Raw genomic sequence first — 260019 nt, 5'->3', positions numbered from 1 at the left:
TTACAGCATTTTCTTAAATCTCCAATGCATCTCCTATTTGCATTCATCCACATTTTGTGATGTTAGTGTTGGAAAAATCTGCATTCAGACACGAGAATCTAAATGTCAGCAGTCTGAGGTCAGTAACTCCATCAGCTTCATACACAACCCGCCCCTCAATATAAGTCAAAATCCTGCGCTGAGGATTTATTGCTTTATTTCTTCTGCGGGAAATGTTGTGTAACAGTCCGTCTTACTGAGGCCTCCATTAGGCTAATTGATGCCTCTTGATTAAAAGAGAAAACTGTTGCCTGCAGCAGCTTCTATTTTGAGGTTGGTGGCTTTTGTCTGTCTGTGTGTGGACGTGTGTTTGTGTGTTTGTGTGTGTGTGTTGACTTTCAACAAGGACACTTTCCTGGTGACTCGCTGTTGTATCTTGTGTTTCTTTTATGTGACAAGCATCTCGAGTCAGTTGCGTATCAGAGTATTGTTAACTGATGCTGCTGATACTGCCGCTGTTGTCAAGCACAGGCTTTCTTTGCTTTGTTGAAGATGTCATCGTGTTATTATCAGACTTTACGACCATCTAACAGAAATAAGCAGAAACACATACTGTATACACACATTGTCATTTCTAAAAGTATGTATCTCACTTTCACATGAGCTTAAATAAATGTTATCAATCATGACATGTTTCTTTATAAAGAGGTTCGTCTGCAGCTTTTTGCACTTGCACTAGAAAAAGATATGGTTATTTTTGGGCTTGTTTTTGAACTGCATGGGGGGTGTAGGCTCCATCTTGGTCATTTCTTTGATTTATTTGATTTCAAGCACAGCTCAGTCTCCAAACTCGCAGCACATAAATTGTGCAGTGTGTAAAAAAAAAAGAGAAAGACGCAACTACACGGCATAAACCAGCCAAAACAAACTGCCCTTTGACTCAGTGCTGCAGCCACAGGCTCGTGTCAGCCGTTAATTGGGTGTGTGCAGGTGTGACAGTCTCTTTGTTGACACCTGCAGCGTGACCTTTCGGAGCATTTCAGGGATGTGACTGCTGGCTGCAAAGAAATGCCACCTATTATTCCCCACTGTTCGCTCTAATTCAAATGATTGCTCCTGTGGTTAGAACAATTGTCAAAACTGGCACTTAAAAAAGGAGCACGTTCAGATTTCCCATCATGAACAACAGCAACACTTCACACATGAGACTAGCGTTCTGTCTTTAAAGGATGGAGTTTCATTGGATCCAACATTTCTTGAGCTACTACAAACCTCGAGTCGAGATATCTCAGCCTCCACTCACCATCTGCCAAGGTAGAGGCTGAAAACAAATGGGGAATACTCTTTTAATCCACTTAATGTTTCAGAGAGCTGCTGCTTATGGCTTTTATAGTAACTCAGGGAAGAACATTACTCTTGAAAATGAAAATTTGTCTGGTTGTATCTTGGCTGCTTTGTATACATCATACAGCGGTTTGAATTTAGGGTGAATTTACAGTTTTGTCCTCCCTCGCTCAGCAGTGTTAGAGAATATACGACATGTCAAACACCAGCCTGGTTTACTTTCAATGAAAGTTCTATAACTTTTTATAACATAATAAAAAGTGAAGTAGAAAAGTAGAAGTCTGAACAAAGAGAGGGATCCATGTCGCACATTGTTTGAGACGAGAATGTGTTATTTGCACAATATTTGCTCAGACATCACATTGTGCAGCTGCTCAATTTCCGAGTGGCTCCTTTGTACTTGTTAATAGAAGGTGACTGTTAAACCTGGGGCACTAAAAAGCTGCTGTTGCAAATCAAAATAAAAGACGGCTTCACACTCGCACGGTCCATTAATTTTTCCAATTCAATGCCTCACATCTCACTAAACGAGCCCTTGGTACAATATTGAGAATGTGGGATGAGCCTGAACAGAAGTCGGTGGTTGAAAACGTCCGACTACTCACTTTATGGTGCTTCAGTACTTTAACAAGAATGTTCAAAGGTTAGAGAGAATATGATGTAAAATAATAAAGGTATATCAAAGTAAGTATTGCTCAGGTATAATTTTCATATCACTGATAGGAATATAGTACTTGATGATATATGATTTGTATATGACGCATATAGGACATGATGTGACGTGTACTTTGATGGTTAAATACAATTTGTTGTACTGTTTACATAATTAGGTTGATAGAAATATGCCTAATTTATTCAGTGCCTTGCAGCTCATTAGTAATGATAGAGAATAGTTAATAAAAGTAATAATGTGACTGTGTTATGCTTCAGTTTCATGCACAACATTGTTTGTGTTAAATGTTGTATTTCATTGGATTTTTGTGTCTTTGTTTTCATTGATCTTTTCACTTGTAAATTTATTGACAATTGTGTTTCAGCTCTCTATACTGACAAAGTCGTTAAAAAGAAAGGCAAAAACATTTAGCTTCAGTTTATTTTCTGAAAAATAATTTATTTCCAGAGTAAAATAAATGATATGTTGCCATACAAAAAGTGTAAGAAAAGGGACTATGTCAAAACTGTAACTGCAGAGAGATCAGTAGAGTAGCAGGTCGTATGTGCAGAGTCACGTCAAAGAGTTCTTCAAAAGCACGACCAGGAATAAATTGTTGTTCACTTAGTTTGACCTTGAACACATCCTCCTGTAGCATTTCTGACACCTTTATCCCAAATATTACAGGCCTAGCTTGAAGACACAGATTGTGTATTTTTTCCCCCAGTTGTGCAACATACTACTTTCATCGCTATGAATTGTCCCCAATCTTTTGTGACCTCAGACACACACTTCTCAGACAATTAGATTATATGTAATTTAAATTCTCCTCTCAAACACACTCTAATAAAACATTCTGGGCTTATTGAAATAAATATATTACTCCTAATCTTCTTTTTTTTTTTTTTACTTGAATGTCAAAACACATAAAAATATTACTCTTGATTTTCTCCTTTGCTCTTCAACTAAGTGCAAAAGTCAAAAAAAAAAAGAAAGAAAGAAAGAAATTAACATTCTTAATTGAATAATCCCTTATTAAGACATATTAGGCTGAATAAACTCTGCAGATGTAAAAAACAAACAAACATGGAAATGACACAAACTGCTACCATGTAAAACAAACCTGCAGTCTGACACAAGACTAGTAATAAACATGGACGTATCAGATATGAATTGCACATTTGCACCTATGAGACGAGACTTCACAGTCAAGTCTTAGCAGTATCAAAAACAGTGTCTATCATCCAGCAAGAGAACAAGAAACTGAACAGTGCATGATGACATGAGACCACTATCTTTTTCTCTTTCTAGTCATTAAACTCAATTTCCTGACAGTTAAAACGTCTAATAGGCCACTATAATAACCCAGTCAGTGTTTCTGTTCTCTTTTTATAACAAACCTTCCTGCATCAAAAAAAAAAAAGCATTAAAGTGATGAACTATTAGTTTGTAAACACTTGGCAACTTTTAAATATGAATAACTGAAGAACCACCCAAACGTTTTTTTTCTTTTTAAATCATAAAAATCTCATTTTCGAGAGTGACGGACAGAACACGCTGAGTGCACTGAGTGAAAGGAAACTGTCATTTGTCACACAGATCACTGGGATCATGACAGACCTAAAACAATATGGCAACTATAGTTGTAGTAGCATCATGTCCACTCCTCTAATAATCAACTAGGATTGAGCCAGGCAGTACTGTAGAGGTCTTCTACCACCAAGTCAACACAGGAATTCACCGGCAAACACTGGACAACACCTCGCTGATAACGTAAACGCCTAAAAATGGACCCTTTGAAAAGTTTACCATAGTGAAGAGGAGCGCTGCGTCTCCTTTGACCTGAACAGGCTGTTCAAATAGATCGCCTTTATCAAAAAAACACTTTGTTTCATCCAGAAAAGACGAATAAAACCATAAAATATTAATCCTTTGAGAGAATAGTGAATGTCCCACTTTGTCCTTTTCTTGCTTTCTGAACTATAAAACCGACTCCATATTTTCACAAAACTCGTGGTCCTCTAGGTTGTATATAAACTTTGTCCTGTCCACTAGTTTGGGGCCTTCTGTGAGAGAGGGGTAAAACTCGGTCGGCGTCAAGAAGGCCTCGTGACTTTTGATGTACTTCTTGTAGTTCCTGCGTAAGCAATACCAGGTGGTGGTGTAGAGGAGGAAGGCGATGCCCTTCAGAACAATGGCGAGGCTCACGTACAGGTGTCTGTAAGCTACGTTGTCATACAGCAAGCAGGCTCCCCTGTCGCCGCAGTCTGTGCTCCAGAAAAGGCAAGTGGAGTCAATCCCAGCACCAAAGATCAGAGGAGGAGGGATGAAGCCTGTAGAACAGAGAGGACACAAACTCCATAAAAATCACTTTATGTGCAATATGGGTTAGTGCGAAATCATTAGTTTGACATTTTGGGATTATTTCATTACTTTACCCAAACACATTATACTTGTGCCGACAGTCGGACTATCTTTATCACTTCTCTTCTTCAATTCTTCTTCAAACCTGCTCATCAGACTTGACCTCAAGACTTTTTCACTCTCTGATCTTGTCTCATTTGTCATTTCTTTCCATCTTTATAAATGGAATTACTAGAGGATTTTAAGACTTAAATATCTCTTCAGTGGCCGATATTAAACCGCAGATCACAGATTCACCATGTGCTTTTGTTTAGGTAAAGATTACACTATTACACACATATTTTAAGGCTTTAATGTTCAAATTAGTGCAGTGGTGCAGTGGTGCAGTGGTTGGCACTGTTTATGTTGTGAGTGTCAGTGCATGTTCTCCCTGTGCCTGTGTGGGTTCTTTCCAGATTCTCTGGCTTCATCCCACAGTCCAAACACGCGCACATTAGGGAAAATGGCGACTCTGAAGTGCCCACAGGTGTGAATGCCAGTGTGTGAGTGGTTGTTTGTATCTGTGTGTCGGCCCAGTGTCAGCTAGGACTGACCCCAGCAGCCCCCCGTGACCGTATACACTGATCAGGCGTACCATTATGACCACCTGCCTAATATTGTGTTGCCGAATACACAACAAACTACGATGCACTGTGTATTCTGACACCTTTCTATCAGAAGCAGCACAAACTTCTTCAGCTTTATGAGCAACAAAATATTCACTCGCTGCCTAATATACCCCCGCCCCCACTAACAGGTGCCATGATGAAGTGTTATTCACTGTTCAGGGTTCCCACTCTTTTCTTGAAATTGTTTTCCAGGACATTTTCAACTGCTACAGTCTGACAGACATTAGTTTTTATGCCATACACTGATTCATCCCCTGTCCCATTCATGCTTTGAAGTGTTATTTTCGACAATGGTACCTTATTTTGTAAATTTAATCAGTTTGTTTCTATGTTTATTCCTCTCTCTCATTCTCTCTCCCAGAAATCTGATTTAAAAATGTGCAGTCTATTGCTCTAATTTATGAAATAATATCTTAAATGCTTAGAAATTATGACACATTTATCATAGAACAGCACAAACATGTTTTTTTTTTTTGGAAACAAAATCCTTAGAAGGGTCTGAAAAAGTCAAATAGAGCTCTGGTAGCCATGATAAATCATTTTCCAGGACAACTCAAGCTTTTCCACTTTTTTTCTAATTTTTCATGTGTTTTCCATTACTGGAAAATTGGTGAACCATTTTCCAGATTTTCCAGGACGCGTGGGAACCCTGCCGTTATTTACTTACTTACTTGTTATAACGTTGTGCCTGATTGGTGTATGTGGTAGCTAATGGCTAATGGCTAATGGTGTTTGAAATCATATAAAATCATAGAGGAATAGTTAGGGACATTTTGGGATATATGTTAATTAGATTGTTTACCCGTCGTTAGATGATACATTTTATACCACCCTGATGTCAAGATGTTAAATATGAAGCCACATAGCTTGGACAAAAAGGGTAGCAGAAAATAGCAGAAAAATTATAGGGTCTGCGTCCTAATAGTTCACGTCCAAACCCCCACCAGAACCTGTCTGTCTGTCATTCTATCTCATATTTGACATTGTCAAAACATTTCCCAATTTCACGGGAAACTTACAAAGGAATATCAGCCCATGTCTCTTTATGTACAGTGTGCTTCTTGATTACTTCTTAATTAATTTACCGCTCTCACCTCTATTTGTTTTTCCACCGTCATCAACTAATGCTGTATGGTTCTTTATTTGTTCTCTGTGTGAAAAGAGATTAAACAGTTCTTACCGAGGAGTCTGAGCAAAAGAAACAACACTCCAAGTGCGTATGACTTCAGTTCGGGGCTCACGGTCCTTCAAGAGAAGCAGACAGAAGAAATGACAGTGTTTACGTTTCAAATTTGTCGAAAACCCGTACACGCACTCTCCCACAAACACTGCCCTCTCACATGTTTCCATCCACAAAATCTACCTGATCAGGATGATGACAGATGGAGTCTGGGCCATGGCTCCGACCAGGCTGCAGACACAGATCACGCACAGGAAGATGAGGAAAGCCCGCTGGCAGCCCGGCGTCTGACATTTCCCTGGGATCGCTGTGGCGGATTCGTTGTCGGAGGATATACAAGAACATCCGCTCAGGTTCTGTGAGAGAAGTTACAGGGGACACACGTTAGATCTGACACACACTTATAAATAGTCTGGTGGTTAACACAGTGGAACTAAACGATTCACATGAAATTAAAAGGACAGGTAAAACTGATGCAGTGAGACAGCAGCAATAGTGAGATGCTGAGAGCATCAGAATCATTTAAGTGCCCAGCCACTGCAAAGCTGGCGACAGCACTATGAGATACTGGGAGTTGTTTTCACTCTGCATCATCTCTAATTAAAATTCTCCTGCAGTACAATCACGTTGATAACTATCCTGTGCCTGCAGAAACCGAGACTCCGTTCTCAGATCGTTCACTGATCACAAAGTAATTGTAGGGCAGAAGACCTGTGAGATAGAGCTGGATGCGGTCTGGGCGCTTCCTGTTCGCGTGCAGCCGGCGAAGCAGGCCGACAGGTAGGTGACGTTATTGGAGCCGCACACAGGGCTGATGGAGGAGGTGAAGCAGTTGCAGTTACTGATACACTGAGCTTCTGGTTGCGAGCCCTTCACCAGTGACCTGAATGGAAACACACACACACACACACACACACACACCTGGTTATTCCCTGCTCACTGTACGTAGCAACTATATCTATATCTGTACGAGACAGAAAACAAAATTGAGGAAACACTCTCAGCCCTTTATCAGTGACACTACGGGTCTGTGGTCTCCCACTTTTAACATCTCCATGGAAACTGCACTGTACAGCTGCACCTGGGTTCAGGCGAACAAATCGAAAAGTCTCTATTTCTACACCAGCACCTTTTTTTAAACAAACAAACATTTTTTCTCCTATTTCATTTTGTGCACTTTTGTACATTTTATTTTTAAATGTTGTTCTAATCTATCTCAGCTGCTTTTTCCTGAAACCTTTCAGTGATTTCAGTTCTGAACGACAGTTTACAGTGATCTATCTTCTCTAGACATGTACCAAACTATTATAACGGATAAAATGTCCATTTTCATAATAATTTTTGCTCTAAAACTCTGAAATCAGACTGGTGATTGGTTCAATGAAGTCTATTTATTTTAAGTGTGTGCTACATTCAGGAACATGAGGCAACTTTCTGCATACAAAAAATGGATAGTTTTTATGTCCCCATGACATGACACAAAGTTGTCTGGATAAAAAGTAAGTCCACTGTACAACAATGACGGACAAGTCCTCTAACCTTGGCAGCAGTGTTACTTTTCTCTGCTTTACTGCTGTTTAACTGCTCATATTTATATATTAGGATAACTAATAAATATAAATATTAACAATGCATATTTATTTCACGTCCTCGGGCATTAAACACACTTAAATCCCCAAATGTACACAACAATAACATTTTACATCATCTACCCATTATCATATTCAGTTTATCTCTGTCGGCTGAGTTGGTTTTTGACTCCCTTGACTTCCTTTTCTGCTGAGGCTACAAGGTTATTTATTACGAAGCTTTGTCACGAACCTGTTGTATCTGGGACTTTTTGAAACCACACAACTTTGCGATTAACATGCTACCAAGTCATTTCAACTATTTCGATCTGACTTTGATCAGATTTAAGCCAGATAAAAGTGACTGCGTTCACCACAATGTTTTTTTAAATGAAGAAATGTGCACTTGACCTTTTGCATAGTCGTACTATCACCACTCTACCCAGTTTAATCTATCTGAAAAAAAGCATAACTTTGGCATAGTAGAAATATTTTGTTCTGCTCTGCTCTTCTGTTTATCATCTCGAAACAGCTACACTTTTATCTTGATTGACGTCTCCTGGCCTGACCTGTATTCAGTGGTAAACAAACATGGCTGCCATGTACTAAAGTTCTCTCTCTTACTCGTTGGGGTATTGGACCGTCACTCCTGCGACGGGACCCGTGTCGCAGCCCAGGAAGAGGAAGGAGACGTAGCAGGCAGTGGATATCAGGTTGACCAACATGGCCATGCGGATGGCTCCGAGCGCCGACAGGTTCAGCTTCTTTACCAGCAAACCGCCCATGAAGATCCCCAGACACGCACACGGAATAGCTGTCATACCTTCAAAAGAAAAAAACAAACAAACAGTTGATTACAGTGTACTCAGGTGTGTGACCATGTCTGAGTGTTTGCGGCTCTGAATACAAACCTAACAGCTGGTTTGCTGATGTGGTGGTGAGGTTAAACTGCTGCTCCAGGTATTTGCCCAGAAAAGCAGCGAAGCCGGCCACGACGGCGATCTCCATACAGGCGGCCAGGATGATGCAGGTGAACACTGGGTTCGACAGGAGGTGCTTGGTCACCTTGGGGATCACTAGACATAAAGATATAAATAAGGATGAGCGAGACGGACAGGACTCTCTCGTGGCCGATGAAATCTCAGTGGAGAGCTTTCAAATCTTTTCTTCATCGGTGCTAATTCCAGCGACTGAAAACTAGTTTAGGATCATGAAGTAGCTTATATAACGGCAAATTTTCATTATGTTGAGTGCTTCTACTTTTAAAACATGTGAGCAGCTCCCGTGGTCAAACAAACTGCAGATCAAGTCTATTTACTCAAGTACAAACACTTCTCAGGTACTTTACCTGAGCCCCTCCCTTTGATACTACTGCACATATTTACTCTAACAGGAAACACTTTTTTTTTACTACATTTCTTTTTTTCTTTTCTTTTTTACAGCGGGCTGGTTGGAGGTTGTGACAAATGTGACAAGCCAATAAAATATTAAGCAATTTCATGAATTAAATTGTTAAATGTTATAAACACATGGTAAAAAGTGGCATAATTGAAAGGTAGCTTATTTACTACAGTAAATGTATAAGGATAGTATAATGTATAATAGTGAGGTAACATATGTGAGGCTTACTACAGAATTATTACCTGTGCTGAAGTATTTTTAGCTGTTACCAAATTAAATCAGCTTAATACTTCTTCCTGTTACATTAATAAATATATGGCATGTATTGCACATTTAACTAAGGGGGCCCCTTGCATTGAAACATTGCAGGGCCACATTGGATGTGTGTGCTCACCCCTGAGTTGCTGACAGCAGGTGGGGCTGTTGGCAGGCTCATGGTTGTGTGCAACCCCATTGCTGGGCTTTGGAGTCTCGTAGTCTTGACTCATAGAGGGAGGGAGCATAACTTGCTCGCTGTCTGCCCCCTCCTCTGCATCTTTGTTCGGCAGCGACTGTGGGAAGCCAAACATGAAGAGAGCGGAGCAAAAGAGTAAGGCACCGCACAGGAGGAAGCCTGCCCACCAGGCCCCGATCCACCGCGGGTGGTCTGGAGTGATGCCCAGCATACCTGCGGAGAGGCACAGGGGGCAGTCAATATACCACACAAACGAAAAGGGCAAGAGGAATAATGCAACTCTGGGAAAAAACGTGAAACTCACTAGTGTCAATGAAAATAGCATCCACGTAGAATTTAGTGCAGAGGGAGCCGAGGATGAAGCCGCATGCAGGCCCAAACACCAGCGTAGAGAAGAGGATTCCTGCGCAGAAAGGAAAAACAAGTTTAATATTAAGTTTGGTCTGAATTAAACATAGTATAGTATATAAGGTATAGATAGTATCTATGATATAAAATAGATGTGTAGATCGCCAACCACAACTGAACTGGATGATCTGAATAATAATATGAATACAGTAACTGTATCATGTGCAATCAATGTCATGGACGAGCAGCATTAAAATGTCCTTATGCCAGGAGATTTTAAATGTTGTGTCAATTCTTGCACATACATTGCAGACGCTTTGTTGTAATAAAAACACACAAATGCCTCAAAGTCGTTTCAGTCATTTATTACAAACACAGAGCAAAGATCAAGAAGAAGGCCCCGGTGATGTTTTAACATTCTTTGCGAGTCTTGCTTGCTTTCATGTGGCTTTTCCAGGAGGTAAGGGGCTGTAGCATGACAGCGAACAAGGAAACATTTTGGCTGTCATGAATGATCACATCAGCCAGTTAAAACCACAAGGCAAGTGTGGCAGTGGCAGCAGCTCAAACAGTGACTGTGCTTGTTATGATCACATGGCTGTGCCTTCTCACCCTCGCTGGGTAACATACCGAACAAACAGAATACCAAAAAAAAAAGAAAAAGAAAACGGCACACGCTGCGAAGAAGAAACCTGACAGCAGAAACCAGTTGTTTTGTCCCAATCTGCTCTGGCTGGGGCAGCTGGAGATAAAAAAAAAAAAAAAAAAATGTGGAGCCTGATCCAAAAATCCTCATTAGAGCGCTGTCAGCAGGGTGAGACTCTGGCACCGTGACTCAGACTGCAGGCAGATAATGAAGACTCAAAGCTCAATTTGGGAGACAAATTTCTCCCTGTCTGTTATGTCCTGTGATCCGTGGTATTATTAGACGGCAGTGTGGAGTGTTGGACTGTATCTTGGCACACAGGTGACAAACCAGATCTTGTTCTAAGTTTGAACACTCATGAATGGCGACGCTAGCCTCAAGTTACCATCAAAAATAAAATGAAATTATCCCCGCTATCGCAGCTTCCTCCTCCTCCTCCTGCTTTGGAGCATTAGTTACATCCTCTTTTACTGGCTGCAGGTTTTGGTCTGCAGCATCGCCTGCTATCAGCACCACCGTCTCCCTGGAAGAGGCCGTTTCGATTGCCCGGGAGCGGCCGCTTTTAATGAACAAGCGTGGAAATTGTGACTAAGCTCTGTATGTTTCTGTGAGAGCTCAGAGTGAACGCACGGTCTGCTTCCTGCCTTGACCACCCACATAGGAAGGGAGTCAACAGATTCGCATAATTGTAGCTCCATTCACATCACAGTTTATTCTCCACATAAAGGAAATGGCTCACAGATTCGTTAGGTGCGGCTCAGGAACTATAAAGTGGTATTGGCTCATTTAGGCAGACGAAGAGTGGAACAAAAGAGAAGAGGCTTTCATTGTGGCAGTGGAGCATAATGATTTATTTTTTTCTCACACAAATGAAACGTGTTTTGCGGGTGACAGACCGGCACGGAAATGAACAAAGAGACACACGTATGTCCACAAGGGCGTCAGAGCATGACGGGTTTCCTTCTGCTAGCTTTAGTGGTTTCATAATATGTAAAGAGGGAAGGTAGCAACGCCAATGCTAATTTCCTCCGCTGTCAGTCAGCGTGCAACTGTGAAATCTGAAATAAAAAGTTTTTAACGGCTCATCTGAAACAACACCTTTAAACCACATCCAATATTCACATAGGGGCATTCACACCCACACACACACACACACACACACACACACACACACACACACACACACACAAAGAGCATGGACATGTGTTGTTGTGGCCCATCAGGGAGTGTTTACACCAGTGTAAATGTGCACTTTAACAGCCCTCTCATGAGCCAAGGCTTGCAGTCACTATGTGAACAGCAAATTTGCCTGTGGTGTTGCAAATGAAGCCTGTGTGCAACCTCTGTTTTGAGTGTTTCCTTAGAAACTGAGTGTTGTCTTCTCGTAGCAACAACATCACAACTGCAGGAAACCTCAAAGAGGAAATTCAGTTAGTGAAATCACCTTCCAGGAGACGAGGGCTCAGCTACAGCCCGCAGGCCCCGCGACCACTGAGGGGATAAATGTTTCCACTGAGATCCTTGACTATTATCCCCAGTTGCTTTAAGAAACTCTGTGGCCTTGATGATAACACTGTGCCACCGCACAAGCCTTGCATGTGGAAAAGATCACTGATCTAAGAAAGACCAAGCCCCCTTATCAATCTGCTGCTCATGAACAAGAAGGGAGGGGCGTGCGATTTTGAAGTTGGTGATAATAATGTACTCGTGGAAGATTAATTAAAATATTTCTGATAGCTTTTTCCTTTTTTTCCCCCTTGTTCCGAGCTCACAGCCAGCAGAGGAAAAGCATGCAGCAAATTTAGTCTTTTACAGTGGGATTAAGCTGCTATGAAGACAAACTGGATCTTGTAGTCAAAACAGAGGAAAAGTCCGACACTGCTTCAGTTCAGTTTCCCTCCATCCACAAGAAACTAATCTACTTAATGTGAGATGCTGAAGATAAAAAAAACTTCTTTTAAGCTCCTAACTAGACAGAAAAGACCAGATATCAAACACCGCTTTATGTCTTTAATTGTCCAGTTTGACTCCAGGTGATACTTCAGTAGATTTGGTGAATAAGCCTCCATGTTAAGTTAACCAAACTTCCTTCTAGGTGTGCTTATTCAGTTTTGTTTTTAGATCTTTGTTCTCCATGATGAGAAAAGTGATATCACTGTCAGCTCAGCATGATACACACAAAGCTACAGCCAGCAGCTGGTTAGCTTCTCTTAACACAAAGACTGTAAACAGGAGCAAAGCTAGCCTGGCTCTTTCCAAATAAAACAACGGACCAGAAGTATTTACATGTTTTACTGCTGTGTAAGTGTAAAAACTGCTAGTTGTAGTTTTAATTGCTTTAATCTTTCATGGCACGTAACTTGTTAAAGCTAAAAAATTGTCGTTTTCATGGTTCATTTGTATAGATTTAAGAAACTGCAAGAATGAATCACTGCTTTCCAGGTGCTGCTCTCACTGATTTCACTATGTCCCCTTGGAAAAAATGCTACCTTGTGTTCAGTCACATGTGTGCTCAAATTGAAACCACCGATATGAATGACACTGAACCTCAACCTGAGCGGTGTATAGCTACAAGAAGCCATGTCTGAGCAAACAAATACATGTCAAATGCAGTGCAACAATTTCAGCGGGCAAAAATTATGGAGTGGGAAAAAAAGTTAATTATGATGAAATTAATGCCTTTATATTTTAGACACCTAGATGTACAGACAGACTTCTGTGGACAGGATACAAGTGACGTGCTACCACAAATCTGAGTTTATCTGGTTTGCTTCATCTGAGCAATTCCCCTGGGCCCATATCGACAAGCTTGGTTACTTTACCAATGTCTCTGTCCCATCCGCCTCAGGGCTTCTTTAAAAGCCAACTCCGACTGTGACTGAGGACCGTTGCAAAAACAAAGAGACAAGTGTGCCTGGTCGAGCTGTAACAGGACATATTTTGTGTTATTTCACAGCAGGATTAAACTGAAAAAAAGGAAAACCTAAGTTAAGCACATTAAATCTCCATGAAGGACAATACACGACCAGAGCCACGGGTAATCTTTGTAATACACCACTTTTCCAAACTGCCTCTAAATCCCTTTTCCCTTCCAGCAGTCCTGTTACGAGATAAGTACTAAACAAACTAATTTGTTCATGTTGTAGTTCGCCTCAGCCTTTTAGTATCCTGTGAATTATACTCTCAGAGGAGCATGTCAGATGTAATTCAATTACAAAGCTCGGCTCTAGTGTTTTTGTCTCCCTCTAATTTGTTTAGAGACCCAGAGAAAAGACTGGAAGAGCTGCTGTCCATGAGGCTGGTCCTTTTCCGAATATTAATTAACCCACAGATGCGTCCTCCTCTAACCCACGCACTACAATTTTGAAAGTTAACTCAAAATGTTAAATGTCTGAACAAATGCCCACGTGTGCGCATCAAAGAAGGTATGGGGCGTTTTCTGTATCCTGTGGAGCAGTTGTGGTTGAGCAGAAATGACAGGTACTTGACGTCATGCTCTTCTTCTTCACACATGGACACAGCATTTCCACGTTAAGTACACGACATACAGGAACCTGCATCTTGTAGACTTGTAACGGTCGAGCCAAAATACCATGCAAGGATTAAGCAATAACAGAGGAGAAGATGAGAGCAGCAGGCTGGGCTGGGCTACACTCAACATAAAAAAAAAAACACTCCTGAGATTAACATGGAGCCAGGTGAAACCAAGTGAGAGGCAGCTTTTAAAAGCCGTTCAACACAGACGTTACATTAGGGTCCTCGACATTTAGAAAAGCCCCCAGTCGCCGAGTTTTGTTTCTTTACACCATCTAAGTGTTTGAGATTATAACAGAAAAGCTCACGGGACTCCAAGTGTCAGATTCATTACAGCTCCGCCGTCCTCAGTTCGTTTCCTGCTCTCACTGTACAAAGGGAACTCCTTCTCTGCCTCCATTAATCCTGCTCAAGTTGGCTCGGCAATCTCCCCAACTAAATAAGAGCAGAGGGACGCTGCGATGTGGGAGGCCAAACAACAGCTTGTGCCACTTTCACATGGGGCCAGACTGAAACTGAGAGTGAGCTAAGTGATTGCTACAGATGAAGCTCAGAGCCCGTGCCTCAGCTCTCCAACACTAGAGCCTGAACTTTTTTTTAAGTTTAAGTCAGAGGGTCAATCAAACAGTTTTGGGGCAGAGGAACCGCGTAAAGAAAAGAACAAGTTTCAAAGGTTATCTTGAAAGTAGCTATATAATTTTAAGACTGTGAGATTTATAGAGCTTTCAAACAAAAGGCTTCTCTTCCTCCTCTGTTGTACATCAGGTCATGACATCCTCTGTGTAAAAGTGTAAAGACTTTGTTCTTTCTTTCTTTAACATCTGAAGAGTCTCAGCAGAAACACTTTAACTGGCCAGAAATGTCAGATGATTGAGCACAGGCTGTTTCCTGCATGTAAACTGTACAGTGGGCTGGTATCATTCATGCTGACAGTTAGACAAAAGGGACAAATTTCATAGTTACACAATCCAACAATAACCACCCAACACCTCAACTTCGAAAAAGTCAGACACACACCACCACGCCTAGCAACCAACCATCTGCTTCCTGGCAACGTGCTTCCTCTGCTCTCATCAGCTCCAAAAGTAAAATGTTTTCCCCCATTAGGAGAAAAAAAAAGAAAAAGAAAAAAGGAAAACAAAGAAGCACACAAGGTCATTTATGGGTCTTTGAATCATGGATTTTTATACCAACAAAACAGTTTAGACAGTAAATATGTGTGGAGGACTCTTAGTGTTTGACAAAATGAGACATGACAGATAATTAGCACGGGAAGATACAGAGTGTGAACGAGCCTGATAGGGAAATGTACGGTGGCCACAACAAATCACTCAATCTGCTTATGCCAAACTCATACCAGCCACAAAGTGACACAACCCATCATGTCGAATCGTCCGTGCTAATGTGTTGAAGGTAAAAAAAACAATCCATGTGTGATTACAGTGACTGGTGGTTATCAACCTCGTAACTGATGTTCTGTTAATGGAAAAACACTGATGTTCCATGTAGAGAGTGCATAAACTGACCCTATTTTGAGTGGCACTTAAAACATTTAATACACGCAAATTAGAAGTTGTATTAAAGCAGAAGTAAGCGATCCGGTCGTTTTGGCTAACTTCTTGTCAGCCGATGGAGTTAGCAGTCCCCGCCCTCGTCATGGATCTATTGGTCCTCGTCCCTACGTCACCACATTCACGCGCATCCCTTGGCTGCACACACAGAGAGGACCGCCCCTTTATGCCGTTCTCTCTCCTCATTGGATAAAGGTTGTAGGATACAAGGAAAGTTTTCTCCTCGGCTTACAGCAGAGCAGAGTGACTGACAGACCCGTGTTTCAGACCAAACTCTCTATGTAAGTGATTGCTGTCGGAAGATATAACTATATAAGACTTATATTAACACAAATATTCCGCTTACTTCTGCTTTAACAAACAAGCGCTAGTGTTGTCTACACAGATCATCTTCTTCCACCTAACTTGAGAGTATGATGGCTGTGTGCATGTCTGATATCATGTTTGTCTTACCCATAGCTCATTGGTCTGTGGATTTACTTGAAGAGATCAATACATTCTGTTTACTACCTGCTAAACACACACGTCAGCAGCATGCATCCCATTTCCCCATGATTGACAAGTCTGCTGTGATATTGTGCTGCCGTTTCATTAGGAAAGTGCTTTTAACACCAGGTCTTAGCATGTAAAGTTAACAGCTATTCAAGATAGCCATTACATAATCTCTCTGCTTCTCAAATTGCTGCTTGTTTAATGCGCTAATAACAGCGACAGACTCTGGTAAACACACGGTGCCTGCAGGATGTTATCCACTACGACCATAGCGCTCCTTCAACCAAGACCAACTGTGCACATTTCAATGAATGAGATGAACGTTGGAGAGTGTTTTATATCTGCATGTCCACTCGGTAAAGTTTAGTTTAGTTTTTTTTGCTGTCACATCTGTTCTCCGAGTCACTTGTCCTCAGGCACAATGAGGGGAACTTACAAAATTCTTATCTTACATTTCTCAAATAATATCTATCTGAGGTCCCACTAACTTCCCCCTTTAACTAAAAATGGTCCTACTAACTGTCTCATTCTGCAGACTCAGTGACATTCGGCTGACACTTGAGACGTCAACAACGACAAAACACACTTGCTGTCAACAAATTAACCAATCTAAACATAATAAATCCCTTTACTGAGATCAGATAAGATTTGCATCGTATAAAAGGTCAGCCAATGTCAGTTTCTGCAGAAAGCTGTTACGTAAAGCCAGCCCCTCTCACGGCGATGAGATGATAACAAACAGGAAAAAGGCAAGCAAAAGTCCCTCTAAGGTGAAGTCTATTTTGATGAGGTACAGAGGAGATTAATGGTACCAAATCTTCAGTGATCCGCAAGTAAGTGCTAACAGCATTAGACAGCAGCTTTCACCCCAGGAATTGAAGCCTCAGCCCACCTGAGTGGCTTTTAGTATCAATGTCAAAATCAGTTTTGAGGAACTGATCAGTCCCACACTCAAAGCAGGAAGTCTTAGTGAGCCAGCACAATGAGTTTGCACCACTGTATTCTGGTTGTAACAAAGCTTCTCTGTACTGAAGGTCACTGTGTACCAACTGAGAAACAAACAAGAAAACCTGTTTTCATCTGTATGCAGTGCGTTTTATGCAAAACTGTGAAAAATGCATGCGATCATTTTTCACAGCCAAAGACGTTGTTTATTGTATTTGATCTGTGGTCAAAAGCCCCAAAAATATTCAGTTAATTCTCATAAATAGAAGTGAAAACAACATTTTTATTGTTTTCATCAAAAAAAAAAACTATACAAAAAACATACATCAAATCTGCAAATTCATTCATGATATTTTGACTTGAAAAATTACTACAATTATTACCATAATAATTTGTCTGATGATCAACAAAATTGATCACCAACATACTATTCAAGCTCTGAATTAAATGCGATAAAAATATGGTTGCGTTAGCTGTGCCCTATAGTAACCCTGTTGACTCTTCACAGCAATGACCTAAATAACAAGCCAAAGCTTAAAGTAGGCTCTCGACTCACATTCAAATGCCATTACATCAGGATCATCCTACTTTAACTTCCGCTTACGTCAAAATGTATAAAATTTGAAACTGCCCCCCTGCACTCGGCCAGCTGTGATGTGACATTAAAACAGCGTCTCCTCCTCCGGTTCATTTGGAACTTGCACTGGCACAGACGAGGGTTGAAACGGTTTCACTGCGGCCATATGGTCACCGTATAAAAAGTGCAGCTTAAGGACACGTTTAAAACTATTAGCATTTTGACCCTGAGGATGAGCAGTGGAGTTACTGCAGAGCGTCGTCCAGGCCGCGTCCGGCCCCGACACGACACGCCGACTTCTCAGCAGCAGCTCTCCTCCCCTCGACGCCCTGTCATGTTAAGCCAAGCTCTGGCTCAATCTAAGCCTCTGAGAGGTCGTGGCCTGAAATGGGAGGTCAACGTTGGGCCTCGCTGAAGGCTTCACTGCCTCCTATCGACATCAGAACAGACTCCTGATACAAGTCTAGACTTCTGATAACAGATTGTTTTTATGTGGCAGCACAATCAAGTGACTTTCACTGAGCCGACTATACACGCATTTTGTGTTCAACTACATCATCCCCTGTAATTCAACACACAGCGCTCCATTGTTTTACGCAGATGCCCCCATCATCGCTGCCTCACATCCTAATGCCAGACACATGAAGCTTGTTATTTCTGTAAATAAGACTTGGAAATATCACTGGAAGTAACATTTAATGCAGAACTACAACACAAATATATAATCTACTACCATTCTTCACATTAAGATGGAAAGACAGTCAAGGATTTTCAGAGGAGGGGCTTGCGATTTTGAAGTTGGTGAAAGTATAAATGCAAATTTTATTTCAATTTGCATAAGAACATAATATTAATATTCATCGTGTGGTATATTATGTGAACTTTCATTTATTTTAAACATAAATGACAGGGCATAAAACAAAAACTGTATGTTTGGAAACCTACACTGTTACAGTACCTTAGTAAAATTATAAGACTTTTCACATTTTAATAATTTTGAACTGAGCATCTTTGGGCTCAGACTATTGGTCAAACATTTGCACAGGAAACATTATTTTTTGGAATTTTTTATAACTCATTGAGGAATTTATCATGCATTTCATCACAATTTGTAGGCCTACTGTTTACATCTGATATTGTTTTATTAAACTCATACCAACGTTTATATATCAGCGGTAAAAACAAAAAAAACTGGCTGAGTTAAGATCTGCTGTGCCCAACACATCTCTGTCCTGTTTTATAATTCAAGGGCTGCGACAACCGAGCTGCCACATCTCATGACTCTTTGGATGACAATACAGAGAAAAATCACTTAAGTAAAACACACTGTCTTGGAGGGGGAAGAGGAAAAAAGGTTTTCTAAAAACAGTGAAGCACTGCCACTGAAATAAATGCTTTTAATGTTAAAAATAATAATAAAAAAAAATCCACATCCAGTCCAGCCCTCTTCCATTATATAAGACGGCGAGGCCATTATATTAAACTTTGGGAAAGTAACAGTATAAGAGTGCGTTCATATCCTGTGTGTCTCATTACATACAAATACTAGAGATTAATATCTTGATAATAAAAATTGAGAAAAAAAAGTTAAATCAACAAATGGATGTAAGGGAAATTAAAAGTGGGTGTGAATGTTTAAAAAGCTCCTGTTGCATTTAAACTAAACCAGCTCTGTAAATGAACACAAGACATGTTCATGAAAACCAACTCTCCTGAACGCAGGACGACCTTCCAACCTGCTCTAAACCCAGACCCCAGAGTTCAATATATCTGTAAGCGTCTCATATTTTCCAGCCAATTACTTTGAAAACACAGAAATTACTCATGTATTTCTAGATAAAAAAAGCTTTATCCACATCATAACAGCAGTGCTGTGGTTATTATGCACCCACTCATTACAGTCAAGTATTAAAAAAGTCAAAGAAATGACGTAGTGGGTAAGTAAGAAAAAAGAAATCATAAACCGAAGCGAGGATTAATGAGATTTTAAGATCAACGAAAAACTAATTCAGTTTACAAAATACAGACAAAACACATAATAAACAGTAAATATGACAGGTGACTTTTCCTATAGATACAGTACTGCAGTCATGTTATTGTAATGAAAACCTCATAATGTGCAAAATGTAGTGTCATAGTAAATATTTCTGTATATATACACAGAAATATACATATTTTAAGAGTGTGTTATAGGTGTGTCAACATTATTACTGTGAAGAAGTTGTAAATGTATCTTGGGTGTACATGTGTCTCCATATTATCTGGTTCTTCTACCTTGTAGGTCAGTGGCATTAGGCTACTTTAACCTGACATGCAGCCGCTTAATCTTTGAGTCCAATTAACCTTGTGTCATCACACTCCAACTATTCCAGGAGGCAGCAAAAACCCTCATTAACCTAAATGACATGGGTATTAGTTTCTAACTGGAGTTCATTTGTTTTTGTTTCATGTCCTGTTGACTTAAATCCACTAATTAATGAACTGATCTTCACTGTAAACATCGTACAGTAATTCTCCGTTTCCATGAATCAGTAAAGCCAGGTCTTTTCTCCGCACAGCTAGAGATTTTCAAATATTACAGTAATGCAACCGCTAACTGCTGTTACAATAATAATAATGATGGTGTTTGTGTGCCATAAGATTACATAAACAGACAAGGCATGTTTTCAAACAAGGCACTGATGCGATGTTGGAAGCTCAGAGGACTCGGTCAAACTGCCAACTCTGTGGATGGCGGGTCAGCAGAGTCAAAGGAGGGAGAGACATAGAGAGAGAGAGGGAGACAGAGGGAGGGAAAGACGGATGGACGGTGGGCAGGAGTTAATGCAACAGAGCAAAGCCCTGTCGTTCTGCCCTGCTACAGTGATCTGTTTGTAATCCTGCTTCAGATGTTTGCTTGGAGCTAGGATGGGAGCCACACACAGTCTCCATTGTTAGGTAGTTCAGTGGTAGGATGAGGGCGTGGAGGAGAGGACACCGCACCAGAGCGTATATGTCTCTCCACTGGAGAGATGCAGCTGCTCTATTGAGGACGAGGAGCTCCGAGAGGTTTGGGACTGTTTGACAGCAGCTGGCAACAGCTTCTTCAGCTGGTAACTCGGTCTAATTATCAGTCTGGAGATGCCAGCAGCCTGATTTCCTGCTTTCCCCAGGAATATATGAGAGGCAGAGAGGCACATTACACAGCTGGCCATACACCGCCATGTCTGCCAGTGGTTAAAATGGAGGACAAATTGTGCAGCATCCTGAAGAGGAGAAGAATCGACTGGACAGAACAAATGTGGGAGGTGTTTCATGGAGGAAAAAGTTTAATAAGAACAAAACACCCAAATGTCACATTGTGAATAAGTGAATCATGCAAATTTATGAACTTTGAAAACTACAGTAGGAGCACAAAGTGTCATTTTGAATCGACAGTCACCATGTGTTTATGACGGTGAGACAAGAACACCACAGGGTTCACTGTTGGCCTGGTTAATGTTCTCAACCTGCAGCCACAACCTATAAAAAAAAAATCAGACCACAGTGCTCGTGTTTGTTGAATATTCCCATGACACCGACTGAGCAATGACAGCATTTGCACACCTTTTATTACAAGCAGCTCAACAGGTTCAGATCATGAGAGCTTTAATTGTTTTTATGATAAAACGTGTTCTTATGCATAAAAGTTCTTATAATTCAAGTCCATCCACCGGTTTGCTTTTATTAATGTTAGACTGAACTGTCTGTACTAGTCATGCTGTGTTCACAGACCAACCCAGACCCAGACATTGACTGTCATTACAACATTACATTACCACATTACCACATTATTACTCAGTCCTCGTGGGTCAGACAACAATATCTTCCTATTCAGCAGTTGTTCTCATCTTAACTACACACCTGTCATGTGTTGTGTCATGCATGTTTGTAATGCTGATGTGGTGACAAAACCGAGGTGTTTCCAGGACCATATTCCTTCATAACACCAACACACACACGCCCCTGCACACCCACACCAACAGAATAATTTACAGGGATACGCCAACATTTTTTACGTGTCTTGCCTCACTCCCGAGTCCATGACAAGCAGACAGACACCATCCTTTCGACTGTGCGTGCAGTAACAAGGGAGATAGAGCCTGTATTGCCTGCAATTAGCTTAGCTCAAACGCTGGAAGTGTATGGTGTTAGCCTGCCTCCTACCCGAGCAGAAATCAGCAGTCAGAAGCTGATTTCATTTTAGCTCTAAACTCTGTAAATATATCACTTTATCGACATTTCAAACATGTTCAGGCGAGAAAGTAGCCGTTTAGATCAGCAGTGTGTCGTTAATTTGTCTAAATAGCTTTTACTTTGAAATAGGAAGCTAACCTACCCTCAATGTAGCTAGCTTGAACCAAAATAAACCGTCCTGCATTTTGACCGATCTCGTCCCGTTACCGGCATTTGACCGCTCAAGATGCCTTACCGGAGAGTTTTGTCAGCTCTAAGACGAAGATCGGCCCGCCGGTTTCCGTTTAGAGTTGCTGAAGAGTGTCTCTGATGACTTTAGGTGGAGGCAGGCTAACACTACCCATGCACTTCCAGCGTTTGAGCTAAGCTAATTACGGGCGATACGGGCTCTCCCTTGTTACTGCGCGCACAGTCGAAAGGATGGTGTCTATCTGCTTGTCATGGACTCGGGAGTGAGGCAAGACACGAAAAGAAAAAAAATGTTGGCGTATGCCTTTAAGTTATCGGTATGAATTGAAAACTGAGCAGTCATTTTATACAACACAAAGGAAATAGCTCTGGTTAACAGCTTGATTTGGGGCAATTGAACATTTAGCTCTATTATCAAACGGACCCTGACGCAGTTGATTTAGATTTAAGACTCACTTTTGTTTGCCTACTGAGTAAATAAAAGTTGACTCAACCAAACAGTTAATCATAATTACTGCCCACCTATTGATCAGAGTCCATTTAATTAGGCACTGTTATCCCTCACCCTCCGACATCACTGATATGGGGATTAAGTGCTGAACATGCTTCTGAGTAATCCTAGGAGCCCACAGAGCAACCACTTACACACCACTCAATCAATGAGGCTTGGGATTTGTGGTAAAGCCACGAGCCCAGTGTGAATCTGTATTTCCTGGGCAAAGTCCTTGTCCAAGGTCAGGACTGCTCATTTTTCCCCTCTGCAAAAAGGAGTAGTTGCAGTGTACGGCGAGTCTGCAGCTGACCAGCAGCCCGAGCCTCCATCAGAGTGACAGCTGCATCCACCACAGCAGGAGCAGAGGAAGGATGAAGCATCTCAACTCAATAGAAACAAAAAAAAAGCAGCCTAACAACCCTGCCGTTTCTCTGGCAACGGCTTGCTGATGCTGCTGTGTTTATGATTTGTCTCCTCCCACCTCTTATCCCCATGCTCCTCCCCCCAGTGGATGACAAAAAAATCCCCCTTTTTAATCAGCAGTGACAGAGCCTGACCCAGATTGCCTGGAGGAGGCTGCACGGTGGTGTGGTGAGGTTTACTGAGGCCACAGGGTTTTCGTGATGACGAGTAACAGGGTGTCACAAGATGTGTATAGGACATGATGAAGGTGACGATGCAGCAGGGCGCCACGCAAGAGCACCTTTCAGGCCACTGAGTGTTAACTGCACTGCTACAGATGGTGGTGGTGGTGTGGGGGGAAAACACAGAGACGAGCTCGTGGCAGTAACCAGAATTTCAACATGCAGCTCTGCAGGCTGTGGTGAGACTGCCTGTGGGTGTCATATCTGATATCTAACACTGATACATTTCATACAGAGGTCTGACCTATTTACCAGCTCCCAAATTCAGGCCGTCTCTTTTTCTCTGATGGTCCAGCTGAGGGATGAAGGCTTCATCGGGCTGGAGAAGTTGGCCTCGTTCATCAGTGGAACTTTAAAGACAAACTTTAAAGGGTCAGCGAACGCCTCCGACCGCGCTGTATTGGGGCTGGTTTCACACTGGGCGGCCGTGTTTTAGACCAGTCTGAATACTGCTTTTAGGTTAGTTTGCTGCAAGTTACATAGTTTCATAAAAAATAATGACTGGTCTTATTTTAAGCCTTTAAAGTTACCAGGCCTTTTTCCCAGGCTAACTCTGAGCTAGCGAGCCAAGTTTCCATGGTAACACTCGATGACACCTGCTGACCACTGGTACTGAATGACTAAAAAAAGCAAAAAGAGTCCTACTTAGTATAGTTAGGAAGTAGATATATCTGTGTGACTGATGAATATGGGCATCTGTCTGAGGTCTGACCATTAGTTTGATCTAAGCCACAGTAAAAGTCAATCTCTGACACAAAGCCACTCTCTGCTGCTTGTGGAGATCATATTCCTTTAGCTATACTAACCTAGCTAACATTACCACCACAACCCAAAGATACTCATGAGACAATAATATCTGACTTATATAAAAAGCGACATAATAAAAGATGTAAGACTGAAACTACAACATATTTTTATTTGACTGTTATGTTGTTGTTGTTTTTTAATAAATTAATTTAAAATGAATTGATGGCCATTCACATGTGCACATACAAATTCATTCATTCAATACTGAGTCAGAGTTTCTCAAGCTTCTCTAGTGTCCCCCCTTTTCACTTCTTGTTTTTGAGATTTTATGTTTTCATTCATGAATCCTTTGAAAAACAGCAACTGTGAATGACTAATTTCAGAATATTAATATTAACTGCAAACCTTTTCAAGTCTACACGATTTTACTTCAAATTTTAGCCAAGATATAAAAAAGTTAAAAAAAAAAAAAATGTTTTAGCTGCTGGTAACGGGTTCATATGTGTTGACGTTTTTCTCCTTCACCTTTCTACAAAATAATGGTTTTACCTTTGGATGTTTACATCTGATCTGACCAGACTGGACAGACTGTAGCAAAACATGCACTGGCATAATTATGGGATTGCTGCCATACTATTCCACAAAAACAGCAGATTGACCGGGGGAGGCGATTCACTTCAGCGGTCAGATGATGAATCCTTTAGAGGCTACTATGTGGCCTGTCGCACAACAGGGAAAAAAAAAAAAAAATCAACCTTGTTCTTCATCCACACTCATCTGAGGTTCATTTAACATTCTCAGATATTTTTGTACACCCACCCACCCAATCTGATTCCTATCAGATCTACGTGTAAACAAACAGCTATTTTAACCAGCTCTCCTCATCTGCAAATAGCAGCTGAGGAAAAAATGTGGAATTATTAACAGTGGACAAACACGCTGTGCATGTTTTGCCTCATCACTGCACAGGACTGAGAGATGCCCTTATTAGATTCAAGGAAGGAAGGCAGACTCAAATCAAATAACTCCCTCTGTTTAAATTCAATGAAACTTTCACTCGGGGCGGTCACTAATCAGTCAGTATGACTTCGCATTTTCAAAAGCAGACGCGCTGCAAAGTGTCCCTCTGCACAGCATTATGTTGGCTCAGTTCCCCTCTGACTCCTTTACATGATGTGATACTCAGAGTATTTGGGGATAATTACTGATTAGCTTTGACAGAGCAGCAGCATGTTGTTGACCAGTTGGATACAAGATAATCTCATGTTTACTGCCCTCTCTCTACCTCTAGGACCAGACTAAAAGTAACAGTGCAGGGTGGAGTGGGGGGTGGGGGGTGGCCGCCGCATTCGGGCCCACAGCACAACGTCAGCGCCTCTGGGTCACCCAGCTCGTCGTGGCACTGCACACTGTGGAGCCTGCTGTCACACATGGCGGAAAGACACACAGTTCATTACAGTGATGCAGAGGAGCAGCGGCTGGCTGACAAACGTTTTACTGCAACAGCGTTTATCATCTTGAGATAAAACAAACTGGTGTTGCTAGGCAAACTCAGCATGCAGCTTATGGCAGGGACGGAAAAACCCATTTAGAATCTAATCCTTCAAGATGACATTAACATGCGCTGAGTTTAAGTAGCTTATATAAACGCCCTACTGCAGCAACTGTTTGGAGTCAGAGCATTTTAGCAGGAATGTTGACAAGTCTCTCGAGGATCCTTCTGAGACCTTTGTCTCTGCGACTACTGCCATCGGTTTTCCTACCGAACCTGAAGCTAAATTTACCCTGCATAGCTGGAGTGAACATAAAATGATGAAATATAGCATCAGAAGATTTCTGAAATATTTAAGTTTGAAGAAATACACAGCCGATTGAGTCAAAGACAGTTCTAGGGCCTGGAAATAAAATACAAACCAGTGGTTGGCAGCAAAGATAAGGGCATATGGAAATGCAAATTTTTCATTACTTCTACTTTCCTGGTAGAAGCGGTTATCTAGTCTGAGGCCACGATGGAAAAAAAGGACCTTTGTGTTTCTCTACAGCTCGTCTGTCCTTCCTAGTTTGGTAGTTTGGTACAGAGAGAGAGAGAGAGAGAGAGAGAGAAGGAGAGAGAGAGAGTATGTCTTCTACAGTCCCTCTGACAGGCTCGAATTCAGCAATAAAACTCAGAGGCCTTTCGTACTTTTGGCTGCTGTGCTGCTGTATCCAGCGACTGCTGTCTGTCACTGGTGCATGGCGTTGTAAAGTCCAGCTGAAATTACCATTAGACGCCCCTTCTTCCAGTCAAAAATCAGTAATGGCAAATGTGATACGAGCAGTGCATTTTTTCCCCCGGTGGAAACGTGTTTGGTGATTCATCGAGCAAGTCAAGGGGAAACTCAAGACTTGGAACTGTTTACATTAACTCACTGAAATATCTGTTCAAATATTTCACCGATTGCTCTTAGGGTTTGCCTGAAAAATCTGCTAATCTAAGTCAACATTTGACCTTATCCAATATTTTGCTGCATGACCGCATAACTGCAAAACTATCAGATTAATTCAATATTGGTAACAGGCTACACTTAGATATTAAACTTGGTAATTACAACTGCTAAAAAGCACTATATTAGAGCTCTTATTGTTAACATGTGGATGTTAGCATTTGGCCTCAATTGTTGCAAAGCTGATGCCAAAGTCTGAAAATCCTGCTCAGACACTGAAGTCTGACTTCAAACTCGAAGAGAAGAAGACGACAGGCTTAGTAAACAGCAACAACAAAAGGGAACATGCAATACTTTTCTTGATTGCTAAGAAAATGATAACTGTGAACTGGAAAGATACAAAACCACCAACCATAACTTGGGATCTACACAATGGAGTGATTGAAAATTGAAATTATTCGAACAGAGGTGGAACTATGTTACTCTGTATAAGTGAGTGATGGAGAGATATGGGTTATTGTAACATTGTTGTGCTTCTCTATGACTGATAACTGTACTGCTGCAAATTTACTTTTTATAATTTATTTAATTCATGAGGTACTTTGTCAGTGAATATTTTGAACAAAACAAAAAGTAAAAAAGAAGTAAAGTAAAAATCCAAAATGTTATTGTTTTTGCTGCGACACACCTGGCATGTGTTGTAAACACGGTTGTAACTTTGGACCACAGACAACATTCACAAAGGCTAACGTTAGCTAGTTCAAGCTACAGCTCTGTGCTATCATGAAATTTTGTTAGTATTGGTGCCGTCAGATTTTTGGTTTTGTGACATCCCTAATTTACACATCATTTGCACTGGCTTAAATAAGACGGTGCCACTTATCCTGGTGAAAGAAACTGCTTTGGAAAGAAGATGACACTTGAAGCCACTTCTCCATCAGCACTTTGGATCTTATTATACATTTATCATTCTTATTATGCAACAACCAATGTCCACATGTCCATAAAAAAGCATGACATTGATAAATTAATAAATGTTATACTTTCAAACTCCCCCATATATGTACTGTAGCACACTGACACTGCATAGTGTGCATTACAGTTTAATGAAGAGACCCAAGGCTGCCTAAAAGCTTCTGAAACGTGCAGAGGCAGCTGGGTGGAGATTGTGCTGTACGACACACGATGTCAGCTCTGAGCCTCTCTCTGTGTCCTGTACAGTACATTTATGCAGTCGGGGGTCCTGTGGGAAGAGCCAGAATTAGCGGTGGATAGTGAAAGGTCATAGAGCAGTGGGAATGGAGATCCTGTTGACGCAATCTGTCCAATCATATTTGTTTCCTTTGGCCAGAGACAAGCGCCTGTGTCTAGACTCGAGGAACAAACCAAAACAACAGAATCCCATAAAACGCATGCGTTTACATTCGACCCCGCTTTTCAAGCGGCTTCTTGACGACGGTGATCACGGCATTTCAACTGGTTTCTTAACTACACCTAAGTGCTTCCCTTTCAGAAGAAGGCGCACCACTTAGCAGCGCAGGCTCCTAAAAATCTTAACAATGACAGTGAACATATCTGAACCAGAGAGAGACAAAGAGCTCTCTAAAGTGTCAGCGCCGATCCTGCCTGAGTGTGTTTTACAGTTGTTTAAACCACAGTGAGCCATGTCTGCTGCTGTATACACAGTAAAAGCAGGCAGACGAAGCCTCTGGAGGAGTTGTTTTTCACAGGCCTGTGTGGTATGCATGTGCGTCCCAGCCCACTCAGACCTACCTCATGGCTGGCTGGTTGGCATTCCTGCCTCGCTCTGTAATTATGGCTCTTCTCCAGGCCTCTCGGCTCTGCTCCCCCTACATCTCCATACCCTGACAGGGCAGGCGACCCGCCTCTGTTGAAGGCGCACACACTTTTCACCTGGTCATATAACTCCCACCCTAATTTAGCAATAATATACCCCTGGGTGAGAATGTTCTTCGACAACCGCTGAGGGCAACAGTTGTGGCGAGATGGGAGGGGGCGCTTTAACACCTGCAGTGACAAAGTGTCGGTACTTCTAATATTCTGGTGTGAAAATAAGGGCGCAGTGAGAACAGAGGAAGTTCTTCTACGTGTTCATATAGCACATTCGTTTGTAGCTGTTTGACATGTAGGCAGAATCTTCCTGGTCTCAGATTTGAGAGGTGATTTCCTCTCCAATTTCTGTCTGACGGCCTCTTACAAGATTCTCTGCAGAGACAAAACAACCTGAAAGAGATTCACAGCCACATTCTAAAAACGTAGATAAAATTAGATAATTGTGATGTTGACATGGTAAAACTATCTGAGGTGTGTTTACAAAATTACATGAGACACAAGACTGAAGCTGAAGCCTCCAGGACTTGTACGACACCTACAAGAAACATGCAAATATTTGGACACAGATGTTTTTCGAAACTCAACTTTCTGTTTCTGCTTCAACAATGTCAACTTGTTGTCGTAAACTGATGAATAATCCAAATGCATTATCAGTATGTGAAAGGAAATCTCTCAGAATTTCAGACAATCTGCTCCATTCATGCAGCTGGGGGCACATGACATGCCTGCAGCAGAAGGATTAGGACGATCAGCTGAGTGCGACTCAATACCACATTGTTCCTCGCTGCTCACCGCTTGTTTTTCCTCCAACTCTCCTTGCAGCTTATCAGAGGAGGACAGAGCCAAATCTCTGCCCCCCCGCCCCCCAACGCCTGCCAAACTTCAATCACCCGCAGTCCACTTCCCCCTGTAAACTGGTAACAAGCCACAATGGTGGTGCCAAAGTGGCAAAATGTGAAAGCCTTTTTTGCCACTTTTTTCGTGCTCCTTATTGTTTTAAACAAAGCTCAAGGTGCTTTTTTTTTGTAAAAACAGTTCACGTGTACAACTAAATACAGCGAATGGCAATTAAGAAAATCAGCTTTGGGCTTGAGATTACAGACGACACACTGCTGCCTTTGTTCGCAGGTCACATCTGTATTTGAGTGACAAAAGGCAGCCACACAGCATGCTGCTGTGTGAATGTGTAGAAAGGGTGTGTGTCAGCCTGAACTCATCCTCCATTCAGCTACTCATTGTCTCTGCTCCACGGTGATAACAAAAAACACACACTATGCAAACAGATCTCATCTACTCCATCAAAGGCTGATGTGGCAGCCTGGACAACAAATTAGAAGGCAGGTCACAATCAAAACAAAGAACCATGCTATCAAATGGATTTGAGGCTGTGGCTCACAGCTGACTGTGCATAGGTTTATCAAGCAGGGATGCTCGCTTCTGAAAACGCTGCTGTTTATGATTTTAGACAAAAAGCCTTGGCAAATAAGCTTCTTCTCCTGCCAATACTTGTTGAGAAGTCTCTTGTCTTAGACATGTTTGAAACTTGATGAGATGTCCCCCTCATGTCTGTATGGTAAATAGCTATATACTATATATGTATAGTGTATAGCTGGAGCTTTTCATGAATTAAATAAGATATCACATTTTGATTCGTCGGTTTTAGAGATGGATGGTGGATTTTGTTTACATTCAAAACAGAGTCTGTGTCCTCAGTCCTTGTGCTAAGCTATGCTAACTGGCTCCTGGTACAGGGCAAAATACTAGTGCCAGGAGGCATTTAGTCTACTTACTTAAAAAAGCCACAGAGGTAAAAAAAAAAAAAAAAAAAAATCCTCCATGGCTTAATGAGAAAAGTATTAAGCTACTGACGAAAATAGCAAAATCATATCACAGCAATTACACATCCCAAACAGCCCAGTGTACATTCAGGATTTTGCCCAGAGAGCACTTTGAATGCACCTTTAAACCTCAAAGAGCCACATCAGCAGCACCTTGCCTTTGAGAGGGGACTGAGCAAAGCAAAGACATTTAACCCACTGAATCCTCTGTCGTGGAGATTAAAAGTTTCTAAGATGTGCTCACCTGGCACTCGCGTGAGCAGGCCTGTGCTTGAACAAAGGGAGGTGGTGTGCAGCAGAAGAGCACAAATATATGGTACCGAGTGACTGTGTTGACTCAGACTATGCAAACACAGCACCTGATGGCGATGGGTAAATACACCCATAGCTGACTCTCTGCTGTACCAGTTTCAGTTGCCTTGGGAAATCAGTGTGCTGCAGTAAATAGATTTTTACTTTCCAGTGTGATAATCATCTGTTTCCTTGAGCGCTGCTTATCTTTAACAGCAATTTAATTCAGCCAATGATCCCCAAACCTTCCTTCATCGTGGCCTTGAGGCAATCTCTTTCATTTTTTGCACTTTTTCTCCCAAACCGATTGGATGCAATGTGGATGTGAAACATTTTGTTCATTACGGTTTAATAAAATATGGCTCACCGATATAGAGAGAGGAGTCTTTCTTCTTCACGTGGTCATCAATATAGGACACTCCTAGAGGCTGCACCGGCGTGGCTCCGATACCCAGCAGCACCTGGGCCCCGATCAGCAGCAGGTACATCATGTTGGTGTTGGCCTTGTTGGAGCACACAAAGTCCTCCGTCTGCTGGGCATCCTTGCTGCTAGTGTTGGCGCATTCATCCCGTCCCATATCAGTCCTCCTTATTTCCCCTATCTCATACTGATTTGTTAGAAACTCCGGGAGAGCTGAGAGTAGAGCGCCGAGCGCCATGACGATGCCCCCGCAGCCTATCAGTCGGGGGCGATGTGCTTTGGCCCCAAAGTAGCTGACAAACAGGATCAGCGCCAGGTTGCCTATCTCGAAGCTGCTGGCTATCACTCCGACGTCAGCACTTTGCAGGTTGAACCGTCGCTCCAGGGTGGTCAGCACGCTCACCTGAAAACGACAACAACAACAACAGAGCAAAGACTCAAACCAGGGTTGTGTGAAGGATGCGGGAGAAAGCAAACAATGTGGCACAAAAGCGAGGATGTCACAGAAATGTCACATCACCGTTTCCTCACATGATTTATCAGAATACATAAAAGCATTTCAAATCCATTTAATCTTCTCTGTCCCATTCATAAGTGGAATTAATGCAGTGGTTCTCAACCTTTTTTGGCTTGTGACCCCATTTTGACATCACAAATGTCTGGCAGCCCCCACGATCTCGTGATCATTGCGGCCGTCAATCAAGATGGACAGCTAAGATATTTTTAAAATGCTGCATTTTATTTGAACTCGATTTTGAAAGTATAGAATACAGTGTGGTGTTTTTAATCATAATTTCAAAAAGAATAATAATTGGTTTAAAAAATATATTTTCATCAGTAATTTTTTTTTATCAATTACTAGACATTTCAGGCGACCCCATTTGAATTCTAGGTGACCCCACATGGGGTCCCGACCCCAAGGTTGAGAAACACTGAATTAATGTGTGATCTGTTAAAGCAGGTGAAAACACTGGGTAGTTTGCATCTTGAGGCGACGTGCAAACACAGATTGCAGTGTGTTTGTTGAGGGCACAACTAACTCTGCCTCATCCTGCTCGGTTAGACGAGCCCAACAAGAGCCAGCGGCAGCAGTAGTGAGCAAGTCCTGCCTCAGAAGAAGTGATGAATGATGCCTGTCTACAAGTCTGCCCGCTCCACCCAACTCATTTTTTACATTAAGATCTTATCAGAAGAAAGGAGAAAACAAAATGCCAGTCATTATCTAGATACAGATCACATATTAATATCAGGTGCAAATAGTATAATCCATCTGGTCGTGCTCCTGGAGAAATCATCAGTCACATCATTTTACACTAGACTTTTCCACTGGAGCGACAAGCTGTTCAGATGTTCCACACTGTGGCTCCTCCCTGCCAACAGGCCTCTGTTTCTGATTAGCTGTGTGCACAACAACATGGACTTCCACCGCTTTAGTTAGAACGACTCATCACAAGCTTCTCTTTCACCAGCTGTCGGAGCCGACCAGCAACTTGCAGCCGAGACAAAACAAAGCAGAACGGTTGTCACAATACAGTTTGTGATCCAAAGGACAGTGATAGAATACTGTAAGTGGAGCATAATCAGTCTGTTGTATGGAAGCGCAAGGATGTGTTTGCTTGCTAGTCATGTGTGGGAACAGTCTCTCCGCGGCCCGCGAAACCGCAGAGTCACATTTAAACAGTTATCAAGCTATTTTGAGATCTGTCCCAAACTGTCCTTGAAAGGGCATCACAATTTTCCATCTCACAATTGGCTCCGTTGGAGAGTTTTGATTGAGCTCTAAGAAAAAGAGGATCCTGCCAACACAAACATCCCGTTCTGCAAAAAGCGACTTCACCGCAAGATGAATCAGCGTGCCGGTTTGTTGTTGGAACACTTTTCCATCAAATACTTCATTATGCCCATGTAATGTACACAGTGGATTTGAGTTGGAGCAGAAATTGTCTGAACACAACAAAACTTTTTAGGCTCCAGACGATTCAGTGCTTTGGGAGCAAATACAGAGGTAATTTTTCTCCTTTTTTAATACAACTGAACTTGATTTCCACGTTAAACTTGACATTAAGCATCACACACTGTTAAATACAAAATATCATACGGTATTTTTGTGATCATTCTCTGTCTCTAAAACAGTCATCAACATTACTATCTACAAACCAGCCTAGGCGCAGGAAAAGAAATCAACTAACAGGACAATTATATTTCAGAGTTAATCTAAATTTGTTACTAAATTCAGTCCTGAACCAGAGACGAAACCATATTATCATATAATCTACGATCTGTTTCCGGTCCAGTTTGAAGATTTGCTTTGTCTGAAGCCTGTTTGCTTTGTCACTAAAGTTTATAAAAGAAGTCGTCCTCTGTGACTTTTAGAAGTGACAGCAGGTCGTTCTTGCAGCTGCTCAGCACCCAACTGCAGTGACTCCTTCACTCCAGATCAGGGCATGGGGAGGATGATTGTTGGGAGTTGTTCGTGTCGGTGTCCTTCAGTGAGTGGATGGAAAACTTCAGAATGAGTCATGACGGTTCTGCCCCTTGGGCGGCTTTTTCTCACAAATGCAAACGCACTGGACAAGCTGTATTTACGCCTGGCTGGCTCCGCCCTGGCCTTACTGGGATCTGATCACAACGTTGCCGCATCCTGTACTACACCATCTCTGGGTCTATCTACACAGTAACGCTGCAAGAAAATAAAGCAGAGGGAGTGAAGCCATTATCTAATCAGATCCCATCCTGTTAAGGGAGGCCTGGGCAAGAGTGTGTGTGCGCGACTGACAGCTTCTGCAGTAGAAACACTCTGGATGGGTTAAGCTCTCATCGCCAGGTTCAACATGTTTGTGCACTTCCACTTAAACAGGCAGCCTTCCAGGAGGATTAAAGCCAGAATAAATTATACAGGAAAAACCGAGTGGAATGCAGACTGGTCAGTGGTCACAGCCACATTTTGTCCGGATAATGACTCAAACTGTGGAAATGTTTAAAATCAGTCGCATGGCAACAAAACAGACATCGTCACTCTGTGTGACATCCCATCACCTTAGAGAAGAGAGAGTCTTGTCTAAAGCACAAGGAATCCCAAATTCCCCCAGCTTATTTCAGCGTGTACTGACAGGGTCTGTATTATCAGCAGGCAGAAAAACCTGCTCACTGCTGACATTCACTTCAGCACATCAAGGTTTAGCACAAACGTGAAAGTGCTGAAATGCTGCTATTTGTGAAGGCACGGCAGCTGTTTATAAGTGAAGCCTTGGCTATTTAGAATCATTTCCACTGTGTTTTATGAGGTGTGACTTACTGAAGGTTGACTGAAGGTTAGCTAAATGTACTTTAACAGTTCTGAATGAGCTATTTTGTGTCTAAAAGAAGCCACATCAATAGCATTAGCTGTGAGCACAGGAAATATTTTCTAACTTTTTTAATTCATTCATCTCTGTTATGAACGCGGGTGAACTGTTACACAGTCCAGCAGATTTTTAGTAAACTATCTACCAACACCACCAACACTCATTAACACGTTACTGTGTGTGTTTGTTTTTTAAACACATCAACCGCACTGTTTAATGAAATGCAAGGCTGACAGGAATGACGAAATAACATTTAAAAAACACCTCTGGGATGTACGGATGTTTTGCATTAAAGCTGATTATAAGTAATAAGTAATTATAAGAAGTAAAACCCAATCATTTCACATCTCTGCGTAAATTGAATTCATGAACAAACAAACCAAATACGTAATTATTGGGACTTAGCTGTCAATACTGATACTGACTGTAGGACATTCACGTCCCTGTTTGGGCTTCTCCCTCCGACACGCTGTGGGTTCACTCAGTTGAGATGAACACAGCTCAGGCTCAGGTGTTAGTAGTCGCACTTTGCAGCTCAAGACCTGAAGTGTCACATTATTATATTATATCCAACACACCTTCAGTTGCTGCAAACACAGAAATCCCACATTGAGCTTCCCGAAGATTTGTGCACAGTAATAACAATTTAAATCAGCTTAAATTAGCTGCAACACTTATTAACAGCATGCTTGAGTGGCCGACTACTTCTGGTACATTTTACAGTCATCTGACATCAAAAGCTGCTACACAAAATTTGCACATAATTTGTTCCCACAATTTTTAAATGGACAGAAACAAGACAAGAATTTCATGAAATCTACATAACCAACTCAGGTTATCAATACCCTTGTTGATTTGTTTCTATAATAATTGAAACTTACTTAAAGATGTCACATTGTGATGCATTTTTTTCAATTATTTTTTTGTACACTACATCCATATAGCAACTGATTGAAAAAGTAGTCATCAGCTCAATCAATATTGAAAAGGGCTGGCAGCCCTGATGTCTATTTAACCACGTCATCAACTGCTGAAAAGAATCATTCATGAAATTATTTACATCAGATGTTAATTTCCAATGGACCTCAAAAGAGGATAAGAGGATGTTAGTTCACTCTGATATTAAAGACTAGACGCATCAAAGTGAATTTCCGAGAAGTGAGAGGAACCCTAATAATTCAGGGAACAATGACGATCTCGTACTACTTCTGTATTTGCTGTGGAGGCTGACAGGTTGCGGTCAGGCAGTCTAAATCAGGCCATGCAGCATGTTGCTAAGTGCCTTGTACAGTAAGCAGCTCAGAGAAAGCAAAGGGGCCATGATAGTTGAGTTTTGTCCTTTTCCTGCCAGCAAACACTCTTAAGTCCAATCATCCAATCAGAGACACAGCAGTAGCTCATGTAAGATGATTCCCGTTGACCAGATTGTCACTGGACCAGGTACCTTATGTCCTGCCCATGTAAATGAAGCTAATGTAAATGAGCTCGGCTCTGTAGATGAAAGCAAGCAGGGGGAGAAAGCCTCATGTGTTTGTTTAAGTAAATGATCCCCGCTTCACATGGAGCCCTGGGTTTATTGTTCAAACTGTCTGAACAGGTGTGCAATACGACATGCCATAAAAAATGCAGAACTCTGTTGCCAATTTTTTTATATATCCGAAATGCAATTGAGTGGAACAACATCCTCTTTTGGTAACCATCCTGACTGTGAGTGGCACAGTTGTGGCTGCTCTGTGGCTGCACAGTGCTTGATGCTCAACAGGTCCACTTACAGAGAAGATAAGATGTTCCACTCCAAATATGGCCAAAGCGTTTAGGCTTTAGTCTATTAATTGTGACTGAGCTGGGGGGAAACAGTGTTATTCTTGGAGAATAAACATTGCCAATGTCAAAACTAAATGTTCACAGTGGTTGCCTGAGGCTGCACGGCTCCTCTGGGACACTTTGAGGAATATTTTGGAGCGCTTCAGGGAGCTTTGTCTCACAAAATCTATATTAGTGTCTCTGTCTCTTTCAGATGTTTCTGTTTTGATTATTTTTCGTTGAAACAGGATCACAGAGATACACATCTTTCTGCGGAAAGAAGTATGACAAATACATTTAAATGCTTTCTCATCGTTCTGGTTGCTTTTGTTATAAGTCTGATAAATAGTAAAACTGAAAGTAATGAGTGAAACTAAAAAAAAAAGGGATAAGGGAGGAATGAGGGGGAGGGTGTCCTTGACCTTGAAAGGCATTTTGGGTAAATGAGCCAATTGCTGCCTTCCTAAATATGAAACATCAGTTCCAACCAAAGATTAAAAGGTCATCCATACAGAGATGATTCAAAATGGGCTTAGTTTGATTCCTGATACATTAAAGACATGAACGGCAGAATGAGGTTTTCTCACAACAACCATAACCTAACTATAAGACGGGACAGTTGACCCGCATGAAATCTGTCCTGCAGGCTGCACTTCACCAAGACAGACCGACAGGTTTGAATCTCATGTCATCGCTCAGCCCAAAGGGAGCCGACCGAGCGGCAGAAAACCCTCAAACGTAAAGCCCCGGACCCGGATAAGACAAGTCTGGATATGACCTAGAGCAGCAGCAGGGTCTCAAGGTGCAGGCAGTGTGTGTACAGTGTGTTAATGTGTTGAACTCACCAGGTAAGCTCCGACGGTGCCCTGTGCCAACATGAGGGCGCATTCCGATATCAAGAATATCTTGATATTTGAGAAGCATGAGGACTTTTTACGGAGGCCGTCTGCTTCCAAAATGTCCCCGCCGCTCCGGTCCGAGTCCCGGTGCTTCTTCATCTGCATCGTCCTTCTACTTTATCCACGCGGTAACACTGTGGAAAAAGCCGAAACACACTCACTCACTCTCTCACTCACACAGACACACGGGAGGAGATGAGTTGAGTGACCATGGGCGGGTTAGACAGACACCACCGGTTGGTTCAGTGTTTCTCTTTCTCTCTCTCCCGTGAAGACTACATTCACGTCGGTGCTGCTCGTCGCTGAGTCTCCTGTGATTCAGAAACGTGTCCTCCTCTCTCATCTGACAAGGCTAGGAAACACACATCCAAACTCCGCGGGGCTCTGCCGGTCGTCTGCGCCTAAACATCGCCTCCCCGTCGACGCGCAGGAACATGTGAACTCCCTGAAGGTATTTGCAAAGGCACAAGTAAACCACAGAGGCGCAAATTTCTGTCAAATCGCATGTTTCCGTCGCGGCGTGTCTTCTTTCTTCTTTTTTTTCTTTGAAGGTTTCAGCTGCAGGTGTTGTAGGTTGGAGTTGGAGACTTGCTGCTGCCCCTCCGGACTGTCATGGTCCTTCACGGACAATGACTGCTGTCTGTCTCTGCGCTGCCGCCACCTCCTCTCCCCGCTGCCTCACTCTCCTCCAGTGTAGTGAGCACATGCACGACCCTAGAGGCGCTACTGTGTCTGTGTCTGTAGCAGCTTCACACGAGTGAAGTCTGCTCAACTCGCCTCCGACTTAAGTCATCACTACACTAGTCCTGTGGGGCCCCCGGTGTGTGTGTGTGCGTGTGCAATGCTGCACAACGAGTTTCTAAAGACGTGCTGCGGTTTACTGATCTATAATTTCCCCACATCTGCAGGATTTTTGTTTTGTTTTGTTTTGTTTACTTTCAGGGCTGTAACTATAGGGATCATTTTTAGAGCTGAAACAACATGAGGCTTGTTGTGGAAATTGATTACTAAAGCGACTAATCTATTCATCAAATAAAAAACAAAATGTCCTCTCAATTAGACTCCCCTAGGGTAAGAGTTTATTGCTCCTGTGTTTTCTGGATTTTAGACAGAAAGTCGGACCAAACAAACTTTTTTTTTTTTTTTTTTTTAAACAGATGTCATAGATTTTACTGTCAAAACTGCAAAAAATGTTGTCTGACACTTTTCCTGCCAAGACTTATTCAAGGCCCCAGGCTGGTAGCTTTAAAAGCTAGCTTAAAGGTTGAGGCATGGTCGCCATCTTGGCAGCTAGTTTCTTGCTAATTACAAAAGGGGCTGTGGGCTGCGGAGCCAGACTTTGGTGTGTTATATCAAAGATACTCTATATGTTTATAAACCGTCTTTGGTTATATTTTAACAACTAGCCAGCATAGCCCTTGTGAGTGCATTGTGAGAACAGCAGGGTGTGGACTGGACCATTTAGCTCAAAGGCTAACTAACTAACCTGAGACTAGTTCATTTGGGCTAGTTAACAAGCCAGGTGTGCTGCTGAGCAGTGCAAATTAGCGCTAACATAAATAAAGAACTTTGAGTTTACATTTATTTTCACTCACCCTAAAAAGAGCACATGAGTTCATCATGTCCTGGTCAATTAGCTCACCTAGCTAACGGCAAACTGTGACAGCAGAGCACCATCTCACTCAAAGTAGGCATTTTAAAGCATAATTTAAACAACTAATTCAAACAATTAAGGGTAATAGTCATAGGAACTAAAACTGTGGTACAAATCTGGAAATATTTCTGTTGTAAAGTTCAACATAATAACATGAAAATCTAGTCTCCCACAAAGTTTAGTGTGGCTTACCCACAATTCTATTCAGAATAGAGAAGATCCTACATTAAAATCTTCAGTTCCCCACAGATGCAAAGTAAATTTAACCAGCTGCTGCTCCATCTTCACAGTACAGATGACTTTCTCATCAAACATTTAAATTATGATTAAACTCTATATTTAAAACGGTCAATTATCAAAATAGCTGCCGCTTAAATTTGCATCCTCTGACAAACAGATTAATTATCTAATCACTGCAGGTTTTGCTCTTTAACAACACTTCATGTTTGCACAGTATACATTTGCAACATTTATTATTGGATTATCATGTTGTCAGCATGTCTGGGATGAGGTAGGCTATTGCGGTGGCTATGATGTAATGTGACCACATAATGTGATGATGATGGGGTGGAACTAAACAGGATGATAAACAAATGTTGTGTGAAGGCTGCCAGGAATTTTTTTTTGCACAGCTGTTTGCACAGTTTTAAATACAACAGCAGTAGCAACAGCAGCAGCATGAGGACACGCTAAGGTCAAGGAGATGAGCTGGTAGTTGGTGAAGTGTGAAATTTGTTTTTGAACCAAACTGAACATTTACAAACTGGTCAAAACGCAACAGTGACATTTAAGGTATATATATATTTTGTAGTGCTGAGTTACAGATAAACATGTCAGTTAGCTATTATTGCCTAACATTAAGTTATATTTTGACTGATTTATGTCATTGTTTTGTTTAAACTGATAAAAAAATTAACTTAATGTCCTTAAAAAAAGGAAAAATGTAAAACTTTACGTTTAAAAATGCAAAGGACTGAAGATCTCATCATCTTCATAAATAGAACATGACAAACTCATATCAAGAGATCATTTTAAGTTCTTACGAATGAAGAAATGATGGAAAGATACATTTTGAGATAAATTCATGACAAAATATAATAAATTGTAACATTTTACTCTAATCAAATACAAAATATTGTTACAGCAACATAAATTCAGTCTTAATTCACTTAACCTTAACCTTTGAACCCCCAAGACAGTGAAAACCTTTAAATAAACACTGGGCATTAATTTTGTTTGTGTGACTCGTAGTTCCACTCTTGTATTAAATCCAGAGGAACTGACAAATACTCTGTTGTTTCCTCAGAACAAAACATAAACTAATCCACGATGGAAACTATAAATGATTATTTTGAGATTTAACAGTCAACTGTGATACAGGATGGCCCCCTCACTTTTTTGGCAGGTATCCAATGCAAAATGATCAGCAATCGTACTGTTGATGCTTCCTCACTCTGGACCAGCGCACTCCCACACAGAAATCATTCCTACACACTTCTGCGTGTTTCTTCCTACGTTCAGCCTGGTGAGAAAAGCAAAAACGTAGACCGTCAAGCTGACAGTTTCAGTGTCAGAAGCTTGAATCAGACAAACTGTGTGTTATGGTGTTATAATCCCGCTGAGCGCTGATGTGGCAAAACTGAGACATGTAAATACTGGAAAAGAGCAGTGTTATGAGAAATGTAAATCTACAGCATGGTTTCAGCCATATGTCAGTCTCCAAACTTCTGTTTGAAATCAAGCATAACATTAATGGTTCATGTGGTGATTTGTGTTTATGGACATAACTTAAACGAAACTTACAGTTGGGTGGAGAAGTGCTGGATTGCATTATTCAGATTTTTTTCAGCAAGTTAGAAATTATGTTTTCCATAAATTCAAGTTCCTCCTGATGTTTTTCCACATACATACATACATACAGTACACACTTAAGTCTAATCTTGAGACACACACACACACACACACACACACACACACACACACTTGGTGTGTGTAGCCTTCTGTTTACATACAGTGGATGTGCAGGGACATGAGTCAGGTAGTAACAGGCAGTGGGCGGTGACGGCTCGGACTGGTGCCAGGAATGTCTGAATGGAAAAGCCCGTGGAGTATTGTTCTGCCCTCTGAAACAACTGCTATTTATAGGATTTGGAAAAGGGTGGACTATGGAAAAGAAGCCTAGCCTGTCTACTGGGAGACACTGGGAAATGAGAAAAGTCTGAGGAATAACGGGGAGTGCAAACAATACTGTATACAGTAACTTTTCCTGTTTAAAGTTCTGAGGAAAGCGTGCTTGTGTTACCTGTTATTTCATAATGAAATAACAGAAAAAGAAAAGTTACTTCATGTGCTTTCAGTGCATGTACAGTACACACCCTGGACTGGAGTCTCAAAAATATTGTTACAAAGTTAAAAAGCCCTTCATGAAGCACAGTATCTTTACTAACTACCCAGACTGAGTGTGCCAAGAAAACATTTCCCACCAACAATCTTGTTACGATCAAAGAGAGTGAGATCACGTTTCTAATGATCTGATGTGAACATTGACTCGGTGATGTCTGCACTACACTGCCACCACACAACTGGCTGACTGGATAACTGCGTGTCTAAGCAGGTGTGCAGGGGTTCCTGGTTAAGAGCTTAATGTGTGTGCTGCATATTAGAATCGCTTGTGATCACACTTTTAACTTGATCACTTTAACAACAATATGACGCTTATGCAAGTAACTTAACACATTCTCCAAAACATGAAAAGTACAAACATATTCATGTGTTAATGTGTTTTCAAGGGAGACATACAAAAGGGTTTTAAATCAAGAAATTACAAGTAATACTTGAGTACAATATTTCGAAAATTTAATTATCAAAAATGAATTAATTCAAAATCCTCATGTGAAACGTGTCTGCACTTTCTGTTTGTAGGGAGCAGAGTTCCTGAACCCAGGTCTCCAAAGTTGAGTTTGAACACGACTTACTGCTAATGTCTGACTTTATGTGTGTTTATCAAAGAGCAGAGGGGATGAGGCATTTTGTTTGTTTTTTGCAGTAGGAACCTCTGGATAAATGAGATACAATGCAGTTCTCAGGCCATATACACAGAGGCTTTAAGATGGGCAGCGAGACATGTACATAAACAATATTACCAAAATCAATAGCATGATCACTGATGTCTCTTTTGACTGTCAGGTGTTAGACAGGACTAAAAGATTATTTATATTGTCTAATTAATACATCAAATATATATTATATATAGCCTACTGTGCAGATTCATAACCAAGCTTTTCTAATAGAATAATTACATTTTTATCTCAAAACTCAGAAAAAATGATTTTAATTCACCTTCTATCCTTCACTGACATGCGTCCATAGTCCACAAACAGGACTGGCACTGGGCCACATGAAAAGTTGTAATCTAATCTTTTTTATGTAATCATTTCCTTTAAAATTAGTGTTTTTTTTTTACACAGCTCCAGTGTGTGAAGAGACACAAGTCGAAACCAACACAGTCTCTGACTTCTCATGGTTCTCTGCGCTTTTGGTCCAACACAGGGTTTTGCCTGCAGTAAAACACTCAGGACAGTCTCTCCTTGTGTGTGTGTGTGTGTGTGTGTGTGTGTGTGTGTGTGTGTGTGTGTGTGCGTGTGTGCGTGTGCGTGTGTGTGTTACCTGCAGATGTCAAACCTAGTTTTTGTCTCTCTGCTACGACTAAAAACTCACATACAAAACATAAACAGTACAAAAAGAAAACATCAGCTGCTCTCTATTTTTGTTCATCTCAGTGCTGCTCAACACTGCTCTTGTAGACTTGTATGTTTGTTTGCACAACCCTCATCTCATCTGTCATTAGATCTCAGCATCCATCCGAAAATCTTCAGCCCTCCTCTTACGCTGCAGCAGTTGCCATGGAAACAGTTCCGGGAGGATATGGGCAGCAGGCTCAGTGCGGAGAGACTTTGTACTCATCTTGTGAACTTATCAACAGATTTAATAGGAAATGAGATGTGTGAATTACTGTAATAATACTGTGGGTACGGGTAGCTGCTGATCCTGTGTCGGCTTCATTAATCTAGCACTTGGTGTCTTTCTCTCTTTCTAATCTACTTAGGCTACAACTTCTATTCGTATAGATTTTATAAGTAGGTGGCCTACAATGTCTGTTCAGCGTGACTGAGGATGACTAGGCCTGGGCTTTGCAAAATGACTGGACACAAACGGATCATTGTTTGAATAAATTACAATTCGCTGCAGTTCGCGTGCCCTTGTATAAAACTTGTTTGCAGGGGAACACAGCTTCTCTGTGCAGAGCAAATATAGGTACAAGCACCTCTGATGGCTGCCAATTAACATGTTCTATCATTTTGCTTTAAACCACACAAAAACCTTTGAATAAAAACGACAAGTTGTGGTTTAAAGAGGAACTATGCAAGATTTGCACCTTAATTAAACAGCTTCGGGGTAATTGTGATGGTGAAATGACTTGTTACAGGGAGAGTGGAGGCTCTCTGCCTTCCACCTAGCGTCTCTTGGCCAAAAACCAACCCTGCAAGATCAGCGCCCCCGACCCGGTGTCCACAAGAAACATGGACCACTTTACAGCACAATGACTCAAACACGCGCAGTAATCTCTTGTTCACGTTTCCCACCTCGGTAGACATCGCTCCTTGGCTTGCCTTCTCACAGGCTTCGTTGAAAACAGTTGCACATGCCCAGGGGGTCAGGGAGGAGGGTTCGCTGTGAGATTTTACAACAGTAAAAATATGCACTCCGAAACTACAGGGGGAACTTTTGGACAGAGACAAGTGAGTTGTAACACCGTATATTCGGGCTTTAGTCTAAGCTAAGTGTATTTCCCAATATGCAAAAGTTTTGTAGTTTATTTTCATTTTTAAGGCTACATTAGTGTAATGAATGGAGTTTGAGCTAGACCTTGCCTCATGTTGCTTATTTATACCCAAACTACATGTTTCTTCCATCAAGTACATGATTCTACGTTATTTAGCGTCACAGTGGAATTGCAACACTTTCAGTTATTCTACATGACTTTAACACAGAAACTACAGCCGGAAAGACTTCAGTGAAGAGTCCAAGTCTCGATAAAGGAGACATATGCTGCACAGTTGAAACCTTTTCTCTATGAATTCCACTGCAGGTTCAGACAGTGTCTCTTTCAGCCCGGGGTCATCGGCTGCTGCATCCCCCAGCAAAGCAGCTGCCAGATATGGCAGCAAAAATGTTCAGTGAAAAAAGCCTCCAAAATGTCTCCTGCAGTATCATAACCCTGTGTGAAAAGTAAGCAGTGGCTTATTCACTCTAATATTGTGCCAAAAGACACATTTTTGAAATACTTCAGCTGCTGGAATGAAGCCATGAATGTAGGAGCTGTCTAGGTATTTTATCTACTTTTGATTCATATTCTGCTTCTTCACAGACTTTGCAGCTCTTGTCCTCTCAATATGAGATCCCTGATTTCTTATAAAACTGACAAGATGGAGAGCAATTGTGGGTCAGACTCAAACAGCATAGAATTCGCCTTCCAGTAGTTAAGTGGTCCATTTGCACACAGAGTGACCAGTGGTGAAGTTACACCTCGAACCCAAACCTCTTCCCAGACAGATCTTCAGGACACATAAATACTGCACGAGTGTGAGGACAGTCAAATGGCATTTGTAGCTTCAGTAGGGAGTTAGTAAAATGTCATGAGGCACTTTTTGTGATTGTGTTTCTTCTAAATATAGCGTGCCGCTGTCTGTTCTACATTTTAAACCGTTTCATGCCGCAGCTCTGCCATCTATTTTTACACTGGTATCAATAGAGAGGGCAGCGTGTGGATTTAAAATAGAGCAATATCATCTGTGCTGCTTGGGAGAGTGTTTTTAAACATAGAACATATACAGCAACATGGTCCACTTTTCTCCCAAGGGTAAATAAAGCCAAAGGGTATGTATGTGGCGTGCATGTGTATTTCAAGATGCAGCCGCTCCTTGTGAGGCTGAAGAGCCAGCTGGTCACTCAGCTTTAATACAGATGAATCTGTGTCTGATGTTGAAAAAGTTACTCCACCCAGCTGAAGTGCATATTTGTTGACATTTCTGGGAGGAAAACACCGGTCCAGCCTGCTCCATGAGAAGCTCGCAGTGCAACATTAACATTCCCGAAGAGAAAAGAGGCAAAGCTTCTAAAAACCAGACAGACGAGTCGGATGGCATCCACACAAAGAGTCAGCAAAGAAAAGCCACACTGGAGGCCAGGTGAGCATGGGAAAAAAAAAACCTCCACACACATAAAAAGTTTTGAGTTACAAGTGGGGATAGATGAAAACAATGGCAGAAGAATGGCAGGCAGCAGGAATCACCCCGAGGAGCCATTGAGATGGAGTTTCAGCCAAACTTTGAATAGCCAGAAGTAGTTTTTTTTCCCCACTCCAGCTTTTATTTGTTTGTCAAAACAATATTTCCAGTGTACTTTATAGCTTTGTAACAAACACACAAATGTCTCCTGAAAACACCCCAAGGTGCCTGTTTATTGCTGCAGGAAAAGCCGCTGTTTGCTTTACAGTGTCCCTGGCTGAGGCTAAACCGATCTGAACACTAAAATTCAGCAGCACTTAAACAGCTTATCATAATAATAATTGTATACTGTGTACTTTTCTTTAAGAACCTTATGTAACCTTAAGCAGTGGTCACATGCTTCTGGATCACTTTCTTACCACAATGTGCTACAGTTGAGCCCAAACTTATAATGTCTGTTTGTGCACATCAGCACATGTGCATGTGGCATTAAAAAAAAAATCATTATTTATTAATTTAATCGTCACATTTGCTTCAATATAAGCTCTCTGTGCATAATGTGACCTCAAATAACACCTAAATCAATATTTATCAGCTGTGTTATAACTTCCCCTGGGCTCTGCTGCTTCATCACATGCTGGATAGAGATTTTTAAGTCATCATATTGATATGGAAGGGGTTAAAATAATATGACACAATAGGCTACACGGGCCAATTCAGATAAGCAGGTTTTTTTTTATGTGTGTTTAGAAGATGTGTTCTTACAGCTGAAAAAAGAGCTCTCCAATGGAAAAAGACTAAATAAATCACATAAATATTTAGACATTTCTCTACTCCAGTGTTTTGTCACCTTTCAGCCACCATACTTGCAGATGTTCATTTGGCTGCAGTGAGCTAAGAACAGCTGAAGCTCTTACTGTGTCTGTGGCTGTGACTGTTTTACAATGACACATCACCAAACAACGTGAAAAATTTAATTCAGCTGAAATTGGAGATTGGACAGTAACAAAATACATTTACTTAAGTACTGTACTTAAGTATATTTTCTGAGTATCTGTACATGTATTCTATAAATTAAGATACCCTGCAGTTAAAAAACAAATACTCTACTGGCACACGTTACATAGACACAGCTTTTCTATAGAATTCATTTTCTTTTATTTTGAAAATATGATGGAGCATAAATTAGCTGTTAATCAGAGAGGTGAAAATAATCAGAGCCAACACCTACGCTGTCAGTTATGTTGCGTTTACTGCATTTGTGTTGTTGAACAGCTGTCAGTGGCTCTCCCTATTCCTTTACATGATACAGTTGTGTTTTTAAAGCCTTTTTTTGCAGGGTTGCAAATTGAGCTTTTTATTCTTCAGGTCCCTCTGTAAGTTGGCGCTTCAGAGGGTTTTTCAGAGTCAGCGTTGACAAAAATGCACGTTTTGAAAAGCACGTTCCAATACTTTAACTTGAGTAAAAAAATATACAGTATGAAGAATCACCTTTAACTTGTATTGGAGTAATATCTGACAAAGAGGATGGACTTTCACTCAAGTAATCAAGCTGTATACTTTATCCAACACTATAAACTACATAGTTCATTCTGGACAGGTTGCTGATCATATAGATATGCACACACAAGCACTCACACTCACATTCACGCCTACGTCTGTACATGTTTTTGGACTGTGGGAGGAATCCTGAGAACCAGGGGAGAAACCATGCAGGCACGGGGAGGACATGCATACCCCACCCAGAAGGGCCCCAGGCCTGCGTTGCCCTCTGTGCCCACAGTGCATGTTTGATTGTTTGCAGAGTCGACACTCACTTCAAATCAAATGTGTGTATTTGGAATTATATTATTTTTGTCTTATGTTAGGTTTTACTTCCCAACAACAAAGCCAAGGAATCACTTGAAAAATAATTTCTGTCCTTCGCTTTGATCCCGTAGCTGGGACTGTTATGTTACTAAATACTTGAAGCAGAAATAAAGAAAACACGAGTCTGAGCAGCAGCTTAAAGCGATAGTTCACCCAAAATTCTAATTTCACTCATTATCTACTCACCCTCATGTCGACTAAGAGCTGTGAGAATTTTCAGAGTCCTCCGTGCCTTCTCTGAGTTAGGGGGGGGGGGGTCCGCGCAGCAGTATTTGTCCATAATGGTTGTCAATGGATACCAACTTTCTTCGTCCAAAAAGACACACCAAAAAACATCCAAATACCTCCACAGTGCTCGTCTGTAATGTCCCTCTTGTATTGAAGCCCCGACATGAGAAATTGTTCAGAAAAAAATTAAATAAGTCTATATTACGGACCCCCCCATAACTTAGAGAAGGGACGGAGGACTCTGAAAATTCTCACAGCTCTTTAGTCGACATGAGGGTGAGTAGATAATGAGTGAAATTTGAATTTTGGGTGAACTATCCCTTTAAGAGCTGACGGTTATGGGTAGAAAGTGTATGTGTTGTCACGTGACCTTTTTTGATATGTGAATCACTTCAGGCCTATAATTTGGATAATTAAAGCCTTCTTGCTATAGCTCAGCTACAACTGGCAACTATGGGAGAGCAAACTTGTAAATCTGGACTTGAGGGCAGGTTAAAGAAAAACTTTGTTTTGGACGGGTGGGGTTATCTATACAGTATAGGAATTGACATCCACCCTCGTGAGAATCAGAAGGCAGCACTACCTCTGCAGGTCTGTCTAAAACAAGATTCATCCCTTCACTCAGCAGATTTCATTGCTTCTTTTGCGAGGGAGATATTTTAGTTGCTGACATTTTGATTGCCATTGTTTGGCATGTGGTGGGCTGATAATTCACGTTGAAAAGCTGACTAATGAGGCACCACATCCAAAAGGCTCTCTGTCACTGGAGGCTGTCCAGAGTTAAGATGATTTCATGCAACTGGGGAGATAATTCACTTGGAGATTTTGCTCAGCACAGCACAAGATATGCATGTGACTTTTCTGGCCTCAATGGTTTTCAGTCTCCGTGTAGATAGGTCTCAACACTTTCAGTATTTACATCTGATGCTGTTCTTGTACATTTGTTGTAGCAACAGCTGGTGTATTTCACAAGTATGTTACAATGATTTATATTCTTCTGTTTTATAGATTCCTCCCAACTCTAAGACACAAACTCTAATTTAAGAAAAACTAAATTCCTTGATAATCTTTTATAATTTTATGTAATGACTTTAAAATGTAATGTTTTGCCAAATACTGTGCTGCTATATCTAAAAAAAAAAAAAAAAGTGGTTTAGGGAAACACTCAGTGGCGGTCCTACCCTGGGGCAAACACTGAGAGGAAACATGGGGCCGATGGAGAGGACATTATGTGAAAATCTCAAGAACCTTCAAGGCCCATTACAAACCACTTAGCATATTTATACCATAAAATATTCAGGCAGCACTTTTCCCAGCAAGTACACAACTGCTCTCAAAATCAAATGCAAACACACTGAAAAGCAACATGTGAACATATGGTCGCTTGACAAACACGCTCACAGAGGGACAGAGGCCTGGGACGTTTGTATAAAGTTAGTCAGTCTTGAATGTGCCATTAAGTCACATGTTTTATGATTTAGATGGATCAAATATCATAAAATCTACACAGACAACAACTCAAACTTGTAAAATCTTTAATCAGATGAAAGATAAAAAAGTGAATTTAGTTGAGAACATTGTAAAAAGAATTGCATTTTAATAACCGTCTTCATATTTGCTCGATTCTGTTTGGAGAGGCCTCTTTCCTCCTCTTACCCTGCCAGTACTGGCGAGGATAGACGAGAAATTATTTCAGACTGTGTATAAAAGGTGCCTTTCTTCCTCATCCTGCAATTCTGATGGTGCAAGTCTGAAAGCTTCCTTCCTGTCTGGAAAATGACATGCTAATGGCCTGCTCTTGCCTCTTTTCCAGTCCTGTATCACAGCTGTCTAATGAGAGCATCAGTGTATAAGTGGCTACTGATGATTGATGCCTTCAGTTTTATCAGCTGCAAGCAACTGATGCCACTAGCCCAGAGGATCTAATCTTTTTTTTTCTGCATTGAAATGCTCCATCTGTCTTTGTCTACAGGAGCCCAAATACAGATATAAATATAGATATAAATATTCTTGCACCGTAGTCTTTTCTCATTTTTAGCTTCATTGTTTTACTAAATAAAGAATTCAATATTGATTTTAAGATCAACAGCCACTCTAGTTAAGACTGGTGGATTGAATGCATCAGTCTTATAGCCAAGGTGGACATGCACAGTTTTGAGTTGAGTTTTTCAGAAAATAATGGATAGATGGCAATGTTGCGGCACAGAAGTTAATCTCAGGATAAATTGTTATAACTTATAACACCGACAAAACTAAGTGCTAAGTGGCAAACATTAACCAACACATGAAACTGAAGTGTTAGTCTCATTTACTATACACTTGCTTTTGTCAACTAACAGCTGAGCCACTACTATGATGACAGACTGTTGTATTATCAATGGATTTCCTGCCTATTTAAAATGTGAAAAGTGAGAAGTTGTAATGAACTCCCAGAGAAACGACACCTGCCACCTCACTCAGCTTCAGTTTTATGCTGTTAAACTACAAACAAAGTTCTAATAACCCATTGTGCATTAGCTGTCCAGCACCATACCAAAACAGCAGAACGACAGGAGCAGTCTAGCTGGTGAACAGTAGAAGAGCCAGATAGTTTCCTAAGTCGGAGGTCAACGACCAAATCGGAGCTAAGAGGGGGTTTAATACTGGACTTACGTTTACCAAATAGCCGGAAACATGTCTTTAAATGAGCTATGATGTTGCTCTCTGCTGGATGTGTAAACAGGAAACTTAAGACACATTTGACAACCTTTTAAAGTGATAGCAGGCCAGTGTTGTGTTAAGCTTGTTCTGCTGTCCCCAAGTGACCAGAAATGTGAAAAGAGGAAAATAGGTTTTGACATATCAAGTACAGACCAGTGTGAACAATGAGCATGCAGTGAAATGAGCAATGTGTGGTGTGTGTGACAGTGTATGAGGAGGACTGTACTAACTCTTCATCATCTCAGAGAGGTGAAGAATATTTTCAGAGAGTATGAACCATACAGTATATTTAGCTATTGTGAGCTGAACATGCATGTAAATTCACATCTCTGAGCTACTGAATATCGTACCACTGTTTCACTCAGTTCAGTTTTTATCCCTCTCTATTTAAAGTGGCGCATTTCAAATAGAATTGCAAATCAGGAGAGAAATTTAAGCAGGGCCTGCCATCCGACGCCTTTTATCAAGAGGATAGTTTTCAGTTTACTTCCTTATCGCACAGGGAAACAGGGGAAAGTGGAATTATCACACACATAAAGTGAGTATAAGTTAAGTCCGTAAGAAGATTTATTTGCATAAGCACACACAGCCGAAGCAGCTTCCTGTGAAACAGCTCCTGATGAAAAGGCCTTGTAGAGGGAATATAAATACAGTAACAGTGAATGTTGCTGAGGTCTTCATTTCTTTAATTTCTTAAGGAAATATGTACTGTATATAATTAACATAAAAACATGTTTGGTATTTACCAAAATACATACACTAATACCTGCCTCTTTTAAAATGTCTATGTTTTATGTATTAAAACATTGAGGGGATCTAAATGAATAATGGAACATGCAGGATAAAGATGTTTTGCTTCATTAAATCCCCAAAGCTAGAGTCTGTAGGATTTTCCTAAAAAACAAAATATAGACAGAAAGAATATAGAAAGAAATCCTGCTTAATCATCACCTATGGGTTTCTACTCATGAGTTGTAGTGACTGTCTGCAGAGCTCCTGTCCTCTGCCTGTATTTTGATGTTTTGGTGTAGTCGGGAGTCGGGACGTTTCTGTGTGTTTTCCCCAGCCAATGGCAGAACGCAGGTGAAGCTGGTTGTGTGGCGCCGTGGGCTTGCATAAAACATAGCGACTGGATGCCGTCAAACCTGGAGAAATGGCGGACACACACACATACCCAGCGAGGAAAAGGAAATACAGTCTGAGGCTTGATTGTGTCCAGTCGCTATCTTGGTATTCAAACAAGAACTGTGAAGGCTGGAGTGGAGAAGAGTTCAGTGTGACCGGCAGTTGAACATCGGTCAGTCCTGACAACTGCTGTCAGGGGCTAGCAGTTGAGCACAAGGGGAGGACCCACCAACACTGAGGCACATTTGAATAAGTTCTGTTAGTTAATGACTGAAATGTTTTGGCAGTGAGGTTGTAATTTAACATAATTTTCCACTGAGGGCAATGAGAAAACAAAGACACTCTGGAGCTTTTAAAAATTAAAGAATTGACTTAGTTCAGCATCAGCAAAAACAAAGCTTCACTGAGACACAGTGGAGTTAAAGACTGTCATGCCCATATCACTCTGGATGCACTGTACTGTAGCCTATGTAGAGAAACTACTTATGGATCATATAAATTCCTCTGTTTTGCCTGCATATTAATTTGTGTTAGAACTGCTTCCCTTTCTATTGTATGTCGGGACAGTGAACATTTATTACCACTGTAATATCTTTACATATGAAATTTAATGAACAGGCTGAAAACTTTATGTGGCTTAGATATCAGTGATAAATTTCACACTACTGTGGACTGTGGACTGGTTTATTTGAATCATTAAGGAGGGCAACTGCATAGTTTTCCACATATTTATGTCTGTCACGTACATAGGAGCCATGTAGGCTACATCTTGTGCCTTTTAAATAACTACCTTGTTATTTTAACCTTATAGGATAATCCATATAGATAATGCATTTTTCTATAATATTGCTGAGCATAATGTTGTGAATGGAACTGCATGCGTTAATGTCTCTTAGGTTTAATGAGTCTCTGCCACACGCCAACACCTCACAATGATTGATAGATATTCAAAAACCACAAGAGCAATGAGCTATTTTTTTTCCCAAAACACTGGGTGCCCAATGCATACTGTGTGCATCTATTCTATGTGCATTGGTCATATTTGCAGTTTTCTCCAACAATCACTCTGAGTTTTTGAAAATTGTTTTTACTACTGCAGCTGAAATCAGGCATCTGTGGTTTCCATCTAACTAGAACATATTTGCCCTCATGTATTTTGTTTACATGCAGAGAAGAAACCAGATTAGCAGGAGAAACTACATTTAAAGAACAGTTGGTAAGATACACATAAATTAAATCACAACACATGCACAGACACACACGGATAGGGAGGAGGGTTTTACAACCAGCCAATTATCTGAGGGTCTGTTTCTGTTCAGCCAATCAGTGTCCAGTCTGACTCACCGCCTTACTCTGGCTACAGGAAGCAAAATAAAGTCAGCTGTTGTGGAAGGCATTTATTGAAATCTACTCCCCCCTTGTGGTAATTGTTCGCAAAAACAACTATATGGTGCCCCCCCCACACACACACACACTTTTTTTTTTCTTAGTACAGATTCAAAAGTTTATATCTTTTTCAGCTGCTTCATACTGTTTATTATATTATAATGTTGTTGTTTTTTTTGTTGCATTAAACCTCAAAATGAACAGTAGGCTATAGAAATGCTGCATCTGCTGAGGATGTGGGTACTTTGTCATTTATTAGATTGATATAGTGTTACGGCCGAAAGGGGGGGCGCGCGCTAAAGTGCCCTCTTGGAAGCCAAAACGCATGCTAAAGTGCCCTTGTGGCAGCCAACATGTGCTCAAGTGCCCTCGTGGCAGTCAAAACGTGTGCTAAAGTGCCCTCTAGGAGCCAAAACGTGTGCTAAAGTGCCCTCTAGGAGCCAAAACGTGTGCTAAAGTGCCCTCTAGGAGCCAAAACGTGTGCTAAAGTGCCCTCTTGGAAGCCAAAACGCGTGCGTGAGTGGCGAGGACACGCTATATGTGCCCTTTTTTTTCCTTTTCACCCCTGCCCTTCAGTCTGTGCACGCCACTGTGTGTGTCTCTTGTTCCTCCACAGCTCCACCCAGGTCCCAATCAGCCAAACGAGGCTCACCTGGTCCGGCTGAGTTTAAACTTTAAAAGTTTGGGGGTAGAAGTAACACAGTGGAAAAACCTAATATGAATGCACACTCATATCTCATCTGGTGGCTCTTGAATGAACAACATGTCCAGCAAAATATACTTTAATCATTAAAAAAGTAGCCTAGCAAAAAAAATTACCCCTGTGAGTGACACCTGCCTAATCCATCCATACCATAACCATGTTAACTAAGCAACTTGTTGTTTATATATTTTAAAAATCCTAATTTGAAAAGTGTGGGTAGCAACACAAGGCTAACATAGAGCCCACTTCGGTGACACCCCATTACTCACTGGGAGCTAATTACAAAATGTCAGATTTAAAAAATCATAATAACAGATAATAAATCAGATAAGTCTAATTTCTTTTTATTTCCTCCTTTTGCCCTTTACGTCAGTCTTTATTTCCACTCACGTGCTCCCTGAGACGCATGTCCACTTGAGGGAGACGTTATTGAATTATTGCTGCTGCTGCTGCTGCTGCTGCTGCTGTTGTGGGTGATTTGTTTACTCCGCCCACCTGTCTGTGCTATAGGCTATTAACCGGCAGCAGCGGCGGCACAGCGGCAGCAGCCTCCTCCACATGGCGCAGAACGGCTCGGCACAGATGTTTGACTGAGGATGGATGCCAACATTGTAGTGATGGGCACGGAAAGCGTAGGAAAGTCTGGTAAAAACAAAACTTAAGAAGAGATCCAGTTTCTATGTCATGTCTGTTGTGCACGATGAGTTTAACAGTGTTTGTTTTTTGTTTTTTTTCAGCGCTGACTGTTCGCCTCCTGACCCGGCGCTTCATTGGAGAATATGGCGATATTGGTGAGTGTCCAATCTGTTTGTAGGCTACTAACACGGATGAAACGCAGGCTTTCAAGTAGCCTCATTCAAGCTTCATCATGGACTTAATCTTTCTCTCTCTTGCAGAGTCAATTTTTAGTCACAGCTTTATGGTCGATGGGAGGGAGATCACTCTCAATATTTGGGATTCACCTTGTTCTGAGGTAAGGAGAAGCTACACTATTGTGGCATTTATAATTTGTAATTGCTTGTGTCAACAATTCTGCTTTATTCTGTGCACATGCTGCATTGTCTTTAGTTGAAGAAATAGTAGGCTACTCCTCATGAAATAGAAGTAGAAAATAACCTCACCTTAACTATGAAATGTATCTCAAAGTTCCTGCTGTATAATGCTGTTATAACATTCTGCAGCTGTAGAGGATGTTCTTAATTAACTAGGCTACTATATTTCCCATTTGTGGACATTGGAAAAACTCATCTCATTTTTGTGTCCAAGTAAAGAACTTGTGAATGCACTGTAATGTAATGATTAAACTATACTCTCCAACAGGAGTTGTTGCTGTCAATTAACTTTAAATGTTTGATTTCACAGGATTTGCCCATGGGGACGTCACTCTTTGAGAAAAAGGTCCAGTGGGCGGACGGCTACGTCCTGGTCTACAGTATCTGCGACAGGGCCAGTTTCAACAGCGTCAGCAGGCTCATTCAGTCCATCAAGTCCACCAAAGACTACCTGAACACAGACAAAGCTCCCATCCTGATTGTGGGTAATAAGAGGGACCTGCACCACAGGCGGACAGTGCTGAGCGAGGAGGGCCGGCTGCTGGCTCTCAACACAGACTGCCACTTCTACGAGGTGTCAGCGGCCGAGAACTACCACAGCGTGCTCATGGTGTTTCACGGGCTGGTGGACAGGCTGAGGGACGCCAAGCTGACCATGAAGAGGCCTCTGGGCTTCAAGGGCATAGTGAAAAGCATGTCTGCAGTGTTTGCCAGGAGACGGACAGACTCCTTTTGAACAAGAGAGGAGGAAGGAGTTTTCTATGACTCTGCTCTATTAATATTGACTGGATGGAAATTACAGTTTCTGTCGTGAAATGATACCAGGGGTGTCGCAAGTTTCTGTGCCAAAGGAAATGATGAAGTCTCCAGGGGCAGAGAAGTCACAACAATAGCAATGTGAAAAGACACCAGAGAATGAATAAAGCCATTAGAAAATATGGAGACAATGCAATGTGACTGAGGTTACAGATGTTTTGTTTAGCTGCACTTCAAGTACCAATACTATGAAATCACATAAACAGGTGACATTATTGTGTGCAACAAGTAAGAGAATATGCTCAAGTTGTGTTACCTGTCTTACAGGAAAAAAATACTATGCACAGATTAAAGGTGCCTTTACTCATGATGCATATGCTAAAATAGAAAAAGCTCTCGAAAGTGAAGTCTTGAAAAGCCTGAAAAGTGTCCTGCTTAATCCTGAAATGTAAAGGTATTTGTATTTATTCCAGTCCAAACACTGTACAGCAAAGGAAACAAGTGTTTTCTATATTTATGAGGTTCCCTATGTTTAATTCATTGATCATGTGTCATGTACTGAAATGTATTGTTTGTCTAAATCCTGTTTTGCAGCTTATGGGGATTTAAATAAAACACAAGACTGTGCACAAATGTAGCTTTATGTTTGTTTTGATCCTGAAATTTAAATGTTTCCCCCCCCCCCAGCGATGTGATATACGTATTGATCCTCATGAGGAAATGCTTATATCCCATAAGAAGGAATGATAAAGGCTCAACTTCAGATCAGCAAGACTTAAACTAGATGGAAATGAGTGCTTTATTGACTTGAACCAAGGTCTGGATAAAGAACAGTCTATTTACTGATTATATCATCCTACTATCAGAAAAGCCTTGTCTCATGATTCCACAGCTCACCTGGGTCTGCATTAAGGGTTTTATAAACAAGATTTTATATTGCAATACAATGCTATTTTCAATGTAAATACTGTATGTAGTGTCTAAGTGTAGAGTGGAGTCACGCCCACTCTATGTTTAATATAGAGGGGGGCACATAGGTAGAGTACCATGTGCAGAAATAATTTCAGAACTTCATACACAAGAGCAACCACATGCTTCAGCTAAAAAGGCCTCAGACAAACAAAGAGATAAAACTGGACTGGCCATCCTGAATACCAGTTGAAATCCCAACTGGCCGATGAACCAACATCTTAAAAGTCCTAAAAATACATATTTCCCAGTCCAACCATGGAGCCAGTGCTGGCCTGGAACTGGAGCTGGCTTATCTTCTCCTCACTGAATAATTTAAAGGCTACATAATATCTAAAAAAAACATGCAATGATGAGTAGCATACAGCCTTAAAAGATGGTTGGATTGTTGTAATCAGCTGCGATGGGTACTTTTTGGAAGATTCCTGTTCTTCATTTTATTTCAAGTTGTGTGCTAATAAAGCCATGTGACGCAGCAATGTCTCTCATAACATATTTTGGGGAAGTTGGTCAAGAGAGGCATCTTCATTTGCACAAGTGTGTGAAAGATGATGTGGAAGTTTCTCTGGAAATGATCCTCCTTAAGCCACTCCGACTGTAGGACTGGGTCTGTCCTGACTCCAACCCTCTAAACATCCAGACAACAGGAGCCAGGCTCATATTTGAAACAGATGATGTACTGGGATTGTTTTGTCCATGATCACACACTGGAAAAAATAATAAACCATTTACTTTTATCATACGTAAAAATATTCAGTTAAAATTATGAGACTGCTATAATAAAGATTATCATGATGAGATGACATCAGGAAGACTTTGTAACATTGTGAATGGTGGCACACATATTCAAGGGCTTTTTGTATAGTGAGGTTTCAGTGCCAAGTCTGCAAATGTACTGTTTTGGTCCACCAGTGTTGCTTCTGGCCTGTAAACATGCAGCCGTTTACAGCGGAAAATCTCTAAAACCCCACTGCACGCTACCTGTTCACCACCAAACAACAGATGTACACAGTGAGCGACCAGCTGGTGAACATCGTGGAGCATTTAGCAGCTAAAGAGCCAGACATACCCCTCTGGAGACCAAAGGCATGATAAAAGGAGGGTAGTTTTATTGGACTCCCATTTGCAAGGTATTTAGAAACATGACTCCAAATTAATGATAATACTGGACATATAGCCTACACTAGTTGTTAAGAGTTTCAACTTTACAAAAAATGATGATGTACTGCTGCTTCCTGTTTCAACAATGCAGGTTAAACAAAAAATATCCACTGAGTAGCGGGCTATATGTAATGATTGGGATCACCCACACAGATTAGATTGCAGTGAAACATCCAGATACTCTGTTGAAGCCTCTCGCTTCCTCCCCCTGATTTTAACTCATGCTCTTACCTCTGGCCCATCCTTGTTTTGAGTGAGGGGGCTGCAAATTCCACTCTGCATCTAGGAGACTAGTTGCCCTAAAAAAAGCCTCTAATATGCTGCTGGCCTGCTCCAGTAAACTTGGTCTGACCCCAAACATCAGTAAAAATGTCAATTCTTCTTTCCCTCCCTTGAACCTCTATAGGTGTCAAGAAGATGTCCATCTCTGTGGCTATTAAAGCAACATCATGGGAGGGCAAATGGCAAGTAAGCTGGTGCCAACCCCCCCTCTTCTCCATTCTTGCTTATTAGGAATCTGACAGGAACAAGGCATGGGTTAACAAAGTATACTGGGCCCCTGCAGGTCCCTGTCACAGTCTCTGACCCCACTGGGTCGCTTCACAACAGGACCCAGACTAAACAGCAGCCTGACACAGATATTTCACCTGAGAGAGCTGCCTTTGACTTCACTGAAACTCAAACGAGTCATGCAGAAATTTACATTTACAACCCACATCTTTTAGTTTGAGATGCAATAATTAGGTCACAATTAAAGCTGGGGTCTGTAGTCCTGTTCAGAAGCACTTTTCGTTATACTGGGGGAAATGGCCCGTCTAATTTCAGAGGAATCAGTACATTATGTAATCAGGAAAAGGAACGGAAAAAAACAGAGGTCTGTGACAGCCGCAGGACTGAGAAAACTCCGCCCAATCCGTGCTCTTCAGACCGAAGGGCACGGATTGGTCGAAGTTTGCTCGGAGAGTAAAGAACCAATCAGATGCCTCCGTGTCTCGTTCTGCACCCGTCCCCCTCCTACGCGCGCGTGCACAGTCTTCACGTCTCGCTGTTGTTGCCCGGCTGGAAAAAGTCAGCACTGCTCTGCAGAAGAACGGATTTCATGCTCATTTCTGAGCAACGGCTGAGAAAATGCAGCCCAAATCACCACTTCCACGGTTACTTGTAACGACTCGCCCTGAGAAAAAGGCAAGGAAGAGAAAGCCGGAGGAAGAAAAGACTGCTGACAAAACGGCTCGGGATCAGTCTATGCTCTGGATGCAGCAAGAGGCTAAACCAGAGTACATCGGTGTAGCTTCAGGTCGGTGGAAACAACGGAGGGATCTGGGCCTGAAAAGTGATGCCGAGGTTGCTGTCTTTCTGCTGGACAGGTAATTAATTTGTTTTGCTTCGGGGAGGATTTCTTATTTTCATGAAATATGTAGGCTAACTTTTGCTAACGTAGCTATTGTAGCTTGTATTAGCCAAATGCTAATATTAGCTTCTCTATGGGTTTAAAACTGGTCGGTGACTCTAGTATTGAATAGATTCTACCATAGTCGTCAGTGTCTGCATTATTATTGTGATAAAAGACGCACATATGTTGGCTTTTACGTTTTACAACTGTTGCGTATTTATGTTTTCATAGTCATGACATGAGAAGGATCGATCAACCTCGACGCAGTCTGAACACGGATTGATTAGCCCCCCGCTAGCTTCAACTACTGTTTCCAAGTCTCTGTCCACGGTGAGTTCAACTTGCTGCTGCTGCTGCTGCTATGAATGTGAATTTGACCAACGTTGTCTTTGGTGTGGTGTAAAAATCTGTCTTTCATATCTAGCCCTTTCTGTTTTATGTGGCTCAAAGTGCTATTTGAGGTACTTCAGAAAAGTATTATTGCACATATAGTATATATACATTATATGAAGTGATATCGGCCGTATCATTATACAGACATTGAGTAAATGTTAGTGATTATCTTTTGAGAAATATGATGGCCTGAGGATAAAACCTGTCCTTCACCTTAGGAGGTCCAACACTCCACACAGAGTTGTTAACATCAACTACAACAACCACCAACACTAAAATAAAACACAGCTACCTTAGGTTGTACCTCTAACTTTGTGTGGTGTTGGTGGAGTAATTGATCATGTTACAAGCTTGTCTATGGACTATACTCTGTTAGCTGCTGTGCAGAGAGGATAGGGGAAAGCTGAGGATCTTCTCAACAGTTTATATCAATCTTTATGCCTTTTTGTTCTGTCAAAACATCTTCCTTTCAACTGCCAAACCCAAGATTTCTATTTCTACATATAAGCAGTTCTGTGTTTTGTGCTCTATGAATGAAGGGTAAATGTATGTTGATGCTGCACTGACAGTATTCTCTAATTTTGCAATCTTCACAGAGATGATGACTTCTCAGTAGCTGGGGTTCAGGAATCAGACATTAGCTGCCCAGAGGAGACAGCTCTTCAGCAATTGGATGCAAGGTATGTTACTGTGACGACCATCCCTGCTGCCTTGCTCTCTCTCTCCTCATAGTAGCAGGGTGGTCAGTGGCCGAAGCTGCACCTGGGCTCTGGGGAGGCTGTGGTCTACAACTCCCTCCTGGAGTCAGCTGCTCTCCCTCTCTCCTGCCTGCAACACCTCCTGCTCTTTGGTTGATGTTTTGGTTCTGTTTTTACACTCTATAACACCCCACACACACATACTCTTCCATCCATACACCCACTTACATTACTGATATTACAGACCACACACGCCATGCTTAGTTTGTTCTTTTTCAATCCTTTTTAATCAGGAAAAAAAATATATTATTGGCATTTTTGAAGAGGACACTTTTGTCCCTAAATGATAAGAACGTATGTTTTTCATAAGGGTGTAGGTTATAGGTTGTATCACAGCCACCACACTAGACAGGAGTTACCTCCTGCTCCTTATGATGTTGCTCCTTTCAGACGTTGTTCAACTGGGGCAGAGCTTTATGCTTCAGACCTTGACGCATACAGCTCCACCCGAGTAAACTGTAAGCTAATATGAATGTATCACACAAAGCTTATTATCTTTTCTCTTATTACAGATACGGCAAGGTGTACAATAAAAAATTGAAGAAGTGGAGCCTTTCCACAGAAAAAGGTGGAGAAGGACTACAGTTACATTGCAGATCAACAGAGCTGACAAAACACTCCTCACACACAGCCTGACCTGTCTGCCTTCCCTGGAAACACCTTTTCCATGTAAACACCTTCTCCAATGTGTAGATATACTCATGTTGAAAATGTACAGATACTTATGTAACAATAAAGGGTTATACCAACTTTGTTGTAATTTTTCTGTAATCACTTATTTTTGTTGTGGTGGTGAGAAAATGTATAGCTTCTTTTGCAGAAATACTAAAATGAAAGGCATTCATCACTTTCAAATTTTTATTAAAAACAATATAAATAACAAAAGACAAAATTTAAATATAAGTCAAAAATATAAATAAGAATAATAAAATAACTTTGGAATGTACAGACTGTAAACTTCAGTGCAAATTTGACAGGAATCTAATGTAGAACACAGTATAAACGGCAGGGCTCTAGTAAATCTTACAGTGTGTTTACACTCTACAAGGGACAAAACCTTTATACTGTCCATGAGGATCTGGGTAGCGGTCTCTTTATTTTCCAGGCACAGGAACTAGGTAGACGTGAAGCTGGAGGGCCTGGTGGAGGAGCATCTCCTGATGCTGACGTCTGCAGGTATCAAACAGGAGGTTTGGGTTGATGAGATTCTTCCAAGCTCAAGTCGTTCATTTCTAGCCTGTAAAGAGAATAGTTCATCAAGGAGATTAGACTTTCTCATGTTGTCCTTTATTATTACTAATATTACTGGAATTTCATTTAAAACTTTTACAGTTTATGAATGACAATGAACTCTCTAACAGAAATGTTGTGTTCACAGTAAATGGCATGTCATTGTTTACAGTTGTTTACAGTTCTTGATTATGTTGAGATCAAGAGAAAAAAAAAGGCTCAGACTGTAGCTTGGTCTGAGCCAGTGCTGTCATCGTGTAAACTCTAACAATCAAACAACAAAGATATCGTTAGCCTATTAGCATATCTGCCTAACTAATTTATGTAGCCAAATTGAGATATTGGCCTAAATTTACTTTCCTAACACTTCTGCATCACCCTGCATAATTTTCAATGAAAAACTGAGTTAGGCAGATATGCTATGTGACTATTAAAAACACTAAATACACGTTTGTCAGTGAAAAAACACATCACAATCAGGCTAACTGTTACAATGTAATTTAGCTGATGGGTCTGAATCCAGCCGGATCCTCGGGAAGATTCAGCAGATTCAGACCTTCAGACCCGACCTGCCCCTGGGTCTGCACAGACTGATGTGCTATAAAACAAACAAAAATAATAATGATAATAATAATATAGTTTACTTACAGGTACGGTAAGTGAGACATGACTGTTTGTTGTCGTCCAAAACTACTCCTAGCTCGTTAGCTCGTAGCTCGTAGCCCTTAGCTCGTAGCTGTCCTCTCCTCCGTGCTGCTTCTGTGCGCGTGCTAGTGTGTGGGGGCGTGGCTTGGACGGACTCACTGACGGGAGGGGGAGCAGGGGGGAGGAACTTTAGGAGGTGCTTTTTTCAAATCTTGCTTGCTCTCTTGCTAGTTTTCCAGCATTACAGACCCTAGCTTTAAGCAAGAAAGGCTCTGTGTTGTTCCACAGTTTTAAGAAAATGCATTTGGACTACAAATGCAACTGCAACAATAGCATATTAATTAGTATCTTCATTCACAGCCATTGTATTGAAACATGCTTTTCTGACACTTGGCAAGCATCTTGTGCCACAGATGCTGCGGCACTTAGTAAGTACACAAAATGCACTTTTGTGGTGCCTGAAATACATTTCATAAAATAGACAGAAAAGCAACCAGTCAGTTGTCTACTTTGTTTAAGCTGTGGAAGGGTGGCTGTTAGGCTTTACCCATAAGAAAATGTATTTCATGTTGGGTATGTGCATTTAAGTGCTGGCCATTTAGGCATAGGCTACATACATGCACATTGGGTAGGCTACAACTCTGCTTGTACTTTCATAAATGCTTCTTGTATCATATTTTTAATGGTGCAACATGTGGCATGTGACATGATGTGATGCTCCATAAAATGTGATCCTCCATCAGCTTCATCCTCTTACATCTAAATCTAAAGCTTTCTTTACCAAAAACATCAGGAGTTGCTGGTTAAGTGGCGACCTGTGGGCCGTGCCATGGGACCACACGTGGCAATAAACAATCAAAGCAATAAAAAAACCATAGCCAGAGAGCCCTATGTCACATAGAAGGTCAACATCTAAGGTTTATCAGTATGAAATGTATCTTACTGACTCATGTGCCTGAACCGGCTTGAACACTGCAATACCCAGCATAAAGTCAAACATGGGGAACATGAGGGTACACAATTGAACAAAGGTCAACCGAAAATCAATCACAATGCTCACACAATGACACCCACACAGTTAACAACCAACAACCTGTGCATCCTTGTGGCAGGTGAAGCAAAGATGTGGAGTTTCTTTTCATCTATTTTCAGAAACACCTTCAATCCATTCAATCATGATAACGATAACTTATCGCGAGAACTCCCCCTCTGCCAGAGACGCGGGTAAACAAACCCAGAATGGCTCTGCTGTAGGCCTACAGTCTGTGGGAGGAGTAGATTCATTCAGCTGCAAACCGTCATGTTGCCAAGTTTCGGACAAACACGGAATATCCAACTTACGGTCTCTCGGGATGTCCTGGAGGAGAGGAGCAGGGAGCGGATGTAGGCTATTGTTGAATAGTCCGAAGAAGATGGTGCTGTTGTGGTTGTTTGATGCTAACGTTAGCCGACCTAGCCTTGGCTGGTCAACACACTGTGGTCAACTTTCCCTCCGGAGGTCTTTGAGGGGTGAAGAGTTGAAGACCTCGATTGCACTGACTGGTTTGGAGTCCTCGATGTTAAAGCTTCGCCAGGATCCACGGTGGATATTTCCCACAGGCATGACGGGTGGGGTGATGTCAAGACAGATAAGAGATACAGCGCCAGGTGATGAGCAGAGCCCAGCGCACAACAGGTAGAGTGATGTTAGTCCAAACCACAGTCTATGGTCCAAACACACACATCAGACAATCGGATTTGGCAGCAACAGTTCAAAAGTTCGTAGTGAAGTTAGTTTCTAGTTGGATATTCGACAGACATTCGCCACTCCAACTCATGTACACCCGTATTTTAAACACAATGGAGAAGACGGCTACAGCGTGTACCGACTTCCTGTTTTCAAAATGTGGGTAGCTATTGAGAAGCTATTGAGCTAAAATGCTAATATTAACATATAAAAATTAATAATAATAAAAAAAAAAAAATACTTAGAGATTTAAAATGTAAAAATGCAGCCAGTGGAGTATGATCCCACACTGATTTTGAGTCAATTGATCACATGACCTATTGAGCTAAAATGCTAATAGCCTATTTAGGCTATAAATTAATAAAAAATTATGGACAGATTTTGGACAGTGTTGGATCATGTTACTCCACTGGCTGCATGAGATACCCCACTTGTTTTTACATTTAACATCTCTTCATAATTTTTTATTAGGCTATATGTAGGGTAAGTGTACCTATTAAGCCCACCAAATCTGCTTTTCAGCCATTTTTAATATATACCACCCCAATTTAAGTGAAAACATTTTAGTTCAAATGATAGTCTATTGTCTAATTTGAAGTGTCAATCGTTCATTTATAGCAATTTTTATTGTTTTTATTGTTTAATTTGTCAAAATATACCAAAAATCTGGCATGGGCTTAATGGGTACTTAATGTACCCTTTAAGCCCATGGGTGTTCCAAATAAGCCCACTTCATGATTTGTTGATAAATACATATATATATTTAAAAATCTTAAAAATCCAAACTTATTCTATTAAAATATGTAATCTCTTAGCTCTCAATAGCTATTTTCATTTTGTCTCCACTCCTCTCCTCGGCCCTGTAAATGGCATTTGAAATAGGCATGATCGGTCTATTTGCTGTGTTGTCAACACAGAAAAAGCTAAACTTACAACATGTCTTCTTTGGAATGTAGCCAAAAAACTATTCATGAACAAAATAAAAATTAGAATGGAAATTACTCTTCGGTACTTAAGCTTTCAATATCTGTTGTCATTTTGTCTGTATCTCTATCCTACATTATACAATTGGCATTTACATTTGGCCAAATTTTCTGGTCCAGCCAGCTGGTTGAAAGTGTTTTTATCTAGATTTCTGAAGACCCAATGACTGAGAGAAAGACAGTTTCCTGGTTCAATACTATTTTAAGGATAATAAATTAATCAATTTCAGTATTTACAACTAAACAAATAACTTTTTAAACATAAAAACACAGCTTAAATAGAAACAATGAATAAAATGAATGAATTGGCCGATGCAATATCACTAATATTTAAATTTGGGTATTTAATTATCTGAATTATGAAGCTGATTGATTAGGTGAGGTCAAACTTAGGCAGGAAAATGGTTCAAAAGTCAAAAGGAAGAAACTCTCCATTGAAACACAGCCAGTGGGCTTAATGGGAGCAGGTGGGCTTAAAGGGAACATCAGTGAATTACTGGTTAAAAATCTGAATATTTTTATTCTACACACATGGCATTTAAAAACAACTACATGACATTAATCTATATAAGCTGCACTAACATAACATGAAAAGTATTAATTGATCATGTATTTAAGTAATTAGCTATACTCATTTACATCTGCCCTAAATTGTGTGATTTTTTTGCTACTGTCCCCTTTAAGCCCACTTGGTAAAAATGTTAATTAAAAAATAAATAAAGATAAATATTCATATGTATTATCAATTTAACAATAAAATAGGATATTCTGCATACAAAAATGTAAACTATCCATGTTAATCATGCTTTATGTCATGGCAATGAACAATGCTATGCAGTGGCTGTGTGCAGTGGCATGTGGGCTGTTTGCTAGCATGCTAAAATGCATATTTTGAATTCAAAAGAAAAACTATTTCTAATTCTAGAAAAATTCTAACACATGTTTTATTTAAAGCACTAATCTCTTAAATTTTGGTAACAAATGAGTTCTTAGCTAAAGTTGGAGTAGAAATATGGAATAAATATTGTTTTTTCAGGGCATCAAAATCACTGAAGTTTTTTTGCAACTTCTTCGGGAGCAGCAGGCACATGTCACACATATGCTTCGACAACTCAAGATTGACAAATCTGATTTGCTCAGAATAAAAAGTATAATTTATGTAACAAGCTGCTTCATTGGAAGAACCATGAACCAGCAAAAATGGTGATGTAGTTTTTTTTTTTATTTGACTCAGAAGTCACAAGTGGGCTTATATGGTACGTGGGCTTAATAGGTACACTTACCCTAAATAGTAGCATTTTTAGCTCAATAGCATCCAGGAGGTCATGTGATCAATTGAGCCAAAAAGATGTTGTGTAGCCTATGTCATTGTGGTTGTATGTGGTTTGAAATGCCATTTTGAACATGAGTACATTGAACAGTTCCCCTCTAAAACACAGTTTCACCAACAAGACACACAGTGTGTCAGCTCCTTACATCCTGATCTGATGCATCTGGCTCTTTAATGCTTCAATAATGACTACCACCTCTTGACATTCAGTCAAATAGTAACTAAACCACTGGACCTTGTCTTGAATGCTGTGATTCACACAGCTCACTGTGTGGTAGAATGAGGTCACTAAACAATTAAATACAGTATAACTGAAAGAGTCAAAAGATCACCGTGGAGTTCCTCAGCAAAGACCTGATCAAAGAGCGACGTCATCCTAAATAGTTTGGACATTTCAATTACTGAATGCCTTTTAACACGAGGCACAGGTCTGTTTCATCTGTAATGTCTCTGACCTGAGAACATACAATAGTATAATCAAAAATTAACTAATAATTTGTTGTGGAGGTCACCTCCACCCGTGCCCCTCTGTCACCACAGCTTCAAAGAAACAGCATCTAGGCTATATGAAATTAAACAGCAAGACTAGATTGTAGTAGACCTCAGAGAAACCTGATATTGCAAACAAAATAAAAATGTGTCACATCTAAATTTCAGACGAAACTAGAAATAGGACGACTATGCAATACAATGTAATGCGTCCATCATTATAGCTCATAGCTTCAGGTCACATCTTAGACCTCTGCCTGCTGTTTCCTGTCTGGCTGGCAGCACGTTTTCAAACAATATAACTGGTCAGTGCAGTAGCACAATGTAATTTGCTTTCGCTTTATTAAATACAAGCAGGCCTGATTTGATTACTGCCTCAGCAACTTAAACAAGATATATGGGCTAGGAGGTCAGTGAGTTCAAAGACCAAGTAAACAAAGAAATAAAACAAATAGAGAAGCTGAAACTCACAGTAAGTTTATCAAATCAAAGCATTGTGCTGCATAACAGTGTTGTGGCAATGCATCACACATACAACCAAAATCAACAAAATTGACAGCGACGGGCGATATTTAATATGAACTCGAAGGCATCACAGTGATTTTTGCATAGTGTGAAGTTATCTTTGTATGATTAATCATTCAGGAAAAACTGAAAAGTCACAGTTGCACTTTTAGTACATTTGTACAAGACTGAGCCCTGAATTTGAGAGGGGGTTGGTTGCAATTAATTTTAAAGAATGGCATTCACTGCTTCATACTGTATGTATTTGTGCTAATTTTCACCTTCGAATGGATATAACAATTTCAGTCAGGAGAGACTCCATTTCGATTAACCTTTATAGCCATGTGCAAAACCAGAAAGGAAACCTGAGAGCACTGAGTCTATAGTGATTAGACTGCATCATGATGTGGCTGTGTTAGGATCAAGAGAGGCAGGAGATCTGGAGGTGAAGATGACCTCAGCCTACCTGATTTGCAGGGCCAATGTGATTGGCTGGTTGAGATTGTGGTGAGATCTGATTGGTTCCTGAACACCTGACGTCAGCTGGGTTTAAATTATGAAAAGACAAACTGAATTTACAAGATAAAAGTTTTATTGTGTATTGTGTATTAAAGAAAATACAGACATTTAATTTATCTAGCTATAACTGGCACCTCTCTTGTTTTAGCTGCTTAGTTGTCTCTCCACACTAAAAATGAATAAAACATGATGTTTAGTAATGGTGGCTTTTAGTATTTGCTAGGAGATCCTGTCATGTTTCTTTTTGCTGCATTTTCTTCTTTATACCGAACACAACACACCAGCCAAGATGTTAAACCATTCCTTTAAAAGGTAAACCATAAACCAGTTTGAGGTCTTTGCTTAGGAAATAGTATTTTTTGTCTTTGTAGGACTGTGCCATCCTGAAGCTGCTCATTCACTACTTGTCGAAGAAACTGCTCAGAACTTTGTCATTTAACAAGCACCTCAAACTTAATCCTCAGTTTCAGCCCAGCTAGCTTCACACCTGCCCTCTTACCATTACAGGCTTTGTCCTGCCAACAATGACTTTCAGTTTCCTAATCAGGATTTACACAGGGGGGTCCAGAATGTGTGGACTCTAAACTACACATGCTCAACGAGCCTTTTCGTTAAAATATAATAAGAATGTGTTAACTGTTCAAAAATGCCAACTATCTCTGTGCTTATGCCCTTTTGCCTTTGCCAAGCTCTCCCACGATGACTTAAGGACCCCCTGCAGCGCTGTACGCTCCAACGGCTTTCCAAATAAGGCTCTGGTGTGTACACAGTAACCAAAATTCAACCCCCAGCTGTGAAAGTAGTAAAGTTCAGAGTTCAGTAGCACTTTTCATTTTTTTCTAGTTAGGTTCCTGAGGTAGCACTTAGATCAGCCATTTAATCGTAACATCACTTCCATCGACTGAAACCTGTTGAACATGAAAGTCTTTCACATGCCCCTGTCAGGTTTTTAGTGCAGTCTATTTTTATCCTTTGTCCTATATCAAACTGTCACTACAGGCAGCAAGGAGGAGGTTTACGTTGACAGGTTTTCAGATGCTCATTGATGTGTATAATGGCCTCTTGAGAACAATTAGAGCTTTAGTAACAGGTACATGGCCCCACAGCTGCATCTGTCTGCAACAATAACATGAATGTTGAAGTCTATCAGTGGCAATTTCTGACATTTATCTTACTGACATTTCTCACTGTCTGTCTTCTCTCCTCCCACCCTTAAGCTAAAGAAATAACCTTTCTATTGTATGTTTATAGACAGAGATTTCTGCTCTACCTGAAGAGAAGGAGTTCCTCAACTTAAACGATGATTAAAAAGGAGAATAACTTACAGTGTTTCTCACATCAAGGATAATTAAATGGAAAAATAAGGGGTTTGTATTTTAGGGTTTAGCATCAAAGTACATCATAACTAACATGATCCTGTAGATCAAGAGATAATTTGCTTGTTTTAGCCTTTAATAACCTGATTCTCCACTGAGTGCAGGGTAGTCATTCCTGGAGGGCAAGGTTGATAACGCTTTGATCTAATATAAAATGGGTGATTGAGTTGGGAAATTGTTTCCTCTCACACGAGGGGTTCACATAGAGGGGAACTGAAACATATTTTCACACGTGAGTTGGTAAATTAAATCAGGCGTGGGGTTGAGAGACTCATCACTGATCACGTAATGGGTGATTGCAAGGTTTACTGTGATGGTCTTATACAGAAGCAGACATTAAACTGTGGTGTTTTAGTGCTCTGGTCTGAGATAGATAGTAACTCACTGCTACACGTGTAGCCACATTATTAAAATGGATCTGTATGATGGGTGCACGTCTATTTCCTGTCTTAGAGTTTTGACTTTACAGTGAGATTACCCGTCAGTCAGATTCTTATAATGATTTACAAACTAAACGACTGAAAATGTAAAGCCCTTTTTTTATCATATTTTAAGAATCTCTATATAACATGAAATATTCTAAATAATCATTCAAGACTATTAGCCAAAAAATAACATCAATTTTTATCAAATTTAACACTAACATATAGGCCTATTCAGCTCATCTCTTTCTCTTCTTCTTGCTGAAACTCTCCCCACCGCAACACATACTCCTGTTTTCAGGGCCTTTGATCAGATGCAGAGAAACAAACATGTTTTTTTTTTTTATAACCAACAAGAATCATCATATCATTACTTTTGAAATGAATTTGCAATGCTACTGTACATCATCATCAGTGGGAATTATAATGGTACAGTTGTGCACTGTGTGCATAACGTGTCCCCTCAGTATGCATACACCTTAATGCTCTTGGCTGACTGCCAGGCTGACCCTGTACTGCAGGGGTGCAATGTTGTGTAATAGCCTCTTTGTCTCATATTCGTCCTTATGCTGAGAAAAGGGGAGTTGCAGGGAATGTGTACTGAATGTGAGGAATGCTATTGACTCCATTTCCAAAGAAATTCTCCGAGAATTACATGCAGGGTCACACAGCAGGACATCCATCGGTGTGTCAAATATTATATAAAACCGGAGCCAACATGATTAGGAAGGTAGATCATGCAGTTGTACGTACAGGTAATGAATGAAAGACAAGTTAGAACTTATTATGGTGAAGATTTCATGGGGATTCTTCTGAAAGGTGTTTTAGACAAACAGATCTAAATCAGTGTCTAGAACTTTTCTGTTCTTGTGCCACATATACTGTATGTCCATAGACAGTAGCTACTGGTTGTGTGGTAGAAGCAATGTAGTGTAAATGTAGCGCTGCCATGCAGTGAATGGGGAAATGCAGTGAGGGAAAAACAAGATAGGAAAATCCGAAGTGGGACATGTCTGATTATCTGCCTCTTGTTATCAGTAAACATCTGATGATGATTAAATAAGATGGGACATCACATTACCAAAAGTAATTCAAAATTATGCAACAGATTTTGGTAACCATGTCATTCATTAATAAAGCTCAGGTTTCATTATGGGTCTGTTTTATTTATGCCAGCCTGCAGAAAGGATTCAGTCAGCACTCAGGTTGTTTCAAAATAGGTTTCAAGTGCCACAGCTCTTTGAATCATGTAAGTAAATTAAATTTGGATTTTGATGAAATGCAAATTATCAGCACATATACAGTACATGCTGATGCAGCCACTGGCACTACAGGATGAAAAGTAAGAAAGAGTGGAAGAGTGGATGCAAATATGTATAAGTTACATGTTCGTGTTTAATTAAATATATTTTTCTCTCAACATTTTTCTCTTTAATTGACACTGACACAACACAAATACATACTGTATAGATAAAGTCAAAGTTACAAGAACAGTACACAAAAAAGAAGAAAGGCAGGACATGCTGTGTTCAAGGCCACAATAACATCATAAAATCATTATGGATCCCAACTACAACCTGGAAACTGACCTGAGCTGAATCAGATTTTCTCACAAACACAACAAAGTTTCATACTGTATCAATAACAGATTCAGTTACACTAATGCAAAATGTGTACTGTACATGTAGGCTACATATAAATTCATTCTGAACAACAACCACATGGGGGCATCTGTGTCCCAAAAATCCTGTGAAATGAATGATTCTGTCTTCATGTTATTGTACTCCTCTCTATGTGTGTCTGTGTTTCTGTATGTCAATTTATTTAATTTGTCCGTCAGTGTCTCTGCCTGTTTGTGTCCATCTCTTTGTCTGTATGTTTGTTTGTCGGACGAGAACCATCTATCCAATATTTACACTTTCATAACATCATTGTAAGTTGAAAAAAACTAACAAAGTAGTTAATTGCCCTAATCTAAAGATCAAACAACAACAAAAACACGTTAATTTTAACTGGAAAAATATATTGGTGATGAGTGACAACAGAGTTGTGTTAGAATTGAACACACTTTAATTTTGGGCTCATTCAGACACAAAGCAAATTAATCGGTTTGTGGTTTGTTTCCTCAAGTGTCAGCGTGTCGGCCCAGAGCCACCCTGTTATGACTGGTGAAGAATACTGGCATGCTGATCACTGCACAATGCACTGGGAAGCTGATGCCAAAACACCAGTCAGAGTGGAGGATACGGTGATCACAGGGGAAAGGACTGGCTCTGCATCCAAGGATGGTGCTGTGCTACTACACAGTTTATATTTTTATGCACCTATTCTAAATTTGTTACAAAGTTCAATTCCAATTCAGCATTAGATTGGAGAGTAGAGAGAGTGAAGGCCACAGCAGGGTTTAAGCTTTCAAATTGATTGATTTATTTGCTTGGTTTTTGTTTGGTTTTTTGTGCCATTCATGGCTCATTCTCCCAAACCTCAGCCAGGGATATGAGTGACTCAATGCTTTTCTCACTCACATGTAGCGTAAAAGTAAAGGTTGTTACATTTTCACTATAAAATACTGTATAATAGAGTATAAATGTAAAAAAAAAAAAAAAAAATTTATAAGATCTGTTTACTTTCTCCTGTGCCCTGCAGCACAGGATTGAGTGTTCAAATGTCACTAACTTTCACTTGAGCTTAAAAAACAAACACTTTATTTCAAGCTTGTCTAGCCTCAACGCTGCACGAATTATTCTGTTTGAACCCTGTTATTTTCCAGCCACAAGCAGTAATTTTCAACTCAAAATGACTTCAAGGCAAAACTCCATGCAACCTCAATAGAGGTCAATAAAATAGGTTGTTCGGGGGTGGGTTTCAAAATTACTGGCACACCATCATTAGACTAAAACAACACCGCAAGGACTCCTTAAGAGATCAGGCAAGTGAAGAGGAAACATCACAACTCTGGCGTTGATATAAATGCACAAATGAGCTTCTTGTGGGAAATCCTTGAACAAAAAGTAAACAACATTGGGGTTGCAGCAATGTCATTGTGAACTGCTGTAATTCTGATATTTTTTGGTAAACATGGTTGATGTTTTCAGTTGCTTCATATTTACTTCTTATTCTAACAAAAGATGTTTAATGGGAAAAAGTTTTTTCTCGATTCAAATCTTCCACTATTGTGTTATTGTCATTATTCTGCTGCAGTGGAAACAGACTGGGTTCACCAACAACAAACCATCTGGGGCTTCTAAAAATGAAGCAAATAAAAAAAGGGACTTGAGAGGTGGTTATGGAAAAACTTTCAAAATAGACCTGTGTTTCTATAAAAACATACTTTTTATACAAGTTCATTTCGGCCTTCTTATGCTGCTTCATTTGAAGAATCCTTGATTTAACTTTGATTCATGTTGATTTTTGTTGAGAGGGGATTTACTCTCAGCTGAATCACTGCTCAGATTCTTTGAGCGCTTCCTACAAGATCCTTCTTTGCTAATTGCTAAAATATTCACTATGAATAGTCAGTTCCTTCTATGTCTTGGTTTATCAGAGGGTTTAGTATTCATGCATTTGGCAGAAAGATGTTGAGAAAGGAAGTAAAAGCTGCTTAAAGTTAGTCTGTCTCCATCTGTTTCTTTTATCCACAAGAGATCTACTGTATACCACAACATATCAACCACTCATGTTACATTCATATTCATTCATATACGACCACACTCATGCACAGATTAGCATCAATCTTCTCATCTGAAGAAAATTACTTTCATTTCTAAAATGTGCTAAATGTGCTACTCAAAGCAGTGGACAGTTTTGTATTTAACAGTGACCACAATCCCTTCCATGTCTTAACCAAGGTGATTTTCTTGCCTTAAAAATCAAACCATGAGGTCGAGTGAGGAAAAGAACCCGAGTCTCCTGAATCAAACATATACTTTGTAGCCTACACCATCTACCTAACAACACAGCACTTTGATCCCTGAAAGAACACTTCACACTGAACACAATTGTAGCCGTTACATTTCCCTTAAAATGTAAATGGAAGTCAGCAGTAGAGAAGAAGCTTATTGATTTCAAGAAGACTATGTGCATCTGAAAAAATGACTCATTGATGACCACTTTCACTTCTTCAGAAGCGCGTATAGGAGATTAATGTCATGTGTTTCAAGCCACTCCATGCTCTCTCTTGTATCTGTCCACTGAAGCTAATAATATAGGGCTAGCGACAAGACATGACAGCAAATGATAGAATCGTCTGAGGAAGCAGTAACATTTAAAGGTAGAGTCTGTGGGATTTTTCAAATATATATAGACATATGCAAAAGAAATTGGATGTTGTATTTACAAACTTCCTGTCTTTATGTCTTGACTCCCAGCGATTGCAGGAACATTTTTGTTTAGAAAAAGTAATTCTTTTCAGAAAGCAACCACTGGAATGATGGGACGTGCAGATCATTTTTGTCATCAAACTGATAGCAGAATGGGTAATTTGTCGAATCTGAATGTCATGAAGCTGCAACTAATAGAAAATTACATACAATTCATTTTGATATTGAAAAGAACAAAACTGGCACATGCCCTATTTTCATTCCAGCACACTGAAAGTTTACTGTAGAAAACACCAATGCAACAGCTGTGCAGTCATTTTCTACTCTGATGTTCAACCAACATACTGTACGTTAGTCATTATCACCAATGTAAAATGCTGCAAGAGTTTGCATTTATGAGGAAGACTAAAAATAGTGAAAGCCATTCATGAATTTTAATACATTCGGAAACATCAAATTTACTCACAATAATTTTAGTACAACCGTATGAAATCCGAGGGTTATGTAACACTAGAGCTAATATTGGATGTGAGGGCTTACACAGTCATGGGTCTCAAAGATGTGTGAGTGAGTCAGGGTCCCTAGTGAGTCTCTTAGAGCTTGTTCTCACTCATATTGGTTTCCCCATCTCTTGTGTTTACTTTGGTGGCCAACAAATGAAGCATCATAGGTGACGAATCCCTGGTTCACTTCTACTTCAATAATGGGTAGTAACAAACCCACACATCTGTTTTATTGTCTCTCACACACCCTGAAGAAACAGTCTATTACATGCAGGCTTTGTAGTCAAAGTAAAAGAAGCACTCCCTCTTAACAATACTGAACTTGTGTGTTAATGAGAAACTTGAGGTTAATAAACATATTTCATACATGACTCACTCATCAGAATAAATTAGGTCACTTGGTTTTTCTCAGCTGCGATGGCAATAAAGCATCATTAAGACACAAAAGACATGCCATTTAGAGCAAGAGCAAGCATTGAGAATATTTTTAATTGTTCTAAGACAAATCTGACAGAAGAATGTACATTAGTGTCCATATTACTTTTGTAAAGTACCGATTAAATGCGTATGACGTGTGTTTTGAAATTGGAATGACTTTATCCATTGGCCCAGTATTCCATCTCAATAATGACTACTTCCAGACAGCGTACTGGAGTCTGACCTTTGACATTTATTGTGAAAATTACAGATAAAACTGTCAGAGGCTACAGTGAAGCTTTTTTCAATGCTTAGTAATTGTTGTGCCATTCCGTTTACACAATTATGTCCAAGAAAATTTAAATGCAAAGCAACCAAACTCTCCTTTCTGTATCACTGCACAACCAGTCTCCGATGTAAAAAAGAAAAAAAAAGACATTTTTCAGACTTACAGATGCACTTCTTTTCTGTGAAGTGTGTATTTATTGCAGCTAGAAATGAACAGATTAAGCCAAGAAGCATTTGATGAGAATCTTCATTCCTATGGTAACATATACAATACTAAAATACTCTATAGCATTAAAACATAAATATATAATACAATATAACAAACGCTCAACATTAGTCCCATTGATCTAAACGTTCATCTCAAAAACTGCTAAATAACTTAGATTTTAAATGATTCCTCTCCAAAACGATGACTGCATGTCAGTCGAGGACACAGTGCATCAAAACTGAGAAACATCTGACTCAGAAAGCTACATACCTCCTTAGTCTGAACTTTAAATTTAAACGTGGCTTAGGTCTGAAACACAGTCTAATGTTCAGAATATACAAACTCTAACCCCTTGAGGGATGAGTTATAGGTTCCATGGATTTACATATAAACGTAGGCTATATATGCATGTACATATGTATGGACAGGATGTATTCAAGCTGTTTCTGACACCATGTATAGGCATGTTTATATTTGTCATGAGCCAAGTGTTGCCTTCAACCCACAATGTTTGATACCATCTGTTAAACAAAGTGAGACACACATAATGATATGGGCAGTCATCTTACTGAATGGGAGTCATCATGCCTGATGATTACTCTGCCTGGTTGCATAACACCCAATGAATATATTTTATGGAAGCTGTTGCATCCTGTGATGAAAACACTGTGTCCTGATGATGGACCTCCATTTGCCTGGACGGTAGTGCAATACTGATCACCCTTAAGGACTGTGTGTGTTAGCATTTAAAGAGGCACCTGTGCTGATCTGAATGCAAGTGAATGCTTTTTTATTTATTTATTTATTTTTATTTTATTACCACGGTCTTTCCAATAATAAGAGTATTACTTACAGCTGTATTTAGCACATTTGAAAAGCACTATGACAGAAGAAACATGATGGAAAGAGGCTCAATATTAATACATCATACAGATTTTCACTGCTCTGGGAGACATGTTCTCTTATTGCCACTAATATGCACATTGTACTCTAAAGACACTTCTACCTACACTGTCCTTGTGGAGTGAATGGACAGAGTACTTGATAAAAAATCCCAAAAGTACCATCATTGTCACATCCTGAACAAATATGAGCGAATGAACTGGGAAAACACTGATTCTGTACTTATTTATAACATTCTTCATGGTCAAGCTCCACCACCATTACAATATTTTGTTAAATAAAATTCAAACAGATCCACCAGAGCAAGCTCTAGGGCCATTCAGGAAAAGCACATTTGGTCAAGCAACATTCTCCTATTGTGCATCTAAAACCTGGAGCCTTATACCAAGCACGATACGTGAATTACAGTACCAACCATCACATTGTTTTCCAAACATCTTAAAGCATGGCTATTGGAGAACCAGATCTGTGAACACGATCATGTCTAACTTTGTTGTTTGTTAGTGCTTGTTGCATTTTACTATGTTGTTTGTTTGTTGTATTGTTGCACTTTACTATGGGCATTCTGCAATATAATCAGTACTTATTAGCACTTTATTATGGGCATTTTTACAATACAATCCAGCACTTTACAATCCAGCACTTTATTACGAGCATTTCTGCAATACAAACCAGCACTTTACTGTATAATCCTGCACTCTATTACTCGCAATCTCGCAATAGAATCCAGCAATATAATGCACAATTTAGCACTTTGTACGGGCATTTTGCAATAGAATCTTGCTGATTGATCTTATGTGGTCCCCAACTCATAGTTTGTGTTGTTGTGCTTTTCTATTTTTTGTTGTTGTTGTTCTCTCTCCTTCTCTTATTGGTAAAGCTTTGTAATTCTTTGTCTTGTTTTCATTCTTAACACCTACCTGCCAATGGGACAAGGGATGGAAATTAGCCATATGGCTATAATCTCATTCATATTTACATTATAAATGTCCATTAATATGTACTGTCCCATTTTCAAATTCAAATTCATTCTCAGCTGCAAAAAATGCATCTATTCTTATTTGAGAAAATGAAAGTGTGAATGAAATGTGTCTTAAAGGGACAACGAGGAGTTTTGGAAAAGCGAAGCGTTTTCACACTACATTTATGAGCCTCCGCGCGCACCGTGAAATTCTTTGACCGGCGCAAGACGGACTCATGTTTTCATTCATCAAGAATTAAAGTCAGAGGTTCAAAGACGATCACATACCATCGTAGTTCCGACCATAAACGGCGATTCTGCAGCGTTATTCTCATAACTCGCCGTGAAACCGAAAGTAATAAACGCTGGTCGGCTCGACCAGCATTTCCGCCACCACTAATAAAGACAAAATAACGATAGAGACAAAACGATATATTTATCGAAAATGGGCCCATTAACAAGTGTGGGTAGCGTAGATTCATCCACATTAAAGCAGAAGTAAGTGGTCCGGTCGTTTTCGCTAATGCTGCGTTCCAGGCAGGCTTTTGAAATCGTAAATTACAGCTTCAAGTCACAACTTACGACTTTGTAGCGTTTCAGGCAACCCACTCGTGTTTTTCCGACCTGTTTTACCGGTGAAAGTCACTATAACGGCCACTCGTAACTTCCGACCGGTGAACTCGTACCAGATCGAACTGGTACCACTTCACGTTTGGAAAAATACGAGTTTCCTTGAACGCACCATAACAGTCCTCGTCCCTACGTCACCACATTCACGGCGTTCCTTGGCTGCACACACAGCCCTGCATGCCGTTCTCTCTCCTCATTGGATAAAAACTGTAGGATACGATAAATGTTTTCTCCTGGGCTCAGAGCAGAGCAGAGGGACTGAGAGACCCGTGTTTCAGTCCAAACACTCTATGTAAGTGATTGCTGTCGGAAGATATAACTATTTAAGACTTATATTAACACAAATATATCACTTACTTCTGCTTTAACGTGAGACTTTTTTATAACCAAATACAGTAGAAACTCCTCGTTGTCCCTTTAAGTGCAGTAATAAATTCTTACCTGATCCATAATTAACATTAAAGACACAGTCATACTATGGAAACCCTAAAAGTGTTTTTCCTTTCTGAGAAAACAGTTCCCTCAGAGGTGAGTCAAGTTTTTAATTTAATTTAATTTAAAGATTTAGAAAATTGCCTCTCAGGGCTTGTTGTTGTCTCAAAAAAGAAAAAACCTTTATTTTCAGGGCTTCTATAGGGAACACATCATGGCAGCTGGAAATGTGGCTGTCCAATATTGTTCCCCCAGGTTTGAGACAGGAAGATCACAAATCAGAAAAATTCATACAACTGACTTGTTGAACCATGACAGGTAAGCCTCGTGAATTTCGGCATGTTATTCGCAAATTCACCATTGTAACGCAACAAGAACATATCCTGACAGTTGGACATGTGGCTGTTGGATATTGTAATAGGGTTTAGTATGATAGAAAGATTGCTGATCAGTCAAAACTATACTGCTGAGTTTTCTACCTTTAATAAAACCTGCAAATTTCAGCCTGTTATTCCCTAATTCATCATTATAACGTGCTCCCCCCATGTTGCATAATAACACACCTTGCCAGCTGGAAGACCCTGAGACTGAGGCCACAGGCTTAAACACACCAGAACCCCCTCCTCCTACAGTTTGCTGCATCACACCCCTGCTCATCTGAATGAGCCAATTGGTTACATTTTCATGCACATTTAACACCAACAAACCTCACATTCATAGAGACAAGCTAGAAGGGATGGGACTGAATCCCTCTTTCACGTCCTGGATTGTGAATTACCTGAGAAGACAACCACAGGATGTCAGGGTAGGTAGCTGTGTCTCAGAGACAGTGATGAGCAGCACTGATGCTCCATATGGGACTGGGTCTGTTCCTATTCATCTTGTGTACAGTGTACTTACATACTACTCTTTCCACATCCAGAAATACTTCGATGACACAAATACTGTGTGGTGTTTGTAAGTGTTGTGTGTGTTTTAAGTCATTTGATTGAAAACACTGTTCCTACTGTATGCAGGGCTGTATCAAACTGAGAGGTGAGATATTTAGTCATAAAATATGTGTAGATTAAAGGGACAACGAGGAGTTTTGGAAAAGCTAAGCGTTTTCACACTACATTTATGAGCCTCCGCGCGCACTGTGAAATTCTTTGACCAGCGCAAGACGGACTCATGTTTTCATTCATCAAGAATTAAAGTCAGAGGTTCAAAGACGATCAGATACCATTGTAGTCCCGACCATAAACGGCGATTCGGCGGTGTTATTCTCATGACTCGCCGCGAAACCGACCACTAATAATAACAAAATAACGATAGAGACAAAATGATGTATTTATCGAAAATGGGCCCATTAACAAGTGTGGGTAACGTAGATTCATCCACATTAATTGAGACTTTTTTATTGTCGCAGAATTTTTCGTTCTGCCGATGGAGAAACTCCTTGTTGTCCCTTTAAATGAAAGTTTGTACAATTAAGACCATGTGTTTGGAAATGATGAACTGTTTGAGAATTGCATTAAGAGTTGTGAGAATGACATGTAAGAAAAGCTGAGGTTCATCATGTAGACCCATATGGATCAGAAAGCCTGGGTAAATCACTAAACTAATTAAAATGTTTTATGCAGCTTATACAGTCAGTGTAAGTAGCCGGATCAAAACAGATGAGTGCCCCAAAGCAGCATACTATAACCGTGCCTACTCACATAATACTAGTGTTGAGGAAGATCTGATAATCTATGTCACAGTCTATAGGGTAGGATCAAAGTCTCTTTCAGATGAGCTCAGGCTTATCTTACAGGGTTGTGAGACGACTCACTGAGAGTAAAAAAAGAAAAACATGTGAAATTGTGCATGAAATTGTAATGTACGCACTCTGCCCTCCCCACCCCACCCCAACCCAACCCATCTCCCCCTCCATCTGTCTGTGAGGTCATCCAAGAGATTTGCCAACAAATTCCAATAAGTCCAGAGGTACAAGTAACAGAGTTCCATTTCCTTAGGGTCCAAACTGTGATTACCTACATCAATGCTGACATCAATCAAAATGATATAGTCACGAACAGCTTGATATTCCTTTAGCTACGGCTGGTTGCTGTGAGATCGATAAGAGCAGATGTATCATTAAGCTGCCCTCTGTTTCTATAGCCAACTACATCTTACAGAAGATGAAAAGATTTCAGAGTATGATATTCAATTATAGTTACTTCGATTATGGACAGTTTGTATTTCAGTCTGTCAGCTTTCAATCAATACTGTAAAAGGAAGTTGTGAGATTGCTTGATGTAAAATATCAGCCTCTCAGCTTGTTTTCTCACAGTAATTTCAATCAGATGCCAATATGAGGTGTTTACACACCATATGACACACATTGACGCTCTTGATCACAGGGATCTGGTAGCTCTGGGCACGTGATTCATGACCCATTTACTAAAATATCAGCTGAGCAGACCTTGTCCGCAACTCTGGCCAACCTCTGCATTTATTGAAGAATGTGAACGAATGCTTTATTGCTTATTGGACGTTACAACAAGACAAACGCAGAAAGAAAAGGGTTATTTATTGGTATTAATAACAGGCTATAGAGATGGATTGCTGTGTATTATGTCATAAATGTAGTGTATTATGTAAAATGTAGAATATACAATATGTCCCTGTTATATTATTTTCTCAGCTATCAAATTTCAACTGAACAGATATCACTTATTGTTATCATTATAATTTATGGAGCGAAGCCTGCGAGTGAGTTCAGGCAGTCAACTTGAGCTGCACAGCTGACTCAATCATACACGCCCTTCCAATTTAAGCAGCAAATTTTCCCATCGTCTTTGCATGTCAGTAACACTGCTGCCCTCCGTTCTATTGCTGCCTATTGCTTCAGCCCCACCACCGACCCAGCAGGCTCCGGGGGGTTAAGATATTTCCATTTCCCATTTCTCATCACTCCCAATTACGATTCAATAAAATCCTTTTCGCAGGGAGTGATGGGGTCGAAGTTTAGACCCCAAACTCTAAATCTACACTGTAGCTGCAATAAAACATTTCAAAAGTGAGTTTTATGACTGAACTATGTGTTGTTACATATATTTGTATTGTATTTGTCATATCCACACCAGTTCTTTCAGTCTCCGTGCTGTGTTTTCCCCTCAATCCCTTTGTGTGTTCCCTTTGTTCTTACCTTTGTCTCTGTGTGCCTCAGGACCCCTCTGCTCACCTGCACTGCTTGCCGCTCACCTGGATCTGCTCTTCTCAAAAACAAATGGCCCTCCGTTGTGACAGTATTTTATTACTACTGTTTCTAAGGTGAAGAATGGCGTGTTCATCTGGCCTCTGTGAAAAAAGGTCAGTTATTAGTAATAAAAACATATTTCTTAAAAAGTATAAAAGAACAAAACATGTTAGGTTGTTTGGACTATTAAAACATTTTTAGTGACATCACAAGGAAACATTATAATGATAAACACATTTTGGGGATGGGTTCACTATAAAGGCTCTGAAACATTTAGAGTGAGGAGTCCAGACAGACCTGCAATGGCAGTGAAAGAACAAACCCAAGAAGACCACAATGGGAAAGATGAGAAAAAAATGAAAAAGTCTTACACCAGAAGTACTCAACACAACAAATCATAAACCCAATACTGAAGATGAAACGATAGTTTGGAGTCCATATCCCACCTCCTACTATGTCCCTGATGAATAGTACTACAAAGCCAGCGATGTAGCTCAAGACATGATGTGGGAGCTATGATATATGCTATATGATCATGTTGACTACGTCATCAAAGTTGGGTGGATCAACTTCAAGACATTCAAACAAATGTTCACCTTTGGGAACATAGAGTCAACATTGGCTTCAAACAACATGTTTGGAGCAACTGCTAGGGTAGAGAATAGACCTGCAACGATAGCCCTCCTAACAACTAAGATCACATGCAACAGCCTATCTCTGATTTACAGTAAGAAGTAAAAAGAGAAAATAACCAAATCCAACAGCTCAGAGTTACTTCTTAAGACCTCTGTTTCTCTCTTACACACACAAACTAGGGTTCAGCTGAAATATCAAATCAATTCATAAAACCCAAGATCAATCTTTCAACAAATATCTTTTACACATTCCTACAGTATATTGTGAAGCTGTCACAATGAGATCTGGTCACAGGGATTTTTTTAAATAATAACCAATGTTTTTATCTATGAAATAAAAAGGGCCAGTTCCGATTTCAAGTATTTTGACCATGGTTGCTGCTGCTGAAGATGGGCGGTAAATTGAGATTTCTGAGGAGAGAGAGCCTATACCATGACCCAAACTCCTGAGAAGAAGATCCGTCTCTTTAGTTGCTAAATGTTCGACTGAAATGTTTGACTATTCACTTTTTGACTCAATCAGAGGTTATTAGTAAATAAAGTTCCAGACTGATTCACACCTCCTTTTATTTCTTCTCTGAAACCAACCATCTGTCACCTCTTGGTTAAATTTGAAGATCTCATCAGGCTGTGGATTAGTGATTCGTCACAGTGTCTTCACCTCTGTGGAGTGTCTCGATGTGGATCCTTCACTGTCTTGTTCCACATGCTGCACTTAAAGGCTGTCAAGTATCCTGGTTATTTATTGTGGAAGAGAAGGAAACACAATTTCCCCTCCATCTAGAACACACAACTGAGCAAAACACACACAATTTTAAATTATTCTAAACCACAAGTGTTTCTTATCACCCTGTATGAAAGCAGATGAAACAAAACAGTACCAAACTGAGGGTCTTCTAAGCAAATAATGCCTCACACCTCCCCCCCAAAACATATCTTTAGGACTTCTGGCAGAGCCTGTGCTGTGCTGTGCTGTGCTGTGCTGCATCAGGTCTCCGACTACACTGGATTTCTCTGTTGGCGATTTCTGGAGATGCCACAGGAGCGCACTCCCCGTGGTTCATATGGATCAACCAACCCCGCTCCTTACTGCCGCCTGTCATTCTGCGCGTCAGAGCGAAGGCATGAAGTGAATGGAGAGGAATGAAGCAACAGCTGCAGTGTCTGTGCAGCAGAAATACTCGCAGTGTGAACTCCATTAGGGCTCACTGTCAGCTCCCCGCTCCTAATTGCAGGTAAGCTATTTTTATCTGCGTGTAAAACTGGTTTAACTCTGATTTCTTTTCCTCTAATCAAACACCTTTAATCAAGAAAAGACACCACAGGAGGAAAATGAGAAGAGATGACGGTATAAGAAATAAATTGGACTACCTCAAAAGGACGTTATCTAGAAATAGTGTCCTTACATGTGCTGTGTCAGTGATGTATCTTCTGATATCCTCTAATCTTTTCATCCTCATCTCCTTTGAAATGCATTTAATAGGCTTATTTAGGGTCTGATGCGCAATCACTTTGCATTTCATGTAGCTATCTCAAGGTGGTGTCTGATTGTGGCATGTTACTGTAATTAAACCCGCATATTTCGGGGGTTATGGATGAAGACTCCTGGCTCTATAGCGCATAACACTTGCTCCTTAGCACGAGCCATACAACTAATTAAAAAAAAAGAAAGAGAAAGAGAAAGGCGGGGAGATAATGTATTTCTTTTCTCAGTTTTTTTCACAGTTGAACTTCCAGGTGCAGATGGAGAGGACACACACAGCCTAGGAGCAGCCGGGATCATTGTCTTGCTTGTACGGTGTTAATTATGTTCCATCAGCTGACGGATCAGACAGTGAATGGCAGCTGCCAGGGACCCGCGTCAGGCTGCAACAAGAGCGCGGATGGAGACGCGCTCCAGCTGCCCACTTTCTCCACCGCGGCCAAAGTCAGAGTGATCATCACCTTCACCCTGTGCGCAGTCTCGGCTGTCTGCAACTTAGTTGTGCTGTGGGCTGCCAGCAACGGCGGCAAGCGCAAGTCCCACGTTAGGATCCTGATCATGAACCTGACGGTGGCGGACCTGCTGGTGACTTTCATCGTGATGCCCGTGGACGCGGTGTGGAACATCACGGTTCAATGGCAGGCCGGAGACGTCGCCTGCAGGCTGCTGATGTTCATGAAGCTGGTGGCGATGTACTCCTGCGCTTTTGTGACTGTGGTCATCAGCTTGGACAGGCAGTCTGCCATCCTCAACCCCCTGGGCATCAGCGAGGCCAAGAGGAAAAGCAAAATCATGTTGACTGTGGCCTGGGCGATGAGTGTGATCCTCTCACTCCCTCAGGTAAGAGAAAAGTGTGCCAGAGCGCTACTCTCTTTGCTCTCTATTTTAGGAGGCTGGTAACTCAGAATACACGGTTGTGTGTCTGTGTGCGTGTTTGTGCGTGCGTGCGTGCGTGTGTGTGTGTGTGACACACACAGAGAGACAGGATGTGCTTGAGCAATCTGACCTTGGAATCTCTTTCATCTGCACTGTCACACGTGTAGGCTGTGCTCTAGCTGTAGGGAACATGTCTGCACCTGCACTGAGCCCACCTGTTGTTGAATTATTAACAATGATCATGTAGACAAAATATACCTTGAAGTCCAATAGGAATGGCAAATGATTTATCGTAGCTGGTCTGCCATGACACTCTTGGAGTCTGAAGCACATGTGTGGAAAAGCCTGCTCTGAGACTAGTCCTCTCCCTCAGAGATTTTGTGTATTTTTTGTTTTGTTTTGTTTTGTTTTTGCTTTTTTTTGTTTTTCACTGGAAATATCTTTAAATTTGAATGAGTCAGTTTTCTGCCTCCTCCACTCTCTCATTAGTTTCAGGTTACATCCCTGTTTATCCTGAATCCCATAAAATATTTACTCACTATTTGTAAGAAACTTGGTCATACTCATAGTTACGGAGTTGTGAAGTCTTGAGCATCAGTTTGAGTTCAGTCTGAGTTCACTAGTCTGTGACCTTTACCACTGACCAACAAAGTCTGACCAGTTTGTCCTCGGACCTTTGTGTGAAATTTTAAACGATTCCCTTTAAGGAGCTCTGGAAATATTATGATTTGTGAGGTCCCTACCTTGAGCTTTAACTTTTGATGACCAAAGTTTCGCTATCTCTATAGGCCCTTGCAGAGATATTGTGTCCACAAGGCCAAACCTGTGGGGGTTTTTTTTAAGTCAGTGTGACCTTTGACCCCCAAAATCGAGTTCAGATGAACTTTTTTGCCAAACCTTAAAGGATAATTTCCGTTTTTTTTACAACCTGGACCTTATTTCTAGCATAAAATAAGATCATTTTACTCACCCAGACGACTTTGGTGTCATTTGGAGTTGTTTTGACGAAATTAGCCCCAGTGGAGCGGCGCATATATCCGTATAATGCGAGAGCACGGGGCATGCAATGCAGCCTCTAAATAACACATTATCCGCCGCAAAACTCGTTCATTTCGCCAATATTTTGTTATGATACACTAGTGCTATTCCCCTCCGAGCCCGTGGTGGCATGTTAACAACATCCGGGGTCTCTAGGTTGACCTACTAACCTCTGATCTGGATGATGTCATCTCCGACCGCTGCCCGGCTCATTCTGATAATAATCATTCCACTTCGGCATTCAGGTCCATTTTTATCTCAACTAGCCGGAGCTTTAGTGAGTCCAGGTTGAGGAGAGGAAGCCTGTGGAAGTTGAACTTCATCCAGCTGCTCATTTTGTTCTGACAAGTCAGAAACACGCAGAAACGAACCATAGCATTAGCGGTAGCAAGTTAGCCGCGCCGGGCAGCGGTCGGAGATGACATCATCCAGATAAGAGGTTAGTAGTCAACCTACAGGCGCAGCATCTTGATAACATGCCACCACGGGCTCGGATGGGAATAGCACTAGTGTATCATAACAAAATACTGGCGAAATGAACGAGTTTTGCGGCGGATAATGTGTTATTTAGAGGCTGCATTGCGTTCCCCGTGTTCTCGCATTATACGGATATGCGCGCCGCTCCACTGGGGCTAATTTCGTCAAAACAACTCCAAATGACACCAAAGTTGTCTGGGTGAGTAAAATGATCTTATTTTATGCTAGAAATAAGGTCCAGGTTGTAAAAAACGGAAATTATCCTTTAAGTTCTGTCAAAGGATTATTGAGATATCAAGTTAACAAGGCCAAAACTGTGTTTAGTGACTTCACTGTGACCTTGACCTTTGACCTTTGACACCTACAATCTAATCAGTTTATTTGAAAACAACATACCTCTGGCAAAACCAAGATATCCTGCTATGCTGCTGTGTTTCTTCCCCCATTCATTCTTTGTTTATTCCTAAAAGTAAAGCACAAACCAATAGATGACTAATATGGCCACAAAGCTACATTTGAGAGCTTTGGACCTAGATTGAATATGCAAATGGGGAGAATGGAGGGCATCCAGTTGTTGGTAAACAAATGGCAGGATGGACTGTGGCTGCAGCTTCTCCAGGCTCTTCATTAATATGGATGTGAGAGAAATGGATGAGGAGTGGCTGAATACCACAGGATGATATTTTTTGAGCACTGGGATTGTTGTTGTCGTTTTTCAGGGGGTTAGTATTGTGGTGGATCAGCTGGTGCATGAAGGATGGACAACAGTTCCATGATAGAAGATTTTTGTTTGTACAACAAAGTACCCAAAACGTGTGTTTTGTCTCCCCCTGATGTTTTAAAAATAATTTAGTATAATTTCTTATTTTATTTTTTAAATTCATATTTGTACTTATTATTTAGTCCAGTACCTACAAACACCAGGTTAAGATCATTGATTGCTCTGCAACGAGTAGGTTTGAAATGAATGAACACAAATGGCACAGCAGCTCACGTGAATTAAACTGGGCTCTGATCCAGTTGCAATACGATAACCGGACTGTCAACATCACAGGAGGTTGGCAAATATCAGGAATGTGTTTGAAGTACCTTATCAGGTATAAGCTCATGGTATTTTCTAATCCTTATCCACTGAAAGCCAAGATCTGAAACCTATATATTCTGTAATTATGATTTGCCAGGGCAAAGAAGTCATGCTCACATTATCTTTCTGTCAATTTTGGGGGATTTTACCAACTTGAGGATGAGTTTACATTCTGCACTTACTGCATTCTCCATCGGGCAGGTTTTTAAATGGAGTCAAACAGTGTTGATGGGGTTGGGGTGGACAAGTGGTTGGACAATATGAATAACTTGTAGTTACCCAATTCCTCTGGAAAAGGTAGATCATAATCAACATCTGAAGGATGGGATTATTTTTGTAATCATGACGACAAAGTTCTTTCTTTTCAACCCTTTTCAAGTCAGTTGTGCGCATGTAAAGTTTAACCACACTAAATCACATAAGAAAACATACATGTTCAACAACAGTGATGGACGGGTTTTGTGGTGTATTGATTTACCACATACTTGATTAACCAGCTAGTGATTATATGGTAATGTTCATGATCTATATTGGCTAGATCTATGTGTAACCAGCACAGGTCAAGGTGCTGCACGCATGCACATTGTTCAGTGAAGTAGCATGGCTCAGTAAACAAGCAATGAACAGCATGTCGGCCTCCCTCTTGTTCATACACCACAGGTTTGAATGGATGTCCTGTTGGAAAAAAACTGATTTGATGTTTGAGTTTGGTTCGGAGTTATATGTGCGCCACCTGTAGAGTGTACAATAATCAAAGTAAAGTCCCAGTTCTCCCTCATACTGAGGTCCCTTTTTAAAATGAGGAATAGGGAAAGATGACTCAAACAGGAGAAAGAAAAGCACAGTGTGTACACTTTTGGACAAAAAAGCAATCAATATGGTATGAAATTCTCACCGTTCATCTATATAAGTCAGTCAGCATTACATTGACAAATAGGAAATCTCAAGAAATGTTAAAAGTGCCATGGATATTGCTACCCAACATGTGATATCATCTGGTTTGGACTTCTACCTTCAACCTGCTAAATAAAATAAAAAATAATTATTTCTTTCTTTTTGATAAACTTATAATACAAATGCAGCTAACACCGCCATAGTTTTCCAGTCTCACGCTGTGACTGGTTGTCAGGCTCTAATATGAGCCAATATATCTTGATATAGCACTCTCCCTGCACCTCTACACTCACACAGCAGGGATCTGCCAAGAACCACTCACTAGTGAGAAACTTATCCCTGCTGAAAAGCTACTGCAAAGGTTTTCTGAGAGTGGGAAGAGTTATCTCGCTAACCTCTAATTTTCAACCTTAAAGGCCCCATGCTGTGCACTTTTCTCTGGGTTTATTTACCTGCTGATATCCCTAACAAGATGTATCATTGGTTTTGAGTATCTGTAATCTGCTTAATATCGTTTATACTGCCCCTTTCTGTTGCCTCTTTCTAGAGCTCTAGCAGGCACAGGTCATTTGGCCAATCAGAAGAGAGAATGAGAACCTCTCCTCTGATTGGCTCACTGTTTTTGAGTGGCGTGTGGTCGGGCCAATCACAGGCTGAACTGAAACCTAAGCTGCATTCATAAAAATTGAAAAAAAACAACTGGTCACGGTGGGCTGAGTTACCTTGTGTGTGACATCACAGAAAGGAGGAAGTGCTATCCGCTTGTCTCAAACATAGGCTGTGTTCGAAATCACCCCCTATCACGGATGTAGTGCACTATATAGTGTGTTCGCCATTTTGTAGTGTTGTTCGAATTCTCCGCGATTAATTTCATCCACTATGTAGTGGATGACAAAACACCCACAATGCACCGCGAAATTGAGTGAACAAGCGATGTACACTACTTTCTACTCCCGTATCCCACAATGCAATGCGGTCGTGTTTTGCCAGAGAAGAAGAGGAAGCTAATTAGCATGTTAGCTACGATTTATTTAGGCAATTTACCAAAAAAACTCCTCAGACATATTTGCCTTGGCTCCGTTTGCCTCGCCCGAGTAGCAGGAGTTGGGCAGCAGCATCCGAACATTAACAGGCAGCATTAAATCAATCTAATTAAGAAACTGTAGTAGAATATGTAGTAAATACGATCTGACGAGCTAAGCTAATAGCCACAGAGCATAGCCACAGAGCCGCTAACGGCTCACGGTCGGGACACACAACAGTAGTTTACCAAACCAAACTTCCGATATTTCAACAGTTTATTGTCCGAGTAACACAACCACACAGAATCACATCCTAAAATGTTCCCGCAAGTGTCCGGTTTTTCTTATTTTATTTTTTATGTGTCCGGTTTGTTTCATACGTCCATGGTTTGTTTACATGATTCTCGGCGCGTCTGCTTCCGTCACAGCAACACCTGGCGCATCAGCTGACGCAACCACGTCCAGAAAATTACCGTCTAGTGTCCGAATTCTCCTCCCGTCATTCCCTACATCGTGTACATGATGTAGTCCACTATATCATATACATGATGTAGTGGATAGGGAGTGAGTGAGTGAGTGGATGATTTCGAACACAGCCATAGACTGTAAAAAGAATGGACGTAGCGTCCGTGACGTCACCCATTGGTTTTGGGGAGTCGTTTTTGTGACTCAAATATGGCGGCCTGAACAGCGCCATGTTGGATTGGCCGGCCGAGAACCCGCCCACTGGCCTCGAAGCGGCTGTCCACGGAGCTGCTCGGACCTGTCACTCAACGTTTTTGCGCCCTAATTGGCCAGAGTTTTAACCTAATAACAGTAAAATGGTAGAGTTAAAAAAAAATTCACCCCCCTCAGAGTGTGTGCGGGGGTAGAAACTATCGATTGAGACGAAAAAACGTTCTGACACCAGGCTTTTAACATGTTTACTGAGGATGTAAAATCGGCGATTTTAACATGGGGTTCTATGGGGAATGCTCCCTTCTGACACCAGCCCCCAGAGGAAGACGGGGGGATTGCAGTTTTTTGAACGCGGAAGTGAGCTTCACTTCTCAGACCCACAACTGCCCCCTTGGTCTCAAAGAGAATGTTCCTACAAATGGGCGGTGTGTGTTTCTCCGTTTATGACCAGTTTGATGCATGGGGCAGTATATACGTGGCCCAAGCACGAAAAAATAACCAAAATCACATTTTTCATGCCATGGGGCCTTTAAGATCAAATGCGAATAAACTCCTGCATGCTGTTTTGCATATGAATGTTATACTGCGGTTGTGGTGTCCTCGGTCTCATCAGGCAACAATTTGAACAAAACGAAACCCATGCAAAGCCACTGATTGACGCACAAATACTATCTGTACACATAGTTTTAAGAGTGGATTTTAAAAAAAGACTTTACTTATGTGATGCACTTTTATCGGCTGAGCTAACATTAAAACAATCTTAATGGCTCAGGTAAGTAAAACTTAGGACATCATGGTTAAATATTTTCTTAATTAGTTAACATGGATTAAATGACTACATTATGTGTAAAGCAATTGCATTAAACTCACAAAAGTGAAATAAAGAGAAACTTTGTCCAAAAAAGTGGATCAAAAAGATCTTGGCACAAGCCTACTGCCATGAATTTATTTATTGAATATTATTATTTAACTTCTTATTCAGGACCAATACTACATCACAAGTGTAATCCTCAGATATTTTGAAGCCTTAGGGACCATAATAATTTTTCCATGGACGTCCTCCCATTGGTAACCTGTAGCAACAAGCCCACGGAGTCACAGCCCCTTGGATTTTTTTTTCATCCTTCACCATAACCAGTATGAACACAGTCTAATTCATGCTCCTGAGATTTGCTGTGAAGACATTGGCATTATTAGACAGCACTATGATCAAGACCAGGAGGGGGTGAAGGAGGGAATTTTAATATATGGGCAAAATACCAAGTTTGTTGAGGTCATCTGAGCTGTATTTGACATTTAGTCACACTACAAAGTGGAAGACAGCTGCTGGAGCACTTGGCTTAAGGTTGGACTCTCAGCACACACCTGTCATTATCTCCATCGCAGAGCTCATCAAATCTCTGATTACAAATTCAATGAAAGAAAGTGAGTCAACAAACTACAAACATAACTAACACCCTCAATAATCAGACAGTTGAGTTATAGGAGTACAGGTATGGGCTATGACATGACAATGAAGTTTTTTATTCACCCCCAGAGCAGTGATAACCTCACTTAGTTCTGCTTTTTAGTAAAACTTTAAATCAAATCCTAGTTTAATGTGAATCTTTAAGTTCCTTCTGTGAAAACAACAACAACCTGTCCTTTTGCCTTTTTCATCCAACAAGGCCTCCAACTTCAACAAGAACCAAAATCCTCAACTAAGGTGTTAAATCCTTACTACTAGTGGGGATTTTGGCTCTTACTAGTGTAACAGTGCAAACAAAGTTAGGTCACTAGCAAACTAGTGAGCTGGATAGCTGTTAGTTAACAAGTCAGAGCTTTTGCAGATCACTAGTTAACTAGTAAGACTTTAAGCATTACTAGTTCAGCCCAGTAGGCCCCTAGTGCCACAAGTGCGGCTCCTGTCTTCACTAGTAAGGCTTATGTTACAACTAGTTTGACAAAAGTGTCACTAGTTGCCGAAAAAGAGTGACTAGTGAGAGTCTTTGTTCAACTAGTTGGACAAAATGTCTAACCAGTGTGACCATGTCCAACTAGTGCTGACAAAGACCGGACTAGTGAAGGACACTGACACCTGATATCAAGGATATGGAATAAATGCTCAAACGGCTTGCCATAGGCATGTCGCATTATAAGCACCAGCCTATAGCCTATAACTTGCCTATTTACCAACTTGGCTGGCATATGTATGGCTCAGTGGTTTCCAGGCAACGACTCCAGCAGCTCGTCACACTGGGCCTGTGCGCAGCCCGACCTCAGACAATCGGTTAAAAATGAAGGATGGATATCCTTCTGTTTTGCGATTTAGTTGAAAAATGAATGGAAACACCTTAAATTGCAAGAAAACAATTCGATACATCAATATGACCGCAAAACAGCACATGATGTCATTACGCACAACTTTTTATTCGATTTAAAGGTCTTAGATGGAAATGCACTTTCTTATGGAAGTGCACTTGAACCGGCATTATTCGCATTAATATTTTTATCGATCTTCAGATAATTCGATCGACAAGTGTATGGAAACATGGTTAGTGCCACTAGGCTTGCATAGATAGAGGGTCAACTAATTACCCAGTTATCTTACTTTTCATCATAACTCTTAATGCACAGAGTTTGAACCAGTAAAGTATGTAAGTCACCCTTAATTAAAGCAGAAGTAAGCGATCCGGTCGTTTTCGCTAATGCTGCGTTCGAGGCAGGCTTTTGAAATCGTAAATTACAGCTTCAAGTCACAACTTACGACTTTGTAGCGTTCCAGGCAACCCACTCGTGTTTTTCCGACCTGTTTTACCTGTGAAAGTCACTATAACGGCCACTCGTAACTTCCGACCCGTGAACTCGTACCAGATCAAACTGATACAACTTCACAGGACGGAAAAACACGAGTCTACGAGTTTCCTTGAACGCACCATAACAGTCCTCGTCCCTACGTCGCCACATTCACGGCGTCCCTTGGCTGCACACACAGCCCTGCATGCCGTTCTCTCTCCTCATTGGATAAAAACTGTAGGATACGATAAAAGTTTTCTCTTCGGCTCAGAGCAGAGCAGAGGGACTGACAGACCCGTGTTTCAGACCAAACACTCTATGTAAGTGATTGCTGTCGGAAGATATAACTATTTAAGACTTATATTAACACAAATATATCACTTACTTCTGCTTTAATTAGTCATTATCGTGACAATGAATATATTATCACTGTGGTGATGATATATACGCCATAAGATAACACGATAAATTAAATTATTTTACAATTATAGAAAAAATACATTTTAGAGAAATTAAAGAATGAAGATAAATCTTCAATCAATCCAATTACTGGGATTTTCCATATATCACATTTCCTAAACCTTGACTTAAACCTGACCAAATATGGTCTTGTTGCATCATCAGTTAGATTTATTCGTCAACCGTGATTTGTGATGATGTGATGATGTATATATACGTAATTACATATGTATTTTAACTTGGACAAGTTGTAAGCTGAACGATATGGATGTTTAATGCTGTCATTAATTGATTCATTGTGACTCCCATTATTGGTTTGGTCACTAATACAGCTGTATTGGTAGAGAAATACACTGAAAAAATACATACCTTATTCAGATATCAATTGTCCGTGATCTGATACTGCACTACATACAGATTTTTAAAAAGTGTGAGCAGTCTTCCAGGAATACACAACAAGTTCTGCATGATCTGCCTGTTCATCGATCATTAGGTGCAAATCTGAGCCTGGGTCCTGCTTATGGCTATGAAGTGGACATGTCTGTGTTGCTGCGTAGCTGCCTGTTCAAGCAGGGGAAGGGATTTAATATGAAATGAATTTCTGTCATGGACAAATGGCTTTGAAAGCTCTTCAATAATTTAACAGGTGTCTGTCATAGATGATGTGTCAACAGTCAATCATAATACGCTGGAGGATGGATAACACTGACACTTGCTGATCACCGCACTCTGACATCTCCCTCCTTTCTTCCTACAGCCAGAATATATCAGTATTAACATCATATGTCTCAATGTGGATTTAATACCAATGACACATTACCAACAGTTATATTCTGGTTTTTCACTCATTTTTTTGGAACCGAGTTAGGGTTTAATAAGGGGAATGTGCATGTATTTACATCTAATAATATCATCAACATTTTGTATGTACATAAAATATTAATTATTATTCTTTTGGAATGTAAGTATGTGAACAATGTCAAACTGTTAATTAGTTCAGTTGCATTTTATTGGTTTTAGGTCTAAATAAACAATGCGGTATCTGGCTTTTTTTTGTGTTCTTATTATAGTCTCGTGTGTGTATGCATCATGGCTTACCAACATGGAGACATGATTGCAGATTGTGGAGGTAAATTTGTGGGCTTCAAGCTGAAAGATAAGTCGGGAGAGCTGAGCTTGGTCAACAACAGTTGAGTTTCTCTTGACTTGTTAGATATAATACAATAAAATTAGGGGACATATTCATTTAAGCACTTTGGAGAAAACCCAGGATGGGGGTTGTTCCTTTGGGACTGATTGCATTTGTCTGCAAGAATTATAATAATGGATTTTTACTTCACCAGAGGGCACAGCTAAAAGGAAATCTCATGTCAAAATGGCAGACATACTTAGCTGTGAGAGCGTGATAACAGCTGAATACTTCTACATTGTCTATATTTAAATACACATTTTAGCCACAAATTGATTTCCAACTCATCAGAATATATCTGGAAAGACATTCAATACTCTAAATGTCATTTAGAAATATTGTTAGTTAATATTATGAGACACATACAAAAGTTCAAGTAATATACTTTGCATTCTACACTCCTAATCTAGCAGTCTGAGCTCAGTTTGCCTCCCTTAGATTTTCTGTAGTTAAAATCTGTTAATGTGAGGCAACAGCCACAGTCAGCTATAAAAATAATTATAAGTACTGAATTTTTCACTTTGTCTGTGAACAGCTGCAGCTATTTAATTCTTTACATTCTCCATCTGGATGTTACGTGTGTCTCATAATTGCAGTGCAGGTGTGTAGGAAAAATGGGAATACCTCAGAAGATGCACTTAGAACAGAAATATGAAAAGGCAAAGAAAAGCAAATGTGTCTTTTTTTGTGATGAAGGCAAAGTTTTCATATGGACAAATCATGCCAGAGAATCTATTTATGTATGAATATGAGTAATGATTGTGCTGCTGTTGGCGCTATCATTCCTGTCTCATTTGCTAAATCAAAAAAAACCCCACCACTCCACTTACTGTCACGTCAGATAAGCTGAAAAATCATTTCTGCACCTTTACAGCCTCACTTCCTTTCTCCTCCTCTCCCCCAAGATGCATTCATGGGACTGGCACATGCATCACAATGGCAGACCTTGTTCATTCGGTCATGGGCCAGAGCAATGACATGATGATGACACATCTATTCTCTCTGTCTAGCTGATAAAAAGATTAAATGATAAGAGAGAACTATTTCTGTCTTTTCGTACAGATGTTCATATTTCACAATGTAACCATCACTGTCCCAGAGAAATTCACCCAGTGTACCACCCATGGCAGCTTTGTCCAGCGTTGGCAGGAGACCCTCTACAACATGTTCACCTTCGTGTGCCTCTTCCTCCTGCCTTTGGTCATCATGATCTTCTGCTACACAAGAATCTTTGTGGAGATATCCAGCCGCATGGCTCGGAGTAACCGTGAGTCTTACAGTGTGTTGTCAACAGCATCATCATGTGAGACCAGGGAGCTTGTGTGTGACAAAGATTGTTTTCCTCTCTTCCAGTGGTGTCTCGAGATGTTCATCTCCGCCGCTCTCACAACAATATCCCCAAAGCTCGGATGAGGACTCTTAAGATGAGCATTGTCATCGTGACATCATTCATCGTATGCTGGACGCCCTACTACTTGCTCGGCCTGTGGTATTGGCTGTTTCCCGAAAAAATGGAGGCGATTGTTTCCCATTCACTGACTCACATGTTGTTTATCTTTGGCCTCTTCAATGCCTGTCTGGACCCCATCACATACGGCCTCTTCACCATTCATCTTCACCTGGGTCTTAAGAGATGCTGTCGAACTTCAAACACACGGACTGAATTAGAAAATAACACTTGCATTATTCACATGTCTCGCCTGTCATCTCGCGGACGGACTTGCTCAGGTGGTCACAGCATCGGCAGAGAGGAGAGAAACGACAACGACAGCACGAAAGGTGCCTCAAGGCCAATCCTCCCAGTGAGCAATATATAAGAAAGAATGTGAAATATATTAATGAGAAAAGATTCTCTGCCCTCAATCAGTGTTGAGCTTAGTCTTTTGCTGGAGATGAGAGATAGCTCTGTGATTTTTTTGAAATACTGAAGCACCACAATAATTCAGCCTTTTGTCAGACAAATCTGTTCAAATTTGTCACACTGATGTAATAATTGCCGTGTTATATCTCAGCTTTGGTCAGTCCATCCCGCACAACATCTGTCATACACAATCATGTCGCTATTCTTGTGTAGCATTTTACAAATATCACCCTGATTGGCAGATGGTGATGCTGCACATCGCTCAGAACAGATCTCCAGGAAGCTTAAAGACCCTCATGGGTAAATACCTCCCTTGGTAACACTGGGTTAAAAAAAGAACTTTATCAGGTTGAAAGCTACAGTAGTCACACCCACACCACTCACACCTACGCCACTGGTGCACTTGTACGAGCTCATGTTTCCAACACAACAGGATTTTAGTTGGTAGATCTCCTTATTTATTTCATAATTTTCTCTGTCAAAGGAACCATAAAAGCAAATTGTGTGCATGCTGTTAAACACACTTAAAAATTAGTTTTGAAAGGTTTGATTTTTATTATATGTAGAGTTTTTTTTCTCCTGTGCTAATCATTGCTTATTGACTGAGTATTGCTCCAACTTGCCATTCATGGTGCTTTGTGTGCAATATAATAATGTGTTTATTATGTTTCACTCTCAAAAATGAATGTTATATCAAGCTCTATGACCATAATGGCCTTTTAAATTAATGTTACAACATACAGTAGTATGTATTGAATGTATCTGGACAGCATGTTGTTTAAGTGTGATTTTCCTGCTTCTTTTGTTGTTTGTATATCGTGTTGCACAGAAAAATCACACTGGACGTAAAGCTCTATGAAGTAAGTTTGGTATAATTCATCATGCCATTTGGAATATTTTATAGTATAAGTGTTAGCATATTATGTTGTGAGTTGTGTTGATTTCTGTGGTCATGAAATGGATGGAAATTTAAATCTGGTTCTTAAAGACTCTATGAGATTGTAAAGTTAATTGTAAGTTATTGCTTTTACAGGTCTATATATTGTTGCAACCATTACAAAAAGATAGTGAAAAGTAGCATTTGTTTATTAGTATGATATTGTTTTTTTCTACAAGTTCTGCAAGATGTTGTAATGTAAACATGCAATGTGTTCATTGAATAAAAAAAATAATTAAATTTTTCACACTGTGGGGTGTAAGAACAAGTCCAGTGTAAGAATTAACTTTGATCCTCAGCACCAGGGCAAACATTTTGAAGCTGTTATTCATATTTTTCCTCACAGTAAGTTTCTAACCCAACTACAATTTCTGTCACAGAAAAACATTTTCAGGTCCACTTTAAAACCTCAAAGTGCAGTGTTCACACAGTTGATATTAGAGATAACTGTACAAACATCAGGAAAATGCCCATTTTGAGAATCACAGTTTGTTCCTTTTCATGTCAGACTCTTCTCAAACTAATTTGTGCTGATAACTGTGAAAGCAGCTATCATCTGCTTTTAAAGATCAAAAATTAGGTGTGAACCAAATACTGCATCACCAGCAATCAGGACTTGGATCAGGCAATTGCACTCCTTGAAGCATACTATTCTCATGATAAGACATTTTTGTTCCTTGACCATTCAAATTTTCATTTTTTAAAACTAGAACATGGAAAAGAAATGATATCCCTTTGTATAGTTTATGCATTTAATCTGATTTTAATACTCCTTTGAGCTTGAGTCTTGCCCGTTGGGGTTCACTGCCAAGGTAAACCAAGGGTAGTCTTCACAGTGAGTGTTTTTTTTTAATCCATCATCATCTTTAAATCTCCAGTTCAGCACATAAATATGCAAAGCTCCTTAAGTTACTTGACATTTCCCTCTGATAGATAGCTGTTATCAGCATAATAAAGTGTTATTTCAATACACCAGATGTTGAACTTCTTTAATTGCTACAAAGCACTGTGGATCATGGTTACTGTACATTTTCCAAGCATATTGTATTGAAGAATACATCTTTGATTTGTCTTAATTTCTAGCATACACAGGAGGGCATTATGCAGCATAGCCTACATACAACGGCACTTATTATGCATGGCATAAGTGCCATTATCATGGGTTGCCATGATGAATACAGTAATAGTAAATACAATTGATCTCCTTACCATTACTCTCCTTTCCTTTTTGAAAATGTTGATTCTCAGCCTTGAGAAGTTTTTATTCTCAGCAGTAAGCTGGGCTCAGATGATGAGCTGTAAAAACTGACAGGATGACAGATGGAGCAAAGATTCATGCTTTGGTATTCACATAGAAATACTTATTAGTGACCTGAGGCACACATGCCATGACAGTAACAATCACAAAGTCATTCATCTTGGCAGGCCTACTTCAAAGGTATCATTAACCCAAAACCCAACAGGCGATATCTCACCTGTTACAGGTACTGCTCCAGAAGAAGAATTTCAGCCCAGCACAACTGGGTTGTTGTATGATATAACATTTATGGATAAAACTGAATCATGGATTTATTTTTCTGCCTGTGGACTAGGTAAGTCAAAATGTTCTAGTTCACTGCCTTTAAAAGTGACAGATACAGGCTTCGGTAGTCAGCCATTCCAGCAGAGGTTGTGCTGATATTTTTGATACGAAATTTTCATTTTCAACTCTTTATCAGTTCACAGTGCAAAAGCAAAGCAGCACAAATATAGAGCAGAAATAAACTGGGCAGCACAGCAGGAGCAGAGGCACCAATAACCTTTGCTGTATCATGATTAAGCAGCATCTGAAGCAAAAGTGGCCTCAGTGCTGTGTTGAACCTTAAAAGGCCCCCATATGAACGGGTAGTGTGGGAGAAAGTCACTCAATGCACCACCTGTTTTCCACACCTAAAGTTTATTTTCAGCGTGACTGTTGTCGTGCCAGGTGTCTGGCTGTATACTGCAAAATAATAGGAGTTTACCAAGGAATGGATCAGTATTAGCTCAGTTAAAGGTAGAGCCTGGTTTGTTCATTGCAGTTAGTTTGTAAACCAAACATTCAAACTGGGCCCCTCCCCTTGGGCTCAACTGTGCAGCCTTCTGCCCCTGACAGCAGTTGTCAGGACTGCAAAGAAAAGGAAATACAGTCCGAGTGAAGCCGGTGCATATTCTCATTTGCCCAGGTCATAGTATTTCAAAGGAGGTTAAATCGAAAGCAACTGGACTTAGTTATTTGTCTAGTAAGACGTTTCACCTCTCATCCAAGAGGCTTCATCAGTTCATGTACGCATCTGACCACCCTTGAAAGTCCGAGTGAAGCGCTGGAGCGGCGGACTGATACCCAGCCGCCGGCAATGGGACCTCCATGAATTATGCTATGGCGAGAAGCGGGTGCTAGTGGTGGATGCTAGCCGTCACCACTAGCCGAAGTTAGGGGTGGGGGATAGCACTCATTCATGCTGGTAGGTGCAATTTTATATAACATTTTGGCCAAAAATGCATTTTATTGTAATGTTTTAGGATGTAAACAACCTCTTTTTTATGAGGTCCTCCATTGACTAGCAAAATTCATGAAACGTTGTCGCTTCCTGCACTCTGATGCATTTGTTAGTTCAGAGAAGTAGTACAGTGTTTTGTGAGTCATCTAAGTTGACCTGATGAAGGCACCTCTGGCTAAACTACAGAAAGAACACTACAAAGAAGTTACTTAACAGAAACAACTTCAGCACCACTTTTTATAAAGAAAAAAAGATCAAAAAGATGCCTGGACTTTTGATATCATCAAACCCAAATTCAAGTTGACATGAAGTTTTTATAGTGCCCTGCAGGATACCATATGCTGAGTGTCCTTGAGGTATTTTCAGCTGTTTTTTTTTTTGTTTTGTTTTTTAGGTTAGCAGACGTTGATGATACGTTAAATTCATTGTTTACAGTCTGCGCATCACTCATTGAATGTGCTTTCATGGCACACACACACACACACACACACACACACACACACACACACACACACACACACACACACACACACACAGAACTGTGTGTTCCTAACATGGAAATCGACAAATGACCCACCTGTGATGTTGTTAGAGGCCATCTCATTTCTGAAATGTTTCCTTGATCCCTCTCTCATTGTTTCAGTCAACCCTTGTTGGGCAAGGAACTATGATGCAAGAAGTGAGGGAAATGAGGATGAAATCAGGGATGTACTACTGGGATGTACTCTCAGAGTCTGTCGCCCTCCTAGCAGGTCTTTGAGCTTAATGCTAATGTCAGATGCTATCACACAGAGCTCAAAACATCTCAGGCTGATGGAAACATTATTACTTTTGTTAGCCGTGTTGATATATTGGTAGTGCTGCAGGAAAAAGAAGGAAAGAAGGAAGGAATCCAAGTGTTTCCTCTCTGGAAACAGTTTATTGTTCTCACCCTCATTCACTATGAGTTAAATCACAGCTACCACCAGAAATATCTAAGCAGAATCCGCTTTAGCTCTGACAGGCTTCATTACTGTGGAGAATTAGTGCAGTACTAGATGAGTCATGAAATGAGGCAGAATTCACTGACTGGGTTAAGCACACTGAAAATGCCCCTTTTAAATAGATGATTGATTGGTGAAATGATAAGTGAAGATGTTGCAGGATGGGAGTTTACTGTGAGAATACTGTAGATTCACCAGTAGTATCTTTGGGTTTCTTTCTTTTTTTTTTTTTTTAAAGGTTTATTTGAAATGGGACCTCACATATTCATGAACATACAAGAAAACACAACATTTAATTGCAGTAAATATGTCGGATTTAGCTGGGAGCTAATTTCCATCCGTAGTCCCATGGCACTTACTTTCTGTGTCATTCTAATGCTTTGTATTCCTCAAATAAAAAAGAAGAAGAAGTGAATTAGTTTGTAGTCTATCTATCTATCTACATTTTCATTTTACTTATTGAAGAATCTTATCTACTTCTCCACATTTTCATGGCTGATTCCCAAGGGGGGATTTTAAAACACCTTCCACACCACACAACAAATAATTTCAATAGGCTACTACAGCAGAGAACAGCTTCCAGCTATGTTGAACACAGTTTGGTTCACAGTGCTCATTATCCACCCCTTACTGATAGGTGGTTTTCTTCCTGTTCTCCTGCACATTTACTAAATGTGTGAGTGAAGGTCTCTTTTTCAGCCATTTTGAATAATGTGAGTCATCCGTATCTGAAATATCATCATTCACAGGATCATTAAGTTATCAGTAAAAAGAGCAAACATGACATTACACTCAATTTCTATCCAAGCAGCTTCAGCAAATTTGCTTCCATTGAAAATCAGGCACATATTCAAATGCCAGCAAATGCACAAATGATACTTTTGAATTTTCACAAAATGTGATGGTATAATGAATCCAAGAGGAATTTTTTTATTCAGTGAGCCACACTGACGCCACTGACTGGATTTAAACGAAAGTTGGGGAAGTGCTGTGCATTGCATCTCTGCACTGTATTTTGACATATAAATACACTAGCAACCTCAATGTGATACACCTGAGAACAGCATATCCAAATGTTTCTGATTGGTCAGAATATGTCAACAATTCCTGAAGAAGTTGTCATAGTGTGATCATAAATGAGGAAATTAAAACACTGAAATTAAGAAAGAATCAAACATAGAAAACAAGAAAAGAAACTAAACTTCAATTATCACCTTGCTGCCACAAACCAGCTAAGTTGCAGGAAATCTGATCACAAGCTCCCTAGTAACAGCAACACATGTTTTCACCAAGGGGGCAGTTGTCGGTCTGAGAAGTGAAGCTCACTTCCGCGTTCAAAAAACTGCAATCCCCTCGGCTTCCTCTGGGGGCTGGTACCAGAAGGGAGCAACTCCAATTGAGCCCCATGTTAAAATAGCCGACTTTACAGCTTAAAAAAACACATTTACAGCCTGGTATACATTTTATTTTTTTAGTCTCAACCGATAGTTTCTACCCCCGCACACACTCTGAGGGGGGTGAATTTCTTTTAAAAACTCTACCGTTTTACTATTATTAGGTTTAAAATTCTGGCCAAATAGGGCGCGGAAACGTTGAGTGACAGGTCCGGAGACCACTGCTTCGAGGCCAGTGGGCGGGTTCTCGGCCGGCTGACGGCCGCACCGCTCCAAATATGGCAAGTAAAATCCAACATGGCGCAGTTCAAACCCCCGTAGTAGCGGCACAGAACAGACTCCCCCAAACCAATGGGTGACGTCACATGCTACGTCCATTCTTTTTTTACAGTCTATGGTTTTCACACATGATGCCACAGATAAGCTGCAAAATCTCATTACTTAAAGCAGATATCAGTGGAATGTTTTTGTTAATATAAGTCCTAAATAGTCCTATTTTCCGTCAGCAATCACTTACATGAAGTATTTCAGCCTAAACACGAGTCCCTCCGTCACTCTGCTCTGCTGTAACCCGAGGAGAAAATTTTCCTTGTGGGATACAAGTGTTATCCAATGAGGGGAGAGAACGGCATGAAGGGCTGTGTGTGCAGCCAAGGGATGCGCGTGAATGTGGTGACGTAGCACGAGGACCAATTGATGCCTGACAAGGGCGGGGGCTGCTAACTCATGGTGCGTTCAAGGAAACTCGTACTTTGTGTTTTTCCTTCCTGTGAAGTCATACCAGTTCGATCTGGTACGAGTTCACGGGTCGGAAGTTACGAGTGGCCGTTATAGGGAACTTTCACAGACAACAGGACGGTAAAAACACGAGCTACGGGTTACCTGGAACGCTACCAAGTCGTAGTTGTGACTTGAAGCTGTAACTTACGGTTTCAAAAGCCTGCCTTGAACACAGCATTAGCCGAAACGGCCGTGCCGATGATATCTGCTTTAATTTAATTGTTCAGGACATTTCAATTACAGTAAATTGTGTTTAACTGTGTAAATCAAGTGAAGTTATAATTGTGAATGATGTGGTATGTTTTGTGAGGTCACTTCGATCAGCTCATCCTTGGGTCAAAATATATAAGTGCCAAATATGAAAGACTTACACTTTCCTAGAATACAATAAAATAAAAAACAACTCAAAAGAGAATAATTTGTTTATGTATTACAATCTGAGCCAAGTAAGGAAGAATAAGGCATTATTAGCCACAAGTTACTGTATAAGGATTGGATGGATAGATTGAGACGATAGGACTTTTTCCACAGACTGGAAAATGTACCCAGAATTAGTTGTATGTGGCAGACGATGAACATCAAACAAAACAATGCAAGAATGTAATATAAAATATGCCTGTATTGCCCACAGCACTCTGCAGTGTTTCCATTCATATGCAATGTTTTCAATTTGTATTGCTGTTATGTAGCTTTTCATGTAGGCTACAGCCACTGCCAAAGGCTTTATGAAAACAGTTAATTTCTTCAATTGAGCTCTGCATGTACATATGGCACATATTATGCCCATGACTGTTAATTGGCTGTTCTGTTCTTTGCTTCTGTTCACTTTTATGAATTCATATTTGTAATGTTGGTATTGTTTCATTTGCATCTATTTACACCAAAGCTCTCTTGCAGCTAAAATATAATGCAAAAGAAATACATGCTACACAAACTGTAGTGTTGACTTATCTTTGTGGGTAAACTGAAGTTATCTCCACCATGGATGATTTCCAAATGTTGGGGTTTAGATAAAACCCTTGTGACTATTGTTATAAACAAAGGATTGTGATATTCACACATCCACATTTAATTATTCACCACAAACAATTACTACATAAAACACATGCTATTTCATGTTTCTAATATTTAGAAAATAATATCTCATGAAAACAACATAAATGTAATTCATACTGTGCCTCAGCACTGGCAGTGTATGCCTGTAGCAGGAATCATGCTGCAGAACATACATTAATACATAAGTTTGACCTGATGGTATTCTTTCAACCATTATCAAGTATGCTGTCTGTGCATGTGAGGTATTTTTTTTGAAACATTTTCCACTTGGATCTGTATTCACACAAGACAAAAGAAAAAAGGAAACCTTTTTCAGTGTGGAAATCCTGTTCGAAACTTTGACAAATTATTTTACTGCTGCATTTATGACATGCCATTATATTGATTATGAAAGACTTCTACAACTGACAATCTATTACAGACACAGTGAACTGCAATCAGACTCCAGTGTGACTGTGTGAGTCACTACTACAGTACTTCTCAGGTTACTGTGACTGTGTGACTGAAGTAGACAAACAACAGAAATTTATACAAATATGCAAATATACACACGGTGTAGTGTGAAAGTAAATACAACAGTTACATTGTCAGTATACAGTTATTCAGAGTAATATCAGTATGACTTGACTCATAATCATAATATCAGTAACAACATACAGACAAATAGATGCAGGCACATAGCCACATGGAACAACTTCAGACTGTCCTACACAAACAAGCCACACATATTTTTGATTTATCGAAAATTGAGCCTACAGTGAATGAAAATGAAAATGTTTGACTGTAAACGGTAGGCTATTATAAACATATACTTGCAAATTCTTGCTAAATACATTTTCAATGTTCATTAAAAAATGACACGTTTTTGGAGTCATGGTAGATGACGTTCGGAAAATATGAGCATCTCAAAAACAGATTTTTTTTTTTTTGTTTTGTTTTTTTACAGCAATTTGAATTTCACTCTCATGCGAACAATTGGAGTCAATGCAAAAATGGCATTTTTAAAGCAAATCAGTTTTTCACTTATGGAGCCAATAAACGAATTACCAACATGCTGTCTAGATGCAATTTGGGTAATTTCAGATTTTTGTCTTACAGTAACAACTGAATTTTTGACAGCTGTTTGAAATCTGCCTTTACACACTAACAGCTGCTGTCTTGCACACAGGTGGCTGGCTTAGTCAATTAGTGAAGCTACATGTGACATTTCCACTTGCCAATTAGCTCAGTGAGATAGAGCATGGTTGTTGGTGTTGAAGATTGTGAGTTTTTCCATATGATGATCTACCTGCACTTTTCACAAAGGTCCAGCAGCCCCATGCCAGATCTTTAACTGGAAACACAAGACAGTAGTCCTGATGGCGGTGCTACAGCAACTCTCTAAATTTCAAAACTTTGAAAATTCATAAGAAATCAACCATATGTGCTACAGCTCAACTTTCACTCTCAAATTGCCTAATTTTGTCTAAAATTGATCTACTGACATAGCAGAGCGTTGACGTCCTCTGTGTTGATGTCCTGTCCTCTTTCTGTTTAACTTTCTTTATGTGTTGCCCAGATGAAACAGGCCGGTGTTTAAGATTTGAAGCAGGTCCCAGCACGGTGAGTCCAGCATAAACTTCACTTTGCCGAAACCCTGAATTATGGTTCAATTGGAACAAATGATGAAAGACAGAGGGTGTCATACTTTATCATGATGAACAGGATCTGATGGGCATCCCTCCAAATCAAACATCATGCATCTAAAGTAAACATGCATTCTTATTTAAAAGATCCAATCTTTTATCAGCCTGAGACATGCACAACTTTATCACTTCTTGATAGGTATGTGCGTGCAGATTCAAGGCTGAAGGTCGACATTAACGTTTCTTGAAGAGTTCCTTAACTTTCTTATGGAAATTTTTTCCTACGATAACATAGAGGATGGGATTGAGCACACTGTTGAAAAAGCCTAGGTAGATGACAACCTGTTTGCTGATATATATGAATTTCATAAGCTTGCACCCTCCCAAGATTTTCGCTGTTTTTAGCATTTCTATTATCTTCACCATGTGGAATGGTAACCAGCAGACCAGGAACGCCACGAGGACTGCCAGGACAAGAGTGGGGGCCTTACGCCCTGTGTTCTGAGAATTTAAACGGTTGTTTAGGGCTTGAATGATTTTGAAAGTACACAAGGAAATTATTAAGATGGGGATGATGAAGATTAGAAAAATCTGTATCCCCTCACACAGTAGCTTTATATCTGCGTTGGGGTATCTAATAAAGCATACTGTCTTGGAGTTAGATAATGTTATCACTTCCCTATACATGAGTACTACGATAGCCAAGAGCAAGCCAGAAGCCCATACCAGAAAACAAGCTCGTTTGGCATACTTTGGACTACGCATTTTGTAATTGGACAGTGGGTGCACCAGTGCCAGGTAACGATCAATGCTGATCAGAACAAGGAAGTAGGTGCTGCAGCAGATGTTCATTAAGAGGCTGAAGGGAATCAGTCGGCACATGGTTCTACCAAAGGACCAGTTGTATTTATCAGCTGCGTACTTAGCATAAAAGGTCACGCAGGACACCAGGATGAGGTCTGCAGCAGCCAAGTTGCTCAGGTAGATCTCAGCCACAGTGCAGGCATTCTTTTGAAGATAGTAAACCATCAGGACAAACACATTGAAAATGATTCCCAGCACAGAGATGGTCAGGATATAGACTGGCTGTGCAGTGTAGGTCCAATCCTCTGGTGGTTCAAACGGACATAGTTGTGTATTGTTTTTCGTGATGTTTTGGTCGTCATGCATAGGCGCAGGACTGAAGGTAGTGGGGATGCTGAGGAGGACAGCAAACGAAGCAAAAAGGGTTCAGATTCACAATATTGACATAATAACATTGCCAGTTATTGCATCCATAGTTCTATGAAGAAAATGTTAAATGCTGATGAGTAGCTGCTTATATAAACATCACTGACACAGAACATGTTGAGACAAAGGCAGAAACAAGGCAGCAGTTTGGTTTAGATGGGCTTGAAAATCTGTCTCACTTTTCTGACTGTGCCTTTCTGGATAAAAATCTTTTCTGTTCAAGATAGTCACTTTGGTCTTGTGGTGTTGATGTTGAATCAAATCAAATCAAATTTTATTTGTTTGGCACTTCTCATGGCTAAAAGCAACACAAAGTATCTCAGAGATGCTGAAAACAACAAAGACGAAAACCCAAACCTCCCACCCCCACAAATACACACTGAGACACAGAGACATATACACCCACACGCACTAGCTGTCATTAGAGAGACATGGCCAGGCACCAAGACCTGAGGTGGGAACAAAGCCATGTTTGGGGGCCAACCACGACTAGGAAGCGTTGCCACAGAGACAACCCCGACCCGGGCAGACGGGAGGCCCCACACCCAGGTGCGGAGCCATCCACAGGACAGCACCCTGACTGGTAGACCAACAGCAACTCCCAGTGTGGTAGGCCCCCATGACGAATACAAAAACTCTGATGACTCTTCCGTGACGAAAAGTAAAACATAGAAAAGCAAAAACCTAATGAACCTTATGCATACCTGGTGAGCAGAAGAGTCATTCTTCAAACAAAGTCCATGTGTAGGGTGTCAAAATTCCCAGCTCCACTCAACCAGTGGCGTCTGCTACAGTCTTCTGTGTCTGACTTTCTCTCTTACAGTACGAAGAGAACTGGTATTAAAGTGTTGATCGGTTCATAAGCTCCTCCTTCCCTTCTCTTTCCATTCCTCCTTTCCCTCCTCTTCTTGTAACTACGGATCTTAATCTTAAAGAGCATAGGGCTACTTTAATGATGTGGTAACTACAGAAGGAAACAATCATGTTGTAGCACAGTCTCCAGCTTTCATGAGGGATCTGATTTAGACACACACACACACACACACACACACAAACCTGCACCCTCAATTAGTTTGTCTGACAAAATGAATTAATGTTAGCAAACAGTTATGGAAAACACAGCAATGGGACGTATTAATGTGTATACATATATCCTTGAATTCTTGTGTGGGGTGTTGGCTTACTATTTTAGATTTGTTTTATTCCTTAAAAAGCAGAACATGTTGTGAATAACAATACAAAGAATGATGCAGGTGTGTGTGTGTGTGTGTCTTTGTATTGTTACTCACAGCATGTTCTGCTTTTTAAGGATGGAGGATAATGTTTACACATTTAACAATGTGTAGACATCATGACATAGTGATTGCAGCAGCATATCTCAGATATATCTCATGAATTCCAACTTGAATATAGGCTAGGTGATGCACTCCCAGTGCGCAATCAATACCAAATGTCAGTGCAGATATTTGCATACATATATGCTGCTAAGTGTAAGCCACGCAGACATAATGGCTTTGGAACCTGGAGTTGTTTCCTCTGTGGGTGGATTGTCTACGTGTTTCTAGGCCTCACATGCATGAAACTCTGAATATTTTGTATGTAATACTGTAAAACAACAAGACCAAAGTTCATAGTCATACTGGGCTTCAGCATCAGTTTTGTGTGACCCATCTGAATGTGACATCTCTGAACCTTGCCATTTTCAGCAGTGGTCTAAGGACTAGGGCTGAACCCACTGTAGTCGGACCTCGAGTCCAAGGGTGAAAAAACAGGCTCTCATTAATCAGAAAACCCCCCTCAGCCAATTACAAGAGACTAAAATGATGAGTGAGTCATGGTGGCATTCAGACGTACTGGAACAGTGCATTTCAAATGACCTTGGGCTATTATAATTGCAGATATTGAAGCAAATGAACTAAGTTGGTAGTCTTTCCCTATACTCACTAAAGAAATGTCCACTGAGGTTTGGACAAAAAGACAGACTGTATCGCAAAGAATAATCCCCAGATGGTTTATTTAACAGATTATTTATGAACCCCCCCCCTTTTGTAGTGGATTATTCTCTGAGTCTATTGGTATTCTTCACTTAATATTCAAATTTATTCTGTCACATCAAACTCTCAAAGGAGAACACTTAGGGAAATTAACCAAGATTTTCTGAGTAGAAAAATCCACAATCTGTGTATCTGACAATATTTTCAAGCAGGCATGCCAATTTTAAAGCATGATTATCATATTTTGAATTGTTCTTGTCATCTCTTTGTCAATTGTGATTGTCTCGCTTGAATAATGCTGTTGTTGTCTGATAAAGGCAGATTAAACATCCGTCTGCTGTGGATGTAACTGATCAATGAAGCTATAATGTGTGGTGGCATTATGCTGTGAATATCGTTGACTAGATGACTTTGTTCCCACAGTGCCTCAGGTGCTGTGACAGACACAATTAACCCCACATGTGGCCCCACAGATTTACTTGCTTCCCTGAGCTGAGTCCCAAAGAGTCGCTTCTCCTGATCAATGTCACTTTTCATGAAAAAAATCTATATCTATAGTTTCAGCTTGTTGAACAACGATGGACATGAGATGCACTGATAATGTTGCAATTATAATTGTGTATTAGTTGTGGATACCAAGTGTGACTTCTACAAGGACATAGACATGGTTGAGAGTGTCAGGACTGGCTCCTTTTCCTGACAAACAACACGCGGAGAGGGGAAGGTGCCGACAATAATCTTATTTATTTGTAACAACAATCAAAGGTAAACAATCAGTAGTGGAGGATATCAGTGGTGAGTGCGGGTGCATGGATGGATATGTAGGTGTTGTCTGTGCATTAAAACCAAGAGGACAGTCGCAGCGGGGGAGCTGCAGGACGCCAGGTCATGAATGGGATGAGAGAGAGGGAGACGGCGATCTCCACCCGGCTTTTAGGAACATAGCCACGCCCCCCTACGGCACGCACACCGGAGGCCCATGAGTAATCCTGAGGGAAGGAGAGACAGGAGAGCGAGAGGGGCGCCGCACACACACACTCACACATACACACAACCACTTGGGGTTGTCACACCCCCCCCCCTTAAGACGGGACCCCAAAGGGGAACCGGCACAATAAACCCCCAAGCTAGTAAGGGTGGCAGGACCAGCTACATGTTACCCATTTACAGTTGTAACCATACTCCAAATAACATGAATTACATGAACAATTTACATGAACCATTCCCACTGCAAAAACCCAACCCAACTCACCCAGCCATCCTAGAACTCTGCAACCTGGTACCGGGGAAGCCTATTTAAGAGTTTGAAAGGACGGAGGAGCAGGAGTGTGAAAGCGGGGATAAAGTTACATGTCATCATACATACAAGATTAACAATGCACAACTGACCCAATACCCCATCAACTCTAAGGCAGAGGCGCCCTAGACAAAGCATCTGCCAGGATATTATCTTGCCCTTTAATATGGCGTATGTCTAAATCATAACCCTGCAAAAAGAGAGACCACCTGACCAGTCTCTGATTTGGAGTTTTCAAGGAACCTAAGAATGTCAAAGGGTTGTGATCTGTGTAAACAATTAAAGGTGCCGTCCCACCTACGTACACCTCAAAATGCTGTAAGGCCAGAATGAGACCCAAAGCCTCCTTTTCTATCACTGAATAGTTGGCCTGATGTCGATTGAACTTTCTTGAGAAAAAACAGACTGGTCTCAACAACCCTTCGTCCCCTCCCTGGAGAAGGACGGCACCGGCCCCGACCTGGCTGGCATCAACCTGTAAGACAAACTGTCGGTCAAACTGGGGAGCAGCCAACACAGGACAGGAACACAGTAAAGACTTTACATTCTCAAAGGCCTGCTGGCACACAGTAGACCACACGAACTTAGCTCCACCCTTCAGTAGCTCAGTCAGAGGAAAAACAACAGTAGAGAAATTTCGGCAGAAACTTCTATAGTATCCAACTAGACCCAAAAACCGCTGGAGCTCTTTCTTCGTAGTTGGCGGTGGAAACTCAGACACAGCTTGCACTTTAGCCTGAACAGGAACAACATTACCCTGACCAACCACACGCCCCAAATAAGTAACAGTGGCTCTAGCAAACTCACATTTGGCTAAATTTACTGTCAACTGGGCCTCAGCCAACCTCTCAAACAACTCTTTCACTCTCTGTAAATGTGAATGCCATGTGTCACTATACACAACCAGATCATCCAAATACACTGAACAGCCCTTTAACCCATGCACAACCCGGTTCATAAGCCGCTGAAAAGTGGCCGGAGCGTTCTTTAAACCAAAGGGCATAACAGTATATGAGTAGAGGCCTGCAGGAGTGACAAATTAAGCAATTTCTCTCGCGCGCTCTGACAAGGGCACCTGCCAATAACCCTTGAGCAGGTCGAACTTGGACACAAACTTGGCAGACCCAACCATGTCTATACAATCGTCCATGCGCGGCAATGGAAATGAATCGGACTTAGTGACAGAATTAACGTTCCTCATATCTGTGCAAAATCGCAGAGTTTTATCTGATTTAGGCACCAAAACACAAGGAGACGCCCAGCTGGACGCAGATGGAATGGCAATGTCATTTTTCAACATGTAATCAATCTCAGTGTTCAAGTGCGTCAGCTTCTCAGGACCCATGCGGTAAAACCGCTGTCTGATCGGCTGCGCTTCCCCCACATCAATATCATGTACAATCCAGGAAGTACGAGAGGGAACATCACCAAAAAGCTGCGGAAATCTACCGATCAGCTCCACCAACTCGACCCGCTACTCCTCAGACAGATGTGACAAAAGGGACTGCAGATTACACAAAGACTCAGAATTCTTCAACCTACCACTCAACAAACTGTCATCAGGCTCAGGAACGCCGTCTGTCTCCTGCGCCACACTACAGGTGTCCACAGCGAGCGCTGCACCAACGTCACCTTTTACGCACTCACCATGCCCCGAGCGTTGGTAATATGGCTTCAGCAGGTTCACATGATACAACTGGGACGACTTCCTTCGACCTGGTGTAGCGACAAGATAGTTAACATCAGAAATTTTTTCAGACACAGTGTATGGGCCAACAAACTTAGCCTGGAATGGTGACGTGACCAGCGGAGTCAGTGCGAGGACCTGGTCCCCAGGACTATACTCATGACGCACCGTACCCCGGTCATACTGGGCTTTCATTTTCACTTGAGCCTGCCCCAGCTTTTCTTTTGCCAACAGACCCGCCCGAAACAATCTGTGCCGAAAACCATTAACAAAGTCAATCAGGTTTCGGGGCGCCTCGGCAGGAACCAATCCACCCTTCAGCGCTGCCAACGGCCCGCGCACCGAGTGCCCAAAAACCAATTCGTTCGGACTGAAGCCCGTGCTCTCCTGCACGGCTTCTCGCGCTGCCAACATCAACCAGGGGAGCCCCTCCTCCCAGTCCCGATCCAACTCTGTACAGTAAGCGCGCAACAAGGACTTGAGCGTCTGATGGAACCGCTCTAACGCGCCCTGACTTTGCGCATGATACGCAGTGGACTGGTTATGGCTCACCCCCAGCGATTTCAACACTTCCGCAAACATATGCGAGGAAAAATTGGACCCCCGATCACTTTGTATGACCTTGGGTATCCCGAACACTGAAATGAACTGTGCAAGTGCTTTAACTACCGCTTTGGTGGTGATGGTTCGAAGCGGATAAGCCGCTGGGTATCGAGTACACTGACACATGACAGTCAACAAATACTTACACCCCGACTTGGCACTAGGCAACGGCCCCACACAGTCTATTATCAGATACTCAAACGGTTCACTCACCACAGAGCTGGGCTGCAACGGTGCCGGTTTTACGCACTGGTTGGGTTTCCCCGTCAGCTGGCAGACGTGACATGTTTTAATATACGCCGCCACCTCTTTTTTGGCCCGCGGCCAAAAAAAATGTTTAAGCACAGACAGATACGTTTTACGCACCCCAAAGTGACCACTTTCATCATGTGCCGTTTTCAAAACGTGGGAACGAAAATCCTGAGGCACCACCACCTGAAACACAGGCGCTCCCACAACATCCTCATCACAAGGCAACCATTTGCGGACCAACATCCCATCCTGCACAAAATAGCCCTGGGCTACATCACCAACCTGGTGACGCGGCACAACCTGATCCCACAGTGAGGACAACGAAACATCAGATTTCTGAGCCTTAATCCACTCCTCTCTTACCACAAGTGGAGGCAAATCAGGCAGCGCAACCGGTTCCACCGAGGCCGCAGCCTCCGCTGGCACAGACGCACATTTACTCTGAGCGCGCGTCATGGCACAAACAGGAAAAACTTCAAGCGCTGAACTGTCAGACGCCACCGGTTCGGACACCACCACAGGTGGCGGGGGACCACTGGGCCAAACCCGACCACCACAAATATCATTTCCCAGAATCATTGACATGCCTGGCAAAGGCAACTCAGGCCGCACGCCCACAGAAAACACACCTTTAGCCAGATCACAATCCAACACCACATCATGGCGTGGCACGGGAACGAAGCCAAGCTCCATCCCCCGCATCACAATGAAATCTCCAGACTGCGTATCAGAGGAAAAAGGGAGCACAGACTGCACAATGAAAGAATGTCGGGCCCCTGTGTCACGCAACACTCTCACAGGAACACATTCAGTACTGCCCACCAAGGACACACGCGCCTTTATGATGAAAGGCTCAAACCCAGACTTGTCACTGACGGTCGCCTCCACCGCCTTTTCCTCTCGCACACTTGCACACAACATAGCAGGAGCTGGGGAAGGCGCAAAATTTTTTCGCCTGAGCAAAGGACACTGGTCCTTCCAATGACCTTCCCCACGACAAAAATTGCACAAGTTTGAACGTCCTGGGCGCACAGAGACAGGCGCGCCACGGGCCGGAACAGGTTTGGAAAAATGGCTGCGCGTAAACCTACTGTCATCCACAGCGCGCTCGCGCCCCTCAGCAAAACCAGACTTGTGCGTCAGCAAGAAATCATCAGCCAACTCAGCTGCTTTAAGCGCAGTAGCTGGCCCTCTTTCATTTAAGTAGGCGGCTACGCGCTGAGGAACAACATTTTTAAACTGCTCCTTGTGTGAAGTTGGGTATCACTTTTAGATACGGACGGAGGCGAGCTTGCTTAGCATCAACCGTGTGCTTGTTTATTAAAAACTGAAGAAGACCAGGTTGACAACATAACAAACATTCTAGCAGCGCCCTCTGCTGGCTAGTCTGGGCGTGCACTCTAGTCATCACAAAGCTGGTTCACGCCACATCTCCCCCTTTTAAATTCACAGGAGTAACCTTAGCTATTTTGTGAATCTTGAACTTTAACTTTAATGTCAAAACATGTCAAATGTAACTATGCATTTATAATCCATTAAATTAACAACTTCCCCTTTTCAGGTGATAAACAAATGCTGTTATATCAATCTTATATATTGATTCTCTTTTTTTTTTCACATCTGAAATTCTTAAACAAGAACAAATCAGCAATGCAAATAGAATAGAAAGAACATGTCTAAACTACAGGGTAGTGGGTGGACTACCACTCCCTGGTGGAATGGGAAAGGGGGTTTATTCTGCCCCGTCTTGCTTCCCTTCCTACTAACTAAAGAGTTAACTTGACAACAGGTTTCACAACCCGTCCAGAGCGTGTCACATTGACTCTGGGTGTCTGTGTGTCTGTAGCAGCCTCTGAGTCAAAACCAGCAGGACCAGGGACATCCTGAGCGACAACACTGCTGTCTGGTGATATTGAGTTTGATCCTGGTAGAGTCTCATTAAGTTCTTTGTTCACAATCTGCAATTGCCTGCGGTTTCGTCTGGTGGTTTCTCCTCCAGGCATTTTCACAACAAATGACCGTGGTGTTGAACTTGCGGCCTGTATGACCCCGGTCTGGCTCCATTCTTTCTCAATGTCAGTTTTGAGACGCACCCTGTCCCCCACCTCCACAGCAGGAAGCGGTCTTGCTGAATATCTCCTGTTGTAGGCTCTTTCGTAGGCTCTTTTGGCCTTGGCGTCGTTCTGCCTGACGATGGACAAATCAGGCCAAGCTGGCCTCAACAGGTGGTTGAGCTTTGGGACGGTGGTCCGTAGTCTCCTTCCCATAAGAAGTCTAGCTGGACTCTCTTTGGTTGGTTCAGTGGCTGTGTCTCTGTAACTCAGAAGAGCTAGCTGAGGGTCTGGTTGTTTCATGATGCTTTTGGCTGTGCGAACTGCACGCTCGGCGAGGCCGTTAGCCTGAGGGTAGTACGGGCTTGACGTTGTGTGCTGTATGTCATATTTGGACATGAAATCCTTGAACTGCTGAGAGACAAACTGAGGGCCATTATCAGTAATCAGTTCTTCTGGAATTCCAAACCGTGTGAATATGCTCAGTAGCTTACTCACCACAGCTTCACTTGTGGTCCTTGTGAGGCTCAGTATCTCCAGCCACCTTGAGTAGTAGTCCATAACTACTAGGAAGTTCTTTCCTTTAAACTCACACAAGTCAGCTGCAAGTTTTTGCCAAGGGAGCTCAGGCAGTGGTGTTGTGATGAGCGGTTCACGGTGCTGGCTTGGTTTGTGTTCGTTGCAATGACAGCATGATAGCACCTTATCCTTCACTGCTTGGCTGATCTTCGGCCACCAAACGGCGTCTCTGTATCTCTCTCGACATTTGTTCAGACCTAGATGCCCGTGGTGGATCTTTTCCAACATCTCGGATCTTAATGTTAGTGGAATCACTATCTGGTTTCCTCTCTTCAGCAATCCATTTTGTTCACTCAGACTACCTCTCTCTCTGAAATAGTCTGCAGCAAGCTTGGAGACATTTCTCTCATGTTGTGGCCACCCAGTCATGATGTATTGTTTTACAAGCTGCAGGGAGTCATCTTTTTCAGTTTCCACTTTGATGCGCTCTAACACTGGTTTGTGTCTCTCCTGCTTTTCCACAGCATCCACGTATGCTTGGACGTCCTCATGTAGTCCATTGTCATCCACTTTGGACTGCGGGTGCCTTGAGAGGGTGTCTGGCACAACCAGGTTCTTGCCTGGGACATACTCAGCGACGGGGTTAAACTTCATGAGACGAATAAGAAGTCGCTGACATCTTAACGGTGCTCTATCAAGGTCTCTGTGATTGATGAGCGTTACTAGAGGTTTATGGTCAGTCAATAGTCTGTAGCTCTCTAAACCACACAAATAAAGATAGAATCTCTCTGAAGCCCACACGCCAGCGAGACATTCCTTCTCTATCTGTGCGTATTTTTTCTCTGCTTCGGTGAGTGTTCGAGAGCAGTATGCTACAGGTTTGAGTTTACCTCCATGATCCTGCAGCAGTACGCCTCCAAGTCCATAACTGGATGCGTCAGCTCCTACTACAGTTGGCCTCTTTGGGTCGAAGTACTGGAGAACAGGAGCAGAAGATATCAATGTTTTAACCTTCCTGAAAGCTTCCTCTTGCTGAGGGCCCCACGTCCATGTCACACTTGTTTTCAACAGTTCATTAAGAGGATGCAGAGTGTCTGACAAATGAGGTATGTATCTGCCAACGTAGTTTACCATACCTAGTATTCGTTTCAGTTCAGACACATTGTTGGGTTTTTCCAGTGCAGTGATGGCAGAAACTCTCTGTGGGCACGGAGCAATGCCATCCTGGCTGATAACATGGCCTAAAAAGTGAAGTGAGCTCTGTCTTACCTTACACTTCTGGCGATTCAGCTTCAAACCCGACCTGCGGATGGTTTCCATGACTTTTCCTAGATTGCGGTCATGTTCTTCCATTGAGGCTCCGAATACTAGAATATCGTCCATGTAGACCACTGTTCCTTCATGGTCCTGCAACAATTCTTGCATTTTCCTCTGGAATATCTCTGGCGCGGACGTTATTCCAAAGGGGAGCCGTTTAAAGCAATAGCGACCTTTTGGAGTTATGAATGTGGTCAACTTTGAACTCTCTTCATCCAGGGCTATTTGCCAAAATCCACTGGCTGCATCCAATGTGGTGTAGACTGAGCTTCCAGCTAATTTGTGCAGAATGCTGTCAACAGTGGGTAGGACAAACTTTTCTCTTTTTACATTTTCATTCAGCTTAGTAAGTCCTACACAAATCCTTACTTTTCCAGTTGGCTTGAGCACTGGCACCATAGGTGAGACCCATTCTGTTGGCTCCGTCACACGCTCAATAATGCCATTCTCCTCCATCCGCTTTAACTCCTCCTCAACTCTTGGAAGGAGTGGAATGGGTATACGGCGGGGTGCTGCAACACTGTATGGCTGTGCGTTTTCTTTAAGGACTATTTTCACAGGATCCCCTTTAAGCAGTCCCAACTCTCCATACACACCCACTTCTCCAATGTGCTGTATCAAGCCCAGGTAAGTTGCCACTGATCTGCTCAGTAAATTGTCACATGTTGACTTTGCCACTATCACTCTGAAAAAACAGTCTTTAGTTACTTTTCCTTTTGTTACCTTTATTTTGGCCAGAAACTGTCCCTCGTGGTCCACTTTTCCTCCTGGACTGTCCAGTTTTGATGCGACTGGTCTCAGCTTTGGCCTTTCACGAAGTCGGTTGTAGGTTGCTTCATTTATTATGGTGGTGTCTGCACCAGAATCAATCTTGAAGTTGACTGCAGTCCTACACATCACTATCGTGGTTCGCCATGGTGGCTCTGTGTCTGTGATGACTTCATCCACTGCTGTTCTGCACTGATTAACAGTCTCATCTATGGAGCCTAAGAATAAGCTGTCGATCTCCTCAGTCACTTCTTGGATTTGTTTGGTTCTGCATTGGGCAGCAAAATGGCCAATTTTGTGGCATTTATTACATTCTTTATCTTTTGCTGGGCACTGTTCTTTTTTATGAGTGCGTCCACACCTGCCACATTTCCTTCTGTCATTTGCATTATGCCCACTTTTAGCTCCTGTGACTTTGTTTTTCCACTTACTTTTATATGGCTTTGTTTTCACTTCATCAGCATGTCCTGCTGCACCGGTCTCACTGTTCTGGAGCTTCACTAACTCAGAATGCCTCGCCATGTCCGCGGCTTTCTTTAATGTGAGATCACTGGTCATCTGCAGTTTGAGTGAAAGATCTTTGTCTCTGATTCCTATGACGAGCCTGTCACGTATCTCCTCTTCTTTCTCATTAAAGTCACAATGAGCAGCGAGCTCGTACAGATGCCTCAAGTATTGTTCAATAGTCTCGTCTGCCCCCTGGGTCCGCGAGTGGAAACGTGCTCGCTCGAAAATTACGTTTCTCTTCGGCACAAAGTGCTCCTCAAAAAGACACAATACATGATCAAAATCCTCAGCTCCGTCTTCCTCCATCAAGTTAAATGACTTGTACACTTGTTCCGCTTCTGGGCCCATGGAGTATATCAGCGCACTCACTTGTATGTCGGCAGACTCCTTAGCAAGCTTCGTTGCGACCCGGTACCTCAGAAAGCGTTGCTTCCAGTTCGGCCATTCCTCCGGCTTGGCGAAGTCGAACTGCTCCGGCGCCGAAAACTTTGCCATCTTCAGCTGCTAATCTCCGACAAACTGTTTCAAAAACGCTGCCGTGTTCACTTCTGACACCATGTGAAGTTGGGTATCACTTTTAGATACGGACGGAGGCGAGCTTGCTTAGCATCAACCGTGTGCTTGTTTATTAAAAACTGAAGAAGACCAGGTTGACAACATAACAAACATTCTAGCAGCGCCCTCTGCTGGCTAGTCTGGGCGTGCACTCTAGTCATCACAAAGCTGGTTCACGCCACACCTTGATTATCAGTTCACACAGACCATCAAATGAATTCACTTTTTCCGCGGAACACCAGCGGTGAAAATGAGTGGTCAAATCGCGCACAAACTCCACATTAGTTTGTTTATCAACCTTCACCCACTGTCTAAACCTCTGGCGATATGCCTCTGGAACGAGCTCATATGCCTTGAGGACGGCTGACTTCACCATGTCATAAGTCAAACCCTCCTGCGCGCACACAGCCGAGTATGCCTCCTGCGCCTTGCCCGTGAGGACGCACTGCAGCAGGAGAACCCTATCAACATCTGGCCACCGCCTGGCATCTGCCACGCGCTCAAACAACGTGAAAAAAGTATCAGGATCTCGCTCATTAAATTTAGGCACAAGGCGCAGACTCGCCGTCAAGTCTCTGCCCTCACGCTCAGCCACAGACCCAGACGCGCCAGGACCCCCCTCATTTCGGTCCAAAACCCTCAGCTTTGTCCGCTCCACCTCTAACTGCAACTCCAAGAGGTTTTTCTGCCTGTCTTGACTGTCCTTCTCTCCCCGCTGCATCTCTAACTGCAACTGCAACAGTTCCCTCTCTTGCACAAACGTGAGCTTCTCAGCCCGCTCAACCAGCGCCGCAGCCCCCGGCTCTCTCTTTGATCCAGCTGGCTCAACCCCTGGCCCTTTCCGAAACACACCTCTTTCAAACAATGTCAACAACACAAACACCTTCAACTCATCCTTCAGGATTCCCTCTTCCAACTCAATCTCATAATGTTCCGCAATTTCAAGCAACTCCTCTTTCTTACATGATTCCAAAAACACCGCAGAGGGCGCATCATAGAAAGCTGACAAATCACTCATATTCACCGTAGAGCCGGATCCACACCGCTATGCGCACTTGAGCAGACAATGCCCCCCAGAGCGTTCCCCTCACTGCCTATCCAGAATCTAACTAAACTCAACCCTGGTCTTCATGTGTTTCTGCAGCGGGCTGATTAAGCACAAAACCAGCGGGGACCACCAGCGGCGACCCCATGGAGTGCCCCCGAGATGATTGCTCGCGCAACCAACACTAGCCGCTCCCCACAACACTACTGACAAAAAAAAAACCAAACAGACACAATCCCAAAGGAGACGTGTCCTTCGCCTAACGGGAACCTCCAGAAAAAATACGCATCCAGTGTATCACCTACCCTTCACAGGTGAACCAAGACGAGCCCCCATTTGTCAGGACTGGCTCCTTTTCCTGACAAACAACACGCGGAGAGGGGAAGGTGCCGACAATAATCTTATTTATTTGTAACAACAATCAAAGGTAAACAATCAGTAGTGGAGGATATCAGTGGTGAGTGCGGGTGCATGGATGGATATGTAGGTGTTGTCTGTGCATTAAAACCAAGAGGACAGTCGCAGCGGGGGAGCTGCAGGACGCCAGGTCATGAATGGGATGAGAGAGAGGGAGACGGCGATCTCCACCCGGCTTTTAGGAACATAGCCACGCCCCCCTACGGCACGCACACCGGAGGCCCATGAGTAATCCTGAGGGAAGGAGAGACAGGAGAGCGAGAGGGGCGCCGCACACACACACTCACACATACACACAACCACTTGGGGTTGTCACAAGAGTTGAGAGACATTTCCTTTATTATCTATGCAACATAGTGCATATCAGTTTGACCTGCTCATCAGAACTGAAGGAGGTTTGGTGCTCAGAGGGCAAGGTTGAAGTGTTTTAGATAGATAGACAGACTTTAATTGTCATTCAATGAACATACACCTTGTGGTGAATGCATGAACAAAATGACATTTCTGCGGCTCTGAAGAAACAGTAATAAATTAAAAATAGGCTATATAGTAAAATATGTCTGGGTCAAGTTACTGTATGTCCAGATAATATAATGGATCTTTGCATTTGCAGAAAGCGCTTGAATTGAATTTTCACACAAACCGAGGGTGGAAGTGAAAGGAGATGAGGTTGTGGCCCCTAGATGATCAGCCTCCTACACCATATTAGATCAAGCTCTAACATTTCTAAAATGGTCTCCTTTTCCCCTCACATATACTCATGTCTCTACAATGTGAGTGTATGTTTTGTGCACTGGTCTGGTGTATTGATTGCTTTATCTATGTATATTTATTCTTGCTTTTAGCCTGTATCCCAGTCCCTCAGAAATAGACTTAAATATGAACATATGTATGCTAATAGCTGTGAGTCAGTGGGTCCAGGTAGCTAACACCGTAGACACATGCTGCTATATAAGCAGAAGTAAGTGGAATGTTTGTGTTAATATAAGTCTTAAATAGTTATATCTTCCGACAGCAATCACTTACATAGAGTGTTTGGTCCGAAACACGGGTCTGTCAGTCACTCTGCTCTGCTGTAAGCCGAGGAGGAAACTTCTTGTATACTTCCTTGTATCCTACAACCTTTATCCAATGAGGTGAGAGAACGGCATGAAGGGCTGTGTGTGCAGCCAAGGGATGTGCGTGAATGTGGTGACGTAGGGACGAGGACCAATAGATCCATGACGAGGGTGGGGACTGCTAACTCCATCGGCTGACAAGAAGTTAGCCAAAACGACCGGATCGCTTACTTCTGCTTTAATTCTACAGTAAAATGACTGAGAATGTAAAAACGAGTTCTTGGCATTAAACAATGGGTTGTTATAGTTACCAGGTGTCGCCTTCCTTGCTCTGTCCCCTGCATGTTTCCATGTGATTCTGCTTTTGGACATTAGATTTTTCCCTGCTCTGTGGTGTTTTGGCCAACTGTTGTAGTTTTGTCCTTCAGTCTTGATCCACAGCCTTGCCACACAGTAGCCTACAATTTTTGTGTTTTGTTATCCTTGAACCCTCCCTCTTAGAAAGTCCGCTATTAGGCCTCTGACTCTATACTACTACTACTACTATTCTGTTTTGATGGATCGATGATTTTAAAAAATCACTTAATTAAGAGTGTGGGCGCATTTCAAAATCAATAGACCGTAAGAAGTGTTTTTGTAGAGTAAAAATGAGAGAGATATTGATTGGTGAAACTTGGTGAAAGATTATTCATTGCATCCTTTCCACCAAATGAGACATCGATAACAACAACATTTTCCATGGCACACACAAAGCTTATTGCCAGTTTGCATGACACAGGCCAAGGCTATGTGAGACTTTTGTGAGCGGAGATTAAACTTCTTTGATCCAAACCTAACATTGGTGTTGCTCAATTACAAAGGTGTGATATCTTTTATTGCAGTGCTACACAGTCTGTTTAGAATTGAAGACTAAAGACAGACAGACTGCACTGTTTTTAAACATTGTGTTAGCCTTCAGTTTTCATCATAGTTTCCTTGAATTGAATAGTCAATCGCCTGAAAAGTAAAACTTTTTTTTTAAAGTCCTTTGAGAGAGATTTTGTAAGATTAAGAAACTTGGTGCTTTGAATGCAACCTACCAAACCCAAAGAGCCTTTTTCTTTAAAAAAAAAAAAAAGAATTCTCAATATATTAAACAACACGGATGAACTGTGACATCATAAAAAAAAAAGCACATCACTAGTTCAAGAACAAATACACATTGACAAGTGGACAGAAAAAAAAAAGGCTCTGCTCATAAACAGTATCATTGACATACAGAACGTACCAGATATTACATATAAAAATCAAAAACATGAAGTTACGTTGACAGAGATGAATGTGAGTGAAGTATTACTTTTAGGTCATTCTTGACAGATATAGAATAAATGGTTGCCACATCCTATCAAAGGTTGCAGAGCTGAGAGAGACATTGCCGGATCCTTTCCATATAGCAGACTGGTGATTTCTGAAGGCGCCTCATCACTTTTCCAATGAGTTAAGATGTGCCTTTTTGCAATGACCATTCCATATTGTAATTGGTGGTGAGCATAAAAAGGTGTAGAGAGCCACCGAGAATTGCGGTTAATAAGTAATAAGTGGATCTGGAGAAATATTACAATTATATACCTCGGAAAAGCATTTGAAAATATCAGACCAAAATTGTTTTAATTTGGGACAAGACCAAAATAGTTCCCTCTGCTGATTTGCCTTTTGAGTAGATTTGGGATATAGAAGGGTAGAAAGAGTGAAGTTTAGAACAAGAGTGTAGCCTGTGGATAACTTTAAACTGAATAAGTTGGTGTCTTGAATTTATTGAGCAGCGGTGAATCTCACCAAGATAAGTTTCCCAGTTATTGTCACTTATTGACAGAGCTAAGTCTTTTTTTCCCAAGCTTCTTTTGAGTGTATCACTTTCTTGATAAGGAAAGCAGCTGCTTTTAGATTTTAGTTTTGTTCTCTTTAGATGAAAGGACAATACTGTACTCATGATCTTTAAATGTTTTTTTAATTCAATATTTGTCATGAGTATAGACTTCACATAGGGACCTCTTGCTCATTTTTTAAATTATTATTATTTTTTAAATTTTCATTTTCAATGTCGAAGTCCTTTGGCAACTCATCACATCAGTGGAAGAACTGTAACCAGTCACTCTGAAAGTTTGCTAATCTCCTACTATCCTTTTTAGGTATTGTGAAGTGATTTGAACTGGAATTATACGATCAGAATTTCTTTAAATGTAGCCTATGTGAGTTGCTTATGTCATCTCATATTATCTAATTGTGTATGGTATCGACTGGTTGGCAGCCTTGAGATATAATCCAAAGCCAACTATGAAATTTGCTTCAAATAATTTACATTTATTCCATAAAAATGAAAACTTGGATTGAAGGTAAATTGTGTATGGGGGAATGATGGTCAAAAGGGTTCATGCATCATAAATTATTATTTCAAGGTCACTTGTTCTGCCTTAACACTCCCATATGGGAATTAGTTCAGATAATACTGCATCACAGAATGACCTTTCCTACAAAGAGCCCCAAGCGATTTGAAACTGGCTGCACATGTGGCGCAATGGCGACACTCCCTAAAGCAAGACCCTTGCTATGGGTAACCTATAGAATGATAATAAGGCTACGAAAACCAAACACATTTTATTTTATAGCGATTAGGCTATAGCCTACACATAGACAAATATATTCATGGTACATTCAGATTTTGCTGATAAACCTGGCTAATTATTACACACTGGACCTTTTAAAAAATATATTTGTTTTACTTTCTGACTGTTAGTAGCACATCGCCCCCTGTCGTTTAAAAGTAAGAATAGACAACCCTAACTTACTGTAGCCTAATACATCCACTGTGACTTTATATTTCTGGGAAAATGAATTACGCACAAAGATGCTTTTTGTCACAAACTCTACATTGTTCTGATATTTTATTTATTTATCTCTTAATATAATTAGATATTGTGGTGTAATATTCCCCAGCCTTGGGTGAACCTAAGGGGAACACAAGTGACCCAAATCACAAGACTCACAAGACATCTCTGAAACAATTTTTTTTTAACATCTGCAAACTTAATTAGGAGTAAAAAGGACACAAAAAGCGGGGCGACTGAAAACCCCAGGCTGAGAGACAAGTAGTCTCCTCTCCCGCTCCTGCTGGTAACTTACCAAGGCTTGTGGAAACCCTTCTTTCCCAGGACCAGTAACTTTGTCTACATCTCGTGGAGTATTAATCAGGAAGAGCTCTAAGCAGGAGAGGGACAGGGTGAGTGCAAGCGCCATAAAGACGTACTGTTCTTCTAACACGTATCAAGTTTTACTTTCGGCCTACCGGTGGGCTGTTGTTTGAAGTCTGTGCCTGCACGTTTTATGTGTAAAATGACAACGCTTGTGACGGTTACCATAGTAACCAATGGCGAGTTGGTTGTTGGTACGTCCCCTATATCCGCTCGGCTTTTGGTCCGTTTGCAAAACGTTCCGGCGTGAAACAAGAAGTTTTTTTTTTTAGTGCAAGTGTGCCATAGATCAGCTGAAGCGACTAGGAAATTAGCTAAACGCCGAAGTGGGAGAAGTTTGAGAGGTCACATTATCCGCCCGGGGTTTTAATCGGCAACACGAGATGAACCGTCGTCACTGACGTTGTCTGAACTGGCACGGCGGCGGAGGCGTGAGCGTGTCTCCGGTCAGGGTCTTTTCACCAGGGTTCAACTCTGACCTCGCCTCGGCTAACGAGAACAAACTGTACACACTGTACTTGTTCGGTTTAACTATGGACGCGGTGGTAAAATTCACAAGTCAAAGTCAAGGAAGAGACCGTATATTCAGGTGAGTGAGAGCATTTTGTGTAATTATATGTCGACGGTTTATTTTGTTGGTAGAAAAGTGAAGTTTTGTCACTAAAGTGAAGCGTGGAGCAAATTAAGGCAGGGCGTACTGAGAGCTCTTATGCCTAACGTAATCAAATCTCCAATTATCTCCTCTCCGTTTCCTTTCCTCATTCCAGAGCAACTCAATATGCATGTGCACTGTCGATTTATCTGCTCCGAAACAACCCAGAGAAGAAGGACCTCGTGGCAAAACTGAAAAGTGTGGAAGGCAACATGAGTGCTGGACGAAAATGTGAGTATGACAGTATAACTGTGAAGTGATAGGTGGGAGGGGTCACCAAGTAGTTGGACAGCAGTTTGAATGAAAAAAGTAAATGTTAATTCATATTAACAATGTTCTGCAAAGGTTAATTATAGTGTGCTTATCTGTGGTATAAAATCCTGTTGTTGCTTTTTTTTTGCCTTGTGCTATTTTCATATTAAGAAGAGCAGGCACTCTTCCTTTGTAGCTCATAAAAACATGTTCCTTTAACCCAAATCAAAATTCTTCCCTCTATTCTATTCTATATCGTCTGATATGTGCCTATCTTTTTAAAGTTTTAAATATAATAGCAGGGAATTGCTTAAATAACTCATAAAGGTTGCGCTGCTTGCAATCCTTACCGTTTAATCCCTTGATTATTCAAAAAACAAAACAAAAAACAAAACATCCATGAAAATCCAAGAAAACAAAACATTTCCAATGCAGTCCCTTACAATTTAGAAGAAGGAAATTACCAAACAAGTTTTCTAGTCTGCTTTGTTTTCTCTGTGTTTCCAACTGCCTGTAAATAATGCTCTTAACCAAACAGAGATTCCTGATAAGGCCAATTTAATTATCCATCGACATGGTCACCATTAGTTTTAGAGTCTCGCACCAATGAAGTGAAATCATAAAGCATTTTCATTATTCAGTCGCCCCTCTCCTAAACATATAATGCTAAAGTCTGTCTGCAGCATAATAATCTGAAATCCTGTTTTGTGGTGGAGTTACTCCTCGGTATATTCATCAACTATGAACTCCTGACTAATCAACTGTTGGTTGACAAGGTGAAAGCTGAGTCACAGGAAATTAGTCCTTTTAGATTTTAGTTCTACCTTCTATCAAGCTTAGTCTCTTTTCAGAAATGTAATCATCTGAACCGTTTTATAAAAATCATTTGAAGCTGCCACGTTTTGTTTCACACACGCACACACAATTTATTTGAAATATAATAAGTTGAGTGCAACCATTGCAATTTAACTTTTTATTGCAATCCATATGTCTAAGACCCATGGGAGTAGACCAGGGTAATGGCTGTTTGTGTGTATGTTATAGTCTGCAGCTTTTTCTTTCGCCCCACTGTGAGTTGAGATGGACACTGGGTGGCTGTGCTGTGTGGTGACTTGTGGACCTACGGCACCTCTAATGACCCTGAGACTGACCCTAGAGAGCTCATAAATCAATTTACTTTACTACTTTTTTTGAGCCTTTGATGAGTTCCACATGATGAATAAAGGGCAAGTAAAGCTAGAGAGGCCTTGCCCCTTTTTTATGCTGTTCCAGTAGAGCTGTATCAGGGCTTGGGCTGGGCCAAAGAGAACAGGCCTTTCTCTGTTGGTGCACACTAATTATCTCTTCTCTGCATCTGAGCTGTAGCCACAGGGATCTACTGCTTCTATGTCTGTGCTGCCTGTGGGTGAAAAAAAAGGCAGGTCTCACAAATTTAAAATAAAGCTTCTGAGAGGAGGGGGTACTTGTAGATAAAACAATAATATGCTTTCTGAATATGTTCTTATGCAAGGGAGAGCCTCAGCCAGCAACCCACTGAGTGATCATGACTTCATGTGATAAGATGCTACAGTTCAGTTTAAATTTTGCTTACCGGTAATCGTTCTCTGCTGTCCATAGCGGACCGCTCCTATGAACTGTTGGCGTGACATTTCATATTAAATTGATCACTGCTCTAATACATTTTTTCTTCCTCCTTTGTCAGTGTTCAGGCTGGGAAACACACTAAATTCCATTGAGGCTGCTAAGCGAACCATGCAACTCTCTGACCGAGTGCTGTGCCTGTGCCTCACTGCGGCCAACATCAACCGTGCTCTCTACTTTATCTGTGACAATGTCCTTTGGGCCAGAAGCGTCGGTCTTATCCGCAATATCGACAAGGAACGTTGGGGACTAAACGCCTCTCGCTGTTACTTCCTCTCACTAGTTCTGAGTCTGACTAGAGATGCTTATGTAGTCCTCCAATTAATGATGCAGAAAGCAAGAGATAAGCATTTTAAAGAGAAAATGGAGCAGCATCTCAGTGAAAGCAATGAGGTGGCTGAAGCTGTCATTCCTCAGCTCGATGCTTTGCTCTTTCTGCTGTTGGAGAGTCTAAGGTCAAATCCCGCCGTTGCTTTGGACACGCTGAAGAACATTTGCGATATCTTCATTCCCTTAGACAGGTTGGGGATTTACCAGTCAAGTGCAGGAGTGGTTGGATTTTGCGGCTTGTTATCCTCACTGATTGGGATTGTAACCCTCACACGGCCCAAGTTAAGAATCAACCCATAAGGTGGAGATAAACCTCACTGACTAACTGCACACGAAAAGGTTAATTATGCCAAGTGTTGGAAAAGGATTTGGTGCCAGTAAATTGGAGCTGTAAAGGTTCACTGAGGCTAACATGTGAGATTAGGCAACCCACCAAAGGTACTTTTTGTGGCACTGATGTTAAGCATCAAGTCAGCAATAACTAAAGGGCTTACTCGTTGTTGATAAAGTTTAAAACACTGGTTTCAAGGGAGCAAATTAGGTTTATATATTTTGGTATCCTTGTCTATTCTATACCCTTCAAAGAGCCAAGACTAAACCTTTATGCATTCCTGTCTTCTTCAACTCACATTTCACACCAGCATTTTTGTACTGTGCTCAATTATGCAGGCTTTGGTATCTTGTTTTTTTAAATTCTTCTTTTAGAAAAAAATAAGGTGTTAATCTGGGTGGGGTTGTTACTCTTGAATTCGTCTTTCTCTGCTCCCTCCCTCTTATGTGATAATGTGCTGCTAAAAGTGTCACCCGTAACACTCAAGTGATGAATAAGCTGCTTCTCAGCCAAAGGAACCCCTCAAAGGGATGAAACAGCTGAGAGATTTAAGGGAATTATCTCAATTGTTATTTATTTTTCACCATTCGGGACATGGGCTGGACTTTGGCTATCAGCAAATCATATAGTTAATTTAAAGAAGAGTCCAATCATATAAAAATAGTTTTACAAATTTAAAGAGCAAAGACACCCTAGATCTGTTTACAATTACATTCTTAATATATTTTAAAAGTGTGTTTATTTTGTTTTTTTTTGTGCGTGTGTTTTTGATCAAGTGTACTGAGATGAACTAGCAACTTCGTCTTCTAATCTCAATGCTGCCATTTCAGGTGACTACATGTTTTCACTGTCATGTTGATTTAAAAGTTTATAAGACTAAATAATAAACACAAAAATGACTCAAATTTGCGTTTTTTTGAAATAGTATTTGTTTACATATCAGTGATGTGAATGGCTATCAATAATCAGAGTAGAGATAATTGAAAACCATTTGTGGTTTAGTTTAGAAATGGAGCAACACTGCCCTCTTGGGGAAACATGAAGCCATGCTGAATTGAAAATAACTTTATTTTTCAATTTTACTGAGCCAGTGATACAATTTTTTTCTGAAATCTTTTCTTAAGAGGATGACGTGATAAAGCATCCACCATCAAAAATTGCAAAAATATATTCCATTTCCCTTTCACCATACTTTGAGTTTTGCTGTGAATAGAATGAACAGACTTTGCAAAGAAGAGTCCCTTAAAAGAACAAACACATACAAAGCAATAAATAAAGAATTTTGTTCTCCTAGGTGGACCAACTGCAGTAATTCATAACTGACAACATATTTTAATTTCACATTTCCATGGAGGCTTTGTTTTCCAGTACCAACATACCAATAATCACACCTGTATCAAATATGTGGAAATGCTTTCCTGGGCTCGAAGTAGAAATTAAAATATCCAGGCATTTCTTCCAAACAGACATGTAGGCAGATTACAGCTAACATTAGATGCCGTTTACTCGGTGTCCAGGAAAATCTTGCATTTTTTAAATGCTAAATTGACCAAAACATATTCTAATTTAACACGAGTGCCAATACACATCATACATTTTACAAGGCAGTTTGATATCAACGTAACCAAAAAAAAAAAGAAAAGAAAGATGAACAAAGCACTTTTAACAGTGGCAACAGTGTGAAACTACACATGTAAATACTGCCTGCCCAAGTTTAAATTTTTCTTTCCCCAGAGAACACTAATGATACTTCCAGGCAGAGTGGCTCTGCTTTCTGAATGAAAAGGCACCTTCAGTAGTTAGCTCTGCAACAGTAAAAAACATCACAGTTAGCACTTGAGAAGCCCCTGACATCAGGGTCTGGTTTCCCCAAAACATGCTAAAACGAATGGTACGTTTATCTTCATTCATACTATGACTGGACCGATATTTTGCCCAAGTAGTGACACCCACAGTGTAGTTTGTTCGAATACAGTTGATCAGTATGCCTTCAGTGGTAAATGGGAAGACCCTAACTTTAATTACTTCTGATAATTATTATTAATATTAATGTCTCATGTTTTGTAGACATTTTCACCTTCCTGTTATTAAAAACACACAAACATTAGTACCTCTGTTCTGAATTAAACCAGAACAAATCAAACAGGCGTTTTCAGTCATTCTGACTAATCAGATATTTTCTCAGGACAAACGGAGCTAAGTTGCGCATTTCCAAATGAATGTAGAAAAAAAAAAAATCACCAAACAGTCAGAGAGGTCTGGTCCTGAGAAGAGACCAGGCAGACTGAATACTAAAAACATTTCTGTAGACATACCAGAGCTTTAGCTTGGATGATATTTAATGCTTTAAATTGGTAAACACTGTTTGGGCTTATAAGTATCATTTATTCCAATAGCCAGTGCTAATAAATATTCCTTTCTTGGAAACTTTCATATACTGTATGTGCCAAGACGGAGTTTCTTGTTGCTGGTCTCAAATCTTTCAAACATCCCAGAATGCCAAATGTAGAAATGAACACATAACTGCGAAAAGAGCGTTTGCACTGAGAAATCAAGACAAGCATTTCTGCAACGATTCTTACTTTTGATAGTGGTGCTTGATAGGAGTAGACAGTGAATCAAGTTCCCTTACAGTTCATGATTAATTGACTGATTATGAGACAACAAATGAAGCTAAATACAAAATATGATTAAGACGTACACTGAAAAAACAAGAACAATACAGAGAAGACAACCGTTCCACAACAACAACAACAACAACAACAACAACTATCCAGTAACTGAACTTTCCTTCAAATTAAAAGACATTTACAGAAATGCTTTGAACTGTGCAGAGATCAGGGGTACCAGTATCTTGGAAATGTCTGACATACATGTTAAGGCATATATTAACTTCATTCTCCCATCTTAAGCCATACATTAAGACAACATGTTGTGAGTACAGCTACATTGGCGCAAATGTCCAGAGAACACTGATTTCTATTCTCTACCTCAGGCCACAGCTAATGAAAATGAGAAATAAAATGACAGGTTGTGTTTATTCTAATGTACCTGCTCTGGTACAAGTAATTCCAAAATGTCTTAAATGAACCAAAGTGGTTTGAACTGAGTGACTGTCCCACAGTGCCACCTTCCATGCTCTGCACACAAAGGGCTAAAAATAACAACAATCCATTTTTTTTAAAGGCATCTTAATCACATTCATCAGAATAACATCAAAATGTAACAAAAACAGACGTGAAATATTGTTATTCAATCAAATCTTATATAAAACATCAAGACTATAACCAAAAAAAAAATGTAAATTAAATGTGTGGACTGGTTTTTACCAAGATGAATACCCTGTCAGCTTTTAAAACTGCATGTAAAGTGAAAAGTTATGCTTCACAGAGCAACTGGTAGTCATTCATCTACAGTGTAAATACAGCATGGGTAATGTATGCACTGTATGTCAGTACACCTGTAACCAGAGGGCTTGAGAGTAGTGGGAGCTAATGTTGTTTCTTCAGTACATAGTGAAAAGGCAGTTCATGGCACTGTAGGCTACATGTGGGTAAAATTGACACTTACTTGAAACCAGCATTGCTGTACTGTGAGGAGTGGATTTGTGGCATTTCAATATTTCTTACAAATGAAACAGGACATTGGCAAAATGCTACATGATTGCATTTCCTCATGATCAAAGCCCAAGACTGGTGCTAAGAAGAAATTCTGGGTGAAAACTACATGTAGCACACTTTAAAACGACTCCTCATCCTGTGCTTCATTTTGTGATCATTTTTGTAATAAACTGAGATAAAGTTTTGCATGGTCTTTGTCCTGCTGAAATCTACATTAGGTATGGATGATACATTTTGTCAAAGCTTCGTGAAATGATTTTGAATCATGAATTTGTCAGTTTGAATTTGGTCTGAAGAGAGACACACGGTTTATTGCATAACTGTGTCACTGTCATTATGCAGTCTTATTATTGTGACTAATTAATAATGTTGTGTCAACATTTGACTTTCTATCAGCAAACAGCAAATAAACAAATTCCTCTGTATGTTAATTATAAAGACTTTAGTAGCATTTGTCTCCCGCTCAGATTGATTGTACCATCAACTGAATACTTTTCATAAATCAATGTTTTTTCCTTTAGTTCTGACAAGATGAACGATAGGATAAAAATGCAATTAGGCAGGAAGGATCACATCTGTTTTGCATTTCAGGAAAATGGATTTGGCTTTCACTGTGTCATCTGACCATTTTACAGCAGAACAAAATCCAGCCATTACAGCAATAATCACTGATGAAAATCATAGTGTTAAAGGGCAAGATCTGATCACAAGTCGGTGGTCTCAGACCGCTTTTGAAGAAGAAAAAAAAAAAAAAGCCTTGCTCCTCCAATCCATTAACAGGAGGAGTAAAGTGAAAAGTGTCTCTGTGACTCCAGGACCCAGCTGGGCAGTCTTTGGGTCCATTAGTAGTCTTTTGGTCCAGTCATATTACACCCTGCTGAGCGTAGAGGCCAGTTACTAGGAAAGATCCTGTGTTCGGTCATAATCTGTGATCAGGCCTTTGATATGCGACAGTTTCTGATGGAGGTACTCGCATCGCTTCTTCTCTTCCCGATAGCCAGGGAACTTCTAACACAGGAAAGAGAAAGGGTGAACCTGTGAGCTTTCAGTAACACATACTATAATCCAACACGAAGGCCTCATGCAAGAACCTTTTTGTATTTTCATAATAAACGTCTCTTTGTTTTGTCCAAGGAATGTTTTAAATTGGATTCAGTAAACCCCCTTAACTGCACAAACTCCTTTATAAGCAGCTTTTTTCAACGTAATGAATGACACCTGTTGCTGCTCCTTTCTGAGAGTTGGTCATTTGCATAATCACATTTCAACAGTATGTAAAGCAACTTTTTCAGCTCTATTTGTTGGCAGATTTCACTGAGACAAAAACACAATAATTGAGTTGTCTCTGTAGACTAGTGGTATTAGGGGATTACACAATAGTACGTTCAAAACTATGCCAAAATGCAGGAATAGATTGACACGCCACATGAGCAAAACTTTTTGCCAAAGCAAAACAGGCTATGAATAAGAAGGAGGTGATCCAGGGGACATGACACATTAAATGATCATAAAAAGTTCAGCTTAAGATGATTCCCCTGACAGGATAAACACCTGAACGGCTGAATTTTAAAGTAAACTGTTTATAATACTCGTGCCAATAAAAGCAAGAGTTGTGTAACCTTAGAAAACTGGCAAGCTATGATGCACAGTAAAACACAATGTTAATATTAAATAACATTTCATTTTAATTGTGTAATGACTTCTTTTGATTTTTATTTTAGTGATTTTTTTTTTGCAACTCATGAATTAATTAATGCCACATGTAATTGTTTTAATTAATTCAGATAAAGGCCTACAGTACTGTATGTTTTGGCAAAGAGCAGACCATCTGTCTATGACTCATAAAGAGAAACAGGCGTGAATCACTTATTCAAATTCAACAAAGCTGGTAAATGTAATACATTGTAAGTCCTTATATGTGCCACTTAAGAATAATATTTTCACCATGAGTGGCTCTTTCATGAGGACTAGTGCTTTGTGTTTTAATTGCTACATGAATTGAGATGCAACTTAAATCATTCTTACTTTCTTATACTTTCGGTACTTCTGCAGTATTTGGTCCTCCATGAGCTGAAAAGGTTACGAAAGAGAAGGTGTTAGGGTGGCATGTATCAGATCTGTTTTCTGTTTAGTGTTTTGACAGAAACAGAGCAGCAGGTTCCTGGTCCAGACAGTACCTTGTACTCTTGTGTTCCCGGGGAGAGAGTGTTGATCTTTGAGCCCAACTGAACAAACATCTCTGTGATAGCCCCGATCCGGTCATGAAGAGCTCTGTATTCGTCGTACTCGGCACAGAAGTCGTCCTTATACTGTTGACGCTGCTCCAGTGCTGTTATGGTGCTGTATTTTCTGAAAAGTGAGAACATAAGCTCTTATTTAAAAGCAGAAATGATCCTTTAGAAGCCATGTTTCCTTCTTAGTCCTTCCACTAGGTGTCACTGCAGATTGGTGGAGTGTGAGATCTGACACGTCACAGATTTGACGGCATGATGTGTCGACCAGATGTATAAATATAAGACATAAGATGGTTTGTTTTCAAAGTCATTCTCGGTGATGCTCTGTGACAGCTCATTTATTCCCCCTCTATTTATGTGAGTGTTATTCAGCTGAACCCAACCCTTTAGGGACAAGTCAGAGTCTATACAACAAAGGGTTGAACTCTGAAATCTAAATAGTGACATATGATATCAACGATGACTTATGTGGATCCACTGATGTTGTGACAATTATTTGGATTTCATTCCTGAATCACACATCCCCTCTGAATCAGGGGATAGGACATTTCCTTGCTCAGGGGGCATGATATGTATTTAATCTTACATTAAATAGTCAGGCATTTCCTCTGCTGAGGTTCGATTGACAGGTGTTTTCTCTCCCCCATGGTCTGTAGATAGGAAAAACACACACGCACACACATGGGGAAAAAAAAGGTTAAAGCAATCAGCCAATGCAAATGCGATAATGTGCCCATATCAAGGCTGATGGAATCATTTATCACTGCCTCCGATAAGAGATCTGATCCAAGGCAAGCAGTGACGTCAGCAGCCCAGAGTAGGAGGCAATGCTGCCTGCTGACTCGCTCGACCGTAGGTCACCCAGCTGTTCCACAGTCAATCATCAACAGACTAGAGCTGTGAGTACAGACTGCAGGGCGAAGGAACTGCTACAGTCCTAACAACACTGACTCTCAAATGAAACATATGAATTGATCTTTGTAGGCTTCCAGCAACAACTATAACTCAGTTGTGAGGATTTGTTTCCTTTTTTTCTAAATGAAATCTGAACAAATAATATGGAGGAGATTCAATAAAATACACGCCAAAACTTTTAAGAGGGAGGACAGTTTTATAGTTTTAATGCCATTTACCTTTGAGATTTTCTTGGTTCTGCTTCAAGTCTGGACTGGTCTCTATCCAGTCTGGTTTTAAGCGCTCTCGTTCCTTGTCTTTGTGCTTTTTGGACCTCTTCTTTTTATGTTGGCCGTTGGTGAACTGCTGCTGGTCAGTGCAAATGGACGTGTCGATGTGTGGCGGCTTGGGGCTGGGGGCAGTGAGAGCAGGCTCTGTCCTCTCCAATTTGGGAATAGCAGATGACACACTGAGTTTGTGCGGCGAGTACAGACCATTTGGGCTCCCCTGGTGATGATTGTTGGTTTTGTCGAACTCAATTTTGATCTGCGCACTAGAGTTCCTGTGACTAGAGGAGCTACGAGCCACATTGGTGCTGTAGTCTCCATGAGAAGGCGACTGCAGAAGCAAACACTGGTCCGTTAGTCTTTGTTTTTTGGGGGTTTGACAGCTGGATGAGTCAGAGGGCAATGGGCGTTTCTAAAGGAAGAAAATAGAACACAGTGATTGGCCTTAGTAGAATAAAAGTCACATGAAATTTGTCAAGTGCCTGCAGCACATGTATCTCTACTCAAAGGCAATAGTTCAACATTTTAGGGAAAATATGTTCACTGGCATTTAAAACAAAGGGTTATGTGCCAGATAAGTAACTTCATGGAGTCTCTGTTGGTTGTTGATATTTGACATGTTAGACTGGCTCCAGCTATTTACTGCCATGACATGATAGTGGCAAAAGTCCCCTCATCTTACTCTCTGCCAAACCACAAATTAGTGAGTTTCTTAGATTATCAAACAGTTTCTTTAATCTGTGCCAGCTATATTTAGCATCATGCAAGTAATTACACAAATATATCCTGTAAAGTGTATCAGTAAGGAAATAACTCTATTCCCGTATAAAAAGACTTGTTAGGAAGGAAGACATAGAGGAAAATAGAATTCATTCAAGGTGAATAATTACCACAGGAAAATTCTTGGCAGGGCTGAGTTGTGAAGGAGAGTCCCCAGGAGTTTTGTGGAATGACTGGTTGGACTGGGGGCTCTTCAACTGGCTACTGTGGAGTGGCTGAAGTTTCCTGAATAAAGATTAAGAGCACAGCACAGTAGCTTAAGTTAGACATGAACTGGAAGGTAAAAGGCCTATAAAGCTAAACAGGAAGAGGCAGCAAGTAGGTCATAAAGCTTGCTTTGGCAGATTTGATGAGCAAGTGGATGGGCAATTATCATTTATTATGACGCAGGTTCTAGCGAGAAGCCGGAGAAAGCAGTTTCCGGCAGGCGAGATTCATTCATGAAAATCACTGACATTATAAATCAGTCAATTTTTTTTAAGGGTAATCAAAGGTTTTGGCATTGCTCTGTGGTATGTTTTGTTTTGTGTCTCTGGTGATATGATCTACAGGAGGCAACCATAAAGTCCACGGAACAGAACAATAGCAGCAGATTTAACCTCCGTAGGACCAAACCCTCTTCTCTGTTAATCTGCTTCCTACAGCCCCTTCCTTAAACAGACACACTACAAAGACACACTCCTCCCCCCCCTGTGGATTCATGCAACCCTCTTAATCGTTTGGTCAGTTGAGGACCATTAAACATTAACATCAGACAGTGAGAGACAGTAGCAAGAAAAACATGAATAAGGAGATCCTACACCAACAAATACCAGAATAAACTACAGGAAAGAAAAGTGATTTACAGTATTTACAGATTACGGCAGTTTTATCACACTTGGCAAAACATTTCATGACAACATCTGAACAGAAGGGGTTGTTCTTTCAGCCAATGGGGCCTGTACTTTTTTTTCCAAAACACTCATGAAGCACATGGCCTGCATGTTTACTGGCAGACAGAGGAAACATGTGAGGGGGTGGTGGTGGTGGTGGTGGTGGGGGACTCACCCTGAAAAAGCTCAGCTACTCTGAACCCTCCATGCTAATGCCGTTTGGCAACACGGTGCAGGGAATATTTTCCTCTGCTTTGATGTGTCCATTAAGAGATTCATCAGTGCAGAGAAGTAGTCATTTGGAAGCTCCTCTTTCAGCATGATCACAGAAGACTTCTACATTAATTCAGTGGCCTTTCTGTATTAACGCCAGCACTGTCACAACGCATCCATCCCTTAGTCTTTCTTAACATTATCTACCCAAACGGGACCTTAAAAGAAATTTGAAGCACTCGGTTGGCAAATTGGAAAATATGCTTCTTCTCTTTCTTTACAAAGAATTGATGAAAAGATGGATACTACTCACATTTCTACAATGTCAATACTGGGCTACAGTCAGCAGGTGATTGGCTTAATTTATCAAAAAGACTGGAAACATGGAGAAACAGCTCAAGTGGCTTTCTCTGAAGTTAACTAAATCTTGTACCAGCAGCTCCCAAAGCACGCTGCAGTTCCTGCTGATAACTTCATGGTGATAAGACAGAACTTGCAGGTCCCTGCCCAGAAACCAGGTTAGTTGTTTCTCTGTGTTTCCAGTCTTTATGCTAAGCTTGCAAAGGTTTTGTTAAACATTTCCAAGTTTCTCAATGCAGCAGAACACACACATGTTTTAGTATTGTGGCTAATTCAATACTGACCTGATAAGGAGTCTGTGGATGAGTTGCTTTTCCTCTTCTAGATATCCAGGCCAGTCTCTTTGTATGTGTCTATAGAGCTCATCTTTCAGAGAGTAGCTGTGGTCTTTAGGGTTCAATTTCCCAACCTGAAATACCAACAGCTCACAATGTTTATAAATCAACAGACAGAGGACACAGGACAACAGGAAAAGAGGCCAGCTGCAGAAGTAGAGGCACCAATCTGTGTTAGCCCTTATATTAGTGCCTATTAATAAGTCCATATTATGTTTTAACAAGACCTATTTACGACTTAGTAATATATATTTTCCATGGTAAACAGTTTAACCATGCCCTTATACAACTTATTCCTTCTGATACAAGTCTTCCCTAACCAACCACTTTCAACTCTGAAAGTAGTCAGACGGTGCGGGGCGGTGTTTAGCTCAGTTGGTAGAGCACCCGCCCCATGCTGCAGGCGACCCTGGTTCGAATCCCGTGCCGGACGGCCCTATCCTGCGTGTCACCCCCCCCCCCCTCTGCCTCCCATTTCCTGTCTCTCTCTCTCAACTCTCCTGTCCATTAAAGGCAAAAAAAACCCAAAAATACTTTAAAAAAAAGAAGACACCCCACCCCTCTCCTGCAAAAACACAATCTTCTCCTCCAAAGATAATTAAAACACAGCCCTAATTACAGCTATCAGCAGCAGCAGTCTCCACTTGATCATTGCAGTGGGAGACAGACTCACAAATTGTGAACACAGGAAATACTCCTGAAATAACTGTGACTTCACCTTTGTAGAGAAAAGGTTTAGAGCTGTACTGCAGTAGTTTGTACATTAATATAATCAGCAAAACTGCATGTAGTGCCTCATTTGTGGTCATTGTTAAAATCCTTATTGTCCTGGTTTTTTGAATTTTGAATTGGTGCATCTTAGGATGTTTCTGTCAGCCAACAATTACATAGAAATGCAGCAGATGTCTCACCTCCTCCAGTACTGAGGTCAGGTCAGTCTTGTCCTTTGGACTGGCCCGCTCCCTCTCCAACCACAGTAGCAGCTCAGGTTTCCTGTAGGGTTTTAAGGCCAGGAGATGAATAATGCGATCCCTCAAGGGCCGGTGTGCCACAGGGCTGGGACCCAGGCTCCTCTTGTTGCTGGGGGAGTGCTTGTTGTTGCTATCTGAGCTTGATACCAGACCCTGCTTCCTCTGGACCTTCACACACTTGCCTAAGATCAAAACAAAGGGACACACAGCAAGTTTTTCGGTCAGTTAATCAAATGGTTATCACAGCAGTAATCTAGGTCTGTGGCTATACAGTTGCTAACCTACACAAAACTAAAGAGGAGCAAAAAGAGATTATAACTGATCTGATAACAGGATTCACATACGTCGACAGTATCCTGTAATAGCAGCAGACATATCATTCCTAATCCTGTCCTCGGGCCAGTTATACAAATCACACTCTGATTTTGATAGACAGGCCTACACACGAGAGCCGACCTAATATGTTTTTATCTTCATTATATCTCCCTATTGTCATGCAATCTGTTTTACGCAAATGCATCAGATGCAGTATGAGAAAAAGCTGAAGTAAATACCTTCAACATGGTACTGGGCTAATGCACAGAGGCCATGCTGCTGCAAGTGGAAAACAGTGAGAGACGTTGACAGTGGGGTTAGCCTACCACTGAGTAAACAGAGGAGCATGGAAACTAAAGCAACTAACATAGAGAGGCCCTTTCTTCCTGTTGCAGCACTAATTCAGTTAGACCTGGGCAGGCAGTACTTATAGATATCTGCAGACTGTAATCTCATTATAACTTTAAGCCATACTTTGGAGGTTGCTATAGGGCAAAGACTGACAGCACTTTCATAGAGACAACATGCCAGGCTACTTTTACATATCCAGGACATTTCCCTTCTTAAAAGTAACTTTCGATTTTACGTAAGATTCAAAAGGAGTCCCAGTCTTGCAGGAGCCTGTCTTAACATCTGCCTTCAACCTGCTTCAACATGGGTCATTATTTGTTGGTAATGAATTAAAGCTGCGTAAGGGATGTTTAGGACTCAAAACAGGATAGAATGATACTCCCCATGATGACAGTGACATCTCCTTTAGGATAACTGACTAACATGCTATGCAATAATAAGGGTGTATTTATGAGTGACAGCATCAAACACTAAAAATAGCAACTGTTCTGGAACATTGAATCAATATTATAGAGTAAAAGTAAAAATCAAAAAAGAATAACAACTCTTAAAATTACTTTATTTACTCTGGATGTGCAACTCCAGGTGAGCAGCCCAAATTGCCACTGTCTCCTGTCCACTGAATGCAACTAAACTTTAAATCATACCCTATTGTCTAAATTGGAGACAGTTTCCTTCTCTGCAGCCTGTAATTGTGAGTTGATATATGGACATTTTTCTGATGACTGTGGGATTACTGAACCATAAAAAAGATTGTCAGACACCACAAAACAACTGTGTGCTTTCCACTGCATATGGCACAAACTCTGATACATTACCCGTTTATTTCAGTCTCTGGTGCCCAGAAAAAGGCAAGGACAGTTCAACAGCAAAATGGGATATATCAACATCTACATGTCACAGGATCTTGTCATTTCTTTTTCCAACTTTGCATACAGCTGCCAGATATGTTAAAGAGGTTTCTAAGAAAAAAGTCTCTTAGAGACTATTTCTGCAGCAAAACATGGTATGTAATGACTAGAAACAGGTTCCAACAGATGGCCTCTATAACAATTATCCTGCACATTATGCTGTGGCATTTGTCTACACAGCATGTTTCCGTTCTTAAAATATAATCTACACAAGTATTTCAACTCATGGGACCTCTAAATGTCACGAAGCCTCATGGACCTATTATTTATCAAGATACAACATAGTCAACTTAATCGTCAATGACTCTAAAACTGAGGCTCTTGCAAGGAGAAGGCAAAGACAGGTAATTGCAAGACTGAGATTCGGCATGTTAGGCCAAGATTACTTCAGGTGAAGTGTGGCCTCTTCTTTGATGGTATTTAGAGACAATTTATCAAATGAAAATCAATTAAGTTCCAGTCAGTGCTATTATATTTTAGGCAAAACTTCTTCCGCGTGAGACTTGTTAGCGCATACTTCTGGCAAATGCAATCACATTAATGTTGCTGGCAGGCAAGCTGGCACAGTGCCTGAACAATCTGGTCAAAATGAAAGGAAAATTACAAGAAAGAGAGGCATCCCTCTCGCATGAATAATTGCAGTGCAGCACTTTGATCAATTATGTGATAACTTCCACACCATATGGCAATTATCAGCAGGATGACACGGTGAGAGCCAATGGTTTAGAGGCTTACTGGCTACATGAAAACTCTTCATTTATCTGTCCTTGATCCCTATGTGTTTCAGTGCTGTGATGAAACACTTAAGGCTTGAAGGTACACCAGAATGAACAGCCATTAGGCAACAGCTTACTTGGTCCAGGCTTGATCTCAATTGCTGAGCGGCTCCAGATGTCCTTCTCCACCTGAGACATGCGCTCCCTGGTTGTCTGGTAGGAGTCATCTGTGGCACAAACTGTGATCTTGTCCTGAATGCTGCCCTGGCCCTCCAGGTGATCCCTACCCTCCCTGTGTGGAGGACAGAGAAGAAGAGAGGAGCCTTAAAAGTTCAAGCTTACAAACTGTCTGGCTCAGCTCAATTAACTGGCCATTTGTCATACTCTGGCTTTGAGGATTGTTGCTGTCGTACTTTGATATATGGTGTTGTCTGACACACACACGTAACTGGTTCTGTAACTTGTCTGCATGCAAATTCTTGTCCCGTTCCAAGAAGCTTCAGTCTTAACAAGAAGTTTGCAGTTATAAAGGCCAGAAGAAGATAAAGTAGCTGTAATGTAACCCTTTAACCAACCCCTTGACCCTGTGTTTCCACAAACACTACCCCTCTGTTCTCAATTATTACTTGTCACACCTCTGAGGTCAGTCATAGCATTAGAGGCTTTGGGTGTTATTGTAGTCTTGTCTGAATATAGCTATAACAGTGGTTCTGTCTGCTGTTGTAGAACTGAAGAGAGAGGCCACTGTTTGGCACGGCCCTGTGGTCTCAGTCTTACACCAAATTTACTATGAATTCCATTTGTGGTCAGCTGCGGAGAGGCTTATGAGTCCTGCTTACCCTGAGACATACTGGTGAATGCAGTCGAAGCTGGACTGAGGCTTGTCTTTGCTGTCACTGGATAGGTAGAAGGAGAAGACTCTGAATCCATTGGGTGATTCAGGGGTCGGCGCCGGGATCTTTACATACTATCCAAATAATGAAAGAGAAAGCATGACATTAGATGAAACATTGTTTTGAAGTTGTGAGATTCAGAATATAAAATGAAAATAAACACCAGGTCAGTCCTCCATTTATGTTTTATAAAAACCCATGTCTGGCTAATTCTTAACCTTTAACAGTTTTACAGTGCCATTACACACTTCAGTGTATCTGCAAACACTGCTAACTTGAGTTGTGTGTTATGTAATATGCATGTGTTTTGTCTCGCAGATGTAGCCTGAGCTGACTCTATTTCATCTCAAAGTGGAAAAACACAGGATAAAATGGATCAACATGACCGACTTCCTTTATTGAGACTGATGAGAGCCATCTTGACCTGCTGTTTTTTTTTTTTAGGGGGTGGGGGTTACGCAATAAATGTGACCTAAATAATCTCCCACTCGGACCAGTCACAGGGGCTATGGGACCTCCCAGGTCAGGGATGATGACCTGTAGCCAGTCATGGGAGGAGCCTGTCTGAAAGGCAAAACATAACAATAGTATAGCGGACAGCTTTTTCACTTGGGCGATAACCTCTCCTGTCAGACAGTCCGCGTCTCCCTAGCAACAAACAAGCCAACAGGGTGAAGTCTATCTCTTTCAGAAACCTGTTACATAAAATGACCCAAAAACCTACTTCCACTAAAAGGACAGTACAACACAGAAAGTCATTAACCAACAGGTAATATGTCTTTTAAAACGTTCAGCAGCAGCTCTCCTCCTCCTCCTCCTCCTCTTCACTGCCCGCAGCTGTGTTTCAGCCTGAAAATGGACAGTTTACCTTTGTTGATAGAAATGTCCTAGTTTCAGGTGAATCTCAATGATTATACTCCATCCTTTACAAGCTTGAATACGTGCTTACTGATGAGTAATACTTCATATGAGATTGCTGCAACAGTGCAAAGTTTCCTTTCTTATTGTCCTTTTTCGGGGCTGACCTTGTGGTACCACCTCAGACCGAAGCAAACAGACATTTTTAACTGCAGGTCTAAAGAAAAAAAAACCCATCAGTCAGATGGACTTGAGGCTGCCTCTTTAGTTATCAGTCGTAAGTGATTGATTATAAGCTGACTGGCTGAGAGCACAGTGCCCCTGGCAGATGTGGCAGGCAGGAATATAGCTGTCACAAATGCCCAGTCATGCATCAAAGCCATAAGCATTTTTTTTCCTTTTTTTGCAGCACAGAGCCAATGAACAGCTCCTCTCGTCGACAGCCCCCCTCCTCCTCTTCTAAAACCCAATGCATGCCATTCACCCTACCCCCATCAGCCTCCAGCTTTCCTTCATGTGCACAAGCCCACCCATGTCAACACGAATCGCAAAGCAGCCCACAAGGCCATGGACACTTGAGGCACACAGCTGACCATTAATTCTGCCCTATTTATGTCTGACCGTTCACGTGAAGCGACAGAACAGAGTCCTGCATATGTCTGCTTGCTTTGGGTTTCTATGCTAATTAGGAATGATCAACCAAAAAAGCATCAAAGTGAGCAAGACCAAGAGGCGAGCTGTGCCCTCCCACCTATTACTTTACGAGAGTAAAGTAGTAGCTGCCTTGAACAAAATTACAAGCAACAAGTCAGCAGAAGGTGTGTTGGTGTAGAGAAATGCATGAAGCAGATCTGCGTTTGAATTTGTTTTTTAAATACTTGACAAAAAGCTAGCATGCAATAAGATGAGAGTACACATTTACACATTTACCATTGCAATAGTGCCACCACGTCTCCTCTTTCAGTCAATGGCAGCCGTATGAGCCCCCTCCAGCCATGCATTATTTTTGCCTGTCACCCCCATCCATAGCACTATGCACACTTCACATTCAGATTCTAATCAATGTCACTCAGGTCAGACTGTTCAGAGGTCGCCACCGTTTTATTCACAGCTTCCTTCTCAAGCTTCATAACCATATGTCATTAGTTCCCAGTCCCTGACTCCTAAAGGGGAGCACCTCCCTGTCTAACTATGGCATCACAAACAGCCCAAAATCTACCACTCTAATGTATATGGTAAATATGAAGCTATAACAAGCTAGAATAGCATAGTACAAAGAATTCAAGAATCTCCTCTTGCTTTGCCATTGAGTCTCCAGCTAACAATGCTTTGTATCTTTCAAACTGAGGAAATGTCCACAAGTGTGCCACCCGGTCAGTCAGTGACATTTTGACAGCAAACCAACAACAAGAAGAACCAATGCGACAACTCAGCCATAGACTGAACAACCAGGCTGTTAGATGACAGCGTTAAAGAGAGATTGCACAAAACACTTATCATTACGGCAGTTTTATACATAGCCGCCTCTTTCATCATCGTCGTCGCACTGAGCTTGATGAAATTAACTTGATGTGTTGAGTCTGTGACAAAACTTGTGCGAACAGGTTTGTGATCCTGAAGCTGCTGTCAGTCAAGTAGTAGGTGTAGATTTACACAGAGACGCTGAGTCATGTGCATCTCCACATAGAGCTTTGGTGTGATCCCCTGAAGCTGTGTGTGTGTGTGAGGGAGTTAGTGTGTGTTGCCTTTTTGTCTTTTTTTAGGCAGAGGAAGCCTCACACTCCCACAGGTCACATGCAGAGAGTGAGGTCAAATATCTCCTGAGTTACACAGATATTGACGGTGTCGTCAAAAACAGGCTTTTATCAGTCAAACTGTGGAACATGTTGTTTACAGTCATCAATGAATCAACACAAATAAGACGCTTAAAAAACTGAACACAGAGTGAATGAGTCACTGAAGTACACAGAAGGAAATCCAGACACTGCTAATAACAGTTCATATGGAAGTATGGCTATAGCTCTGCTAGGTCAAGGACTGGTGAGTCACGTATACAAAAACATATAACACAGGATGTACTGGTTACACAACTCCCCCAAACTGTACGCATTTCTACAACCATTAACAGCATTTTCTGCTTACACTGAAATGATATTTATATCCACATCAACAAGTGGTACACAAACATAGCAGCTCATAACCTTTAGTCTCATTGTGCACCAAAACCAGGATCTCTGTGTATAACACCCAAATTAAAAATGATTTTAATTAAGAAAAATATGTCAGTGTAATGATAATGTAATAATGTTATTGAATTATTTTTACAATAATAAAAAAACACTTATTAATATATTTATGTTTTCTGTAATATTTAAACATTTTATTGTGTGCACTTTGAATTTATGATTCCTGCTGTAAGAGTTTCTTAATAATTATGGAGAACTATTAAATATATGTTATTTGTCTGGCTCTGAATGAGAGGAAGAATTCATTAAATTGCTTATTCTCCATAGTATTCTAATTATGATTCCGTGAGCCATTTAATCTAATGAGTAATTAATCAGAGAAAAGCTTAATAGGGTATTATTAATATTATCAGAGAGTACTATTAACATGTGTCAGTTTAATAAAACTGAGCTCTGTGAAAACGAAGCAGCCAGAGACGTACACAGTAATACTTGTCATCATCATGATGCAAGTAAAGCCGTTGGACAGTTACAGTCAGAGCAAACAAATGGCGTTGGAGCAGCAATCCTTAGCACCTTGTCAGTGCAACCCCCCCATGGAGCGTACAGGCTGATACAATAACTGCCTCTGTGGCCTTGGCCCAGCCACATCTGCTACTCCAGGCCCTGTGTGTTTGGAGATGTCAAATACTTTCAAGCTGTTATAAGGTGTGAACTGGACTGGAACAGAAAACCTCAGCAGGGGGCTCAGCATTTGAGCAAGGACAAAGGGCATTATTGGTGATGTCCTTGTAAAACTTAAAGAAACGTAACTCCCTGTGCGTGTTTGTGGCCGCTCATCCTCTATGAGGTTAAACAGACTTAACCCTGCAATTTGATGAGGAAGGAAAAATACCTTAACTAAAGACATCTACTTTTTCCTCACGTCCTGCGAGCTGTTTGCAAGCCAAACATCTGCTGGGAAAGATGAGACACCAGTTTCTCTCTTTGTCTTTCTTTGCAGACGAGAAAGAGAAGGCAAGGTTTCCAGCTCTGGTATTTGGCATGGCAGCATTGAGATGGGAGCGAGTGCCTGGATATGTGATTTACTCTGAAGTCTTTGCCTCCTGCCCCTGTCTGTACTGACACTAGTTACCATTGTCTTCTCATCTGAGCCTACTCAGCCATAGCTGCTCTGTGAGCTGCCCGTCTTTTGTTCTAGCTTCTTCCCCCACAAAGCTGAGTGCAATGGCCTGTCGGCCTGCCTGGATTATTCATGAACAGCAGGGACGTGTGGCTGTGTGTTGTTGGGGGGTAAAGGGAGGGATTGGGGGTTTGGGTGTGTGTATGGAGGGGAGGGGGGTTGGCAGTGGCTCCCAGTAGAGCCAGTGTATGAGGGATGGTCCTAAATAGTCTTCCTTTAGGAATGTGCAGCTCAGTTGAGAAGAGGGGGTAAGATCCCAACTGGAGCAAGTGTATCAGTCCTAAAATCACTTTATTGATGCTCATACAATGAACTCCACATTGATGCTTGGACCTGACAGTAGAAAGGGTTCAACTGTCAGCCCGTGTGTCAGATGCAGTCCAGCAAATGTAGTGATGTTGACAAACAGTGTCCCAGAGAAACACAGGGTTCACATAAATTGTTTCCCATTCACTGTCCTGCAGCTTTGTGCCGTACGATGTACAGCTCCACTGTGACTCATTTGTTAAAAACAAAGCATGTGACATCACCTTTTATGGTTTAAATCATCCTTTCATCGAGCCTGGATGGATGTTGTGGTTCCTGTGCTTGAGGATCTATTCATTGAGGGGGGTTGGTAGAGACAGGAAAAGCAAAAAGAAGGGGGGTGGGGACTGACGGGAGTTAGTGTGGGGATATGGGGATGGGCAACTGTCGAGCATCCCCCAAGGTACTGCCTGTTATGCCAAGCAGAATCAGTCTTTCTCCAAGAAGCTGGGGCTAATCTGTCAACCTTAGCAAACACTCTCCTTCTTCCCACCCCTGACACCCCCACCCATCTTCACTGTCGGTGCCTTCCTCTTCATAGACAGGGGGATGGAGACAACACATTTGATTTTATTTGATTTTTTCCTCTTATTGCAATATGGAAACTAAAATGGCATTTTCTAAAAATCACAGACTGTTTTTCTTCTTAAAATGTTTTCCCCCTTTAAGCCTATTGCCTAATTTAAGATAGTAAGATTGCTAAGATGGTGATGGAAGTTAGGAAATTCCCTTTACACACTAGTTATTAGACCTTAAATGCAGTGACACCAGAAATGTGTTCCTCTTGCTGATTCCTATCTGTTTCACTGGAGCGACCCTACAAACCACTTGGAGCGCTGCACTCTACTCCCATTACTGGACTTTTCTCTCCACACAAGCAAGCAGTCTGTAATCCTTTAACAATTCACAGATTGTGCGTTGGAAAGTATGTCCAAACCTGATTAACTTGCAGGGAAACTTGGAGAAAGAGGGGAAAATCCAAAACACGCACCGAGATGTGATGTGTAACATCAGGTTGCACGGACTGGGAAGAAGTGAGCCAAACAACACAATGAAACGGCTTCAGCTGTCAAATACATTCAGCAACACAGGTGTAAGAGAGGACAGTGACGAGTGAAGAGTTGCAATATTATCCGTGTTGTTTATGAAAAACATGATGCGTGAATTCACCGCAGGATGTCTGCCTGCCCTGTCATTATCTACGCACATTATTCTTAAAGCCTTGGCCTTTGTCATTTTTATTATGAAAGGAAATATAGAGAGACTTGCTCTAAAAGTCTCGTTAAAACAGTTGTTTTCATCCCATGTGTATCTTCCCCCACCAAACTAATAAGGATTACATAAACCTGTTAAATCTCCCTGTCTTTAGGTTAAACAATAGCTCTCTGGTGTTGGTTTCAAGCTCCAGGGTTTAAGCTTTAAAGACTCCTCACTACTGTACACAGGAACACTGCCTTGTGTTCACCGACAGTGTTTGTGTTGCTCATATCCTGTGGTGCTGCATGTTTTTATTTTCATCCAAGAAAAAAAAACAGTTTGTGTTCAGTTTCCTCAGAGGCCACAGACGACACTATGAAACATTTCCTTATTATCAACTTTGTTCTATCATCACAATCCCAGAAAACTCATGGGATAATTTAAAATGACAGTGGTGACTGAAACATTTATATTATGAACTATATCTTTAAAGATCTGAATAATGCCTGATTTCAATATCTTAATTTTGTGAAATGAGGCTCCTGAAAGACTTATTAAATTTCATTGAATTACAAACCTTTATATTTAAAAAATAAGAAAGTGAGAGAATGTGTGGATATCATGAAGCTTCAGATTTATCTTGAGAGCTTTTACATCGACATATTCCCCCAGTCTCGTTTCACAGCAGCCTGTTTTGTTATTGTGAGTTTTTCTCACTGCTATTACCAGTTTTCCCAGGGTGGCGGTTACATCTTTAGTCTTAATGATTCCAGATTAGTGTGGAATGTAAATAAACAACACAACAACCGAGACAAGAACATGCAACTCATGCTTGCAAATTCATGTTTTTTACATACATAGGACCCACCTTTGGGTATACTACTATATTTTGACATTGATGTATGATCTTTTACAACTCTCTTGTAACTATAAAAGACTCTTAAAATCCTGCCACAGTCGCCACGGCATCCTTCAAGATCTCTTGTTTGAAGCTAAAGAACACAATAATGACAGAGGAGCTGACTAAAGAAGAGTCTTTAAACTGGAGGATCTTATGAGGCTTGTTCTTAAAATACACTGTATGATCTAAAAAATCCTAAGGCCAAGTGGCTCTGCGTAAACACAGTAGGCCTCAGACAAGCAGAAGACACACAGACTTTTGCCTCGCTTAACACATCTGGATGAATAGGGCGGCGTGTGCCCTTTCAGAAACACGTGGGACAACTCTCCCTCTCACTGCTATGCCACTGGGACAGGACAGCTCTCAAACCACATTCCTGTTATTGTTATTCTAATTAGTTTCCAGAGGAAAAAAAAAAAAAGATGTGTGCGTGGAACTCATACACACTCGCACAGTGCAAAAAGCTTATTTGCAGAGTGAGCGGGAGGCGAAGCAAAGCGGTGTGGTGGCAGGGGCTGAGGAGGAGGAGGAGGAGGAGGGAGGGCAGTCAGAGCAGCGGTGTGTGAGATAGAGGCCCCGATGTCTCTTAAGGTTTCATCCAAGCATGGGGTGAAATGGCACAATAATCAAGGGGACAGGCGGCGGTGGGGGGAGCTCAGCCTTCACACACAGTCGTCGTGAGCATATCTTTAAGAGCACCTCTACATTCCCCTCATCCCTACAGCACTCTCTTTATGTGACAGCTGTGCACATAAAAACACACAGAGCCATAAACAAAAACAATTACACTGGCGACTGCAATTCAACATTTATGAACTAAGGAGGAAATGAAACCGATGTCACACCTGACACAGCAAAGCATTCAGGATTCAAACATCCACTTTGACAATATTACATCCATAAAACTTACATTCAATAGTGCGAAAAAAAATACTGAACCACTCAATGGTATGCCACACATTTGTAGTTGTAACAGATGAAATACACCGTTCACTCACTGAGGTGCAAGTGGAACAATCAACAAATAGAGGAATGTGAAGTATGTACTTTTAAATGACAAGCAGTGCTTTAGTTAAGTGGATAAAACACATTATCTAATCAATACATGCCCTGCAGCATGGATCCAATAAATAAGAACTAACAAGGTTCATTTCTTACTAAATGGATATAGATCATGCCAACAAGCAGGCGGCATTGCCAGGCCTAAAGGAAAATAAGCAGTAGGATGTGAAATTCCAGGCCATGGGAACCCAGACCAACTCTAAATATATTCCCTAATCCTTTCTGATGATTTCAAAGTAATCCAGAATCTAATTTCTTTTCAGCTTTGAGCTTTTATAAAACCTGAAAAGGAGTATCTCTCTACTTCTCCTATTTCTTTAGAGTTACATCAGTACCTCCACCTTTTTTTTTCGGAGGGGGGTGGGGGGTTCCTTCACTGCTCCAGATGCTAGTTATTGATCAAACCCATTCAGTTGAATTTCGACAATATCATCCAAGTTTTAAAGGTTTCTTACACAATTTCGACCTTGGATTCAAGCAAATCAAAGGTTAATTTAAGATGATTTTTTAAATGTGATTTGTAGGTTTCACAGCTGCCGTGACCACCGGTTTCACAGGAATCTAAGAGCTTGTGTCTTTCGTTGGATGATAGGAAGTTTGGCAGACAGTTTACAATAATATGGCTAAGTGCCGCAGGGTCAGAGAGAAAGGCAGCTGAAAACCTCAGTGTGCTATTTCTTGATAGGAGCCGTGGCCCCTGATACCGCTGAGCCCTGGAGTGATGCCAGGACAGTGATTTGAAGAATTCCTCTGGTTTTCGTGGCCTTGGAAGTGCCCCTTTTACAGGAAATGTGACATGGAGCCAGCGAGAACAAAGATCTGAAAGTAGCAGTTGTAGCTTCTGTGATTAGAGCTGTACTGCTGGCAAGTGCCACTGGACACAAACCCTCTCATGCTCTACATGACCTCTTGAACCTCATGCTGCTTTTTGGGGACGGGATGAGCTCCAGCAAACTAACTGAGCAAACGCAAACAGGGAGGAATACTTACATCTGTGCTGCTGTAACACTCCAACCTGGAGATACAGATACTGGTTATATCCTCTCGGTCTGTTTAATGCCAGACTGCCATGTTCACCACCATCCTCCCCCCACTAACGGCTTAATGTGGCCTCCCCCACCACCAATGGTTGCAGCTACCTCATTAATGCCCAATCGTCCAGCTCGGGGACTATTGTCAGAGGGGGAGGGAGTCCATGCTTGAATTCCGCAAAGCAATTTGAATATGTAATGTGCCAGCCAAGATATAATCACCAAATCCCATTCAGTGATTAAAGCACACTTAAATTGCACTCACTTAACATTGCTTTACAGAGGGACTCTTTTAAGCAGGTTAATCTGCTGTTTTCCACATATGTTTCATTACACGTTTACATAGATAGTTTATGTTTTGGACATATTTTGCACATTTTCTTGGCAAAAAAAAAAAAGAAAAAAGAAAATCACAGCTCCTGTATCATTCCTGCATTTCAGATCTTTCATGTCTGCACAGAGACAACAGGCATGGAGACACGGGGGCTCCCTGGGGTTCGCCAATTCCCCTTCCTCCTCCCCCTCCCTGAACAAAGCCTCCCCAGTTGCAGGCCTGACCCAGTAACCTGGCTAGCTGCCTGGGGGTATAGCGTACCCTGTCTTAGGGCTACCAGGGCCCGTGTGAGCACACAGGGCCAGCAGTTGTGTACAGTCACTTTCGTCAATGCAATCAGCTCCTGCAGGGATTAGAACAGCTCCTTTTAGACAGGGCTGATTGTGCGGTAAATGTGTAGTAGCCTAGCAGGCAGAGCCACGGCCGGGCTAATACTGCTGGACACAGGCATCTTTCTCTGCGGACGCTTTACAGGAATGTCATATTTGCAGTGTCAAGTGCTTTTGTAGACCATGTACCTCATCTCAGTACATCCATATGCAGTCAAGCCTATTTAACTGAGCAAATTAATGACACCTTCCCCTCAGGGTTTGGGCTCTGGCACACTAACAACGAGCCATGCTCTCCATGTACATCAGTCATGCTCTAATCTAAATCATCCCAATGCTTGGAAAGACACAGGGCTGACCTCTTTGGTGGATGTATGCATGTGCTTCCCGGATGCTTAAGAATCAAATAAGATGTGCAGAGGAACTGTCACAAGTAGGCTCAAAACCATATCCAGACTAATTAGAGCATTCAATTTCTGAGGCATAAGGGAGAGTATGCAAAACATCTTACCCCCTGGCTCCCCTTGAAGCAAATCGCTGGTTGATTTGATAGTGATGCCTGAGGAGAGAGGGAGAGAGAGAGAGGGAGAGAGAGAGAGAGAGATAACTGGTCAGAAATCGTGCTCATGCACAGCTCATACAGTACATTAATGTGAAAATACATTGCCATTGTTCCAACTCTGATCTGTGGGATAGAAGCAGTCTACGTTTGATTAGACAAAGCTCGGTAAACTGGCCTCATTAAATGCCAAAACGACATAATTGCCATTTCCCATTAGGCTTTGCCCTGATGAATCACTGTCATACTTCTGTCTCACATCAAGTCTACAGGTCAAGGGTTATTGGCCTTAATCTGCACTGGAATGTGTGTGATTAATTGATCTATAGCAGACAGAAAACTTTGAGTGTGTGCATGTTTATGTGTTTCAGCTGATTTTTAAATGATTAGATGAATAAAAACTAAAACAGATCGCAGAGGAAAGACAAAGCTCCTTCTGAAACCAATTTCTTTAAAAAAAGCTATTTTTTTGTACTGTGGTTTGTAAAACTGTACTGCTCCCCAAGTCCACTGTGTGCCTGGCTTAGGCTCATTACCCCCACCACCCACCCCACCCATTGATAAAGAAATATTAAAATCAAAAAAATGCCTTTCCTTTGAGGCAACATGATACATGCTCGATAGAGAGTATTATCTGTGACGTACAGCTGTGCTCATGATTGACAGCGCTCTTAATTTATTATTAATGGTTTAGGGAAATATCTTCCCTGTCGAGGAGCATTGTTATGATTTTCTTCATCATCTGTCGGCTTTTAACGTCGACTAGAATAATAAATATTAAACCTCGTAATGTGGGTTGCATATTTCAAACACAGCCATGGGGTGAACTCAAACTTATTAAAAGTCTGATCATTTCAAGGGGGTTTATCCTGAGTGAAAAAAAAAGAAATTGGTGTTCATGTTTTGTCTGATAATTTCAACATTTTGAGCCTTTACTTTTTAATTTGATTAATTTGTTAATCATCATCATTAATTGATGCTTTATAAACTATAACTATAATCTGTTATTACTAAATTTAATTTGTGAGTAATGAGCCATTGATAAGAACCTCAGTTCTCCAATTCTGGAGTACACCAGCCAATTTGTTTTATAATCTGGCAATCCAAATGTTGTTATTAATGACTTTTACTTAATCTTTAAAGTGATATTCTAACCATTAACAAAGCCATTGAATACATTTACACACACTTTTTAAAGAGTGGTAAAAATTAACTCATTAGTCCAGCAATCAACTAATCTTTACCATCATTAATGCATTTTATTTTTGCACAAGTGCCACGAATTCATTGCCTCCATGTCTCAAATCTTCAAAGTTATTGGTTTCTTAGACATCTGTGATAGAAATTTATTATCTTTGGGTTTAGGACTGTTCGTTGGACTACAAGGCATTCGATGACATCAACTTTGGCTTTGGGAAAATTAGATTGCGGGATTTTCTTTTTCTTTTTTTCCCCTATTGTCCAGAGCTAAAACTATTTTAACAATCAATTTATCATCAAAGCCACATAAAAGTATCAACTGGTGCAGCTTAGATAATATGTTATCTTCTGAAATATAAGGGTAAATTAAATAAAAGATTGAAGTTTTTGGGATGGGAAATTAGATTGTAGGAATCTTTCTGTATTTTGTGACAATGCATGAACCAAACAGCCAACCTCTTGAGGGAATAGCTGTCAGATTGCAGTAGCTACTAATACCATTAGTTTAACAAATGTGTATCTAGAAAATTAGTCCTTTTTATATAGGTTTAGCAAGCTCCTCTTTACACCAACACAAACAGACATCAAAACCATATCATGTCTTAAAAAAACAAAAACAACAACAGAAACTCTTTCAGGTTGTTGTTCCTGGGGGACAAAATCCTCCACACCACATGAGAGCCCAGCGGTCTAAGACAGTATTTTTCTGGGGTGGTCTTTGACTCGGAAAACTTTAGCAGTAACCTCTTGCTGCCTGCCTGCCTGCCTGCCTGCCTGCCTGCCTGCCTGCCTGCCTGCCTGCCTGCCTGCCTGCCTGCCTGCTTTGGCTTGGAGGAAGCTGTCAGGCTGTGTGAGCTCTGGAGTTTACTCTGCTTCACAGACCAATGAGCTCCGGAGCTGGGCGGGCTTCCAGGCGTGTAAAGGGCAAAAAACAATAATACACAAGAGCCAAGCAACAACTTGCCAAGCCCTGCCACTGAGCCCAGTGCTGCCTACACGGCTAAACCTAAACCACGGTCTCCCCACGTCCGGGTCCAGTTCTCCGTGGCCCGGGACTGTGCGCACACGCATAGTACTGTATTTGTTTTGACGGCTCAGAGAAAAGAATGGGCTTCTCCTGCAGTCATAACTGATGTGGGACTAACCGTCTTATCAAGCAATGCTCTGGGAAAGACATTTGGATAGACTAAATTATCTCGGTCTAATCTAATGGACCATAAAAGCAATAAAACAGCCTCCCGTTTCCGAGGAGTCGAATAATTTGCTTGATAGCTTGTTCATTAATTTATTCCCGAGAGCAAAACGAGCAGGGAAAAAGCCAGTCTTTTTAAAAGAAAAAAAAACCAAAACATTTAATGACTGACAATCATCTGTGTTTGCCAATAATCCGAATAATGAATTTCAGATGTAATGTATGTAGAGAGAAGAAAAACACACACACACACACACCAGCCTTGTAAAGCTCAGGGTATAATCACAAACCTCTGTCATATGGGAACTTTAATACCTTTAGCTTTTTCAGGAAATTACGCTTAAGCAAGACAAATTCAACCAGCGTTATTCTGCTCAAAAACTCATTTCAATGAAATCCCGTCGCTGATTTACCACTTAAGATCACAATAAATTAAAGCTTAGCCTGCCTTTCTACTGTACCAGAGCCAGAATAAACCAGCACGGACTACATTGATCAGTCACCGACGCTTTTGTCGGTCAGATCCGATCCAAGTCCACACACAGTCTACAAAAAGTCTTTCAACTTTACTTTTTTCCACCAAAGGAGCAAGAACAAGATGCGTTCACAGTCGGGATCGCACACTTATGAGGCGATTATAAGAAGAAGAAAAAAAATACAGATGAGAAAACAAACACATGCACGCAAATACGCACACACATAATCTCCAAAGTTGAACCCGATCTTTTTTTTTTCTCTTACCTTCAGGTTCTGGTAGGCTTCCACGGTCCGGATGGCAGTGTCAGTGAGTTTGACGTGATATAGAGTTTGATTTGGGTTGTTTTTGTTGATTTTGCCACAGGAGAGCCCATACCGATGCTCCTGTCTCAGCGCTGCCATTTCTACAACTGAAGACTATTGGTGACATTCAGCCTGAAACGTCACGGAGGAGAGAGAGCGTGTGGGCGGAGCTAACACACACACACACACACACACACACACACACACACACACACACACACTTGAAGTAAAGTTTAAAGTCTGTTTTGCTTTTTCCTGGTCACTGTCTTTGGTTCGTTTGTGCCCCCAGAGTTTCCAGCCTGTATTTATCTTTGTTCTATTTTCGCTCAGGGGGCTTTGGTCCATGCTGCCCTCCTCCCAACTGGACTTTTGGTAAATGCACAGTAGCCTATGTGTGTTTTTTGCAGCAAAGAGGAAGTATTGAAATAAACCAGCCAACAAAATGTACGAGTGAAAAACTTGATAGCAATCTGACAATGTATGTAGCCCATTTGTGTGGCGAAGAATAGAAATTGTAATCAAATCAAAAACTATGAAAAACCTTTCCCACCCCCCCATTAGTAGTCAGTGGTTGAAGAATTATTTTTGAAATACCAAGACAACAATTCAAAAACAATCTCTTCTACAAAAATACTCTAAAGTACAGGAGTCTTTTCAGCACAATTAACTTAAAATATGAAGTAAAAAAATATGCAATAGTGCCTTTTTTAGATTGTTGTATTAGCTTTTGCTTTCACCATCAATATATCTTCTGGTTAGTATTATAATTAATTCAATTCAATTAAGTTTTGGCTAATAATGAAAAAAAATCTAAGAGCCAAAGGTGCATTACAATGTCTTTGCTCTGTCCAACCAGCAGCCAAATGCCCAATGATACTGGGTTTCTAATTCAATTGAACACACCATCTCAACATGGTAGGAACAGAAACTACAATATTCAAAAACTGTCTGATTATTTCTCTGACGGTTCACTACTCAGTTAATTATTTCATCTCATGTTGTCATGTAATGTGTAGTATTGGAACATTGTTACTGGCATATAAATGTGAGCTGCATTTTAATAACGTTGACTGAGCAGATCTTTAAATCTCAGCTGTTTGGTAGTTTAATCTATAATAACATATTGTAGGAGATTATCATATGCTTAACATGAGCATATTAATCTGGAATATTAATGTGGCTTTTAATTAAAAGCAGCAGAATAAAATGTGCCACATTTGCCTTTGAAATGTGTAAAGTATGGAAGTGCACAGTGTCCAAAAATTACAGTATCATATTATTCAGTATGAGTTATTTCCAAATTGTATTACAGCAAAGCACTTGTGAAAGAACAAACTCCAGTCAGACAAATTAAGAGGCAAATATGGTATTTGGATTAATTTGATCTGAGATGTAAATCATGCTTTGGCTGTGGATTAAAGCACTTCCTCACAGTGGGAGTGGATTTACAATACAGTCAGGTGGATGTCAGGCTACTGTCTTTACATTTACTCCACAATCTACAGTTTTCTTTAGGGATCGGAGATCAACTATCATCATTACATCATTCTCTACAAATGTATTGGTCTTTTTAGATTGCATATATGATTTAGGGCTTCATCTTTTAGAGTAGTTCATGACATAGTACATTATCTTGTTTGGAGCTTGGAGGTGATGCAAATCCTCACTTGTATCAAATTTGTTTCAGTTTTTAACAATGATTTGTTTGGGTAAATTCACAATCATACATATACTATATACCGGTATACTGTATAGGCTATATATATAAATGTGTATCACCTGCCAGGGATTCACTATAATCGCAACACAGTGTGTGTAATCTGTAATCCAGTGTCAGTTTTCTCTTTGATGAGTGTTGCAACGCTGCTTAAAAAGTGAAAATAAAAATCTCCCAACGTAATTCAAAGCAAATTAAGTTAGAGCTTGTATCTCTTGAGATCTTGTTGGTTGATTGCATTCATGGAAACTGCATTATGGGGCACGACGGTGAAGTCATTAAGAAGCTTACAGACGTTCTGGCAGATTAGGTTTTTCTCTTCTAATCCGGCAGATTACCACTGCACAAGCCTTCTGGCTGAGAGTGCTTCGTTGCGCTGTACAGTTTCTTTACATTGATCATTTTTTGTTGCTGCCACATCACTGGACTACGTAAAACTAAGGCGAACGCGAACAGGGGACAGAGAAGGTCAAAGAGCAACAGAATTGCGGAGACTACGCCGCCGCAGCCGCTACAAAAGCTTTAAAAACGTAGATGAAGCCAGGATTTAGGGATTCACTCTGAGTAAGATTTGATGGAATGAAGCATGGATTTTTTGGCAATATTACGTCATGGATATTTGTTTTCGTTTTAACCGATTGTAGGTGGCACCCAACTACTGACTGACACCTAAGTGGGACACTGACTCGACAAGGAGGATCATCCCTTTTGGATACTAATGCAGACAGTGTCCCTCGCTCTCTGTAGCGAAATGGAGACAGAGCCTTGTTGTGAAGAGCGTACAGACCCTGCAGTGGAACCTTCAGAGCCGGAGGTAAGAGAGGCCAGTCCTGAGGTTACTGACAAGGACAACAGTCACACTGAGCTGGCCTGTGGACCAGCAGAGGAAGGCGAGGAGTTGCAGACCAAAGAAGAGCAGGTGGAAACACAGAGCTGTGTAGGAGAAAGTAAAGCCACAGAAATAAAGAGCACCTCTAATCCAGAGGTAGGAGACGGAGAGAAAGGATGCAAAGAACGGAGGAAACTAAAAAAGACAAACAGCTGGAAGATGGTCAGATTTCAAGACCCATCAGAAGAGGAGAATGTGTCGGAGAGGGACAGCGCTGCAGAGAGTCTCTTTCCAGAATATGCGATGGTGGAGTGGACTTCATCGACCTTTGTGGAGCTGTTCGCTGCAGAAGACTGGAAGGATATCACAGGTGAGGATGCATCAGCACACAGCACATCCTATACAAGAGACACACATTTTAGATTTGGTACGTCTTGTATCATCATCAGTGGCAAGTGATGTTTCTGTTTGCCTCGCTTTGATCTTTACGTTTCAATTTTGATTTGAAACCGCAAAAGAGGAAATGTAACGTGACTGAGACTGACTGTTTCCGAGCACGTGCTCACCAACACCTAGCAGATTAACCCTGCTTCTCCCTGCTTGACCTTTTCTGTCCTCACGCAGAGGACCGGCTGTTGAGGAAGAAGCTGCTGAAGGCTGCGGCCCCGGACGCCCCGTGCCCAACCTGGGGCCAAGAGGTTACTGCGAAGATGCAGTGTGTCCTGGAGGACCGCACTGTGGTGGAGAAGGACTGCAAGCTTGTCTTTGTTATTGGAGAGGGAGATGTAAACCAGGTGAAAGCTTTGAACCCTTCAGTGTACTCTAACAAGGGTAAACATCATGCTTCATTAGTTACCGGTAGAGACTGTGAAAATAGGTAAACAAGAGACAACCCACTGATCTCACATCAGCAGGCTAACATAATGCCAGAACAAAAGACAAAATGAAGCCAAGGCTGGTTGAATGTTTCATAATATTGATAAATGTCAGGGTATCACCAAATACCTGGTTAATCCTCTGGGAACCATAGCCATTTAACCAACAATACCATCATTTGAGTCATGCGCCACATACTAGAAACTTTGGTTTCATTTTCAGATGTTTTTAATGAAATGCAAAAGTGCTTCAGTACATTTCGTGTAATGATGTAAAAAACTGCAGATGCTGTCACAGTTCTAGAAATAACACCTTGTATTTTTGACACCTGCAGGCCCTGGAGGAGTGTGTCATATCCATGCAGAAGGGTGAGATCACATTACTGCTGGCAGATTCACAGTATGCTTATGGACTTTTGGGAAGGTAAGGACTTGACAATTAATTCTGTCTAAACTTAAGAATTAAGGGTCAAATTGAAGAAGAAACAAGACTTGGACAGTTATTATTATTTTCTGTCCAAGTGTAATCTCAGTCAGTGAGCCCAGGGCTCTTGTACCTGTTGCTGTGGGGGCAGCCTGGTTATCCAGGGGTAGCAGGGTTAATGAACCATAAACAGGAGCAGATGGCTTCCTCCTGACACCATTCAGAGGCAGCCTATCAATGGTGCGTGTGCAACCTACAGACCTATGGGAGGACACCACTCATATTACCTCCAATGGCTTAGGTTTATAACCTTTACACCATTAAAGAGCCAGTATAAACACAGCAGAGAATGGTGTGTCACTGACAAAAACCTGTAGTCTACTGATGTGAGGAGACGTTCATACAAAAATACAGGCAAGAGTTAATGGAAAATGTGCGTAATCCAATTTAAAAGAGTTTACAGGTTGTTTATCATGCAGCAAATTACATTTGATAGTTTTAACTGCTGCTAGAAAGACAGTGCTACACTGTATATTAACCTATTTCATAAACAGCAATATTGTGAGCATTACTGTAATACTGAAAGTGATACTATCATGTCTGCGCCAGTGTTTATGTAAGCCTACACCCATTAGAGCAAACTAAATACTATTAGATAGTTTCAAACATTAAATCTAGACTAACTGTGAATACACAACAGTCCTCCAGTTAATATGAAAATCTCAACAGACCCTGAATTAAGGAGTTTTACTGCAGTTTTGAGCGTATGTGTTTTGCTATCAAATCAAACTTGGCCATTCAGCTACATACACGTGGGACACAGTGTACCATTAGGAGACAAGCTGTACTGAGTAGTAATGCATAAAAACATTGCTGACAGCATCATGTTCAGATGAACTGAAAACTCTGTCTGTTTCGGTGTGTGTACCTAACTGCATCAGTCTCTTATGTGTGTGAGGTCCTGTTTTTTATTTATTTATTACGGGGCTCTATGAAGGTGGGTGATGGGACACATGGTGTAAGAGGTGAGAGCGAGGAGTCTCGGAGGTGTTGTCTAGAGTCTCGCCCGCTGTCATGTGCAGAGAAAAAGGGGGGGAGACAGCAGGAGGTTAGTTAATGATTGTTTTGATGCAACTGATTAGGGTTGTTTGCTGTGGAGTCAGATTTTGCCGTGGCAAGTTAGACAATCAGTGCTCCTTGCAAACTCTTTAAACTTAATTCACTCACTGAGATTGCTGGTTTTTCCCCTTATGTTAAATGCATTTGTTAATGAAATCATAGTTGTTGAATAATAGTGCAAACCTACAACGGCACAGTAGTCTATGGACTGTGAACTTCAAAAGATTATTCAGTTGTAGGGCCTTTACTTAGATTTTCTTTTTCTTTTTTTTTTTGGTAGACACTTATTTGTTCTTTTTAATCCCATTTTCATATCAGTATGAAGTTAGCACCAACAGGTTTTACTTAGTTACAGCAAGCTGGGCTCTCCCGAGAAAAAACAACGCAAAAAAACATTAATTTACTTATAACCATATCACCTTACCATAACTCACTAATTAACACACTATAGCTCCTTGTTTAATCTGTGTTAAAGTGTAAAAGGTGCTGTTACAAGACTATTTCTTTGTAGTCTGGTTTCTTTATAGTCAGGCTGCGTACCAGACTACTTCTTTATTACTAACCTGTGCTCTAGCACAAGGCATGTCTAAACCAGGCTAGTTATTTCCAGCTGTTTTAAGTCGTTGTGCTAAACTAAGCTAAGTTATCTGTATGCGGACTGTAACGTCATATTTCCCAAATATGAGTGGTATGAATATTCTCATAAAACTTGTGGGCATGAAAGTGAAAGTGAATGCACATCTTTCTCAGAAGGTCGTATATAATTCATGGCTTGTTGCTCCGGATAAACCCATTTGGTGAGCCTGTCTATCACAGCAGTACACAACAGAAACAGATATTTGAGCATATAGGCAGACAAAAAATAAGAATCACATGCAGCGACACACATCATGCTTCAGACTAGATTTGACAGGCTCAGCGTGTCTGTGCTGTAAAATGACAGAGACACAATGAGGGAAAATCTCATTAGCCTCCCTGTTTTCTGGCAGATGCATTGATTGAACTCTGTCAGTCGCCTGTTGCAAACAGAGCTGCTAAGAGCACTTCACAGTTATTTATCAGAGCAGTGTGCAAAGCTGGTCAGACAGTATGATTCAACACGGCACAGTGGAGTGGTCTGTAGCTTGGTGTGTGGGTGATGGTTTGGCTGCACCACTGCTGTGATGTGATGATGATAATGAAACCAGTGGAAGTATTTACCTGATTGATTACAGCAGACAGCCACGCCAAGGCTAAATTGACTGTAAGAAACAGTGACATTTTTCCTGTGAGACATTAAAGCCCTGAGCCTTTGAAAGCAGAGATGTGACGCAATGCACTCGCCTTTTCAAGGAACAGCAGCATGCGTCAGAACTATTCCCCGCTGAGACACGCTGCTTAGTCAGAGGCAGACACTGCATCCCCTCAGTCAGTGGGTCATTATCAGAAAAAGGTGGAAGCTAACATCTGTTGATCCCTGGGCAGGCGCAGCATTAACACTTAAAAACACTCTAGGGGCTAGAGGGCGTCAGCCTCATCAGGCCAGCACAACCCCAAAGTCAACAACATTAAATTCCATTGGCACCTGGTTTATTTATATCTGAACAAAAGTAAACATGCAAAACTAAACACCACATTTAAATGAGTCTGCAACACATGCATGTATTTCTAGTGATGTGTAACACAACACATTCAGAAACATCTTCACCGTGAAATGGTATGGTTACTTTGGCTGGCTGTCAACAAATGTTAACAGAAGCTTTAAAACGCTGATTCTGGCAGCGAAGGTGCTGGTGTGCTTTTACTCTTGGCACAACTGGGAACCACCTCAGTGGCACATGTTAAAGTAGAGTTAATTAGACCACTGGGATGTGTCATAGTTAAATTAATAGTTTAATCCAAGTCCAGATGGACAATGTCAGCCAGTTAATCATTCGACTGTTACATCAGTGTGCCATGTGGGGATTGTGTGCTGTTCATGATTAATGCTGCAGTTCAAATAAGTGTGTACAAAACCAATTTACACAAAAATGTTTTTACTGGATGTATAAAAATACCATAACATGTCCAACACAGACTATTTACACAGGACACAAACAGGGACAGCATGAAAGAAAATCATTGGCTATATTCAACAAAAACCCCAAATAAATGACTTGCAGTAAAATTATTAAACCTACAGGAACACAATCAAAGAGTCAAAATATTATCAGCCATCACCGTACACGGAGTAATAAAAATTGTCACAGGTCTGTTTGAAAAGCATTAACAGATTTAGACATTTTCAGACAAATTGGTTCATTTGGTTCAATTAGAGTCCTGAGGTTGTTTTATCAGTAATTGTCCCTAGTGATAGCATCTGTAGGGAATAATAAGGGACCCAGAATTGAAACGTGGAGTATATCCTACATAGAATAACATTGTTAGTAGTGACTGTGAGCCACAACATTCAAGTATAGTTGATAATCACATACTAAACAAACAACCTTTAATGGAATAGTAGAGACACTGTGGAGGCGCACCAGATGGCTATCACTGTCAGTTTCTGAGGGGAGAAAACAAAACAAAGTCCTGCTGTGGAGGGAGATAGAGGAATCTCCCTCTCCGTGACCCCAGGGGAAGCAGACATACTGATCTGGCTTTATGGTGGAGGCAGGGTGGAGCAGGTTGAATGAAGCTTGAGTTCGTGGGAAAAGTACAGTAACATTTACCGTCATGATTGAAGGTTATTGCATCATATTCGTCATCTGTTGTAAGCCGTGCATTTCATTTGATCTTGCAGTGTTGTGTTAACCAGACTGTCACAGTGTGAAGGTAAATAGCAGCTCACGTTTGTTCAGAGTAGTGTAGCGATAGATACATCAAGGTGTGGCTTGGCTTTGTCGTGTAATTCACTGACAGTATTTTAAGACACTGATAAGGCACAGATATTAAAGACAATTAATAAAGTCCTGGACTTCGCTCTGTCCTTGCCTATCAAAAACACCCGCCCTTTATATCTGACATTAGAGGCAAACATCACCAACTTTATACATCAAAGTTTGTTTACAGGTCTTCTGCATACATGAAAACTTTGTATAAACCTTTTATAGCTCTAGAGGGGGGCCAATGGTTTGAAAATTAACACAGAAAAACACTCTGGTGTGAAGTTAGGAGGAAGTGAGGTTACTGTACCATACCTCTGCTGCTACCATTACAAGACAGAATCTCCCACTGAACTGTTAGTGGTCTAGTTGCATTGTGGGTAACATAGGCAACAGGTTTTGACAACTAAGAGGAGTGCTATGGATAAATAAATCAAAAAGACAATATAAAACACACCTTAGGCTTCTGGGAATATTATTAGTTTTTGAAGTTAATTTATTTGTTGTATATTGAGCAAATCAACATTTTGGCAACGATGGCGACAGAATAACTGCCAGACCAACATCCCAAAAGCCACACCACATCGCAAGTGGCAACAGCTGCGTGTGGCTATGAAAAATACATGACAGTCATTCCTGCACACGAACTTCAAACAATGTTTTCATGCATACTGGAACACAGTCAGGTCAGAATCAGGTTCAACTGGTCACCGTTTTGACCTGCAGAGCGTCCAGCCTGTATCCAATCTAACTGTTAAACACAATATTTAACTGCAGTCAGAGTGCAGGCGTTATTTTAGAAATATAATATCAAATATTTACCAAGCACTAATCGATGACACAGGCTGACCAGGGAAACAACATCCTGGGATGTTGTTTCATCAGGGGGGAATCTTTGTTGACACTATTGAAGGAGTTGGCAAGTGCGGAAGCTTTTCCCCTGAAGCCTCTGAGGCACACCCTTATCCAGCGGGGAATGCTGCTGCAAAAGGCAACAGTGACATTCGTCTGACCAGAAAGGCATGAAGGCCAAGTGATTCACAGAGCAAGGTGGCAACATGAGAAGGTGTCAAGGCACAACTCTGATCAGTAGAATCCAGTCTTGATGAGTGAGGATTCATGTAGGCGTAGCCGCTTTTGACAGACATGACAAATGTCAGTGACTTATTATGACCCTGTGTTACAAACACCGTAGTGATAGTGTGTGTTTTCTGGTGTGGTCCACCTGTCAGTATTGTGTGTGTGTGTGTGTGTGCGTGTGTTTCTTCCTCTTTTTGCAAAGCCAGTCGTTTCTCTTATCACCCACTGTAACATGACACAGCCAAGAACTGGCAGTTCTGCTTTTCATTACATCAGGCACTTGCTAGTAGACAGGTACAGTGACTCATTCACCGCAGAGCTTTGCTGGTGTTTGTCACTTTTCATGCACGCCGGCCCTCCTCCTCCTCTCTCTCCAGACTCGTAAGCATGTTGACCAGTCAGAAAATCTTTGAGGTGGAGTTCCTCTGTGTACTGAAGGTAGTGTGACTCACACTGCAGAACCACCTGGGTCTAATGAATAATGTGGCCTTTGAGACGCTCCTCAGTGGAAAACACAACGAAGAATCTAAGCCATTCTTCTCCACACTCGTGCTTCCTCTCAGTACAAAAAATGACTCGTGGCACAACTGACACTGATGCAAATGCTGTTTATTTGTTTTACTCTTTGTGATCAATGAAGGATTACAGCAGTGATTGAACTCTCAGCTGTGTGCGGTCATGTGACCAAAACAAGTTTGACTGTAGCTTTTGGCTCCATGTGTCTCCTTCTCGGCAGACACAGACGCAGCGGGCTGACTAGAAACCACACCCAGACCTTACGCTGCAGGAGCAGATCATGCAGGACCCGTGTAGCACACTCCAGATAAGATCTCAGTTAGCCTCCAATCAGAATCGACTCCTCTGCGTACCACTACCACTTTGTGTGTTGCTAAAAAAGAAAAAGAAAAGGTTGAACCAAATCTGAACAAGAACAGACTCCTCTAAAAACTAGATGTTGGGTTGCTTTGGCCCAGCACCAGTATTTTGCCACTAAGACCAGTGTTTGAACTGTGCATGTCCCTCATCTAATCTCCCTGGATGTTTACCTTTTTCCCCTAGTGCTAGCAGGCTTATCTCGCTCATCGGCACAGGCTTGGTTGTAATATAGCACTGCCCTCAGTTATATCTACTTCTGTTTTCTATGATGGGGGTGGGGGGTATTTAGTGGGACAGTAAATCTCCCCAACTGAAATGTGCTTTTATTGAATTTAGATGTGTATTATTTAGAGCAGATAATAGTTGGTGGGGTGCGGATAGCTTTGTATTGTAAAAATACTGCACTAGTTTGAGCTTTGTTGTTGTTTGTATTTCTTTATTTCATTTATTTCTACTCCTTGGTTCTGGTCCCTGTTTTCTCCCAGTTTAGCCAAATTTGCTTTGTGCTGTCACCCTCTAGATTTTCTAGCACAAGTAACCGTGTGAACAATTACAGCCCAGTATTCTCAATGAACAGCACGAGCACGGAGCTTTTACCACGAAGCAACTGAGCACAGCTGATACGAGATAACAGGATATTGCTCAACGTAATATGAGCCATTTCCTAATATCCAGTGTGAGCAACAGCAACTCTAAAGAAAAATGAGTCCACCACAGAAAACCGGTTCAAGATCAAAGGAGGACACACAACTAAAGCTCCCACTTTTTCTTTTTTTACACTTTTCTGATATTTGATTTGAAGTGTTGATCCAAATTCTACAGATCAATGAGCCGATCAGTAGAGACATTCAGAGCCTCTCTTCTGATCAGCTGGCTGTTTTCTGAGTGATTTAATAAAAATATGTCAGATTTCAGGTAAACAAACCAAATTCTGCAAGGTTGGTTGGTTTGTCCCGGTGGGTAGGGTGTGCAGCACGGCAGAAAGCAGTGACAGCCTTGTTGTGACATCACAAAGTCACAGTTAAAGTCCCAATGGCTCGTTTTAAGGGTCAGTTTCTGAGTACAGGTTATGCGCATATCTCTGTGGAGTTGGTGCTTTGATAATTTAACAGTATTACAACAGAACCTATCTGCTTTACAATCAAAGAAGATATATATACTGTACCTTTATACAATATGGGACCTTTGAAGGTGTCTGCTCTGTGTTTAGAGCATATTAGCTAACTTGCATGTGCATCTAGTGGTTACTGAACATTTTTAGACCACTGCATAATGCCTTTGTTTGTATGTGTTTGAAACCTCGTCACATGAAATGTTACTAAAATCCATTATGAACAGATCTGAACACTGACTCTTTCCCCCCAGTTCTTTTCATTTTCACCAGGCATCTTTGATCACACCTGTTGACCTTAAATATGTCGGTTTTTCCCAAAACAGTAGACCAAGCAGATTTCCCTTTAAATACAAAAATAAATGTCACAAAAATAGATTCCCAATTATCTTGTCAGGCTCCATCTCAATATCTGATACGTAACGTTCATAGGTTCATGTACAAACATGCTGTCTGTACTGGATCACTGACAAGACTGTCACGCTTCACTGGGATCATCTCTTGTCCTCTGTGCCTCTAGCTGTGCTGTGTTGTATAACCACTATGTTGCTACAGAGTCTGTTTTCTAGAGCTTGGCATGCAAGAGAGGCACACGAGAGAAACATGAGCGAGATGGTACTCAGATTATCCTTACAATCAGCACCTTGCATATCTATGCATACTACTCTTTTTAAATCACTCATGCCTGTTGTGCACAATACACACAACTGAACTAACCTGAGTAAAGAAAGGTTGTAACCTAATGTGCTCTTGTAGTCTTTACAGCAAAGCACTGTCCTGTGTGTTATCAGTTGGTTGTGTTTGTCTTGAATATGTCAATTAGAAAGACAACAACACAAACAGATAATTTCCTTATTATAAAGGGAAGTTGCTGCAAAGTCAAACAGCATCTGAAACCACATGGTCACCAGACAGTGAAATATTTTGGACGTTTCAGACACAATGTGACAGTCATGCCGACTTCATGCTGTGATTGTCCAGTCGTTTTTCTTCTTCGCACAACCAGTCCTGTCATTTTTCATATGTATGCAACAAAGGAGGGATTGTCCTCAGCGGTGCTGTTATCCCAGTCTAAACGCTTTTACACAAGCCCTGAATGTGGCCATTCAGAACAGCTGTAAACACTTCTGCTTATGCTGTGTGCACAAGTTTGTTTTGAGTGTCCGCGCTGGCCTTTACTCTTCTGCATCATGGACCTGCTGCTTTATTTTCATGGCTAATTTTCGTTCGCCCTCGTTGATGCTCAAACGCAGACGTTGCTCCTGGGATTCTTTGACTTCCAGGACCACCCAGTCCCATTCATCACATGTGGCTGGTAGAAGTCACTTCTAATTATGATTTGACAATTTTAGATACACATTTCAAACAAAACAAAAATGCAACAGACTCATGAAGTCACACACTTTACTCATTTGTAACCCCAACAGAATGAAGACAGATTGGATAGTGGAGGGACAGACTGCGACTCCCTGACACTGACACACTGTGCACATACACACTCATACAGCGTGTAGCAGGTCTGTATCTACTGGCTAACATGCTACATGTACTGTGTTCTTTGGCAGAGACAACAGTGTACCTGCATGAGCAAATAAGCTTATGTGTCTGTGGAGCAGAGTCGTGCTGCTGCTGTGAAGGGATGTGAGGTGATGGATGCTGCTTGTGAGCCCGGAGGAAAGAGATGTGTAGCAGGGTGATAAATGGCACTGGTGTGTGTTTGTATGGGTTGACTGTGTGTGTGTGTGTGTGTGTGTGTGTGTGTGTGTGTTGGAGGAGGGGTGGGGTTGGGGTGAAGAGGTACCGTCAGTGAGGACGTGGAGCGTGACTCATCTCTCCGAGACGTCATTGCTCCGTCATCAGCAGTCTATCACAGACACACTCACACACACACGTCGTGCACACACACTCGTAGACTTTCAAAAATACCCCTCTCACAGTTAATGACTGGTGGCAGACTCCCACTGACATCCTCGCTACAAAATCAAAATCAGATGTGCAGTGTTTAAGATTCAGGGATTAACGAGGTAGATCTCAGATGTTTGATAGCACTGATGGGATTGTGATTCCAGATGGTGATGGACAATACAAGTTGAGCTCACATATAGAAAAACACTGCAATATCAGGGCAAGATAATAAATCCGCTTGCCAGTATAACATGAGTAGAAACAGATTGGAATTCCTTGTAAATGGGCTCTCTGTGTTTCCTTTCCAAGCCCGCTGTGATCACAGTGACCTATGCCATCGCCACTGGGTTTGGTCAAGTAAAGTCAAGCCCCTCCTCTCAAGAAATGTGGCTGTTTGACTCATGATTGATGCTCCAGGTCTCAGAAAGAGACTAAAGGATAGTGCTAATGGCCCTGCTACATCTGCTTTACTCAGCCAGCTGCTCCACCTCCGTGACAACCTGACTAATAAGTCAGGAGTTCAGTGTGCTGCTATTGATTCACAGGGCAGCAGAGCTGGCCGCTGCTGAAAGGAAGCCGGATCTTTATTTGGTTAGGTTACAGACTCACACTCACTGAGGCAGCCATATTTCTCCTGGACAGCGATATGACGGTGGGGGTTGGGGGGTGGGTGGGGAATGTTTTTGTTTGGTTTAGGGTGCATGCACATGCACAACTAGTGCAGCGTGCACGTCCCACATTGAAGGCGTGAAGGTCAGGTGTAACTGTTCAGGTGCACATAAGCAACAACTTCTGCTTTAACATTGCATCTCATTCAATTATCAGTCAGGGAACTGCTTGTTATGCACTCAATTTGTAAAATGATATTCCAGAAACTGTGACATTTTCTTGGTGGCAGTTATCTGGCTGCAGCACATGCATGTGTGACAGCTTGGACTTCGAAGGGGAAATTAATTTCTGATCATTATCTCGTCATGACATTTATTTCCCTACAGCTTGTGGTCACAAACATTAATGTTCACAGCCACAGAAGGGGGGTGGGGGCAAATGGCAACTCTGTTGAACAGTAATTGTCTCACTTATATTTTTATGTCCAAATGACACTCTCTGGAAAAAAAATTATCTTTGAATTGTTCGTCCAGAAAGGAAGCATAAAATACTTTTGCAGCATTCAGTGATTCGTATGTCTACTGAAGTAGCAGGTGTTTATGTGAAGTATAACAGTAATGGAAGAGGAGGACTTTCATCTCCTTCAAAGAACAGGATTTTTGGCTCCTCACTCAGAATTTGTCGTAACTTAGAAAGCTTTGAAGTTTAAAAGTGAAATCCAAAACTGGCAGAAATTCGGTTTATATAATCAGTAGACATAACGTCTGTGCAAAGAAAGAGTCGAGCTGTCATTGCTGTTAACTACAGCTTCACGTTCTCCTCTCCGAAACTTCACTGAAACTAAACCTTGCTCCCTGGGGCTGCATGAGAAATTGCCTCTTGACCTCACCATGCACACTTCCAAGATGTCTGCTCTCTATATTGATTGATTATGTATCTAGGGTTAGTCCTGCTGTAAGATATCTCGTATTGATAACTGCGGGGCTAATAAACAAGATTATGACCCCACGGTGATATATCTCTATGTAAGACAGATTGCTCTCATCCATGCTAACAGAGACCAAAAGCTTTGAACTTTTTTGTGAGGAATTATTCATGTGGATGCTGCCACACATCAGAGCTGAAACCTGTGAGAGATTTCAGATTATTGCATAAGGTAAAACCTGAAACGTACCTGTGAGTCAGAGTATAGGTGTTTTTTGTTTTGTTTTAAGGGCCTTCATCATTCATTTGTAATGCTCAGAGCTGGTTGTTATAATTAATTAGATGTTAGGATTATTGTTTTAAGCCCCACTGAGTGACAGCTTTTAGCTCATTGTTTTGGCTGTTTTGGATTTATGGTTGAGGTGGCTAAATGGCAACGAGAGTAAATAAACAAATGCTCGTCAAAGAAAGTGTAACATTTAATTCAAATGAATGAGACCACACTGGAAAAACAGACAGTTTTATGTGTCAACATTGGGGACACTGAGTGACAGTGATGGCATTAATGAGACACAAATGTAAAATTGCATGCTATTTAACCAGCACTTGCTGTGTGCACTGTTTTGATGTGCAGATCTTTGAATTGTTTGTCAGATTCATTACTTACTCATAATAACAGGAGTGGCCAGATAAACACTCCTGCTGACATTTTTTTTTTAAAGAAAAAAGAAAAGAAATGTTTGTTAGACCTCAAGGATAAACACAAATAACTGTTTGTTTACAAGGAAAGTGTACACAGTCTGAAACGGTCCCATGTACTGAAGGCAGTGGTACTGACACTCACTCTTCCTATTTCAGACAGATAACTACTGTATGTGCTGTACTCTATCTACTTAGAGCTGGTAAAGTTGTGTAACCAAATGATCCTCACGAGTTGCTCTGAAATGACCGGGCAAATGCACATCTCTGCTATTAAAAAGCTACTGTTTGCCCGGCAGGTAGCCTGAGGCTGAGACTGGATTCATTTTAACAGGATAAGGAAATCTGCGGTAGATTATTTGGAGACTTTTGAGGAGCTCAACAGCCAGGATATAGGCAGTAGCTGCCCTTGATCCCCGTGAGCAGAGTTTCATTGGCTCGCTGTTGCAGGAGGAAATAAAAACAAATAGGAAAGGAAAGCGCATGGCGAGGCAGCAGCTGAAAGGCCTTACACTGTTAGTTTCTAGATCTCCGACTGTAATAGGAGGCTGTTTTGCTGCAAATTAACTAGCATGGCAGCAGGCGAGGAAAAACAGCTGTGACGTCTCACCAATGCTAGGATTAAAGCTAAGCTCCTTTGCACGGCTGTATTGGTGCCGTGTGTCCATCCAAGAGTCAAAACAGAAACAACACAGAGCGACAGCAGCACTGGGGTCTGTTTTCACCATTGTGAAAAAAATAAACAACCTCATAAATCCTCCTGGATTTTGTATTATTGTACAGGCTGCACACCACATTTATTACGGTATATTAGTGTAACCATAGCAATCAGTATGAGGTACATCGCTGGCCTTTCCATCATTTATTATGGAGCACATGACGTCAAAGTGACCACTGTTTCCCTCTGAGGGAGTTTTTTCTTTCATTCAGGGCAGCGTGGGGTCTGCATGGCAGATAACAGGGTGAGTCAGCCGCACTATCATGCACCCTAATGAGGAAGTGCATAATGAATGCATAACTTCCCGTGACACCAGTGAGAAAGCCTAGTCCTCCTTATCACAACATTCATAGGAACACAAGAGGAGTGGAAACATTCCTCTTTTAATCTGATTTGTTTATAGTCACAATACGAAAAACACTGCCACGTCACAACTACGTCACACAATAAGGAGCCTGCTGGTTGAGAAATTAGTCTCCTCAGTAAATGCAAATTAGACTCTGAATTAAACCAGATTCCCATTGTGTGGTTTGCTGTTTGTGATTAAATGTTGTGGTAGAGGGTAAAGCCAGGAACATTTCTAAGATGATACCTCTGATGCCAAGATTTTTCTTTTATTTAGCTAGAACAAAACCATACCTTGCATATTATTTAATGTCATTGTATATTAGAGACATATATTTTATGTCCAAGCTGTTGGCACATCTCTTGAGTCAATTTGAACAGCAAATAGAAGAGCGTAGCTCTGGATTTGGCAAACAAGCACACCAAGTGAGAAATGTCATCATCCACAGACCGAAAAATTGCCACGGAAATGCTGACAACCAAGGAAAAGATGGACACAGCTGCACAAGCTGTGGGAAGATGACTTACAGATATAATAACTCTTACAGGAAAATGCTTTATTTTGGAAAGTGACCCACATGGTCACATTTGGGGGGGTTTAGGCAGATTAAACAAATAAGAACATACTAGTGAGCTTCAGAGGTGCTGGAGGGCAGATTCTTGCCATTGGTTTCTTTTCATTTCCAGTCACAAAATGTTAATCTGTTGTTTTTACCCGGTCACCACTCACCGATTGGTGCATGCGCCTGTGACGACGACAGCAAATTCCTGAAAATGGCATGCAGGTACATGAGTGAGGGTGAAGTTACAGCTCAGGCCAACATGATGTCAGACTGAATAATGAAGTGAGAAATGAAATCATTCCAGTTCATCAAGCCAGGCTACAAGTGAATAAATGAATGAATGAATGATTGCTGCAACAAGAAGGAAGCATACAGCTGTACGGATGAACAGAAACCTTCAACTCATACAGCAGAATGACAACAAAACTCTGTAGTTTCCACTCAAGAGCATAATTTCTATATTCTGATAATTCTAACATATACTTGTATACTAACTATATTTTTTCATAATATACAACTAATTTTGAGACCTTTGTTGAAACACTAGCAAACTGCTACGACTTTACAATATATTGTTAAACCTAGTTTCCTTGGCGACCTGCAATAAACATAACCATAAATGTGGGCAGACTCAGAGACGGTCTGTATTAAAAAGTCCAGACTGGCACCTGAACCTGTCTCTGTCTCTCAGTGCGGTCAGAGCTGCTGCCTCAGCAAACTTCTCATATCTTTAACCGACAGCTCAGCACTGATCTCCTCAGGCCTCAGGCTCAGTCCTGCCGCTGCCGCCGCAGCCCAGACGACCTCTCTCTGTCTTCTCTCTGACCTTTGCTCTGGTTAGGGTCAGGTGGCAAGTAGCAATTTTAGGTTTGAAACAGAGAAAGGACTGAGGTGCTTTTCAACTAAACCTACAAGTCTCAGTCCAACACTGTGATAAACAGTTGAATAACTCCAGATTACCAGGTTATTTTCTGAATATTTATTATTATCATGATGAGATGTTTGGGAAATGTTGCACTTTTCCTCAGATGATGAGCACTGATGACTTTGGTGATTTCCTGACTTCTCGTGCAGTGTAGTCAGCTGGTTGACATTTTTGGTTCAACTTGAACTGTTGGACAAACTGTTGTGTTAAATTGGTGTTCACATCAGGATGATCTGTCAATACATAGGTGGTCACCCGACATATTTTCTCTGGTGACACCCTCAGGTCTACGTTTATTTCCTGCAGAAATCAAAGTGTAGTTTTTCACTGCTTTTCACAACTTCTAACAACGTTTAATTTTTTCCTGCTGCTTTTACAAATCTCGTTGTGTGATCTACCACCACTGCTCATTTGTCCGGAAGCTAAATTAATGTGACATTAAGTTTAACAGTGTTTTCTCAATGTAATCATATAATTAAAACTAATAACAGTGCACTGTTGTCCTCAGCTGTACTTTACTTCAATTAGTGCTAATTAGAAAATCTTTCTCTCTAAGATGTTGAACAATACAGTAGGCTAAGTGTCACAGTAAATGTCATGTTAACATTTTGATGTCAGCATTTAGCCCGGAGCACTGAATTTGCCTAAAGCTACGTTCAGACCTTAGCTCGACCTCAGTAACATCCATTATTCAAAAGAGTTTGACTGACTCAGCAACTTTAATAAAAATTGTATTTAAAAAACTGAAAATCTTGTAATGATTAAGTATAGTGTTACAGAGCTGTTAGCCGTAGACTGTAAATATTTTCTAGCTCAGAGGGGATGGTGAATGAAATATGTCAAACTTATAAAATCGTGTCTGCACAGAGAGCGTTGCGTGAACAGTATGTTAGCAGAGCAGCAGGAGTAGTTCTGCTCTATCTCCACAGATCACGATCAGGCACGGTATTGAGTTGCAGGTCATCTGTGTCTCTGGCAGCATTCAGAGCCCAGTACACAGTCACCGTGTCAGAAACAGAGAGAAATTGATGAGAAGCCGAATAATATGCTTCAAGTTGCATGTATAATTATAAAGTGCGAATAACATGTGAACTGTTACACACGCTGATATCTGTTCCATCTGACACGTGAGTGACTGGAAGATATCACTGAAGTAGTTTCTGTGTGTGTGGACATGCCATGTATGAAAACAAATCTTGACACAGTCTTAGATAAAGTCTGCCACCCAAAACCTCATATAAAATGACTTTTATACCATTGGACGATATTCATTTGGCTTTTGTAGTTGTACTGTTAGATCTAGCCAGGAGAACCAGCTGAGAGCCGCCAAGTGGAATTGCCCTTTAAGGGATTAATAAAGTTGTCTTGAGTCTTGAGAGAGGCTGACAGTAACAGGTAGGGAAGTCCACTCCACAGCTCAGTTTGGGGATGTTGACCTGAGCTAAAGTTGCAGGTTCGGGTTTCACTGAGATCTTGTGGAAGGATCTCACCCTGCTGACCAGCCCCTGCTTCCTGTTTGCACTAATAAGACCCCGGGGGCTCATTGGCTGAGTTCTGTGCAGCAGCACACTGGTGTGGCGCTAATCACCAGTGACCCACATGACGCCGTAAACCTTATAGATCTTTCAGCATGCTGCGCTCTCAGATTACATTTGGCGGCCTGCCAGTCATGCTGATTTTATTTCTCATGATGACAACAGTAGAAGCTCAACTCTTGGCTATTTGCATAATTCCTGAGTGTTGTCGACATAATACCTCTCTTGTGATTGTGTACTGCTGTTTTACTGATGGCATAAGCTACTGAGTTTGAAATAACATTGTGCTTCAAAGGTCACCTGTTGAATCCTGTATGTATGTAAGGATTGCAATTTGACAGACAGTGTGTGTGTGTGTGTGTGCGTGTGTGTGTGTGTGTGTGAGAAAGAGAGAAGAAGGAAGAAGAAACTACGAGATGGAGAGGCAAATGCAGAGACTGCTTGCAGAAAGACTGCAACGTGCATCAGCTGTTTTGCATGAATTTACCTCTAAAACAACTCTGTCTCGTAACGCTCCGTTATTTCACATCGTGGTGATTGTGCAGGTCACAACTTGTCCACCAGAGCATTTTGGAGTTGTTGGATTGTGTATTTGATGAGTTTGATGAGGGAAACCAAGAAATCCCATTAGCCTCCATAGTTTAGCTCTGAGCAGCTCGCGGCTCTGCTCCGCCGTTCTAAAAATAGCTTGCACCGACAATTAAAGGTAACGAACCTACTGCTATGACTATAGGGATTATGGCAATGGGCCAATTTGCCAAAAATGTTGAACTATCCCTTTGAGGGCTGAACTGTGACTCAGGCATTTATTTAACTTGAAAATGAATCATTTAAAGCAGAAGTAAGTGGTCCGGTCGTTTTCGCTAATGCTGCGTTCCAGGCAGGCTTTTGAAATCGTAAATTACAGCTTCAAGTCACAACTTACGACTTTGTAGCGTTTCAGGCAACCCACTCGTGTTTTTCCGACCTGTTTTACCGGTGAAAGTCACTATAACGGCCACTCGTAACTTCCGACCGGTGAACTCGTACCAGATCGAACTGGTACGACTTCACGGTCGGAAAAATACGAGTTTCCTTGAACGCACCATAACAGTCCTCGTCCCTACGTCGCCACATTCACGGCGTTCCTTGGCTGCACACACAGCCCTGCATGCCGTTCTCTCTCCTCATTGGATAAAAACTGTAGGATACGATAAATGTTTTCTCTTCGGCTCAGAGCAGAGCAGAGGGACTGAGAGACCCGTGTTTCAGACCAAACACTCTATGTAAGTGATTGCTGTCGGAAGATATAACTATTTAAGACTTATATTAACACAAATATATCACTTACTTCTGCTTTAACATTTTCCTGATAAAGTGACTCAGGCATTTATTTACCTCAACAGGAAATTATAATTCATATTAGAGGCAGGTATTTAGTAATTTGTACAACTGACCACAGTAGTATTTTAAGATTTTTTACATACAGAACATATGGTGACAGAACTATAGATTTTTACCACTTGCTGTTGAAACTGGAGGATATGTCAGTCTGTCAGAGAAGTGGATTTGCTGCCGGAGTGTGATACGAGTATATATACGAGTGGTATACGAGTTCAGTTTCGCCCTCTGTTGTTGTCTTTCCTGGGAACTGTGAAGTTTCTGTTTGACCAAGATCTAAACAGATATAAACTTTGTAAACATGACTAATGCAAAGAATCTGTGTTGTCTGCTATTCATTCATGCTATTCAGTTCATTTGGATTTGTACTTATGGTGTTGTAACTGTAACATAAACAGCACTCCAACTATACAACTATTTTCAGCTCTATCGACTAAAACACTATTATGACACTTAGCTTCTGAGTATTTCCTCCGTCACTGTGTCGGGAATAATGAATGAGAGTGTTTACAGACACAGCGGTTATCAGGTATTTAGGACACTAACAATGAACAGTGACATTACAGACTACTATGATAATGCCAAGGCTGTGCCACTTACAAATAACCCACATTTCCTATTCCACTGTGTCTGTGCTGATGAAAAAAATCCAGCTTAGTCAAACCATTTCTGAAATTAAGAACATTTGGACAGCTTTATGGACTTGTGTTTATTACTTAATCAGTGGCTTCACAGGCCACAGAAGTCACACAAGGCCACTTACTCTGAATCCAGGCTGTAGTAGGGCACCATGTGCGTTATTGTTATTCCCTGCAGACCGTTACATAATGCGCAGCCTTCGGAATATTGTGTAATATTTTGAGATAAGAGTGGAGAAAAGTGTGCAAGAACAACAGACGGGTACATTATGCTCAAAGGCTGCACAAACTGTGCAGTGAATCGTTTGGAGATGGTGTCACATTCTTAGTTTGCTAGTAAAACGCATGACATTAACAGAGAGAGGAAACCGTCTGTAACGGTCAAATGTTCGAGGCCCATATTAGAAAGACTAACACCACCCAGTAGAACTCAAGCCATATGTTGCATGTTCTTCATAAATGAATCAACTGTCTTCTTCTCTGCTGCTCTCGAACGCTTGTTACACATCTTGGCTGACAAGTCTCTGATCCTCCTAAACATGCAGTAGTTATGCAAAAACAAGCTGACAGGAGTAAACGCTGCTGTCAGAAATACTTCAGACCGCCTTCTAAAAGACCTGCACCTACTCGCTCACAGCCCAGAACGATAACGTCTCTGTATTCTACTTCCTCCAGTCGTGAGCGCAGGGATCCGGCTCAGGTTTCTGAGGCCTCGACTCAACTGCTGGTTTCACACTCCTGTGACAGTGCACAAGGTCTCTAGAGAGGAGAGGTGAAAGGGTAATTTGATCCCACCTGCTGACATAGCCTCACAGCAACTGGGGATATAACTAATTCTGTTTGACAGACATAAATTGTGTCATTGACACAAGCAGTTTGAATAATTCATGACCTGAGCCAACTCCCTGTATTATCACTTTGCAGGAAACGGTCACGTGGGTGAGGCCTGCGGGGAAGTTTCAGATCTTGTTGTGATGAGCTCAGTGATCCTTCTCAAAGATGAAAAGAGTCACTTTATTTTGTAGAATAGTCATTAGGATGTATTAATGTTTACAACTCATACATATTTAGATATGAAACATACAGCACGTTCTCAGCTTTCTTTATTTCTAGTAGTCAACATGGTCATGAAACTGTCCTACTTTTGTTCACACTCTCACACCTTTGAAAATGTCCTCCACGGAGTAACTGATAATGGACTATTGTGTGCTATGTGGTCACAGGAGCCAGATGATTGAAAACCAAATTAACTTTCCTTGTGAGTGACTCTTGAGTAAGATGAAGCCATCAGTGTCTCACAGGCTCATACTGGGCTCAAATTCCTGTCTGCTTAAATGAGCCAGAGCCAGTCAGACATCTTTAAATGTGTTGCATTTGAGGTGTGTGAGCTTTTGGATGCAGTCAAATTCAATATTTACTGAGAAAAGTCATCAAAGCTCATGAAAAAGCATGAATATTAAATCCACTGTGTGAACTGTGTTGTGATATTGCAACTTTTGGGAATTTATGTTCAATTGCTGACCGTTCTCTCACAGTGTGTTTGCATGCGTTTGACAAAATACCTGTGGCAGAGGCAGTGACATGAATCCTCAAGTATTCACTGGTGCTGTGGGATAAAAATGATTCTGTTAGTCACTGAACTTCAACTTCAGATCACACTGGAAACTCATCTGTCAGCTGACTCATCACTTCGAGGAACCAAACCTCCTTGAGGCACTCTTAGCTCCGATAAAATTGTGTTAACTGTGAAATGTTGCAGATGTTTGGAGATGAGATAATGTTGAATCATTGTAAATATATGTGAAACAAAATTTCAAAGTGTTTTTAATAATAATAATATTCAATGCAAATCATCACCATTTGTGGTTCTGTAAACATCCCTGACTGACAAAATGGTTTGAAAACAGGATTAATTCCCACTCATACTCTTTCTGATAACATAAAAGAAAAATATTCTAAAGCATCACTTGCAATAGTTCAATATATTCCATGTACACACAGTGTTGTGTTCCTCAAAGCAGAGTTTGTTGTCACATGTGCGTCCAAGATGTGACAGCTACTTCTCTAATGTTTTGTTTACTGGCAGTGGGCAATTTTGGAGACAAAAGCACCAAAAATAATAAATAAAAGTAATCATATTTGACTTGCCATCCAAGTTGATTATTTTATTTTACAAAATGACAAATGGTCAACATTGAATGTGTTTGGTTTCAATATAACTGTAATGCTTCTGGTGTCCCACTCAACCACTGGTGCTCAGGGAAGTGGCAAATAACATTTTGAATTTTATTGTAATTATAAAAATGTTTTACATTATGTTTTTATGGTATAAATTCTAATTCTCATTAACAATGTGCTGTATTTTGATCATCTGCAATAACCTTTTGATAAAGTACCCCTCAGCCCTTTTTCAGTTTGCCCTGTAGTGATATTGATTATGTCTGTGTTTGTTTTTGTGTTTGTTTATGTGCAGAGAGCCTGATATTCCGGCGTGGGCTCCTTTACTCTACCAGCTACAGCTGCTGGACATTAGAGAGAAACCAGACCCATTAACTCTGCCCATCGCAGACCGCATCCGCATCGGCAACCAGAAACGAGAGCGAGGAAACTTTCATTTCCAGAGAGAAGAATACAGCATGGCTACCAGAGCCTATTGCATGGCTCTGGATGTGCTAACAACACGTAGCCAAGGTAACCCGGTATCAAAACCTGAATTTATTCATAGAAAATATTTCCATACTGTCGTCTCTACTGGGAATGTGTCATAGTAGTTGATGTGAGCATTATCTGCACGGGGAAAAGTGAAAATAGAGGTACGGCAGAGATAAAAGTGTGTGGGCATGCACAGAAAAACACACACACACACACACAAACACACACGCAACTAACATAAAACACAGCGTTTGATAGTGAACACATCACACCACATCAGTCTGAGCCCAGAATGACATAACAGTTCAGCGCTCCCCTTCAGTCGGCAGTCACACTAATCACAGCATCACGATGCAGAGCTGCATCCATCTGAGCCGAGGGCCTCCATAAATGTTTTTTGCTTAATTCTTTTGCATAATCAAAGCTAATCAACTCTCATGTCATTTCCACCTTCTTAATCACTTTAATCATTGACGAGGCAGGGTGGGCCCGAGAGGAAAATGTGACTGAACAAGTCAGTGAGGAGAAAAACATGAACTGTTTCATAATTTGTCAATGATGGTGGACCAGCTCGTAGATTCACTGTGGCACTGAGGAGAGGAGTTTATCAGGGCATCAGGGTCATGTAATTAGTGAATGAGAAGACAACTGGATAAAAAAATAATAATCATGAAGCAGAGGCACCAACATGTGAACTCCTTCTCAGCTGTTCCGGGCCGATCAGACTTAATTTACATATTACAATTTATGACATGAGGGGATTATGAATCACTCTAATCAGTTAAGCAGCAACCACATGCAAGTAAACATGAACCCTCACAAACACTGTACTGTATGCAGGTTTTCAATGAGAAGTTTACGGATACGTTTTCTTGATGGAAGTAAGTAAATGAGATTAAGTAGGGATTAAGAAAGGAAGAATCAAAAGAAGAAACAAGAAACCAAGGAATCTTAGCTGTAGTTTTGGAAATACCAAGATTGTGGAGTTGTAAAGAAAAAAAAGTTCTAAAAACATTAAAATGCCAGTCATGAATAATGACTTCAATTATCACAAAAACTTTAAAGGGACAAAATTAGTGTGATAAATCACACCTTTGCTATCATAGCTACATGACATCCCAAATGAACAATGTTCTTTGCTTATAAAAATGAGAAGGCAACAGACTCAGACATCTGCAGACTCAAGAAATTAAAGCTGCACTTGTCAAGATTTTTATATATCAAAAATGGCCGTGTGTGTTAATGCCCCCCCCCACCCCACCCCCACCCACCACCACACACACACACACAATCTTTTACTAACTGACTTACGTAGCTTTGCTACCGTTTTTAAGCTGTTGTTGTTTTCTGCCTCACAAACTCAGTCTCGTCAGCCTTGCTTCCAGCTGCTGCAGCAGATGTTTACAGCTGAGAATTCAATTCAGTTTTATTATATAGCACCAAATCAAATCATGTGTTATCTTGAGGCACTCTATAGAGTAAAGTCAAGACCTTACACTATTACAGAGTGACACCCAACAGCTTCCACCACAAGCATGAGCACTTGATGCCAGTGGAGAGGAAAGGTTTCATTTTAACACGAAGGAACGTCCAACAGAACTGGACTAAGGGTGGGCGGCCATCTTCTGCAACAGGTCGGGTCAAGCAATAGTTGACAAGCGAGACTGGTTGCTGTAGTGGTACAGTAATAATGATAAAATCTGTGATATAGCCACCGTATGACACCAAGCACCAAATTAAAGTCAGACACAGTCAGTGACAAACCTGATATTTCCCTTTAAGTGTGAGAGACAATATCAGGAAACCAGAAACACCTTGGGTGTGTGCGAACATTTGCCACAATCTTATATAGTGATAATAATATGTCAGTGTTGTGATTACATGCTGTTCCGCTTCCCCCAAGTGACAATAAAAAAAAACACTTGATACCACTTTAAATAATCCAAGTTGGGACAACGTCCTTACTGGAATCTGCTTTTGGAATTCAATCGTAAATCTGAAAAATAAAGTCATGACATGAACCCCTACAGATGTTGTCCCTAAGCTGCTGATATTTATTACCCATCATGCTCAGGGCCAAGAATAAAAGTGCTTCTTACTTGGCCCAACAGTGTATTCAGCTGGACATAGATGGGTCTAATGATGAAACCATCTAGCAGTCAGAGCAGGGACAGTAATACAATACTCAGCTGAATAGAAAAACAGAAGGTGAGCTAACTTTATAATGATACCCAAAGGGAGTTTCTTTTTGTAAGTACATCTATTGTATTTAAAGTTCTCTCTCTCCAATTAGATAGTTCATCAGTGCCTAACCTTTGTTTATAGGTGTTTTGCTGTTCAAATGTCCGTGACAGGTCATAATGTGATCAGCTGTGTGGCTCTGTCTCTGTACAGATGGTAGCGATGGTGGCGTGGTAGCAGAGGAGGAAGAGGTGCAAGACTACCGGGTTAAATGTTTGAACAACCTGGCAACCGCTCAGCTCAAACTGGAGCAGTTCGACGAGGCGCTACACAGCAGCCGGGACGTCCTCACCCTCGAGCCGAACAACGTCAAGGCCCTTTTCAGGGCAGGAAAGGTGAGGGCTCATCCTGTGGTGCTGTTATTGAGAGAGAACATACACTGTAGAGCATCTCATTGGATCTCTATCAAGCCATAAATAATTATTGCAGGGAGAGTTCCTGGAAGGAAGATGAATTTGTTTAATATGGGATTATATCTAATTATTTTAGAGGAAAAAATAGCTGCCTGTTTGCAGCCTGTTTTGATTTATGGGGCCTCCAGCACTGCTCACACTGTAGGTCCTCTAATCTCTTTCAGCTCCTGTCAGACAAGGGTGAATACAAAGAGGCAATGGAGGTGCTAAAAAAGGCCTTGAAACTGGAGCCGGCCACCAAGGTGAGATTTTGTGGATGAGCTGGTCCATCCCAGTCCCCATATTTCTTCCACGTCTGCCTGTGAATCCCATCCATCCCTCATATACACAAAGGAAAGGTCATTCTAAAATTATGCCACCATTATCTCAATCAACCAATCAATACAAATAAAAAAAATGGTGAATCACATCTGTGCTCTGAAATACATGACAACAAAAGGTTACAGCAAATTAAAAAAGAAAGAAAGAAGAATTTTAACTTGGCATGGCTGGACTGTGACTCATCTGTCATTATTCAAACACTTTAGTCAACAATGAACCAGCAGATGTAAAAAAAAAAAAAAGATTTCATTTACTATATTTCAACATGTCGCAAGCAACAATTTCCTGGTGAAGTTTAGTCATTTAATTATACTAATAAAGTTATAAATACTGTTCATCATGAAGGCGTCACGGCTGTCTGAATCAAATTTCATGGCAATTTGATTTTATAGTTGAGACATGTCACTCAAAACCAGAAATACATGTACCAACCTTAACAGTAGCAAAAAAGGAAAATTAGTGGGATCAACAAAGTCGATAAAAACTAAAATAAATGAAAATAAATAATTGATACCTGCACTAGTTCATGTCTGTTAACAGACTGTGGGTCTGATTCAGACACACTGGCCTCAGTTATGATCAAATCTCAATCTCGAAATTGAGTTGAAGGGAGTGAATTTAGGTTCCACCTCATTATCCTCACACTACTCAGTTCTTCTCATCCACACCCAGCTGCCTATTTTCCTTTCATCTTGTCATTTAAAAGAAAACAGTTTCTGGGAAGCTGTGGTCTTGTTGCAAACAAAACCCCCTCATATTTAGTATGAAAGTTTCAAGTTTACACACACACACACACACACACACACACACAGCCGTTCACACATTAGCCCGAAGAAAATCCCGCTGAACTACTTTCCGTACTTCTGAAGGCCTGTCCCGTCTTGTTTGTGTGGTTTGTCTAATCTGCCAAATCCTCCACAGAGGATCTGGCAAAATGCACATCTGGCAGTCTACAGATGTGGCCACACTGTTCAGAGTTGTCCAGCAAACCTGGTAAAAACACATGCATGCACTGAATTTTGTCACTGTGAGGCTGGTCGGGTCGTGCGCCGTAAAACTAGTTGGGCGAAGGTAAGAAAGAAACTTAGTGGTGCTTTCCAGCCACAGTGGAGACTTTCCACACTGTGTAATTAAGATAACTGGTCAAGAGAAGTGTATTTGCTACAAAAACGAACAATAATCTCAGCTGAGAAACTTTAATTCAGTTACGTTTGACACACAGCAGGGTGAGTTTGAGTAAGACGACGTGAAGAATCCATTCATCTGTTTACAACACACTGGTCCCAGAGTTACAATGACCTGACCTATAGGGCACACTGCCACACATACGACTGGTCCTGTCTAGACAAAACTAAAATATCTACTGCTTTGGTAATTACACCCTTGTCTCAGCACTGGATAAAATACACTGGAGAAGCCTGATTTAGCTGCTCTGTGAGAAAGTTATTGTACTGCAGTCTGTAGACGATCACTGGAAAGACAATGCATATGTGGTTATGAGCTGCAATTGTTTTTTATGAAAATCTCCAATTATGAAGCTAATGAAAGCATTTACAAAAAAGGGTGTAAAGTTTTTTGAATTAACATTTTTTTGAATTTTACAAGGAAAATTAAAAAATAACATCATGATCAAGTTTTGGTTTCTTTGAAGCCTTGGTCATTTAAGCTTTCTTAGGCTTTGCATTTCAGACCTCTGCTCTCACCTGCTGGATGTTTTTAGTACTGCAACTTTACTTTCCTCTCAACATCAGATATAGAGAAATCTGATCTGGTGCATTTGCATTTTTTTTCACCCCCCTTTTCTTTAGGCAATTCACGTTGAGTTATCTAAGCTCGTCAAAAGACAATCGGGAGGCAAAGAGACCCAGGAATGGAAACCCAAACCTGCAGAGGTGCTTGGAGACAATATCGCACCTTTTCTGATCCCTTCAAAGAAGAAACCATCTGTAAGCCAAAACAGGAATATCACAAGTATGTAGTATATGTTTTTCTAACAGTCAGCAGAGTGGATTTTGACTGTGTGTCTTTGCTGTGGTGTTTTAGGGAATTTCCTGGAAGTTTATACTCGGCGCTCTGGTGGTGGCCTTGGGAAGCTTAGTGACGTCAGTGATTATGACTGCGAGACACTGAAATCTTCTGCTGGTGCACTTTAAACATCATCACCATCTTTGTCACCTGAAGGAGTTAAGTTTGGTCTCCAGGCCTCTTTAGTCATTTTGTTTTAAGTGTTTTCTACAGTGAGTTCATGGGGAGGTACGCATCGCTACAGCACCTCAGCCTGAACTTGTATGTTTGCGAGTTTTGACATTGGTAGGAATTTGTCGTCGATGAAAAATATGCAGTATATATGAAATGAAGAGTAGTACAGTAACGGGTGATTCACATTAGCAGCAGAGATTTTTGCTGATCGATTCAACAGAGGTTTCTTACGGTAACCTTTCCAGTTATTTCTGTTTTATTTGGAAATGGGATTGCATTTCTTTTTGTCATAAAAAAATAGGTCTTGGAAAATGTCCTGGCGTCACAGATACTCTAATAAGAACATCTATGGCACTTTTGTAAAGTCTGTAACCAAACCACAAAAAAGTTATTTTAGTAAACAAGTAATACTTTAAGCATCATAAATCTGTGAAATTCTGCTTCAGTAAATAAAAGTGTTAAACAAACCTGCACTGTAATGTCTCTGACATTGATGCTAAAATAAAAAAAGGTTTCAAAACTTGAATATACTGTTTTTCTCTTGATTACCCAAGAACCAAATATGTCTGTTGAATACATTTGATCTCAAAGCCAAAAATGCATTAATTAAGTATATTTAATTAAAAATAATTTGATTCATCATAAAATTACAAAGAAAAAGATTACATAGTGTACAAAGTGCAATTTTCCAGTAAAATAATCCTTCATTTTGATAAAACAAGTAACATTTATGAAAATATATTTAAACCTTCAGATTTAAATATTTTTTAAAGTTAAAACAGAATATTTGGTTCTTCATCACAAATTTTAAACACTTCTTGTCCTTCATTGCTCTGTTGTATCTACTGACTCAGTCCGCAGCAGTTGTTCAGTGTCTTCTTTGGGTTTGTTGGACTCAGTCTGACCTGAGAATCTGACTGCCGCCTCAGTTTGACATTTTTCTTTACTTCTCTGTGGAAAATGGAAAAACAGGTTGAGTGTTGCCATGGGTTGTGAAGGAAAAACACTTTACACTCTATCCCCCTCTCTCTGTCTCTGTGGCCTCCTACCTCGCTAGATGAAGCACAGCCTCAACGACATTGGTTCCTTCTTTGGCACTTGTTTCACAGAACAAGGCGCCGTATGCCTATGAGGAAAGTATTAACATACCTGAGCGCAGTCAGTTTATTTAGATGCCTGGGAGGCCAGGCATCTGTATAAACACTTTTCCATCAGATGGAATGAAAAGTTACACACCTTGGCCAACTTCTCTCCGTGCAAACTGCTCACACAGCTTCCCTCTGCGAGCTGCTCTCTGAGGTCCACCTTGTTTCCAATAACACACATGGGGATTTTCTCATCCGCTGAATCCTGTAGAGGAACAAAGCACACTGTGAAATATATACTTCCTTTTTGGCGAGGTCATTCAATGCCACTTATGTCTCACTCAGTTTTCCACACACCTGGATCTGATCCACCCACTCCCTGATGTTGAGGAAGCTGCTTTCTGAAGTGACGTCGTAGAGCAACAGGACGCCATGAGCTTTACGGAAATAAGACCTAGCAATACTGCGGAACCTATGGTACAAATACAACCCTATTTTTAGTCTAGTAAAATTCCAACATGGCACATTGTTAATTGACAGCAACAAGATTTCCCAGGCGCTACTTCCTTGAGAAACACAGAATCAGTGCAGTACCTCTCCTGCCCAGCTGTGTCCCATATCTGCAAGCTGGTCTTCTCTCCATCCACCAGCATCCTCTTCATTTGGAAGTCGACTCCTGAGAAAGAAAAAGCAGATTTAAAAGTCTGAAATCAAGAATGTGTCAGGGGTTTACTAAATGTGACATATTTGCCGTGGCACCCACCCAGCGTTGTCTGAATGTCTCCTCTGAACTCGTTGAGCGTCAGTCTCAGCATAAAGCTGGACTTTCCAGATCCAGCGTCTCCGGCTAAAACCAGGCGGTACATTGGAGCAGGCTCCTCGCCTTCATATATGTCCGACTCTAATGGCTGCATAAAAGGACACAGACTCAGTATATGTGGGAATTCTTCATGTTTGATATCATGCGTAGCGTTAGTATTTTCTTCCTTGGTTTCTGACCTTAGAAATTATTGTTTGACATTAACAAGATAAATCATATTCATCTGGTAACATTAAATATGTTATCATTAGGACAAGATGTCTAGTCACCCTGATATGGTTGAAATTGAAAGTGCTTATAGTACACATTAAGACTATTTAATTTTTAAAGCTTTAATATAACTATTTCAACATGTAATGTTATTTCAGTGCATCAGTTACTTTAAGTTTTATATACACACTACTGTCCAGCCCAATTTTTCAGCTGTAACTGGAATTTAGATAACTGGTGCTTTGCTTCTCATGTTCTGGCTCATTATTTCATGCTACAGCCAACTGTTACGGTACATCAACCCCTGAACAACCAGTTTGTCTTCCTTTGTTAATGGCCTACTCCTCACCATTTTGATAGCAATACACTGTACTACTTCCTGCAGAACAGTATTGTGCTAATGATGCATCACAGGGTGTGGTAAGTTTGTTCCAACATGGCCTTTGTACAGACAGAGAGTTTCTAAGTAAATAAATAATAGTTGGGACGCCTGTAGGAAGTGTTTGCATTAACTTTCAAAGTTTAATTTACTTCTATTTCTGCAGGAAAACTATCAACATGTATAAGCCCTGATAAACGCCTGTTTCTGTGATATTTAGATGATTTGTCAGTTTTTGGTGACCTAGTTAATACTTACAATGGGGTGTTATACATTAAAAGGTTCAATTATTTTACCTTTGTTGAAAATGCAGACAAACGTCTGCGTAAGGATGACGCAATGGAGCTCGCCCTGCTGGGAGCCACCGACACCGTAGCCTCTGATTTGACCTCCGATATCTGTAACAGATGAGTCCTGCGAGCTCAGCAGCTTATTGATATTATGTGACCCATTTCAACCCAATGTTGTGTTCAAACCTCCACATCAGACGGGACATAGGAGTAACTGTGGTGCACCGTTTCCACTGAGTCTCTGCTGTCGTCACTGTCATAATCACTGGCTGAGCTCTCGGCTGTGTCCATCGTCACAGAGACTCCACTGTCCAGGTATCTATCGGCCCAGGAAGCCACATGACAGTAAGTGGTTTTGCTGGGATCCAACTCTGAGCTGCAACAAAAGCACACTGGTTTTAGCTGTGACAGGTTCATCAACCAAGCTCAATCTGCAGATTCAAAAAAAACTTTATATACCTGGATTGGTTGAGCGTGCTCTGTCTGAGGGGCTTCATCCTTCGGGCTGGAATTTCATTTTGGGGAGACAGCTGTTGAGCAGATTTGAAATGTCAGTCAGGAAACTTTTACACCTCAACTAGTGAAAACAATTTACCGTCAGCTTCTATCTGATGTAGAGCCAGTGGGTATGAGGAAATATATCATCAGCAAACAACAGACTCACCCTTCTTTTAGCTGCAACCACTTCACTTGCCAGCGCAGAGCGAAGCCCGTCATTGCTATCATACAGATTTTTATTCATTTCCCTAGCGATGGGTTCAAGGAAATACAAGACAAGATGTGCAGTTAACTTAAAGCATTATTCTAAACTTAATTATGCTACTATTTATGGAAAATAACCTGCACAGTCTACCAAATACATTACTTCTGGTATTAAGTTATCGGGTTATTTCACACAAATATTTTATAATCATTATTTCAACATTTAATATATAATTCATAACACATTATGACTGTGAAGAGGCACAGTATGAGGCCATTATAATATCTGCTATGAAGACATATTTTATTACAACTGTCTCCACTTACTGGTGCTCATGGGAGTAGTTACAGTTTTTACATCATACATTATAGTGTGTTATAAATCAAATGTCAAAATTTTATATAGAATCTGTAAAAGTTAAATGGGGAGTTAAAGAGATGTGTTACAGCTCCCAGTGTGGTCTGTGCACATAATCTCTGAAGAGACATATTGCTGACGTTGCTTTTAAGTGCAACTTTCAGTGGCAATTTCCTATTTTTAATGAACCCCACAAGCGAATTTCGGCTCACCTCCGTGGTATTTTGGTGGGAGCAGAAATCTCAAGAGACATCTCTTTAAAACCTGAGCAATTAAAACTTAAACTCTTTGTCTGGCTCGATGCTACTTGAGGTCAATGAGAAAATATGTTTTTGATTCCCCAAGCCTTCAATACAAGGAGCAGTAATTAGCAACTTTTCAAATTTCTCAAAAAAGTCGACAGTTTGTAAACCAATTCTGCTAACATGCTTTTTATGACGCCAAAAAACATTTGCTAATTATCCAAGCCAGACATTTATTATGTCAAAGACATACTTACTGGAGGATCTGAATCTGACTGGCGTACGACTGGTATTCAGTCACCATCATCTTCAAATCATCTGTTTCTCTGTGAACACATACACACACCATGTTGGATGCTTAATCATATTTTATATATATCAAACGTGAGCTGAGCTTGATATTAGCACTGTGCCCCACCTTTCATGTTGAGCTTTCTGATCTGCATACATGTTCTTCAGCTTGTCCAGCTCTGTGTGCAGGATGGCAATGTTTGTCTCGGCTTGTAACAGAGAGACCCGCAGCTGCTCGTTTTCCTGTGTGGACATTTAATGAAGATCTGGAACAGTTCTACACAGCATACATGTGACTCATTCATCTAATTCAAGCGCCTCCAACATGACTTACCTGGGAGAAATCACTGATTTGTTTGTTCAGTTTGAGCAGCTCCTCCTTTGAATGGTTGGATTCAGAGTCCTCTTGGCTCTTGAGAGGAGACAGTTATTACAAATATTTTGTTTAGCAGTGTAGATACTCAAAGTGGAAGCCACAGTGGAAGAATTTGCAGACCTGGAGTTCTCGGATTGGCCAACAAAAATATAAAATCATACCCACAACAAATCCAAGGTGTTCGGGCCAATTTGAGAGTTAAAAAAAAAAAAATTCGAATAACAGGGCCTTCTTTTGAAAAACACAAACCATTATTGCTTTTATAAGAATCCCTATGATCAACGTTTTAAAAGAACTGTGGCTGAAAAATGTGGGTGGGTGGCGCATTTCACAAAAAAAAAATTAATTTGTCAGTGTCCTCCAACAACACCATTTCTAAATTACCTGACATATCCTTGGCCTCGGTGCGCTGTAATCTCTTGCAACTTTCCATCCCACATAAATACCAATACAAATATATCAGTTATAGACTGAGGAAGCCTTTTTGATCAGTGCTTTTCTTTGTAAAGCCCTTAAGACATAATAACCTGGACGACTGAGAGTCCTCACAGACACAGTGCAAACTGACCAAGTTCTTTTTTGATGCTTCATTCTCCAACAATAAACACTGCCGATATTGAACATCTTTTCTGTTGGTAGAAATGCTCAAGGTGGGATTTTATTTTTGGATCTGCTGCAGTCGCTTCCTGGGTAGATACTGACTTGTATTACAGAATTAGATTTCATCTAGATACAGTACCACCACTAAACAACTACAGGACACCGCTTCATTTCTTTTTAATAAACAGACGACTATGGTCGTGCAATCCTTGGCTGTTTGTGTTTATATTCTCTAATTCACTTGGTTATACAAAGCAGGTTTACTGTGGAAATGACTTTCTAAATGTGTGTTACTGAAAAGGAGGAGCTCACTGATTTTCACTGTCAGCAGCTGTCAGCAGCTGTCACTCTTGTTGGGAATGTGCTAGAGAAAACAAAAATCACTGAAGATGACCATTCACAGTTCTTGCCTTCTAAACATGCCAATCTAAATAGCCAGTACAGGCATGACAAAAAAGTTGAATTTTGTTGTAAATCTAGTTTTGCTCAATTCCCATACCATTACATCTTGATGCTGTGTTAAAAAAACACACAATGTGTAAAACATTTTACACATTAAAAAATGGGAGCTAGTGGACAGACAAAGGTGTGTGAAACGTTGTGTGGTGAGGTAGATTTGCGAGCAGAAGTGAAGACATATTATCCTGTACCTTTTTTATATGAATATCAAACTAATTTCTGTCTCACTGGACTTTAACACACTTGGGTGTATAAGCACCTGTAGTTAGAGCAGAGCTTTCCATTCACAATGAGTAAACACAAAGCACAACAGCCCCCCCCATACAGCCTCCATGTTCATCCTTTTCCTATTCTTTCTTTCTCTCTGCATTGTGACCTTTCTGTTTCTTATGTTTTTCTTTTTGTACTTTGTACTTCTATTCATTCAGTATACAAACGGTCATACGGTTCTCTCACTACTGTACATTTTCCGGTTTAGCATTTTTCTTCTACCTATTAGAGGTGCAGGAGCCACATTTGGTCAAGAGGGGTCACTGGAGACACATCTGAAATGCATCTGACTCTCAGCTGGATCCTGATATACAACAGATCTACTGTATGCAGAGGCAAGATATTAGGTCTTAATAGGTTCTCTTTCATAGGTTGCCTAAAAGTAATGGGAAACATTAGAGAACACCTCCCAGGAAGTAAGGCAAGGCTGACCAAACAAGCGGCCTGGTGTGTGTTGTCTTTCAGGTACTGTGGCTTTCCAGGTTGTGAGAAAACATTTTAGGCATCTTCTTGCACATCTGTGTGGTGAACCTTACCTTTAGCAGTCGCTCCACTGTTGCATGCAGGTCTGCAACCTCATTCTCGTGCTTCCTTTGCATGGAGGCCATAATTCCTTCGATTCTCTTACTCTCCTACAAATATGAAACCAAAGCGGTGAAGAGGCCAGCTCAGGCCTTGAAGAGCAGCTTTCATCTTACTTAACAGAGGCTCTTTGTGAGGAGACATGTAACCTGCTGCTGTGTGCTGCACCACAAATATGCAGGTAGCTCAGAGGACCAAACAAGAAGTATATAGAAAAGCTTACTTCACCATCAAATAAAAATACTTTCTTTAAGTCCATATCTCAGTCCACTGTTTATTGATTAAATGCAGCTGCCTATAACATGATACATTTCACTTGGATTTTTTTCTTTTAAACATTAGAGTGAATCATAGGAGCAGCAGTTCACAATAAATCCTGCAGGTATCCCACTCACCTCATCTCGCACCCTCTCCTCTGTTCTGGCAAGTTGTTGCTGTATATCGTCCTCTAGTTCTGCCAGCTGACTGTTGTTCATATCCTCAGCTCTGTTTGAACAGAAATGTACATTCAAGTTGATGCAGGCCGCCTTAAAAAGAATCAGAGCAGTGCTAGAGATTAATCTAGTCGGTATTAACGCAAGAATCCATTCACTAACTCTCTGTCACTTGTGCCAGACTGATTTTAGTCTAAACACGCTGCTCTGCTCTCGTCAGACAGCTCATGAACCAACCAGAGGCGGGGGAGGGACAGACTTTGAGAAGCAGATTCCACAACTTTTGAGTGAATTTTTCTCAATAAAGGCTCTCACAAGTTTTAGTTTTGTTAAGGTTTTATATAGAAATGTAAAAAAAAACCCAGATCTGTTTAGTGGAGATAAGGTAGAATAGATGGGAAAATCTAGTTTGTGAAGAGAGCAAAAGAACAGGCGGGGCAGCACATTTAAGTCTTCCTACTTCCTTGAATAAAGAATGTCTCCTTTCTCATGCCATGTAGTTACTGAACCACAGTAAGGGCTTAAACACTAAACAAAAACATCTCAGACACACAATCTTTTCCCATGGGTAAGATTCAACAGCTAATTCAACGTACTATGTGAGGGATCACTTTACGGATTTAAGAAGGAAATTGCCAAGAGCTTTTACAATAAGTATTTACTGGCCCTCTTGTTCAGCTTGAATGTCATTAACTACTGTTAAAAATCTTAGGGTGACAACATCTTCTGTTGTCCACTGCCAAGTTGCCAACCACTGCAGAGTGATTTATGACAATATTTGTGAAAATAATGTTAAATACAAAATTAAAAATTTAATATTTTTTTATATTCAACCTGTGTGTGGGTTTTAATTCTGAGATGACCTCATGAACAATAAGCTGTTTTTAGCAAAATGCTCAGATAGGCCAACTAGGCTATACCCACCGGCATCAAATGGCAGGTAAACAGAGTAAAGTGGGTGATTAGCTGATAAAGGCATTTCCTTAGCAGTTGGTGGAGAGACCAAAACAGAGCTTTAAGGAGGGTAAAGACATTTTAAGTATGGACTATCAATTAACTGAACACATAGTCTGCTTATCTTGAGGGTATATAGAGTGGTTTATCTCAGCTGACATAGTAGTAGTCGTGCTTTTAGATTTAAAGAAGCCTGAGGTTTACAGCCACAAGAGGGCAGCAGGTCACCACAACTCTCAAGTCAAAACAAATCTGCAACTGGTTTAGTTTCAGTCAGGATGATCATGACTGTTTATTAAATTCTGAAAACAAAAAAACTCACCTGATGTTTTCATCACTTTTTTCCTTCTACATACAGTACTATTAATGTCACTGCTCTTCTCATACATATTTTAGCCACATATACAAAGTGTCCATCATCATCATGATATGTGATTTTATTTATTGTTTAAATAACACCCTGCTTTGTTTCTAGTTCAAAGGTCACACGTTGTTCTGAAATGTAATAGGCCCCGCAAAGGAAAACTGTGATGTTTGTGCGTACCGCTTCAAACTGGTCTCCAGCTGTTCACACTCCAGTCTGGTGTCCAGGCTTTGACTGATCAGAGAGCGGATGATTTCCTCATACTGCTGCAGCAGAGTCATGTTTGCAGAGGAGTGAATAGTCTGGTAAAGATCAGCCAGCTGCTCCCTGAGACTACAGGAGGAGGAGAACAAATAGTCATGAACAGTAATGGACAGGTCAGTGGTGTTTTCTCACTGTCAAACCCCACCCAAAACTGATTTTTATTCCTGGCGCTCACTCATATATGTTTGAAATTCTTAGGTTTTCACCACAACATTTAATAAGCACTAATTGTGACATGTCAATAATGAAAGTTAATTTTGATGAGACATACATAACCTTTAGGCATAACAGCATAAGTAAAATATTACATAAAATAATCAACAAACTTGAATGGCCCTACATCACATACCCTGGCATCATTTGGTCCAACAACCGAGCACAGAGCTCACTCACAGAAAACATTTTTTTTAGATGTCAATATACCTAAATAAGTAGGCTACCAGTGACTATAGACCTATGCTCCTTCTGAAGTATTCGTATCTGCCAAAACAACAGGACAACCCTCATCAAAAATGAAGAGTTGCCAAAAACCAAATCACTCCCTACTATTGATCACTTAGGCCTATTAGGCTACCTTTTGCATCAATTCTTGTTTCAAGAAACACACACTCACCTTTCTAAATGACATAAGCTACCCTGACTGACAGTTTATTGTACACCTAAATCTAACACAATCAAGGCCTACTGCAACAGGCCGCAATAAATCCAACGGTTATGAAGACCATAAAAGGGGTATTCAACTTTATAGTAGCCTACTCTCAATAGTGATGCTGTCAAATTATGAGATAGGCTTCGATTTTGTTTGTTTATTTGTCCATTCAGACATTATACCTTGTAGCTACATGCAATATTTGCTAATAAAGTTATATATAAAAAATAATGTAGCACAATTTCCCTAAAAAAGTTTTAGTTTGACGGAATGTCCACTAACAAAGCCTTTTCCTGAGCTTTCATCAGCATGACACGGTTTTCTTTGTTCAGGTTTGCTCAGTTGCCATGGGGAGGACACACATAGGAACACCTGTTGATTAGGCTATGACATCAGAGCTAATTCATTACACCTGCTGAGAGTAGGATTAGACCATGATGCCACTATTAAAAGGCAATGGGAGTTAGTAGGCTATGTGTTTTGTCATGATTTATTAATGATACTAACATGACTTGTGACTATTGGCGACTTAAAGTAAATTGAATGTTAGTTTCTATACAGTCACACACCTGTATGATTAAACTGCAGAGGGGCTCTAAAACTTTGATTGGCTTCAACTGTGTCCGATTTGTGAGCAACAAAGACTCTCCTAAAGTTAGAAAATTAAGTTACAAATCCACGTTTCAGTGGATAAAATGAAGACAAAACGACCCAGAGAGCTTCCAGCGTAGCCCTGGGCCAGTGTTAAACTGACGGTTAAAATGTTTAAGTCAAGTCACCTTTGTTTGGCTAGATCCTGGTAAACAACACACGAGGAGCAGCCGGATGTAAGTTTTTACCTCTCAGACAGGAGAGCCTCCGCGTCTATCCTGCTCACAAACTCTTCCCACGAACAGACTTGGGTTTGGGACGACCCAGCACCAGCAGCGCCGAAAGACGCCAGGTCCAGAGTCTCGGACACGTCGTGAAACCTCGACGCAAACTGGCTGAAGTCGATGAATCCATCTGCGTCCGCGTCGAACTTGTCGAACAGAGTTTTGATCTCGGTGTCGGCGACGTTCAGCTCCCTGCAAACGACCGTGAAGTCCTCGTACTCGATCTTCCCGGACTTGTTCACATCGCAAGCGGAAAATAATCTCCGAAGACTGGGTCGGTCCATGACCAAGTATTAAAACAATGTATGCGAATATGACATTTAAAAAAATAAAATAAAAATCAACCCGCCTCTGTTGCCTGTCGGCGTCAGTATAGCCTACCTTGTCTGTCAAAAATAAAACCCAAAAGCCATCAACTAAGGTCCCATGGTGGTGGAGCGCATTGGTCCAGATCTCAGTGTAGGCGGGTTTCATCCAAATGAATGGACCCAAAGTGCCACCTCCAGGTACCAGTCTCTACACGCTACTGCTGCTGGCTCAGGTTATAATGACTTGGCTTCATCTTTAGGTAGCTGTCATCCATGTGTGCAGTGGAGGTATTACAATAGAAACAGATACGCAAATGCTTGTCTATATTTGTCTTTAAGGTGTGTGGTGCATGTGAGAGTTTTATCAGACACTCCTCTTTGTTCTCCAGGTTTGCACCTAGGCTATAGTTTCTCACTCCACCCTTAGGGATCAAATCTCAATACTATTAAAACTCTCAAATCTTAATATTGTGGTCAGTATTCATTCACATTAATAAGCAATTCTGGGTGGAAAAAAACCATGAACCATCCAAATAAAATTATCCATTTGATCTTTATTTGAAAAATTAAAATAAAGTGCTTTTTATATACAGTACAAAAAAGAAAAACAAAAACAGTAGTGATGTATTGTACAAAAAAAAATACAATTCACAATATTTTACATTGGCAGCTGAATTTACAAAACAGTTTTACATAAAAACTTTTTTTCTTTTTTTACCAATAATCTTTACAATACATGTTGACAAGAGTTGGAGCAACTTGTACTGCAACAAACAGAAGGCCTGACTATAGTGGTTCATTAAGAGAGAGCAGACGACGATACTTTCACTGTGGCATTGTTAGGCTTGTTTTTTGAAAAAAAAAAAAAAAAAAGCATATTCAGTACCTGCACATATTTTACTAAATCACCGCCAGTTTTTATTTGTTCTGCAGTAGCAAACTTAATTTGTTCTGATGACAGCCACTTCACCAAAAGCTGCCGTTTCATTGTTTTCAGTAACAGTCAAAGCATGAATCTTTCATACTGCATGATTGATTACAGACAAGCAGTCTTGGAAATTCATATTTGCTTTGTTTGTGTGTGTGTGCGCGCCATATACAAGAAATGTAACATAATACTAATGCTTATCTATAATTTAATATTTCAAAATCAGCCAGTGGTTATTTATGTGCTACAATTGAAGAAAAGAATTTAGTCCCTGACTGTGGTAGAAGCCACTATAACAAAAAATAAAAATAGAATAAACACCTCATGAGAACGTACTGTACAATGTTGACAGTATTAAATTACATGTATTCACTGTTTTCACTCCTGCTTCTGAGCAATGGCCAGTCCTGTCACACCTACAGTGTAGCAATTGACTCTACATCACTACTACCTGGTTAGATTATTATCCCAAGAGGCACATCTCTTGATTATTGTTTCAGAAGGCATTATCCGTTTTCCCCAAGGCAGATATGTTATCAAAACCATAACCTGCATTGTACTAAGGCTTTTCAACATCATGTGCAAATCCCCTGCATTCTGAGTCGAGCAATATGCCTTCCTGCATTTTTGTAATTTTTTTTATAGAAAAATTATTATTATTTTGCTGGCCACATTGAAATTCTAGAGCCAAACTCAAGTAAGACATAATATTGTATGACATGGAAAATGCTTTCAAGTTACTTTAACATCTGACTCATAAATTTGGTGGATTATACGTATGGTTTATAATTCTTTATCTCTGAATATGGAAATGGATAATCAAGGCAATTAAAATGCACTACTGTTATGTTTATTACTAGATGAGAATGAAAGTTATTGCTTTTATGGTTGCCTTTAAAACCATTTAAGCAAGCGGCACATTTTTTTTCTTCCATTCATTAACACTCATCAATTAATATGTATATCAAAGTTGAGGCTATACGAATGTGTTATTGAACTTGGATTATGAATGTTTATTATTATTTCCCTTTGAGAATATTGATGGATATTTAAAATGTTGATGAATGACCACAATGAACAAATGCCTCTGTGAAAGAAACATTTTGCCACACAGTCATATTAGATATTTATAATCATTAATCATACTGAGATAAATCAACAGCCACAGATTTACATCACTGGACCCCTGTCTCTTATCATTTGCTTTTGTGATGCCAGCCTTTCAGAGTTTCATAACCTTCCACACCAAAAATGGCTAAAACCTCTTCTTGCATACTTAGTGTAATGAGAGCATGTTTGTGTGTGTATATGTGTATGGGGAGGGGGAGCAGGCGGGGGGGAGGGGGTTGTGTTTGCAGTGCCACTGATCCTAAAGTCATTAACAGTGCCAACACCTTTGTGCTTACTCAGTCTCGAGGTGAGGTTTTCTTGGTGTTTACCTCACTTCACATTATTTGCTTTGCATAGACTGCCTATCTTACGAAGAACAGCACGATAATACCTGGAATGAGCTTTTTCCCTTTTATCACATTTGGTGAAAGGAAACGCTGTTGAAAGTCAGGCTTCCACGGAGGAATATTTGTATCCACTAATAATACCAATACTTAAAAAGTATATCTCAATCATGCTTGATGATATAATCTTTTTTTTTTTTTTTGGTGTGTGATGATTGAGGTGGCATGGGTTTTTGCAACATTTCCACTGAGGTGATTCCTTGTTTGTCTCTTCTGTCACTTTCACACATAATGGTCTCTTTTTGATCAAACCGTCTCAATGTCACAGTGGACTCCTCTTGTCTGTGTTATATTTCAGCCTAGACATCGAGTATACTTGTGTGGATGCACACAGGCTATCAAAGAAAGTGTGGCACCTTTTTTTTTTTTATCTCTCTTGCCTGCCATTGACTTGTTAGTGTATATTCTGGTGTGAGTGTTTACCTTGCTACAGTACAGTACATAGTGCATAGCCTCAGCGAAGGGTAGGCTCTTACCAGATGACAGAATGAAAATAAACCAGCAAATGCCGTGTCAGCTGCTAGTGGGAACATATCTGAATATCTCTCTGCCTTTCAAAGCATCACCTCTAGATTATATGGACGGACTGAGCAGCGATGCTATGATATTCAGTCACTGAATCATGGTTGCGATGCCACCTCTACGCTTGTTACATTCCTGTGAGCCATTTGTGAAAGCATCATAAGTCAGAAGGCAAACTGGAACTTCTTCAGTGTGCTTTTAAATACACTTGAATATGGGGAGTGGAGGGTGAAAGGGAAATAAAATGAAAAATATATGGGCCACAGGAACAGAACAACAACAACAAAAAAAAAAAAGACAAAGTGCAAAATCTGTGTAATGAAATGTCTCTCCATGTAGAGTCCGATGTTCCTCAGTTTTCCCGCTTATACGGTTTTGTCTCTCTCAGCAAGTGCACTCTTTCCTGTCAGTTTGAAATTAGTCACTCCACGTTAACATTGTCTCACACTATAGAGTCTTTAATCTCAGAGCCCAGTCTCACTCGTGGCCGTGGGCATGTAGGAGAAATTTCTACCCGACTCTCTTTCAAGTTCAGAGGCCTCTTCTCTGACTCTGAGAAGCTCTTGCTGTTGTCGGGCGACGAGCACTCGTGCGGTGGAGTGCTGCAGATGTAGTTGTCATTAAGGGCCTGATAGCCCTTGTGATCAGACGCCGACGCTGTGACTGTGTTGCCGTTGAGCGGCAGGTTTTCAGCCGGTTTCCCCACTATCCTGGGCTTCTTCTGCTGCATGTTGGGGCACTCTCCCTCTTTGAGCATGGACTTCATGTGGTCACGGTTCCTGTAAACCACAAACAGAGAGAAGACCACCAGGGAGAACACCAGCAGGGAGCACACCACGATCAGCTCGTTCCAGTAGGTCTTAGTGTTGATCTGTGGCGAGCGAGCCTTCCCCGGCAGGATGATAAACTCCTCCTGGGAGATCTGCGGTGTACGTGAACGGCCTGTCAGGGTGGTGCTCTCCTGCTTGGCCTCACCCCTCACGCAGTAGTTTGCCAGCAGCTGTCTGAATCCTTCCTCCACTGACCAGCACTCGTAGGTTTCCTGCCTGTCAGCTTGAGCTACCACTACCAGCCCCCCTTCTGGGCTGGGGTAATGGAAGTGACCTGCGCTTTCACTGAACTCCCACCTCCTTTCAGCCAGATTAGAACGCAGTTTGCAAGGCAGCACTTTGAACGTGTTGGCTGGGATAATGATCACCTGGCACGAAGACGGTCCTGTGGAAAGATAAAGGACAGACACAGATTGAGTCAGATACTACATGAAATAAGCGGCACTGACTTATCCGCTGCTGAAGTCATATTAATAATAATAATGGTCTGACACAGTGAACATGCTTTAATCATGGTTCAAATACAGAAAATAGAAACATCTAAATGACTGACTAGGGAGGAGGAATTCACTTACGTGTAGGTGGAGGTTTAGAAAGCCGTGGGCTTGGCACTGTCTTGTTGCAGATAGCTGATGTGTCTGCCTCATCCACATCCTGCTGCCATGCTCTGAAACACATACATTTACTCAGAAAGTGTAGGCAAATGCAGTCTCTTATTATCTTCACATTTACACATATCAATAAGGCCTCTCTAAAAGCTTTAGCTGCAGGAATGTTTGTAGACAGGGGATACATACTTTCTTGTTGAAGCCTGTCTGACATCCACACACTGCCGTCCATTCCAGGCACAGTAAGGATCCCTGGAGAGGATGCACTCCCCGCAGCTCTGGTAATTAGTGCAGTTAGCTACCGGGACCTCCACCAGTACAGAGAAGGAGGAAACATAAAGCTGACCCTGTGGAGGAGAGATGACAAAGCAGGGCAGGAAGGAAGTGCCCCAAATACAGTTAGTGGGTTACTATTTTCATCCAGCATCTTCCTTGTCTGACCGTGATCTATATAAAATACTCTTAGCCTTTCTTTAGAACCCCTTTTTTCCCTGAAGAACAAATCTATGCAAAGACATGCCAGCATTCACAAAGTGTCAAAATTCACACTGTTAAAACCCCAACTGTTTGCAGATCCCCTGAGAGAAAGTTGCATATAATTAGCTCCATGAACATGAGTTCTGCTTTAGGCTGCGACTCTTTGTGGCTCATGGAATCTCTAAACTGCCCATAAATGCCTTTACTGAGCTTGTTAGTTCACACTATGGGAAAGCTCTGCAAAACAAACTAGACTTGTTTTCTCTCCCAGCACTCCACCATACCTTTTCAGTATCCAGCTCGATGTGCTGCACTGGTTGGGCATCACGGAAGAGCACCATCTCCTCAATGATGTGCATCTTGTTTTTGACGTTAATGGCTTTATGAAGTCTTCCATCATCTAGAAAAGACACAATATGACTTGAAGTCTCCATGAATTTTTATAATAACACAAGTTGATGGAAATGGGCTGGTGAGTGTGTTTTTGTGTGACTGTGGGTGTGGACTGCTTTACCTGTGCCAATGAAGAGTACATTATAGGCCTTTTTTCCTGCCAAGACTCGATGGACTGCGATCTGAGTGTAGCGGACGTTGCGTTTCAACAGGAGAGGCTGACTGCGGATCACGCTGTCCATTAGAAAGTGGTCTTTGACAAAATTTAACACCTTGTCCGGCATGTGCAGTGAGGAGGAGATGCCCTGCTCTCTGGCGGCATTTGTGATACACTGTGAAACACAACATACAACAGGTTTCACTGTAAGATATGTTCACTTACACTAGAGAATGACAACAACAACAACAGCAGTGGTGTTTGGTTTGTCTCTTTTTGTTTTGCTCCTTTTTCTTTAAATTATTCTATGATTCAACTGATAAGCCTGCCAGGAAATGAAAACAACAGTAGCTTGATAAGAATCTGAGAGAAAGATGGGGAGGGGGGGCAATCAACGTCGGTTTGACAGATACATCTGTTAAAGCCTTGATTTCCAGTCAGAGATGCTACAGTAACGTGACTGATGGGCAGACAGACATGTATGAAAACCCTCTCAAGCAGCTGACATGACATACTGCTGAACATTGAGATCTATGTGTCTAGCGGTTGTCCAGCAGGGGGCAGCAGGCAGGTACTCACCGCTCCAGGCCGAGGCTCTGGGACAGGATGGTTGTATGTGTACCACTGCTGGGTCTCTCTGTTGACTTCTCGGTATCGCCCATTGAACGCTTTCTCCACCTGGTCCATAGTGAAGGAACACACTGCAGAGCTTCCTGAGGCCCCTTTGTACCTTAAAAGACATATCAACTGTTTCAGATGTATATGTAAAAGAAAGCTGTCTCTAACCTTATTGAGACTACATGATTTTATGAACACTATATGCATGTTTAACTGATGAAGGACTTTTTACGACAGATTTTTCTGCACACCATCCCTGTCAAAATAGTCCAAATTCTTCCAGAGGAACCTTCACCAAATACATTTTAACAAGCCACCCAGCAATGTGTATGATAAATGGACAAATGGACAAATAAACAATCAGAATACATATATTATTGTGTATGGAATACTTTAAGTAAATTGCATCTCCCTGTATTGTGATATGAATGTCAAAGCCTTTACTTACACCATCATATTTTTGTAGTGCTGAATATGAAAGCCTTTTTACCTAATTGTATTCTTGGCCTTGCTGTTTATTTGTATGTGCAATTTTCAAGTTAATTAGTCTACAAAATAGCAGCAACAGCCTTTAAAAGTGCAATGTTTTCTGTTTTAGATTGTAAATTCAGCATTTTAGTTTTTACCACATGGCTCAGATAAAGGCGAGATGTTATTCCTTGTGCACTAAAGGTATGACTACAGTGGTGATGTGTTCATTTAAACAGTGAAATTTGGTCCTCACCACTGAGATGTGAAGACTCCATAAAACACTGTGTTCTTCCAGTCCTCGGGGCTGGGTGTCAGCACAAATATGTCTTGGATTATGTTGAAGGGGAAGCCGTCGTCAGGTAGAGAGCACAGGAGCTGAGCCTTCAGGAAGGTCGTCCATTTCTTCTGCAGAACTCTCTCACCGCCCATGTCGCCCTGCAACAAAGATAATGCAGGTTTGAAGCCTTTCCAGGTGTGGCCAGTAGAGAGTGCAAGAATATAAGACTGACACCTGTCTGCAGTGGTGACTGTGGGCAATGCCTCTGAAGAACAATATGATACACCGGTGTGATTTGATGGAACCTGACAGGCTCATAAAAGGCATAAAATAATAATGTGCACTGTACGGTTCGCTGTCATGGCATACACTACATGCAATAAATTGCCGTGATATGGTTACATTATATTAGGGAAATAATTATGCCATCTTTATTCACCTCTTTTCTTTTTCTTTGTAAAAACAACAAAGAGTTGAGCCCAACAGAAGAGCTGTTTGGATTGATGTAATTAAAAACCATTAACCTCCTATGGTAAAACCATGCTGAGCAAGATCAGTTGTTGCCTCAACGCAGATATACCCCGAGGCAGCAGATTTCTAGGTCATGAAAACAATATACATCATCACAACTGGCTTAGATTTAAGGAAAAACACTCAGGGCTTTGAGGAGGACAAATGCTTTTTAAATGAAAAAGAAAAAGATACATTGCCCCCCTGACAATCCCACTTCACTGACACGGCTGCTGTGATCCAGCGCCGTTGGCACTAGCCTTCAAAGTGATGTGAGTGGCACATGACTCCTTTGGCATGCAGACTAATTTGGGGAGAAACTCCGTCTTTAACCCTCAGTGTGAAAGCAATTTTAAGTATGTAATGTGTGAGTGTAAAACAAACTAGGGGACTTACAGGCCTGAGAAGGGTGACTCTTTTTATATTTTTTTTTTACCTACATCGACCTCACCAAGGAGCTTATTTTGCTTTTGGGAAAAGACCTGGGATTTAAGGGGAGGATGATCTTCTGCACTGAACCACGTGAACCAAATGTGTTTACATTTGGTTCACAGTATCAATTATTCCAATTTTCTCAAAGGCACAGATCTAACAAGATGAAAGTTGGCTGTTGGAGGAAATAAGCAGTTTTAAAAATGTGCAGAGCAAAGGGACCAAAGAGAACCAAAGAGAAATGCTAAATGATCTAAACTACATGAAAACCTCTAACATGAAGCTTCAACTGAGTCCACTTTAGTATTACATTAATCAGAGGAAATGGCAGGACTAGATGGGAAGGGAAATGGCACATGACCAATACTGAGCTTCAGAAGCAATTACTTATTGTAGTAACCCAGGCAGATAATGAGCAACATGCAGTATATCCCCCTCTCCTCCTGGCTGAACCTAGTTTTATAATTTAATGCCACTCTGTGCTTAAACTGACTTCTGAATAATTGAAGCAAATGCATCCCATTCATTAATCCCTTGTAAAAGCATCCATTGTTCAAAAGGCTGTTCGAAATGCTATGAACATGCCGGGGCAGTAATGGCTTCTTTCTGAGAAACCGAACAATCCTGCTAAATGAGAACATGCTTTGTTTTGTTTGTTTCAAGCAAAAACATTGTTTATCATTCCATAGTTGGGCTAGATGAGGAGAAACCTGTGTACTAAACACCTGAATAAACAAAGAGAGAGGGACTGCAGGCAAACAAGGGATTAAGAGACACAGGGATAGGAGTGATCAGATATTTGAACGGGAATCACTCTACAGTTTCACTAAAAGGAAGTTACACCATCTACGGCATTTAAGATTTAATTTAATTACAAAGCTTTTTATGTTTTACATTTTATACCTTCTAGATCATTTTTGTTTTGTTTAAAACCCATCTCCCTCATTTCCTTGAGGGTAATCTGCAGCAGGGTATTTACAATCAGCACATGTTTGAACCATATGATACAAAACTCAACAACATGCACCATGAGTCAGTATTTATATGGCTCTGTGAACTGGGATGATTTTTAAAATTGGATATATGGAAACACTGAGTGGATAACTGCATAGAGGTGAAGAGAACATATGCCTTAGGGCAGAGTCTGACTGTAAACAGGCCTTTAATTCACAGCTGGGCTTCCTTTGCTATTACATGTGGGGTTTAAATCTGATGCAAACACTGTAGGTGGTGTATGACAGCAGGATGACTACCAGGACACACCTGGAGAGGGAGTACAACTAAAAATAAGATACTAGCTCTCTGTGCAGATGCTCAGGTGATCAGTCACAATGAGTCATGAACTATTTTATATGGTCTCACAGGACAGATGTATCTGCTGTCCACAAAGACGAACTCTTATTTGTCCGAGGTGGACGTCATACTCCCTGCTAGTAGTTTTCATTCTGCTTGAACGGCGATAAGCATGATTGTTTTCACAGGGACAAGCCGTGGTCTGGTCTGCAGAACTAGATTGTGATGTTGATGATGTTTACAGAGCAGAGAAGACCCGAAAAAAATACTCGGTGAAGTCTGTACTTTAGTTTGAAGGGCCTCAAGTATTTTCGGCAGGTGATAATCCGATTCTGCGCATGGATCTTGTGCTACAGTAATCCTAAGCCATTTTGAGTTGGGTTGAGTCCTGTCTGAGCACAAATATTTGGTGAAATATGATAAGAATAGAGGGAGGAGAGGATCTGGAGAAAAAGAATCAACCAGAGGGAAACATGTGAGAGGAATGTTTTTCTGTAACAAGAGATCCTGCGTCACTGCCCAGAAGGACTCGAGCTATACTAGTTGTTTTTAAGCTGTGAGAAGCCTTCAAAAGCCTGGCTGTATAGGAGCTGAACACAAATACACGTGCAATGCACAAACACATAAACAACCCCACACCCCACTGCCCTTCCCTCCTATCATATCTGATAGATTCCTATAGTGATGAGAGTACAGTGTCAGTAGGTGTAACTTTTAGTGGGTAAAAAAAAAACACCCCTTTAGATGGACCGTCTGCTTTCAAGCATCACTCACCTTACACACGCGAGCAATGCGCGACACAATGGTGTTGTCAAAGAAATCAAACTCCTTCCCTGCTTCACTGAAGAAGAAGTAAATCTTATCATCATCGCCCACTAGGTTGCCCTTGGGCAGGCTCTCCTGTATGTAGGCAGAACCAACAAAGGCTGGGTCTGAAAGAAAAGCAGCACGAACAATACTGTCAACCTACAGTTTATGCAATTCTGGCATCTGGAGAGGGGGGAGACGTCCCTATTCCCTCTGACATCAACACGCTGAATGGAAAAAAACTGCTCCAGCAGGGACTAGATTGCAGGTAAACACTTTCCATTTACATAATATCCAATTGTGTCAAATTCAACACTTTTCATGCAGCAGCTCTGGGACAAACAGTTTGAGCATGTTATTTATCTCATAAAGGATGTGATATTATGATGTATAGAATTTCTGCTATAAGAAGACATAATAAAAAGCTACAGCACTGTACCTTGAAGCCAGTTGAGTGAGTTTTCCGTTTTTAGTGCAGTTCCTTGGCCTAGACTCTTGTAAATGATGGGTTCATTTCCTTGGAAATTACTGACTGTACCGGAATACAGCTCTCCATCTGCAACACAGTGAAGAAGACCAGTATAATCACAGTGTTTACCACAAGGGAATGGGCTTCTGCGTCACACGCTGTAATGAAATCCAGAGATTGTGCCCCAATTTGTCTCAATATCAACCACCTGTTTTTAGTTGCTTTACAGACGTTTTCTATAAATCAAAAGTGTTCAAACAAAGCCTTGTTTTAATGAGAGCTGACAGCCTTGCTCAGACCTACCAGCCATTATGGCGGTGGACTTGTACTCTGGGTTGAACGGGCAGCGGCTTCGTCCATCCTCTGAAACGATCTCACCGGTATCACTCTTGACGAGGGAGAAGTCGGCAGTGTTCTGTGGAAAACAAACCACATGAGTTGAAAAGTAGAGCTGCAACCTGCTCTGTCCAAGATGGTCAGTCAGTCGTTGGTTCAAGGTTATCCACTAGTCGTCCCTGTGTGTTTGTTATGAATTGTTGTAAAAGGCTTGAAAGGATTTGAAGGAAAGGATTGAAAACTCGGATCGATTCTGCTATAAACTGATTACGAGCATTAAATATTTTGATCCATTTCCCTTCAGCACAGGACATAATAAAATAATGCACATATATTGTATCTAGCTGCTCAGGAACTCAGCCTGACTGCTAAGTGAGCCGAGAGGCAGGAAGCAGCATGCTCTTTCCTCGAGAATCTAACTAAAAGAAAACACCACATACAAAGTCTTGCACAGGTACGATCGGTACAACAGAGACTGTTTCATATAAACACTTACTATGTAAGCACAGATGGGGCTGAAGGCGTACGTCCCACAAACATACAGATGAGTGTTGTTCATACGCAGTAGAATCTTGATGTAGTTGAAGCAATCCGTCTGTATTAGAAACAATTTATTGAAAATTATTAAAAATAAATGTACCCACTTCATTTTCTTTACAGCTAGTAACATACAAGGATATACAGTATCAATTTTCACCAAAACATACTCAGACTCCTATTCATCCTAATTATCTTTACTTCCTGTCTTAAGGCACAGTTTATTAAAAAGAGAAGATAAAAATGCTAGGAAAACAAAAATGATCTCCCTACTAGTTTACACAATTGTCCAACGGTGTGTTTGCACTGCAAACTGTATTATTATTATTGTTCCCTCTGAGTGAATAAGCACCAATTTATTCACATGGCTCTCAATCTCTATGTTTATATGTAAAAGTGGTGGAGCAGGCAGGAAAAAAGAAAGAGTGTAATAGAGGAAAAGTTTGTTTGAAAGGAAGGGAAAAATCCATTGTTGTGGAATGGAAAGTTATAACTTAACAGGAAATTTTCCAGGGTGCTGCCCAGGGTTTGTTTCCAAAGTGCCATGTAACAATGGTCAACTTAACCAGCGAAGCAAACCTGCAGTCATGTAAATACTGTCTGAGTCATCGGAGTTCAGCTACTTGAGATTTTAAACCAGCAGTTCACTGACCTGCAGGTCTTTCCCTTTGAAACTGCACTCATCTCTCTTCCTCTCTGGAGTTTTCCATGTGAGCTGGAGGAGAGAAACAACGTCAAACTCAAACCGTCGCTTTAATACAGAGAGCTTTGTTATATCCACATTGGGCTTCTGGGGTCTAATCATATTTATAACTATATTCATATTGAACCTCTGGGATCCTATTATAACCACATTCATATTTATACAGTGCACTATATGTATATGTTTTTTTTTGCAGCTTACAGACGCCTGCACACTGGCTCTTACATTTCTTTGGAGTTTTACTGCACTGATGTCGGAGAGGTTGAGAGCGAAGAGGATCTCCCGAGCGCCAACATACAGCATGTTGTCTTCTTTACTGAGCAGGACAGAGGTGTAGTTTAAGACTCCACTGACTGAGAAACTCCTGGTCGTCCTCTCCTTCGCATCTGGACGGAAACAGACACAGACAGAGCAGAAAAACGCTGTAATTCATGCATAAATTGCGCTCAGGTTAAACACTGAGTTTGTTATGACTGTTCAAAACCATTACAAGCTGCTGAAGACAGAAAATGAATAAAGGTGCCTAATTATGCAAATCAATTTTCCGTTTGTGGTCACAGCATTTGTTGTACACTACAGATATAGTAGCATTGGTGTCTTAATTAGACACAATCGCACAACATGTAACTCCTGATAGGGCTCAACAAGCCTGGAACAACTAGACAGCCTGGAAACATTTTGTGTTTTAATGCGGATGAAATTTGACATGAATATAGTATTCATACTGAAAACCAAGAAGTATGCATACATTGTCTTCTCTGACATAAGATCTACTTGAGTATATTTTTCCTGACTGTATCAGACAGTACACAGTCGTCATTGTGGGAGATATTGAGGTCATTTCACTCTCACGCTGTTATTGGACTTTGTAGGGCTACAGGAGATCTACAGCACGACTAAGGATCTGGGCTTCATAGTATTTGATACACCTGGAAAAACGAATGAAAAGAAACCAATCCGTCTGTGTTTCTGTGTGTGTATGTGCGCGTGTGTGTGTGTTTCCAAATCCAGCTCCTCATCAAACACAGACACATGAGAAAAGAAACAGAAAGAGAAAGTTCCTCCCTTTTTCTCCTGCAGTACAATAGACAAGTGAATGGCTTTGTTCCAGTCACATTAGCACCTCCTGACTGAAGCCATGGGTTAAATCATCAACTCTCCTAATCACTGTTTTGAAGACCCATGTGTATCTCAGATTTGCAGCAGCTCCGAGGTATTTGCTGCCGGCCCAGCCTGAACGATTTGCCTTAATTGCATGCCAGCATAAACAGAAGCAGGGAGCTGATGGAAACCTGAAGGGGCTGAAGCTCTGAAACACAACCTTTGCCCTGTAATGTGATGAACAAGGGAAAAATAACAGACCAAAGAACTCCATTTATTTTACTGAGGAAGGTCCTTGAATATTATTTTTGTAAATGGTGTGATTTCACATTAGCAGAGCAATGTTTTACCATGATTTACCCAGAAATCATTCCTCTACTGTAAGTGACCATGTGAACACAAATACAAAATTAAAATATTAATATGAAGCACAATGAATGAAGAAATACTGGAGTCACAGTCTCACTTCCTCCAGATGACAAAACATATTTATACATATTCATAAATAGGTCACCACCTCAACATTTTATCTATGAATCTTTTATCTTCTTGTGTTTCCCTTCTTGGTTTCTTTTTAAAAAAGAATATCATCTTTAGCGGCCTATATTTTTCTAGCATATTTTATGTTTTATTTTACTTTATCACTGGTGATTTTAGAGAGGCACTCATTCATAAATATAATGCTCTGTAATATTAAACCAACATCAGGTGAGTTTTGCTATTGTCCGCTGACTTGATGAGGTATAGCTGCATGTATTTTCACTTTCTAGACTAATAGGAAACACAGGAATGACTGATTCTTAAAACCACAGGTGCTGGTGGTAATAGTTACAATTATGGCACTTCCCTGCGTAAAACTAATCCCATCCAGATAGAATACGTTGTCATTATGTTCCACTGATAATAAGCCCACTATGCGGTATGTGCCCTGCAGTACCTGTGACCTGATATAACCTCACCTCAGTGGGTAGGTAAAGGAGGTTGAGCGACTTCCTCTCCCCCGGGAAAATAACATGTTAATAGCAGTCCATCGCCACAGCAACACAGAGCCATATTGTAGTTAAATCTGTCTGTAAAACCACAAGAGGCTCTGCTCCACATACTGTACATGGACCCGTTGGGGCCGTTCTCTCCCCTTTTCACTATCATTACGGAATAAATGGAGGGCTTCTCTGTGCTGGTACCGCGTCCTTGGGTGAATCTAACTGTTATTTACAGACAGAGAAAGACAAAGGCCAAAGCCCGAGCCTAAACAAAGGCTTTAAGGAAGGATATCTACACAAGTATTCTCTGGAGTCAGATCTCCACTGTCACACTTAGCGACCATAGCTGATGGAGAAAAACAATACAGGGCCCCAAACTGAGTATCATTAAAGTGATCCAGAAGGGTTTGCAGCCATACAAAGCTTTCCATTTATAATTTAAGGAAAACATTAATCATGTTTCATGCTTTACAGTTCTTTAGTCTCTGAGGGGTAGGTAATTGCTAAATGGTACACTTAAACACCATGTTCTCTATTAATAAAGGTATGCTTCAAGGTCGCCTTAAAACGCAGCATGATGTTTAAACCTCTAACCTCCGCTCTAAACAACACTCTGTATAAACAGCTAGTAGATCCGAGCTCTTCCAGCGTCTTCTCACTCATTGGTTTGAATTTACAGTCTGCAACATTTGTTAAAGCAACAAAAAAACAAATATTTATCCTCAGAAAACAGAGCAGTCATAAGCACCAACACAGCCCTGACACCACAAAACCAAAAGAGAATAACTTCTAGGGGTCAACCAGTGTGTTCAGACTGTTACCCCCAAAAAACAAAATCACAAGCTAATGGCTGTCTGTATCTGACCTGAACTCGTCCTCCCCTCCCCTCTGCATACACTGCAGTCTTTTAGAGAATCCCCTCTATTGTTGCTCGACTTTTCTGAGGTTGACTCCTCAGGGGCCATTTTATGACAAAGCAGGACCAGCTATGTTGTGGTGTGCAGCAGGGACGGGGAAACAGACAGGACAGTTCAGAGGAAACACCGAAGAGGGGAACATCAACTCGTATATCTCCACCGTGGCCACGAATGGCCATCGTGTCACGACTGAAGAAGTGCAACACAAATCCTTAGCCTTGTCCATCTAGCTTTTCCCATGTAGGGAACCTCTTAGGGAGAGACTTATAAAGAATGCATGATCTCCACTTTAAAGTGCATCACTGTATCAGAGGGATGTATTTTTAGGATACTTAAACTGAAGTGGTTATGATCAGGATGCCAAAATCTTTTTCACATTGGTCCATCACTATTCCATCGAGTACAGCTCGACAGACTTAGAATATCAATGTGAAGGCAGACTAATGCAGCTGATGGCCCAACACCTTAATGAGTCACTATATATATAGTTTGTGGGCTTCTAATATGTCCTTCACAGACCTTAACAGACCTCACAGCCCAATAATTATACAGACAAAAGGGTCCCAAGGAGAACTGAGGTCTGTGAAATACCCGGAGTGCGTGGGAAGTCTGTTTTTGAAAGGACAAATTACTGCAAAATCTCTTGACCGTAATTTTAAATTCTTTTCACCACAAACAAAATCTAATTAACCTCCATTGTACAGGAGGTAAAACAACTCTGAGAAGCAGATATTGTAAAATGACAATGGAAACGAAAAACCTAAACAAAACAAAACCGCTCCTCACTCTGCTGCACTGGTGATGGAAACACTGGTCACAGGTCAAGCACACAGACAACCCCTCCAACTGAAAAGTGAAAACACAACAGAAAAGGGAGGCAGCAGAAAGAGCAGGGGGCATGGGATTCACACATCACTGTATCTGACTGTAGAGTTTGAGAAAGCAGCTTTCTCTACAGTTCACAGCATCTATGACCCTTTAAATAAGTGCGTGTGCACTCTGTGGTTCAACCTCTGGCAGCTGTGGGCAATATGAGATCATTCCCATTATTATGTAATTAAAAGTAATTTCTGCAAATGACACTGCTAAATGGGCTGAAATAGTCGCCTAGACTGTCTAACTAATCTATTTAGAGGGGAAATTAATTATATTGGGCTTAAAGGAATCCTTCTACATTTTTGCAGCTGATTTCCTGATGGGTCTGTGTCCAAAAAACTTAGACAGATAATTAAAAGCGTGGAACATCCCCCAGAGTAATAGAGAAAAGTGTAGAGTAATTTGTCCTTTGGTGCCTTCTTTGTAGGGCAACTATAACTGGATGATTCAATCAATGCCCTCCCTTATGAGGGGGCTGACTTTATCAGCTCTTACAGCTGTATGTTCAAGAGATCATTGCCTACCTCATTTAAAGCTCACACTCTTGTTTACTCTTTTTTTCCCTGCAGAACTTGAAACAAGAAAATACTGTCCCAAACAAATACACTGTCCAAGTGGCAGATTACCAGCAAGCTCTGCCACAAACTACAACTGAATCATGATCTGCTTATTAGTAGCAACTCTTCTCACAAACATGGTAGACTGAGAAAATTCAAAGATTATTGTCACTGTTAAAAAAAAAAAAAAAAAGGGACGGTGCCTGTCTTAAGTGCTGAGTCTAAGCAGTTTGTAATTTTAGAAGAATTAGTTCTGGTCACAGTCCATTGGTAGATGACCTGGAAAAAATGGTTGGCTCTCTTTATTGAGATCAAGTGCAAGTAATAGAATCATGATAGGTCATCTTTAAGGGCCGCCGGATGCCCCATTTCTAGTCTTCTGACTGTAAACACGACCTAAATACTGTCTCTGAAGGGAAATGAGAAGGATGGATGACTGCGAATATGAAAAAAAAAAAGTTTTTATGTGTTTTATTATTATGATATTAGAAGAAAAGAAGAAAAGAATGACGTTTTAACCTTTATCAAGTCCAGTATTTGCCCACTCTACCTACTAGGAATCGTTTTGCTGTGGTGGAAAAACTATAGTCTGGAATTAACATCTTCTTGATTAAAAACCACAGTCTAGACTTGTGTCAAAGATAAAAAGGTCCCTGATGTTTTGAGCGCTATTTAATATTTGGCTTGTTTTTTTTTACTACTAAAAGTAGTTAAACTAAATTAAACCAAATCAAGCTGATAACATGTTTTTTTAGGGAGAAGACATGATAAAGAATATTATAAACATCCTCAAATCTCATAAAAGACAATAACTGTGTGCCATAAAAAATAAAAGATAACTACTTTCTATTAAAGTAACCAACCTCTATAATCCTCCAATGCATGCAACCAATTTTGCTCAAATTTGGTGCCAGGCAGTTCTTCCATACAGACAGCACCACCTTGCTGTGGTGTTGTTACTATAGTGACAATGTCATCATGACATCATCTTCAACATGACACACAAATGAGCAATGGACTATATTTGCAGGTATGCTGAACAGGGAAACATCTGCACCTCTCCTCTTTTGCCTGATGGAAATCCAAAAAATGTGAGTGAAGTCAAGTCAAGTTCAGTACACTGAATTGAAAAGAGCTATCTGACTAATTTATCTCCTCCAGCAGACACTTCTTTAACCATCTTACAGACAGACAGTATCAAGAAAAAAGACAAACTCCCAATGTCAGACATATGCAATTTATATTATTTGTTTGTCTGAGGACTGACTGACATACGAATGGACACCTCGGCATTAGAATAAGACTGTGATAATCATCTGCCTACCGTGCTTGTTCAAGGACTTTTGGGATAGAGGGGATGAACCTCATGAATCCAGTTGCTTTGAGAAGAAGTGATTAAAATCCTCTGATGTGTGTGAAGAGATGACCACTGTGACAGGAAGTCGCAGTGCCAACAAGTCCCGGTGGCTGAGTGTCAGAACAATGCCAGAGCTCCCACTACTGTCACACTGTCTGGTGACATCCAGACAGAAAACAGGCCACGCTGGAGCCCTAACTGAATTATCCCCAGTCATTTTAAACTAGCTATTAAGAGCTGTTGGTGAATGGGTGATTGTGTGAGGGAGTCGACCTGGGAAGCTGAAGGACAGAGACTAAAGCATCTGGAATGCATCAAGACAACGGGCCAAGAGGGTCAATTCACAGAGAGATTCATTAGGCAAGCTGTGAGCCTGCTGTTTGTATTAGTAACTGTTGGGGCTGCATCTTGTTAGCAGGGCATTGTCTCCCCTGCACCATGCTGATGCTGTGATTGGTGGCAATTTTGAACAGAGCTTTAGGAGTAAGAGGACGGAAAGTCATTTTGTAAATGCTGCAAATACTGTAAATGCTGAGGAAACTGTAAAGTGCAGGGATGAGCATTAGGTATTCACACAGCAGGGACGGCCAGTAACAGGCTTTAGTGGGGCAATTTTGTGGGATAGAAACTAATCTGTTGACATTTAAACACTTTTCTCCGTATCTCTTACCTGTAGTTTGTAAAACAGCATGCTCCTCAACCTCAAATTCTTTTCCCATGAAAATTGTTGGTGGGCCAATCTGTTGGTGAGGGAGCAACAAAAGCTGACCCCAGATTAGCTACAATAATGTAAACCAGCTGCTGGTTCATCAGGAACTCACTGTGACCCCTTGCCTCTAGTGTGAACAGGGCTGAAGTATCAGGAACAAAGAGATTGCACGCGAGGTCATGACAACTGTACAGCAGCTCCCTGCTCTGATCAGCCAGACGCTGTGCTCCTGTGTATATACAGCAGGAGCAGAGACACAGTCGCTGTGTCCTCACAACACCTTGAAAACGAACAAGTGAAGCAATGGGGGTGTTTTTACAAGGTCCGTTGAGTTTGATTTATGTCCTGCTCCCCGAAGGAGTGCACAGAGTGGGTGTCATAAACATCAGCGATATCAGGATCAATGATCTGTCTGTTCATGATGGATTAAAAACAATCACCTGGACGGACACTAGTCAGTCACACACAAAGTAGGCCTACGCTACTGTGTGCATGTATTACAGCATCATAAAGTAGAGCCCTATACGTCAAGTTCAAATAAATCACAAACCAATCTGATGCAGCTGAAACCTATGAAACAGAACAATGTTGTGTAATGTTCTTTTTCAATTTCACAACCTCAAATGTGCATAACAGACTGAGTGAATGTGTTTGATCTATTCAGAAAGTGAAATAATAAACTGCTGAACACAGCACTACAGAAGTGAACAGTTGCAGATTTTTCAGTTTCATAATGTAACTGAATGCTTTTATGAGTGGGCAAGTTCTTAGGGCTAAAACACCTCATTTTGATTGAGCCGATTACCATAATTAAATCAATCAATTCAAATATGTTCTTTTATCAACAAACTAACCAAACAAACTATATACTTATCACATAAAACAAAAAGGCCAAAAGTCTTAAATTGGAAATAAGTCATATTTTTCTTCATTTTCTATTAACTGAACTTGATGTCATTGAATCACTTTGAACTAAATTTGGTTGGGCTTGATATAAGATAGTGGAGCATGTTTAAGCATCCATACCATTAAAATCTGCTGTTCAGCTATGTGGCAACAGCACGGTATTGAAGCTGTTATCTCTCTAACACTACTGTCATTTTGAATTACTTGACTGAGGCTGATTTAGATGCTCTAGACTTGACAGCTTTTAAATAATTAAATATGCGTCACTCTCAGCGTGGCTGTGGGAATGGTACCTTCAGAGGAATTAAAAAGCGCGACTGTCCAAACGCATGATGTCTAACAGGGTGCTGAACACATCAACAGGCAAAAACAGGCAGCATAAGTGGCTTATAGGTGCGCCTTTAAATAGTGTTCCAACACACTAAGCCGTTCAGCATGGTCTGCATTAAAGCCTGGAACAAAAGCAGAGAGAAAAGCAGATGCAGACCCCACTCCCTGAACCCATGATCCGTCCTGATAGGCGCATAATGAGAACCAGACAAGTGTTCACACCATAACACATACAAATCCCCATTCATTATTCATGCCAGATTACCCTCTTCATTAAGGCAGAGGCGGGGACCAGGGGACACAGAGAGAGAAGAGAGAAGAGGAGGGAAGTCAGTCTGCGAGAATGTAACCGGATGAGAGGCAGCCAAATGGGGATCTGGCCCACCCCCCACGCTATCAAGGTTAAAGCATGCAAACCGTCAAAGCTAGCTGGCATCCAGCTAGGACGGAGAGGACCAGTAACCATGACAAGACCAAGCAGTTCCTGCTGTATAAAGTTCAGGTCCCGGAGGCCTGCAGCTCTGCATTCTGCTTTGATACTGTAAACACAATGTGACAAAGCTCTTCTGCGGGAGGCTGGAAAATGTCAGTGCAGCGGAACCGGTATTACCAACTTCTATCACCAGAGCCCACTGACCTTCATCCGCTGGTAGAGGCCTGGTTTTTGCCTTGTGTCACGACTGGTCTTTAAAACAGCATCATATTCATTCTATTGTCGGACCAACCTTATGAACTAGCCAATAAATTTCAAGTCTCTATGAACCCTTGGCAATGTATGATAAGGTCAGGTGGACCTGATACAATCACTCCTTGTTAGTTTTTATGGGGCATCGTAATCTGTGTCATTAAAACTGTGTTCCTCCTATGAAATGTCAGTTTATCAATGTGGCCAAAGTTACTGCAACATAAATGCTAAGTATAAAACAAGCTGGGGATATGTCTTGTTGGCTCAAAATAAGTATAACTATAGACACGATATAGAAAGAACAGCCTTTTATCCATTAGCTCAGCTGTTCTGAATGCAAAGCATCTATACAGCAGACCTCTGACATACGGGTTTTGCATGTTTTATAGTGGTGTTTAACATTGGCTGCACGCCCTAAAAACAAATCTCTCCATCACTACAGCGAGAAGTGTGAGGTGTCCTTTCAGCGAGTGATTGATCGTGTGTGCTGTTGTGAAACGCTCCAGCAGGGCTGATCTGCGTGCTTTGTTGAGGTTGGCAGGTGAGAGATATTACCTGTTGGTATAGAGGTCCAACATGTGGGAAGGGACATGCTCAGACAGGCAAGATGGCTGACCTGCTCAGAATAACCTACTTACTGGAAATGTTATCCGTGTCTACAAGAGATTATCAAGATCGATCTATCAACACAATCATTTCTGGCGTTAGCTCTATAATGATGCCCGAACAAAAGTCAGTAACTGCAGTTCAGTAACTGAAAGGGAGCATTGATCTCATAATTCATCATTTTGATACATTTTCCACGAGGATGCTACGACACAATAAATGTTTAAATTGGACATGTCATCTCAAGTGCGCATCATTTGAATAATTACATTGGTGATGATAAAATCGCTACTTGGCACAAGTGGCAGTGGCAGTATAAGGAGAGCCTGCTGCACAGAAACCCAGCACAGAAGGTTAATTTAACAATGTCTGTTATGACATTCTCCAAACAAACAAAATAAATACAGATTATATAAGAGCAATAACTCTGACACTATGTCAGACTCCCCTCAGTGTTTCACTGCAAAATAGGCCTGTTCATTTTGTGATTATGTCTGACCTGTAGGTCCTTGACTGAGCCGCACTGATGGAGCTGCCGTTCAATGCAGGTTTATATGGATTTTAAATCATTATGTTGAAGACAAACACAGTGTCACCCTTTTAAATCCTTTTAACTTTTACAAAGGACGTATATGAAGTGTATTGTTGCTTTTTTTCAGATAGGACAGTTACTGCGACACAGGGGACACCACTGATAATTACACAATAGTCCTGAAGGCAGGATATGAGAGCACAAAATGTAGGCAGATTTTGTAATAATCAAGAGCTACTGTAGTTTAAGAGAAAACAGCTGCTGCTGTTTCACCCCTGGCCAGCTGTGGGCTTTCAGCAGGTTTATGACACAGAGCAAGAGACAGTAACAGTTCTGCCCTTTTAGACTGTTTATCAACAGTTTGATAAGTGACTGGTACTGTTCAGTGCAGTGAGTCTGCTGTCTTACACTCAAGTGTTATAAAGATGCATACATGTGACGGTGATGTGTTACTGCAGCATCATGGTTACTCTGTAGAGAAGAAGCTGATAAAACGTAACTTACTGTAGGAGAAGGTGAGGCGCGGGGTGACATCATTCTCTGTGACACCTGTATGAAAGCATCCAACGAGCAGGACGGTGCAGGCTGGGAGAAAGAGCCAAGCCATACTCATTGTCCACATGCCTCCTCAGGGCCGCCAGCCAACTTGCACTATTTGCCTTTCAGAGTTTTGGGGAATTCATGAAGAGTGTCTCTTTTATTCCGTGTTTATTTTCTCTCTCTCTCTCTCTCTCTCTCACTCTCACTCTCTCTCGCTGCAGCTCCAGGCTCCTTGAATAGAAGGCCTATGCACTGTTGTGAAGTCAGGGTTGCTCTTTCGAGGCTGCGGACGATGATGTTGGTTTGAAGTGACGACCTGTGACCTCAACAGAACAGGTCGGAGGGCATCCACCGATCAGCCTCCATGTGAACACACCACCACAGCGTCTCAGCTCAGATCTGTGAAGATGAAAGAAACAACATTCATTCAAATGAATGTAGGCTGCTGTGAGATTTAATGCCAGTGTCTAGCAAGTATAATGTTTATCACGTTCTCCTTTTTAATTTGGTGTGTTAATATTCATAACACTAGCGAATTAGCACTAAACTCAAAGCCCATTAACACTCTACAGATCTGATGTTGTGTGGTATTGGTTTCAGTTTCTGTTCAGAGGGGGGAGAGAGAGAGTGGTACCACTGTGTGGTGATCATTAACAGAATAGTACACGAATGACTCTTTGAAAAATGCTCATGTCAGGTTAATTTGATAGTGTCAGCTAGCGCTCCTGCTACATTGTGCGGTGCACAGAAAAGAAAAGAAAGCAGAGATCACTTGGAAAAGCTTGTTAAAGCTTGAAGACAATGACAAGGTGTTACGCCCAAATAACAGCTCATATTACAGGAATTATTAGGAGTTTCTGGCCACAGGTGACCCCAGTTAACATTGGTTATATTACCGAGTGGTGAGAAATGGTGTATACAGTATAACCAATAGTAATGTGAAATGTTTTGATCCCCACACAGAGAGTTTTAGTTCTGCATGTTCTGGCTCATTCTGAAATTCATGGAGATAAAAGTGTCCAAAGCCCAAGAAAATTGGCAAATTTGCACAAGCCTGCTGTTCAGCTCTCAGCTCCACATAGATAATCATTATTTAACTTTTTGTAGTTGGTCTCATTGGTCCACAACTTCTGCAACAATTCTTAAAAACACATCAGACCACAAGACAACTACTACACCACTAATGGAGTTACAGTAGGAAGCAATTTGGTGATGCTGATTAACTGAACGTAGTGAGACATGAGGGGAAACCCAATACAGACATCCCAGTTCCAGCTGCAAACGCTCCATTACAGTTGCTACGGGGAGCTCCTCATTAAATGCAGCCAACGGGAGGCTCAATTTCATGTGAGGTATGGCAATCAATAGCAAAAAGGTAGCCAGTGAAGCTATTCCTGGTTTCTATCAAGGGGCTCCTGACTCTTAATCAATAAGCAGTCTGACGTTTACTGCAAACACAGACATCTCCAAATCTGAGCTGGGTGGATGACATTTGGAGGAGCAGGAAGGCCACGATAAAGGCCAGAGAACAAGACACAAAGAGGGTTATTTCTACAGCAGTAGTGTCACACACAAGATTTGAAATAGAGAAACACAGGTAGACACACTCTGCTCCGTCAGTTTAGTGTAGGATACTGTTACTGAAGCGGAGGACAAATCAAGTCTTCCTCCCGAGTTTGAAACACAGTGCTTCATTAAAAGTCTTTCAAAAAAAATGACCTCAATAGAAGGTAAAAAAAAATCTAAATCTATCATTTCCTTTTCCACCAGAGCTACAAAAAGGAAAAATAATCAGGAGTGTCTGGCCATTGAGGGGCTTGAAGCCTACAGCACAGGGACTGTGACTCTTAATGATCATAATGACAAAAGCAGATGAGGTTATGAAAGGCTTCTGCTTTTGAGACTCCAGGCTAGGTCACTGTCTGAAGTTTCTCAGGCGCCTCCTGCAAGCGGCCTACGTGATATCAGTAGACTGTAACGCGTAATGGACAAGAAGGGCCTGAAGCATCATTAGTGTCCTTTGTGTGGAACAATTGGAAGTGAGACGACACTTGACCAGCGAGCAGCGGCGCTAACATTAATTCTGGGTTTGTGTGACAGTCAGGAAAGAGAGTCCCGCATGTATCAAGCCAAATCTGACTGAGGAACGTAGAAGAGAGCTCGACTCAGCGTGAGCGAGAGAACAAGGGCCTCTCTGACAGCACAGAAATCTATATGCGACTCTGCACTTCACTACTCTCTCCTGCATGATGCATAAACTGAATCATCCCTTTCACTCCCTACACAGACGTGATAGTGTGCTCTGCCTGTGCATGATACTCTCACATCTCTCTGTCTATGAGCTTCTCTTCAGTCTCTACCCTCTCTCTCTCTCTCTCTCCGACAACACATCAGCTTAATCAGTTTGACATAATTATTGCAATTATTGCATATGTCAAAATTTTACTGCAGACTATAAAACATAGTCTAATCAAAGGCATATGCTGGGTATTATTAAACACAGCTTAGTATGTGATTGTTCAACCAGACCAAGTGAATGCTATTTATTTACAGTACACACAATTATATTAACCTTGCAATTGAAACATTATGATGAAACTGCTTTTTGGGCATTCCACAAACATTTTTAGCACTGTCTTAATGCACTCGGTTTGAAAATGATTTACAAGAACTGAGAATGTCTGCTTGGATGCTCTATTTACATCTAACCACATACTTAAATAGATAAAAGGAAGTATGCAAAGAGTTGAGACAGAAACGCAGTTCTAGTTAATGAAAATCACCTTTTGTCTCAGAAACACTGATCTTTGCTGCATTTGCTGTCTTTATTTTAATAAATGACATTGCACATTGTTATCTGGAAACCAAATAAACCTTATCAACATACAGACCAGGGAGTCTTGAGCCATGTAAAAAAAAAAAAAAAACTCACAACACTACTGCAACACTTGCACAATGAGAGATTTTCGAGAGTAAGACCAACTGCCTTAGTCTACCTGTCCCTGCTATGTTATACCAAGTAGAAAAAGGAAAAATCTCAAGAATTTGGGGCATAAATACAGTTATCGCTATCTGAGCCCATCATCCATACATTAATAACAACAGTTGTTTTGACAGTCCATGCAGTGAAAATAATTACTTAGGGGGAGGGGGGAACCATTAAATAAAGCAGTAAGAGGCTGTCTGCAGGGAGTGAATGCTGCACAATCTTTTGTCATTAACACATGTGGTTGTGATGAGGAATAAAACTCCTGTAAATAGGCAGCTTTGTCAGAGTGAAACTGAAATCTTACAAATTACAGTCAAAGTGCAACACAAACTATTTGCAATGTAAAACTTCCTCATAAAAATTGATGGGCTTTTTATACAGTATACTGCAATAAAACTAGGAGATAGCATGCCCAAAAGTAGGATATCAGATTTATATTTAACCAAACAGGGAGATTCCCAGAAGTCTTTACCAGTAACTTCCTGTAAGAAAGCTCAAACTATCACTGTATATCACTGACTGGCAGAGGCTGACCAATGACAGCACTAGTACTTATACAGTGAGACTATGTGAGTATTATAAATAGCAGCAGTACATACATCACTGAAACAGGTGGCACCACTATTAGCATTCGCCATATGAGTCGAGTAGGAGGGGTCAAGGCTCCCCACATTCTACACACAGCCTGTTGACTGGAAAAGTGTTGACTGATAAATACGACCTCACGGCATGCCTGTCATCTGAGGAAGCCACCTGTACACACACACACACACACACACATAAATACACGCCGGACACCTACGTCACACCCCGGAGGAGAACCCAGGTCACATGCTCCCAGATGTGGCCTTCAACCTGTGAGCAGCACCTCCCCTCCGGCCCCCCCTCAGCACCTCCACGCCCCCCTGAAGGACTCTCAGATGTGTGAAGGAGCAGATGCGAGATGTGGAGGATATCATCTGTCAGGAGAGGATTTAATGGAGAAGTGCGCTTGCACATATGGACAGTGCGTGCAGTGTTGACACAGCTATGCACTGGACCTGCTGCCTACTTCCAGATTATTAGAACTACTCATCCAAATCTAAAGATACATATCTCTGACTAAGATATGATGGTAGGCTGTTTCTTTCACAATGCTCAAGTATCAGGTCATAGGGACTTTCATAAAGTGTTCTCCCATTACAATGACTTATTTTTTATTAGTTTCTGTTATCTCCGGAAGCCTGATTATGATGTAAGTGTAGACAGAGGTTAGGTAAATGGGCTGCGTCACACAAACTAGTTCTTCTTAGGTAGAGCTCAGTTCTCAAGGTGTTAGCTAACTGGTCTAGCGAGCTACAGTACTGTAAACCAACGCTAGCTAGCTAATATATGATGAGATCTGTTTATCATTGAGAGTAAAAGAGGAAATATGAAATCCCTGTTTAATAATAATGTTGTAAATTGGGAAGATTACTTTTCTGCGACATAAAAACCACAACAGTCTAGATTTAAAAAAAAAAAAAAAAGCAAGAAAAAAAAAAAAAGCAACACAAGTACAATCTTACTATATTTTTCTGCATTGCACATGTTGTGTAGCCTAATGATGCACCCTTCTTTAGTAATACACCGGTCTGACATAAGCTAGTAGTTAACTTTTACAGGACTTCATGCACAAACTTGCTGATGAATTTTCAAATAGTCAGTGCACCCCAATCCTGTTCCCCAGTGAATGAAAACTCGGAAGTCTGTACGTCTGATTAGGTGAAGAAACGCTCCCTTCGTTCCTTCTCGACCCATTTTAGGTCCAATTCCCAGACCTAGCTAAGAGTAATTAATGGCTCATTCATCCCTGAGTGAACCATACAGCAGTAATTATGACCATATGCTATTCCAAAGACTTTTAATTGCCTAATTAAAATCTTATTAAACTATTGAACAGAGATAGGGGACATTTTGAACTTAAGGTTCAAGGGAGTTTAATTCATCAAGCCTGCTTCTCCTCCAGGGCCTGTGACACACGGTCAGAGGTGGCGAGTTTTATCGGAAGCGCTGACTTCCTAAAACACACCCAAATTTGAAGCTATCAAGCGTTAAGAATGTATTGATAGATTAGGGTAATACATGTCTGTGAAAGTGGATGAGTATATTTCATCACCTCTGTCTTTGAAACCAATACAAGAGCCTAAATCAACCCTGTCTTAGAAGTGAAAATATTCAGAATGATATTCCATTACATTCCATTTCCCCTCTGCGCAAAATTTCCATAACAGATGTGGAGCCAGCAGAAGCAGCTTGCTGATGAAATGTAAAGTAGCACGGCTAGGTCTGTTGCTGGGCCTGCTATCACTATCAGGGCTGAAGTGAGTGAAAGATGAGCAGCAGGGGCTCTGCGACACAGGAAAGTGTATTAAAATACTGAAAGGAGGGAAAGGAAAAAAGACAGAAAACCAAAGCACAAAGATGCATTTTCCTATTGTTGGTCTCCTCGTCAGACTCTAATCTACAGTATATATTAGAAACTGCATGGTGATGGAGATCATCTACGGTAACTAATCTCACCAGACAAATACTAGTTTCAATAAGACTCACACACTACTGTGTGAGAGTCATTTGCCTCTCTTGGCTCTGTGCCCTTTATTTCCCGTCACCAAATCTCCCTGTCAAAACACATCAGAAAGGGCATAAACCTGGATTAAAACTATTCATGTGTTGTAACCCTCAGACGTGGTAAATACTGGGGGATTGAGGCAAAATTGGTAGAAGTTTGTACTTTTCCCTCTTTCCACACTCCTTTCAGTTCTCAACAATCCGGAGTAAGCTGATCCACTTTTCAGAAGCCGCCTGCCCTGTTGATCTCACAGACTTGGCCTATTTCTTTTCTACTGCTGTCACACACCCTTTTGCAGGAAGAAGGAAACACCTCAATTTTTGTGGGTATTCTGTGTTATAGTTTGATACACTATTCAGAGTTTAAATTGGCAACCAACAAGAAATTAATCGTTCATTGCTAAAACACTAAACCCCCTTTATAATCTGTCTCCTCTTCCTTATCTATATCTCCCGTTTTGGTTTTTGAATGCTCAGTCTACTGACCCATTTTACGGTCCCTTGGCGTATGTGGTGTATGATGAACTGTCAAGATACACTACAAATTCAGTGGTCAAAAGTTGAAATCATCCTGACGCTGACATTTAAACTGCATTTCCCCCTTAGGGAAGACTTTTGTCTTTTCTGAGCTACACAGTACTGTGCATCTCAACACTGCTGCTGCTGCTTACATCGCAACTGTTTATACTGTTGTTTCTACTATAATAAATATTTACACTGCAATAAATATTGCTCATTAAAGGATGAACACAAGTGCTCTGTGCGTAATACCAGGACTTAAATCGTTTTAATTACTTTTGGATTCGTATTTACTAACAATATTTCACTGACAACGAAGTCGAGGTCCTAAGGTTGTGGCTCCATCTTCTAGTTTCAGTTTGTTAAATGGAATAGTTTGAGTATGTATTGTATTAGTAAATTTATTTATTTTCCCAATCTTTTTCCAAGTACTATGGTTGTGAAGATCACTTTACTTTTAAATTGATGCATGTTCAATCTCTTGCACTCTCATTATCCTCTTACTGCTGGAAAATCCAAATCACCTATGAGCACTGCAGAACTTACCAGAGTCTCTCTGCTCTGGACACAATGATGCAGGTTAGGATGAGGGTGACATTTTTGTGGGCTTTCCAATGTCCAAGTCTTATGCTGAAAAGTAATTCTGCATTTACGATGGGCAGTGATGAGATGCACATATGAAGCCTCACAATAAAATCACAGTATTTAACAAGTCTTTCCATTTCTCCTTCCTGCTACACACATGGTGCTAATGCTTTAGGAGTGGATAACAGGTTCACTGACTCTATTCTGTCCTTCAAGAAGAAACGTTTATAAAAGGTAACAATTTTGTCTCTAACATTCAGAGATGATGTTAAATCATCAAGTACAGTAGCAGAAAACTGTTGAAATTCTGTGAAAGCTGGCAGCTATAGCAAGCATTAACCTCAGTCCTGGTCCTCGCATAAACCCTGGGTGAAATCCTACTCAGCAACTCAGTCACTGCTCAGATACTTTCTGCTTTCCAGACAGCATGTGCCATCAGTGGAAACTTAGCACAGGCTTTGGTGTCACATCCAGTAGTCACTTGATATTAACTTGTGTAACAGACCAGGCACAGAAGGTGCGACCATATGCAGCACAGTCCAGCAAGAGCAGCAAATTCGTCAAGTTCTCTTTTTACGAGAGACATAAAAAAATATACAGTATTATATTGTTCTCTGCACTGTTTTAGATATCGAGGGCCTGTGTTTTTATGAGAGGGGCTGGCGTCTGCCAGACACAGGTAAGGAGCAGTTTCAGCCCTGGCTGCTGAAAGTAGGTCAGGCCTGTTGAAACACTCACTCCCATTCGAGATGATGTCTACACTTGTTTGCCATACACTTCTGTCTGCACTTACAGGAGTGAAATATTGACCTTGATAGGAGAAGTGCTGATAAAACGGCACTGACGTCGGGTGCTATAGCTTGCCTTTTCTTGTTTACCTTCACACGCTTGATTTGTTAAAACAGATAAGATCTATAACACACAACTGAGGTTATTGTTTATGGGCAAATATGAAAAGGATGATGGGTAAATATTAAACAATGCAATTATCAAATAATCAGAATGTTCTTGAATGAACAATAACTGAAGCTGCAAAACAAATTAAACCAAGGATCAAATGCTGCAATATGTGAAGATTTTTGAAATATAGAGTATGATTCCTGATTTAATGACAATGAAAAACAGCACTTGACTTTGCTGAGAAAGTCTGTGGTGGAAAAGCTCCACCAGCCAAGTGAATATTAAATCATAAAGACAAACTCTATATAAAAAAGGACAATTTAACTGAAATAAGAGAAATAACGTATAATAATTAATATTTACTGCCCCTGTGAATTCATGGACCGTTCAATCACCAACCAGTGCACTGAATATTTATCCTCTTTGAAATTGATTAGGCTAGTGTGGCATCCATGAAAGGCTGTAAACAAAGCAGCATGGCTGTTCTCCCTTGATGTCCACAGCATGAGGCTGCACGAATTCCAGTAGCTTAGAGGCTTAGACAGAAGCTCAGGCTATAGGCCATTGGGCAAAGAGCTGAACACATCCATCACTGTGAGAGTCCGATAAAAGGCTCAGAAGGTCCAGTTCTCCACACGCTCATCAATGACACATACCACAAACCCACCTCCAAAAAACTAAGTGTTTTTTTTTCTTTTTGAGTCCATGATGCCATTTATAACCCTCAGGATCGGACCAGTACGTGACATTCGACTCAAGTTCACATGTTTGACAAACTGACATAATTGGTTAGCTATACAGATACGCTAACTTGACTAACTTTCTTTGAAATGACTAAATGATTAGCATACACATTTTTTCTGCGCTGTGATCTTGCAAAGTCCCACTAAACCTTGCAAAAAGCAGGCTACATTGCATGAGCTCAAATTTTCACCATGAGATGTTACTATAGGGAGAAACATGGGGAATGGATTACATGATACCGATGATGTATTTCAATGCCCCTTGAAACATTGTGAACAGGTACTTAAACAAGTCGACCCTTGTATAAAAATGAACTCTGAAACGCAACACTGTACATTCTGAAAAGATAATTAAGGAAAAATATTTGACGTCCCCAGAGCAGCTGTCATGTTGTTTAACTTTGAAGATCAATGACAGCCCAGGGAGTACTGCATTCATCCGCGCAGTTTTAATCAGGTTCAATTTAAAAATGACCCCTCAGAGAACTGCTTAAATGCTAATCCAGTTGTGTGCAGAGTAGTTCTGATTTATGATGCTCTAAACCCAAATGAGCCATGCATGCAGGACGAAAAGAAGCAAAGTAAAACTTGTGTTCCTTGTTTGTGTTGGTTATAAATATTAATAAATACTTGGCATGATATTTACATAATGCTAATATTTCATTTATGTATTCTCACCTGTTGATGTGCTATAAAATATTTATCTTTTCTCCTTTATAATCGCATTTTACTTAAGATGAACATCTTTGCAGGGATGCAGTTGGTACATAAAGAGCTCTTTGAATACACTGAAGGAATTTGAGAGTCTGTTAACAATGAAAAGATTGGCTGATACTCTCCAAATCAAGTTCATGAGATGTGGTAAACAACTGATCCTGAGGCAACAAACATGTTGCAGACACTCAGCTTGTTACGCCTGCGGTTGCACTAGAGTATCTGCTTCTCATCTCTGGCTACAGCGTGCCTTAAAAGTTGATATCAACCACCAGTTGAATCCTCTTTATTTCGCTCTTTATCTGGCAGATACACCACATTAAAATATCTTTGTAGGGGGAAGGCTGTCCCCTTTATGTGGGGTCTGAGAGTGGGGCAGCTGCCCCCCACATGCAGTGACCTCACTTAGTAAAGATCAATAGTAGGCTGCACATTCCTCATTCCAAGTCCTCAGGAGTCACTTAGGCCTTGGTATCTCAGCCATCCAAGCCATCTTGTGAATCCTTTAGCACCCCGATATTTGGGGTAAATTCCAATCATTGACATGCAACATCCTAGACGACCAGATCTGACCTTTGAGGGCAGCGAATTTGGTAGGCCATATGGGGGAGATGAGTACTTGTCACTCAAGAGTATCACCCTATAATAGACCACACTAATGCAGTCCCTCAAGGGCAAATTTGTCGAGTTAGCATTGCTCAGCTTAGGTCTAATTTTACATGTTTACACTTTGCATTTCTCGCTGTGCCCTTTTTCCTTTTCAATCCGACTGCACACAGCCTAGTTTACAGCAAAATTATGGGGCCCAAGTTGAACCCCAGGCTAGATGATTTAATGGCTGAATGACCATACTATTTAGCCAGACAAGCATAATAAGGGGATTAGCAACCTATCAGATGACAGAGTGTGCTTGGCTGCAGGTATACGGGCAGATATCCTATATCACATGATTTGTTCATCACTAAGCAGATAGTATGAATTAGTTCAGAAGTAAAATGTTTGAAAAACAATAACAAAGTTGTGCAAAAATGTACCAAACTGCGTGACAAGTCATTTTGATGCCACATTGCTGCCAGCACTTAGTCAAGGTAGAATGGCGTGTTGTGTTGAACTTAAAAAGGACCTTTGAAGTTCATGTACCTCTTTGTTTGTGGTAGAAAACCCACACCACACTAGTGTGCATCTGAGATTAAATCAGATTCCTGACACGTCCATACAGCACCCTGGCCCCCACAACTGGATGCATGTAGGAAGGAGCTGATGTCATGGAGAGATGGAGGTGAAATGATCTGTTTCTAGAAAGCTGAGCCTCTTCCCTGTGATATCAGAGCATGCAACACGTCCTCAAACATCTTCAGCCTCTTTCACAACCAACTAAGGTAAGGACTGGTCATCTATGTCACAACCGGTTGCAACCACAACCACACAATTACAAGGAAACAGTACCAAATTACAAAATTGTACAAAAACCAACCCCCAGATGTTGTGAGTGGACAAAAAAAAAGTTGTTCACAAGAAGGATGAGGCAAATTTCTTGTGAACATGGAAAGGTCCCTTTTAGCGTTACTGACCTCAGTACAGTAAAGTGATTAAGTGGTTTAAGAAAACATCCAAGTCTCACGTTAGCAAACATCTACTTGTCTTAAGCAAGCCCAAGAGGCTGCTCTGCTTCCTACTCTGTTCTGTATGGGGAAGTGATTCATCACATTATTTATAAACTACAGTATAAGATGTAGGGTCAGTGATTTGATCCATGAGCAGGAAGAGAATAAATAAGCTTGTTTTGCTTGTACCACAAACCCAACACGAGAAGAAACAGACAAACAAAGAAGCCAGAATTCATTTCTCTTTATCGGCAGCAAATTTGAATATGATGCTGTTTCACAAAGAAAGTTTTATGTTTTATTGTCTAACAAACCGAGAGATGATAAGATTGGCAAGAGTGTTGTGACTCACTGGGAAATTTTGAAAGTGTTACTGGAAAGACAACATCTGATACTGCAGAATTATTATGAAATAAGTCCATGACTAAACATGACTGATTCAACCCATGCTTGAAAACCATTACCTGAGATTCTTCCCAGAAAGAACTTGTCATTTACAGCACATATCTTTGTCTAAGTAGACCAGATAACATGAGCTCTGTGTTACATGGGGAGCATTTACTGACTCTTGGTCACCTAAGCCTCCAAGATCCACTGACCACAGCAGAAAAAATGGTCATATCAGAGGGGGGGGGGCATCAACAGTGTTAGTTCCTGTGAGCTTAAACTGCACCTGCATGCTGAACAGCTTCATCCCCTCCAGATGTCTGGAGGCCTCACTAGACCCAGAGCCAGCACATCTATAACTGTCTCCTCGACTGCCCAGACTCTGGTGGATAACTGCCAGAAAGAAAGCAGAAATGCAGAGGGGATCTGAGCCCTGCAGCCACTCACACTGCACAAAAAGTGCTGAAAGAGGCCAGGGGATGGCTTGTGTGCAGTGTCTTTATATATCACATCTTCAATCCAATCTGATGAATTATTCACACGGCGCTATCTACTGTGCCTCTCACCTAAAACATCTGCCCTGCCAGCCTGTCTGCCAGGTCTGGCTTACACTCTGTCCTGCCACAGGAAGCTTTTAGTCTACTGCTGTCCTGTGGTCTATGTTCCATTTAACCCCCTTCCTCTATCTCTGTTTCCATCTCTCAGACTAGAGGCATAAAGTACTGAGGGAAAGAGATTATGTTACCATGTCAAAAAAAGGCATCTGTCCATATTAGATTTTAAAAAGAAAATAGTATCATTTTGCTACTACTGTGCAAATATCTGGGATGTCCGGCCTGTGGTTTGCTCGATACACTGTACACTCGCTTGTACTGTGTGATGTCCGACCAAATGTGAAAATGGAAAGACTGAGAAAAAGCCTGCTGTCATAAAACTATTGAATGAATGGAGCCAGTACACAATTTAAACCAATCTCTACCAATCTCTACTCAAAGGGATTGATGATCTGAAAGAAAAGGTTTCTAGCTTTTTTCTTACCTCTGAAAACTGGCCCATCGCAGCATAAAGTTGGTTTAAATGTCAGATTGTTGGTTTCTTAAAGTTACAAAAGTTGTTGAACGAGCCCGTCCCCTGCCCCCATTCCTACATCAGAAAGGCGTTGGGGAGGTGGGAGTTTCAGAAACTTCAGATTCTGTTGTATTCTGACCCTTTGCCCCCACGACAAGCGTATAACATTCCTTTTCGGTATTGAGAGCTCAACCTACTGCAGCTTAAGAAGACACATGCAAAACAGACAAAACGTGAATCTAATTGAGAAAAAAAACTCCATCAATTTGAGAGCAAATGCAGCAAATTCATATAACACAACAAAAAGTGTTTCCAAGGGACACTAAAAAGTTATGAACCTGGCTGGGAGTTGTTCAATGCCCAGTTGTGGCTTGTAAAGTTTAAAGTGGTGGAAAAACAAGTGTGTTCAGCATGGTTAATCACATTTTAGTAATTTAGTTTTTAAGTTGTTGTTTTTTTTTTACCTAAATTTCAATAGTGAGAGTGAAAGAAAGAGGGATAAGATGCAAACAGCCACAAGTTGTCTCGTGTTAGTGTCTTTGCATGTATTCTCTTAATTTGCAGTATGTTGAGCTTTCGGGGCCACCGTAGATTCCAGCTCTGGGCTACATCACACAACAGAGAGGACACCAAGCAGAAAACAGAGCAGGCTGCATTACACACTTCCAGACCATTAAAGTGAGGAGTGTTTGTGAGGAATAAAAGGTGCATGCCCCCCCCCCCCCCCCATTCTCTGCACTGTTTATAGTTCTTAGCAGAGCATGAAATGACTAAATACCAGCATCACTTCTCCTCTCTGTCATCCTCCTTTGCAAAATTTCTCATTCATAACTCTCAGCAAGGATGAATGACTGAGGAAGACTATTTGTGGCCAAGGTTAGCGAAGAATAACTTTGTCAGTCAGACACAAGAATGAAAACTGTGTGTATCAGCCAGTGATGAGTATCATAAATAACTGAACCGACCACAAGCATAAATATCTTGCTGCACTCTTACTTCTTGGTAAGGCTACTGAATTAATATAAAAAAAAAAAAAAAGGTTGTTTACAGTGAGGCTATTAGAGGCCCATGATCAGAGAGGTACGGCAGGAATGTTTGAAGGGGTCGGTGGCACCATTACCAGAGTAAAGGGCACAACCTGGAACGCTCGGAGATATCAGATCACAGGGCCGGGGGGAGGGACAGGCTGCTAAACAAGGCTGGGTTGGAGGCTGATTCCATTAATCAGGCCTACTCTCATTCTCATGTCAGGAAGCACACAAACATATCCGACCGCTAACAACCTGATGCACGTTAGCCGTATGTGACGCCTTACAGTCACCCCAGTGTTAGGAGTGTAGATGTACATGGCTTTGAGGATTAAAATAGAACTTTATTATTAAACACATGTAATACGCTAGGGCAACAGGTGTGTGGTGAGGGGTGAAGGAAACACACCCTGAAAAGGCAAGTTTGTGAGAGACACCGGCACACATGTAAACACACATGGTCGCCCAAAGCTGCTTCACAGGGTTGTGTGTTGTTAATATAAGGCGCAATGTGAGTAAGGTCCGGAGTTCTTCATGTATATGTATGTGTATATATATATGATGTTTTGGGTTAAAAGGCAGATCTGTGGACCTCTACAACACTGCAGCAAACACAGGGATCTGGCCACATTCCATGTCCACAGTCATTTCCCACATCGTGGCACAGTGCTGGACTGGGAATAAACAGAGGAGCCTGCTGTGCTCTCAGAATGCATGTTTGCAGAGTTCCCATCAGTGAGTACACAGTAATAGGACTCCCTGAAGGCCTGTGTTTAACCTTTAGGTTACAAGTGGCTGGCCACTCCGTAGCCGACCCCTCCTCTTCCTCAGCTGTTAACCCTTTTCTCACTCACTTAAGTCAACACAAACAGATTGCATGAAAGAAGTTAGAGCAAAAAAAACGAGGTCTGAAGAACATGTGAAGTCATTGTATGGTCCGGAAAAGCTAATAAACAAATTTTCTGATGAGATTATCTGTCAAAAATGTAATCGAAATCTGAGCTTTTAAGACAAGTTGTGGTTGGAACGACTTCAAACTGCTCAGAAAAACATCAGCTTGATTACCTACGAGTCCATGGCAACTGGGCAAACCCAGTCAGCTCATGAAGATCATATTTTATGTTAAAAAGCTCCAGGACAAGACTTTGCGGTGAGATTATTCTGACAAAGAAACATATCAAGATTTCCCCATGCATCACTCAAAACCACCTTGAGTTTTGAGTCCATCTAAAACCAATTTTTTTATAAAGAGCTTTCTATTCTCCATTGTGCACATGTACCAGTTTGATAGCAACTTAATACAATGGGCAGGTTTCCACAGAAATTCCCCAAACCAAAAACTCTCTGTCTGTATTATTTTCTGTTCTGCAGAGTAATGAAGGGAGACAACTTTGTGTTTTAGGGACCAGCTGTTTTGATTTGGTCTATGTTGTGTTACTGCAGTAAGCGTAGCTCTTGCCTTGGAAGACAGCGCACAATATTTTGGCAGAAGTTTAAAGACATGATGTGAATTTCATGAATGAAACAACCATATAATCCAAACTGTGATCTAAATCAGAACCACACACTTAAGGCAACTGCATTCAAGCTTCGTTTAAACTTGCATTATTGGTGTGAAATATTTGGAGGAGAAAACAATACAATATTCTCTCTCTTACACACACTCAAACACACACACACACACACACACACACACACACACTGTGAATGACAGGGATAGAGTCAACCTGAACTTCATAGACAGATGTAGAGGAAGGATCAGAGTAGGCTAATGCTGAGAAAATGCCCTTGGGATATGCAAAGTGGAAACATGTGCATATGGGGACGGCATAGGGGATTAAGCTGTGATAAAACAGTGTGATGCAGTGTGATTTATTTCTCCTTTGTCTTTCCTCCTCTGAACAGATTTAGTAATCTGCAACAGGTTGCTCCTGCTTTGAGTTGCTTCACGACACACATTTTTATCCTTTTGCTTATATTCCTTTCAGCAGCCTTAATGTAGAACAGCCCTGCATCAAATACATCTTCGGCGTGCAAAGGAATCCAGCATCCCAGTCAAACTCGGCAGCAGCGATATTGAGGCTTTTGCTGCAAGTATCTATCACTATGTTATAAAATATATCTTCGTGGAGAGGTCTGGATTTGAGGTATTGATATAACAGGCACCATGCTTTACCAACGAGCCAAAGCTTTTCTGACAGCATCATACAGGCGGTTCATTGTCAAGGCCGCCGCTATCCAGAATGCAACTGCCAGCTGTTTTCTTTGTGGATCAAACCAAAAGAAAACAGCAGACCAAGGTCAGCAGAGACAGGCTTTTCTCCTACAGCAGACGGATGAATCTCCATATACAAGGCCGTATAAAACAGAAACTCTCTGTCACAAATCAGATAGCCCGGCTGATTATATTCCACCCTCCTGTGGAAAAAATCAGCCATTCTCAAAAATTCATGAAAGCTCCTATTTATTCCAGTACTGCAGAATGTTTGTTGATCATTTGAGGATCTGTGTCTGTGTGAGTGCTTGGTTTGGAGGGTTATCTCTCATGTCCAGCTGCCTTGTTAACACATACTAGACAGACTGGCTTTTGAGAGGGATACCAGGCTGTTCTTATAGGCCGTATACGTAAGATGTTGCTGATGCTGATTTTTCTCAAGGGAATGGTAAAGGACATAAGAAAGTTAAAGTCTCCCATCCATACTACTTGGCTTTTTATTACTTTACTTGGATGTTTGACCTTCATTCTGCATAAAAAAATATGTATATGACCAGAATTTGACATCACAAGGTTGTTTTTACATTCACCAGCTGAAGTATTTACATTAAACCTGAATTTAATGGATGTGCAAAAAAATAAAACATTGGGAGCAAGTTGTGGTCCAACACACATCTACGAGATATGGAAACTTGAACATTTAAAATGGTCTAAAAAGTGAACACTAGATTACATCTGGTGTCCTTTAAAACGAGCAACATTTAAATATTCATGAATCATCAGTTTTATGGTTGAAAATGATGTTTATAAAAAGGTTTCAGAGGAAGTTCCCAGCAATTGATTTTTATATCAACTCATGTAGGCTGAGGCCATCTTAAAATATCAAAAAGCCAAATAATAAAACCAAAGCCCACTCCACTTGCTGCTTCATAAAAGTGTTGGCTTTGTCAAACTCTAATAACACAGGAGAGGGAGACTCTGAGAGCTTTTCAAGTAACAGGTACTTGGCAGTGCACACTCAAAGGTAAGCATGAAGAGTAAAATCTTAGGTTGACCTTCTCCTTGACTTTTGACAAGCTCTTCCATTTATGGCCCCTATCAAGCAACAATGTCCCTCCACACATCTAACCATTAGGCATTAGTCACGACTGTGCTGCCGGCAGCATGTGGGTGAGAGATTCGAGCTCCACACAGTAACACCTGATGCCTCTGTGTTGTAGCTGCCAGAAAACACACCATGAACCCGTAACTGGTGTCACAACACGAAAAAAAACTCCTCAGCTATTTCAGCATACTCACTCTCAGTTATCACAGCCAAACACACCATGACAATTAAAACTTGTTATATTTATGCTCTGGTTCTCGCCCATCAGCTTTTTTTTTCCAAACTCCACAGGGTTCACACAAAGTTTGCAGGCAGGCTGGGTGAGGATGTGTGTGCACTGGCTGCCACATTCACTAACTCCTGTCAGTGGAAAAGAGGCCCCACTCCCAGACACAGGCTCACTGCTGATGAGTTGTGCCTCTCCGTCAAGAGTCAGAGCCATCCCCTGGTTTTTCCAGCATTACTAGACACACTCACACGCAAGGCAGCAAGCCTCGAAATACAAACACACCCAGGTAAATAACTGTTTTTAAAGAAAATAAGTCCAACGTCTCTTAATGCGAGGGTAGCTCCTACACACACACACACACACACACACACACGCACAATGACCCACATATACAAGCTCAAGATACACACACAAAAACATGAGCTTGCACTCAGACTGGGTCTATAATGACCCCCTTGCCCTGCTATCGCCTCGCGATAAAGACCTACTGGAGAGGGAGGAGGGCTGTTTCATGTCAGCTCACACCCACTTTTCCCTTTAAAAGACAGAAACCAACAACAAACTCCACACAGGCTCAGTGATAAAAAAAAAAAAGTGTTTCTAATTCTCTAACAGGGGAATGACAGGTTCCTCCTGGCATCATTTCAATAGGTAACCAAAACCTGCAGCGTACTGGCATCAATGATTCATGAAGCACCACACAGTTAATGAACACAAGGGTATAATATGTATAGGAGCAGTACTCACGCTCTGTCCCACTCAGCAGTGACACAAAAACTTCCTTCAGATCTAAAAAAGGTTCCCTTCAGGTGACACACACAGATTGATTCCTCTCCCCAGGAAAATCCACACAAACGACAAGAGTTTAACGCACAACTAGATGACAGCTCCAAGTCCGCAGGTCCACACGCTCCCTCTCTCTGACACAGTGTCGTACTACAGCCTGCCCCTGGCCACCCAACACACTGGAGCTCCTCCCATCACACACTGTCAGAGAGGGAGAGGGAGTGGGAGGGAGAGAGAGAGACAGAGAGAGGAAGGGAGGGAGGAGTAGAAGAGAGCAACACCTCTACAGCATGATCTTGACTCAGTTTTACTTCAAGTGCGGATGTTAAAGTTGAAATACTTTAGTATTATTTAGGAGCAGAGCAATTATCACATCTTTGAGCCCCCTGTGTTACACAGTGTAATTAGGAAACTATTACAGAGGGCTCAGGGCAGAGGAGCAATAAAGAGGGTTTTATAGGGGAAGAACATACGGGAGAACAACTACTACATGCTCATTTCCGGTATCTGCATGTGCAAAGGTCGTTCTGTCATTTTCTGGTCACAAAACTGTTGACTAGATATCACTACCACCTCATTCAGGAGCAATACACCAACGTTACCCAAGGAAAACATTTGTGCAGTGCACCATGATGGCTGAATTTACGTTAGCTGCCATTAAATGAGACAGAGGCCTAATTGCACTAAATGTAGCTTAGAGCTTTTTTTTCATTGTTGTTGAAGCTCTCCTGGGAGTTGGTTCCCTTGTTATGGACTGCAGATGTTAGCCTCTTAGCCAGCTGCTTGCACCCACATAAAGACTGCTTTTAATGATTGCAATTACCAGTAACTTCAAGCTACCAGAAGATGAACCAAATCTATCTGTCCCAAATCAACACACATGCAACAGCAGTCGACCCAATGTCAAATTAAAACCTTCATAAAATACGCCCAATGCCAAATCTGGCTGAGCTATATGGATTCAGAATTCATGTAAAGAAAATGCTCAGAGCCAGTGTGTGGTGCTGAAAGTAGTACAGTTGTTTTACAAAGTTGTTCTCAAGTAAATCGCACAACGCTGGCAAGGACGAAGATTTCAGGCCATGACACTGAGAGTACAACAGAAGTGATGCAGCAAAGTCTCAGAAGAGCTGTTTCATGAATTGTAAAGGGGACACCAAGCTCCAGGGAATCACATGCTGCCCTTTACGTTTTATAGACAGAGCTTGGATTTTTTCGTCTCAATAATAATCATAGTGAAACTATCTCAAGTTTGTTAATACTTCTCCAACATGTTGTATGAATGTGCTTTAATATGATTATATGAAGAGAAATAATTAAGTGGAGATTTTTTGATGGCACGTGTATTTAAAAAGACTTTAAAGTTAAAGCAAAGTGTTACCAAATAACTTCACATGCCTTCTCCAAAAATATTTCCAGGGTAAATAGAGAGAAGTGTAAGATAGCGGGGTGTTGAGACGGGGACGCCTGTTTCTAAAATAGCAGATGCTAATTATACACTTTAGGCAACTGCTAAGGAGGGAGACGTGATGCCAAGTTTGAGGTGTTGGGATTCTGAATGTCGGCTCAGTGTTTCTGTGCAGACTCGAGATTCCACATGTCACCTGAGACGTACTTAGGCCACAGCTCGGATACTCACTGGATGTCTTATTTACAGTCCAATCTGCCCCCTGCCCCCCTGCCCCCCCCTCTCTCTCTCTACTGGGCTGGTACCTCACCTCTTGTTGAGCTGGACCACCTGCCACTGCCACGCAGGAGACCTGTGTAAACAATCCATAGAATATAAAGGACGCCGTCGGCAGACGTCTAAACACGTCAGGGCAGTCAAACAGAGGAAGACTGGCCTTTTTCACTGCTTGTGACCCTGTTAATCTGTCTGTTCTCGAAATGTCTCTTTTCATTGCCTCTATTTTCCATGACTACTACACAAAGTGCACCCCAGCAATCACAATTTGAAAACTTAGAAATACTCAGTGGTTGAAATAGTTGAAAATTACTGCATATTAGGCTTTTTTGTTGCTTTTTTTATTTTGAGAAAGGGAAGAGATGGATGTCACTTGTTGACTGTTTTTAAAAATGATTGATGGTGGGATTGACACAATTTAAGTGTGATAGCTTTTGGGTAATAATGTGAACATGTACAAAGTTTGTTGCTTTTCTTTTTTTTAAAAATATTTTTGGAGCTTTTATGTCTTTATTATGACAGAGAGACAGGAAATCATGGTAGAAGGGGGGAAGACATGCAGCAAAGGACTGAGCACCAGAGTTGAGCACGAGCGGCTGCATTTGAGACTGGGTGTAAGTGGTACGCACTCTACAGAGTGAACTGCTCGACTGCTTGTTGCTATATACAAACATTTTACCCTCTGATGAGTTAATTCTCTATTAGACGTTGTAGAATATTAAATGTTTCTGATATTATGCTTTGTATTAATGGTAATTTGTAGGTCTCTTGTAAACATCTGTATCATCTATGACTGGAAATGAATGTGTAAAAAATGTTTTTTAAGATTATGATAGTGTTTAGAATGATGTAAAAGAGCTGGTGTTTGTGAACTCTTGAGATTCCAGTGTGCTACATGGAAAATGTAAGTTTGATCCTTCCTCTCAGCATGCATCACACACAGCTGGCAGAAGTGCTGACAGGTCGGTCTTTATAAATGAATGACAATCGAGGAATTACAGCACTACAAAAAGCCCTCGTGTTTCACACATTAGCTAAATGGAAACACGCCAGATAGCGGGACTAGGCTACTTAAAGACACGGAGGTTGACAGAAGCGTTAAACATCACTGAGCAACGCTGGTACCAAACCCGCAGCTTCATGTTATCACCTCTGCAGTCACATGCAGAAATGTGTTTGTTCACACAACACGATCCCATGTGTTGAAACTCTGTAATTTCATGGTGCATGTGCCAGAAAAAAAATGACAGCTGACCAACCAACTCTGTTCACTTCCTCTTTCTTGTCTTTTATCTCAGCAGTTGTATATCATGACAGCAACTTAAAAGGAGCAGCATATGTAAAGGTAGCCTGCTCTGCCTTTCCAATGCTGAGGTTGCCTATGCTTCCCCCTGGAGGACTCAATCTTTTTTTTTTAATTTTGTTTTTACAAAGAGGAAAGTACAACACCATGCTTACAGTTCTTAAAATGACTGCAAACAAGAAGTGAAAAATATATCACCTTTTGGTAAAAAAAAAAAACATTGCTGTGCATTTTATACAGGTTGTCAGCAGTTGCATAGTGATAGCAGGGTCATGGTCGACACTTGCTTCAAGCATCTGTTCTGTGCTAGCAGGGAACAACCTGTAAACAGACTAAATGAGTTCTAGAGCAAAACCGGGACCAGAGTCACAGTAAAGGCTTTTCTCTGTCCTCACACATTTTACATTCACCCTAAAGCCTGATTTTTCAGCCTCAGTCTCAATGTAAAACCAGGTCACAATAAAAAAAATCTGCAGCTGTGTCATTATGTGGACATAGCAGGGTACTGTTCTATCTCTTGTGGCTTTAAGGTTGTTAAAATCATCTTATTCCACACTGTCTGACAGTATCAGCTTGTTCCAGTTCTTCATGAAATCTACATGATGCTTAAACTCAAGTTTCATACGACTGCCATCCTCTTTCTCCTTTGATAACTGAGCTAAATCTTTTTGACTGGGACACTCACTTTCTCTATTCTGCTCTTGTTTTACCAACATTCATGACACATTTAACATCTTTGGAAATATTGGGACCTGCACTAGAGTTCCGGTCTGGATGCACAGCGTAAGTTTGTAATAACCAAACCGCTTGTGAGAAAAGAACTGTGATGAACACTGACCATTGTGAATTATTGCTAGAGATAATAATTCTTTTTTTCCCCCCAATATTTTATATATTTTTTATTTATGAAAATCACTTATTTAAATTAGTTGTGTATGTTGTTTTCTAAATCTTTGGAGCAAAAACCAAATTTTAAACTCGATGAAACTCGGCTATAATCTTTCCTATTTAGAGTAAAGGTGAATGAGCTGTCCGGAAATGCAGCTGACATGGCACAGTGCGACCGGAGACTGAGGTGAGTGACTCATTCTGGCATGGAGAGCTGACTGGTTCAGCACGTAGAGTAATGTGTAATAAATCCAGCATATGATCAATCACACTCCTCTCAGATGGGCTGGTGTATGTGGGATGTTGAGGTTTTTCATCTTGTGCTTTGTCTGTTTGGCAAAAAAAAAGAAGTGGAACTGTGATGGCCCGGCATGACAACCAAAGGCATTACTCCAACACCTCTGAGGCCATGGCTCTCCAGCAGAGAGGGTTTGTGGGATGAGTGCCCTCTGGCAGGGAGGTGATGCTCGTGAGCAATCCCTGGGGTGTGTGTGTGTGTGAGAGAGAGCTTTTCAGCCATCTACGTGACTCACTGCTGGTCCTTTCATTAGACTGTTGCATACATGCTCATTTGCTTTATGTCACCATCCTATCTATTAGTCACATGTCTGAAACCGCTACTGGAGTTCCCAGCATTGCCAATAACACATCCACTAAATCATCAAACTGTAAGTGTGACTTTCATATCACGCTTCTGTTGCTACACACATGGATGATGTTCCCCCAATCCCTTCTTTAAAAGAGAAATACTGTATGTTTGTAGTTTGTACTTTTGAATGCCAAACTATTTACTGGATTAACTATTTGTCAAACCACAGCCAATGGCTCAGCTCCAAAGCAAGCATGAAGCCTGCTCAAAAATTCAACAGACAAAGCATGAGGAACAGCTCGGATGCTCCTCAGGTGGCCCTCTATCCGTGGCAGCAGCTCAGCTTTCCTGTACTCTCTACCTCAGGACCCCCTCCCCCACACCCCCACAGCCACATACAGTAATAACCATGTCCTGCTCCATTCAACAGAGGGGGCATTTAATCAAGCAATTTTCCCCTTCCCACAGCAAGGAATTTAGATTCACTGGCCCAACAACGTACTGTATACATGACTCTCAACGCTCAGGGGCGGACAATATAACCTCATATATATGAAATCATAAACATTTGTCAGGCCACAGGAGATTTTTCTGATAATATCCTCGAAAAATGTCAGCTTTTTGTGAGCTAATAAAAGAGCCCTGTTTTTGACTTAATGGTGGTTTGTTGAAAATGGTTATTAGCATTATTAGCATAAACTAACACTTTATCCTCATGTTTATCTATAAAATAACAATCAACATTGAGATATATGGTTTTCACACACAAGTATGGTTTCTCAATATACTGCTTATACTATGTAAACTTTGGATACCTTTGACTTTGTATTATTCACACTATTTCTGATCTTTCCTGAATCAATTAATTAAAAATAATGACAAAATAATAGTTATTTTCAGCTTCAGCAATGTGTATACATATAATAAAAATGAAATACTAAAATTCCATACTGTATATCTAAACATATTGGCCACCACTCGTGAAACAAGTTTTTATCATTTGACATCACAGCAAAAATATTTATATAGACATCCTCAGACAAGATATCAGTTTATAATCATTTTAGATTTCACAGTTCATTTAACATCTGAACAAAAACATTATGCATTTCTTCGAACTGTATACGCCACTGTTGAAGTGACGTCAACCTGTCTTTCAGGTGATACTGATGAAGGTGAGAATGGCAAGTGGAACCGACTGCTTTCAGTTTCTACTGTCTGTCATTCATATTCACACTGTGGCTTGATGCCCCATTATTCAGCATATAAGAGTAATGGCCTCAAGGATAATATGCTCTGTGTTCAATGTATCTGAAAGACAGATTACCTTCACTGTAAACATAACCCCTTCCCCACTGGGAAATCATAAAATAACCCTTCAAGTACCACATGGATGTTCCTGACTTCATCCAAGCCGGGACCTTGTTTCTCCAGAGTCTATCCTGATCCCAAAGGGCTAATGAGACTGTAATTTGGAAATGTGTCGGTTCATCCGGCTGATTACAACAAAAGAGAAATGTTATACTAATGTACTGAGTGCTGAAGGAAATGACTTGATGGGATGAACGATAATATTAGACAAATGGAAGTGGAAATGAGTGATGACTCAAGCACAGGAAAGATCCAGAGGATTAATTAGTTATAAAGACATCAACATGTGGGGCAGACGAGACATGAAATATTAACTCAGCATCTGATAGAATTAGGGTTAAGCAACTCCAGAAAAATCACCTACTGTACATTTACAACCAGCCCACTGGAGTCCTGTGCTAGAACTACGCATCCCGTTAAAAGACAGCGAGGGAGACAGAAAAGTGGTTCGCTCAAGGTCTACGTAATGCACCGTAATCACTGTTCATTTCTGAAGCAGTAAAAAAATCTGCATGCAGATAAGAGTCAGCACGTCATTCATCTCAGCTACAGGACTTTCATTGTACACGCCCAGTTTTTGTAGCGCAGACAAATCAAAGTGAGAGATATGGTCCATGGAAGTAAAAAAAAGAGAAATAATTATCCATGTAAATATATTTCTAAAAGGAAATCAAAAAAGTACAAGACGGCAGTGATATCATGAAAAATGTCCCATAAGTGAACAAATATAGCAAAAAAAATAACACATGTACAGAAGATGAGAAATTACTTCACATGTAACTGAGGTTTTCCACAACACATGCTGAATTACCTCTGAGCCAGCACAGGGATCCGTCTCATCTTTACCATGGAAACCAACACCATACTACAGTACATGCACACACACTGGGGGAGCAATTGCCATGGCATCCAGTGGCGTGGCGACATAAAGCTTTCAGCAAGCAGACCAATTTACTCAGCAGCTAACTGGACACTCACTCAACCTTCTGTCTATCACTCCCCGTTTTACTCTGTCTCCTCCTTCTCTCTACTCCCTTTTCCTCTCTTTTTACAATGAATTTCTTTTGTCATGAGCCAGAACAATTACCTTTTATCAGCAGAGGACAAGGTCTTGCGGTGCTGAGTAGGAGTGGCTCTCGGTCGAGTGGTGACAGAGGAAAAGAAGCTCTGCAGGGATCCCGAGAGATGCCCAGGGATGCAGCTGAACCGGCACCGCACGCACGCATCCACCACCACTATCACCACCAGCAAGAGCAGCAGCAGCAAATCGGAAGGGGAGGGGAGAAATAAAAAAAAAAAGGAAAAAAAGCAGGAGAGGGGGGTTGCTCTATCAGCAGCAGGAACATTACATCATAGGCTGCCTCTGTGGAAGGGTGGGAGAGGAGTGGACGGAGGAAGGGAGGTGCTCCTTGTAGCAGCACTCTCTCTGTCACTGCTGAGCTCTTCTCAGTGCATGCACAAGTCCAAATTTAATATTTATGATCAGGTAATTGTAAAATGCCTCAAGCTTGAGCCAGACGTATGAAATAATTAGATCAACTGTTCTTTATTGTGGACCATCACTGGGGTTTGTTGTCAGAATGGATATAATATGATGTACACTATAATGTGGCTTATCCCTTTGGGGCAAAGACTGTGTGTGTGTGTGTGTGTGTGTGTGTGTGTGTGTGTGTGTGTGTGTGTGTGTGTGTGTGCGTGTACGTCCAGTGCATGGAAGACCACACAATGTCTATTCTGTGTGGTAATTCGATTGCGTGACCAGCGCTTGCTTACCAGTGCTCACAAAGCATGCTGATATTCAACCTCTGAAAAAGGTCATCTGAAATTCCTTGAGGCAGTCGTGAGTGGATAGGTACAATTGTCAGGACTTAACATCTGCTCACTGTGATTATATTTAAACTTGGCTGTCACAACAGATTTGTCAAAATCTGCCTGGTGAATATGCCGATGCTTCAAGCGGGACTGGTGGGCAGGGGTCCGACCATAATGGGCCAGATGAAAATGCTGTCTTTTCCCAGTGGTCAACTGTTAACCACAGTAACACACTGGTGCACCACAGACCACTGCCACTAACAACAACGGTCAGTCAGGATCACATGACCGCAAACCTTCCTAACAAACACACCAAGAAGTAGGTACGCCGTCAATGGGACTCATATTACTGAACCAGACTGAACATACAAACATGCACACAGTCTAACAGATGTAGATCCCAAGTCTAATCTGGACCAGTAATGCTGTATCTCTACCTGCAGAGTGGGCAAAACATTTCTTAAATAAGAAGCACTTTGCAGTTTACAATTATTATCATTGTATATTATTCTAGAGGTTTTTCCATTATCATATGACATTTGTTTGTTTTGTCCAGCTATCATTCTAAACCGTACAACATTTAACAGCATGCAATCAGAGACAACTCAAGATTTGAAACTAATTTAAACAATAATCAACTTACTGCTTTACTGTGTCAGCTGTAATTAACATGAAATGGGCTATACTTTGTCAATAGTCTCTCAGTGTCAAATGCATGGACAAGTATCACCCATCTCCATCTTTTAGATTTATTGTTTTTGGTTTTTACATTGAATCTGAACCTTTCATCACTCCCCGTGGGTGGCTGTTTGTATAAACCAACTTTACACTAAGCACCAAAATAACAAAGACAGTCATACACAAGTGGTCAGGCTGGAACAAGCTGAGGACCGAAGTGTTTTTGTTCTGGATGGATGGTTTCAACCTGAGCGTCAGTGTAATCACTGCGATGCCACTTATTAACTACTAGTAGTAATAATAAAGCCATCAGCTGCGTTGAATGCATTCAGTGGCACAGCAGTCGATAAACTAAACAGACGGTCATGTATTGTGTAAACAGACTGCAGTGTGACATCTGTCACAGCCAAACAATTTAGAACTGTTCCTAAATGGTTTGCACACAGATGTGGCTCTGTTGTTTGTGGCAAAACAGATACATGGCAACGTGAATAACACAGTAAATAAACAAAATCACCTGTATTGTAGCACTGCTCAAACATTAGTTAAATTTGACTTAAGAGTAAGCAGAGGTGAACAGACTCAAACAAAGACCAGTTCTGATGCCTATAATTTAGTCATGCTTGTAACAATGAAGCCATTCTAACACGGCATTTAAATTATTTTCACATGGGCAGACACAGTGTGCTATCCCTCCTCAGCTATGGATATGGATAGCAAAAATCAGCAGCAGATCTCTGATGGGATGTAGTTTTGTTCGAAAACAGTCTGGAGGAGAGATCACTGAAAAATGTAAAACAAAACTTCCTGCTATATTACATATCTTTTCACCCATAGTGACCTTTAAGTGAAGCCAGGCAGGGCTCTGGTAACCATCCACTCCAGACTCTAGACTTAACTTGACAGCTCATTTGGCAAAAGAGCCACCAGATTTATTTATAGTAGTTTGCTTGTTAAATTAACACCTTTTAAATACTCCCCTATATTCACTTTAACGCTGAGGTGTAATAACAAAAAAACTAACTGAAGGGGTTGGCGTGACTTTGAAGGACAGTTGTCACAGCATGTTTTGGCAGTCTAGTCCACTGCAGTGATGATGACACAGCTTGTCCTGGAGGCCAGAAATGACAGACCGCAGAGACCTTTAATTTAAGGACCGAAAGCCCGATAAGGAATAAAAACTAGGCCTGAAAATGTCCATGAACGACTCATATCCGCCATCTGTACTCTGTACTTCATCATGGACCCCACATAAAAGAGAAAAAGTTGTTGTGAGTGACATCATGCAATGCGTACAAGCATTACAAATGATGAAAAATAAATAATTGGCGCTAAAAAAAACAACAAGTGCTGTTTTACTCTGTCGCTGTCTGGCTAATTCAGAACAGAGATCCATCGTTACAACTTGCAGATGTGACCTTCACAAAAAAACAGTAACAATATCATTTCAGTTACAATGAACCCAAACAGAGGGAGAAGATAAAGGAGCACTGTATGTGAAGCGACGACCTTAATAAGTGCAACAATGCAGGCAGAAAAAATCAATCCAACTGCTCTTTTGTCCGTCTCTCTCATTTTAAAATGGAGCATAAAACATTCCTCACATGCCAAGTATTGTAGGTTGACTGGAATGCAGACAAGGCTGCGTGATTTCCAGTGTGAATGTGTGACATTATTCAATGGGTGACCACTGAGGAAGGAGGGGACCCAGAATGTAAACAGCACTCCAGATGGACTTGACCTTTGCTAAGACAGAATGGCTGAACCCCTTATGACCGCAGGGGACAACAGCCTTGAAATATTATTGCTGCAGCACACAGACACTCATTCTGCTTTCCCAATGAAAAGCCTCTTTCCCAACGAGCTGTTCGGTTCCACGGTTGGCAAATTGATTCGAGCACATCCTTAAAAACATACAACGGCAGCATTGAGAGATGAGAGCGACTCTGACGTGACACCACACTGAAAGATGTTTCTGCGGTTTCATATAAAAATTGTATAAGTATCATAAAGCAGTCAGACGTAAAAATTTGGGCGAGCCGTGCAGTCATGAGCATCAGATGAAGCTGTGTGTGAAACCTGCCAAACACTGCCACTATTCATGGCACTGATGCTTGTGTTCATAATAAAAACTGAGTGCCTAATTTCACACATTAAAAAAAGAAAACGTACTTTGTTACGAAATTAACAAAATCATGTTTTTGGTTTTGCACATAACAGATATGAAAATGCATGTAACCAGACATGCACATGTTCTCAAAATGCACTGACACAATCTATTTTCATAATCCAATTTGAGAAAACATCCCCCAGAAGGTTAAGTGTCAATGAATTATTCAAATTTCACACATGCAGGAAGATGTGGTCAACTGTGATACATGGTGTTGATTGATCACACTTAGCAGCAGCATCCTCAGTCCCCTCCCCCCTTTTCGCCCGACCCCCAGAGACTACTTCTGAAATTAAAAAGGTCAGAGGTGATTGGCTGTCCCCCTCTGCAGCCACCACGACACACACACACTCTCATATTACTGGCATATAACAGGCAGTGCAGGCTGGAGAAGAGCAGCAATGTTCAACCTCACAATACTTAATGCACACACAGGCAACAACTTGTAATGGATTGTTCTACTCACCACTGGTCAAATAAATGTTAGCGGTTGATTTCACATGACCTTCTCTATGTCAAACATGTAGACTATCAGCAGCTAGCTTAAACATTTGCTTTGAAAAGTGGGTTACTACAGTGGCCTCTCTGAATAAATAAGCTTATCTAAACCCTCCTGTATATCTTGTCATCTCTGACCACATCCCAGCGTACAACAATAAATCTTACTTACTTGCAAGTTTTACAAAAATGCTGTTGATTTTCAGTGGGAATGTAAATATCTCGAAGCCTTTACCATCACAGGGGGTCATGTGATATGAAAACGTGAGTTAAATTTGGGCCCTACATGTGCACGGTGAGGAAGTCAGTGCACATGCTGCCATCAGTTAAAAAAAAAAAGATGAAGAGCAGCAGTTGCATCTTGTTACTGTGTCTTGGAATAGTGATCTTAATCCCCAGCATAAAGTGCTTACAGCTGAAAGATAACAGCGTCCTGCCCTTGGCACCTTTCCCCAGGGTCTTAGGGGTTCTGGTACAGCTGCTATTATACAGCTCTGGTGCAATGTGGGACATTCACAGTCCCAACATGCCAACATTTGGCATTTGACCATGTGTTTGAGTTGGACTAACAACAGACAGGAAATATCAACATCAGTGTGTTGCTCTCTTTATTCAACCGGTCCATCCAATGATTTGTTTCGCCCACGGTTATGCGACCTGTGCCCTCTGCTGCAGATCTAAGAGGCTACAGGTAACAACTTTGAGGCTCTTGTGTTACAGCGCTGTCTAACCAGTCACCTTGTTCACGGACTCTCTCGCTGCAGTATCATGTTCTACGTTACCGCGGCAACACAGCGATTATGCTCACCTCTCCATTCACGTCCCACTCTCGTCCCCCCAAGAAACACTCCTCTTGTCACCACCACACTGAGTTGACAGAGCAGGCGTATTACAATATGCATTGTTAGGCTGATCTAAAGAAAGCTCAGAGCCCCTCGGCACGGTGACGCCGGCTACATCAAACAGATCACCAAGTCTGTGGATCTGAAACAGATATGGAAATTTTAAATGATTTTTAAAGCTGTGAACGGGTGCACTGTAAGTTCCACACAATATACACACCTCTCTATTCTAGTGCATATTTAATGTCTATAGTATTATGCCACTGAACTGAACTGCTGAATTTTGCTATTTTGAAAAAAATACACACTTATTGTAATATCTGTTTTAACGACTTGTGGTTCAGTCTGTCAGGAAAAGCAAAAGTATCTAGAATCACTGCATATAACAATCTTGATTTCATCATATATGGGCAAAATGTCTTTTGGATATAAGGTCACTGTGTCCTTCACCATTGACCACTAAATTCAAATGATCTTATTTTCTTCTGTTCATGACCTTGAACTTTGACCTTTTGTCAAAAGGTCAGTTGTTCTTCAATTGTAAGGCCCTTAAAAGAAAGAGTTTGTAATGTAGCACAAACATGTAAATGTAATTATTTTAGCATGTAAATGTTGGTACTGAATCTGGAGAAATCCCCTCTGTAAGTGTTCTTGAGAAGTCACATTCAAGAGGCCAACAAAATGTTTGGTTAGTTCACCATGACCTTGAGATTTGACCATCAAAATCTAATCCATTCATCCTCAAGTTCAATTTTAGCTAAATTTTAAGAAACCAGATTTGCAGAATACTATCATGTTCACAGGAATGGGACAGGTGAACAGCCTAAAACTATAATATTCAGACTACCATGTGGCACAGAGGTAACAAAATCAACCGCAATAATTTTGGGAGGAATATTTAAAGGTTATAGCTAAAACTTTTTCATCAAAACAATTTATTAAAAAAAAAATAATACATTCACAGAACGTCTAAAGGGGAGCAGAATAAAAGTATTAATTTTACTGAATTAGTTTTTCATAGTATGTAAATAAATGTTTTATAAATTTTGATGGGTCCAAAATATATAAATATTTACATCTGGTTACATTGGCAACATCTGTATGAAATGATCTCTGTGCCAACAGCATTAGTACGTTGATGTCACGTGAGGTGGAGCTCAGGCTGACCACACCGCGTTCACACCAAAAGCGACTTAAGTGACCGCAGCGACTAGCTGTCATTCATTTTCAATGTACGCTGGCGACGAGGAGCGATGGGAGACGGGAGCGACCGGTGGCGGGAGCGACGCGATTTGTGTGAGTGCGACACCTACTGGCCAGGAGGAATTAAACTTGTAGCTAACACCTTTAAAGTCTCTAACAAGGTTTCTTTTTAATTTCCCAAATTAGACTTTTATCCAAATTCCTAGAAACCAGTCAAAGAGAAGTGCATCTGTTCTCCAGCACCACTGAATAGATTCCCTCCTCCTCCTTCCTGCACTTCTCGGTGATACCTCCTTCACAAACTGCAAATTATTCTGGGTTTCTTGTGTCTGTGTCTAAGGTGAAACGTGTGAGCAATGGTAATTTGAGGGCTCAAGTTAAAAAGCAGGTATGTCAGGAGCACAGTGAACTGTGAGCACATTGCACATCTTATTTTGCTACAAGCGCCAGTCTGCTGCACTTCTAATGACAGGGTGGGAAGCCAATAAAAACCAAATCAGTTGCCTCAGTTTGGAGAATCATGGGAGGCAGATGATTCCTGTCAATTTACTGTGTATTTTAACAGGCACAATGCAGTTATCGTAACCTTTGTGTATTACAGAATGTGAGCCACTGTGTTGACAGAGGACGTAATTACAATTTTCATTAAACTCTGTTACACGATTTGCTATGGCACTACAATACATTCTCACAATGTTGAAAAAAAAAATATTGACCATAATACAATGGTCAATAACTGCAGAGTGTGACTTCTATAAATAAATATTAACCTACACTGATCCATTTTAATGAAATGAGTGGAAGCAAACACTCAAACACAACCTGCTATAATAACACAATATAAAAGCAGCAGAGAGCTGTAGGACTGTGCAGAGGGCTTCAATAAGCTTTAGAGGAGCTTCGTCATCAGTCCACTCTGCGTCATTTCATGAAATATTTAGGATATGATGCATGCTAACAGTGGTGCGGGCCCAAGTACATACTTCACTCACGCTGGGTAGCATAGGTGGGAGATGAGTTGAATGAGGCTAAGGTGCACATCACCAGACTCTTTTTGAGTGGTGCATTTTTGCTATCTAGTTAACAATTTGAGAGATTTGAAGTAAAACCTCTTTCAACAACAGAGTCAAATTGTGGCTGACTAATAAGCATAACAGATAACAGACTGCATAAAAAATAACAACTTCAAATGCTTTAGAGAGGAATAATCACATTATGTATTTTGCAATGATATATTATGTGCCATTTCATTTAGAGATTAAATTGGCTCAACATTAATGCACAAAAGACATCCAATCATGTTTGAGCTCTTGTATTAACATTGATTTAACGTAATCTGTGTGTACTGACAACCAAAACTTGTAATGGGATCAGATCAGAGGAGGGAAAAAAGTTCCAAACAGATCTTTAACTATTTAAAGAATCACCGCCACTTACCCTTTATGAGTCAATGTGTTTCTCAGTCTTAGCACTGCTGTGTTCATCACAGTTGCATTAAAGCAATGTGACTGAGTTTATAGGAGCAGACTTGCAGCACATCCTGCAAATATAGAAATGTCATTGTTACTATATTTTGCTTTGAAATGACAGCTGAATGAAAATGATCATGTATGGACAACACTAAGCATATTAACATCCAGGGAAACTTATGATTTTCTGAGTCTAAACCAGACTTGTAAGTTCTCTATACCGTGCAGCCATAATTCTGATGTAACACGGAACAACTAATGAGATAATGTCCTGACATAATTTTTTCAATCTGCTGTTAATAACATGACAAAGACAGACAAGTGCAGGAGCGAAAATAGCCACTTGTTGTGCATGGCAGTCATTCTAGAGAGCTTCAGAAGCTATAGGTTCCTATTCTGGTATCTCATTCATCCATGACAGCAGAGCTAAATTAAACAAGAATTACCACCTCATTGTTGACTATGTCTGAATGTCTATGGCCACTATCTCCTCTTCCTGAGTTTCAGCTTTACATAATGGACAGATATGTTTTTACAGAACACAATAATGCCACCATTAAGTTTACCTTTGACCAAATTGATATAAAATGTCATAATTTCATCACTTTTAACCTATTAAACATTTGTCGTTGTCATCATCATCATCATGTATGTTACATTTGTGGGGGTATTTGAGGTGATCTTGAACTTTGATGCTAAATTCTAATAAGTTAATTCAGAAATGTCCTCAAGACATTACTGAGGTAACATTTTCTTGACAATGAGAGGGACAGACTAACACCTGAAAATATAATGCTTCTGGCCTTAGCGATCACCAGCACAGAGACATAATGAGGCTGAGAAGGCCGAGACTCTATTACCACACAGTCCTACTTAGGATGGCAAGGTTTATGATAAAAACATAAATTACTTTGTGAACTTGTAAAACTGTGCAACAACTTTCATGAAGTTTGGAGGACACATACAAGCCAACAGTAGTCCTTGGTTTACTGAATTTAAGCCAGACACTAAGTTGAATTATGCAGTGTGTGCAAACTCTAGTCCCATGCCAGGCCTAATAATACGCTGACCGGAGCGCACAGGCCACACAGCCGATACAGCAGCAGTTGAGGCCTCCATTTCTGTGCCTCACCCAGAAATCCACTCAGGTCATTCCTCTCTGCAGGCCACTAAACTTAGCTCAGCCCAGAAACAGAGCAGATCAGAGGATGTCTGCGTGCTGCTGGGTCTCGTGGCAATCCCTCAAAGGGAGCAAAGATATGTGACAACTGCTCGCGTTCTCAGGCAACACCGTGGACCACAACAGCTTAAATCCCAAGGTGTGAGCGGTAGCCAAGAGCTCCAGATGACAGGAAATGATGAGAAAATACTCAGTCATTGACTTTGAAGGGCTGAAGTTACATAATGCAACACACAATACAGTTGCCAAGGCAGAGGAGTGTTGAAGACCTAAATTCACATCAGTAGTCAGTGAGGGTGAAACTCGGCAGCTCTCCACATGTGCTTGTAAAAGCCAAAGAGACCTGAAAATTCTCTGCAGTATTTTAACCTTAATTTAACTGATTCACCTCAAAATAACTGTAATGTCTCAATGAAAAGAACAACTTCAGAAGCTCCAGTAGTCTGCTGCACACAAGTTAAACCATGTCCCAACCCTTTTAACATTGCGAGCGCCTTGACCATGACAGTCTAGCCTTATCCTGTGAGTAACAAAAGTAACCCAAAAGACCCTGGTCGATACTAAACAGACCCATTGCTACAACAGCAGGTTGCCAGGTTTTCAACTTAACATCTGCCTCACGCTGAGCCCAGAAAATGGTCTGATACAGAGAGTTTTTTCAGCGCTAGGTCATCTTCATGCATTACAGCCCTAACCAGCAGATGAATAAACATATTGCACACTCACGGGTGTTTGACATTGATCCTGCTTTTCTAATTAATAAAGAATCATGCAAGCAGCTGCAGGAATTTTTATTAGCTGGTGTGTGTTGTGATGGCTCTGCAGTAGAGAGGACAGATTTTTTGGCACACAACACAGGATGGGCAGACGGGTGCGCTGCATAAACAATGTACCAGAATACCAGCAGTGTTAACCCAGTAATCGCTATATGGTAATGAGCAGCTCCATGATCAGTTTGTGTGCAGCAACAAACACAACACCAAACTCAATGTGATGCGCGGGCTCCTTTTTTTTTTGGAGAAGAGGAGGACAAGGATTTAGAAATGGAAATGCAGAGAATTTAAGAGCATTTCAAAGACATTCTTCATTTCAGGGAGATGAGATTTTAACTCATCAGTGTCAGTAAAGTACCATCAAAGACTCCAAAGAGCTGACCTCAGTTCAGCCACAATGTCAACATGATCTCTGAAGTCTTAGTGTTAGAATACCCACCAGCTTAACATTGCACAATCTTTCCAAGGGTATCAACACCACAATAACGGCCGGCACTGTGTAGACTCAGGTCTGAGATAGTTGAGCAGCCTCAGACAGAGGAGTTCAGACAGTTAATGAATCATAATTATAGTGACTTAGTCATAAGAAATAAGACACACCTAAATCTCATGGATTACACAGAAAACAATGTTGGATCTGTTCAGCCATGCTAACGTACAGTTATATTTACTGAAGTGTGACAACAGAAAACAGACTGCAGGGCTGCTGTACCTTTTCTTTCTCATTTATGGCAAGATAGAGCTGCAAAAAGCACCGCATGGTTCAAGTCTGACCTCTTGTTGGCTTTTAAAAATAGATGCACTCAGTCAAAGACAAACATTTGCGACAAATGGGCTTGTTCGTAGTCCTGGAACAGGGTTGAGACGAGAGGTTACAGAGAGGAAAAGGAAGCTCGTTAGTTTCCACTACAACCACACAGAGATACATTATAATTAACAACCTTTTATACTATGAGAAAACAAACAGTTTAGCTCCATGTTCCGGCCTGGAGCGATTTTGGTCATATTAACCTGACATAAATGAGAGTAAACACATAAAAAATATTTATTTTATTTATTTATTTTAAAGGGACAGTGCACATTAATCGACATTACTGTAAATGTGCCAGTATAGCCAAGTGGCTAATTTTCAAATACATAAAAAATATTTGAAAAGAAAATCAATAAAACAACAACACATACATCTGCTGTGCTGTACTGCTGCCAATGTACTGAGAGCTTCATGCGTCAGTGCATACCATTACTATTTCATGTACATAAAGTAATAGTGATTGTAACAGATGTGTGACTTTAGCCTACATTACATCTGCAGGCTTAATAGAGTTAGTCAATGTGTGAACATAAACCCGCAGTAATGGTAGGTTTTTATTATGTATTAATACCGTATGTGGTTTTGTGTGTGTGACAAATACAGATGAAAAATGTGTTGAAAATTCTTTCTATAGATTTTTTTGAATTTCAATTGATCTTCATTCTATTTATCTGATATTGATTCATTAAATCCTGCAATGGATTTTTAAAATATGGTCTTCACCCATGAAGTCATGAAGCTGTAATGCTGTTATTCTTGAGATCTGGCCATGTGAGAGACAAAAACATGGCTGACGTGGCTCCATTAAAGGCTCCAGCAAGTCTAAGGGCAGATGTGCTTGCACTTCAGATTAAAACAGTGTTGACAGTAAAGAGTAAAACAAATGTAAACCCATTTGAAAGATGTGCAAGAAGAAGCCTATAGAAGAGGAAGCCATGTGTGCTGATTGGTGCAATGTATCCGGTGCATCAGCATACATTAGCAGCACACACAACCTATACCTGCCTTTTATAGTATCTAGAGTTGTGGGTCCAGACGGTCGTGTTAAACAAAAAGTGCATTAAATGGTAATATCACACAGATTAATCAGCCATTAATCACACAAAGATTTTTTTCTACAAAGCAATTAAATATTTTGGTTGTGAAAATGTCAGATTAGAGATTCAGAGACTTCATCATATTTCTTGTTTTATCAGACTAAAAGGGCAAAAAAGAAAAAGAAAAAAAACACCAAAGATGACAACATAGTACATATAGCTGGAAGCAAAGAATATTTGAGACTTTGCTTAAAAAGTTGCTGATTCTTTTCTGTTGATCAACAAACAGTTTTAGCTCTAATCCACACTGCTCACACAGACACAGATGCTCATTTTTAGTGTCCAATTAGCAATGTCATCACATTTAAGGGCTGTCAAGGCTGCTACTGATCTTGGGTGCAAGCCTGTAAAATACAACAGTGTCGTGCAAGGCTAGAAATAGCCCGATATTTTGAAAGAGCTTCATCAGATGAATGCTACAGTGTTTGACACAGAGACAGAGGAAGCCCTGAGCTGGTGCATGCTGTGATCTAGCCTGGTCACTCTCGTTTCTGACCATCTGTCATAGAGAGCCCTTGTGATGTTCGTACCTCCTGTGTATATTACCTCAGGTGTCGACGGAAATTGCTCTCTGATGCATTATCTGAAAAGATATATTTCGACAACACAGGACTCAATCTGCCAGGATTACTTCTGACAACTGTCAGAAGGAGCCTGCAGAGAGGATTTCAGAGGGCTCCTTTTTATAATTTTAGCACCTCACATTCACTCTGCCCTTAAGGTCCGACGATGATGCTGCACTGAAGCACAATTACAGATTCATGGATTCACCAAATGAGCCACTATGATTAGATTAGATTAGATTATACTTTATTATCAGATCACTCTGAAATTTGTCTTGCGTCCCATGACGTCCAAAGTTTCACATAAATAATACAAAATACAAAAAACATACATTTACAGAAAGCATAAATGTTACCCTCAAAAGTCACATTTAAAGAAAAACACAAACTACCTCCTAACTCCTCACAACATAAATCCAACATTACAAAGTGTCTTGGTGCAACAGCCAGTGCTCAGTCTGTACATGAACCTTAGGGTCTATTTAGAGACCAAACTCTGATTTAACAGTTAGACAGACTGAGGGACAAAAGAGTTCCTCAACCTGTTCAGTCGAGCTTGTGGAACTCTAAACCTTCTGTTTGATGGCAGAAGCTGATATTCCTCGAATAACACAGGAGAGGGGTCAGATGAGATATTACTTGCAAGAGACAACATTCTTTTAGTGTATGCTGCTTGAAAATGTAACTCCAAAGTTTGACCCACAATCTTTGAACAGATATGTAGCAGTCTGGTTAGTTTGGTTTTAAGTTGGACAGACAAACAACTAAACCAGGCCAACTGTCTTCTCTGAAGGTTAAGAATCATCAGCGACTTAAAGTGATCAACACTTTTATTTGAATCCCAAATGCAGTCCATGGTCAATTAGCCTATTAATGTTTCTAGAAAAATGACAATAAAGCACAAGATCAAGCATTTTTAAAATCAGAACTTAATGTTAAAACTTCATGTCCCTGGTCATAGCCCTGCTACAACTTTACAACTAGTTATGTGAAAAGAGAATTTGAGTTTGTGTTACTGAGCTTTGATGATACCACATCACTCACTGAAGTAGCCACCATGCTGACGAACTACCACGGTGATTAACTGCTCAACAACAAAGGCCATATACGGATCCAGCTGCATGAACTGATAGGGGTTAAGATGACAACATTGTAGCCTTAAAAAGAAAAGCAGACAGCCATTAAAGTGAATTCAACTTCAGGTATGGGCTCTTCTCTTCTAGTCCAGAAATAAAGAGCAGGTGTATAAACATCTGTGGTCCTATGTGAAATAGTGGAACAATAACAACCCTCTGATAAAAATCAAAGTAGCTATATAACCTTATCTTACACTATTTATGATTTGGATATAAAAATAAGACTCAACATTTACAGTACAGCACAGAAGAATCCCACTCCAAACCAACTCCAATCACTTTTTGCAAACAACTTGACAGATACAAATGACCAAATGACCACCTAGTTGTTGTATACCTCCACCAACAAAACATGGTCATAGTTTTTGACAAATGGCCAGAAGTCTGTGACCTTTACCTTTGACCACCAAAATCGAATCACTTCGTCCTGAGTCCAAGTCATAATAAAGTACTTTTGAATTGAATTGAATTGAATTGAATTTGAGTGTTTGAGACAACCCTGAGGTTATTACTGAGGAATGAGATAGACAGACAGAACACCTGGTCCTGTCTGGTCCTGAACGGGGAGCCATAAAAAAAAATGTCCAAAAAACACTGTTTACAGTATGAACAAGTTGGAAACCACAGACTGAAAGATATTTGTGGAAATGTTAAACTTTCATTGGCATCTAAAGTGAAAATAATTTCATTGTAAATCTAATCTCAGAGAGCGAAGTATTATGCACAGACAACATAAATCAAAACTTAATCTGAGTTGAAATCACCTACTGTACTTATTCTCTGCAATTTGCTGTTTTACCAGCGATGTGTAAGCAATACTAGTTGCAGCGTGTCAGACCTTGACAAGGGATTCACTTATGCCTTATGAACGGGTCAAATGCAGATGGAGCACATGTTCATGAGACCTGCGTCAAAACTCAAATATCAAAGTCTTCAACACTGTGTGTGGCTGGGTGACGTGAATTCAACCTAATGGTCTTTTATGGCCTTTCTTGTGTCCTGAGGCGACTGCAGAAAACCAAAAGACCGAACTGATATTTCACAGTCAAGCTAAAGTAACTACCAAGTCACCCTTGAAAGAACAATGTGGATGAAAAAAATGACTAAAAAGAGAAAAGGGGGATTTTACGAAGGATCAACACATGACAGAAGTTGAAACTAATGTTTTCTGAAGTAACTGAACACCGTACCAAAGCTGAGAATTAGACCCGCAGCATAACATCACAGGTAGTACCCGGCCTATTGACTACCTGTAGCCTGAAGGGGCGTTGTGATGAAGTTTCAGTCAGAATCAGAGTACAAAGTACTACCAAAGGACAAGACAGCGGGATATATTTTCCTTTAGTCTCTGGTTGTGGATTTTGGAAGCAGCATATATCTACGCACAGAGCTGTATACAGATCAGACCAAATACTTGTCTGTTTGACCAGACTTCAGGCACACTCTAACTGGCCAAAGTAAAGGCAGTGGGAATATGTCCTGACACAGGTTAAATATTTCACTTTTTAAAGGTGTTTCAGCCAAAAAACGCAAACCACATCTATTATGCTTCTAGACCTGCCATCTTTCTTGTTTTCAGCACTGGCACATCAAGTAGCATTACGTCAACATGGATCAAAATAAGAATATTTACAAGGTATGTAATTGTACTAATCTTGGCCAATGGCATTGCTGGATATATATATGTATATATATTTTTTACTGTAATAAGGATTTTGAAATGTAAAATATTTAAATACACTTGTATAAAAGGAAGTTATAAGATCACTTGTGGAAATTCTCTGACTTCTCAAAGTCACAAGACCTAATCTTTATGAGTGAACATCCGTTTGGGATGGGAAAAACACATCTGCATCTGGACCTTGACTAATCCTATGTAACTTATTGATGATCTTCAGCACTGTAAGTATATTGAGATAGAGGGAAGTTTCACAAGCAGGCAGAAAATCAGGATCCGCCTGTAGAACAAGAACAAGACCTCCACTGTCTCTGAAGTTTTATCTGTGCCTCTGGTCTCTTTTAATGACTCAATGATATAACGCACACAGGAAACTACTAGAGGCACAAAACGTGGCAATATTTCAAAAGACACATTTCTAATAACATGACATTTTAGAGGAAGAAAGCGCTGCATTTATGAAAAGAAACCGTAGGCTACTGATGGCCACATGAGACAGGTGCTCAGTGCAGAGTGACTACAGCCAAACTCTGGTGGATTTTAACCAGGGTAGTAAGAGCTTGTTCATTTGAATATGAATGTGTTGTATCTCACCCAGCAGATTGACCAGAGACACTCTTCAGACTTCTATAGCACATTCACATTTGTGTCTTTCGCCGGCTGAGCTTGTCAACTTCCTGCCGAGCAGCCTGAAACAGTGATAATGAATAATGTTAACGGCTTTTAAATATGATATCTATATAGTGCCTTTCAAATCATGAATAGACTGTGCTATTTAATTTATTTCCTCAACATGAAATTCTTCTATATTTAGCTTATCTATCCATTGTAAGAGGATAGAATATCTCATCTTCTTACAAACTCTTCATTTCAAGCAGCAACACAGTTTATTATTTACTCTTTTTACGTTGTGGTCTGACTAACAAACAGGCTAAACTGGAACAGATTACTGTGATCCATATACTGTAGCTATTCTATACTATGTGAGGAAATAAATAGGCTACACAAAATCAAAGACTCATGGCCACCCTTGGAGCACAGATTAGAGAGTGCATACAAGTGATAGCATCAGACTTTGCATCAGAGTCACACACATGTGCACACACAGACACACAACCCTATATCAAAGAGCCCTTCTTGAGGCTTTGCATAGCAAACAGGTGCTAGATTAAATCAGAAGGGCAGAGACAAAAGCTCAGTGTCTGTTACTTGGCTTGTCACCACAGAAGTCAAGTCAAAGCCTGAAATGATAAACCCAGTCTCATGTTCAAAAGCGTGGAGAGTTAAAAGACACATGCATATGCCAAATAAAGACAAGTAAATCAATTCTGCTAACTGAGCGATGATGAGGTGGTGATTTCCACACCAGTTAATGTGTATCAACTTCAGTTCAGGCAAAGAGCATGAAAGCATTTAGGGAATCAAACCAATTGTTACACTCAGATTGCACAGTATTATCGTGTAATATGAATGTTGAGGTTTAAAACTGTGATTGTGAGGTAACAGCTGATTAACTAACAGCAACAGATTCACTATACATAAATATATATGTATACAGCCATCTGTCTTTTTGTTTGTTTGTTTGTTTGTATTTCATCTCTGTCAACAAATATTGAGAACGGACCAAAACCAATACAGTAACTTGTTAGTTCATCAGTCAACACTAGTTTTCATCATGTTACCATGTGGTTCGCTTGTGTGTTTTCAAGTAGCCTAGTGTGTGAACAGCAGTGGAGCTCTTTAGCACAGATGAGTGAGCTTTACTAGGCTTTGGCTTCACATGTACAATGTTAGATGAGTCAGTTTACTTCTGGTGTTGCTCATGAGTATTAACAGACTTATTCTTTAATTTTAACAACTAGCTTTCAGTTTTCTTATTGGATTGCTGTAATAACTGACTCTGAGCAAAACTATAACATGTGGTGTATAAAAAACAACATTCAGGTCTATGCAGCATAGGGGAAAAATACAATCAATGAAAGCAAATGGAAAAATCAAAGACTATGTTACACACTATAGGGCTGATATTGTGTTATTCACTAATTAATTTGCTGATTATTTCATTATAGATTAGTTTGGTTGATTGAACAAGTCCAAAGAGATGTCTTAATGTTGATTCACTAACCAACAGCTGGTTCAGTTACACAGTATATCAGCAACATTTGAGAAACTGGAACAAGCAAACACATTAAAAAAACATGTTTTCTTACAAAACAACTGATTGAGTGTAATAATAAAACAATATCAATAAGTTGTTCCAGCTTTATATTTTACACGGTTGGAAAACAAGCTTTGTAACATCATCTGGTTTCCGAGGTTTGTGTGGATATGCCCTATAGGTCTATATCTTTTTCTTTTTCTTTTTTTGCAGGTGGGTTCACCATCCCCATTACCCTCATGTGTGCACTTGGATGAAAGTCCCTGACACTGTGATCATAAATATTGCATTAAGCTTTAAGGTGCAGGCTGTTCTGAGAACAAAAGGAGTAAATCAACAACCATGTCATGGGCAGGACAGGTCTGCACCTGTACAGCTGGCTGCTGCAGGCCATGACATCACGCAAAGTAACACAATCTCCAGACAGCACTCAGCCCAAAGGGGCGTCATGGTCCAGACCAGGAACAATGAACCAAACTGACCTATATCTTTTCTTAGAAAAACAAAACAAAACAGCTCTGCAGCTTTTACCCTTTTCATATTATACCTCTCTGTGATCATATATATTCAAGCAATAGCACAAAATATTGCCTTTTTCCTTGTGTCCGGTAGTTTTCAGTCAAGGTTATTGTCACACTGTTATGCAGAGCTGCATCTTGAGAGCAGCCAGACCAATGAATTTTCAACTTCCATCCTGCGTCATCTGTTCAGTGTCAGTCTCAGGCAGCAGCGTCTCATGTATACCAAAGCCTCCCTAAACACATCAATCATGATAAACTCACAGAGGTTATCTATGACTCTCTGAATTTGTGGCTGCAGCTAGAGAAAATTTTGTATTCTCTTGGTTGCAGGATAAAATGATTAGTCTGTTTCAAAAGCTGAAGTCAAGCCACGACTTTGCCATGCCTTTTTACAAAAGAATAACAGAGTGCCTACTGGTGAATACTAAAATGTTCAACAATAAATAGCTAAATGACAATTTAGGGGGGGGAAAAACTATTGAGGTTTATAACTAAATAACATGCAATTAGCATTTTGGGCTATACTTAAAAAAAAGAAAAGAAAAAAGCATTAACTGCTATGTTACTGTTCATAGCAATGTCCTTTCTCTTTCAGAATAACGTCCTAATTGTGCCTTTTCTTTATTTTAAAGTAAGTTATGCCCAACATTTTCTAACAACACTACCGAAAGAATTACCATAGTGTTTAAGTGGTGTATTCACTCCACGGCTATTTTTGCAGGCGGTTTGTGTTGTCGTACTGGTTTGCTGTTGTTGTGCACACCCCTGCAAGATACAGTCATCTAAGGCTGCGCCTAGATCTCAAAGTAGACTGCAGTGAATTATGCCATATGATGATGGATTGGGTTCCCTCTAGTGGCCTCCTGAACACACCTGTGAACAACCTGGAGGTTTTCTCTCAGTCCCAAACATTATTCCTCAGATAAGAGGCTTTGCTGCTTCTCTCTGTTTCATGTCACTGTAAATTTAATGAAGGCTTTGGGCTTTCTGGACCATTTGTCAGGAAAGCACACTGATATCATTACTCTGGGCTCTAAGACCAGCTGAGGGACATGCCTCATTATGGTGTCAGGGAAAGGAAACTAAATGATTAATCAATGACCTGAAAATAATCAATTAATTAATCAATATATTAACATAATACAGCTTTAATGATGCTGCTGTTTTAATTTTGTTTCAATGTATAGTCTCAGCTGTTATGTAATTAAAAGGTCTCTGAAGCTGTTAAAGTTAATTACATACCAGATCTGATGTATTAGTTTGCAGCAATAAGACCAACTGACTGCACCACTTACCATCATTTAATTAACCTATTAAGATAAAAGTAAAGAGGAGGGCATGCAGCTGAACCCCCGTTCTCTCTCTCTCTCTCTCTCTCTCTCTCTCGCACACACACAAAGGTCTAAATGTAAATGGTGTATGAAACTCTAAATGCCTTCAACACTTGTCTTTCAGATTAGAGCTTCACAGGGCACCTGAAACAATTAGTCAGTTGCTAGAAAATTGCCAAAATATCTGATGACCAATTTTTGTCAACTCTGTAAACACTTGTGACACTTCACTAATTCATTATAGTCACCTGGGGGCAGGGGCCGGGGCCTGTGGGGGTATCATAGACCTCTGCATGTAGTATGCATGTGTTTTATGCCCCCTTATTGACCTCCACATTGGCAGGTGAAGAGAAGTGTGTTATGGGTGAGGCAGGAGTTAAAAATGTGCCAAGACTGAATTTGAAGCTATGTTAGAGTCAGCCTGTGTACATGCAAGGCAAGAATCAGGTGAAAACCTTCTTCAACTAAAACAGACTTTTTTGATGCTGTATGACTGACATCAAATAGCTGCCATTTATTTTATAATGGCTGTGCCTTGGCAAGTTAATTCTGTGATGAATGACAAAGTCACTTTTTTGAAGAAACACTGGTGGATCAATTTAAGTTAAGCAAAAACTATCAATCCTTTTTAATAAATTCATATTTTTGGAGCAATTGAAGATTCAAAGTTCCATCAATAAAGTAGGCTATTATTTCTCATGGCTACAGTCTAACTATTCTGCAATTTTCCATCCACTCACTAAAGTCCTTGAACACCTGATTTAACCTGAAAGCTTTGGACAAGACTTCAAAGCTGGACTGAGGGTAAACACAAGTGTTAACAAGTAACACAAGTGTATAAGTTTAAAAATGGTGTGAAATACCGCAAAAGTATTTGCATGGCAATATTAGTAAAAATCAATCAATCATTCTATCTATCTATCTGGAGGGTATCTACAACACAATCCTCATTTCATCATCATTGCAATGCTGTTGTAGCTATGCAGCAGCCCTGAGACTCAGTTCTGACTCACGATCGTCTCTTTTCAACACTTACAAGTACTTACAAACATGTTGCTCCTCATGGACCTGGGCCCAACACAGACCAGACATATAAACTCAGAGAGAGGACGTTCTTACATTAGTTAGTAGACCTTCAACACCTCAGACCCAACCACCACATGCCTATAGGAAGATTTTTCAAACAGATCACCAGTGCCATCTATTGGCAGATTTTTGAAAGCACATGTTCACATAGGCGCCACCTATGTGATGACTCAAAACTCAGTTGAAGCATCTGTCTGCTCCCTTTGGTTCAGTTATCGTAACAAAGGAGAGCAATATCTATTTACTCCATTTACTATCAATGCTTCAACTTGGTAATAGTTTCACAGTTTCACCAAAACAGTTCAAGTGTATTTTGGGTAAGATGAGAATCTGATGTGATCTTGGTGAACACAACAGGATCTTGTGCTTGACACACCTACATGATCTTTCTCATGGTGAGACTAAACAGAAACCCAGTCACACAGTCTTATTGTCAGGGTTAAAATCTCTCAGCTCAAGTCAGCTCACAATGAAAAAAAAGGACAACACATCTACCATAAAATCTAGATGAGTAATTAAAATATGATGACATTTATTTAGCACAGAAGGTAATAAAATAAGTCCTTTGGTCAATCATACAGACTGGTGCTTGATACAAGTATTTTTTTATTCTTAAATTCAGTCTGCTTTTAAATGTAGCCTGAGCAAAAGATCAGTGGAGGCAGAATTACTAATTTAAAAATAACAGAATGAGTGGAGAGGTGTTTGGAATTCCAACAAGCTACCCTACTAAAACAGGCAAGACATACAGGATTCGAGATGGATAAGCATCTTTTATCCTTATAAAATCGAGTCATATAGTAACTCACCAGATGAAAGTATGTTACAGCTCTTAAAATCTCTTTCATACCTAATATAACTACAGAATCAGATACAACAAATAATCATTTTAGAGCCAGTGTGTTTTATCTTGAGGAGGAAGCATGTCTCCAGCCCTTCAAAGAACTAATCTCCTACCTCCCTTCATCATTACTTTACAGGGAATAACAACACCCACTAAGAAAATGACTAAAGATGCACATGACCCGTTAGGAAACAGGAATAATGCACAGTATACCTACTGTGTTGATGTTTTTCAATCCTATCCCTTTGGCTGTAGACTATATGTTATTTGTACAACATTTGTATCAACAATATTGTGTCTTAAATCACCACTTGAATATAAAATAAAACACTACCAAAATGACAAGGTAAGCAATTCTTTTCAGTGTTCATATGGCACCATATGGTCAGGGAGAAGTGAAAGGAGTAAACTATGTTTTAATTCATTGGGAACAAGGTTCTAGTTTCTTTTTTTCCAGATAAAATACTGCAGCCCCCTTCATTTTGCGATTCTCTGCATAAACAAGAAGCAAAGAGCAAGAGTGGGGGGATCTAAGCCTTTTTTTTTTTTTTATCTCATACTCGGTGGGTGAGGGTTGGCAGCCCTGTCATGTTCAACCAATAGTAGAAAAGTTTTTCTTTCTCTCTTTTTGTATGAATCCTTGGG

General features: G+C 40.9%; 8 protein-coding genes and 1 pseudogene across 13 annotated transcripts; 4 read left to right on the top strand and 5 right to left on the bottom strand.

The window, feature by feature from the left end:
- Window positions 1-2413: 2413 nt before the first annotated feature.
- Window positions 2414-37905, bottom strand: slco3a1a (solute carrier organic anion transporter family member 3A1a). The gene is made up of 10 exons (XM_085779199.1): window positions 36831-37905; window positions 30785-31241; window positions 9915-10013; window positions 9551-9823; window positions 8667-8831; window positions 8380-8578; window positions 6899-7070; window positions 6371-6543; window positions 6188-6252; window positions 2414-4308 (listed from the first exon to the last, which is right to left on the bottom strand). Exons 1-10 carry the CDS (start codon window positions 36987-36989, stop codon window positions 3956-3958), a joined length of 2115 nt encoding a protein of 704 aa, XP_085635325.1. The 5' UTR covers window positions 36990-37905; the 3' UTR covers window positions 2414-3955.
- Window positions 37906-53348: 15443 nt separating this feature from the next.
- Window positions 53349-55279, top strand: LOC146985869 (ras-related and estrogen-regulated growth inhibitor-like protein A). Its single transcript, XM_085779198.1, has 4 exons — window positions 53349-53481; window positions 53574-53627; window positions 53733-53809; window positions 54199-55279. Exons 1-4 carry the CDS (start codon window positions 53433-53435, stop codon window positions 54622-54624), a joined length of 606 nt encoding a protein of 201 aa, XP_085635324.1. The 5' UTR covers window positions 53349-53432; the 3' UTR covers window positions 54625-55279.
- A 27561-nt stretch (window positions 55280-82840) lies between these two features.
- On the top strand, window positions 82841-94853 carry gnrhr4 (gonadotropin releasing hormone receptor 4). Its single transcript, XM_085779197.1, has 3 exons — window positions 82841-83384; window positions 94099-94303; window positions 94390-94853. Exons 1-3 carry the CDS (start codon window positions 82869-82871, stop codon window positions 94851-94853), a joined length of 1185 nt encoding a protein of 394 aa, XP_085635323.1. The 5' UTR covers window positions 82841-82868.
- Window positions 94854-104190: 9337 nt separating this feature from the next.
- Window positions 104191-106208, bottom strand: LOC146985867 (B2 bradykinin receptor-like; annotated as a pseudogene).
- Window positions 106209-122991: 16783 nt separating this feature from the next.
- Window positions 122992-126826, top strand: pex11a (peroxisomal biogenesis factor 11 alpha). The gene is made up of 3 exons (XM_085779196.1): window positions 122992-123307; window positions 123486-123601; window positions 125325-126826. The coding sequence occupies exons 1-3, from the start codon at window positions 123252-123254 to the stop codon at window positions 125891-125893; spliced, it is 741 nt and encodes a 246-aa protein (XP_085635322.1). The 5' UTR covers window positions 122992-123251; the 3' UTR covers window positions 125894-126826.
- Window positions 126827-126974: 148 nt separating this feature from the next.
- On the bottom strand, window positions 126975-152903 carry LOC146985865 (RNA polymerase II elongation factor ELL). The gene is made up of 12 exons (XM_085779192.1): window positions 152756-152903; window positions 149575-149622; window positions 139623-139750; window positions 138921-139075; window positions 136431-136672; window positions 135469-135593; window positions 133850-133964; window positions 132912-133371; window positions 132365-132428; window positions 131722-131893; window positions 131570-131614; window positions 126975-130552 (listed from the first exon to the last, which is right to left on the bottom strand). The coding sequence occupies exons 1-12, from the start codon at window positions 152891-152893 to the stop codon at window positions 130442-130444; spliced, it is 1803 nt and encodes a 600-aa protein (XP_085635318.1). The 5' UTR covers window positions 152894-152903; the 3' UTR covers window positions 126975-130441.
- On the top strand, window positions 152864-182075 carry fkbp16 (FKBP prolyl isomerase 16). 2 transcript variants are annotated; one of them, XM_085779193.1, is made up of 10 exons: window positions 152938-152952; window positions 153125-153166; window positions 155156-155710; window positions 155965-156134; window positions 156551-156639; window positions 176383-176600; window positions 178956-179137; window positions 179380-179457; window positions 181345-181482; window positions 181580-182075. In XM_085779193.1, exons 3-10 carry the CDS (start codon window positions 155230-155232, stop codon window positions 181664-181666), a joined length of 1443 nt encoding a protein of 480 aa, XP_085635319.1. In that variant the 5' UTR covers window positions 152938-152952; window positions 153125-153166; window positions 155156-155229; the 3' UTR covers window positions 181667-182075. The 2 variants fall into 2 exon arrangements, with proteins under 2 accessions (XP_085635321.1, XP_085635319.1); XM_085779195.1 differs by lacking the exon at window positions 153125-153166 and having other exon boundaries at window positions 152864-152954.
- rasef2 (RAS and EF-hand domain containing 2) lies at window positions 181974-192567 on the bottom strand. Of its 3 annotated transcripts, none has more exons than XM_085779189.1 (17): window positions 191904-192567; window positions 190332-190484; window positions 188795-188885; window positions 188354-188449; window positions 186447-186524; window positions 186240-186355; window positions 186079-186147; window positions 185184-185265; window positions 184979-185049; window positions 184706-184895; window positions 184526-184627; window positions 183584-183728; window positions 183415-183496; window positions 183178-183292; window positions 182972-183085; window positions 182785-182861; window positions 181974-182686 (listed from the first exon to the last, which is right to left on the bottom strand). In XM_085779189.1, the coding sequence occupies exons 1-17, from the start codon at window positions 192221-192223 to the stop codon at window positions 182578-182580; spliced, it is 2010 nt and encodes a 669-aa protein (XP_085635315.1). In that variant the 5' UTR covers window positions 192224-192567; the 3' UTR covers window positions 181974-182577. The 3 variants fall into 3 exon arrangements, with proteins under 3 accessions (XP_085635315.1, XP_085635317.1, XP_085635316.1); XM_085779191.1 differs by lacking the exon at window positions 191904-192567 and adding an exon at window positions 191347-191398; XM_085779190.1 differs by lacking the exon at window positions 191904-192567 and adding an exon at window positions 190765-190790.
- Window positions 192568-192782: 215 nt separating this feature from the next.
- sema4ba (sema domain, immunoglobulin domain (Ig), transmembrane domain (TM) and short cytoplasmic domain, (semaphorin) 4Ba) lies at window positions 192783-238852 on the bottom strand. 3 transcript variants are annotated; one of them, XM_085779187.1, is made up of 15 exons: window positions 238612-238852; window positions 214193-214627; window positions 204355-204515; window positions 204079-204141; window positions 203386-203484; window positions 202857-202968; window positions 202524-202640; window positions 202052-202209; window positions 199019-199200; window positions 198256-198406; window positions 197641-197851; window positions 197411-197526; window positions 196839-196996; window positions 196617-196708; window positions 192783-196426 (listed from the first exon to the last, which is right to left on the bottom strand). In XM_085779187.1, exons 2-15 carry the CDS (start codon window positions 214308-214310, stop codon window positions 195654-195656), a joined length of 2511 nt encoding a protein of 836 aa, XP_085635313.1. In that variant the 5' UTR covers window positions 214311-214627; window positions 238612-238852; the 3' UTR covers window positions 192783-195653. The 3 variants fall into 3 exon arrangements, with proteins under 3 accessions (XP_085635313.1, XP_085635312.1, XP_085635314.1); XM_085779186.1 differs by lacking the exon at window positions 238612-238852 and adding an exon at window positions 231651-231833; XM_085779188.1 differs by lacking the exon at window positions 238612-238852 and adding an exon at window positions 231778-231833.
- Window positions 238853-260019: the final 21167 nt, after the last annotated feature.

Source organism: Trachurus japonicus, chromosome 6 (assembly GCF_045865225.1).
Source record: "Trachurus japonicus isolate A0001 chromosome 6, Traja_1.0".
NCBI lineage: Eukaryota > Metazoa > Chordata > Actinopteri > Carangiformes > Carangidae > Trachurus > Trachurus japonicus.
This window is presented reverse-complemented; position numbering and strand designations above follow the sequence as displayed.

Excerpts from the sequence above, each read along its gene's own strand:
- rasef2 (XM_085779189.1), bottom strand. The coding sequence starts at position 192,223 with ATGGACCGACCCAGTCTTCGGAGATTATTTTCCGCTTGCGATGTGAAC. Across the intron at positions 186,525-188,353 it reads CAGTGGAGCGACTGCTAAAG|AGCCAAGAGGACTCTGAATC; the intron begins GTAAGGTTCACC and ends TCTCCTCTCAAG. Across the intron at positions 182,687-182,784 it reads GCTGTGCTTCATCTAGCGAG|AGAAGTAAAGAAAAATGTCA; the intron begins GTAGGAGGCCAC and ends CATTTTCCACAG.
- LOC146985865 (XM_085779192.1), bottom strand. The coding sequence starts at position 152,893 with ATGGCAGCGCTGAGACAGGAGCATCGGTATGGGCTCTCCTGTGGCAAA. Across the intron at positions 135,594-136,430 it reads TGACCTCAGTACTGGAGGAG|GTTGGGAAATTGAACCCTAA; the intron begins GTGAGACATCTG and ends TTGGTATTTCAG. Across the intron at positions 132,429-132,911 it reads GAACCAAGAAAATCTCAAAG|ACCATGGGGGAGAGAAAACA; the intron begins GTAAATGGCATT and ends TCCTATCTACAG.
- sema4ba (XM_085779187.1), bottom strand. The coding sequence starts at position 214,310 with ATGTGGACAATGAGTATGGCTTGGCTCTTTCTCCCAGCCTGCACCGTC. Across the intron at positions 204,142-204,354 it reads CAGTAAAACTCCAAAGAAAT|CTCACATGGAAAACTCCAGA; the intron begins GTAAGAGCCAGT and ends TCTCTCCTCCAG. Across the intron at positions 197,852-198,255 it reads CAGAGCCTCGGCCTGGAGCG|TGTATCACAAATGCCGCCAG; the intron begins GTGAGTACCTGC and ends TGTGTTTCACAG.
- pex11a (XM_085779196.1), top strand. The coding sequence starts at position 123,252 with ATGGACGCGGTGGTAAAATTCACAAGTCAAAGTCAAGGAAGAGACCGT. Across the intron at positions 123,308-123,485 it reads GGAAGAGACCGTATATTCAG|AGCAACTCAATATGCATGTG; the intron begins GTGAGTGAGAGC and ends TCCTCATTCCAG. Across the intron at positions 123,602-125,324 it reads CATGAGTGCTGGACGAAAAT|TGTTCAGGCTGGGAAACACA; the intron begins GTGAGTATGACA and ends CTCCTTTGTCAG.
- LOC146985869 (XM_085779198.1), top strand. The coding sequence starts at position 53,433 with ATGGATGCCAACATTGTAGTGATGGGCACGGAAAGCGTAGGAAAGTCT. Across the intron at positions 53,482-53,573 it reads GGAAAGCGTAGGAAAGTCTG|CGCTGACTGTTCGCCTCCTG; the intron begins GTAAAAACAAAA and ends GTTTTTTTTCAG. Across the intron at positions 53,810-54,198 it reads GGGATTCACCTTGTTCTGAG|GATTTGCCCATGGGGACGTC; the intron begins GTAAGGAGAAGC and ends TTGATTTCACAG.
- gnrhr4 (XM_085779197.1), top strand. The coding sequence starts at position 82,869 with ATGTTCCATCAGCTGACGGATCAGACAGTGAATGGCAGCTGCCAGGGA. Across the intron at positions 83,385-94,098 it reads TGATCCTCTCACTCCCTCAG|ATGTTCATATTTCACAATGT; the intron begins GTAAGAGAAAAG and ends CTTTTCGTACAG. Across the intron at positions 94,304-94,389 it reads CCGCATGGCTCGGAGTAACC|TGGTGTCTCGAGATGTTCAT; the intron begins GTGAGTCTTACA and ends CCTCTCTTCCAG.
- fkbp16 (XM_085779195.1), top strand. The coding sequence starts at position 155,230 with ATGCAGACAGTGTCCCTCGCTCTCTGTAGCGAAATGGAGACAGAGCCT. Across the intron at positions 156,135-156,550 it reads GAGAGGGAGATGTAAACCAG|GCCCTGGAGGAGTGTGTCAT; the intron begins GTGAAAGCTTTG and ends TGACACCTGCAG. Across the intron at positions 181,483-181,579 it reads CTTCAAAGAAGAAACCATCT|GGAATTTCCTGGAAGTTTAT; the intron begins GTAAGCCAAAAC and ends GTGGTGTTTTAG.
- slco3a1a (XM_085779199.1), bottom strand. The coding sequence starts at position 36,989 with ATGCAGATGAAGAAGCACCGGGACTCGGACCGGAGCGGCGGGGACATT. Across the intron at positions 9,824-9,914 it reads TGCTATTTTCATTGACACTA|GTATGCTGGGCATCACTCCA; the intron begins GTGAGTTTCACG and ends GCCTCTCCGCAG. Across the intron at positions 8,832-9,550 it reads CTGCTGTCAGCAACTCAGGG|TGATCCCCAAGGTGACCAAG; the intron begins GTGAGCACACAC and ends CTTTATGTCTAG.